Here is a 288358-nt window from a genome sequence, read left to right as displayed (position 1 = left end):
GTTTCTCTGTCTCTAAGGTATAGGTCATTGTATATGCCCTGCATACCTCACAGGTGCAGTGAGATGACAAATGAAGTAATGGATGTGAAAAGGGCTTTGCAAATAATGGAGCAAAGTGCCCAACATAATGAGGATTAGTCTCTTGCTAAGTTCTCTAATCATAAAATAATTACGTAAAGGAAAACGCTCAGTTGAATATGCTGAGGAATCAGGGAGGGACCTTGAGGTGAAGGCTCCATGTCTGGGAGAATCAGCACACCATGAAATTATGAAGTGTATTCATTAACTGGGCCATTCTGCACAGGCCTTCATCTCTGCATTCAGTGTTCTCTTTGAAGTCTATGACCTTCTATGTGTCACTGAACTGTTGAATGACTACTCTGAACTGCAACGAGCCTCCCAGCCCACCCTGCTGATGTAATCAGAGTGCACAGCCAGAGTTCCTGGTTAGCATTCAGTCCACCAATTCAGGTAAAGCATTTGGGGCTGGTAAAACATACAAGGCCTGCATTCAGGCTTTAGCCACTGACTTCAGAAATAAGAATGAGGAACCTGTGGTTTATCTTTCTTCTTCTTAGTCCTGTTGGAAACTGTGAGACTTGTTTATTTTTAATAGGGAATTCAACTCATGCTCTACTTATAACAATGAGAGGGCACAATTTTATTTTATACCAACATTTCAAAAGTTCCAGAATGTCAGAGAACTTAGAGATCACTTGGACAAACCCTCTCATTTTATAGATGGATGAAGTTAATACCTCAAGAAGGATATTGGCTTTTCAATGTTCACTCCATGGGTTAACAGGACAGCAACTTGTAAAACGTATGGAGTGCCAAAAGAATGGACATATTGGCATTAAACAGATGCTGTGGAGACTGAGGCGACAGGATCCCCATTTATACAACATATGTGGGACCTCAGCAACACGGAAGTGCCTGATTCTGTGTCTTGGTGATGGGCATAGAAATGCAAGTTGTGTTAGCTAAAGATAGTTGTAAAATAATGTTTGGAATAAACAGTCTCAGTAGATGAATACATCAAACAGATCAAGATAAAATATTAAACAGCTTGATATCAATGCATATCCTATATAATAAAGAAACTAATATGCTAATTAGACAGAAATGCAGAACGACCATCTAGACGACATTCCGGACAAAGCCAGGCTCTGAGTGCCAGCCAAGGCTGTGAGGTCCCAGCCCCTTTCATGAATTTTGGGCATTGGGCATCTAGTATTTTCATAAACTGCTAAACCTGATGCCTTAGTTTGTAACTTCCAAACTTTGCTAAATCACTTATAACAGGTACTATACATGAATTACACAAAATGACAGTTCCTTTTTGGTGTTAATAATAGCTTCTTTATATCTCTATAGCACTGTGGAAAAATCTTTATACAATAAAGTGTTATTTTTTCATATTATATTCCAAAAAACTGAGATGTAAAATGACTCATCCAGTTCTCACACTTGGTAGCTATGTAATTATGGGTATATTATTTATTTCAATGTCCTCATGTGTAAATAGGGAGATGAGCTCTATCGATCTCATAAGAATCTTGTGCTAAGTGAAATGATGTGTGTGAAGCACTTAGTAAGCATTAATTCCTTTTATCACCACTTGTAAGTTCACACAGAAGAGAAGTTGTGAAGCTAGGACAAGAATCTATAGTTTCTGCCCTGGCTGATATGGCTCAGTTGGTTGAGTGTTGTTCTGGGCACCAAAGAGTTGCAGGTTTAATTCCTGGTCAGGACACATACCCAGTTTACAGCTTCAATCACAACCAATGAATGTTTCTCTCTTCCTCTCTCTCTAAAATCGATAAAGACAATTTTTAAAGAATTTATTGTTTCTGATTCCCATTCCTTTGCTCTTACAATTTTTTCTTTTCATCTTTAATCTTTCTCCCACTCAAATGCTTTCAATTCTCAGTATTTATGGGTATGTTTTCCTTCAAAGAATTCCCTCTTCTCAACGTAAAGTGCCACTTTCTCCCCATTTCCACTTTATTTTAAATTTACTCTCTTCCAGGAGAAATTTGAACCTTCCCAAATACCTAAATAATTAAATTTAAGTATTTTCAGCTCTCATTGTGCGATTATAAATCAATAATCTCAATTTTTGATTTTTCAAAAGAAGTAATACTTTATAGCTTTTGAGTACATTATCAATGCAAGATGCTTCTGGATCCATGATTGTATATGATTTTCAAAAGAACCCTGTGAGCTAGTCGCAGCTCACATTTTATTATTGAGTACCTGAAGCTCAGAAAGGGAAATAACTGCAGAATGTTGATAATCTTAAGTGGCACAGTGACGAATAGAATTTATTAGGTCTAGTAGTAATTAATGTCGTTTTCTAATACTTTTTAAAATTGAATTTGTTTAAACAATACAACAAAATTTAATCAACAATATAGTTGCCGTTGTTTTCTACTACTTGTGCCCAATGCTCAGGAAGCATTTTAATCCCTCTGTTGTAAAATTCTTGTGATTTTGATGTAAAAAATTCGGTCAATGCATTTTTGAGGCATTCTTCATTATTAAATTTTTTTCCAAGAAGAAAGTTTTGCAAAGAAAGAAACAAATGGTAATCGGAAGGGGCAATATCAGGAGAATATGCAGGTTGAGGGAGAACTTCCCATTCCAACTGGAGCAGTTTTTCAGCAGTGATTCTTGCAGTATGCGGTCGTGCGTTATCGTGGTGAAGAATTACGCCCTTCCGATTAATCAGCGCAGGTTCTTTTTTCTTAAAGCTTGGGCTAACCTTTCCAATTGGGCACTATATACTGCACTTGTAATGGTTTGGTTAGATGGTAAAAGTTCATAATGAAGAATTCCTTTAAAATTCCACCAAACACACAACATCACTTTTTTCGCATGCAAGTCAGGTTTTGGCGTGGGCTGCGGAGCCTCATTTTTGTCCAACCATTGAGGCCGCCTTTTCATACAGCACCCATTGTTCATCTCCGGTAACAATTTGCTCTAAAAACGGCAAACGGTTTTGACGAGAGAGGAGCGAACTGCAAATTGTGACTCTTTGATTATGGTTGTTGTCGGTCAACTCATGAGGAACCCATTTTCCAAACTTTTGGACTTTGCCAAGTGCACGCAATTGATTGGAAATTGTTTTTTGTGAACAATTTAAAGTTGTTGCAAGCTCTTGTTGGGTAATTTGAGGATTTTGCACCAAAAGAGCTTGAAGAGCTTCTTGATCAAAATTGGACACACGGCCTCGACCACTCTTGTCATCTAATGAAAAATTTCCCTCGCAAAATTTCTCAAACCAATGCTGGCATTTTCTGGTGCTAACTGCATCTTGACCAAGAGCACTACAGATGGTTTTTGCAGCCTCACTTGCTTTTCTTCCTAATTGGAACTCGTAAAGCATGCAGTGCCGAATATGCTCTTCATCTGCCATCTTCTTAGCTCTAGTTTTGAAAAAAAAAACCAAACCAAACACAAACTTTTTCAAGCAAAACTTGTTAATTGCACTTCACAAGTTCTGTAGATACCACGTGTTTGAAGGTTATGTCAATACAAGTCAACGCCAAGCAAGATTTTAAACGAATGTTTAAAAACGACATTAATTATTACTAGACCCGTAATACTCAAATTCCTATAAAGGCTGGGCAAGAGCAATGCAACAGGGAACAGTGAAGGCTGTGGAAATGTAGAGAGGTTCAGTTGTAGAAACATCAGGCCAATATTTCCTAGCCTTCCTGTTTTTTAATAGAAGTCAGAGTATTTTATGTGAGATCCTAATTTTTAAAAACATTTTGAATTCCAAACAAAATATATTCCTTGGTCCACCTGTTTACAACTTTTGATTTAGACTAATAAATTTTTTGCCACATATGTCTCTTTCTACTGCCTAGATTGAATTTATTTCAGAAGAAAGTATGCTTATCAAAATTTTATTCTTCTCTCTAGCTAGAATAAATCAAGTTGACTTTTTCTAAACTCAAAAACTAGATTCTAATGTCTAACAACTGACTCAACCTTAACATAGTTAAAATAAAACTATGGAGTACTTTCTTCCAAAGCTATGTATTCCAATGTCCTCTTTATCTTAGTAAATGATACCATCACCTACCCAGATGCTCAGACCAATATTCTAGAAGTAATCCATGATTCCTCTCCTACCCTCAGTTGCCATATCCAATACATCAGGTGGTTTTATTTTCACTTCAGAGGTTTCTCCACTTCCTAAATTGCTTTTAGGTCTAGTTTGGGGGATTTTTGCCACCTCATTTTTTACTAAAAAAAAATTTAAGCAAATGAAAAACAGAAAGAGATCATAAGTAATGAGTTCTTTTAGGTCCATAATCTAGATTAGATCATTGTTAATAGTTTGCTGTATGTGCATTATTGATTTCTTTTTGTTTTGACTGAAGTAGTGTAAATTACCCATAGATAGCATGGCATTTCCCCCTATTATACATTTCTTAAAAAAAAAAAAAAGTATACTTCTCTGTATAACCACAATATCATAACCACACAACAAATTACAAGTAATTTCTTATTTTTTTACAGAGGAAGGGAGAGGGATAGAGAGTCAGAAACATCGATGAGAGAGAAACATCAATCAGCTGCCTCCTGCACACCCCCCACTGTGGATGTGCCCTCAACCAAGGTACAAGCCCTTGACTGGAATTGAATCTGGGACCTTACAGTCTGCAGGCCAAATGCTCTATCCACTGAGCCAAACTGGTTTCGGCTTCTCAGTCTTTTTAAATTAAAAACATTCTCCCTTTTAATGTCATATTATTTTATTATTTTGTTTTTTATAATATTGACTTATTGAAGTGACAGCAGTTATTCTATAAACTATCCATCCTCTTGGTTAATCTAAATTGTTCCATATTGGTGTTTGTTTAGTCTTTCTATCCTATTTCTTCAGATTTTTTTATGAATTGGAAGTAAGATATTCCAATTATTAGATTAATATCAAAGTGCTTTAATTTTAATATAGAAATTTAAAGCCATTTTTCTATTTTAATTAACTCAACAAATTCCTAAAAATGGCCTTAAAGGAATATTAGAGAGAATAAAGAAAAGGCCAGCAGGTGTGTGGGAAAAAGACTATCCCACTTATAACAGTGCATTCTGGGATCTGGTATTTATCCATGGTCCTCAGAACTTGAATGCTTTTTTAAATACATATATATATATATATATATATATATATATATATATATATATATATATGTGTGTGTGTGTGTGTGTGTGTGTGTGTGTGTGTGTGTGCATATATATTTCAGAGAGGAAGGGTGAGGTGAGGAGAGACAGAAACATCAACGATGAGGGAGAATCATGAATCTGCTGTCGCCTGCATGCCCCACACTAGGGATTGAGCTTGCAACCTGGGCTTGTGCCCTTGACTGGAATCAAACCTGGGATCCTTCAGTCTGCAGGCCGACCTTCTGTCTACTGAGAAAAACCAGCTAGGGCAAAACTTGAATGTTTTTAAAGAAGCATAAAAAGAGCATGAAATACAAACATGAATATTACCTTAATAATTTGTAATGAGATATGTAAGCATTAAACCTACTGGAATGTTACCATTGGGAAAGACTAGTGTATTTTCCTCCCATAGACAGTGGTTTCCAAGCCTAGCTGCATATTAGAATCCTCTGGGACTCTTTAAAAAAATACCACCCCCGTAGATTCTGATTTAATTGGTCTTGGGTGGGGACTTGGCATTGGTATCTTTTAAAAGCTCCCAGGTGCTTCAAAATGCTACCAGGGCTAAGAAACACTGCTGTAGGTAGATCTAAACAAGAAGCCAACTTGTCATCAGAAAGTTGTTTTGGAAACACAGAGTCAGAACTTGGGATCTTAATAATATGAATAAAGTCTAAGGAGCAATACCAGTCATTGATGTTCAAACATCTGTGAACATAAGAGTCAGTGGGATATGCTTAATTAAAAAAATGGTAGCAATAACAACAAAAACACTGGATCCCTGCTTTCCACGTCACTCTCATCTTCACATCTCCTTTAAGATTGATTCAAAAACTCTAAGGTAGGTTCTAGATGCTATTTTAACTAACAGCAAAGGTGATTCTGACATAGAAAAATCCATGGTCGCGCTAAGGAATACTAGTCTATATCCTATGAGATACACTGGCTTTGAGGAGTAGATAAGACCAGTATTCTTAAACAGCAAGCTGCGTCAGAGCTACAAGGCTTGTTAAAACACAGATGGCTAAGCCTCACCCCCAGAATTTCTGATTCAGTAAGTTTGGGGTGGAGCCCAATTTTTATTTCTAACAAGTGTAAAGCAGTGATTCTTAGCCAGGGAAATTTTGCCTTCCAAGGGACATTTGGCAGTATTCAGAAAGACTTTAAGACTTTACTAATTTTTTGGGGGGGCCAGTTTGAGATACACAGAAAAATTGAATTGAAGGCAGAGAATTCCCATATACCTCCCTCCTCTACAGCAGTGTTTCCCAAAGTGTGGTACTCGTACCCCCAGGGGTACGGGAAGAGTTTGGTGGGGGTACACATTGCACTGAAGTTTGGTGGGGATATGCACTGCACCGTGCTTAGCTGGGCCTAATTCTTCTTTCTCATGAGTACAAGGGGTACTCAGTGTTACGAAAATTATAGAAGAGATACACATATGTCAAAAGTTTGGGAAACACTGCTCTACAGCAATATTTAACCTCCTCCCAATGTTTCATTTACCTTTTATATATCAGGATACTTTAAGGATCATCCCTCTATTTCTTTTTCATTTGTATCCCTTACAGAATTTTTAAATATTAAAAGTTTTTTTTGTTTGTTTTTAAGTATCCAAATTTGCAAGCCAGCTTCTTTGTAAGTCTCAGTCATGGAAAAAGTATTAGTTTTTTGTTGTTGTTTTGTGTGTGTGTGTGTGTTTTCAAAACTGTTCAGATGCTTTCATCTGTATAGCAGTATGGAAATAAAAATATAATTAGAGACAATAATAGAATTTATAATAGAATTTAAATGTATAAGTTATTATTTTCATTTTCATGATTTTTTTCTTACATCACAATACTAAATTTTTAAATGTAAAAACAATCTTGTTATAATCTAGCGCACATATCTATGTTGTGTGAGAACAGGATATTAGGTTTTATGAAACAAGAAAGGGAGAGGCACCTTTTTGGAGTGAAGAGCTCTTCTCATTGAAGCTGGAGAACAAGTCCTACAGGTTTGGATACAGCCCCTGGGGTGTACAGACAACCTCAGAGGACACAGGGTTTGAGGGCTATAATCATAGCTTGCCTACTCCAAACTGTATAAACAAGGCCTGAGATTTCTTTCTTAACCTTTAGAGAATTGTTCCCACTGAAATGGTGATTTATTATTACATCCATGTGTTTCAGAATAAGCAAGGAATAATTATTATAAGAACTTAGAAAATCACACAAATCAGAAAAACATAATCTAGTAAAATAGATTGGCACGTGCCCAGTAGGAAAGACTGATGGTTTCACAAATAACTCTCAAGCAGGCAGAAAACCTAAGCACTCTAGTAGAGACATAGGCTCTGATCTGTGGTTATATTTGATTTGACTAATCAGAGAATTCAGAAAAGAAAAGCTTTGAATGTTGTCTGGGATATGAAAAGGCAGAGTTGATAAAGAACATTTCAGGCTGAGCTGGGCTGGTGTTGTTCAGTGGTTGAGGGTGGGCCTATGAACCAGAAGGTTCAATTCCCAGTCAGAGTGCATGCCCAGGTTGCAGGCTGGAACCCCAGTAGGAGCCATGCAGGAGGTAGCTGATCAATGATTCTCTTTCATTACTGGTGTTTCTTTTTCTCTCTCCCTCTCCCTTCCTCTCTCAAATCAACATTATATATATATTAAAGAACATTTCAGGCTGAAAGAATACTGTAAGCAAGATCTTTGGGCACCTGTAGAACAATAGTGCAATAGTTATCTACATCTTGTAGGGCTGCTGGGGGGTCCCTTGATTGACAGAAACACTTAGTGGGAAATACAATGGAATTTCTCATTGCTGGGAACCAAACAGAAACAGTTATATGGACATTAGTTCTCATTTTAAGATTGACTCTTGAATCTAGCTATATCCTGAGGATTTCCATGTGTATCTTCACTTAAAGCTCTCTAGAACATATTGGCATCTTTTGTGCTGCATCCCAAGGGTAGACAGGAAGAGGGTGATATGTTGTAGGTATAGGTTTCTTCACCCTGGAAAGCCACTTGAGCTCATTCTTAAGGAACATGAAAGCTTCATATCTGGATAGGGTTCCAGTTGGCACACTTGGTATACAAGGAAGCTTCAAAGCACAATCTCCATAACTTTATTTTTTTTTCTTAAAGTTTGCACTTTTGGTTTGTTTGTTTTTTAATCATTTTTTTGTCATGTATGGATATTATGTTAAGCAGAGTGTGATTTTAATTCTGCAGTTCTTAGCTGTAAAATAAGTCACTGCTAATGAAACTTTTTCAAATCACTACCTGTTGATTTCTGTGACAAGAATGGAAATCTATTAAGAAAGAGAAAGTTGGAGGACATCCAGAAACATATTTCAAGCACTTCTCAAAAGTGATTGAATCAGGTCTTTACCTTACAACATAAGCAGAATCTGTGCTCCAAGTAGCCACCTTGAGTCACCCAAAAGAAGCCCAATCAGCCACCTGGCTCTGAGCAATTCCAGGTGTGTCATTCTATAATAGTAATATTCTGATGATGTGATCAACCAAGAATAAACTTCCGGAAAGATCTCAGAAAGTCTGACGTCATGAAGACCTTACTTATCGAAGCAAAAAAGGAAGAATATGAAATGGAATTTCCTCTGTCATCTCTTTGGCACAGACTGAAAAGGTTGAACATGCCACCAGAGGAAGCAGTTCTTCCTCTACTTCTGTGATGTTTCTTGCATTGTGAGTCAAAGTTATGAGAGTGGAATACCTTAGATAAATTAGTGGATCTTTTTTTATATATTTTATTGATTTTTTACAGAGAGGAAAGGAAAAGGATAGTCAGAAAGATCGATGAGAGAGAGACATAGATCAGCTGACTCCTGCACACCTCCCATTGGAGATGTGCCCGCAACCAAGGTACATGCCCCAAACCAGAATTGAACACAAGAACCTTCAGTCCACAGGCTGATGCTCTATCCACTGAGCCAAACCAATCAGGGCAAATTAGTGGATCTTTAAGTCAGAATTGCTGGGGGGTTAGCTCTGGTTCCAAAATAGGTCTTCATATACAAAATCTGAGTGAGAGAAATTGCGGCGGGGGATCTCCCTTTTCCGAGTCCCGCGCGGAAAAAGAGATGAACGAACCAGTTCTAAGTGGAGGTGGCCAGGGATTGAGAAATAATAGAAATAAAGAGAGAAGACAGAGATAGATTTTAAGCTGGGAGCTGGGAGGGCTGCCGACCTCCTCTGCTGGAGAGACAGAGGACGACCTCCTGAGCCATGCAACACACCTATTTATTCTCCACTCCACAAGGGGGTTTCACAGGAAAACAAGGAGCCTGGGAGGGCCCAGGTCCCACCCACTCCTTCCTCCTGGACAAACACAAGCCAGAAACTAAGAACATCTCTGCACAACCGGGGTGGAAGTGCAACTGACATAACTCCACCAATATCCCCGGCCCAGCCAACAACAATCTAAAGAATGTCCATGTGTCTTCCCAGGTGGCCCTCTATAAGAAATGGAACACAAGAGGGGTGTTGTGGGAGAAACACAGACTTTAGAATTATAGAGTCAACATTTAAATCTCTCAGAGTTCGCCATGTCCCTGAACTTCTCTGAGTTTCACTGGAAAACGAGGTAAGGGGCAGGCAAGAATAGCCTCAAGAGCTGGATGACATATGTACCTGAAACTGACTCATAGGCTAATGAGATAAGCATAAAAATCACCCTGGGATCTTGTTAAAGTGCAGGCTCAGTAGGTCTCGGGTGAAGCTGGGGACTTTGCATTTCTAACAAGCTCTCATGTGATGTTCCATGAGGCCAATCCATATAGCACATTTTGAACAGAATGGTAATAGAGAAGAAAGTGTCAGCCAGTCATTGACTATTATGAATCTACTAAAGGCCCAGTGCACAAAATCCATGCACTGGTCGTTGGGGGGGTCCCTCAGCCCAGCCTGTCCCCTCTCACATACTGGGAGCCCTCAGGGGATGTCCTACAGTCTGGCCTCCTTATGCAGAAGGTGACTGGGCTGATCAGGGAAGGTGCCACCCCCATCACCCCACTGCTGCTGCCACTGCTGGCTGTCACAGCTGCCAAGGTGTTTTCATCAACATGGACTCCAGTTCCTTCACCACGAAAAAAAATGATAACATTCTTTAGGCACTTTCAAGATGTGTCTTTCATAGCATAAGATATTTCTTTTTTTCTTTTTTATCCTCACCTGAGGATATTTTTCTATTGAATTTTAGAGAGTGTGGAAGAGAGAGGGAAAGACAAAAAGAAACATCAATGTGAGAGGGACACTTTGATTGGTTGTCTCCTGCATGAGCCTTGACCTGGACCCTGGCAAGAGAGGAACCTGCAACCTAGGTGCATACCCTTGATCAGAATTGAACCCAGACCCTGTGATCTGCAGGTCGAGGCATTATCCACTGAGCCAAACCAGCTAGGGCACAATATGACATTTCTTAGCCCCTCCAGCAGCAGACCTTCATTTTTTCCTCCAGGAGTGAGTTGGCAACACCCTAGATCACTTTCTTGGATTCTCATTACCCAAGTTACCAAGAACACTGTCAGTGGCATACAGGGAGCTTAGCCAATGAACAGTCAGAAAAGGTGTTTCTCTAGAGCTCACAAGCAGAGGTGGGACTGCTGGCAAGCTGTGGCTGTCACACACACCCTGTCTCCAGGCCTGCTCAAGCCTCCACCTCAGTTTGGGCAGGGCCTCCTGGCTCCACTCCAGGACTCACCTGTGCGTGAAACCTCTTCCTGTTTGGTTGTGACCAGTTACAGAGTCCCAGCCTAATTTGCATACTTCCTCTTTAAATATACATATAGAGAGAGAGATTTTAACAAGTTTTCAGGAAAGTATATTTTTTAGTCTTTACATTTTAATTGTTCCCTTCTTTCACTAACTCCTACCCCAACCCTCCTCATCAACCTACACATCTCATAATTATACAACTGTTCATTTAACAATCAGAATCCTGCTCAAAAATGACAATCCACACTTTCATTGATGTGTAGGATCAGAGGAAAATAATTTTTTTCTCTAGGTTTTTACTTACAGTTATTTCACAGTTATCTTTGTGTACATCAGATATACAGGAATTAGGATGAGGCAAAAACATTTTTTTTAAGTGCTTGATAAATTACAATAGGAGACTCAGCCAAATTGGCTCAATAGTTGAGTATTTGACAAATGAATCAGGATGTCATGGTTAGATTTCTGGTTAGACCCACAGGTCTGAGGTTTTAGGCTCAATTCCCAGTGGAGGGGATGCAGGAGGCAGCTGATCAATGATTCTCTCTCCTCATTAATGTTTCTTTCTCTCTTTCTATCTCTCTCTTTATCTATCTATCTTTCTATCTATCTATCTATCACTCACTCTTCTTCCTCTCACTGAAATCAATAAAGACATATTTTTAAAGAGAGTTAGAGGATAAGTTATGAACGTATCTCTTGAAATAAGCACATATTTATGTAATGTGTACATTTGTATAATATTTTACCACTTTCAGGACATTTTCGTATATGTGGTCTCATTTATTCTTCATGAAAAGAAAGGATGAACAGATATCATTAAAGCCCATTTCATAGATGATGACACTGGACACAGACAGGTGAAGTGAGTGACTCAAGGTCATATTCCTACAGTTTCTACAACACAAAGATATAGTCTAGCTCTTCTGATTCCTAATTCAAGCTCTTTCCTTTGGCTCCCTGTTCACACTGCTTATAACACTGACTCAGAAAAAGTTATAGTTTTGTTTGTCAAACCCTGCTATGGCTCCAGGTGTCAGAATGTGAAAGGTATTCAAAATCACAGAGTTGGTTACTATGGGCACACCATCAGCAAGGAGCCCATGAATGTGAATACCTCTCATACTAATCATATGAAAACCTACTCCAACCCTGAATTTTCAGATGACTCATTTGCCTATTTCATTTCCAGCCAAGAATGCAATGCCCTATTTCTTTTGGAATGTTTATAGATGAGAGTTGGATCTGTGGGTGGAGGACAACTTGATTATTACAGTCATCCCAAATGGGTGCCTCGTTTTCTACTCTCTAAAAATATTTTTCTTACCTTCTCTATGATATGTCACGGGCCACTGCAACTCATAGTGATTTTAATCTCTTTCCTGTTCATATTAACTATCTTGTGAATAACACATGTAAAGCACTTGGCATCTTATACTGATATTTTGCCCTAGTGATGTTTCACTCTGGAATATGTGCATGTGCAAGTTTGTGTGTGTGTGTGTTTCTCCCCAAATGAAATTGGGAATTCTTTGATGGCAAAGGCAGACTTGTTTAACTTATATTGAATAATGGAAACATAAAAATGGAGGTACAGAGTGAAGACTATATTGAAATTGGATTCAGATAATCTGGATCAACTGCTCACTAGCTATGTGACCCTAAAGACACAGAAACTCTGAGCTTTTCTTGCCTCATCTAGAAAGTGAGAATGTGATACCTATCTCATACTATTGCCACAAAAAGTAAACGAAGTAATATGTGTGCAAGTACTTTGCAAACTCACAAGAGCTGTACAAATGTAAACAATGTATTTGCGTTTTAGGAAAATGTACATTAAATGGAAGGAATTTGCTGATAAACTTGAGTCATAACAATGTATTTGCTTCCTCCCCAAGCACTTTGCATTTCTTTGTCCTGCTTTGCAGAGGAATATAACCATATGGAAACAATATTATTAATTTGAAAGAAGATCTATAATTCAAGGAAAGTCGATGTAATCCATATGCCAAACAGTTCAACACTGGTTTCATGAAGCTGAGACACTAGGAAATTCCCTTTTAAATTCTCAGTATTTTTGTGGAAATATTAAGTGAAGTGGCATAACTACCAAAGACTCTAAGGAAATTAAAATGATTCACTCTCTAGAATGAGGATGCTAACTTAAGCACAATATACATATCTACCAGCTTCTCTGAAAGTGATTCTAAAAGCCCAAACCCAACCTTCCTTTTCTACTTATCTACTTTCTGTTGGCACTACATCAAAGTACTTCCTGTTTCTGACCTGGAAACCATTCCACAGCACTTCCTCTCCTCTCTGTTACCCCTGTCACACAAATATTTAATACTTATTAGGTGTCAGGAGCTATATTGGTGATCATCATTATCTGTGATCTTAAAATACATCTTGCAAGAAGGTCTTCATTTTTCCTGCATTATAGAAACCAAGGCCCAAGAATCTTAAGTGCATTGCTTACAGTCCTTCTGTGGATCAGGGAGGCCCAGAAGTCAAACTGGGTCCCTGTGGTGCTTTGCCCCTACTCTTACCAGTCAGTAGCACTGCCCAAAAACTCCTCCCCTTTATTCTTTCAAAAACATTTTACTTTAATTATGTGACTATTTTTTAAATTTTTTTAGTCATTTGAATTTACCCATAGGCATCATTCAAACGACAATAAAAAAATTAACATCCTCCAGACAATTTCTTTCCTCTTTTTCCAATTTAGTCTTAATTGTCAATTAATATCTTGCTTAGGTAATCTTTATTTTGTCTACCAAAATAATACCTACACTATTTTAACTTACTATTATTCTTTAAAATAATTTTCAAAATGTTAGCCTTATTCTAACCATTCCCATGAATTCACAATTCATTATTTTTCTAATACTCCTGAAACTCAATACATAACTTAAAAAAAAATTATTGTTCCTATACCCAAAATTTTAAATATCATCAATTGTAATAAAATCACACTTTGGCAACTCACATTTTCCAAAGGCTATTTAGAGTCCATAAGGAAATTTGTCCTCACAACAGAGCACTCTTTACTGCCTGTATTCTCTACCTTTTAGGTTTTTCCCCAACAACGGGTCTACACATTTACTGTATCCTAGAAATTTACCACTATCCAGCTTCACCTATCTGAGCTTTCTTCTATGTTTTATTTGTGGAAAAAATCCCTTTCACCACCAAACATATTAAAGATGGGGAAAAAAATGCACATGAAGTAGTGACATAAAAAGTGTAGAGCTTTAGTTATCCCCAGTCCACAGTCTCCTTGGTGAAGAATGTGCATTCTCGTCTGGCCTGCATATTGTTCTTCTGACTATACAACACTCTTCACTGCTCAGTATGGTCTGTCAGACCCTTAGATGTAACTCTAGCTTTGGGTTCCTGAGCCTCATGATACTGAGAAGGACCTGTTTTTTTTCTCTGCTTTCTAGGTTGTATGGGGGACAAACACAATTGGGAATCAGACTAAACTGGGTTGCCATCTTAAATCTGGCTGTGCGCCATGAATAAGTGACTTAAGAATTCTATGCCCCAATCTACTACAACTAAAATGAGGAAACAATACAAAAGTGGTGTGTTTGGGTTTTTTTTTTTTTTTTTTTTTAATGGGATAATATAGGTAACACAGCATTATATAACAGAATCATAGCATATTCAGTATAGTGTAACATTCTTATAAAATGTTATTTCCACTTCCAGTGTTTGAGATATAGTTTCTGTCTGAGCCTTATTGCTGGTTTTATTCTCCAAGAATACTTCAAGAATACTTGGCTTCTTTAGGTACAATTAAACTATATTTGTATCTCTGCCCAGTGAGAAGCACTGGCTGCATGAAGGCTTACCTCTTCCAAACCTCATGTCAGCTCCTCTGGCAAAAGCTTCATTAAAAAAAAAGAACCGCAAAAAAACAAAAACAAAAAAAACTGTCTCCTGGGGGACTTCCCAGGTTGTTCCTGCTTCTGATGTGGGTGGCAAGCTGGTTTAAAAGCAGAACTGATTTGTCTTAACCCTGAATATCTAAGCCCTTTCTAGCTTGAAACTCCGGCATTCTTTTCTGATATCTATTCAAATACACACCACCACTCACAAGAGGTAAAATAACTCATGTATTCAGTAGCAATAACACCCCTTCAAATATTTGGCAAAATGTTGATATTTATTATAGGTACATAATAGGCACATAGAGGTTCTATTGTGATGCAGGTTTAAACATTTTCCTAGTAAAATGTAAAATATTTTTCTTCTCTAAGCTCCCAATTGCCACTTGAATCACTCTAAAAGTATAATTGTTTTTCCTTTCTCCTAATTACTATCTCCAAAATATATTGCTTTGTCCCAACTCATATTCTGTATTATAACCAAATTGCTTAGTTTCCTATGTCTATGATGCAGTTGAGCCTTCCCTTTTGCATGGCATGCTGCCCACTTTCCTATCCAATAACTCAAACCACTTTTCTCTTGGACCTGCCAATGGCTGTTTCTGTGGGCAGAGTCTATCTCTGCACAATCACAGTTGTATAAGGATGTGTGCCATGTTTCTGCAATAGCCTTTGTGTTCCTTCTTTTCCCAAAGACGTTGGTTCCACCACCACTTCAGTTTTAAGTTCCTCAAGAACAAAGAGTATGCTTGCCACTTCCTTAATAATTTGCCACAAAGTCAAATGCAATGTCTTTTGCAATGTCATCCCTGAAGATATGAAAATTCTGATTTATTTTTTCTGATTTGGAGATCAGGAGAATTCTATGACTTCTCTAGGAAAACAAAGTGACAAATTTAATATAATTAAGGCTTAAATGAGAAAGGACATTTTCTGACTTTACCCTTCCTTTTACTTTAAATGGGGGCATTTGTTTTTAATTCCCTCTTATTTTGTTAGTCACTCTTTGTTCCTTCCTTTTTCTCCCCACTGATTTTCAGCTGTTAGCAGAATAAATAAATAAATAAATAAATAAATAAATAAATAAAAGATAGTACCTTGAAGGTGCTTAAGAAATATTTGGTAAGCAAAGAATTGAATTACTATCACAACCATTTCAGCCTAAATTTATTATTATTTTTTTCTTTGAGAAAAGGTGAGAATCTTGTGAAATGGCATTGACAGGAAAAGCTATATTCAGTGCATTGATTACAAAGACGAAAAAGCACTTTCTTTATGGGGCAGAAAGCAGTAGACATATTTTTAGAAAAGGTAAAAATATAACTGCTCTTTCTCAAGACTCCTGCTACATCCCTGGTCAAATGGGAAAGCAAAATTTCTGATGAATCCTGAAATCCCTAAGACTTTGGTCCTAGAATCCCAAGCAAAAGGGATTGGAGCCTACAACACCACCCTTCAAGTATAAAGTTCTTACTCTGATAGTTTGGTGCTAAAAACGTATATATTTCAATAATTTTTCTTTTAATTATGAAGGAAGAAAAAAGGAGAGAAAGAAAAAGCAAGAATCATATGGAGAAAGAAACAAAGAAAGAAAAAAATAAAGAAGAAAGAAATATACGAAGAATGGTAAAGAGGCTTCTCTGCTGAAGAGAGTAAAGAGAGGAAGAAAGAAAGAGAAGAATCTGCTTGAGAATGATTTAAGGTTGAATTAAACAATTAATTAATTAATTTTTGGAATTGCATTCATGTGGCTCCACCTACAGGCAGAAAGATTGTCTTTCATATCTTTATTGAGGCCTTTCCAGTGGCAGTTGGTTAAGACTTAGAGCAGAGCTGAAAGGGTTACATTCTTCCAGGAAAATCTGTTCTTATCCATCTTGAATAATGAGAGGAACTACTTAGCTTATAAATATTAGAGATCTGTAGATCACTGCTGATTTTATGTGTAAGAGCTGCATTAAAGGGCCTTGTATTATTGAGACAATAATAAAAATTTAACAAGGCCACACACTGTAGAGTGCATATTAAAATACAATTTCTGCTATGATTTCTTCAGAGTCTATTTGCAGTTGTGCTGAAAATAACCAATAACCATGAATATTTACAACAAAATTATGCTTTTTATTGAATAATGATGATTTCTGAAGGCATTTTTTATTACTTAATCCTCAGAATAAGGCAGAATTAAAATATTGCAATCTTTTCAAATGGCAAAACCATGACACAAATAGAAACTATTCTACTAATATGAGTGAAAATTAGTGGCTTAGATTTAGGTACTTCATTGAAGAATCTGATGTTCTAGAATTAATCTCTTTGGAGTTGCATGAGACTGCTAGAAAGGTTTTTCTCCCTTTTCTGCTTTTGGAAATTATGATGATACTTCAAGGATTCAATAAATTAACTTCTTTTATCATATTTTCCTGATTTTCAGCAGAGCATGATAAAATCTCAAATACTAAGTGTTTTGGATGCTGAATTAATAACTGCTGATAAGCAAATAAACTCATGAAGGAATAGTTTCATCAAAGTTTAAATGCAAAACAATTTAATACTCTTAAAAGAAAATGTAGGTCAAAGAAACATAAAGCAATACCATACAAAGTAAAATTCAGTGCTAAAGAGAAAATGTGAAGGTGTAATCAAAGTTAGGTTTATTCAAAGATTAGGTCAGATTTGAGCCTGGATGTGAAAGCTCTGAGTCAGTAAGCACATTCTTCGGCTTAAGCATTGCACAACATAACCCCATTATTTCGTTGTAAACCTAAAACTGCTCTAAAAAATAATTATAAAAAATAAAAAAATAAACTACTCTGTACCCCTGAGTGAGTCAGTAGTCTGGTGGCAGTCTGTTTAGTCTTGAATCAACATAATGAGTCAAAATATTTCCTTTTGATATCTATTAAATATCTTCATGTTAAAGGGTCCGCAAAATACTAAGCCAAATAAGCCAGTCAAATAAAGATAAGTATCACATGATCTCACTCATATGTGAAATCTAATGAATAAAATAAACTGATGAACAAAATAGATCCAGAGACATAGAAGCATGGAACAGACTGAAATCTCAGATGGAAGACAGAGGAAGGGGAATGAGTGGGAAGTGATCAATCAGACAATAGGGTGATGAATACCCTGGGTGGGGACCAGGGTGGCCTAAAAGAGGTCAATGGAAGGAAAGGGGGGGGGGGCATATATAATACTTTCAAAATCAAGATTTTTTAAAAATAGTTCCCAAAGATAAATCTTTGATTCCCCTGCCCTAAACATATTTTCCTCCTTTATTCTTATCACAGTAAATTACATCACCATAGACTCAATTACTCAGTACTAAAATCTACAGATCCTCTTTCCCTCTGGTTCTAATTGTTTTTCTTCTTCTTGTTTTATTTATTTATTTATTTATTTATTTATTTATTTATTTATTTATTACAATAATAAATCATCAAGTCCTACTAGTTCTTATCTCCAAATCCATCTGCTTCTGTTTAAACTATCAGAATCTCAGTCCAGCGTACCACTGTCTTATGGCTGGACAAATGTTATGATCTCCTAACTGGTCTCTCAGCTTTCAATTTGTTCGTCTTCAACTTTTTTATCTTAAAAAATTATTATATCACAATAATATGAAGATATTACTACTTCATCTTTTTTAATTCAGCATTACTGATGTTAGTCTATTTCTCTTTCTTTTGTAATTTATTTTCTTCTCTTCATAAAGTTTGTCCTTAGAAGTTAATTTCTTTTCATCTTATTGTTAGGTTTCATTTTGTTGTTTCCAGTTATGAGAGTTTGTTCTTGTGTTTATTTTTTAATCTTGCTTGGCAATTAGAGGGCCCTTTCAATCTGAGGAGTCATGTTTTTCTTCACTTTTGGAAAATTCTTGCCATATTTCTTCAAATATTTTCTTCTCTTCATTTTCTCTAATCTTCCCTTCTAAAACATTTTTTAAAAATCTGAATATTAGGATACCAAACCTATTCTTGTCTTTTTAAAAAAATATATATTTTATTGATTTTTTACAGAGAGGAAGAGAGGTTAGAAATATCCATGAGAGAGAATCATTGATCAGCTACCTCTTGCACACCCCCTATTGAGGATGTGCCAGCAACCAATGTACATGCCCTTGACAGGAATAGAACCTGGGACCTTTCAGTCTGCAGGCTGATGCTCTAATCCACTGAGCCAAACCAGTTTCGGCCCTATTCTTGACTTTACATTATTTTATTTTAATAGTTTCAATGTTTGAGACACGTTCAGGGAATTTCCCAGCTCAGTTTTTGCACAGTATGTTTTATTTATTTAAAGTACTATTTTTTTCGTTAAAATACTTTTTTCCCCCTCTAATTTCTAGCATTCTTAATTTGTTCTTCTTCATATGCACGTGTTCTTTAGCATAATGTTTGATTCTTGCTTTTGGGAACAAGTTTTTAGAAGTTACTTGCTTTGGCTCTTTGAAATACATACTACTTAGAAAAAAAATTATCTCTATCTTACTTGGTTATACGTTCCTTTGAGTTTATGGTCTCTCTGTAAAAATACTGAAGTTAATTTAGCATTTTGTGATCCTTGGGTGTTCACAGAAGAATTCTTTTCACATCCTGTGGTGCGAATTTCTTTCTGTGAAGTGGCTTCACACTTGCATAGATACTATCCTTGATAGCTTAGCTTTACACTAGTCTGATGGGCAGAGAAGCCTTCAAATTTGCTTCTGAGCATGCAGCCCTAGTTCCAACTTCATGCCAGGAAAGCAACAGACTCTGAGATGGTGTTCAGTTTGCTTTACTCTTTTGGAAATGTCTCTCCAATTCTGGTTCCTAAAGAGTTCTCATCCTTGTTTTTTAATGTGGCCCAAAGTTTGCTCATTTAATATATCTTGTGTCAAGGGAAGATGTTTTATCAAATTTCCCATCTGTCATCCTGAACTTGAAGAGACTCATTTATATTCCTTAGTTTTCTGAAAGGTTTTATTAGAAATGAGAATTATATTTAATACACACCCTTTCTGTATTGATGTGATATATTGTAACAGTGATCTTCAAAGAAAAGTATGGAGCACCTCTAGCTGTTTGTCTGCTTTATGTTGAAAAATATTTTCATAGTTTCTATGGGTGTTTCTTATTTTTTGTTGTTTTGTTTTCTGCTTCCTCATAATTTTTTTAGAAGTTTAATTTAAGTTTAGTATCAGAATTTATATGAGTGGATTTCCAGATATCTATTTTTATCTCCAACTGATTACTAGAAGAATATTTCTCTATGACCTTAATATTCTACTCAAATCTTAAAGTGTAGAATATTTAGATAAATTTCTAGAAGTTGACATTTATCAAGTGTTTCTTTTCCCTAAATTTTCTACCTTTTTCTGTTAAGATTTTTGTTGTTGTTTTGTTTTTGTGTAGAGAAATATGCTCCTAAAAAATATTATGCTTTAACTGAGTAATGCTTTCTTTTTCAAAAAGAAAAACTATGGTATCATTTTTAAATGGACCACTAGTGCTGTAAAAAGGATATAAGGGTCCACTTTCTATTTAGTTCTGTCTCTGAAGACATTACATTTCTGCGGGTATAGACTGAAATGAATATGGAAAACACAGTACTTATAAGGGACCTAGAATAATAATTTCTTTACAACCCAGAAATGGCTCTACTGCTTCCATTCAGCAAAAGTTCCATATCTCTGAGGAAGGCATATAGAAGGGTATTGAAATCTCTTACCACTTGCCAGCTTCACTTTGTTATTTTGCTTCATTGATATCGGTTTAACTGCTGCTGCTAAAAATATCCAGTACCCAAAAAGCACAACAGAATAAAATAAAAATGTCTCTGCTTTTATAAATTTCCATTTTTATTTCACTTTAATAAATATAGACACATAAACACAGGTCCATGTCATAAAAATAACCCTTATTCTCTTTCCTTTGATAAATGTGTCTGTTGAGTTGCCTTCCTCTGATTTTTTTTTTATTTAAGTACTAATAAAGTGCTGCTTTAAATGATCTTTAAAAAACCTTCTAAAATCTGATTAAATACATTATATCTAAATTATATCTGTGAAATGCCCAGTTTCAAATTTTAAAAAAAAATACCTTTAATTCTCAAGTATTGTATATGCTAGTAGAAGAGCCATTGATTAAGTATGTAAGTTATGTTTGGGTCTTCATGCTGCTAGGTCAGCATGTAGCCTACTGGTCACAGTGTCTATGGCTGCTCATTTAGAAAGTTGTTGTCTGTCTGTGGGATTCTACTTCTCTATGTGTAAGCTAAATCTATATTCTACCCATGACTCTTCACCACAAAATGAGGAAGAAAAATGAGATAATGTCTGTAAATATATTAAATGTCTGGAATTTACTTTCCAATAAATATAGAGGAGATCATTAGACATGCAATATATTACAAACATTTTGTTTTTAAACCAATGAGACAAAGGGGAGAGCAAGGGGACAGACCATTCACTTACATTTATTTATTCATTAATATCATTGAAAGCCTACTATATCCTAGCCATTGTGTAAGATATGTGAATTGCAAAGATGAAAATGGGATAGTTCCATAAGGAACACAGTAAGGAAAACAGATATAGGCACAAAGAGCTGTGATAAAACACATACAGTGATAAAGGCTGAAAGTGACTATCAAGGGTTTGAATAGGAAAATATCAACATAAGAAGGGAAGAGGGAAGTAAGAATTTGTTGTAACCTAACTTTTATTTTTGTTAAGTTAGTTGTAATATCTTACAGTATTTACAAACTGTTCAAAAACAAAAGTTTTAGAGATTATACCAGCACTATAAAATGAGTCTGCTAGTATTTTTAAATCAACTTTATTTTAATTATTTTTTCTTAACTGGCATGGAATTTTTACAAATTTATTTTACAATGCAAAGGTAGCAGAGTAAAATGTGAATCTCTTTTCCTCATGTCCCCTAGATACCACATCTCCAGCCCTCCTTAAAGGCACCCACCATTAGGCTCTGTATGCATTCTTACAGTTCCTTTTATGAGTTGACATGAATATGCAAGTAAATTAAATACCCATTTAAAAAATGAATGGGAAAATTGTTATGCTATTTGCTGATGTTAATTAAAATTATTTCTAAGAAATGTCTGCATTTCATACCATATACCTTTAAAAAAAAAATTACAGCTGAAACTGGTTTGGCTCAGTGGACAGAGTATTGGCCTGCGGACTGAAAGGTCCCAGGTTCAATTCCAGTCAAGGGCATGTACCTTGGTTGCAGGCAGATCCCCAGTAGGGGGTGTGCAAGAGGCAACTGATCAATGATTCTCTCTCATTGATGTTTCTAGCTCTCTATCCCTTTCCCTTCCTCTCTGTAAAAAATCAATAAAATATATATATATATTTTTTTAGTTACAATTGCATACAATTCTAAAATGAAATTTATCTTTAGACTTGGGTATAAGTGTCTGAGTACAAAGATTTTCCAGAAATATGTGTGAATGAAGAAAAAAATTATAGAGATGAAGAGACCTTAGGACTGAGTCCTGGGGAACTGCAACATGAGGAGGCGGAGGAGTTGAGAAGGAACAAGAAAGGAGGTCTAGTCTGAGTGGCCAATGAGGAAGAAAGCCAGGAGCCTGTGGTGTTTTGGAAAACAAGAAAGTTATTTTACCTTACTGTGTTTTCCATTTTTCTCTATTATTTTTTAAAATAAAACAATGGACACATTGTATGAGCATATGTGACTGTTTCTTGAAGATTGACTCCAGAAGTATAATTGCTAGGTCAAAACTATGTGAATTTAAAAATTATATGGATTCTGCCCAACTGCCTTTCAAAACTGCTTTATTAATCACCTTTTGAGAGTGTTTGAGAGAGCCTATTTCCCTATATTATTACACATTCTTGATACTACTAAACTTTAAAAATAAATGAAAATATCTCATTTTAATTTGCATTTTTATAAACAGTGTTAAATTTGAGGGTCTTTTTTATCAGTGTGTACTGGTCATTTGTATTTCTTCAGTGAACTTGGTCCAAATCATTTGCCCATTTTCTTTTTACTTATTTCCTCATCAATGTGTAGATATGGAAGCATTTTTATATTCTGAATGTCATTTCCAGTCTGTCACTTGCTGTTTAACATTTTTCCTCAGCCCGTGTGGCTCAGTTGTTGAATATCAACCTATGAACCAGGAAGTCACAGTTAGATTCTAGTCAGGTCACATGCCCAGGTTTCTGGCTTGGTCCCCAGTATGGGGCATGCAGGAGGCAGCCAATCAAAGGTTCTCTCTTATCATTGATGTTTCTATCTCTCCCTCTCCCTTCCTCTCTGAAATCAATTAAAATATATTTTTAAAAAAATTCTTTATAGTATCTTTTGTCCAAAAGAATTGAAAATCTTTATGTAATCAGGAATGTAGAACCTTTTCTTTATGGCTCTGGATCTGTGTTTTGCTTAGATTTTCCCCACCATATGGTTATAAAAATTATGCTGCATTTCCTTTTTAACGCTTTTATAGTTTTGCTGTTTTGCATTTAGGTCTCTAAGCCATAAAGAATTTATACTGGTATATAATAAAGTAGAAAATAATTTCTGCTTTTTGCAATATCATATACTGAATACTTGCTCTTTTCCCCACTGATTTGAAATGCTACTCTAATCACCAACTGAATTTCAATATTTTCCATGATTCTGTTTCTGGATTCTTTGTGCTATTCAATTGGCTTATTTATTTCTGCATAATATTTAGTGACTGTTATTTAAATATCTTTAGCATGTTCTTTCTTTACCTTTTCCTTTTTAAATTTTTTTTGGGGGGTGGTAATTATTTCACATTTTCTCTTTGATTTAAATATTAGAACCAATTTATAATGTCCCAGTATACAAACAAACAAAAATCTTTGTTTTCTTTTTTTAAAATTATTACTGTTGAAAGTATTACATATGTCCTTCTTCCCCTCCCCCCATTAATCCTTTGCAGCCCACTCCTGTCCTCCCACAGGCCCTCCTGCACTCAAATGTCTGTGTCCACAAGTTATGCATATATGTATTCAAGTTCTTTGGTTGATCTCTTCCTACCCACCCTCTCCTACCCTCCCTCTGAGGTTCAACAGTAGCCTGTTCATGCTTAAAACTTTTTGTGATTTTGCCTATTATGTTATTGAATTTATAGTTAAATTTAGGAAGACTACGCATATCCTATCTAATAAAAGAGTAATATGCAAATTGACCATCACTCCAACACAGAAGATGACCACCCCCATATGGTCAAAGATGGTTGCCCCCATGTGGACACAAGATGGCTACCACAAGATGGCCAGCAGCAGAGGGCAGTTGGGTGGGATCTGGCCTGCAGGGGAGGGCAGTTGGGGGCAAACAGGCATGCAGGGGAGAGCAATTAGGGGTGACTGGGCCAACAGTGGAGTGTTAGGTGTCAATCAAGCTGGAAGGGGAGTGGTTAATGGGGTGATCAGGATGGCAGGCAGAAGTAGTTAGGGGCAATCAGGCAAGCAGGCAGGCAAGCAGTTGGGAGCCAGCAGTCCTGGATTGTGAGAGGAGTCCCAGATTGGAGAGGGTACAGGCTGAGCTGAGGGACACCCCCCCCCCCAATGCACAAATTTCATGCACTGGGCCTCTACTTTATAATAATGAACATTTCTTCAATAAACATGGCATGCCTTCATTATTCTGTGTGTCTCGGTAGGGTTCTATCATTTTCTTCATGATTGTCTTTTTCATGCCATGATGTTTATTCCTAGCTAATTTATGTTTTTTTCTAGCATTTTACAATATAAGAAAAATATTGTGTAAGGATGCCCAATATCAACTTTAAGAGGAGGGCCTGCCTCAGATTTTGATATCTGTGACTATATTGACTGTCCTCCAGTATTCACATAGCATATACCTTAACAAAATGTCTGAATAAATTTTGGTTGTGTTTTTCCAGCATGATAAAACTGACCACTAGGTGACAGTATAAGCCATCTTTCCTGGACTGTCTAACCATTTAAACATTTTGTACAACAAATTCAAGTAAGAAAGGCAAGATTTAGGTGAGTGGGTGGTAATTTGTAAGTTATGTAAATAATTATTATGGTGTACATCTGAAACTAATGTAATATTGAATGGCAACTATAATTGAAAAATATTTTTAAAACCTTTGGTCATAGCCCCACGGAGAAGAATAAATTATTTTTATAGTCCACAAAAAACCAGCATACACTGGCAATAACATTGATCTTTAAAAAGTCAATATAAAATAAATCAATGACTCCTGACTCAAAAACAATTATCATAAATTATATTAATTTATCAGAAAAACATGTTTCTGTACTCTTTCTCTATTTCTTCCTCCTTACTCCACTGCAGAACTATGGTATTCTGTAGAGTTTATTTTTTATCTTGTGCCTTGCTCTGCTCATTGTGTTTTACTCTCTCTGAATAACTTATCTAATGCAAGGTTTCAACCATCATCTCATCTCTGTGCCCAGTACCCCCAAACTGCATACATAAATTTAAACTCACTTTCATTCTTAAGTCTTACGTTTTTGTTAGTAATAGTGGACTGACATTTTCCATAAACTACCTAAGTCCTTGTCTTCCTCTAGGGCACATAGGTTGCTAGCATGTACCTCTCCCAGTGATCCCTTAACCAATATTTTTCATGCAACAAAACTATATGCCATTAGTCAGTTGTGAAATCAATTTAACTCATTGAACCCAGCAATATAAAAACTAAAATATAATAGTATAAAATATCAGAGTGTAATGCCCATAGTGAGGACAAATATTTCTTCTATAGGATATTAATATCAGCTAAATAAGTGCATCTATATGAATATGTGTCTTGGTTTTGAGGGGAAAAAATACTGTGGATCATAATCAAGAAAAAATTATATATATATATAAATAATTTTATATATTTAAATAAAATATATATATTTTAGTAGAATCTCTCTGACTCCACTTTGCCAAGTATCATGGAGGATCCCAAGGCTCCACTTTCTGAAATGCACCAGGTCACTTCATAAATAGTCCCTCAGTCTTAGAACAAATATTAAACTCCTACTCTATGCTTCTAGGTTCAAGAAAGCTACCTAGAAGTTTTCTCGAAGTCTTATATGTCCTAGCCTCTCCACAAGTGTGTACATGGAGACAGACAGTGCAGGTACATGTATAATAAACTTAACCTACCATCACAGGAATTTACAGCTCTTCTCAAAAATTAGCCAAGGACATCAGCCAATTAATCTTCAACTGCCAAGACTATTCATGCCATCTCTAGACTTTCTTGTTCCCCTGACTTAGCTACCCTGATCCAAATAAGAATGAAGGCCAGTAGGCAATGAATCAGCTGAAATAGCCTTTCTGACTTCTGTATTTTTCCCCATAAAAATTCCTTGGGATTCCAGCAACTTGAAACTCACTGTCCTGGTATACTGGAGTTTCCTTGTATGGTGGCTGAAAACCTTGCAATGAACTCATCCTCTGCTTTGTTTTATTCAGTATGCAGATTGGTTTTTGATGAATGTTCAGGTGTGTCAAGTTCTCTCATCTCCCCCACCATAATTAGCTTCAGAGTTCCTTTATTCTCTCCTCTGGATCTGCTATAGGCTATGTATATCCTTGGCTGGCTTCTTTGCAAGAGCAGGTCCAAACCTTATTCATTTTTCAATCCCATTGGACATCCACTTACTGTCATTTAAAAGTGAACCCATTTGAATCCCTGCTCATTTTCTTTGCTTCAAATCAGTTCATATATTGATTTTTATGGTATTAACAATTTTATCAATCTCTTAATTACTTACTCTTGCTATCTTAAAATGAATTAGCTGTTAAAAGCATTAGCTTTGAACTTGAAATAATTCGCCTTTTAATATCAGCTATCCCACTGTTTTTCTGTGTGTCTTTATATGTTATTTAGCATTTCTTTCTCTCTCTCTCTCTCTCTCTCTCTCTCTCTCTCTCTCTCTCTCTCTCTCTCTTCTTTCTTTTCTTTTCTTTTTTTTTTTTTTTAGAGAGTAAGAGAGAGGGAGGAAGGGAGAGAGATTTGTTGTTCCACTTAATGATGCATTCATTGTATGTGCCCGGAGGGGAAATCAAACATGCAACCTTGGCATATGGGGAGGAGACTCTAACCAACTGAGCCACAGCGCCAGAGCTGTTATGGAGCATTGCTAATTCTCAGACTTCCTCATCTGTGAAATGGAAATTATGAAAATGCCTACATATGGGGTAATTGAGAATATCAATGCTGCAACACTTTCAAAGCAGTTCACTGGCAAACAGTTAACACAATAAATGTGAATTCTTGTTTTTAATAGTAGCAGTAGTTGTTCTAGTAGCAATATACTTGAAAGAAATCAACAGAACCTGAATAATACTTCATTCACTTTGGTATAATCTGGATTCTTCTGATGGTTGTTTTTTATCCTCCACAGTTCCTAGCTAATGTCTAGTACAATGAGTTTACTCAATGTGTGTCTATTATCTTAATTTTCTCTAATTATTCATTTTAGTTATCTAATTTTTCAACATTATGTTCCTTAGATACTTATATTTGCCATTTATACTAGAGAATTTATTTTTTGCTAAAAATGATGTTTCTATGCCACAGTTTTGTAGTAAAATTGTGACTATTAGTGTCATTCATTTAAAAGAGAGAGAGATGTATGCTTTATGTTTGTAGAGTTGAGATTAACAAAATTCATTATTCCTCATTATAAAGTTGATTTTTTCAATGTAAAATGGGAAGAGTCAGAGCAAAAACTTTGGGAAAGTACTCTAAAATGACGGAGGTTTATTTTCTCAAATATGGCAGGAGTTTGAACATTTTAAATTATATTTTTCCTTGATATTCTCAAGATATTCTAACAAGACTATAACTTCAGTATAGTAGCAAAAGAAATATGATCTTTGGAGACACTTGCTCCCTGCTTTATTATCTGGCATGATGTTCAACAATATTGAATGAATTAATTAATTAACAAATAAATAGAATCTAATCCTGACTTTGCTAATTAATATCCTGACCTCAGTCAGGTTATTTACCTTTAATCTTACTTTTAGTCTTCTCCAAAATAGGGAAAGTCACCTTACGGCTTTGTCATCATGTAAAATAGAACTGCATGAGGTGTAGGACAGGTAGTAAACATGCTACTAGCTTCCTCCTCCACTTTTATTGATGGAATAATAAAACCTATCTATCCAAAGGCCCAGGTTAGTCTTATTCACAGAGGTTTTAATGTTTGGGTAAAGCTATAATTAATAGGATACAATGTAAAAAATGACTGGGATTTAAGTATTGAGTACTCCTGTGAGTTCTACTAGTAATGGAGAATATAGGCCATTTCATAGATGAGGAAACTGAGGTACAGAAAGTATATTTCCTAAGTTCTCCAGCAAGTGAATGGCTGAGGAGAAGCTGCATTCAAGTTATCTCAATTCCAAGCACAACTCAAGATAGTTTTCTTTCTCTCTCCCTCTCCTCTTCTTCCCTGTTTCCTTTCTCTCTCTCTCTCTCTCTCTCTCTCTCTCTCTCTCTCTCTCTCTCTCTCTCTCTCTCTCAATTTCTCTCTCTCAACCCCCCTCCCTCTTCTCTATCAGGCAGCTTTCCAGAGTTACAGTCAGATGATCTTTGGCCAAGAGGGCCCTACCAGAGAAGACAGTAAGGTAGCAGGCAAAGTTAAGATACAGTTAAGATACAGACTTCATCTGTTAATGTTTTATTCTCATGGTAAACATCAGCTAGAGACTGAGGAAGAACTCTCTGGGATGGCCAGAGTGGTGCGTCCACCCAGGCCTTTGCCACTCTGGAACACTGATGAGCAGCTAGGGGGAAATGTAATTTTCAGCAGTTAAACAAAAGGTAAATCTGAACTGGGGATGAGAAATTGGGCCTTTCTTCTGAGCAACCAGATTATGGAATCTATCTGGCCCCAGTTCATATATCACTGTCACCCTATGTTTAATAAATACCTAATTCTTGCATTTGTTAAGTATTTAGAAATTTCATCAGCTGTTTTTAAAAAATTTATATTTACTTGTATTAATGTTCATTTTAATTGTGTTCCTAAGAAATGTTTACAAAAAATAGAGTTTACAAAACAATTAGTAACTATTACTGTTCATTTAAAATTTTAATTTCTTGTAATTGCATTGGTCTTTTAATTGAAGTAAGTTTTGTGTATTTAACCAGTTACCTTCTTCAGAATGTTTTCAGAAATATATTGGCATTTGGTAAAAAGGTGCTGGTTAAGAAATATATAGAAATTTGACATTATTTTTAAATTTTAAGCCTTTTATTTGAAAATAATAAATAAGTTACCATACCTTGACTTGATTTTTCATAAGTACATACATAAAATCAACATCATATGTTTTAGGACTTTTACTGTCGTTAAGAATTGACATTTGTCAGACCCAAAGAAGTGGAATTAATTAATTTTTAAATGTCAGCCATTCCTTTTTTCAATCAATTGTTTCTTGAACATTTCTATTTCCAGGCCCATGATAGTACATTTCTTATGGTATTACAATAAGGTTTATGGTATTACAAGTAGGCATCATCAGGCCCATAATCCAGATGAATAAACTGATACTTAAAGAAGCCCAAGCCACATAGCTACTAAGAGGCAAAGCTGAATTCAAATCCAGGATATTGGATCTTCTTTCATTACCCCGTGAAGTCTCAATAAACTAATAACATTTAGCATTTATTTAACAGTGCTCAAGTACTAGACATCATTACAGATGCTTTCTGTTTTTCTCACATACAAGTTAGTAATATGCTAATCTAAAACAGAATCTCAGAAAACTCATATTTAGTTGGTGCAGAGAGATGTTGAAATTTGAAACTCAGTCTGTTTGATTCTAAATCCCTTACTTTCCAGGAGTCCTCAATCAGGAATGTAGGGATAGAATGTAGGGATAGAATTAAAAACTATATTATTTCCTACTAAACTTTAACACTTCTTTCAACTATGAATGGTGACAAAGAAAAAAAAAATCACAGTAGTGTTGGAGCTCTAAGGCAGCCAAAGGCATCCAGCATATAAAAAAGATTAAGTCCTAAAAGTCCATAAAGCCTCTCAAAGGTCATTAAATTCATACTATGGTATGTGCTCAGCACTGTGTTTCATAAATAAACAGTGGGGGAAAAATAGCCCTAGTGAGCTCAGAAATGAGTGAAGGAAATAGATAGATGTGTATATTGAATCTATATATAATATTTAAAGGCCATAATAGAGGAAGTGAGACAAAAGATAAAATCACCATCTATATCCCATATAGATCCTCAGGAATAGAGGCAACCGGGAGACATCTGTTCAAGAATAGGGGCTCATCTTGCAAGAACAGTTCAGGAAATAAACACATTTGTAACCCAGCCAGAGCGGCTCAGTGGTTGAGAGTCAATCCATAAACCAGGATGTCATGAGTTCCATTCCCGGTTAGAGCACATGCCTGTCCTTCAGGCTCCATCCCCAGTGTGGGGGAGGCGGGGGTGCAGGAGGAAGCCAATCAATGTTCTCTGATATTTCTACCTTTCTATCCCTCTCCCTTTATATCTCTCTAAAAAATCAATAATATATATATCTATATCTATATATCTATATATCTATATATCTATATATATCTATATATATCTATCTATATCTATATCTATATCTATATCTATATCTATATCTATATCTATATCTATATCTATATCTATATCTATCTATCTATCTATCTATATATATATATATATATATATATATATATATATATATATATATTACTAGGGATCTGTTGCAGGAATATTCCTGCAAGACTTCAGGCGGGCTTCCCTCCCACCATGGCCACCTCAAACGCACCCCCTACCTCTCCTGCTGGAGCTAGCAGGGCAGGGAATGGCGGGTTGGGCTAGGCAGGCAGAGCAAGCCCCGCCTGCCCCACTCGCCCCACTGTAGCCACCTCTGCCACCATCTCCGCAGGTGTGCAGGCCAGCGCTGCCACCACTGAACCTCACCCCCCATGCCCAACCTGCCTCGCTGGCCGCCGCCACTGCCTCCACCACTACTGCGCGTCCTGACCTGCCACACCTGCTGCCACAAACTCTGGAGCCACGCACCCTGCTGCTGAGCACCTCGCACCTCGCCCTACTCTGCCCTGCACTTGCTACCATTGCTTTCCCTCCAGCAGCCGCAGCTGCCTTGCTTTCCACTTTCCCTCCCTCTTCCTTCTATGGTATCTTCAGTCTTCACTCCTCCCTCTGTCTGCGTATGCAAATTAACACCATCTTTGTTGGTTTAATTTGCATTGTCACTCTGATTGGCTGGTGGGCGTGGCTAGTGGGTGTAGCAGTGATGGTTAATTTGCATATTTCTCTATTATTATGTAAGATTCTCCTATATATTTATATATGTCTGTGTTTTTTAAAAGAACAATTTATAAAAAGAACGACTTGTGCAAAAGCTCCAAAAATAAAATCTAAAAGATGCACTTGGAGTACACAATGCAGTTCAGAACAGTGTGCTGCAAGGTTTATGTGAGTAAGTGTCAGAGGCCGAGGCTACAAAGTCAGGCAGAGGCCCAACAGTGTTCCCTCTGCCACAACTAATGCTCAGTTTGTGGTAGAGGGGACAAGCCTTGAGAAGTGTCTATTTCCCATGAGAATACGCAGCATGTTTAACACGTAAGAGATTCGGGCTGATCTCTACACACCTGCAATATTTCCTGACTTAAAGCCTTAATTTGACTGCTTCCTGGATCCCACCTTGCTGGGTGGTTGATTTCTTAGAGGTGCAGTAGAGCCAGCTGGGATAGACAAGATGCCCCTTCCAGCAATCAGTAGCTTCTCAGTGTGGGTCCTGGGCTGTGGTATTTTAACCAGATGTTACAACAGCCCAGCTTGTTTTCCTTCTGAGTGCAGTTCTCACTTTATCTTGTTCACTCAGAACCGCAGGTGAAAACAGAGGCTGGGAAGGAGGGCTTGCCTGGTTCTCAGAGATATGAAATCAAAACATGATTTCTGTTGTAGAGATGAGTGCAGACCCTCCCACAACTGCTCAGAGAGGAGTTCACGGCTTTGTTTGGAAAGAAAACAAATGGCATTTTCTAAAACATTTGTGCAGCACTGTGGGACTAAAGTTGGGATAGAATGGGCTTGTGTACCAATAGGGGCCAGAAATAAAATTTATTACAATAAATGTCATTGGGCCCTTTTTGTGTGTCAAATGCTATACTAAACATTTTACAAACATTAGCTCATTTTTCCCTCACAGTCATCCCATGAAGTAGGAATTACTTTTCCTATTTTACCGATTAGAAAGCTGTGTTTATTGTGGTTAAGTGGTTTCTCAGAATACACCCTCCAGTCACCTGTGTAAGAGCCAAGGTTTATACCCAGGTCTGGCCAATGTCAGAGTCCATGCTCTATAAAGAAGCAAATTTAAGGTAGTGGAAAGAGCACCTTTCAATAAGGAGTCAATCTGCATCTAAGTTCCCATTGTGCAACTTGATTTGCTGCAAAATCTAGGTTGTCTTTTACTATGTCTTGGTTTCCTTACATGAAAAAAATGGGATTAATAATAATTTTATTTATTACAAATATTTCTTGTGGAGATCTAATGAACTCCGATATATAAAAAAAAAAGTTTTTGAAGTTGCCAAATCCTATTAAAAGACTTTACATATTATTATTTCTTTCAAAGCCTTGGTTTGATTACCTATAAATTTGGTATAATTCTGCTCTTGCATAACTCACATGGATGTTGGGAGAAACAACCACGATGATTTATAAGGAAGCAGTTTATAAACTTGAAAGTAATATAGCAATGAGGTAATGAGCAACCAATCACCTTATAATTCTAATAGACTGTAAGGGATTATAGTAATTACTGTCAGTTCCTCTGAGACTAATAACCTGCCTCACTGCTTAATATTCTTTCATTTTTATTAGTTTCTTCTATTGCTGTGGCATATATTTTCCAAGTAACTTGGCATAAAGCTTTCTCCTATCCATTTCTCACCCCCCCTCCCACCCCTTCTGCCACTATAAAACAAGATGACGCCATTATAGAACGAGCAGCATGTTCTTTGAATGACCTGCCCGACTCAGAGCCTAATGTATGACATAGTCTAAGATCTGCACATGCATTAATACTATAAAAGAGGTTTTGTGAGAGAGACAAATACAAACACCATGAGGTCACTTCTTCCAAAGTATAACAGGAAGCAGACTCTTGGAAGAAAATAGTATAAATGCCTTTTTGGAAAATCTTGTCTCTGAGCACAGAACACATTATAAGTTTTTCCAGAACCCTCCAACATACAGCACATCAAACAGTGTGCCTTTTCTTTCATTTCTCTCTCTCTCTCTCTCTCTCTCTCCCTCCAGTTCTATTTTCAGAGAAAGGATGAAAAGTTGGGAGGGAACTTCAATTACTAATGATTCCCAAAGTCCATTACTGCTCTTAAGGCCCTGGTCTTGTTTCAGAGAAGGCTATATAATGCATTCAGAATCAAGCTGGGTGAATAGTTCAAATTTTCAACCATCTTCATCTGCCAAGGAGGGCAGTATGACATAGAGTTAAGTAAACAATGAAGTAGAAATCAGGAGATCTGGAATCTTTAGATAATTCTGCAAATAATTGTTGTGCAACAAAATAATTGCTTTTAATGATGTCTACTAACTCCTAACACTACTTGGCAAGGCTCAGTAAACAGTGTTGAATGACAAATATATAAATATATTATATATTAAAAATATACAAATAATATAACAAAAATATATTTATTATATTATATTATATTATATTATATTATATTATATTATATTATATTATAGGCCCAATGCATGAAATTCATGCACATGGTGGGGGGGGGGCGGTGCCGGGTGTCCCTCAGCCCAGCCTGCACCCTCTCCAATCTGGAACCCCTCAACAGATGTCCAACTGCCTATTTAGGCCTGATACCAATAGGCTCCCAACTACTCGCCTGCCTGACTTCCTGATTGCCCCTAACCGCTTCTTGCTACCAGCCTGATCACCTTCTAACCACTTACCTGCCAGACTGATTGATGCCTAACTGCTCCCCTGCCAGCCTGTTTGCCCCTAACTGCCCTCCCCTGCAGGCTTGATAGTCCTCAAATGCCCTTCCTTGTAGGCCTGGTCCCTCCCAACTGCGCTCCTCTGCTGGCCATCTTGTGGTGGCCATCTTCTGTCCAATTGAGAGCAGTCATCTCTGACCACATGGGGGCAGCCATCTTGTGTGTTGGAGTGATGGTCAATTTGCATATTACTCTTTTATTAGATAGGATTATATTATATTATATTATATTATATTATATTATATTATATTATATATACTAGAGGCCCAGTGCATAAAATTCATGCACAGGGGGGTAGGAGGGCCCCTCAGCCCAGCCTGCACCCTCTGAGACCCCCTGGGGGATGTTTGACTGCTGGTTGTGGGATTGCACCTAAACCGGCAGTCAGACAGACTCTTGCAATATGGGACCACTGACTCCTAACAGTTTGCCTGCCTGCCTGCCTGATCACCCCTATCCACTCTGTCTGCCTGCCTGATTGCCTCTAACTGCCTCTACCTTGGCCCCCACCACAGCAGCTTCGTCCAAAAGGTCTTCCAGAAGGATGTCTGGAAGGATGTCCAGAAGGTTGTCTGGCTGTTTGGTCTAATTAGCATATTACACTTCTATTATTATAAATTATATATATATACACTCTAGAGGCCCTATGCACAAAATTTGTGCATGAGTAGGGTCCCTAGGCCTGTCCAGCAATCAGGGCCAATCTGTGGGGCAACCAGCATGTCAATCAGGGCCCCTACTGGCACCCACCTTGGCCAGCCTGGCACCACCCCCTGCAATCTGCAGGGTGAATAGGGGTTGTGGGGCGGCTGCCACAGGTCATCTCCCTCTGTAGGGTGACCAGTGGGACAATCAGGGGGGCCCTACTAGCACCCACCTTGGCTGGCCTGGGGCCTGTAGGCTAGGAGCAACTCCTGTGTTGAGCATATACCCTCTGGTGGTCAGTGCACATCATAGCTACCAGTTATTCCACCATTCAGTCGATTTGCATATTAGGCTTTTATTATATAGGACTAGAGGCTGAGTGTACAAAATTCATCCATGGGTGGGGTCCTTAGTCCTTGCCAGTGATCGGGGCCAATCAGGTTCTATGCCTCTCTGCCTCCTGCTTCCCTCTCTGCCCATGCCACCACCACATGGTTTCTGACCTCTCCTTCTCCTCCTTCCCTCACCACCCCATGAGTCACCACCATGTGGTTTCCCTGCCTTCCTGCCTTCTTGCTTTCCCACTCCTTTCTTTCTTTGCTGCCCGCATGCCACCAACCACCCCCAGTTCCCCATTCCAACCCGGGTCTGGGGCCTGGCCCCGATCAGGCAATCGGGACCTGCAAGCCAGAGGGAAAGACTGGGAGGTTGGCAGGGAGACCCTGATCAAGTAATTGAGGCCTGCTGGACAGGAGGAGGGGCTAAGTGCCACCATGGTGGGTGGGTGGTGGGCCAATTGGGGCCTGCCTGCCTGGAGAGAATGGGGGAGAGACCCGGGAGGTTGGCCGCCAGCCCTGAGGAGGGAGCAGGCCCTCAGATCCCTGGGGAAAGGGCCATGTTTGCTGCCACCCACCCCTGGTTTCCCATCCCAGACAGGGGCCTGGCCCCAGCCAGTTAATTGGGTTCTGCCAGCTGGGGGAAAGGTCCAAGAGGTTGACTGGCAGGTGTCATTGGCAATCAGGGCCTGTGGCTGGGGGCAGCTCCTGCATTGAGCATCTACCTCATGGTGGTCAGTGTGCATCATAGTGACCAGTCGTTCTGGTCATTCTGTCATAATGGTCACTTAGGCTTATATATATACTATTCAGTTATCAGCAATCAAAATTTCAGTGGATGCACTCTGATAATTATACTTATGGTCCTCTGATGGTGCTGGTGGAAATGTGTGACTTGCTTTTGGAAAGTGAGGATAACTCTAGAGAACATGTGAGAGCTATGAGTTGAACTCAGGTCTGTTGCCTCCACTGAACTACTCTATCTCCAATGACAAATAAATTGCCCTCTCTGAGCCTCACTTTTCCTTCTATAAATGAAGTATTTAGACTAGATAATGCATAAGATCACCTTCAGTTTTGTGAGTCCATTCCTATCATGCAGCACAGGACATGACAAGGCCCTAGACTTAGAAAGGATTTTCAGTTATATGCTCAAAGCTTAGTCCCCCATTCCCAGAAGAATGATGTCAAACACACAAGATGTATAGTCTCTTCTTACGGACAGTGGTGCCATGATTTCTTTTGGTATTTTATTAAAAAATCTGGCTTGCTTTGTTGACTATTGACTCCATATCCAGAAACACTGAGTGTCTAGTTGACGTATTTTACTCTTATCCCTTTCATTTTCTTTAAAGTCTCAAAGACTACAATTGCTGGTTTCCAGCCTTTTTTTTTTTTTTTTTTTTTTTTTTTTTTTTTTTTTTTAGAACAATGGTTTTTATTTATGACTGCACATTATATCATCTGTGCAGCTTTTGAAACATAAGGCTATCCAGACTCCATTTTGCAAAATTTTGATTTATTAGGTGTGGAGTCCATGCCCAGTTTTTCAAAGCTATCCATTATGTAACCAGGATTTGGAACTACTGTACTACCCTAAAACAATGTCTCTTAAATCTTAATGTGCAAATGAATTACCTGGGGATCTTGTTCAAATAAAGACTCTGATTCTGTAGGTCAGAGGCAAGATCTGAAACTCTGTATTTCTAATAAACTCCCTGGTAATTTGATGCTCTGACCCTCGGCCATTAGAAGTGTGATCCATGGACCCGCATTTCTGCATCTCTTGAGAGGTTGTTAGAATGTAGAATCTCAGCTCTAATCCTGACCTGCTGTGTTAGTCAGGGTTCTCCAGAGAAACAGAACCACTAAAAGCTATGTATATATAAGGAGATTTATTATAAAGAACTGGCTCATGTAATTATGAAGGCTCACAAATCCCAAGGTATGCAGTGGGGAAGCTGGAGACTGGAAGAGCCAGGGGTACAGTGTCAGTCTGAGTCTGAGGGCCTGAGAACCAGGAGAGCTGGTTTTAATGCTCTCGTCTGAGTGTTAGCAGGCTTGAGACTCTGGGAGAGACACTGTTTCAGTTCAAGTCCAAAGGCAGGACAAAGCCAATGTCCCAGCTCAAAGCAATTAGGCAGGAGGAGCTCCCTTTCACTCTCAGGAGGGGTATCTTTTTGTTTCAGTCAGGCCTTTGTCCCATTCACACTAGGGAAGTCCATCTGCTTTACTCAGTCTACCAATTCAGATACTAATCTCATGCCCAACCAATCTCACAGTCATACCCAGAATGATATTTGACCAACTGCCTGGGCACCTAGTGACCTAGTCAAGTGGACACATAAAATTAACTCTTATATCTGCTGAATCAGAATATGTATTTTAACATCTTACAGATATATGCACACTTCATCCACAAGTTGTACTGTGAGAAGCACTGCAGTATAATAATTATTCTCAAACTTTTTGGTTTGTTGACCCCTTTACACTCTTAAAACATTTCTGAGAGCCTAGCCAGTTTGGCTCAGTGGATAAAGTGTAGCCCTTGGACTGACAGGTCCCAGGTTTGATTCTGATCAAGGACATATATCTCAATTGTAGGCTTGATCCCTGACCCTGGTTCACCCAGGAGGCAACAATTGAGTTTCACATGGATGTTTCTCTCTCCTCTTTCCTTCTGAAAATCAATGGAAAAGTATCCTTGAGTGAAGATTAGCAAAAAAATAAAATAAAATAAAATAAAATAAAATAAAATAAAATAAAATAAAATAAAATAAAATAAAATAAAATATTGAGGATCCCAAAGTACTTTTGTTTATATGGATTATGCCAATTTCTATTTCCTATGTTATAAATGAAAACTGAGGACCTTCAAAATTATTTATTACTTAGTTTTAAATAACAATAACAAACCTATGAGATGTCAGAACAAATATTTTAATTGAGAATAACTAAAATTTTAATAACAAGAAATTGTAAGGGGTTACATTGTTATACACTTTTAAAAATCTTAATGTTTGGTTTAATAGAAAGTAGCTGGATACTCATACTTGTTTCTGAACTTAATATGTTGTAATATTGGACATCATGTAATTTCTGGAAAACTACTCTTACTCTCATAAGATAATGCACACACAAAAGCAAAACACCCTTAATAGTATCTTTAAGTAATTTTAACCTTGAATATTCCCTGCAAATGTCCCAGGGACTACCAAGGGTCCCAGGACCACACTTTGAGGCTGCTGTTCTGGAGAAAATCTAGATGATCTATATAACTCCTTCCAAATCCATCAACTGCATATCTCACCAGCAAGCCTTATACTAATTGAGTCAAGACAGTCTCTTCAATAAATGGTGTTGGAAAAATTGTACATATACATGCAAAAAAAATAATAAAACTAGACCACTAACTAATACCATACACAAAAATAAACTCAAAATGGATAAAAGACTTAAACATAAGATGGGAAACCATAAAAGTATTAGAGGATTCCACAGGCGGCAAAATATCAGACATATGCTGAAGCAATAGCTTCAGTTATACAGCTCCTAGGGCAATGGAAACTAAAGAGAAAAATAAACAAATGGGACTACATCAAAATAAAAAGCTTTTTCACAGCAAAAGAAATGATCAACAAAACAACAAAAAGGCCCACTGCATTAGATAACGTATTTGCCAATGTTATCATTAAACCAATAAGCGTTTAATCTCCAACATTTACAGGGAACTCATACAACTTAACAAAAGTAAGATAAACAATCCAATCAAAAAATGGGCAACAGACCTAAATAGATACTTTTAGAAAGAGGACATAAGAAAGGCCAAGAGACATATGAAAACATGCTCAAAGTCACTAATCATCCAAGAGATGCAAATCAAAATGACAATACCATACCATCTCACACCTTTCAGAATGGCTATCATCAACAAATCAACAAATAACCAGTACTGGTGAAGATGCAGAGAAAAAGGAACCCTCGTGCACTGCTGGTGGGAATGCAGACTGGTGTAGCCACTGTGGAGAACAGTATGGAGTTTCCTCAAAAAACTAAAAGTGAAACTTCCATTTGACCCAGTGACCCCACTTCTGGGAATATATCCCAAGAAACTAGAAGCACCAATCAAAAAGGATCTGTGCACCCCTATGTTCACAGCAGCACAATTCACCATAGCTAAGATTTGGAAACAGCCTAAGTGCCCATCAGCACATGAGTAGATTGAAAAACCATGGTATATCTACACAATGAAATACTATGCTGCAATTAAAAAAGAAGAAGAAAAGAAAGAAATTATTACCATTACCATTACCAACAGCATGGATGCAACTGGAGATCATTATGCTAAGCAAAATAAGCCAGTCAGAGAAAGATAAGTATTGCATGATCTTACTCATTTGTGGAATATAATGAACAACATAAACTGATGAATAAAAACAGGTCCAGAGACAGAAAAGCATCAATCAGAAAGTCAAAACTCAGAGAGAAGGTAGGTGAGGGTAGGGGTAAGGAGGAGAGATCAATCAAAGGGCTTGTATACATGCATATATGCTTAACCAATGGACATGGACACCAGGGAAGTTAGGGCATGAGTGGGGAGGTGGAGGAGGGTAATGGGGGGATAAGGACACAAATGTAACACCTTAATCAATAAAAAAGAAGAAGAAAAAACTTGGGGAAATTACAGCATCTTCTGCAGGAAGTCAGCCCTTTTTCTCACTAGTAAACTATACCATACTAACAGCAGTCTTAAAGACCAATGATCAGAAATCCAGTTTTGAAAGTTTACTTACCCCTCACTATACATACAAATTTCCTCAACCTCAACACTATTGATATCTTGAGTTAATTCATTCTTTGTTCTAGTTGTCCTATGCATTGTAGAATGTTTTAAAACATTCTTGGCCTTTATTTGTTAGAGGCTAACTCCGTTTCCCCAGTGTGACACAGGTGTCTGCAGACATCACCAAATGTTCCCTGCAAAGCAAAATTATACCTAAATGATAAGCATTAATAAAGACTTGGGAAATCAATGAAAGTGGTGAAGATAGGAGACAAGGTTTCTGGTTCTGACTTGGCAATTTGAATGGATGATAGAGCCTTGAACTGTAAATAAAGGGGAAATGTAGTCTTAAGAGGAAAGACAATGAATCAAGTTTGTGGTGTTGATTTTTAAATATCCAAGGGCTATCTCTGCATGGTTAGGACATGGGTAGAGTTATCAGAGGAACTGCCATTGAAAGACTTAAAGCAGAGACTCACTGGAATCACACTATCACTCTGAGAGAATGTCATGGAATTTGGATGTCAGAAATAAATTCTTTTTGTTTGTTTGTTATGTTCCAGGCACTTCAGAAGATCTCTTATAAATAGTTGTCATTCTAACATGACTCTTTTACTGATGAGACACTAGATGAGGGAAGTTGAGTAATTGTTCCAAGTCAAAAACAAAACTCTTAAGTGGCTAAGTTTGGTCTGATTATAGAGTCTAAAGGTTTTTTATTCTTTTTTCCCCCCTCTCTTCTTTCCTCCCTCCTTTCTTTTTCAATATCCTATCTAATAAAGAGGGAATATGCTAATTGACCTTCATTCCATCACAAAGATGGCAGCACCCACAGCCAATAAGGAGGAAATTGCTAATTGACTGGCCCACCCTCAAAGATAGCAGTGCCCACAGTCACAACATGGCAGTGCCCAGTCCCCTCAGGCCTGTCAGCATGCCTGCCTCTAAAGTCCCCCAGTCTCCTCAGCTGCCCAGTTGCCCAGGGCTGGCCCAAGGCACAGGCAAGCCTCAAATAGCAGCTACCCAGCTTCCTAGGGCCACTGAGGCTCAGGTAACCTAGGCCAGCTGAGGCTTGCACTGCTGGCAGTGGCAGCAGCAAAGGTGTGATGGGGGCATCACCTTCCCCTAATTACCATGTCAACTCCTGCCCCTAAGGGCTCCTGAACTATGAGAGGGAGCAAGCCAGGCTTAGGGACCTGAAATTTCATTTACTGGGCCTCTAGTAAACTATAAATGGCTACGCCTATACCTTGAAGTAAGGAATAGATACAGTCTTTTCCCTTATGGAGCTTTTAATCTAACATCAAAGCTAGAAATTCAAATAAGGACTAATAAAACAGTTTTCATTATCAAAACAATCACAGGGCCCCAGGGAGAGAAGACTATTTATCCCAGTCTTATGTCAAAAGGGGAGATCAGGAAAGGCTACCAACAGAAAGTGGCATTTAAACATAATGATTTAGCCAAAACCGGTTTGGCTCAGCGGTAGAGCATCGGTCTGCGGACTGAAAGGTCCCAGGTTCGATTCCAGTCAAGGGCATGTACGTTGGTTGTGGGCACATCCCCAATAGGGGGTGTGCAAGAGGCAGCTGGTCGATGTTTCTCTCTCATCGATGTTTCTAGCTCTCTATCTCTCTCCCTTCCTCTCTGTAAAAAAATCAATAAAATATATTTTAAAAATAAATAAACATGATGATTTAGAAGTAGAAAAAGAGTAAGGGAAAGCATGTTCTAAGCTGAGGAAATACAGTGGTGCCTCACACAACGAACTTAATTCGTTCCAGGAGCAAGTTTGTTATGCGAAAAGTTCGTTATGTGAAATGCGTTTTCCCATAACAATACATGTTAAAAAAAATAATTCGTTCTGTAGCATAAAATATGCTAAGATGACATAAAAAAAGATAAATTTTTTGTTATTATTTTTATTTAGATACATCTAAAAACACACATTTTTTTAATTTTAAGACAGACTAAGTAGAGTCTACCGAATCTTGCACATCTTCATCCATTTTCTGCTTTTTGGCCGATGGTTTCATGAAAAACCTGTCCAAAGTCGTTTGTTTTTCTCTTTTCTCCAACATCTGCCGGAAATAACGGACAAGAGTATCGGAGTAAAGATCGTTGATCCTGTTTGCTTCAGCTGAATTCAGATAGTGGGCATTGGTAAACTCCTGAACTGCTTTCCATTTGACCAGGATGTTCTTGATGTCAGCAGTTGGGATTGGTTGATTGTTTGATTGTTGCTCCTCGTTATCAGATGACGCTTCCCTTTGAGCATTGTCCTGTTGCTGGACCAGAAGTGCTTGGAGCTCTTCAGTTGTCAGCTCTTCTTCGTGTTCCTCAATAAGCTCCTCTACATCCTCTTCCTCTACCTCTAATTCCAACCTTTGGGCCACTGTGATGATGTCCTTCACCACTTCTGTGTCATCAACTACTGCTTCTTCCTGGGTCCACGAAGGCACAAGCATCTTCCAAGCAGAAATGAGGGTCCTTTGTGACACTTCTTCCCAGGCCTTCTGTATAAGTCGTATTGCCATAAGGACATCAAATTTCTCCTTCCAAAACTTTCGGACAGTCATATTGTCTCCACCAAACTCGCATTCTTCAAACACCTTATTAAAGAGGGCTCTAGTGTAGAGTTTTTTAAAGTTCGCAATAACTTGCTGATCCATTGGCTGAAGAATGGATGTGGTGTTTGGTGGCAAATACTGCACCTTGATAAAAGGATAATTTTCCTGCAATATTTCCTCTAGGTCTTTTGGGTGAGAAGGGGCATTGTCAAGTATCAGAAGGTTTTGAGCGGCAGTTCTTTTTCCAGCAAGAATTTCTTCACGGCAGGAGCAAAGGTTTCCAGAATCCATTCGTTGAAGATAACTTGGGTCACCCAGGCTTTTTGATTGGACTTCCAATGGACGGGCAGTTTGAACTTAATGACGTTATTTTTCTTGAAAATTCTTGGATTTTCAGAGTGATAAACCAATAGAGGTTTGATCTTGAGGTCTCCGCTGGCATTAGACGAAAACATAAGGGTAAGTCTGTCCTTCATGGCTTTGTGTCCTGGCAATTTCTTCTCCTCTTTTGTAATGAAGGTTCTGCTCGGCATTCTTTTCCAGAAAAGACCCGTTTCATCGGCATTGAACACTTGTTGTGGGCAGTATCCTTCATCCTTAATACTACATTTTTGAAAGTTAATAGAGAACTTTTCTGCTTCTTTCTTGTCAACACTGCCAGCCTCACCATGCATAGTAACGCTGTGTATTCCACACCTTTTCTTAAATCTAAAAAACCACCCCCTGCTGGCTTTGAATTCTTCTTCATTATCTTGATTGCTGCTACTTCCAGGGACGTTTTTCTTTAGATCATCATAAATTCTCTTGGCTTTGTGACAGATAATATCTTGGGTTGTTACGTCACCTTTCACCTGCCTGTCCTTAATCCAAATCGCTAATAGCCTCTCCATTTCCTCGTGGATTGAAGACCTATGTTTTTCATGAAATAGTTTTGATACTCCTTTGGCTACTTTGGCTGATTTGATTGCATCCTTATTTGTCAAAATGGTGAAAATGGTGGTCTTGCTGAGGCCAAACTCTTTGACGAGGTCACACTGTTTTACCCCACATTCACTCCTTCTAATTATTTCCTGTTTCATTTCAACAGAAATCACCTTCCTGCTTTTTTTAGAAGCCATGATATAAAAAAAATATTGAGTTTAACTTAAAAGGACGACTGCCGTGATACGTGCGTGATTTAATTCATAATGAAGAACGATTGCCGCGATACGTGCTTAAGTTAAGCGCAGTGACTAACGACTGCCTGCAGTGCCTGCGCGGAAGGATGCAATACATCGGCAGCGATCGTGGAAGCTCGGGCGAAGCAGTCGTGGAAGCTCGGGCAAAGCGGTCGTGGAAGCTCGGGGGACTTCGTTGTGTGAAACGAAGTTCGTTGTATGAATCATGAAATGAAGTTCGTTGTGTGCAGCGTTCGCTGTGCGAGGCGTTCTTTATGCGAGGCACCACTTTTATGTGTGAAGGATACCTCTCTCAATTTCTTGCTGATCTGAAGTCTAAATTCCTTTATTTTCTTTAATATTTAAAACCAAGATTATTTATATCAGTTTGTTAATTTTATCACACCGTATAACTATGTGGTTGTATTTATTGAGAGTACCTTTCTCTGCATTTAAACTAAATGGTCTCAGAAAAGACACTATGACATGGCAGAGCTTTGAAGCCTGGATTGAAATACAAGCTCTGTCACTTTCCAGGAAAGAGACATTCAATAAAGCATTTCTATCCCAATTTTTATTTTTTTCATTTGTAAAATGGCAATTATAAATATTATATAAAATCATATATATGGAGCTGCTACACTCTTACCAATAACTGGGCTATTATTATTATATCAGGTCAAAGGATCAGCATGGAATGTGAACACAAATGGTGTGTTCAAGAAAAAGCAAATAATCCATATTAGCTGAAGCCTTGAGATTTTATTGCAAGAAGGGACTGAAAAACAAGTTTAAGCCATATGGTGGTGGGTCTTACATACCAGAGAGAGGAGCTTACTGAATTTAATAGGCAATTTATCCCATGTAGATTGTCACTTTCTATTGCTTGATACCAGAGCACAAGCCAGTATTCTCTGGGGATCTTTATAGCATCTGGCAATGTCTATGAAGCTTTATAAATAACAACATATATGCTATCATTTTCACAACTGATTCAGAAGCAGTTTAAATATTTCTTTAATTCCCAAGTATGCCTGGTTTGAAGTTTGGCTCCAGAAAGCTGTTTACAGTTAGAATAACATTTCTGGGATACAGAAAGAGAAATATAAATATTAGCCCAAATTTAGAAATATCTTAGGATTTTCCAGATATGGTATGCAGTTGTCTAGCCAAGAAGCTTGTATGTGCTTGTGGGAGAAGAGGGTCACAAAAACTAGAGAGATTCCCCGAGGACCATGAATGTGACCTTGGTGAATTTGTACTGATGGAGCTCAAGACCCTGATTTGAACACTGGAAATGACCTTGAGAAAGCAACTGTAAATCAAGTGTCTGGGGATAGGACTGCTAGAGGCCACTGAGTGCTCTGGTCTCAGACACATACAGAGGATCCCATCTAGAAGACCACTTGAAAAGTGTATAGTCCTGGAGGGAAACATTGATAAATATTCTGGAAAACTTGGAATCTTCTTGAAGGCCAAGAAGATGATTCTTCTTCTTCTTCTTCTCCTTCTCCTCCTTCTTCCTCTTCTTCATCAATCTTAGAGAGGAAGGAAGAGAAAGAGAGAGAAAGAGAGAAAGAGAGATACATTGCATGCTTGCTTTCCTCTTGAAAGCACCCCAGGGGATTGAACCCACAATTTAGGCATGTGCCCTGACCAGGAATCAAACCTGATACATTCCAGTGCACAGGGTGACACTCCAACCACTTGAACCACAGTGGCAGGGCCTGAGAGTTATTCTTGAAGAGAATAGACAAGCATCTAGTATTAAATAAAGAAAATGGGTTCTGGAGGCAGAAGACATGCTTCTGAGGCCCAATAAGCAACTATTAGATCAAACCTTCTACAAATCACTTCACTAACCTGAATCTCATTTATATCATCTATCAAATGGAATAAACTTAGAACCTTATTCATAAAATTATTGTACTGAAAAACAAATTTATACCTTCAAAAGAAATATAGCCTGGCCCATATTGTTTAGTGGTTGAACATCGACCTATGAACCAGGAAGTCATGGTTTGATTCCCAATCAGAGCACATGCCAGTAGAGGGTGGGAAGGAGGCAGCCAATCAATGATTCTTTTTCATCATTAGTGTTTCTATCTCTTCCTCTTCCTTCCTCTCTTAAATCAATAAAAATATGTTTTAAAAATGATTTCCATTTATTTAAGGTATTATACAAAATATAATACATTTACTAGAAATCATAGATCAGAAAACTCAATAAAAACTGGAAAAGTTTAATTTTTTGATTTTTTGATAGTATGTATACACAGGGATGTATACATAGGTTTTTATTCTTATTATTTATTAATTATTGTATGATTTATTTGTATTATTTGTCTATGTCATTGTTATTATTTCATATCCTTACTTACAATTATCCTTTAGTTAATGATGGCTGGTAATTTAACCCACCTTTTGCATATGTATTTGTGGTATTTGAAGCACATTGATCTTTTAGTCTCTAAGTTATCCAATTTTTATTTTAAATACTTATACTTTTTTCCATAAAATTATGATTTTGAAGTAAGATAAATCTCAAATAAAAGCATAATTAATCATTGTTTTAAAAGGAGGAACATGAATTGATAGCATCACATTACAGACTGAACCAAAAAAAAAAAAAAAAAAAAAAAAGAGAGAGAGAGAGAGATGTCCAGCATATAGGTAGTTCTTGCACAATACATTGTTTAGAATTTAAGATTCTCTTCCTAACCAGAGGAGGAAGAGCCTAGAGTTTAGAAGTATTTAAAATTAACTCTAAGGACCTTTACAGTCCAAGGACCTTCATTCATTGCGGCAACACTTTCACTAGAGTATAAATAGTATCTCACTATTGAAAATAGATAAATGGATTATTTTTGTCTTAAGAATTTTGCTCATTGTCATGAGTAAAAGAATTTATTCAGTAGTTATATACATATTTATGTATAAGATATTTATAAATCTTTCTTTGTCCTCTTAAAAGTGATGTGCAAATATCTGTTTTCATGCAGCCTGAGCATTATATTTTTCAACATTCACCTCAAATCTTTAGAAAACCCTATAAGAAAAAAATAACTTATTTTATTAGTAAGTATTTGAAAAATTTGATAAACACTTATAAAAATTAACTGACAAGGCACAACAAGGGAAAGAATTAAACTATCTGAAGAATGAATTAATGTCTGGGGCAAATAAGGTAAAGCTAAAAATAGATGGGAAGTTCAAACTGGATTTAAAAAGCAGAGCACTTTTTAAACCAAGATACAGATCATATACAATAATAATAGAAGAAGCAGAATTAAGGAAATGCATAAGCAGAATTAGAGAAAAACAAAACAAAACACAAAACTGGCCATACTCATTTTATAGGCCCAATGAAAGGTATAATAGTGCCATGCCACTTTCTGCCTTGCACTTAAACCTCAATTTCATTTCCATTTTGTGGCTTCCCTTCTGCCTTTTGGACTTGGCATAGGCACCTGGATTCCTTGGCTATAAACTTTCTTATTCACTGAAGACTTGATTCACACTCGCTTTTCCGATTAATTGTTCTTGGATCCCTTGGGTAATACCTTTTGGGTTGAGCCTTGCCCTTATTTCACATTGCAAGGTTGATGTGTAACACTCACATGGGTGTGGTGAGGGTGTATTTGGTTAGTTTGGATAAAAGAGGTAGTGATGGGTAAAGTTATGTGAATCCTTGAGCCTTGCATCATTTTCTCAGTAGTACTTTTATATATAGACAGCAATGACTCTTAGTAATTATAATTATCTGTCATAACTCCCAAGCATGATTCTTTGTCTTCATTATGTGCTATTCTAAATGCAAAGGCCTAAACCACCCATCTACTCAATTTGCTTCTTCAAGATAGAGCTTGAACATCCCCTCTTTTACTGTACCCAGGCTGCTTGCTAGTTGCTCTGTTCTCTGCCCCTCTGTGACTGAAGCAAGAACCAGCAAATGCCATGTTTTTACTTTAGGTAATGATGGATGTTTTCAATTAAGTATGCATCCCTAGGGTTATCCTATGAATTCCCCTTGTTTTGCCAAATTTGGGGAACTGCTCTACATACAGCAAGTCCTAAGTAAACCCTTCCTAAATAACTGTTTAGTATAGCCAATGAGGAACGTGAATCAAGGAATTTCACCTTCATCCCCTAGAATAGGTGAAGTAATTGAGGTGCAGGAGATAAAGAGGCCTGCCCAGGGCTCACCCAGAAGGCAACATCAAAGCTGGGACTTAAGTGCAAATCCCTTTAAATTAATCATAGGATTCTTTCCCTTCAGAATATTGTCTTCAAATCTGAATAGGATGATGGAACAGTTAAAGAATAAAGAACAAGTAGCCAAAATCTTAGACCAGTGTATGAAATGTGCTATGTTTGTATGCTCAAAGCAAATGTTTCTAAGGTTAACATTTTACTTGTTTTTAATTACATAAGAGAAAACATTATATTCTCCCTGAGTTTCTCCTGAGGGATGAGGTAGTGAACACTCAATATATAAAACTTATGGCATCAAAGAAGTTTCAGATTGGAGAAAAGTCTCACACTTTTTTATATTTTGTAAGTCTGTTGTTATACATTTATGGTCATATTCAATTTGTACATTGTCTTATGCATATTTTAAGTGAAAATTCCTTAGGGTAGGTATGCAAAATAGGTTAATATAATATTTCTCCCGTTTCACACGTCAAAAATTCAAAATACAGAGGTTATAGAGCTACTCAGGAACAGTCTTGGGGTGCAACGTTTCTTGGGCTCACTGAACCAGATAAGGTGACACAGCGGTTATATGGCTAAGAATCCTCTTCCATCCAGAGTGCCCACAGACTGTTCTGGGAATGGAGTTTATTTATTCAGAAATATCTGCAGAACATTCACAGCAGATCTGGTAATCTCCCAGTATGGCTTTAAAGAGCAACAGACTTCCTGCTTGCAGAAAACATCCTCTTACCTACTGCTATCTCTCCCCAACACACCACCCCCAACCCCTGAGTCTCCCCCATCCCAATGCAACTCTTAAATTCTCTATCTCAGTGAACCCATACCCACTTGTTGTCTCAAGATCCAACTTAGGTAGTCTTAGACTTGATTTTCCATCCCACATCCAATATTACATCAGGCCTCTTGTTTCTTAGCCCTTCACTTCTTCAAGCTGTCCTTTCTTCTTCCTCATTGTGACAATATTTCCAGTGTGTCTCCTACCTCCAGTCTTACCCCATTCTAATCAGTTATACATAGTTAAGTGAGACTGTTCTTCTAAAATAGACATTAGACTGTGGCTGTCTGGATGCTTCAAACCACTTGACTTGTTTTTGGCTGACATTTCTCTTCTCACATGCACTGCTTACCCTAGTCTCTTTCACCCTTTTCTCTAAGATAAAGTTCAATCACCTTCATATGACTTAGGAGGCCTTTGTGATTTATCCCTGACCTCATCACCTCATCTTTCTCTTCCTGTACTCTATGTGGTGCCAGACTGAACAACTTATGGTTCCATGAAGGCACTTTGCTGTTGTATCCTCCCTGTTTTCTAGCCCCTCTAAATATAATTTCCTCTACTTAGAACACCCTTTTACACCAATACCAACTTCATTCCTTCTCCTTGCACTCTTAGTCTGGGTACTTCTACTTGTGTTCCCAGCCCCAGCCAACATACCAATTCCTTTAGGAAGCTTCCCTGAGCCCTCTAAGCAGGGTTGTGTCTCATGTTCTGTGGTGTTTGACAGTGGTATTAACTCATAGCTAATACAAATGGCATTGCTTTAAAATTGCACATTTATTGTATTTCCTCTCATATTGTCAGCAACTTGAATGCAAAGATTGTGCCTTTTAATTATTTGTGTGACTCTAAAATAGTTAGCATAATGATTACAAATAGTAGGCCTTCAATAAATATTAGTTGAATGAATAAATGACCTACTTAGTAAATAAAGAATGATATCATGAATGTCTCTGTAAATTAAAGTTGTATTACTTTGGAGAATTAATACCTCCCTAGCCTTTACTTAATATACATTAATAATATAGCATAGGGGAGTTTGCTTACATTATGTAACCTTTGCAATGTGTTTATTCTGGCTGTGTTTTTATTGGGAGAAGGGCTCAAGACAACAATGAAACTGTGATAAGCATAGCAGATTTTAAAAATTCTTGACATTTGTCTCAGTTTCACCAATACTCAGGCTTTATTCTAGCTTTGTCTTTAGATTTTATCAGTCAGTGAAATCCAAGCCAAAGTGTTTGGGCACTGGTTAAATCACCACATTTTTATTAACTGAAATATGAGTCAGATTCTATACATTAGTTTCTGATAATGGTTTAGGGATGTGCTTCTCAACTTTGGCATGCATAAGAATTTGGAGAAGCTGTAGATTCCTTTGTCCTCACCCTCAAAAATATTTGGGACATGTCTCTGGAAATAAGTTCACCCCTTTATGATCAATTAATATTGACAAAGGAGGCAAGAACATACAATGGGATAAAGATATTCTCTTCAATAAATAGTGTGTGGGAATAAACTGAAAATGGATTAAAGACTTAAAATGTTATTCTTGAAACCATAAAAATCTTAGAAGAAAACAGGCAATACAATTTTGGATATTTCTTGCAGCAATATTTTTTTCTGATATATCCCCTTGGGCAAAGAAACAACAGAAAAGATAAGCAAATGGGACTACATCAAACTAAAATGGTTTTGCACAGCAAAGAAAACCATCAACAAAATGAAAAGACAAGTCACTGAATGGGAGAAGACACTAGCTGATGATACATCTAATAAGGGGTTAATATCCAAAATTTATAAAGAACTTATAAAATTCAACACCAAACACACACACACACACACACACACACACACACACACCAAACAAACAATCCAATTAAAAATGGACAACGGACCTGAAGAGACATTTTCCAAAGAGGATATACATACAGATGACCAATAGACATTTGAAAAGATGTTCAACATACTTATCATCAGAGAAATACAAATTAAAACCACACTGAGATATCACCTCACATCTATATGAATGGTCATCAAAAAAATCAACAAACAGGCAAGGATGTGTAGAAAAGAGAGCTCTTGTGCCCTGTTGGCGAGAATGCAGATTGGTGCAGCCACTGTGAAAAACAGCACGGAGTTTCTTCAAAAAAATTAAAAATGGGACTGCCTTTGGACCCAGCAATTCCACTTCTGGGAATATATCTGAAGAAACCTGAAATGCTAGTACTAATTAGAATGGATATATGCATCCCTATGTTTATAGCAGGCTATTTACAATAGCCAAGATTTGGAAGCAGCTCAAGTGCCCATTAGTAAATGAGCAGGTAGAAAAGCTTTGCTACATTTATACAATGAAATACTACTGGACAGTATAAACGGAAGGAAATCTTACCTTTTACAACAGCATGGATGGACCTGGAGAGTATTATTCTAAATTAAATAGCCAGTCAGAGAAAGACAAATACCACATGATTTAACTTATATGTGTAATCTAATAAGCAAAATAAATTAATGAACAAAATAGAAACAGACTCTTAGATGCAGGGAACTAACTGACATCTGTCAGAGGGAGGTTGATTGGGAGGTTGATTGGGTGAAAAAGATGAATGATTAAGCAAAAAACAACAAACGAACAAAAACTCATGAACAGAGACAATAGTATGGTGATTACCAGAGGCTAAGGGAATGTGAGCAAGTAGGAGAGGATAAAGGGCATAGTAACATAAGGAAACTTGACTTTGGGAGATGAATACACAATGATGTGTTAATTGTACACTTGAAACATGTATAATTTTATTAAACAATGTTATCCCAATAAATTAAATTAAAAAAAAATTAAAAACGTACTTTTTTAACATCTCCCAGGTAAAGCAGATGCTAGCAGTTTGCAAACCATCACAGACCACTGATTAGGTAACAATCAACAGATACGCAAAATAAAGTGATGAACAGAGTGGACCCAGAGACATGGAACTATGGAACTAAGTGCAGAATCTCAGAGGGAAGGTGGGAAAGTTGGATAAGTGAGATGCATTCAAACCAAAGACTTTGAATGCATCTATGCATAACCCCATGAACACAGACAATAGAGTGCTGAAGGCCTGGGGCGGGCGGGGAAGGGTGGGGAGAGGGGGATGGGCTAGATGGGTCAATGTGGGGAAAAGGGGGTATATGTAATACTTTCAACAATAAAGATTTACTTTAAAAAAATCAATAGTTACTTATTGAGAGTTTTTGATAGATCACCCCTTCCCCGAAGTGGTGGGCAGAGTAAAGGTAATCATGACATGGCCTGCAGCCCAGAAATACCAGGAGGACCAATTCTGTACCTTATATGGACTATACATTGAATCACCTATCAGTGCCAGCCAAGTACCCTAAGCCCCCATTCTTTCCTCATTCCTCCCTTCAAAAGGACCCTCACCTCTGCTTGGGCTGCTGATCTCCCTTGGCAAGACAGCCCGGCAGGTCTTTCCTCTAATAAAGCCTGTGTCACCTGGTTTTCGGCCCCCGAATGATATTTCAGTTTTTAGTGTGAAAAATACAACAGGCAGAGAAAGATCTTGCCCAAGGCGACCCAATCAATTCTGCAGATACTATGGAATGCCCAATGTGCCTCCAAGTGCTGGCTTACACAAGGGGATTCACTGACATAAATAAGAAACTCTGCTCTCTGGGAGCTCCCATTGTAGTGACAGAAACTGATCCTGATAACTGAGATTGTGAGGCAGGCAGTGGTTGTTAAGATAAGCAGTTCGACTCTACTGGAGCATAAATTAATGAATGTGATGGGCAAAGATAGAAAAGGGAATTTCAGACCAGGTCACCAAGAGCTTTGAATCTCCTTTTAAGGACTTTGTAGATGGTTTTGTTTGCCATGAGGAAAACAAGATTTTTTAAAAGGAAAAGATATTAATAATTTCTTGGATCACTGATGGCAATTTGCATGACTAATGGACTGAGGCAAAGACAAGAAGGCTGTTGCTGAGCTGACTGCTATTATTCCAGCAATAAGCAATAAAGAGGGCAGTAACAGTAAAGTTACATTATTAATACAAATATACAGTGGCCTTCAAGCACAGCAGTGGAATTCCTGGGACTTTCTAACTCCTCAGGAGTAGCTAAGGCCCTCTGAAGGCTTATAAACCAACTCCTTGGCTCTTTTTCATGTTGAAATAAAAGGAGGAATCAAGTCTATTTTGTTTATTAATCTATTTCCAACACATAATAAAGTTTCTGGCACATAGTAGGTGCTAAATAAATATATATTGATTGATTGATTACCAAGCTGGAAAAGGCCCTGGGTATCATCTAAATTTATTCCTTTCTCATTTGTTGATAAACAGTGAAACTGAGGCCAAAAAAAGAAGAAGAAAAAAAAGTGGAATTGACTAAAGTCATAGATCTGGTTACTAGTAAAACTAGGACTAGAACCCACATGTCTTGAATTATACTCCAGTTGTGTGTTTTTTTAACATCGCACCAACCACCAATCAGGCTTCTATTAAATGATACTGTGCTAGGGATAATGAGCTACTTCTGCATGACCTCATTGTTTTCTGTTTGTCTGCCACATACTGTGGTCTGGCAGACAGTAACTCATTCAAGTCATCTTCCAGCCAATAGCATTATTGGCTAAGACAATAAAATGTGTTTTCTCCAATCTGTATTCCACTTCCAGTGTTTTGTTTTTCTGGTATTTCACTACAAATAGATGGCAACTTCATTTTATATGTCATTCAAATAGAAAAAATAAAGTGATTTAACAAGCAGTAAGTGCTGAGAGATATTAAATCCTCAAACCACATCTTCAGTTACAAAATGTAGCACATGGAAAATGCACCAGCGTGCCTTGGCTAAAGTTTATAAAATGTCTCCGTTGTGAATGTTCCTGGCCTTGTCCCCAATAAAGTCCCTCAATAAATGCATCATCTTGGCTGCAGTATGTGAGTTCTGGGGAGAATAAAGAGAAAGGCAGCAGTAGTACTAGAACTTCCAGAGGGAAACTGGCCAGGTTTTTACCATCTGCATTTCCCCATCTGAACAATGCCCTGGTGTGATATATGCTCTACAGTAATATAGAGCCTCTTGTGTCTGAGTTATATAATTCCAAAGGCCCCACTTGACTTCCAGGGTATGTGGCCTCAAATGCACTTTAATCGCCTGAGTTAATTTCCCTATGTTAAAGGAAATAGTAATAGCTTACTGATGCACTAAGAGAATTTAAGGACAAAATGTATATAAAACTACTTGGAAAGTCTGACACAGGAATGGGTTTAAAATTTTACTGAGAAAAATCCATGTTCTTTAGATCATTTCTATATGGTATTGTAATCATATTTTAGGGTATAAAAGTGGATAAACTTTGTTAGTAACATGTCAAAGGCTTTCTAGCATCACCAGCTCGTATGTTTTAATTTCCTTTAAATATAGGAATGGCCTTTATTTATTGAGAGTTTAACATATGGTAGGGACTTCAGTGTATGGATGTTAACACTTACAACAATGATAAAATGTGCTCACTATCTATGTTTCACAGTTGAGGGAAGCAGAGCTCCAAGAGGTAAATCACCTAACACAAAGGTAAAAATTTAGAAGTGCTAGTGCAGAATTAAAGTTCAATGTTTCTTATTATAAAATCCACTAGAGGCCTGGAACACGAAACTCGTACATGGGGGTGGTGAGGACCCTCAACCCAGCCTTCACCATCTCCAACCTGGGACCCCTCGAGATTTGTTCGACTGCCCGTTTAGGCCCAATCATGATGGGATTGTGCCTAAACGGGCAGTCAGACATCCCTCTAACAATCTAGGACTGCTGGCTCCCAAATGCTTACCTGCCTGCTTGTCTGATTGCCCCTAACTACTTCCTCCTGCCAGTCTGATCACGCCCTAACCATTCCCCTGCCAATCTGATCAACAACTAACTGCTCCCCTGTTGGCATGATTGCCCCTAACTGCCCTCCCCTATCAACCTGGCCACCCCCAATGCCCTCCCCTGTAGACCTGGTCCCCCTGCAAATGTCCTCCCCTGTCAGCCTGGTCACCCCAATTGCCCTCTTCTGCTGGCCCAGTCAACCCTAACTGCCTTACACTGCAGGCCTGGTCACCCAACTGTCCTCCCCTGCAGGCCTGGTGCCCCCCAACTTCCCTCCACAGCTGTGCAATTTCCCTTGACTCTCTGGACTCAGAGGTCTCTCAGTGTTCTCCAGCCAGATCCCTGATTTTACCATTCTCCAGACATCCTCTGCCCTTCCAGACTGTGAATTGTCTCACTAGCTGTGTCTACTTCACCAATTCAATGTGGATGTCATTCAATTTAGTTGCTCATTCTATCTGCTCTGGGACAAGGCTCGGGACATGTCCGTCTATTCTGCCGCCATTTTGTCTCTCTCCCCAGACTTTATTCTTCTATTAGTGTTGGGAGCACAGGAGACTTGGTTGGAAAGTTTGTAAGGAGGATATTCTGAGAAAAGGAAGTGTGTGGAAGGCTGCCTGCACTGTTATCAGAATTCCAACTTAAGGGAGACTTAGGGGAGTCTCAAAGGCAGTTCCCCTAATTATTCCTTGACCTTTCTAAACAAGCCTGTGCATGTGCAGACCCCTGGGTGTTTACTGGAATCCTTATGCTTAATCCCTGTATGCTCTTGCCTAGAGGACAATGTAAACACATGTGTCCTCCCAAGATTACTCATTCTACTGATTGTATCTAAAGATAACAATTCCAATAAAAGCCTAAGAAGACAGTCAATCAAGGCTGCCTAACCTTTTTTGCTGGGCTGTCCCTAAGCTCTCTCCCCCACTGTGAAACTGTGTTTCACATTTTTTTGGTCATTTTTTCCCAGAGTTTTTGTTTTTTCAGATGTGTGTGGTATAGAGAGGAAAAGTAAATTCAAACACTGCAAACCCACTGGCCAGAAGCAGAATTTAATCTTTACTCTAGTATGATTGATCAAAATTTGTTTTCTTTTTTTTTCTTTAAAATTTTTAAATGTTTTTATTGATTTTTCTAGAGGAGGATACAGGGATAGGGAGAGAGATAAAAGCATCAATGAGGAGAAAAAAAATCATTGATCTGCTGCCTCCTGCACACCTCCTACTGAAAATAGAGCCTGCAAACTAGGCATATGCCTTGACCAAGAATTGGTTCATGGGTCAACACTCAACCAACCGAGCTGGGCAAAGTTTGTTTTCATTATTTAGTTTTAAAAACTTTCACCTTGGTATTAAATATGTCATACACAAAAACCACTCAAATGCCTTTGAAATTTTTATATGTTTCATTGAGTTACATAATTATCTGATCAAATAATTACTGTACTACATATACAGACTTATTGATGGGAACTGTGGGAGTTTTGTCACTAGAACACTTTTTTTTTTCAGGCTATTTCACTGCCTCAAAGGAAATTTCACATGCTGTTTCATCTGGATGATCCAGACGTGTCAGGGCAAAGGGGAGCAGCTATGCTAAGACATGATCCTGTTGTGAATTATATGACTTGACTATTCACTCACAGGTTTACTCTGTTGTGGTATTGCTAAAGATTTATTTCACCAAACACAGATATTATGATGCCTTCTACTTTGCACAGTTCCTAACCAAACTTTTAAAGAAGTACAATGTTTATAATTGCATATACTGTGATATTACATATCTTTTTATCAGAAAAGATTTCCCTTTGATCAGATGCTCAAAATTATATCTGTTTATAGCTTTTACACCTGAAGCTTGAGATAATGTCCTACTCACTGTGTTCTGGATCAATCATTGCATTTAAAACCTTGTTTTGCCTTCCACTTCCCTGTATTTCATGTGCTGCATGTCACAGGACCCATTTCTAGCACAAATGCCCTCTGACTCTGCATCTTCATGCCACATTGCTAGGTGACAGTGGAAGTATTTCTGAAAATTATTTCTAGTGGAGGTTAGCACTATTGTAGTTTTTTAAAAAGCTTTTAATTCACAAATAATTTTAAAGTTTAAAAAATAGAAAAGCTTAAAAAATATAAAGGACAAAAGAATAACTGTATATACATTTCTGAGAATACCGTTATTAATATTTTACCCTATTTACTCTATTTTTCATGCTTTTTATTTTTCCCAATTGTTTCCTTATTTATTTATTACCCATATTTTAAAATTAATACTGTATTAAGTTATTTTGGTCATTATATTGTCCTATTGGTAGTCATTAGGAGTCCCTTTAAGCTGACTCCTGTGTTCCTATGCATGCCCCTATACTTTTTAGGAACTTTATTTTCTGGACTAATAAGTTCTTCAGCAAGCTCATCTTGACCTCCTATAACACTGGCACTGGCACCATTCATAACTTCAGGGGCCCCAGTTCCTCTTCATGGAAATGACATTAGAAAACAAGATCTGTGTGCTAGCTATGCTCATTGCTACTGATGTGTAGCATTAAAATACTGTTAAGCAATTGCAGGTCACATAAATATATTCCACTGAATCAACACTATATGTATCCCCAACTTAACTCCCATATGGTCATTCCAAGACCACAGTTCATGAATAAAAGTGCAACAGAAGGGATGTTGGAGTATAAAGTTTATGAACTATGAAGTTTATTATTATTATTATTATTCATCTTTAGAGAGAAGAAGAGAGAGAAAAACACCAATGTGAGAGTGAAATATAAATTGGCTATCTCCTGCATGCACCTTACAAAGAATTGAGCCCACAACCAGGGTATGTTTCCTGACTGAGAATCAAACCATCAACCTTTCTGTTCATGAGATAACACCCAATCAACTGAGCCATACCCGGCAGGGAAAAGTTTGTAAACTTTATGATAATACTAGTGACCTGGTGCATGAAATTCATGCAGGGGATGTATGTCCTCAGCCCAGCCTGCACCCTTTCCAATCTGAGACCCCTTGAGGGATGTCTGACCCCCCTTTTAGTGGAATTGGGCTTAAACAGGTGGCCAGACATCCCTCTCACAATCTAGGACTGCTGGCTCCCAACTGCCCTTCCCTTCTGGCTTAATAAACCACAACTGCCCTCCCCTGAAGACCTGGTCCCCCTTTACTGCCCTCTGGTGCAGACCTGGTCCCACACAATTGCTCTCCCATGCAGGCCTGGCCCCCCACAACTTCCTTCCCTATAGGCCTGCTCCACCAACTGCCCTGCCCTATAGACTGGTCTCCCCCCGCACTCCCCCAACTGCCTTACCCTGCAGGCCTGGTCTCCTGTAACTGCCCTCCCTTGCAGGCCTGATACCCCCCAACTGCCTTCCCCTGCAGGCCTGCCCCCACCAACTGCCCTCCCCTGCAGGCCTGGTACCACCCCAACTGCCCTCCCCTACAGGCCATCTTGTGATGCCCATCTTGTGTCCTGGTCTCTTCCAACTGTCCTCTGCTGGCCTGGTCACTCCCAACTGCCCTCCTCTGCTGGCCTAGTCACCCCTAACTTCCCACAACTTCCCTCCCCTCCAGGCCATCTTGTGGTGGCCATCTTGTGTCCACATGGGGGCAGCCATCTTTGACCACATGGGGACGACCATCTTGTGTCTTGGTGTGATGGTCAATTTGCATATTATTCTTTTATTAGATAGGATAAGACTATAGTGTTATAATGCAAATGCTCCTCCAAGGCTTCAGGAAAGGCCTATGGAAAGTTTACCTTCATTAGCTCCACAGTAAATCTTCCTTGATCTGTTAAAGTTTATTTTATCCCTAATTATATGGAGGGAATGGGTCAGTAACAAGAAGCCCTTGCGGAATCAACAAAAGCATATTATTTAACTTTCATAAATGTTTTTTATCCCACATTTGTGGTCGTTTTTTTTTTTTTTAAAGATCTTTATCATCAGCTTTTGTTTTCCATCATCTGGACCCTTCCCAATGGGTCACATTTGACTCTAGCTTCTTATTTCCCATGGTATGGTCAAAAGAATTAAGAGAAGAGAGACGATTTTAAATTATTATATATCCACCCTGCTAAGGAAAAATATGTTTTTATGATGTTTCTGGTGACAAGAAAACAGGCTTTGGGACCTAACAGGCTTTTGAACAATTGTTAAATAATACAGCTAATTGAAAGTAAGTTCAAGGCCTAGGAGTTCTGGTTAAAATGTCCATCTCTTTGCCCCTTGCAGCCTTCAAGGTGATTGGTTTTATTGTTTTTATGTAACTAAGAGAGAATCCATTATTCTTTATCAGGAAGCAAAGTGGCCTTTGGAGTAAAGTGGTCTTTAGTTTAATTAGAGACGATTTAGGCTTATCCTTAGTTTCTGGGAATTCTGTACACATTTTAAAAAATCAACATTTTCTACTATTACTAAAAGTTTCTAATATTCTCTAAGGAAAATATTATAATCTATGTATATTGTATATGAAATAAGTCTATTTACTAACTTGGACACTGTAATCAACTATAATTTTTTTCTATGGGAAATTACAAAATAAGGTAGAAATATTTTATTTAGAAATTAACATTTGGATCATTAAAGTATCAACTCATTCACAAGTTAGAAACTAACTGAATATTCATATCATGTATAATAGCTTCTTAGTTGTTCTCATCTAATAACCAATTGTATGTAGACCAAGATAAAACTTACGAATTAGAAAGTTTACCGGGATAACCTAAGAGTTTAAACATTTTCAATATGCAGACTTATCTGTAGAGTTAGCTTAAAAAAAAAAAAATCATCTGTTGAGCACATTGTGATACATAACAGTTCTTAAAGTGAATTAGGTAGTTGATTCCCCAGGGAGGATTTAGGTAAGAAAGCAAAAATAAGTTCTCAGTTTGACTATCATTCTGAATCCAGACAAAAGAAAAAGAAAAAAGAAATTCACAAATCATATGGACTTGCTATGATTTGAACTCCTGGGTAAAGTCACATACTAAAGTGATTTTATTCAACTTAATTATTTAACAAAACTAATGCTCTTACTTTTAAAAACAAAAGGGCTACATTAAAGCTTTGCATAACCTTTTTAAACTTTCAAAACAGGTTTTTGAAGAGTCAAAGGACCCAACTTCTAAATGCTTTGAAATATGTATAAAAGTGAAACATGTTTATGATCAGTTTGAAGGCTATTGGAGAGATGCAAAGGTGCTAAATTGTACAGGTGTCTTCTAGAATCTCCTTGTATCCTCATTAAGAGTTATGAATGAAGGCAGAACTCTCTGTTATCATAAGCACTACCTTATGCATCAAAGGGCAGGGGATCAGAGCCTATCTCTGGTACCAACTGTCTCTGTGAATGAGTAAGTAATTTCTCCAAGAATCTCAGGAAGGAACTGCATTAGTGTCACTGGATGTATATATCCCTTAGACTAGTGCTAATTCTTAAGATGTTTATTACTGGTGTGAGATGAGTGCAGAGTTTGAGAGCAAATGTTTAAAAACATTTCACAACATTTTGAGTAATTTTATTTCTTGTGAAGATCTGATATATATTTTGTATATCTCTATATATTTTTTAGTAATTTAGTTTAGTTTTATTTTTCTAAAAGTGTTAATATTTAACACCTGGGTATTTAGGAAGAAACAAACAAACAACAACAACGCACACAAAAAAACCCCAAAACCTGTTCTTTTTGACAGAAACACGGGATCAAATGATCATCAAAGAGACTTTTTTTGTGGTTCTGTTTTACCACTTTATATTTCCAAGAGGACTCATTAGAAAAGCAGCAATTGTCCAACTCTCACCTCCCTCTGGACTAAGCAATTTATAAGAGCACAGGAAAACACAGCTTTTGCCAAAATTCTTGCCATGTACGAAGCAATTTTGATTACGAAAGGCTGCCTGGGCTAGTCATGTAGTAGCTAATTTGGACTTGTCTGGACAAAATCAGAAAAATATTTATGAGGCTGGCTTTGGTTGAAGCAATGAATAGAACACGTGCTATGTTTCCAGTTGTTTCAGAGAAACTTTCTTTAATTCTAGGTTAGGAAGCAATGCCAAATTTTCACAGAAATCCACTCATTAATGTTTAATGCAGAAAGTTAAAAGGTATTCCTGACTAAATATTAAGAGATCAAGATGCTTACATGCTTTAGCATTCAGGAAATTAAAATAAACATAAAGATATTTATGCACTTATGCTACCTGCTCTAAAACTCATATAAAACAATCTTAAAACCAGAACTAGTATATAGACTTCTAGCTGGCATAGTTATCATTTAACAGAAAAATCACTTGGCTAGAATTTAGAAAACACTTCTTTTAAATACATATTTTATTGATTTCAGTGAGGAAGGGAGAGGGAGACAGAGGCAGAAACATCAATGATGAGAGCAAATCATTGATTGGCTGCCTTCTACATATCCCCCACAGGGGATCTAGCCCAGTAGGATCAAGCCTGTAACCTGGGCATGTGCCCTGACTGGGAAAGGAACTGCGATCTTTTGGTTCATAGATCCACCAACATTCAACCACTGAGCCATACTGGCTGGGCTAAAAGCAAATATGGGCTCCATTTCTATCAGTGATAGTTGATCACTTACTTCTCCAGGACATAGGGGAAACATATTGAAATGCAGAAATCAAACTGAAATGTGTGGTTTTCCTCTGGGCAGAAAGTAGAGACGATTTCTTTATCGGATCCTTGTCCAGGTGGATTTGAAGAATGAATCCATGGACAAAAGATGGTATAGGAAAAGGTGGAAATTTATTGGGAAATAAGTAGACTCCCCTGTGGGGAAGGGGTTTCAAAGGGGTATCCCACTAAGTCCCTCTTTCCTAAGGTTGATATAGGTTGCAGTTCTTTGTGTCCTGATAGCCCCTCTGATTGGTCACTATAGCAGCTTCAGAGCTCAAAGCCCACGTGGGGTTCCCCTCTATTTGTCCCCCTCCTGTGGTAGAACTCTCTATTCCCTGTGAAAATCTGTTTCCTTCTTTCTCCCTTTTGTTTTTCTTCTCCCTGTGGCTTTCCTCTGTCTTCTGTAAATTGGGTGTCTTTCTTTCCTATTTATCCTGTGGCATATCTTTTCTTTCATGTGAACATATGCCTTTTGGCAGGTCCCAGGCTCCCCCCCCCCACCCCCAGCTTTGCAGTTCTCCCAATGGACCCTCTTTATTTATAAAACTCAATAAACCTGCACTGGCAGGTTTGGCTCAGTGGATAGAGCATTGGCCTGCAGACTGAAGGGTCCCGAGTTTGATTCTGGTCAAGGGCATGTACCCTGGGTGCAGGCACATCCCCAGTGGGGTGTGTGCAGGAGGTGGCTGATCAATGTTTCTAACTCTCTATGCCTCTCCTTTCTTCTTTGTAAAAACTCAATAAAATATATTAAAAAATAAAAAAAAATAAAACTCCCTAAACCTATTTTACCCCTAAAAACTCCTGTCAATATGTTAAATGAGGGAATTAAACAGTTAAATAAAAAATGCCCCTATTTCTAATGATATGTGTTCCAAAGTAATCTTATTTTCTGCTTCCAAAAGTAAAAATTTTATCCTCATTTTTATTAGGCATAAACAGCCATTAAAAACCAGCAATTGTTTAAAACAATAGCAAAAAACAAAAACAAAAAAAAAAACAACAGTTTAATCATTCTGCTTTAAATCATTTCTAAACTTTGAAATCCAAGATATAAAATCTAACTGTCCTTCTCAAATTGTTTATTATCCTTTTTTATTGGAATGACTGAGATCTTCTAATCCATTTGCAAGTTGGTCAATGCTTATGGACTGTCTGCAGCAGAATTCCTTGATAAGCTGAAACCAGTTTGGCTCAGCAGTAGAGCGTCGGTCTGTGGACTGAAAGGTCCCGGGTTCAATTCTGGTCAAGGGCATGTATGTTGGTTGCAGGCACATCCTCGATGGGGATGTGCAAGAGGCAGCTGGTTAATGTTTCTCTCTCATCAACATTTCTAGCTCTCTATCTTTCTCCCTTCCTCTCTGTAAAAAATCAATAAAATATATTTTAAAAAAAAGAATTCCTTGATGAAATTTTTAGAAATTATAGATTCCTTCTGATTACAATTTCATTCTCTTGTTTATAAGACTCCTATTTAGTAGGTTAGTAGGTTTAAGAACTGGATCTGTATTTTTTTTAAAAAAAACTAGCCAAATTGTGTTAGATCATCTTAACTAATAAACAGAGAATATGCTAACTGACCCTCACACCATCACAAAGATGGTAGCACTCACAGCCAATAAGGAGGGAATATTTTAATTGACTTCATGCCCTCAAATATGGCAGTACCTACAGCCAATAAGGAGATAATATGCTAATTGACTGCCATGCCCTCAAAGATGCAGCACCCACAGCCATAAGATGGTGATGTCCAGTCCTTTAGCCCCACTGGGGCAGCAGGCATGTAGTAGGGTCAGGCCCACCCCCAGGTTGGCCTGACCGCTCTGCATGCCTGCCTCTGGAGTCCCCCAGACCCCTCAGCTCTCCAGCCTCCCAGGGCTTGCCCGAATTGCAGACAAGCCTCAGATGGTGACTGCCCAGCCACCCAGGGCCATCCGAGGCTCAGGTAACCAGTGCTGACTGAAGCTTGAACTGCCGGCAGTGGCAGCAGCATCACCTTTCCCTGATCATTGGGTCGCCTCCTGCCCCTGAGGGCTCCCAGACTATGAGATGGGCCAGGCTGGGCTGAGGGACCCCCCCACTCCAGTGCATGAATTTTCATGCACCGGGCCTCTAGTCTTTACTAATAAAAGGGTAATATGCAAATTGGTCAGGACTCCCTCACACAATGACCAAACAGTAGGCTGTGTGGGGAGACCAGGCTGGCAGAGGGAGCAATGAGGAATGACCAAATGACTGAACAACAGGCTGCATGGGGTGACCAGGATGGCACAGGATGGGCAGTGAAGGGTGATTAGGCTGGCAGCAGGGGTTAGTTAGGGGTGATCAGGCCAGCAGGGGAGGCACTTGGGGGCAACCAGGCCAGAAGGAGAGGCAGTTAGGAGCTTTCAGACTGGCAGGCAGAGACAGTTAGCGGTGATCAGGCCAGCAGGGGAGGCAGTTAGGGGTGACTGGGCTGGCTGTGGGGGCAGTTACAGGCAATCAGACTGGCAGGCAGAGGTGGTTAGGGGTGATTAGGCTGGAATGTGGGACAGTTAGGAGCAATCGTGCAGGTAGGCAGGTGAGCGGTTAGGAATTAGCAGTCCTGGATTGTGAGGGATGTCCAACCTGCAGTCAGACATCCACTGAGAGGTCCTAGATTGAAGAGGGAAAAGTTAAGAGGAAATGGAATTCAGTGCACAAGTAAAAATTCTGATTTTAAAGAAAAGCATGGACAGAGCTCATCATTTTAACAGAAAATATGGCACAAATATGAATTATAATGCATCTCAGCTATAGTCTATTGGAGGAAAGATGGCCAAGCTCTATTTTAATGTTTTGTTTTGTGTGTTTTTTTCCAGATGAATATGTAAAGCAAAGTCATATGCATCACTAAGGAAATGGGAAAAGGTGTAAAATAGGTGTCTAACTATGGGAGAAATGTATATTGACTCCTGGGATGTATTTGGCTTGCTTAGTTGCACTGAGGTCACATCTGAGGTTTAGATTGTAAATCTAAAGTGAGTTTACGGCATCTTATCTGTTATTCTCCAGCCATGTTAGATTGTGTAATCAGGAAGATGACTTTTACCCAGAAAGATCAATGGAAAGAGAGAGATATGAAGAAGTTCCAGAAGAATGCTTTGGTTTCTGAGGAATAACAAAAGTTAACAGTGGTTCCAGTTGAGGAGAGGATCAGTAAGTGACGAAGTAAAATTACCATCTCACCTCCCACCTCTATCTTATTCTCAACTTATAGTAACCTATTCATAAAAAAGTATTACTAATCTGAAAAATGAACCTAAAAATGTGACTAAGAAAAATGCAATTTTGAAATATGAGCTTGCTACTGGAAAGCATTTGCAGTTTTTTCTTGGTTAGTTAGAACTGAATAGTACTTATAGTAGTGTGAACTAATGTACTAATATCATCTTTGCTCCCAAATCTCTTACATGAACATTCTCCTCCAAGTGATCATCATAATAATTTTTACAAGAGGGCATTTTGTCTTTGACTTTAATTATATATAAATTGAAAATTGTGGAAGGTAAATAATTTTCCCAAAGTTTCACAGCTAGCAATAAAAGAACTTTATTAAAGCTTTTTCTACAATATGCACACCCCCAGCCATTCGTCCAAATCCAGAGCTGAAAGCTCTTGGCAAGAGTAAGAATAATGTTTTTGAAAGGGCCTTTAGATTGTTCCAAATTCCTTCAGAAAGAAGCACAGACTTCACTCACAAAACTCTGAGCTTTGAAGATGGGTAAGAATTTCAACCTCGTCATAAGAGAGAGAAGGACTCTGATTGGATCAGATGTTAGAAACAGAAATAAGAACCAAAAAAAGTCCAAGATATCAGCCAAGCACATAATTTGTCCCTGAAGAAATCTCCAGGAAGACTGAAAATGCTAGCATCCATCCACACACTGATGGGAGAATTACCTAGTGCGAAGCTCACAGACCCATTGAGATCAGTTGAATTATCCCCATATTTATATGTTTGGGCTTTAAACTACTGTCTGTGCCACATTTGGATGATCAGTCCCCTCAAAGTCTAGACCGCACACAGGAAAGTTTCTGAGTCCCCTTAAAAACATGTCACTTCCTTCTCTCGAATTAATGGAAGGGATTTGAAAAAGACTGAGTCAACAAGATGAACCAAGCTCTTGAGTGATACAGGGCTAGGCAAAAATTGTTTTGCAGTGGTATTGTGACAATCTTTTGCATTAATAAAGCTACTGTAATAATCATAAACTGCCTGTCCCTCCACTCCCATATAAACAACTGTGACTCTACTTTTACCCATCCTTGCCTAGTTACCATATTCCATGCTCCCAGCATTTAGTTGAGGGAAATAACGTTTCAGATGAGGATCCTGGAACCCAGTGAGGTAAATCATAAATGAGTCATGGGATGAAAGGATGTAACTAAAGCCTCTGACACCCAGAATAGTGTTCTTGCTACAGTGTGAGGAGAGTAGGGTGGGAGCCAAAGAAAAAATTTTGTCTTCAGCCAGAATATCATTCAAACAAGTAGTAATATCACTCAAACAAGTGCTTTCAGGGTCCTTGGTGGTTTATTGAAACTCCTCAGTTTTCCTGAAGAGGAGCCAATCTGTGTTACCACTCCAACCAAGATGACCCACCCTTTGGCAGGTTCACCAGAATTTTAATGGTGCAGTTACAAAGGGCCCCTGTTTACAGTAGAACCATTCAATAAAGCTGGTTTTGCTTCACAAATAAATAAAACCCTTTTGCCTAGAGTGTTGATTATATATTTATATATTCTTCATAATAAGAAATATTCAACAGAAAATTTTCTCAGCTGGGTAAAGAGCAACTTTGTGCTCCACATTTCTGGTTATTTTGAGCCTCAATATTGGCTTCTCTCTAGAATTGCCATGAGCAGGTTAATCCTTCTAGTTTTGACCTTCAGTTTACCTCTGAAATTTGGAGACTTTATTGTTAGCAGCTGATTGTGGAAGTGACTTTATCTAAGTAACTAGAGGCCCAGTGCAGGGGGAGGGTACTTGGGAGGTTGGTTGGCCAGCTGCTCAAACTCCTGGTGGAGGATACAATTTACATATTAGGCTTTTATTATAGAGGATGCTCTTCATCTAGTAATGTATGATGAATGTCTATTACATTCTTGCAATTCTTCCTTCAGCTATACATCAATTCAATCCATCATCCATTTCCCCAGTGGCATTATTTTACTGAAATGTACCCTTGCTAAGCTTCTTAAAATAGCATTCAAGGCTCTTTACTAAGTAATCACAATTTATATTTTCTGCCATTTATCTCTACAACTCATATGATCTAATCACATAATACTTCTAATGACACAATACTAAGTGTTGTTATTAAAAATATCTTTATGTTTTATATCTTTTCCTTCATGCTGTTTCATCTTCCAAACACCATCTCTTCTTCTGCCTGCTAAGAGCTACTTTTATAAGTGGCTAATCTAAAATGTCCTATTCACATTGTGGTGAGTTTTGTTTTTGTTTTTTTATTCCCTTTCCTTAACTAAAATTAAGTGTTTTCATAAAAGTTTATATTTACTTGTATAATTATGTGTTTGTGATTATTTTCTTTAGAATTGTGTGTGTGTGCACGCACATGCGCATGTGTGTTATAGGTGTTGTGAGTTCCTTGGAAGCATAGACTAAATCTTGTCTTTGGCTTTCTCAATGCCCTATATTGTATTTGATAAATTTAATTAACAAATTTACCAAATACAATTTACCAAATATTGTGACAAGCACCTGGTAATTGAGCTTGAGCTTGAGCTTTCTTTATATATATAAAATATATTTTATTGATTTTTTTACAGAGAGGAAAAGAGAGGGATAGAGAGCAAGAAACATCGATGAGAGAGAATAATTGATCAGCTGCCTCTCGCACACCCCCTACCGGGGATGTACTGGCAACCAAGGTACATGCCCTTGACCGGAATCGCACCTGGGACTTTTCAGTCCACAGGCCGATGCTCTATCTACTGAGCCAAACCGGTTCCGGCTTATATATTTGTTTTTTATTGGGTTTGATTTAATATCAATAAAGACAAAAAATATATATATAGACAACACCCATGGGACTACCTAATAATAATATATCATATATTCTTCAGATTTAAGAACAAATAAAGTATTACACATCAAGTTGTATTATAATAACATTCTAAACCTCAATTCTCTCTCCCAATGCAGATGTTTTCATGAATTTAGTGCATATGCAATCTATATTTTCATATATTTTCTAAATTACTCTTCAATATTTATTTATATTTATTTATTTATTGTTCTTAACAGACTTTTAAGTGACCAGATCAAATGAAATGTAGGAACAGAAAGCAATTTCAAAGCCCTTCATTGTCCCCTGCATTCTAGCTATAAGACAGATGGATTTATGTCATAAATAACAGCTTAATTTTGGCCCTAGTAAGCCCTTAGACTTCCTTCTCTCAAAACAGATGTTTCTGGAAGAGAAATTATCAAGTGCATACATTGCTAAAACTTGTAGTCTTTTCAGGTTTTAGCTATGTATGCACTTGATAATTTACCTAGTAATGTGCATTTTCAGTTCCTCTCTCATAGCTTGATAGATCATTTCTTTCCAGTGCTGAATAATATTCCACTTTCTGGATGTGCCATAATTTATTTATCCATTCACCTCTTAAAGACTTCTTGGTTGTTTCCAAATTTTGGCAGTTATGAGTGAAGCTGATAAAAAATATCTATGTGCAAGTTTTTGTGTGATAATACTTTTTTTAGTTCATTTGGGTAAAAATACCAAGGAGTGTGATTGCTTGATTGTATGGAAAGAATATATTTAATTTTTTAAGAAATGGTCAACCTGTCTTGCAAAGTGACTGTACCATTTTGCATTTCCACCAGCAATGATGGTTTTTGTTGCTCCTCATCCTTGTCAGCGTATGGTGTTTTCAGCTTTTTATTTTGGCTTTTTTAACAAATGTAGAGTGGTATTTCATTGTTGTTTTTATCTTTTTACTTTTTAACTATATACACATATAATATTATCATACTAAGTGTATTTTTAATAGACTTTTTTTTTGTCTTGACCAAACACTTTTATTTATTTCTTTTTAATTCTTTATTGTTTAAAGTATTACATATGTCTCCTTTTCCCCCATTTATCTCTCCCTGGACACTGACCTCTCCCCACCCACTCCCACCCCCTAGCACATGCCCTCACCCTTCTAGTGTCTGTGTCCATTAGTAATGCTTGTATGCATGCATACAATTCCTTTGGTTGGTCTCTTATGATCCCCACTCTTCCCCACCCCCTGCCTTCCCTCTGAGGTTTGCTTGGTCTGTTCAATGCTTCTCTGTCTCTGAATCTACTTTTGTTCATCAGTTTTTGTTGTTTATTATATTCCACAAATGAGTGAGATCATGTGATATTTATCTTTCTCTGACTGACTTATTTCGCTTAGCATACTGCTTTCCAGGTCCATCCATACTGTTGCAAATGGTAATATTTCCTTCTTTTTTTATTTTATAGCGGTGTAGTATGCCATTGTTCAGATGTACCACTGTTTTTTGTTTGTTTTTCAGTTAGCAATAATCACGCTTCGATAAACCTCATTGGCTGTGATACTGCTGCTGTGCAAAGCAACCACTGTGTTTTAAGCCATTCATCTGCTGATGGACATTTAGGCTGTTTTCAAACCTTAGCTATTGTTATTTATTTTAATTCATATAGTATCCTCTCACATAAATATATCATAATCAATTTATTAATTTTTCAACTATCAGAACTATTTCTAAGTTTTGCTTTATAATTAACATTTTATGAGCATTCTTATAAATGTTTTCTTAGATACATGTGTATGAATTTTTCTAGGAGTTTTACTTAGAAGTAGAATTATTCAGACATTTTCTGAGTTCAGATTTCTTTTTAAGAAGATTTCATAAATTAGCAGTATATTACATAGTTGTGTCTCCAAAATGTTGCCACACATTTTTTGCATTTGCCTCATTGTTGTTAGTCAATATTATGGCTGTTTATTTTCCCTTCTAATTTTCCTGGCCCATAAATAAGTGGTAACTGCATGAAATGGATGCCATCTGATTCTTTCCTGAGAACAATGACTCTCTGCAGCACTCTTTATTCATATGGCCTCAACAAGTTTTGTTTTGGGATTTTGTCTTGGTAGCATTGGGAAAAAACATTAAAGGATCTCTTCCCATTTTCTTCTCCTAACCTTCTACTCCCTGCTGACTGTGGGTGGTTATTACACATAGTTCTTACAGTTCTACCTTTGTCAAGTAGTGAGAGATCAAAGCACCACCAGCAGCTCTCCCTGGCTCCTTTTTCTTCTCTGCTAACATGTTATCAGATTCTTTCTGATGCTCTCCAGAGTGCCTTAACATCAGTTCCTACTCAACTTCCCTTTCCCACCAAGAGTACCTTGGGATACTGGTCTAAATTTTGCCAAAGCCCCTCGTACCCTAACAAGCCTCTAGTCATTCTCCCACTTCTTTATTTCCCTGCTGTTTCCCACACTGCCTTTTCCTGACCATAGTCTGGCATTCCCACACTGATTAGCTGATTCATCATCTTTTCAGTGTCTATTTTTTGGAGCCTCTGGCTATGGCCCAGGAATAAAATATTCCCGTTGCTGCTTCCACCCACTTCTGGTCATCAACAGCAACCATGGCACCTGGTCTATCCAGCAGCCTACACAGGCTCCTCACACACTCAAGTCATGGCAGTTTAAACCCCTATGACTTGCCTGGGGGGTTGGCCTTTTAACAACTGGATTAAAAAAAATGTGGGTGGAGTACTCATCACCTCAGACCAGGCACTCCCTAGGGATGATAAATAGATTTTGCAGACAAGTTTCCAGCTTCCTGCCACACCCATCATCCCTAGTAAGAGCAAACATATTTTACATGCCCCAGCATCCACCTCCCTTCGTCCCCAACCACCACAGAGGTATACCTGATCAAACTCCATTTCCTTCACAGGACACTTTCTCCTTTCTGTCCCTCTACTCCTTCCCTTAATCATTAAACTCTTAAGATATCAGATTCTGGTCAGTATCAAACTATCTTAAGAACAAAGCCTCAGATGTGTTGACCTGAGAAACAGAGATTCTGTCAAGCAAAGATAACATTGATTTCAGTTGTGCTTCAGCCCCAGGCCCATGAAAGCAGAATGACCCTATGGACCACACCCTCATGAAACCAGGCAGAACAAAGCCTGGACTGACATCAGGACCTGATACCCTGGCCTAACCAATCAATAGAGCCCATGACCTCAACTCCTCTAACCACCATGATTAATGATTTTCCCTCTATATAACCCACTTACTGGAAGCCATTGGAAAATCAGATTTTCAAACACAAGCTTACCTGAGACTCAGGCTTGGAAATGTTAATGTAAAAAAAAATAATAATAATTAATTTAAAAAAAGTTCAAACCGGTAAAGAATTTTTGTGATTATTTGAGCTAAAATGTCAACAATTGCCAGGAAGCAAAATCTCAACCTATTGGGATAATGCTTTGGAGAAGGGCAGTTTTTCACTTTGTTTTATACATTATAATCAAAGGAAGAGATATAAGTAGGTTACATGAAATCCATCAGTAATAGATTAGGGTGGCAGGAGAAAGCAAAGGGGGGAATAGAGGTGGGGGATGTTGGGGGACCTCTGAGATTGGATAAAAAGTAAAATAATAGACACATATTTATTTTACTTAGGTGAGTACAGGATAGTTAACAGTCAACAATTAACAATAACAATGAAGGAATTTGTGGTCTCTGTCCCAGAGCCCAGGTATTTGGCTGTGGCCTGAGGGATCCAGAAAAGGAGAAGTTACAAATTACCCTGACATTTCACAGGTATATTATCTTAGATGAAACACACACACACACACACACACACACACACACACACACAAAAGAATAGACTCAGTAAAGATCAATGTTGATCTTTGTCAATGAAGATACTGGCCTAGGACATGACTACCCACTCTAAAGTGATTTTTAATTAAAGATTTTTTATTTCAGGTCATCCTTTGTGGTTACTTGAGATCTCTTGAGTTTGTAAGGCTGCCAGGCAGGCCTTCCCTGACTTAGGTTAGCCTGTGGCCCTTTTTTCATCCACAACAGCATTTCTTCAACTAATAAAGTGTTAGATTCTTGGATGCTAACTCTTGCTTGTGTTTAATAGGGCTTTGGTATGCACAGGCAAGCATACCCATTTAGTCTGGTAACAATCTCCTTTATTTTGTTAAGCAATAAACTATACTTTCCTTTATTAAGAGGTTACTTTGGTGGTCAATAGTTTATCTTGGTGGTATTTTCAGAGAGCTGATATTGGATAGAAGCACTAATTGGGTCCTATCTAATTGTCTCTGCCCTAAGAAACCTAGAGACTGCTACAGCTGAAGGTAGCAGCCAGACTTAAAACATCATGACACATAGCCAGGGATCACAATCATACTCATGTGCAAAATGAATATGCAGAGGATGCTGGATGACAAAAAGGGGATGGCTCAAAAATATGCCTAGAAAAGGGACAGTGGGAAAACGTGTGGTCTCCTATAGTCTCCTCAATACCAGGCATTCTAGCTCTCCTGTGTGTGATGCCTTAGTATCGATATAATTCCTTATTTCCTCTCTTGGAAATCTGCTCAAGTACCTGTGGTGTGACAGGGCAGGGAAACTCTGCTTGTGTTTTGGGGTTTTACATATTTACTTATTTTTGCTGCTTTATCATGAAGTTTTAGTTGTCACCTCTTGATCTATTGAGAAGGAAATATATCCATCGCCCCTCCCAACTAATAGCAGAGAGCAACCACTGTGTTTCTAATGATTTGACCCCAAATGTTCTGTGGAAGAAAAGAAGCCACATGCTAACCTGACTAACTCGGGGAGGCCTGCATGGCAGCCTTGCAAACTCAGATATCTAAAATAACCACAAAGGATGGTCTGAAATTAAAATCTTTTAATTAAAAAGCAATTTATAGTGAGTAGTCATGTCCTAGGCCAGTATCTTCCTTGACAAAGATCAACTTCTATCTTTACTGAGCCTATTGTCTTTTTGCATCTAAGATAACATACCCATGGAATGTCAGAGTAACTTGTAACTTCCCTTTTTTTCTGGACCCTCATTTTTTTAAAAATATTTTTTATTGATTTTTTACAGAGAGGAAGGGAGAGGGATAGAGGTTAGAAACATCGATGAGAGAGAATCATCGATCAGCTGCCTGCTGTACACCCCGCAATGGGGATGCGCCCACAACCAATGTACATGCCCTTGCCCGGAATCAAACCTGGGAGCTTTCAGTCCTCAGACAGAGGCTCTATCCACTGAACCAAACCAGTTTCAGCTGGCCCTCATTGTTATTTTCTTGTTAATTGTTGACTGTTAATTCTCCTATACTCATCTAAATAAAAGAAATATGTCTATAATTTTACTTTTTATCCAATTTCAGAGGTTTCCCAGATTTGCTTTCTCCTACCTCCTTAATCTGTCACCAGTGGATTTCATATAATCCACTTAGGCCGCCCTTTGGATCCTGTTTGGAGTTCCCTGACCTCCTGAGACTGGCCACCAAAGGCTGAAGCTGCCCAGGCCCTGACAAGGTCCCACAGACTTACATCACCAGAACAGAGCCACAGATAGTGATTGTGGTGGCAGGACCTACTAGACAGCTCTTTATACTTATCAAGGGACAAAACTGGGAAAATAGAACCTCACCCCCAGGGTAATCTATCCTCCTCTTTCATATCATTAGACAGGCAACTTAGACCCCTGATCTTTTCCTCCCTAAAGATAACATCTAGGCCTCATTTATATTTCAACACCAGGCCCAAAAAAGCAGCAAAGCCAGACAAGTGATGCTGTAGCACCTCAGGACCAGCTTTTACCTCCCAAGTCACTCTATAGGACAGTTTTTGAGCCTTCACCAACCAGTCTCTTGGGGAGATCATGCTGCTGAATCCCTTGTTCCAACCATTGAGGGGAATCTATACAGTGTTCCAGCTGACTACAATCAAAGTCCAATCCTCTGTGATCTTGAAGCTTCCTCTTAGCAGGAAGTAACTATGGAAGGCATGACCTTTGTCCCTATTCCATAAAACAAAAAGGCTAGAATGTAAGGTCTGGTTAAATAATTGAGTCAATATCTCCTCCCCTGGGAATTAGCCTTTAGGTCACTTTACAATGGACATTCCACTTGCTTAAACCATTATCTCTGCCCTCCAAACTTTCCCAGAATCCAGATCTACCCAGAGAATTATCCGCCCAGAAAAAGCCCACCTAGAGCCCTTCAAAAACTCTGACTCCCCTTCTTTAGGTGCTGGTGCCATTTGGGGGTTCAGCCCATCTGGTATCCAGATGACCTGATAAATATATAATCCCTTACCACTTTGGCCTCATGTGTTCCTCCTTTGGCAACCCTAACAAAATTCTTCACAGGTTTGAATGTTTTTACATTAACATCTTCCATGGAAATCTAAGCATACCACAAATGCAATGGAAAGTAAAAGCAAAAGCAATTTATAATGTCATGTGCAATTGAACAATGCAGATGTTTTTAACTGTAGATCTTTAAGGAATTGTGTATATTTTTGTTCTTGTTGTTCTTAGGAATGTTTTCTCCAGATCCTACCTGAACTTTTATGAACCTGTGTTGGCTGGAAGTAAGGCATATTTGAAATGAGAGTGTGTTTTTCAAAGTTTCAAAGTAGCAGTATCTTTTTTTTTTTTTTCTTTAAATGCATTATATGCAAATAAAATCCAAAAGCTCTGGTTGAAGTGGGAGGAGGGACTTCTCAGCATCTCAGTTCACAGTCTAATACTGACTTTAAAGAAATCATCAAGGAACAGTTCAAAAGTCAATCTTGATAAGCTTTGTCTACAAACATGTAATTTTCATGCTGCAAGTTTAGTTACCAAATCACTGTATGTTTGCGTGTTAACAAGTCACTATCCAACATAGGTGTAGAGATCTCCAGGTGAGTCAGGAATCTATGCAAGTTGATGTTAAAAGTTTCTCTCATTCTGGAACATCCTGTGAGTTTAACTATTCATAAGCTTGTCTCTATTGAGGCAATATATGCACATATAACCTCTTTAAATTTTCCTTTAAATGATAGGTAATTGTGTAATTGTAGGGGAAGGGAAGGTAGTAGAAAGTTCGGATAAGAATGCTAATAGGAAGTTGTGTGACTTGGTTCACCACCATCAGAAAGCTGGTTATGGGAACTTCATTCACTGACTTAGTTTCTGGGCTCACTGTGAGATTGGAGAGAAGATAATTTCTTAGGTCCTGATCAATTTCATTATCAGGAAAATTTGAGACGTTTTGATCTATGCTCATGGTAAAAAGAGCAAACATTATGAATAAATACATAATACAACCTCTGTTCTTAAAATGTCAGATGAGAGACTCTTTAAAGATGAATATCTCTGAAGAAAAAAAATTAAATGAAAAAAAAAAAAACACACCTCATTTTAATGTCATTAAAGTTTGTCAGAAAGCCTTAGTTAATTATGACATAATCTTCTTAGGAAAAAGTTGTAAGTTTTGCCAGTTAAAACGAGGCGAGTGAATGTGATACAAGTATAAGCTCCCGTTCTCTTCTGTTCTTTTCTGTTATCCTGCAAAAACACAGAAACAGAGCCCTAGAGAATTTCAAATTTTGTGTGATACAATCTGAGGTCTGGCAGTCTTTCAGATGGAGAATGTGGAAGTTAGCCTTGTTTCCTTGTGGGTATATCAAGAATGAAGTGTGTGTGTGTGTGGGAGGGAAATAAAGGAAAGGGATACTCAGCAATCATTTTTTCATATATCTCAAAGTTTGAAAATCACTTTTTTTTTCTGTTTAAATTTATCTTTTAAAGTGTTGCAACACCTCCAGAAAGTTAAGTATATTGTTTTATTAAAAGTTTTTTCATCCTAGAAAGTTTTCAGTAATAAGAAAGTTCCAGTGGAGTTGCTGAAAAAGAGGAGGGATTGAGTAGTTTAGAGTATCTAGTCTCTGTGTATGAGTGAGCAGATGGTCTTCGTTTGCTAAAAGCAATCTTAGGAGTGCAGTGAGATTTTGAATTTCTCCCATTTTTCATTGTAACCCAAAGCCTTTGTGTAGGGAATGCCTAAGAGACCCTGAGAGGTTGAGAGACAGCATCTATCATTTTATATGGGAAGGGTTTTGAAAATGATAAAGTACTACAAATATTTAAGTGACATTATTTTTAAAAAAAATAAAGATTATTATTACATATGGAATGGCTATTTTTGAACCAAAAGGAAAGCCTCTGATTCCTTAGAAGATTGGCTGCAGTCATTGCAATAATTTTAATGAGAGTGATTCTTTATGTTTTGAAAGTGCACTTGACTCTAAGAAACATCTCAATGTCCCCGAAGTTCATTCTGGAAAATAAGGTAAGAAAAACTCTTTTTCTTTGGTAAACATTCAGTTTTGATTATAAAATAATATGCACAATTTCTCTGCAAGTCCATCCCAAAGCATTGGTATTATAAATGGGATCAACATATGGCTTCCCATGATGTTGGCTTTGAAAGACATTGATTTTACAATTTATTCTGTGTTTATTTTAACAAATCAACCTCTGATTACATGTTGTGTGGTAGAATCTGAAGTCTGGCAGTCTTTCAGAGGCAGAATGTCAAGTTAGTGACCCATGTTTTCTTGTGGGTACATTGGGACTAAAGTGTGGGGGGTGGGGGGAATGAAGGTTTTATTGCTACAACTTGCACAAGATTTTATTTATACAACTTACAACCTACTTTCTCTTGAAAGTAAGAGGAAGGAGTTGTCTATAGAGTTTTTAAATATACATTTGTGTACTTTTACAGTACCTTAAAAGTAATAATTTAAGTTCAAAAGTGATTTGGAGATTAAGCTAATTTTAAATATAAATTGTCCTATCCCCCACATGTAAATTGGCTCAGATCAATTTATTACTTAGATCCTGAATGTTTTCAAAGACCAAGGTTGTAAGAGGATCAGATTTAATAGAGTAAAGAAATTAAAATATTGGTTTGGCTAATTATTCCTTGTGTGTGTGTGTGTGTGTGTGTGTGTGTGTGTGTGTGTGTGTTTCAGGTGAACCACTTCATCACTGCATTTGTGTCTTACTTTCTCCATTAATCAAATGGGTTGGAAAAGTTGGTCAGCTCTCCTTCTCCTCACTATTTTTTGTAAATCCTGGATTTTCTTCATGATTCTTTCCTGTGGGTAAATGCAGAAAGGGAAGACATATGCTGGGCAGACTAACGTGGGAAGTTCCCTTGGGAGCTGGGGCATGTGGATCAACTCTGCTGTGCCTGGAATTGTTATTATGCTACAAAATGCTCGAAAACAACAAGGCCAGTCTTCTGCTCTACTGGCCGAGGCTGGCGGACATTTCTAGGCAAAACCAACAAGCTCTGAGTAAGCTGAGACCTTTAATGACCCCTGGGGGAGCTTGAAAATGTGTTTGGGAACCAAAATTTAACTTTATCCCAGAGATAGATGTAGGGAGAGGGGGAGTAATGCTTTGGAGGGCCAATAGGAATGTGATAACAGTATTTTTAAAATGAAAGAATCAGAGAATACTTATTGCTGGAAGGGCTCTCAGAAGTCTAGTTCCAGAACTTTCTTGATTGCTGGAGGTAAAAGAGGACCAAAGAGAAGTTTCTTGCCCTGGGGTATCACAATGACCCCACGGCAGAACCAGAACCAGATCTAGGACATCCTAATTTAATGCCCAACCTTATTCTATACCTTAATTTGGTTCACTTATTTGATATCATTTTCTATAACCTAAGTACAACATTGAGATCTTCTAAATCTCTTTCTTCCCAAGAGGTTAACAGGATGATGATCATTAGGTATCTTTTTGAGTTGAGTTTTCATTTATTGGGGCAGTTTGCACATTGTCAGGTATTGCTAATAAAAAGAAATTTAGAGCCCAGGTAGTGTGGCTTAGTGATTGAGCATGGACCTATGAGCCAGGAGGTCACAGTTTGTTCTATTCCCAGTCAGAGCATATGCCAGGGCTGAGGGCTTGATCCCTAGTAGGGAGCATGCAGGAGGCAGTCAATCAATTATTCTCTCTCATCATTGATGTTTCTATTTCTTTATCCCTTCCTCTCTGAAGTAAATAAAAATATATTTTAAAAATTTTTTAGAAAAAAGCAATTTAGATGTAAACACAACAGGAGCAGCCTGGTGTGGGGGGCAGATGTTGAAAGAAACCACAGGCAGGCCCCTGCCAGGCTGGCAAGGAACAGGTGGTCAGGTAATCAGGAGGCTGGAATCTATTTTCAGGAGCCAAATAAATGGCAAAGTCAGAATCTGCAGTATTCAGGTATGAGTGACAAGTTCTCCAGCAAAGCCACATTGGTGAATTTTATGGGCTCTGCCAATGTTTTCATTTGAATGAATTTCTTAAAACAGAAGAAGAAGCCCAACAGCCCCAGCAGAGGCACATTTAGATCCTGCCCAGAGAAGTGGGGATGCCAGTGTGCAGACTACCACAGGTCAGACCATTCCTGATGAGAATACTATAGGAGATAGTCCCAAAAGAGGGAAATGGTGTTAAGTGCGGGCAAAGCAGACTAGAATAATGAGAGCGACAGGCAACCAGCACTAGAATTTAGGGGTTTGTGGCAACTGAAACTTTATTGCTTTAATACCTGCATCTTTGTTTTCCCCTGATATCCCACCAGAAGATGAGCCTGAAAACGACTAGAAGAAGGCTACTAGAACAAATCCTCTGTCAACAGATGCTAAAAAGAATTTCTGTCTGGAGACCCTAAGAGAAGTATGCACTCTTCAGTAAGTGGGCTCTGGACTCAGATTCAAGTCCTGAATCCCAAACTTATTTGTGTTGTGAACATTAAAATATTTTCTACCAAAATTTATTTATTTGTAAAGTCTGTATAATAATATAGCCTTAATTTCTCCCCATCCTCCAACCCAAAGGATTGAATAAAATCACAAAATGTTCCCAGCTCAAAAATCTCAGTTAATATTATCTAAATCTGAACAAAGATGGAAGTTTACTGCTATAAAGGAATTCAACACAAATTCTCTTCCATTCAAATAATAGCTTTATATTTCTTCATGTGCTTTTTGTATTTGGCCTTCTATCTAGGTCCCCACCACAATGTGGAAGCTGCAGCAGCCTATGTTTTCCTGGAAATTGGTACATGATACAATTCAGGAAGCTAAGGCCAGAGAGGTGAGACACCTATACATCTGCTGCAGTGAAGAAAGGCACCAGAGCAGTCAGAAGCAGAGCAGACCTTCCAGAAGGAAGTTCCTGACAACTGGTCTGAAACACTTTGGTGGGTCAGATTTAGCGTCACAGAATCAGCAAGCAGCAGGCTGAAATTCAGTCAGGTGTCCAAAAGCAAAGCAGTCAGCATCAAGGGTGGCTCTAAGATGAGAAAAGGGTGTCACAGCAGAGAGATGAAGCTCATCCCAAGCATTCTGTCAGCAAGAACTAGGTGCTGGTCCAGGGAGGTTTCTGGCTTAGTGATGCCTTACAGATGGAAACAGGGGTTGGGTTTAGAAATGGTCTTTGAGCAAGCAAGGAATGTCAGGGGCACCACGCCAGAGGGTGTGGGGTGATTATTCTGATTAAATGAACAGAAGGTTGGAGGGGACTCCTATTTTCCTTATCTGTGTACATGAGGAAAATTCTAGAGTAATGTTTCAGAAGTTTCCTAGCTTGCCTGAGAGTGGACAAGTTTGATTTGAGGATGTGGGTGGCTGAAGTAATAAATAGGCAATTTATTTCATATTAAAACCCATACCCTCCAAACCTGCTTTTCAGCAATAATGGTGATATTTGGGTATGTATTACTTCCATTTCTGGGTCTACTCAAGTGGTTCCAAAATTGAAGTTGAAAAAAAAAAAAGATAAATGATTAGTTATAAACCTTAATATCCACAAACAAGAGAAGACAAAGGTTCAGTTTCTAAGACAAGGATTTAGTTTCTAAACTAGAGTTTAAAGGCAGAGAAGCCTAGTAGGAGAGAATGCAGAATTAGTTCAGAACGTGGACTCAGAACATGAATTCAGCACAAATTCTGCTATGAAGCATTCAGGGATGGAGATGGGAAGGGGGTCTCAAAGATAGGCAGGGCACAAGGGTAATCTCAGAATGATGGATTACATACACAGACAGAATAATCTTCTCTCCCAGAATATCTAATAGGTAAGGTTTTTCTTTGCATCCATCTGAAGCAATCTGGCATCTCTTATATGGGTATGATTGAAGACCTGTTTATGTTCTCTAGTGGTCATGACTGTTTCTACTCACATTACGTCACCTATCAAGTTGAGTTCATAGTCATAGTCAGCCTCTGTCTAATACATGTGGTCTGTCTCCCTCTCTCTCTCTCTCTCTCTCTCACACACACACATCTTGTTTATACTAGTATTTATTCTGAAGAACAATGTTGTAAGTCTGTGAATCTAGCTGAATGAGGAACACACAGCAAAGTTGGTGACTAAAGAAAACATGTGGTCCAGGTTTAACCAAAGCAGAGTTTTGATGGGAGTTATGAAGACATTTTAGGCTTGGAAAGAGGCAGCATAGTAGAGTGGGAAAAGTACTAAATAGGCTTTGGTCCTGGCCTTGTAATTTTCAAACTGGATTTTGGCAAGTCATTTCTCTTTTATAAGACTCAACTTTCTCAATGGAATAATTATAACACTAATGCCTTATTCAAAGAGACCCTTAAAAGTTAAATTACTGCATGTCTATGAAAAGAACTGGCCTGCTACCCAGCACATAAGATCTGACAAGTTCTCTGGATTTCTATCTGAATTGTGTTTTTGGCTTTAATTATTTCGGGAATAATTAGTGTTCTTTATTTCACATGTTTCCTATTCAACTAAAATGTGAGTCTCCCAAGGAATACTCTTAGAATGCCTTCATGACAGGAGTGTGGGCATAGAGTGTTTGTGGTATTTTGTTTGATTTGGAATTTTAAAGCCCAATCAGGAATTAAGGTATGTATAGAGACATGGCTATTAAGGAAACTGGAAAGGAACAGACAGTCCTGGAATGTGGCAGCTCCTGTTTGATTTAAAATGTAAGTTAAATATTAATTTTTCTAAAAAAAACACTCTTCTTCTAGGGAGGCTTTTTTTCTCTCTCTCTCTCTCTCCCTCTCTCTTATGTTGACAGACTGTTAGTGGCTTGCCTTTCACACTAACTTATTTGGAGGAGGAAAAAAAGTTTTCAGATGATCCTATTTGTATAAGGGGAAAAAACAAGTCTTCAAAACAGCTCCCTTGTCGCCAGCATCAACAACAGCTGAACAGGGTTGGGTTGTTGTGTATTGAGTTATTCCTTTCATTTCAAAGGAATCAAAGATGTTTGGGGCAAGCAAGAGCCCTGGTTACACATGATCAAAATAACATAATATTAGATTTGCTTATTGAAAGAGGCTACTATCAATGGAGTCTCCTGCTGGAGTTTCAGTACATTTTTTATTGTTCCATAAGGATTTTGCAGGAAAGAGAAGAGTCATCTTTGAAAAGCAAAGCTGATTTGGGGGAACTAATAAGTATTTGAAGAGCTCTTTTCTGAATTCCTTCCTGCTGGAGGTTTCCTAAAGCAAGCCAGTGCCATGATGCTGTTGACTTGTAAACAGAAGTCAAAAGGAAATTCAAGCTTCTGTCAAGTTTCATTCCAAATATAATAAAAAAGGAAGTGGTTGAATCCCTTTTAAAGTTTTTGAATGGATTTTCTTGTGCATTGGCTGTTCTCTGATCTTATAAAAAATAGAGAAATCACAAGTTTCCAGTTCATACCTATCTTAGCAGAAATTTCAACATCTTATGGTTCCAATGTCTCCTTTTCTCAAATCATCATTTCTGTCTTTCTTACTTTTCATACTTTCTTTCTCTTAAAAAAAAAATTAAAAGGCTATATCATTCAATGCCCCATGGCATTCAATTCACGTTTTATATTTTGGTATATAAAATTAAGTGCACTGATCCTGTTACTAACTATGTGACCAGTGGGCCTAAATGTCCTCATTTTTAAATAAAACAATTGCATAGGACTTGCAGTGCTCAAACTATATTCTATCCCAGGGTCCTTCAACTTGTACATTGTTGATATTTTAGGCTGGATAATTTCTTGTCGTGGGATGATTAGTACATTAGATGCCAATAGTACAACTGTACTCCCCTGCCCCAGTGCCAACCAATGATGCCTTCAGGGAAGAAAAATCACTAAAACACTAATTCTCAAGCACCTGTGGCTATCAGAACTCCTGGTGAACTTGGTGAAGACATAAAGACCCAGATTTGTTTCTAATTCAAAAGCCAGGGCCTCTATGTATTTAGTTGTTCTTTTCAGACACAACAAAGTTTGGCAACCATTGATCATAAGGAATTGAATTGACCAAGTTCAATGTATGATTCTTGCACCAAGAGCATCAGCATCACCAAGGAACTTGTTAGAAATTAACATGTTGAGGCTCCACCCCAAACTTAGTGAGTCAGAAACTCTGAGAGGGAATTCAGTTGACTAGGAAATGGCCCCAGTAAAGAATAAGTGCCACCTTGGCACACCCAGCAAGACATGCAGGAGTTCAAGAGAGTCAGGGAGAACTGTCTTTCTCAACACAGAGTTGATTCCACTGGGCAGAGCATCGCTTGAAATCAACTTTTTGGCCCTGTATGACTCTTATCACCATATTGCTATGAACTTCGGTCCTAATCTAGGCTTAAAAGGCAAATCAGATTCTCCTTGGGATAGGCGGATGGAGAGATGGTATATCTCATATTCATGAATCCTCTACAGCGCCTGGAGCCCTGAGTTATTATCTGAACTAAAACATTGACTTAGATCAGTGGTTCTCAATCTTTGCTTCATATTAGAATCACCTAGGGAACTATTTAAAAATCTCAATGCTCAGGCCATACCCCAAATTAATCAAATCTCAATATCTCAGAGTGAGAGCCAGATATCACTATTTTTGCCTTCTTGGGTCATTCCAATGTTCAAGCAAATTTGAGGTGTCAGTTGAACACTTTCTATAAAGTCAGATAGGATTTGTACAGAGGGAGATAAAGTACTAAGACATGTAGAACATATGTTGAAAGCACATGGCCTGTTTGGGGGTCAGTGGAAAGTTTGGTATGGCTACAGCCTATAAGTTTTTAACTCTCTGCCATTGTCAACTCTTCTTTAAGTTTTTCTAGATCCTTCCACCAAAAATCTTTGCAGGCTCTGATTTCCTGTAGCACTTTGAATCTAATCTAAGATGGACCACATTCTATCGGGCCTAGTAATAATTAATGTCGTTTTTAAACATTCGTTTAAAATCTTGCTTGGCGTTGACTTGTATTGACATAACCTTCAAACACGTGGTATCTACAGAACGTGTGAAGTGCAATTAACAAGTTTTGCTAGAAAAAGTTTGTGTTTGGTTTGTTTTTTGTTGCAAAACTAGGGCTAAGAAGATGGTGGATGAAGAGCATATTCGGCACTGCATGCTTTACGAGTTCCAATTAGGAAGAAAAGCAAGTGAGGCTGCAAAAAACATCTGTAGTGCTCTTGGTCAAGATGCAGTTAGCGCCAGAAAATGCCAGCGTTGGTTTGAGAAATTTCGCGAGGGAAATTTTTCGTTAGATGACAAGAGTGGTCGAGGCCGTGTGTCCAATTTTGATCAAGAAGCTCTTCAAGCTCTTTTGGTGCAAAATCCTCAAATTACCCAACAAGAGCTTGTGACAACTTTAAATTGTTCACAAAAAACAATTTCCAATCAATTGCGTGCACTTGGCAAAGTCCAAAAATTTGGAAAATGGGTTCCTCATGAGTTGACCGACAACAACCATAATCAAAGAGTCACAATTTGCAGTTCGCTCCTCTCTCGTCAAAACCGTTTGCGGTTTTTAGAGCAAATTGTTACTGGAGATGAACAATGGGTGCTGTATGTTAATTTGAAAAGGCGGCCTCAATGGTTGGACAAAAATGAGGTTCCGCAGCCCATGCCAAAACCTGACTTGCATGAGAAAAAAGTGATGTTGTGTGTTTGGTGGAATTTTAAAGGAATTCTTCATTATGAACTTTTACCATCTAACCAAACTATTACAAGTGCAGTGTATAGTGCCCAATTGGAAAGGTTAGCCCAAGCTTTAAGAGAAAAAGAACCCGCGCTGATTAATAGGAAGGGCGTAATTCTTCACCACGATAACGCACGACCGCATACTGCAAGAATCACTGCTGAAAAACTGCTCCAGTTGGAATGGGAAGTTCTCCCTCAACCTGCATATTCTCCTGATATTGCCCCTTCCGATTACCATTTGTTTCGTTCTTTGCAAAACTTTCTTCTTGGAAAAAAATTTAATAATGAAGAATGCCTCAAAAATGCATTGACCGAATTTTTTGCATCAAAATCACAAGAATTTTACAACAGAGGGATTAAAATGCTTCCTGAGCATTGGGCACAAGTAGTAGAAAACAACGGCAACTATACTGTTGATTAAATTTTGTTGTATTGTTTAAATAAATTCGATTTAAAAAAGTATTAGAAAACGACATTAATTATTACTAGACCTAATACCTTATATCATAGCCCTGTACTTCATGTTTGTCTCCTTTACAATATTGTAAGATCCAGGGATAAGGGGCCTAGCTTACTTGTCTCTTCCCTCCACTAGAACCCCTACTTTGAGAGTAGGCATCCAAATATATGAATTTAATTGACAGATATTAAATAATATGTAAATGTCGCAGAATGTAAAGGTAATCTATGGTTAAGTATCCCCCCACGGGAAGAATCCCTAGTCTAGTACACTTCAAAATGCCCCACAAGCAGACTGATAACTCTGGACTCCAAAATCTTTATCTGAAAAGAGAGACAATCCCTAGAGAAAATGTCTAGGCAGATAAGTCAAGTGCAAATTCTGGAAAATTGAATATCCAAAGTACACATTCAGCTCAAAACTGTAGTTTTTCCATCAGTGGGATGAGCCAAATGAGTGATGTTTGATGGGGGGGAAATAACAAGAACATGATTTGGGGGAATCCCTTGGAGTAACAGAGCCAATGCTGTTCATCGTCAGAGTAGTTAAACTCAACAAAATTAATGAAAGATTGAGCATGAAACTCTGGCAACCTCCCGGGCATAGTGGTATTTCCTCACAAAAGCCTTCATTGGGAAACTCATACCAACTGCATGATATATGAGGTTCTTTACCATTGCCCTTCCCTCTTACTCACCATCCCCGTAGCCAAGAAGAATGGTGAAATTGCTATGGCACTAGGAGACCACAGGAATGCCTTCAGGAGGCAGGCTGGAGTCAAGGTCCAGCGGATAAGCTCTCAGGAATCCCTGTGAGAGTGTGGAGCCAAGGCACAGGAAAGAGGGGAACAACTTGCCTCCAAAGGGATTTATGATAGAGGAGAAGCAGAGGAACAGAAAAGCCTTCAGCTAGTCCTTTGGAATCTGGCAGCCACTTCTGTCAGCTTTCCCATTCCTAGATTGATACTCATTGCTTAAGTCCCGCGGGTACTGGATTTATTAAATTGCCTCTTTGTTCAACGCTTAGAAGAGTTTATATCTGAAAGCTATGTGATGTGTTGGGACATTTGTCTGCTGTAGGGATGAGGGACCTGAGGCTCAGTTACACAAGGTCACACTGTGGGTAAACAGAGGCAGAATTGAAGGCAGCTGCTCCTTCCTCCGAGTTCTCTGTGTCCTGTAATAATACCTTCTGCATAGAAAGGGGGACTCTTGATTGCCCTTCCTTTGTGCCCCCCTCCCCCCACCCCTTCCAATACCCAGACCCACCCCTCACACACTGGATGAGGACAGGGAGAAATCCTCCCTAAGGGAAGGAACTCCAAACTTTGAATCCCAAGACCCAGGAGTGAGGCTTTCCTTTGCCCCTTCACAGGCCTATACACTGGGACTGATGGCTCTGGTTAAGCCCCCACACCTGGGCCAAATGGCCCTCCAGTGCTTCCCTCAGAGCCTGAGCTGGAGCACCCGTGCCTCCTCTGAAGGTGAAGGCCTCTGTACACCGTGAAGCCGGGTACAGACTCCAGAATATGATGAGAACCTTCACCTCCCTGAGCCGGATCTTCTTCCTCTCCAAAAAAAAAAAAAAAAAAAAAGAAGGGATCCTATCCATTCTGCAATCTACAATACAAGGGGAACCACGTAGAGAGCGTCACCCACCCAGGTTGCCCTCAAGAGGCACTGGCTCTGCTCTAGGGCTGGCCCTTGGGTGTGCAGCCCCTGGCATCCCTGTGGCTGCAGCCCTCCCGGAGCCGGCAGGGCGCGCGCTGTGCTCCGGCGGGTAGGCCCGTGTGGACAAACGGGCAGCAGGAGGAGCGTGTGAGCTGTGGGCGTCCCTTTAAGAGCTGCCGGCCGGCCGGCCTCCGCCTCTCAGTCCTCCGAGAGCCGGCGGTCCCCGGTCACCTGGGGCTCACGGGGCAGTCAAATCGCGGCGGGGCCAGTGCTCTCGCCCTCGGAGGACGGAGAAGGGACACCGACGCCAGGTGCGGGAGCAGTCTGGAGCGTGGCCGTCCCGCGTCTCTCCGAGGCGGAGGATGCGGGAGCGCATCTGGGCGCTGCTGCCGCTGCTGCTGCTGCTACCGCCGCCGCTGCGGGGCGGCCCCCCGGACAGCCCGCGCCCGGAGCTGGAGCCCGAGCCAGGGCCTCTGCAGCCCTACGATCTGCTCTATGCCAGCGGCGTGGCCGCCTACTACAGCGGGGACTACGAGCTGGCCGTGCGCGACTTGGAAGGGGCGCTGCGCAGCCACCGGCGCCTGCGGCAGGTCCGCGCGCGCTGCGCCCGCCACTGCGCGGCGCGCCGCCCGCTCGCGCCCCCAGGCGCCGGGCCGGGGGCAGAGCTGCCCTTCTTCCGCGCCGTGCTGGAGCGGGCGCGCTGCTACCGCAGCTGCCAGACCCAGCGCCTCGGCGGCCCCGTGTCCCGACACCAGGTCAGCGAGGATGTGCGCAGCGACTTCCAGCGCCGAGTGCCCTACAACTACCTGCAACGAGCCTACATCAAGGTACCCAGTCCGCCGCCCCCCTAAGCTCCTTGTGGCTCCCGGTGCTCTCCTGAGTCCTTGCCACTGTGGTTTTTCTGGCCAGATTTGGTCTCTTTTAATGTTTCTTTCCCCCCCCTCTTCTTCTTCCCCTTCTTCTTCCCCTTCTTCTTCTTCTTCCTCCTTCTTCTTCTTCTTCTTCTTCCTTCTTCTTCTTCGTTCTTCTTCTTCTTCTTCTTTCTTCTTCTTCTTCTTTCTTTCTCTTCTTCTTCTCTTCTTCTTCTTCTTCTTCTTCTTCTCTTTCTCCTTCTTTTCTTCTTCTTCTTCTTCTTCTTCTTCTTCTTCTTCTTCTTCTTCTTCTATTTATTGGTGTGACATTGGTTAATAAGATTGTATAGGTTCAGATGTACAATTCTATGATATATATATATATATATATATATATATATATATATGTGTGTGTGTGTGTGTGTGTGTGTGTGTGTGTGTGTGTGTTGTGTGTGTGTTCACTATCCAACGTCAGATGACCTCTTTTGGCCACCATTTATCCCCTTTGTACCCTCTTCCACTACCCCCACCTCCTTTTCCTTCTGGTAATCACTATACTGTTGTCAGTGTCTATGAGGTTTTTGTTTTGTTTTTGCTTAATCCCATCAGCTTTTTCACCTAGCTCCCCAACCCCCATTTTCTTCTGACAGCTGTCAATAACAGCTGTCAAGATACAGCTCACAATTTCTGTATCTGTGAGCCTGTTTCTGTTTTGCTAGTTAGTATAGTTTGTCCATTACATTCCACATATAAGTGAAATCATATGGAACTTATCTTTCTCTGACTGGCTTATTTCACTTACCATAATGCTCTTCGTGTCTATCCATGTTGCAAAAGATAAGATTTCCTTCTTTTTTATGACTGAGTATTATTCCATTGAGTAAATGTACCAGAGCCTTATATAGAGCACCCTAAAGATTGCACCAAAAAACTACTAGAACTGATAAATGAATTCAGTAGAGTGGCAGGATACAAAATAAATACCCAGAAATCAGTTGCATTTTTTTTTAATATACCAATAATCAACTATCAGGAAAAAAAATGCAATTGCATAAAAAATACCTTGGAATAAATTTAAACAAGAATGTATGCACTCAGAAAATTATAAGATACTAGAGAAAGAAATTGAAGAAGATACAAATAAATGGAAACATATACCATGCTCTTGGATAGGAAGAATTAAAATAATTAAAATGTCCATATTGCCCAACACAATCAATAGATTCAACACAATTCTTATCAAGATACCAAATGGAATATTTCACAAAACTAGAACAAATATCCCAAAATTTTATATGGAACCACAAAGGACCCCAAAAAGCCACAGCAATCTTGAGAAAGAAGAACAAAGTTGGAGGAATCGCACTACCTGATATCAAACTAAACTACAAGGCCATAGTAATCGTTTAATGTTTCTGTCATGTGTTTGTGGATTCAGGTATCTGGCGGTGTGAGCTCTGTAATCAACACTAGATGAAGCTGGGCCAGTCTATTGCGCTATCACTCCTCTCTCTCTCTCTCTCTCTCTCTCTCTCTCTCTCTCTCTATCTATCTCTCAGGACTGTGCTGATAAGGCAATGTTTAAAGTCCCCACTAAGCACTGATCCTTGAGATGTTGTCAAGAGTTGGGTCTAGCATAAGGTTTCTCTCACTTCATTTCTTGGTGTAGTTCAACATCCATTTCTCTGATGTTTCCATTTCTTCATCCCTCCTACACGCTAGTCTATAACTTTTCTCTGAAGTTTAAAAGAAAGCATTCTCAAAACAGCAGAGATAAAGTAGGTTTTTATCTCTACTGTGAAATAAATTTCTCTCTTCTCCCCTGCATCTACAAAAGTTTAAGATCAAAGGTTAAAGAGAAGGAATGCTTGCAGAGGTGAAATCTGTGTGAGGCAATCTCACTAAGGCTTCCAGTTTCTGGAGGTTTAAGTGTTAGACTGGGTTATGCATCATCAGCTGCCTCGTGCTCTCATTCTGGTTTTATGTTTGTGTATTTAACTTGCCTGAACTTAGTGTCAGGAGGTATGCGATATATATATTAGCATTTTCCCCATATCCACAATGTTGAAGATCTGTGTGGATGCTTCAGCAGAGAGTACTTAGCTTGTGGTCCTCAACCTAACCCCAACTCTTACTCATTCATGTTGCTCTTAACTTTCTGCCTTTTCATGTCAATATATCAATGTCTCTTCTACAGCTGTTGAAGTGGCAGTTCATGCCTGCCAGTGTACCAGGCTACATTTCTGGGGTGGTGAAATACACATTATGTGCAGATATCCAGATGCATTTAGCAGCTCCCCCCGTCAAGGTCTCTCCCCTCAGGCTTTCAGGAGATTTGCAGATGTGGAGTTCAGGAAATCACAGCATGGGCAAACTCCTAACTCGCAGCGTTGTGGCTAAGATGCTGGACTTCACTATATGATATTGGGCAAGAAGTAAGGAGAGAGCCTTGAGTCCTTTCCAGGATTTGTCTTCTGTTTACTTGTGCCTCCTGATAGATTTGCAAAGGCATGAAAATCTGATTTCTTTTGAATAAGTGGACAGTTTTGGTGGTCTTACAAAAATCAGTCCATGGTCAGTGAAGAGGGGACCTTGAGTGCCTGACAGCTGAAGATATATAAGCTAGTTCCCAGGGCAGAGCGTGGGTGGTCCCCTTTAATATACTCTTCCCAGGAGTCACAGATGTGAGCTTGGCAGTCCTGCTGAGAGCCCTGTCACACATCTTGGGCAGATTTTCTTTACTCAGGTCTTACAAAAATAAATAACCATGAGGTAACAAAATGTGTGTTTCTTCAGTCCTATAATTAAGCTTGCTTCACTGTAAATGTTAGCATTTATGTCATTCTCCTACTCTTGTCCCATGGCTGGAGGTCAAAGAAGGTGACACCAATAGGATTAACATGCGTCACATGGTTGCAATGAATTGATTATAGGACTCAGTCATTCGTGGGCACCTCTACGTGTGAACTAGTAGGCGTGGTCTGATGAACCTATGGAGTTTAAAAGTTCTTTTAAAAATATGTGAAGCAATGTAAAAAAAAAAATACTAGCAATGTTTCAAAGAGCAGAACAAATCTTGTATCTTCTCCATATTCACCCCTTCTCCTATAGGCAAATCGTCTTGGATCCAAATAATTGATCATGTCTTTGGAAATTCATTTTTGATGGTTGGAATTTGCAGGAATATTTTTTTGTGAATGTCGAATAAGATGCATCCTGGTTCTGTCCCTTCCCTCTACAGTTTTAAGTCTTTGCTTGGCTTCCAAGGAATTTGAAATTACACACACACACACACACACACACACACACACACAGTCTTTTGAGAATAAAACAAAAAATCTCAAATAATAACGGAATATCCTGACAGGCATGGATCCTAAAGTTCATCCCCTGATGATACAATGAGGAGTTCCCTGCATGTGCTTGGATATGGTCATGTTGTTGTTGAATTATTTTTAAATCAATGATTCAGTTTGCACTTGAAAAAAAGATAAACTTGGGCCAGATTGATTTCAGTGAGGACTCTGCAGTCAGGATTTGAGAATGGCAAATCTATAATGGAGTCAGAACTAGTGGGTTTCCTAGAGATAAGGAAGTACAGTTATTCTCACTAGGGCTTTACAAACTGTGGAAGCTCTTGGGAGATGCTGCTCTTCCCACCCCCAAATCCCAGGAAGTGAGACATTGATGGAAGCAGATCCTTTATGCTGGGATGTTGGAAGGGAAGAATTGAATTTTGTGAAATCTGAGTCCTGTCCAGACCAATTTCAAATTTCCCTGACAAGGAAAGGGAGATTCAGGGAGTGAAAGGGGCTTGCCCAGTGTCAGCTGATTTGATTTGATGAAATGAACACAGGACCAGAATTCAGGAGCCTGAACTCTGACAATAACCGATGCCCATGCTTGTGCTGTGCCCACTGCCCCATGGGGCTGCCTCAGGTCCTAGGGAATGCTTTAGTCTCCAGGGCTATCCTTCTGCCAGATTTGGACAGCTCCAGGGATGAGCTGATCCTTGTCTTGCAGGATAACAGACACACAGTGCATTTATCTTAAGGCCTGCTCTGTAGAATCTTCCTTAAGACCTGGCATGTTTATCTGAACAGCTATGAGACAATAGTTCCACCTGGTTCTTAGCCAGGGAAAGACTATTCAAACTTTTGATTTTTTATTATTTCTGATTGTAAGATATAACTCATGATTCATAGCCTAAACCCTAAAATAAAGCTTTTATCACAGTATTCTATGGGAAACCTTCATTGGTTTCCCCTTGCTACGGTATATAGCCCGCCTAGTTGAATACAGCACCTATAGTCTGGCTCTCCCTTAACTCTACCAGCCCTGTCTCTCCACCCTGCTTCCCCACTCTGCCACCCTCCAGCCAGAGGGAACAATAGATGCCTGGTCTTATGTGTCTCACAGTTTTGCACATCTGGGCTTTGTTTATTCTTCTTTGGGAGGCATGTAGACTCTGGAATGGGATAGTCCTGATATTGAACTTCAGCTCCTCAATCTCTGGCTTTGTGATGGTGAGCAAATTTTACAAAATTTCTGATCTTCTCTGGCCCCATCTGCAAAATAGGGAAATGATAAGATGTACCTGACTGTTTAGGTAGGGTTGCAGAGGAGATTTATGTAAAGCTCTGAGGACAAGGTCTCTTTTTCTCTGAACACTGGAGCCATGTGTCTGCTTAGTATTAATTCTAATAGATGTTTCCTTCTCTGCGTGTTGAAATGGTAACTCGACTACCACAAATGTACATATTTGGGTGAGGTCCTCTTTCACTCCCTGTGCAGCTCCCAACAATCCATTATTCCTCCCTTCTCTAAACGCCCAGCCACAGAGAAGAATTTGTTCCTTGCATATCATGTTTCACTTTCCGGCTTTGTTTTGGGAAATTTCTATTTTTGCCTATCATTTACATGAGCTCCTTGAGATTAAGAACTCTCATAGTCATTGCTATATCTCCTAAAATAGTTTTCAGACCTGAGTGATTATTAGATAGATGATTATTTTTAATCATCTGGGTATTAAAAATGTGATTTATAATGAGAGCTTTGGGGCCAGTAGGTCATAGTTGGGTCCTCAGCATCTGTATCCTCCCAAATACCTAAACCAGGGGCAAAAGCAGTTAATGCTCAGTTTGTATTTGCTGAGTAAATAATAGCTTGATTCCTTGTGCATGAAATATTGTTGAGAAAGATTACAGTGTGGCAGCCAAGGTTGCCCCACACTAGTTACTTGGTTTCCTGGCTGGTTGGTTGGGGGAGAAAGTTACAAAAGGACTATAGATTGTGTGACTTGACACTCTTCTTTTTGCAGGTTCTGGCTAGTATTGCAAATCTCCTTTCCCTCCCTCTCCATCCCATCTCCCCTCTTTCCTCATCTGCCCCCTGCCACCTCACACACACTGATTTAATTATTATTACTTAAAACTGTGCTTCAGAAAATCCTTGACACATTGTTCTTGCTTTATGTACATTTGTTGAGTTTAAACAAATGCAGAGAGAGCCTTTTATTTATTTATTTTTCTCACCTGTGTGCTTTATAATCTGGAAACTTGAATGATATCTCTTTTTCTCCTGCTATTTCAGCCATTTAAGAAAAAACAAACAAACAAACCTAGTGCTGTTTATTTTGTTTTGTTTTATTTTATTTTATTTATTTTATTTTTTTACTTAGAACAAGCCTGCTCCTGCATGTGTTGTTTCTGAGTTGGTGCTTTGTGCTATTTGACCTTTGTATTTTCCTCAGAATTAAAGAGGCACAGAAAGAAAATCTAATTAACTTAGGCAATGTTATCTCCCTCCTAGAGTCATCTTGCCAAACCCCCCTTTTATTGACCATCATCTGTCATAGGAGTGGTTACTAGAAAAGAAAAAAGTAAGGTCAAGGGATTTTCTCACTTCTATTCTGCTTTATGAACTTATTTCTCTTTCTAGATGAATACCTTAACAACAACAACAAAAATGGAAACCCCAGGCCACACGTGCATGAGATACATATTGTTAGTTTAGTATAAAAACCTTTCTCAAACTCCGTATTTAAATTTCTTTTTACTTACATCTTTTTACTTACATGTAGACTTTGTGATTTTTATTCCCCCAATTATTTCAAATTGGAGGTTAATTTTATGTCTTAAAAATAGCTGTTTTAAAATCTTCCTACTGGGTGATTTGTGTGTGTGTGTGTGTGTGTGTGTGTGTGGCCAGCTCTTAGGTCCTGTGTGCTAAGCAGTTGGAATTCCAGTTGTCCCCTCATGGGGGTTGTCCATTGGAAGGCCCAGTCAGCTCTTCATTGTAATTACAAATAGTGACACAGAGGTTTAAAATTCAGTTAAATGAGGATAGCAACTGCTTATAAGTTTTCTCCTATCTCAGCCTGGTGAATCAGGGATTCCTTTACAGGTTTTAATAACAGAAAGTAATAAACTGCTGGTCTCTCTTCACAGATCCCATCTTTGAGAATCAAGTGCATTCTGCCACTAATATAATCTGTTCACTGATAAACTCCGAAAGGATAGATAGCCTGTGGAATTCTTTGGGGAATGTTCGATAAAATGTCAGTTTTATGGGTGGGACTTGAGAAATTCTGAAAGGTGGGTGGGTTCACTTAAAATAAAAACTCCTCAGATGTGGTATAATAATGGTTCTTTTGTATTGCTAAGGCATTCAGTGAACTGTGGATTTCTTAGAATCACAAATCTTGGGGCTGGAAGGGACTCCAAGAGACCATCTTGTTCAACTCTCCCTCTCTTCAGGTAAAATAATTGTTTTTGGGCAGCGAAAGAGGGGTGAGAGAGAGGGATACGTACCATATTTGCTCAAAAAATGTGATCTAGCAAGGGTATGAAGTACTTATTTTTGCAACTATTAAAAGTGCTACAACTTGAAAGACTCTCAGAGATCATGAAGAACTCTGTCCCTGTCACTTAATAACTAATAACACTGGCTTCAGAGGTTCCATGACAAATCAATGTGGGTCAGCAAGGAGAGCTGGGTCCAGAATGCAGATATTCTAACGAAAGTTTCAGTGCTCTTTCCACACTCTATGTCATGGACATGGCTGCCTCTATGTAAATGGCGATGGCAGACTCTGCAAAGGGTAGCGTGGTGAACCAGTGGTGCAGCTGGGACTGCAGTGAACCTTTTGCTTTGGAGACAGTGCAGACAGGAGACAGATCTTCTTGCACTGCCCCGCCCACCCTACATTTTCATTCACATGATGCATCCACCACTCAGCCAAGAGTCCCATTTGTCTGGTGGAAAATTTTGCATTTCTTACTGGGAAAAATAATTTCTCCTGTCCTTTTTTCCATTCAGCTTCTATCCTATAATTCATTTTCTTTCCTTTCATTTATCCCTCTTTTCCCGTTCTCTGACTTCCTAGCTATGTATTTTTTATGAGACCGGGCCCTCTTTTGCCAAATAGCCCAGACACATCTTTTTTTAAAAAAGTGTTTCCAATTCAGACTTCTGAGTGGCATGAGTTAGTGCTTGTGTATGATTTTCAGTTTTTAGAACTGTTGAGGGAAACAGACTATTGTTGGAAAAAGCCGATTTCATTCGAGTACACTCCTTTCTGCTTTACTTAGTTTTCTATGCTTATTTCTGACTTTCTCCCCTTCCTCCCCCATTCCTTGCCCTATTGGTGACCCATGGTGAGAAAGAGACTTGAGGGGAACAATTAGAGGGAAGAGACTTGCAGGTAGTGGTAGAGGTAATGTCAGGTTTCTGAATATAATACAATGAAGGGCATAGAGCTTCTTTGATCCACAGACATAGGCATCTACTTCTTTGAAACTTTTTGTGTCCCCTTTCCTCATATGCCTTGTGTAAAACATAGGCATATGTTGAAGAAGTTGTTTCCCTTCCCTCTCAGCTCCCCATATTTCTGCAGCTGCTCTCTGCCACACTCATGGGACATTAGTGTTCCAACCATCCCATTTTACAGATGAGATAATAAACTCCCAAAGCGAATCAAATTGTCCATATTTATCCAGCCATTTAATACAAGAACCAAGATTAGAATTCAAGAACCCTGAGTTCCACCTCTGTGACAGTACTGATGACCACTATTGAAAGACCCACACTGAACACATAAACTCAACAACATTAAAACACATAGCCTGTCCCTGATATTATTTGCTAACTGGAATAGATCTAGAAAATAAAAGCTACCATCTCCTTATGTGATGTTATTCCTTGCTGTGCTCTTCTGCTCACTTCTGGGGGGAAAAAACAAAACAAAAACAAAACAAAAACCTGAGAAGTGGAAACCTGGTCAGTGCTGTTTTCTAATAAACCTAATGAAAACTAATGAGGCAAAGAATCTTCTTTAGAAGGGAAATGAAAGAAGAGCCAGAGAGAGGAAGATCCAAGATGGCAGGTTTTCCAGAAGTTCAGGGCTATTGGATTGATCCTGCTGGAATTCATTATCTGCAGATAATGGATTCAACTTTTGTGGAAGTAATAGGACCCTGCTGAAGGTTGCCATGTAATTACACTTGCATTCTGGATGGGAGTGTAAGAAGGCAAAAGATGTAATCAAATAAATAAATCCAAAACAAAACAGAGAAGCTGTTAACAAACCCTGAATCCTAAGAAAGTTAATTGAGCCAATTTTGATTTATTCTTGTGTGAATGTTAGGTTTTTAGCTTGCACTCTGCCAATATCAATAAGCTTGCATGAAGAAATCAACACATAATTAGGACTACAGAAACAGTGAAATTACCTTAAAACTAAATTTGGCTGTTTTTGAAAATGATCTCAAATTATAGTATCAAAAAGTAATCCAGAACACCATACTAATAATTTCCCCACTGAAGCAAGAGCTATTTCTTAATAACATTTTTCAAATTGAATTCAGAGCCAACAATCAGCATTTGATTCTTGCACCACCACCAGGGACAGAGACCTTCACAGTCAGTCATTATTTCTATAGGATGACTAAGGGCTCAGTTATACAGTGGAGTCTACAGATCTCAGGTCAGTAGGCATTTAAGCTGGAGCTTCTCAAGCTTGGCTTAGTGACATTTGGGATGAATAATTCTTTGTTCTGGTGGGCTGTTCTGAGAATTTTAGGATGGTTTGCAGCATTTCTGGCCATTATCAACTAGACAGCAGTATCAGCACACTTCACCCTACTACAAGCTGTGACAACAACAAAAGTCTTCATATACATTGCAAATGTCTTTGGGGGTAAAAATCAATCTACACAGAGAGCCACTGATTGAAACATTTAGCCATACTGAAGCTAACTGGACATTAAGGATAGATAAGTACAATATCAATTTTTTCACTATATGCTGGATGGCAAGGTGCCCACTGGTGAATCATGGAATTTATGAGAAAGTTTGGCTACAACTTGAAATTTTTCATGAGGGGAAATCCATTGGAAATAGAATCTCTTTCTCCAAGATGCAAATCACTGGACTCATATCCCACAGCTGGTGCTCCCATGTGGCTGCAGGCATCCTGCTTTGTGGGAAAGACCAGAGGCTCTGGCTTCCCTCTACTTATTGTCTGAACAGGACAGGCAGACTGCTTCAGCAACACAAGCTAGCATCTTCAGTCGTGAAATCCTAACTCCAGAATTAATGTATTTCTCATTCAACTTGGGAAGTATCCAGAGCCAACATTTAAAAGTAATCTACAGCAACTCTTAATTTTCTTGGGGTTAGCTCTGTATTGCCTATATCCAGAGAAAGCAGCTTGACTGAAACCCCAAATGCCAACCTGTAGAAGTCTGGACAGTTGAGGAAATAAGAGGGGCCAGAGGATGAATGACATAGAGATGGAGAATGACATAGAGATGGAGAGAGAGAGAGAGAGAGAGAGAGAGAGAGAGAGAGAGAGAGAGAGAGAGAGAGAGAGAGTGTTAGAGGATTTCTCAGTCTGTTGAGGCTTCTAAGACAGAGAAGGAGAATGACATAGAGATGGAGAGAGAGAGAGAGAGAGAGAGAGAGAGAGAGAGAGAGAGAGAGAGAGAGAGAGAGAGGCAGAGGATTTCTCATTCTGTTGAGGCTTTTAAGACAGAATACTCATAGATTGGGTAGCTTTTAAACACCATACATTTATTTCTCATATTTTTCATGGCAGAAAGGCCAACTGCTCAGAGACTTGTTTCCTATATAGCCATCTTTTCCCTGTTAACCACACATTGACGGGAGGGGCCACAAGCTTTATGGGGCCTCTTTTATAAGGTCACTAATTGAATTCATGAGGGCCCTGGCTCCATGACCTAATGATCTCCTGAAGGCCTTGCCTCCTAATACCATCAGCTTGGAGGCTAGGTTTCAACATATGAATTTTTGCAGGGATGCAAACATGCAGACTGTAACATATTATGTGGTGGCAGTTCAGGGATGTTTTGTTTCAAAGCAATGGGATTAGGTATGGAAAGGACATAAGATTTAAGGTATATGAGAAATTCCATTTAGAAAACAACAAACTGCTAATTTTTTAAAACTATATTTTATCAATTTTTTTAAAGAGAGGAAGAGAGGGATAGAAAGTTAGAAACATCGACTAGAGAGAATCATCGATCAGCTGCCTCTTGCACCCCCCCTACTGGGGATGTGCCTGCAACCAAGGTACATGCCCTTGACTGGAATCGAACCTGGGACCTTTCAGTCCGCAGGCTGATACTCTATCCATTGAGCCAAACCAGTTTCAGCAAAACTGCTAATTTTTAACTTTTAGATATGAAAAAAAGACTAAGTAAAAAAACAAACAAACAAACAAAACAAAAAAAAAAACAGAAAAAAACCCAAAACGTTGGAAGTAGACATAATGAAAAATTTGGAGAATTAATTTAATCTGGAGTTTAGGATGTTTTCAGGATAGATCTTTCTAGTTGATTATATTTTTAAAAATAATATGTACTATTTTGAGGCTTGAAAAATTGATATATGGTAATATATGAAACTTTATCTTCAAGAACTTTTACTTTAAGTATAGTTATAAAATATATCACTTCAAAACAAAGTTAAGTCCGAGTGAATTGTTGTTTTAGTGACTTTTTAAACTTGCTAAGGCAAATGCCATCATATGCCATTTCAGGTTTTATTGAAACCCTAGGTGTGGTTTGATGTGCCCTTTTACTGTGTGCCAAGTTCCCTACCCTCTTTCTGACTCAATATCTGTCTCCGGGAAAAGATAGATAATAATAAAATAATAATAATAAAACCACATAACTCACAGGATTGATGTACAGATAAAAGGGGAAAATATTTTTCAAAGTCATCTATGCGGGAATGAGCAAACAGATAAGATGAGAAACGAGGAAGAGGAGGCGTTAAAATCCTTATAGAAGACTAAGTCATGTATACAACATTCATCATTTCATGTAGCTACAATGTGTTCAACAATTTTCTGACTTTATTAGAATAGCTTATTGGGTTTTAACATCAAAACCCAGTTCTATATTCATAAAAGTACTGCCTTTTATTAGTGTTATAAAGAGCTCACCAACATGGACCTGAGGTTTTTTTATCTGGAAAATAGGGATGACAGACCTATTTCACAGGGTTCTGGTAAGAATTAAAAAAAAAAAAAAAGATTGTGGGCTCATGTAGGTCAGCATGGACACAGAAGAACTTGTTTCTTGCCTCATGATTTCTAGGCAGAGGGCAAACTTGTGAGGGCAGATGAAAGGCAGAAGAATAGGCCCATACTTCATGATAAACTTAGAAGATATTAACACATACAGTAGGTACAGAAAACTTCAGGATACACAAAACAAGAAATTGACATAGTCAGTTTGAGTCATGGACTTCACCTTCAGTTCTCTATACCTTGGAGTACATGCTGATCAGCCTCCTTTCGCCTTCAGGCTAAAGCAGAAATCCTCCACTTAATGAGAAGTGGGGACTGCTTTTTGTTGTGGTGAAAAAAGTCCTTTTGTTCTCTTCTCCACTACATTCTTCAACACTCTGAATTCTCAATTTCCGTGAGATTATGGCCTCTTCTTAGTCTTTTTCAAAAAATGGGACTCTGTTCAAACACATTCCAAACCTTCTCTGTTTCATATTAATAGATAAAATCTCTCCCCACAGATCAACACGTCTTGGGAATTTTAAATCCCTGTAAGCCTTTCCCCCTCTCCGATCTTGAGTACCCATCAGAGATGGCCTTGGTTTGAAAATCAACAAACATTTCATCATTACAAACACCAAAAATGAGCCTGCTTCTTGTATAATAAGCAAATGGGAGAAAAGCTAAAAAATAAAATAAAATAAAAAAGTAGAGTGTTATGAGTTTAGGGATCAAGCAATTTAGACTCTGTCCCTAGTCTGTCATTAACTTTTCTCTTCAGGCATGGAGGTCTCCATTTGGACAAGAGAAGTGTTAGGCCAGATGGCTTATAAGAGTTCTTTTTATCTTTGCCAGCCAGAGATTCTAAAATACTTTAGTGGTCTGATCCAGAGAGCCAACAATCTACCTGGAAAAGAAGAAAGGGTAAGATAATGAAATGCAAAATAGAATGAAGATAAAAGGAGTTTAAAAGGAGATTTAAAACAAAAATAAGTGCTTCCAGTGTATTTGATGACAGTCAATCCATTTAAAACTTTCAAGAACATCACACTGGTATCTAATTTGGTGGTTCTTTAAGAGGTACAAGATAAACTAGGGCAAGTTCAGGAAGGACAAACAGATAGATACAAGACTCATTCACTATGATGAGAAACAGTTGAAATAGGGATGAATAGACTAAACAAACAAAAAAGAGGTTTAGAAAATGCATCATCAGAGACATTCTCTCTTTTTTTTTTCCTCCCCATTTTGGGATTCCATCAGAAATAGGTATTTATTTTTAGTTCATTTTTTTTTAAATTGTTATTGTTGAGAGTATTACAAGTATCTCCCCCCTTTTAACCTCCTTCCCCTCCCAAATCTGGTTCCCACCCTGCCCCAGGCCTTCAGCATCCTCTTGTCTGTGTTCATGGGCAATGCATATATGCACATAAATTCTTCAGTTAATCTCTCCCTCCATCCCCCCACCCCCAGCCCTTCCCTCTGAGATTCCTCAGTCTGTTGCACGTTTCCATGCCTCTGGTTCTATTTTATTCATCACTATATTGTGTTCATTAGATTCCACATATAAGTGAGGTCATATATTTGTCTTTCTCTGACTAGCTTATTTTGCTTAGTATAATCATCTCCAGGTCCTTCCATGCGGTCTCAAAGGGTAATAGTTCCTTCTCTTTTCTAGCTGCATAGTATTCCAGTGAGTAAATGTACTACAGTTTTTTATATTCATTCATCTACTGATGGGAACTTGGGCTGTTTCCAGATCTTAGCTATTGTAAATTGTGCTGCTATGAACATAAGGGGGATAATATATATATATATATATATATATATATATATATATATATATATATATTTTTTTTTTTTTTTAATTATTTATTTTTTTCTGATGGGTGTTTCAGAATTCTTAAGATATATTCCTAGAGGTGGGATCACTGGGTCAAATGGGAGTTCTGTTTTTAAGTTTTCGAGGGAAGTTCACACTGTTTTCCATAGTGGCTACACCAGTCTGCAGTGAGACAGTTATTCTTTTTTTTTTTTTTTTTTTTTTGGTTTATTTTGCAAATCCTCACCTAAGGATATTTTTTTTCATTGATATTTAAAGAGAGTGGAAGAGAGGGGGACAGATAGACAGGAAGGAAAAAAACAATGATCTGAGAGAGTTACGTAGATTAGCCACCTCCTGCACATGCCCCTGACTGGGGCTGGGGATTGAGCCTGCAACTGAGGTACATGATGTTGACCAGAATTGAATCCACAACCCTTTAATCTGTGGCCTGATGCTCTAACCACTGAACAAAACCACCTACGGTGAGACAGTTATTCTTGATCTTAACCGCACCACACCAATTGAAGAGCTAGGACCAAGTAACAGAAGTTACAGAGAATAAGATCTGGGTTCAAACCCAAAGACTTTCCTAATGCTGACATCTAGTCAGATATAATAAGGAACCCCAGAAGAAAGTTTTTGAGCATAAGTCAGACAAATGCTTAACAGGAAGGTTATAAGATTTTCCAATTCAGGTCTTATAAAATAAAAATTTGTTTTATATTCACAGATGGTAGATCATTAAGGACTGTTTCACTGGGAAAAAAAAACAACATACATTTCTCTCTCTGTCCTGCTTCTTAATTCTGGTTAATGTCATCTTAGACCAGGGTTCCCAGCACAATCTCTATAAGCAACTCACATAATGCAAAAAAGGAAAGGGGAAAAACAAAAACAATGTCTTAAAACACACACAGGAACATACAGGAACAGAATATTTAGCAGTAACAATATCCACACGTATAATTTGCATCAGTGTTCTGATTTCTGGCTCAAGTGTCTCTGAGATAACATCTAAAAAGAATTTACTTGTGGTTACAGAGTACCAATGAGAGTTTTAAATTAAACGTATAGTAATTTATCAGAACATCCATGCTTAGGAATTGAAAGTGGATGTACTTCTTTTAGCAAATACATGACAATATACTCAGAAAACCCAATTTCATTTACAGAGTCTTTAAAGGGCAATTCTAATTTGCTTCAATTAATTGTGTGCTGCTATCCAGAGGCCAGTCTGAAAACCTGTCTACCATATTCCGCACTGTAGTTCAGTTCTGACACCTTTTGCTGATGTTCATTTGCACTTTGGGTTGCTAGGGAGTCTTCGCAGGACTTTATGTTTAAGGATATTTAACATTAAATATTGCTAAAGAATATTTAGAGAACCATTTTATTTGGCCTCTCCTCTATGAAATTCCTCCTTTGTTTCTATTTGATAGAGAGAGGAGTTGTTGCTACCCCTAGGAAGGAGAAAAGGGGAAATCCAGGCTCTCTGTCCTATGGGCTGACCAAGGTTGGGTTGGAGCGAGCACATGTTTTTATTCCCTGGTGTTTGGCTGGGGTAGGGCACGTGTTATGCTCAACTTTCCTGGTCCTTTAACTAGAGAAACCTGCTTTTGTTCACTCCCATCGGCATTTCCAGGTTGCAGGCTTCTCCAGAGTCCAAGCTTGAACATAGTAGTAAGTTTATATTTTATATATATATATATATATATATATATATATATATATATATATGGTATGCTGTCACACACACACACACACACACACACACACACACACACACATATATATATATATATATATATATATATATATATATATATATGGAGTGCTGTCATATATATATATATATATATATATGACAGACAGAAAGAAGGAAACTTACTACTATGTTCAAGTGTCGGGTCCCTGGCCAGGCTGCCTTCTTGCCCCCTTTCAGTCTTCCTGTGATTGCCTTTGGTAGTTTGTCCAGTGTTTTTAGGTGTATCTAAGGGGAAGTAGGGGAGAAATGAGTTTACCATCTTTTTCACATTCAGGAGTCTTCATGCGGATTCCTCAAATAATCTTTGAATTATAATGATGATGATGGTGCATACAAGTTGAGTGGACTTTATCTCAAAACTCTGGGTTAACTTTGTTACCAATGCTTAATTAATGCCCAAAGTTACAGGAAAACCTTTCTGACCTCTAATAAAAATCTCTAGCCAACTTTCACCACCATTAATGCAAACGTAAGTAGATCACCTGGACTGTGCCATGGTGCATGTCAGGCTGTTAAGAGTATTCTTTCCTGCTCCTGCTTCAGAGGTTCAAATGTCCCAGCACTTCTGCTGAGCTGCCACCAGTAACCCTTTCACTTGTGTATAGGTCCACAGAACACTGCGATTTAACTCCACGCATAAATGAGTAGTTGTACATCCTGTTCCATTTTCCCAATAGGATACTTAATACAGTTTTACCTACTATGTTATATAAGGAAAACCAATTAAGGTAGGATTTAGAATAAGAAAAATAAATGCTCCTAAGTAATGATTCCCTTCTCCTTTTCTCATTGTCTCAGAACAAATATGACATTCCCTAATCAATACCTCCTATGTTCCAGGTCATTATGTGTGAGTTTTTGACCTAAACTTCATTCTTGGCTGACTTCACTGTTTAACTCTGCTTTTGGTACTAACTCAATAGGTTCATTGAATTGAATTGTCATTGCTCCTAGAGCATGAGTTTGTCTCTATGACACTCCTCATAATTAGGTATTTAAAAATGCTGTTCTGTGTACTTGATCATATGTTTTTTTAGGGGGGCTGGAATGACAGCTTTGTTTATTTCTTCCTTATTGTCTACCCTACCCTGTCACTGACCATTCATAATATAAGGCCCTTTGAATTCTTCAGACACTTAGATGTTTGGGTTCAAATCAGTTGCCCTATAAAACTCTACTCATGGGTGATTCTAAAAACAGTGTTGGACCCTACAAGTCTATAGCAGTAACTTGGCTTTGTTTTTTTTATTATTTAAAAAAATTTGATCTTTATTGTTGAAAGTATTACAACAATACTTCCCCCATTGATCCCTCCACAACCACTTTTTAAAGAGAGCTCTTTCATGGTGGGTACCAAATGTGTAAGTCAACTAGTGGTCCAGTGCATGGATTTGTGCACATTGAAAGAAAATTAATTAGTAGAAATATTTTAATATCATTATTCACCCTTTCTCTATAAAAGAAGTGTCAGAGATGAAAGAAAATTAGTAAAATATATTTGAAAATAATATATAAATTAATTAATAAAGAAACAACATAATATAAAAAAAACAAAGACATGATATAAAAACAAAAAAACATGACATAAAAACATTGATAAAAACAATGACTGATAAATTGATTAAACTTATTCTAATATCTCCCCATATACCACATTAAGAGTAAAAACACCTTCAGAGTGCTTGACTAATTTCCCTTGTGATGAAGTATTTACAACTTTAACATCACACACTCTTCTAACTCAAGAGAAAGCAATATATATATCTGAACATGTCTGAAAATGGTTTCAAGGAGAACTATTCCTACTCTGTCTAGAGTTCGTCCTTGTAATTTATTAATAGTCATTGCAAATAGGTACTGTGTTGGCATCACAGGAAACTGTCTTCAAGTTCATTTAAATGGGAGGCTAGTGTCAGAGACAAATATTGCACATGCACGAGTCAATATTTATTTTTAAATTGACAGTGCATTGATCAGATGGTCAGATAGTTGGTCACCACCATACATACTAGTGGCCCAGTCCATGAAATTCATGCACGGAGGGAGAGGTTCCCTCAGCCCAGCCTGAACCCTCTCCAATCAGGGGCTGCTGGCTCCTAACCATTCACCTTCCTGCATGCCTGATTGCCCCTAACTGCCCTCCCCAGCTGGCCTAATCTTTCCCCCAACTGCTCTCCCCTGCCAGCCTGGTTGCCCCCAACTGCCCTTCCTTGCTGGCCTGCTCTCACCCAGTCTCTGCCTCTCTTTGTTTTTCTCAGCAATTTTCCAGGCCTACCTGTCTCCCTGTCTCCCTCTTCCTCTTTCCTGGCAGGGAGAAGGCGGGACCAGTGAGGGCCGCTCTACCATCTGCCCACCCTTCCTTCTATCCAGGCCTTTTCAGGCCCAGTCTCTTTTGTTTCGCCCAGTCTCTTTTGTTTCCTCATTCTGAGAGAGGATCTGAGACAAGCTGAGAGGGAGGGAAAGAAAGGGAGAAAGGCTGTGAGCTAGTGGGCACTGTGTGTGTCTGTTCATGTGTGCGGTTGTGAGTGAGTGTGAGTGCCAACCCTGCCTCCCCCATTCCTGTCTCCACTGCCACAAGTCCCCACCCACCAGAGCCTGCTGTGCATCAGCCCTGGGAGTTAGGTCCAGCCTCTGGTCATGTGGATGTGACGGACCCAGAGTTTTTATATGTTAGGATAAAAGTATACTAACATGAAGTTGGGTGGGATATACTATTGAAAATAGTATTTAGTAAGAAATTAGGAAACTGTGGCCATAATTCTTTCTTATTTTTCATCATCACCTGAGGATATGTTGTCTGTTGATTTTTAGAGAGAGGGAAGGATGGAGGGAGGAAGAGAGAGAGCTACATCAATTGACTGCATCCCTTTCACATCCTGACTGGGAATGAACCTGTAGCCTGTGTATGTGTCCTGACTGGGAATCAAACCCACAGCTTTGGTGTGTGGGCCAATGCTCCAACCAACTGAGCCACACTGGCCAGGGGGGCAACTATGGCTCAGATTCTAACTATGTCACTTACTCTGGCTTTATGATGATGGATGACCCTTTCTTGGTCTCAGTATCTTTATTTATAACATGAGGTAATAGGAATATATAGCCTTGAAAGTCTCTACTGGCTTTAATATATTTTTATGTTTGACATAATATTTCTTTTAATAAACAAAGTTATTACATTTTACTAAACTATGAAACTCTCAGCAATTGAATTGTTTGCTCCTCAATTTAGTCTTATTTAAATTCTTACCTACAAAATGTTTGAAATAGAGACATTAGAATTATAGGCTTGGGCAATACAAAATATTTAATATATTGGAGAAGAAAGCCAAATGGGCAAGCCCTTTGCAATCATAGAAATAGATTTTTGTAGCAGTGTCAGTGGCTTGAAGAAATATATTGATCTCATCACTTCAAAAAATTGTATTTCTCTTCTCTAACTTCAGTGTTAAAAAAATTTACTACACAGTTTTGCAGACTCCTTTCTAAAACGATGTAAGCTAATGGCTTAGATTCAATTTTATTCAAAATCTTCACTATTCCCTGTGATGCTAAATCAAAGTTAAGATGTAAGTTATTAATGCCGGCTGTTCTCTATGAATAAAAAGTACTTCATGTATTGGCAAAGTTGTGACTTCTTATTTGAAATGCACTTTTTTCCCCCCTGCAAAACCAAAACCAAAACAAAAAAACAGTGGTCTGTTACCAATTTTGATTTCAACACATCTTGTTTTGACACATCTATGTTCTGATTCACACAATATTGTGAATTAAGCCAGAGCACCAAAATCTGCATGGGCTTTTGGTGGAAAATAAACAAGAAATGATTCTCTCCTTTGCATATGCTCCAATTGTCCTGATACAGTTCTTTCATGGTATATCCAGCTATAAATCAAAATGACATTATATCTAACTATGTGACAGTAATTGTTCAGCCCCATTGTAATATATTATGTGACTCCTGCAGAGTCATTTGAAAATAGAACTTTGCCATAAGTTCATTGTTTCTTTCCAATCATAATATATAATATTCGTTTTGAGACTATTTTTGTAAGCTTCTAGCCAATAGTATTTAATGTAATTGTTTTTGCTATGAGGAGTGTAACTTTGAAAAATGCCCTTTTTTAAAACCAATTATTTTTAGTTGTAGTGTTTGTTACTATTTTTGTCTCTACTAATGGGCTTCACTAAGAACCATGCATCTTTTATTTTTTTTGTAAATGGAGTTGTAACAAAATATAGCAATGATAATAAAATCATAAACTTAATAATGGCAAACAACATGCAACTGATATAAAGTAGGCAAGATTAAATGCACTTTGATAGCTGAATGGTGGTGGACAGGAAACATCCAGTGAAGTCCAGCAAAGAGCTTCTCTGACTTTAAGGGTGTCATGATTATTAAGAGCACAACTGGGATTTCTGTGAAAATCATGATTAAATCTACATTTCAAATTAGTGTAATACACCTAAATCAAATCACTTTTAAGTCTAAAACTATTGTCATTTCATATAATGAGCCAAGAATGATTGACATATTTTCAGAAACACTGATCTGGAAAGTAATGAGATGTGATTTTATTCCCCTCAGCAAATTAAAGTCTCTGTGAAGCAGGGTTAAACTATCAGGTGTTATGTTATGAGGAGTTCATATATATCAGGGGCCTAGAAAAGCTCCAGGCTCATAGCATAAGCACTCAGTGAAGAGTAATTGCTGCTGATATTACATTATTATCATTACTATTTTTCTAATAGACTTTCATTAATCCATCAAACATCTTTGTTATATGAACTAAGAAGAATTGTGGCAATTGTTCTTTTCAGAATTCACCTCTTAATTTTAAATTTTGTGGCATGAGATTTACTCTACGCTAGTCAGTCCTATCTAATAAACGAGTAATATGCAGATTTACCATCACTCCAACACACAAGATGGCTACCCCTATGTGGTCAAAGATCCTGTCCCCATGTGGAGACAAGATGGCCACTACAAGATGGCCAGCAAGGGAGGGCAGTTGGGAGGGACCAGGCCTGCAGGGGAGGGCAGTTGGAGGTGATCAACCCAGTTAGGGGTGACCAGGCTAGCAGAGGAGGGAAGTTGGGGCAAACAGGCTGGCTGGGAAGCAGTTAGACATTAATCAGGCTGGCAATGGAGTGGTTAGGGGCAATCAGGAAGGCAGGCAGATGAGCAGTTGGGAACCAGCAGTCCTGGATTATAAGAGGGCAGTTGGACATCCCTCAAGGGGGTCCCAGATTGGAGACGGTGCAGGCTGAGCTGAGGGACACCCCCCACCCATGCACAAATTTTGTGCACTGGGCCTCTAGTGTTATATAAAACATAAATGGAACACAGTCTATTACAAAACAATAGACTTTTTTCAAAGATCTTTAAAAAAAATCTTTAACTTGTTTGAAATTCAGCTTATTTTCTGAATTTGGAAAATGGAATACTACTGATATTTACTCTATTTGTAGAATGAGTGTACTATAAGATTGATGAAAGCATTTTTTAAATGTTCAAGTTCTATACAAAGGTAATGTAAAAGCAAAGTAATTTTTATTTATACAAGAATATGTGTAGTTTATGAAGTTTTACCTAATGAGATTACTTTTATTACTATATTAATAACATTTTTCTTTTTTATACCACATTAAATTGCTCATTTTTATCTGAACAGTGGCAATTGCATATCATCATGAAGTTCATTAATATAACCTGAAAGTATTTTCCAAATGTTTTCAAGCTTACAGAAATCAAATATGTGTTGTGCAGACACAAGAGAGCATATGTCCAGGTTCCTTTTTGTCCTTGGAAATTTTAAATCTCTGGCTTCCTTTAATAAACTCCAGACCCATGCATGCCTGGGGGTAGGGAGTGGGAAGTGGAAGTTGTAGCTTAAAACAACACTTGGGACAGGAATTGTTTGATAAGGCTGATGGTTAGAATATTTGCAACTTCTTGTTTTGAATTCCTATGATAGCATCAGCTTCCAAAGATTATCTGGCAATTTGTGGGGAATCTAGCAGGAATAAAAATTGGACAATCAAGAAAGATTTTCTTGAGATGGCACATGAGGAAGTAAGAAATGAAAGAATGTGAATGTGGAAGGTCTGAGTGGCCCCATAATATAGTAAGTTTTATATATATATATATATTATTTCAGAGAAAAAGGGTGAGGGAGAGAGATATATAAGTATCAATGTTCAGAGAGAATCATTGATTGACTGCCTCTTGTACACCTTCTACTGGGATTTGAGCCTGCAACCCAGGCATGTGCCCTGAACTGTGACCTCCTGGTTCATAGGTCAAAGCTCAACCACTAAGCTATGTCGGTAGGGTAGTCTTGTTAGTTGTTGAGTCATAACAGACATGATCATAGGGCTGAAGTTATGTCAGTGCTGTTCCTTCTTAGGGGTGTTTTTCCCCCTCCCTTTTTAAAATCAATAGCTTTTTGCTTCATGAGTCAGATTCTATTGACTTCTTTATTGAACTGTACATGAGAAGCCAGCACCATTACTTCTGATATTTAAATTTATGGAAAGAATTGTGTTATTAAAATCAGATCAACATCTTCCTTTAAGTCTGCAGCTGTGGACAAAAGGGGCCACATGCTAACCTGACAAGCTCAGGGGAGGCCTGCATGGCAGTCTTGCAAACTCAGAGGCCCAAAATAACCACAAAAGATGGTCTGGAAATGAAATATTTAACTACAAACAGGTTATGGTGATTAGTTATGTCTTAGGCCAGTATTTTCCCCTGACAAAGATCAATTTAGATCTTTACTGAGCCCATTTGTCTTTTTTTCTCTAAGGTAACACATCTGTGAAATGTATGGGTAACTTGCAACTTCCCTTTTTGCCCTGAACCCCTCAGAGCACAACAAATGGCACCAGGACATTCCCTCATTGTTACTGTTAACAGATTAATTGTCAACAGTTAATTATGTAAAAATATCCTGTATTCATCTATATAGAAGAAGCAGATGTCCATCATTTCACTTTTTACCCTATCTTAAAGGTTTATTCCCTCTGCTTTCTCCCACTTCTCTAGTCTGTCACCAATGGATTTCATGTATCCCACCTACATCCCTTTCCTTTGATTGCAATGTATAAATTTAAATGTAACCTGCCATTCTCCAGAGCATTATCTCAATTCACTAAGGTTCTGCTTCCTGGTATATGTTGACAGTTTGGCTCAAATAAACTCACAAAAATTCTTTATAGGTTTCAGTGGTTTTTTATGTTAACATAGCACATCAATGATTGAGTCAGGACATACATAATATGTCTCAGCACACAGCTTCCTGTACTGGTTCTCTTTGCGTTTGAGAATTACAATGGGCATGCAGATAATCACCTCTCATATTTGTGTCATGCTTTAAATGTGTGAAATATGTTCACACACATATCCTCACTTCCTCATGAGAGCTGAGGTTTTATAGTTTGTCCATTCAGACACTTAGAGAATGGCAGAGCAGTTGAGTTTTCTGGCTCCAAGGTCAGTGTTCTTGCCTACATGTCACAGTTGCTGTCTGTTTAGATTTGAGGAGTTCTTTGTAGCCACAAAGCTATAAATTCTAAGTTTCCACTTCAAGGCCCTCATCGTGTCATGGTTCTATGTCTTTTTTTTTTTTTTTTTTTTTTTTTTTATGCTTTCAGAAAAGGAGGGAGAGGGAGAGAGAGAGAGAGAAACGTCAATGATGAGAGTCATTAATCGACTGCCTCCTGCACCCTTCCCACCAGGGACCCAGCCTGCAACCCAAGCATGTGCCTTGACCAGAATAGAACCCTTTCAGTCCACAGGCCGACACTCTATCTACTGAGCCAAACCAGCTAGGGCTCGTTTTATGTCCTTATCTTTTCTGATATGTGGTATTTTCAAGCTACAGATTATAATTCAGTCATTTATTTTTCCCTTTCTTTAAGAGATGGGAGCTTTTGGCCCCATTGGGTGTCTGTTCTCATTGGATTCTGATAGCATGAGAAAGGCTGAGTGGGAGGATAGCATTTTCAGTCAGCAGTAGCAAGTAGCACAGGTCAATGTGGGGTCACCCAAAAGCTTGTCCCATTTGAAGTGGACTTCCCTCGCCTCCCTTTTCTTTCTTGAGCCCTCTGGATAACATAATACTCCTGATTGTCCCTGTCACATAAAGGAAATGAAAGTTGTATTGACCTAGATTATTTGTTCAGTTCTCAATGCATGTTAGTGTTCCATTTCTAAACATTCTATTTGTGGTTGGTATAAACATTGAAGGACATTTCTGGATTTTATTCTTTTTTTTTTCCTTCCACTTTTTTTTCCTTTTTCTTTTATTCTTATTATTTTTTTTTATTTCCCATTCTCCCCTTGCCCTCCCACCCCCCACTAATGCCTTCACACACACACACATACACACACACACACACACACACACACACACACACACACACCCTCGCTGTCTGTGTCCTTTGATTAGGCTTATATACACGCATACAAGTCCTTTGGTTGATCTCTTCTCCTTGTCCTTCCCCTCCCCTACCTTCCCTCTTTGCTAAAGGACTGCGTGATTTTCAGAATCTAAGATAGTGCACTGAAAGAAGTAGTTCACAATTACCCATGATTTTTGTTGGCATTGATTTGTTTTGGCCTTCTATGAAATATTTACATGTCTTTCCCTTGAGCTATCTTAAATCAGAATTGTTTTTTAATTTTCTCCTAAGTTGACATATCTTCACGGGTTTGGCTCTCTCTCTTGTTGTGGTTACCGTATTTTTCGGACCATAAGACGCACCGGACCATAAGACGCACCAGTTTTTAGAGAAGGGAAATGAAGAAAAAAAGATTCTGAAACAAATAGTGTCCTAAAATATTTTATGTGCATTAAAACCCAACATCACAGTCATAAACACATGTAATCAACCCTGTAAAGTAAACAGCAGCATTTAGAACCATTTTAGAGCCGGGCAAGCACAAAGAGACCACACAGAGCCGGGCAAGTAAAAAAACTTTTTTTAAAAAGTATATGTGTAGGCTATATTTGGACCATAAGACGCAGGGACTTTTTCCCCCCACTTTTGGGGGGAAAAAAGTGTGTCTTATGGTCCGAAAAATACGGTAATTATGTGGCCCAAGGGAGATCTCAACCAAATCTGTGCTCATAAAACTTTTGGATGGTATAATATATGTTGTTCTTTCACACTGGAAAATTGTAAGCAAAATGTTAAACGGTGTATCATTTGAGGGGAAAATATTTATGCTTTATGGACTTTGAGTTTGCACAGTTCAATATCAAGTCCTTAGGTATAGCTTTGTAACTTTGGGCAAGGTATTTCATGTCTATAAGAATCAGTTTTGTCATCTGGAAAATAAATATAATAAGTCTCAGTTTTCCTGTTTGATAAATGAGCAACCTCTAGAAGTATGATGAGGATTAAATGAGCTAATTCAGATAAAGTGCTTAGGTATGTCTGGCAAGTCATAAGCAGGAAGCACACATTAACTTTCCTATTAAAGCTAATGGATCACACTTTGGGAAATCCTGGTTCTATTTTTTTAGTAAGTTTTCACAATTGTCTTGGTTGTGGCAGCATTTTCTTCATATGAGCAAGTGGTTATGGAAGATCAGTCAGGAAATCTGGATAATTGTCCTGCTCATTACCTCTCTAGCTGCATGGCTTTAGACAAATCATTTTACATCTTTAAATCTTATGTTTTTATGATGAAGAAAAGTGGTATATTTATACTTGGGCTCCTTACTTTACAGGATTATCTGAAGGATATTTCTTTATATTGGTTGTGTAAGTACTTTGCAAATTTCAAAGGACTGCATACATGTGGCTTCTAGCTTTAAAACATTTACTATTTGGGGTTGGACAGAATATCAAAGGAACTCAGCACCCTACTGTTGTTGGTAGATTGTACTGAGGCACAACTAAACTGTTATATCAGGGCTATTGACCTTGAGTCAGCCTTTCCAAGGCCACCATTGTCCCAGTGCTTATGGAACTGTGCCTGGATACTGTGGAAATTATAGGGGAAATGTGAATCAGTGCGCTGGTTTACTTGGCTGCTAAATTTGGTTCACTGTTCCATAAATTAGGATCTGTCTAGAATGGTTCTTGTTGCCACCAGCAACCAGGGTCACAGATCTGAAGGGCATCAGATAGGTAAGATAAATGGAAAATAACTTCCCAAAGTAATTCCTTTTGCAAGAATGCCAAGGCTAGTTTCAGAGCTGAAGATAGCTAAATGGGAGGCTCCAGCCTTGAGATTTCCTGCTTGTAACTGATAACAGATACGGATAATGATGTGGACTTGAGGCTATGGCCCATGATTTTGCTTTCCAGGGTAAAGGACTAGCAGCAGTATTAGATTGCTCATTAGCATTTTCTGCAATGAAATGTATGTAGTGCCTCAGTTACAGACAGTAGAATAAGAGTAACTTTCCAGCTGAAACTGGTTTGGCTCAGTGGATAGAGTGTGGGTCTGCATACTGAAAGGTCCCAGGTTTGATTCCGGTCAAGGGCATGTACATTGGTTGCAGGCACATATCTGGTAGGGGGTGTGCAGGAGGCAGCTAGTCAATGTTTCTCTCTCATCGATATTTCTAGCTCTCTATTCCTCTTCCTTCCTCTCTGTAATAAATCAATAAGATATATTAAAAAAAAAGATTAACTTTCCTGATCTGTTTATTTCAAATTCTGACACACACACACACACACACACACACACACACGATATTTATATATATATATATATATAATTTCAGGTTGTTGCCATTGTTCTGTACCAAATGCTTCTGAAATTCTCAAAATCTAAATTACTTGTTTTTGCTACACCATTTTTCTTATTAATATAATTCTTTTTTTCTTAATAATGTAAAAGGAAACTTAAATAACTTCACTGGAATCTTTCAGTGAGCAATGTTACCTTATAGCATTTAATCTCCCATTTTCATTGAAGATTCATGTGAGGAGTTTTGCAAAATTTTAAGAAAAAGTCCACCAGCTTTTCAAGTATTGCCAACGTATCTACTATTAATCCTGATGATAATGATATTAAACCAGAACAAAAGAAAGCAGACAAATGTTCTTTTTTCTTCAGTCACTTATTTTAATTCCCACACCCTATTACCTTCTCAGCAGAGCCATTTACTGATCTTCTTGCTCTTCTATACACCTTCCTGGATGACTTCAGCTTCTGGTTTGTGGTTTTATCACAGTCCCTGATTTTGTTCAGCTACCAACCTCAGTGAATTTTATAAGCATGACATTGAGAGTATAGAAAACATTGCTTTGATAGTTTTTCTTTAATCTTCTCAAATTTCTTGACCTGATATTTCCCTTACTAGCTACCTTGTGGTTCAAAACTTCCCATGATGTCCTTCCCACACATCTTTATTTACCTTTCTATCCAAACCAACCCCATGGCCTGTCTCTAGCCATCTACTTATATTGGCATTTGCATTGCACTAAAGGTTGCAATCACTCTATCCTTAACTTTCCATTTTGTTAAGCTTTGCAGTGCTCAAGTCCTGTTCTATGAACACTGCAAAGGCTACATAACCATGCCTTTGAGGTCTTCTATTTTATTTTCACTGTGTGCTCATAGTATCTTAGTGTGTAATGTTAGTATCCTTTTTTAGTTTTCTGCTGTTGAGGCTAAATATTTTTTCCCCTCAAAGTTGATGTTGAGAATGATTTATAGTCCTCAAATCTGTAATCCTTCATTCTCTGCATGACTTACCTCCTATACTGATAAGGCAAATTTTAATAAGGAAATATTTTAGGGTGGCATGCTGGGAAAAAAGAGAAGTACATGTATGAGACACTAATTTAGTGAAATTAGCAGGCATTTGTGTCTTTTAATGGAGGGGAATACAAAGGTAAAAGAGGGGGATCAGAACTGACCCACAGACTTAGAGTCTGAGGGACTGATGGATTGTGATTCTATGAATAAAAACAAGAAATACAAGAAAGGAAGTAGAGATGAAGGATGTGATTTTTCCTGCCTACTTCTGGTCCTTTTGCCCTTTGTAAAAGTAATCATTTGTACTTAATTACCTTAATAAAAGAGAAAATGTTATTGCTTGAAATGAATGAGCACATACCAGGAAAACTAAAAATATAACAACAACAACAACAACAACAATAATAATAATAAAAGGGCACATACTATAAAAATTAAAGGGTTTAGGTCCTGGCTTCCAGAAATAATAATTCTCTTAATAAGTTTGAATAATGCTCTTAATAGAGTTAGATAACTAGAACAGCATCCTGCCTTTGGAAATATGCCATTAATCCTTTGCCCTTCCTCTTATTTTTAAAATAGCCACAGAAACGGGATGCAGCAGGACTTAATGGGAAAAATTTCTAGATTTTATGTCTTGCCTTAAGCACCAACTATTTTGCTAAACCCACTGTCTCCTCCAAGGGTTTTGCAAGTCAAAGACTGACAGACATGGTTAGAAAGTGTCATAAAACATGGTTGTTATTTTAGTAGCAGCTTGCCCTGAATATCCCTCGCATACAATCTCAGCTGAAACATTTCCTCTTTGATAGAAATACAGTGTGCCTAAGACCTACTGGAAAGATATTTTTAGTTCAACACCTGATTGCACATCCTAAATGACACCTTAGTATAAACTGGATTCCAGGTGGTTCCTAAGACAAAGCTCAGGTTCCATGCTCTCTTCCCTTTTCCATGGGGTTTTCTTTAGTATCTCAGCTTCTTTGTATCCCACCTTCCCCACGTCACGGAAATGCCAGGACATAAGAAACAAATGATTTTCCAACATCCTTTTGCTCGCATTGCACTCTTTGCAAGCATCCTGCAGCGTCATTCTTTCCACAGTGATCCAAGGAGCCGATTTGTCAAAGGTCTGGCTCCTATCATGCTTCCTTTTGAACTTTTGTAGGTTAGTATTTTAAACACACACACACACACACACACACACACACACACACACACACACACACAAAACCATTCTGGCATAGGATAGGTTGATAGGAGAGTGCTAAACACCTTTTTATAAGCATTGAGATACATCTTTCCCTAACCTAAATGGTCACTTGCTCTGCACTTGTAACAGTGTTTTCTTTATTTTCTTCATCAGGCAGAGAAGTAGCATGGGAGGGACTGTTATATTATTTCATTAACTATGAATTTGGGAGAAACATGACTTTGAGACTATGTGTTCCTTGTAGTTCATGTTAAGGTTACAGATGTGCTCACTTTGTGTTTCCATCCAGCAAGTGTGCCTCTGAGAACCACATCTGTCAATCTGAATGCTTTACGCCAGACAAGAGGGCAGTCAGCATATGTGAGCTTAATGCTATCTCTTGGCAAGCATTTCCTAGAAGGCGGATATGTTTTCTCAAATCAGAATCAATAATAATAAAGCCAAATAAACCTAATTTTGAGATTACCTACTGCCTTTTAATTTATTTGTGGCTGATATTTCTCTTTATTTGCTCAATAAAAAACTAGCTTTAATATATAAATCATTTATAGAATAAGAATCATATAGTAAACATAACAGAATCCCTATCTTAAAGGTTAATAGCTTTGGGAGAGGACAGGGAGACACGTATTTCAGTATTAAAAATAGTATGTGAGAAAGATTATGAGAATTCTGACCAGCTAGCAGATCATTGTGGGTGAGCCAAGGAAAACCTCTCTGGGAAGTTGACATTGAAGCTATGCCTTTCAAGTGAGTGAGTAGTCTCCAGACAGAAGACACAGGGTCTGGCCCTCCATGGAAGAGAGGGAGGTAACCTGTATAAAGACTCAGAGGTGTTTAAGAGCTTGATGAGGAATTCTTCTGAGTATATAGTTCATTTTCTAAGGCAATATATGGTACAGTGTTTTTTTGAGTCTATAATATGCTCAATGAGAACTGCAAAAATTATTTCTATGAAATGTTAGTCTATTTACATGATTAATATTTTGTTCATAGTAAGCATTTTTTTTAATCTTCACCTGAGGATATCTTTTCCATTGATTTTTAAAGAGAGTGAAAGGGAGGGAGGGGAAGAGAGAGAAAAAAACACATACACTGATATGAGAGAGACACATCAATTGGTTGCCTCCTGTATGCTTCCTGACCTGGGGCAACATGAACCTGCAACCCAGGTACATGCCTTGATCAGGAATCAAACCAAAGATCCTTCAGTGACTGGGCCAGGGCTCACTAAGTATTTTACTTAGCATGTTCTTTTAGTAACTCTCTTATCTAATAAAGAGATAATATGCAAATTGACCATCACTACAACACCAAGATGGCTGTCCCCATGTGGTCAAATATGGCCACTACAAGATGGCTGGCAGGGGAGGGCAGTTGGAAGCAACTGGGCCTGCAGGGGAGGGATGCAGATGGGGGGACCAGGCCTGCAGGGGAGGGCACTTGAGGAGGACCAGGCCTGCAGGGGAGGGCAGTTGGGAGGAACCAGGCCTGCAGGGGAAGGAAGTTGGGGGCAATCGGGCCATCAGGGGAGCAGTTAGGCATCAATCAGGCTGGCAGGGGAGTGGTTAGGGGGGATCATGCTGTCAAGCAAAAGTGGTTAGGGGCAATCAGGCAGGCAGGCAAGCGAGTGGTTGGAGCCAGCATTCCCAGATTGTGAGAGGGATGGCCCCTAAGTGGTCCCAGATTGGAGAGGGTCAAGCTGGGCTGAGGGACCCCCTCTTTCCAGTGCACAAATTTCATGCACTAGGGCCTCTAGTTATCTGATAAACTCCCACAGAAAAAATGAATGGAAAGGAAACAAATAGTATCTTCTAAAGAAATTCCCAACTCTTTGAGGTCATAGTGATATTTATTAAGGTAAGACACATGTTTGGTCTGATGCAAACAGAAATAAAAAGGTGCTGTTGGAGCACAAAGGAGGGAGCCATTCTGAAAACTTACCCACAAGTCTTAGATTCATCTACCTACAGAGAGGACTCATTGACTTCATATTCTTTCCACTTCATGGCGCAGACACCAGACCACAAGCCTTTTCCTTCACCCACCACTGAGACTTTGCCAGACCCAGAAAGCTTCCCCACATAGGCCCCATTCATCATTTCTTCACTCTGTGACTGAAATGTGATGAGGTAGTGGGCAACACTAGAGCTAAATATGGGATCAAAAACCCCAATTGCACTAGGCTGGTAGCTTTGTGGTAGCTGTGTCTCTTTTAACAGACCTCATAAATTGGGACACCCATCTCGTCCTGCCCAGATTCTTATGACTCCATGGGGTTGGGAAACACCAGTCTGACAGCCAGCACTTGTCTCCCAGCTTCTGACGTGCTTCCCCTCACATGTCTCAGAGATCTTCATGGCTTATTCCTATAAATACTACAGCCCTGCACTGACAAGAGACAGGAAGAGGGGAGGGTAAGCACTTTCTAGAATCGGGACAGACCATCTACCCAGCCTGTCTGTGATTTGGAAAGCAGGAACAGAAGGTCCCATGGAGGAAGATTGGTCTGGGAGTTTCATTCTGTTTTGCTCTTATTTCAAAAGACTACTTTGGTAATTGTCATGACTTCAACATCTGATTCACACAGTTGGAACATTCTTTGGTAATTTTGTCTGAATGAAGGTGGCAGAAATCCTAGGAGACAAAGAGTTAGAATAGAGCATGTGGTTTGCGGAGCCCCAGGGACCTTGGGGAAGACTTCTAGCAAATCCAGATCTCGTTCTTGTACCTCCCACTCCCACCACTCATACCCTCTGAGTATTTGGGATGGTGTAAGTGTAGCAGGTTGAAGGATTATACAGGTAAGGATCAAGCCCTACATGTTCCAGGTTCATTTCTGAATGAACCTACTCCAGAGACTGTTTTCCTGGTAGTGTATATGCAAAAATGCTACCTATGAGTTTTCATATTAATAAAAATGAATTTCATTAATGAAGTTTTTTTTTTTTTATCCCCTCAGTTTCTTATTTTTAAAAAAGTGAGAAAATATCAAGCACAGGGATCTTTCTTTTCAGTCTTCTGATTGCCTTCATGTGTTGTAATAACTTTCACCCCAATACTCCAGTTCTCAAGTAGACACAGTTTTTATTCTTTCATCTCCAATTCTGACTCATTTTGTTTATAATCAGTCCAGTCACAAGGGAGACCCACATGTTTTTCTTACACATCAGTCATGTAGTAAGAAGCACGCACTTAGTTCACACGTATCACTTTTCAGGTCAGCAAAGAAAAATGGAAATTTTGAGAACTTAATGAATAATTGGCTTTTTCTCCCTTTTCCCCAAGACATCTCAGAAGTTTCTCATGTGGTCCTGTACAGACATTTCACTCAGTATTGCCAAGAGATTTCACGAAACAGCAGGATTATCCAGATGTAATATTAGATGTATTAATTTTCTGAAAAAATTAAAGGGAATATTCATTTTAAAGACCTCCTCTAAAATGGCTTTAACTTTTATGCTTATCATCAGGTGAGACTTTAGATCTATTGAAATAAAGATTATTTCCATGTGTTCCATATGAAATTTCATGTTTGATCTCTGTTCCATTTACTTTGAACTAAGTCAAATTGAAAATCTAGTACATACATTTTTGAAAAGAAAAGTTTTCACAGTGAAATCCATGTGTTGAGAAGTCAGAAGACAATTGCTTTTAAGAGCTTTTTAAAAATTTGGACAGGTGCTTTCATTTCTAATATTTGTTAATATGCGATATATAATAAGGTATCTTATAGGTTAGGTATCTTTGAAACTGTGGGGTGGTCGCCTCTGCCTTTAATTTACAGCAATTCAGATGTTTTTTTTGTCTTTGTTTTCTTTCTTTTCCTCCCTTGCACTATTTTCCCCAACTCATTTCCAACTAAGAATCTTCAACATCAAAACTAACAAAACCAATAAAACCCGGCATCATTATAAAATTTTATAGAACTGAATTTGGAATTACAAATCAATTCCTACCCAAATGAAGAGTAATGTAGATTGGTGGCATTGCCCTTTTCCTGAATTTTTTTATATTAAAACCAATGATGCAAGTGTGTAAAAAGCAGGATAGAATTTTTAAGAGTATTTCTATCGCGGAAAATTAGATTGCTGAAAAAAATATGTATAGGGAGGAATTTACTCTATCTGCTGGCATTTGACTGTGACTTGATAAGAGGAGGTGAACCTAACTGGGTCTGGACAGATGAGTAAGAATTTGCAGGATGGAGTAAGTGCACAGACTATCATTTGGGATGGCAGTTTACTTACTACTAATTTCTAACTGCTACTCATGTTAAAACTTATGCTCCTTAACATATCTAACCTGCCCCACAAGCTGCCATGCTACTGGATAGTGAAGTCAGAGGTTGGATATGAAGAGCTAATAAGGTGCTAAAATAGGATATTGTGTTTGAGGAGTAATAGGAGGCAGTTGGGTCCAAGGCTCATTAGAAAAGTTAAGAGTCAAACAGATTTAGTTTGGAGTTGGGTAGACTACTTGAAGATGACCTCAAAATTAGTTACTTGGGTGATGCCATTGATAAAAATATACAGTTCTAGAGTATATTTAGTGTTGAATTTAGTGAGGCCAGTTTTAGTAATTGTCTTTGTCTGTTCAGGGTGCTATAATAGGATACCATAGACTGCCTTATAAACAAAAACAAATTTATTTTCTCATAGTTCTGGAAACTAGAAGTACAAGGTCAAGGCACTGACAGAAGCTGAGCCTGGTGAGAGCCCATGTCCTGGATCTTGGACATGGGCTCTCACCTGTGTCTTTTGCTGTGTCCTCGAGTAGTGGAAGGCAAAGAGAGCTCTCTGGGATCTCTTTTATAAGAGAATTACTTCCTTTAATCTGGGATTCTCTACCCATATGACCTAATCACTTTCTAAAGGTTACCCCTCCAAATACATTGGAGGTTAGGTTTCAACATAGGAATTTTGAGGGGTCACATTCAGTCTTCAGCAGAAATGAAGAATGAATTGTATCCAAATCTTTCTAGTATACTGTACTCAATAGAACATTCCCAACTTTCTTAGTTTGTCCATTAAAAAGTATTACCCTGGAAATTTATAAACCAGACTACACATAGTATTAATCTTGAAAAATTACTGGTAATATATAAAACTGTGGATTTTAGATTTGAGACCTAAATCAAGGAGTAACTTATCAACACAATAAAGGTACATCAGATTTTTATGATCTATGTTAATGAATGGACAGGAACATTCAAAAACATATTCAATATACCAATAATTCAAAAGTCAATTTTGGTCGTAAACAGTATTTTCTCCCTCTAGGTTTTCTAATCTGTTTCAAACAAATGTTAAAAGTAACTGCTATTCAACAGTTAAAAATGTGCTATCACAGAGGGAAATGTAGCCAGTTCCCTGAAGAGTAATAATTCTAGAGAGCCATTTGTTTACAAGGAGTGTGCTTAATCTATTAGACTGCTGGAGCTGCAAATGGTAGGTTAACTTGTGTCTGAACTAGTCAAGAAATTGAGAAATCAGTAATTTTTCTGCTGACAACACTTTGTTCTCCATTTAAAAGCTTGTATGTTTAACCGTAATATAACCAAAGATTTGTAGCACCTCAGGGGTTAGCTATCCTTAAGTATGCCTTTATCAACAAACATTGGTATGTCATCATTTTGGCCTTCGTGATTAATATCATGTTTACACTGAAAACTCTCAATGAAAAGAGCAGATATCACAAATGATTGTATCATTTGATAACAGCTGTGATTCCTGAGTAATTCCTGTGCAGCAGTAAGAGTTCTAGGTTCTAGCTTTCTCTCCTCCCCAGGACATTCTGTGACCCCAGAAAAGTCACGGTTCTTCCCTGGACCTCAGTTGTTATAGCTGTGAAAAGAGAGAGTTTCACCATAAGCATTTAAAATAAAGGGGAGGAGGGCATATGTAATCCCTTGAACAATAAAGATTAAAAAAGAGAGAGAGAGAGAGAATAATTTAATGTCTATCTTCCAAAGGTCCTTAAACAAATCCTGCATATACTGTCTAATATTTGAGATTAACATAATCCTCATTTCTCCAAAAACTGCATAATGCTTTGTTTTCGTTTTTGTTTTCCTCTCTCAATAAAAGTCTTGAAAGAGATTAAATCCATTCAAGACTGAGGAAACTGCAGCTCAGAAAGTTCAAAAGATTAGTACTGAGGCCTGTCCCCACAGCTTGTATATTTTGCTTTATTTTATATTGTACTAGAGTCCCAGCACATGAACTTTGTGCACAGAACAGTCCCTAGGCCTGGCCTGCTATTAGGGCCATCTTCCCTGCAGCTGCCCCACCCCCTCCCAACACCCACCCCTGGTTCCTCACTCATCATCAGACCATTGGGGCCTGTGGGATGGGGGCAGCTCCTGCATTGAGCATCTGCCCCCTGGTGGTCAGTGCACCTCTTAGTGACGGGTTGTTCCACAGTTCGGTTGATTTGCATATTACCCTTTTATTATATAGGATCATTAATGGAAAAAGAAATAGAGTAAAGGCATTTTATAAATTTAGCATATTATATGTATATTAATTATAAAACATTTATTGAGCTTTTAAAACCTCAAGACCATTGATCAGTATAATATTTACTCAGTTGACATTTGGCTTTTATAGAGTTTTTCCTTTGGGTTTCCCTCCCTTTCCAATATGTCTTTATTTTTTTAAAAATAATTTAAAAATATATTTTATTGATATTTTACAGAAAAGAAGGGAGAAATATAGAGAGTTAGAAACATCGATGAGAGAGAAACATCGATTTAGCTGCCTCCTGCACACTCCCTACTGGGGATATGCCTACAACCAAGGTACATGCCCTTGACCAGAATCGAACCTGAGATCCTTGAGTGTGCACGCCAACTCTCTATTCTCTGAGCCAAACAGTTTAGGGTGGTTCAATATGTCTTTAGAAAGGTAAGTCTTCTGGCTAAGAGTTGGAAAAAATGAAGACAAATTTTCTGAATAAATTAGACAAGGCTATTTATGTTTTAGATGATGTTAAATGCTCTTTCAGTGCTGTTTTGAACAATGGCAAAAGGTTTAAAAAAATCCTTAGGTTAATTGTCATTCATTTTCCCCATAGCAGAGACCTCTTATTTTTGTCATCTTCTTATTCTGATGAAGTTAGTTTGAAGATGAAGTTTGTTAGCTGTAAACACATCGAAGAGTTTTTGGTGCAAGATAAAGAAAGCAAGTTGTGAGGAATTACTCATGAATGGTAGCTGTAGCCACACTATCCACAATATATACAGTGTACCCAGTCCACTTGTTGGAGTCCTTACCTCATAGGTTGATTCAAACAAATCCTGATTCTGCCCTTTACTCTCTGTTTGACCTGGGTTAAATCTCTGATGGAAGTCACTGCTCTTCAAATTGCCCTCTCAGGGACCACTCAAGTTGTTTAGACAAACACCTTTTGGATTTGTGACAATCCCCCCCTCCTTTCTCCCCCCAAAATAGTAAGGGCAGAGCACATGGCATAGGCTCTTAACCTATTGCTTCTTACTCTAATGAAAACATTCAAATTCTCATTTTAAAAACCCGGCCAAGTTTGTGGTTATTTGTTCACTTTTTAAACAAGCAAGTTAGTTACTTTGTCTGAACATATTACGGGCACAGTGGGAGCCACAAAGCAAGATTCTCTTATTCAGAGCCCAACATTGCTCTTGGGTGCAATTGGCAACGGGGTAGAGAGGTTTGATGTTAATCCGAAGTGTTTCTGGAAGGCGAAACAGTACATGACTTGAAAATGGAGTGGACCTCTATGGGTCCCTGGGGAATTTTTATACTCAGTTAATTTTAGAGAGGACTTTTATTTAGAGCTGCTTCTATGCCTGGATGGGTCGGGCCACACCGCAATTACACATTTTTAGAAGGGAGGATTCTTTGATGATAGATGTAATTTCTACCCCCTCATTTTCCCTTTAAAAGATTACCATTTAAAAATCCTTTGAAAATGGTTTGATCCTTTTTGCACATGCAGATTTTTTTTTTCTTTTTTTCTTTTTTTTTTCAGTCTCCAGGAGATTTACGCAGGCTGTAGTTGTTAGTGGAAAAGAACACCCCAGGGGTTCGAGTCCTTTCCTCACCCCAAATAGAAAGGGCTGGGTTTTGCTCCTTTGATGTGGGTGAGGCACACCTCCTTCCCAACACTTCTGATGACTTTAGTGTTTCCTGCTGTTTGTTTGCTCTTCCCTGTGAGCATCCCATTCCCTGTCTGTACCTTAAAATACATAAGATGTTTTTCATTTCTCAGGCCAAATGTGAACTTGTATCAATTAGCTTGAAGAAGGAAGACTATGAATTCTTTTTATAATTGGGTTTTCAAAATTTTAGACATTTTTAGAAAAAGTCAATTTTATAATAAGGGAAAGACCTGGACACCTTGGTTAGTGTCTTGGGTTTTGATGACTTTAGGAGAATACATGTAAGTTCATGATTCTCTGCATTATGCCCTAACCTTAACCCATACACACACAAACAATTTAATTTCAATTTTTGTGTTTTTTTTTTTTTTTAAAGTGCATGGATAATCTCTTCCTGAGAGGGATTCTCCCTTTCCACTTACTATTTATATTAGTAGTGGTAATCAATCATTCTTGAGCATTTATTCTATGCAAAACATCCTGCTAAGGCCATAAACTCATTCCTCATAAGAATTCTGAGGATATTTTCCCATTGATTTTTTTTATTATATATTTTATTGATTTTTTACAGACAGGAAGGGAGAGGGATAGAAAGTTAGAAACATCGATGAGCTGCCTCCTGCACACTCCCACTGGGGATGTGCCCGCAACCAAGGTACATGCCCTTGACGGGAATCGAACCTGGGACCCTTCAGTCTGCAGGCCGACGCTCTATCCACTGAACCAAACCGGTCAGAGCTCCATTGATTTTTAGAGAAAGTGGAAGGGAGGGAACAGACACACAGAGAAAAACATTGATGTGAAAGACACATTGATTGGTTGCCTCCTACAAGAAGTTCTGGGTTGGGGATCAAGCCTGCATCCTAGGTAAGTGCCCTTTGATTGGAATCAAATCAGAGATCCTTCAGTCTGTGGCCAACACTCTATCAACTGAGCCAAACCAGCAAGGGCACCAAACTAGTACGACTAGTCTCTTTTTATAGATGAGGAAACCAAGACTACCTTTTGCATATTCATATGATCAGGAGAAGGTAATTTCAGGACTTGAATTTAGGTTTGTCCCACAACAACGACAATGTTTGAGACACGAATTTGTATAGCCTCTTCAAGATGAATGCTTTGAGTGTCATGTCTCAAATCCTTTAGCAATTCAGAACATATTGTATCCCATGATACAATATGATATCCCATGATATCCAATTTTATCCATATTGTATCCCATGATACAATATGATATCCCATGATATCCCATGATATCCAATTTTATTAGAACAAATAGCCAGGTATTGTAATGTTGTCTTTCCTATCATCCTATACCTATCATTGACTCTGAATCACTTTGATTTTTCTGCAGTTCATATTATAATTTGTTTAAATTCTAATGTAGAGTTGGTTTTAAGTAAAAGTATCATTTTAAGGTTTTGAGGAACATAATCCAATGCAATGTGGCAATACCCAGGGCAGGCCTAGAGACAGTGCTAGTGGGTGTACCTGAATGCCTCTCCTCTAGACTAGAATGGTGGGATTCAAAAGTCCCTGGTTCTCCCATGACTGAAGAGAAAAGTTAAACTGGATGGCAGTTCATTTTAGGAATGAGAGTCATTTCCCTGAAAAAATGAAGGCCCTTTATTCTTTTTCTTTCCATTTATTTTTAATGTCAGGTTTTTAAACATATAACATACAGCTAAATGTAGGAAGCCATTTATTGTGAGGTCAGTGGTCATATGAAGCTCTGTTTTTACATATTGTTATAATTCAAAGTAAGCAAAATGTATAATTCAAAGTAAGCAAAATAGATTATGGTAAGTATTGTACATCCAAATAAAAGTTTAATATTAGACTAATAAAATATTAGAGTTTTATTTGGATGTACAATACTTACCATAATCTATTTATTTCTAGTCTTTTATGTGTCAGTGATTTGCATCCATGAACTTAAAATAATAATAAAAGACATCACACACATATAAAGGCTTTATAGTTTACAGTTTGATTTATATTAACTAGACTATTTGATAATTTCTGTAGCTCCATGAAAAAGACAGGAATGTGTATGCTTTTTCTGTTATGGAGGAAACTCAAGAAACTGAGGCACAGACATTCCCTTGTTTGCTTGGATTGACTTGTAAGCATTTTTGTGTAATTGAGTGTAATGTCACTGTAATTTAGACCCTGAACTTCTTTTGAAGTAAATTACTATCTGTGTAGGAATGAAATATCAGCACATTGCTTTTTATTTAATTAAGAGGTTCTAGAAGGTGTATGTAAATCCAACAGAGGGGAAGGCCATTATTTTTATTTCATGCTCCCTTACTTCTCAACACAGACACATTCTGGATAAGTTTTTTTGTTTGTTTGTTTTTGTTTTTGTTTTTTAAATGCTCCCTTCAAGTTTTGCAGACACCATTTATAGTGAGGGTAGAAAAATTTATCAAATTGCACTGATTATTTTCCAGTTTGTCAACAAGATTATCTGAGGACAATGAGGTAAAGACTAAGACTCTTACCATGACACCCAGGCCCTTCACACAAATGTAGCCTTGTTTACATTGCAGCCTCATTGCTTGCTGCTTATGCCCATATCTCATTCTGCAGCTCTAACCAAAATAGGATTGGCATCACTTGAACTTTCCATGCTGTTATGGACCTGTGGCTTTATCCACTCTTCTTTTTGCCCATCAGGCTTCACCACCACCCTCTCTTTTTAAAAAAAATACTTTTATTGATTTTTTTTACAGAGAGGAAGGGAAAAGGATAGAGAATTAGAAACATCGATGAGAGAGAAACATCAATCACCTGGCTCCTGCACCCCCCCACTGTGGATGTGCCCGCAACTAAGGTACATACCCTTGACCAGAATCGAACCCGGGACCTTTCCGTCTGCAGGAGCCAAACCGGTTTTGACAACACCACCCTCTTCACTGACAGATTGCATATCCACTTTCCAAACTCATAATTGCCAGTGAATTCTCTTACAATTAGTTTTTCTTGCCTTAACTATAAAAGTAATGTATATTCTGCCTTTCTTTACTGCATTATAATAACAGTGAAATTATTTATTTAATACTTTTATAGTTTAAGCACTCCTAATTACTTTTCATATATGATTTAAATGAGTGGCCTGCCATAAATCTCTGAAATTGTTATTAGTATCCTCCTTCCCCACTATAGATGAGAAAACTGGGCACTAGGTTATATTGGTAATAAATGATAGCAAGTATTTTCAATCCAGATTTGTCTGCTTTAAAGCCAAGTCTTTATAACATTAAAACATACTACCTAAAATCAGTGATTAAGAAAGAGGAGGTTCAATGTATTATTCATTTTTGTAGACCAGTTCCTAGCCCTATGTATGGTGTTGGTGGAGGCTCAGTTGAGAAGGTGGAAAGCATGATGCAAACTGTACAGTCTTTCTGTGTTTTATATATATAGTAGGCTTTCCATCTCAGGAAGATCAGTTATTAAGGAAATAAGGTGTTATGTGCTGTGGATATGTATCCAAAGGGATGCTGCCAAATTTTATTCTTTTAAAAATAAAATTTAAATTTATTTGTTGTTCATTTGTTGTGCTTATATGCATTAACTCAATTCTAACAATACTTCTTTGTTGTAAGCACTATTTTGTCCTTACTTTACAAATGTGGATTATTGAGACACAGAGAGGTTAAGCCATTGTTCATGGTCATATAGCTAGTGTGTGACTAAGCTACTATTGGATCATGGTGGGCATTTGGGCACCAGGGCCCACACCTCCAACCACTGTGCATGCAAATCATCATTTCACTCTCCTGTACCTCCTAGTGAAGTGTCCAAAAAAAGCTGTCTGACTATCCTAGCATCCTGTAACTAAGAATATGAATACGTGCACAGTGTTTTTTTGTTGTTGTTTGTTTTTGTTTTTGTTTTTTTGTTTTGTTTTGTTTTTGATGCTTCCCTGGAAGTGCAAAGTCTTACTTTGCTAAAAATAAATGATGATTTTTATAAAGAATACAGAAACAAACAAACAAAAAAACAAAAACAAATGCAAAGTTTGGGTGTGCAGTCAGAGCTGAGGGAACTGAGTCTCTTTTTTCTTTTTCTGTAAAATTGAGAGCGAGGATAATAACACTTGATATTACCATAGACCTTTTCAGTTTGTGAATATATATGCCAGTTAGTGTCTTGTATATGCTGTCCATCTCATGGGGCTGCTATTGCTTGTTGGTATCTCGGCTAGATTATGGGGCTCCTTCCGCCTAATTCTTATCTTTCGCCTTTAGCAGGTGCTAATGAATGAGATTGAATTGCATAGTAGTAGAAGATGAAACAACAATGGCTCCCATTAATTGAGATCCTATTAAGTGCCAAATGATTGGCATATGTTGTTTAATAGTAGTAATTGTATTAGTTTTAAACAAATTCATTATAAATGCAATTAAAGTTGCTCAAAAGGCACTAGCTGGTTTGGCTCAGTGGATAGAGTGTCGGCCTGTGGACTGAAGGGTTCTGGGTTTGATTCTGATAAAGGGCACGTACCTCGGTTGCAGCCTCCTTCCTGACCCAGGCCCTAGTCAGGGCTCATGCAGGAGGCAACCAATGGATGTGTTCATTTCACGTTGATATTTTTCAGTCTTTCCCTTTCTCTTCCACTTTCTCTAAAAATCAATGTAAAAATATTATCGGTTGAGGATAAAAACAAAACAAGCAAACAAAAACAACCTGCTCAAGTAGGCAGTTTTATAGTCTGGACCTACTATTTGGTAACCTTGCAATGAAGATACAAGGATAGTAAAAACAAAACAGACATATAAACCAAACACGCAAACAAAACTCTATGATTTCTGGATTCTTGTAACCAAGAGACTTTGAGAACTGACCAAGTTCTTTTTCCACTTAGGTATTTCTTCACCTTGCCTAATTCCAAATTCAGTTTACTTTATTATCTCTTGTGGAAAAGTTGGAGAAGGTTTAGAGTTAGCTACCCATCGGAACTTCCATTATACCTTGAGCTATCTTGGAAGCAATTGGAAGTAGTTTTGAACTATAATAAATTGTTGGATTTAAGGTCATTTTTCTTTTCCTGATTTTATATTCCTCATCACTTGTAATCAGTATTGTCTTTACGCTTTTGGGAGGCTCTGGTGAAACTTGACACTTGGATAATGGAAAGAGGGTAAATTCCAGTCATAGCATGATTGGGGCTTTGACTTGAAGTGCACAATAACCAGTTTTCACAGGTTTGCTTGGTTGTGTCTCTTCCTAATATAGGTGTCTACAGGACACTGCCTCTGACTTCCTCTCCTTATTGTTAAAGTTAATACAGTCAGTGCATTATATCTCTTCACCTTTTTTTTGTTTTGTTTTGTTTCAAAACCCTTTAACTTTTATTTATTTTAAAATTTATTTATTTATTTTAAAACATTTTTTTTAATCCTCACTGGAGGACATTTTTCGATTGATTTCTTTAGAGAGAGTGATACACAGAAAAAAAGACAGAGATAAATATCAAGAGAGAAACATTGTTTGGTTGCCTCCTGCATGAGTCCTAACCAGGTCCTGGGCTGGGAAAGATCCTGAAACCTAGGTACATGCCCTTGACTAGAATTGAACCTGGGACCTTTTAGCCCACAGGCCAATGCTCTATCCACTGAGCAAACCCGGCTAGGGTTATTTCTTTCTTTTTAAAAAAATATATTTTATTGATTTTTTACAGAGAGGAAGGAATAGGGATAGACAGCTAAAAACATCGATGAGAGAGAAACATCGACCAGCTACCTCTTGCACACCCCCTACTGGGAATGTGACCACAACCAATGTACATGCCCTTGACTGGAATCAAACTTGGGACCTTTCAGTCTGCAGACTGACGCTTTATCTACTGAGCCAAACCGGTTTTGGCTAGGGTTGTTTCTTTTATTTTGAAAATATTTTTATTTATTTCAGAGAGAAAGGAAGAGGGAGAGAGATAGAAACATCAATGATGAGAGAGAATCATTGATAAACTGCCTCCTGCAAACCCCACCTAGGTGACTGAGCCCTTAATCAGGGCATGTGGCCTGACCAGGAATCAAACTGTGACCCCTTGGTTCATATTAATAGGTTGATGCTCAACTACTGAGCCATGCCGGTCAGCCCATTTCTTTTGTGCCTTACAAGAACACTGTGAGTTGAATATTTACCACCCCCCTTTCACATGATGAGGTCATCAGAGGTGACCAGCAATGGGAGAGTGTCTACTTACTGATCCACACACTAGGTGAGCAACAGTCAGTGCTTTTTGTGCTAGACAACAGGGTTTGTCTGGACAGAAGATAAGAGAAAGACGACCCTGAAAAAGAGCCAATTGCTACAGATGACTAGGCAGAGAAAATGCTCACTGTTGCTAGGAGACCAGTTCTGCTGTCAGGCTGAGGAATGAGAACATGCCCAATGGAGGGTAGTGGGCTGGAATTCGTGTCTGACAAAAACTGTTGAATCATGCATGCCAGTGTACTGAGTCAGAATCAACCAGAGCTAAAAACAGTCAAGAAAGTATCCCTACTCCTTTTTTATCCTCTTTTTATTATTTAATTTTTTCATATACAGATTCTTAATTAACGATCCAACAGTAGTCATGGAATGCATAGACATTTTTAGTGCCACTCTGAGGTACATAGTGATGTATTTTAAGCCACTGTCCAGAATGAGAAATCTTTTCTCCAAAAAATAAGTAAGTAAGCCCAAGGAGAGTTTTAACTTACTTGTCCTCAAAGTTCATCTGAGGTAGTCTAAATTGTTGATCAAATGAATTGTTACTGAGTTAATGTCAAAACTCTTTGCACTGTTTATAACAAAGGCGTAGCCTCACCTCCACAAAATAGGCCTCCTTACTGACTGACATCTGTGCTTGCACCCAATAGCCAGTGCAGCTTTGCATAGGTCATTAGGTCATGCTTCCTCTATGAATTGCCTTCCCCCACCCCCGAAGCCAGAATGTGGATTATCATATTATACCTTATAGAATATTTGGCTTTATATGATTCCAGGACCATAGACAGGTATCACCAACCTGGATCAACTTACATTCATTCTGCTTGGGTCCCAAGGTAGAATGGGAAAGGGAGAATGTGCTGATTAGTAAGAAGGTACTCTTCCTTTTGCTGGGGCTTTGTGTGATTAAGATACCAATTGACTTTATTGAAGAATTTCCCAACATTTCATTTTCTAGAGCCAGAAAGCTACTTTGGGGAGTGTTTTGGCTTTTCAGAGCTTAAGGTCAAACATGTTCTCTTTCTTGTCAAGATTCCAGGAAGCAGGGAGCACTTGGCTCTTGAGATCCAGTGTGCTTTTGCCAAAGCACATAAATATCTCACAAATTAAGGACATTTGTACTTAATTGCTTTAGTTTTAACATATATATCAATATATACCCCTTTTATTATTTTAAAACTTTAAATGTCTGGAAGCCACTACTGTTGACAGGGAAAGTTGATTGAGCCAAGAGTAAACAAACCTGAAGTTGTCCAACCAATATTAATCAAATAGATGAAATAAAATATTCTCAGTTCATATCTAATGATGAGTTGCTCTTGTGGAGTAACAGTTTATGTTACCATGAGCAGTACAAGACAAAGCTATGTTTAATTTCCCTGGAGGATTTTCTCTGAAAGGTAGTTGATACATCTTCAGAAGAAATACTTAAGTTTTGGGAAGTTTATGTCATTCTAAAGTCCAGATCCAGTCATGCTGTCCCTCTAATATAAAATCTGTAATGATTTCTGGATAGTATAAAGATTTTGACTGCCTTAGCCTGGAATTCAAGGCTTTCAGGGTCCGATGCTCTGACCCATCCTATCTTTCAGCAAGGTCTTCCCCTCATCCTTTTCAGGTATGCCCTTCATTTCCTTGTATCCAAATCTCCCCCCTTTCAATGCCTTTTCCAGTGAAGTATCTTTCAGGAAGCTTTCCCTGAGCCCTGCAGCTTGGAAGAATTCCTTCACATCTTTCCATTGTTAGTTTTATCTTTATAATGCATGAAAGGAGTCTAAGAGAATGCTAAAAAAGTGCGATACAGAGACATGAAAATTGTTGAAAATCAAAAGAAATATTTGGTTTAGGAGATAGCAAGCTATGTTCATTGTGCACACACCCTTTCTTGTTATCTTCCTCCTTGTGGCTGTAATGAGGTAGGATTGATTCTATAACTTTCATGCAAATACAGCTTTTGTAAATATGGGAATTACACGCTGTTTTAAAAAGTTAAGAGATATCTTTTTCATTACAGAATAGTTTTTCAGGTGAGACTATAAATTTAGAATCACAATGTTTTGGATTTAAATTCAGACTCATTGGAATTAATGAGAGTTTAAGATTAAGTGGTCTAGTCCTGGCTGGGTGGCTCAATTGCTTGGAGCATTGTCTGGTACACAAAAAAGTTGCAGTTCGATCCCTGGTCAGGGCACATATCTAGGCTGTGTGTTTAATCCCCAGTATGGTTCAGATGGGAGAAAACTGAAAATGTTTCTCTTTCACATCCAGAGTTTTCTCTCTTTCTTTCTCAAATAAATAAATAAATAAATAAATAAATAAATATCCTTTGGTGAGGATTTAAAAAAAGATTAAGTAGTCCTATTGGGTATTGGAAATACCAGGGGGAATACTTTATAAAGTATATGATTGTCTAACCACTATGCTATACATCTGAAACTAATGCAAAATAATATCCAATGTAAATCATAATTGAAAAAAATAAAAAAATGTTATAAATAATAAGTTATCCAATTTTACATTACTAATGAATAAATTGCAACAGTATAAGATTGGATGATTTAGTTATGAAGACTGAAGTTTAAAATCCAAGTGTCCTAACTTATAGGTTGTCTTGTCTTTTATTCGTACAATATTTCTTAATTTAATAATAAATCATTCACTGTATGAGCTGCTTCAGTAGTTACCTGCAAAAAGTGAACTGTATTTAAAAGTATTGTCTATAAGTCTTGTTTATAATTTTAAAAATTCAGGCAAAGTCATACAGCTGCAGACATGATTCACCAGTCTTACTTGTAGTTCATTTGTGGTATGGCCTTATGTCAAAAATAGCCAAACTTTGGCTACATTTGAACTGTCTGCTTCCATTATTATCAGCATCTCTCCTTTTAGCTCACATATATTGGACATCCATACACCACTTTACCACCAGCTCCGAAAAAGAAACTCAGGTTGCCGTCATCTGAGCCTTAGAAATCCTGGCCCTACTTTTTGCATTTGCCCTACTTTTGTAGACCGCACTGCAGTTTCTGGACACACTGCTGTCATCGTCCTTCAATCATGCCCACCAGGGCTGCTGTGGCAACCACTGTTTCCAGGCCAAATGACAGAATGCATTCTAGGCCTTAGTGATTGATGATCTTACTATGGATGCTCATGCGTGCCTGTAGCTAATTAGCTCTGACTTGCCCAGAAGTTGAAAAGAAGCAGATTGTGGTTCATTGTGAGAAATAAGGTTTTATCAGGGCTGTCCAGCAGGAAGGACATTCCAGCCACTGTGGAATTTCTTATCGGTAGCACTGAAGAAGTGAGATGAGCCGTTGGAGTTAATAGCCTCTTGGGTTTCCTTCTAGCTCTGCTTCCAGTCTGTAAAAAGCAAGTCAGGGGTCAGTGGCCAAAGTTATTTTTAATTTTGCTTGAAGTATAATATACACAAAGAATAGTGCAAGTTTATGTTACAGTTTGCACTCATTTGACAAAAACTGTTTACTATCAATTGCAATCATTTCACAGCTCCCAATTAGATCAATCTGTTCATTAGCCAAATTCTGATAGTGTTTTCAGTGTTACTGTTTGCATTGTCTCTGTATATGTCAAGTAATTTTGTTTTGCTATTTTCAGAGTGACATAAATGCAGTTTGAAAATAATACAGAAATACAATAACTCTGATATGTAATGTTGCAATAATGATTTAAGGGTAATATTTACTTCTTATGGACTAATATATATTCAACATAGATAATTTACAAAATGCAGAGTACAAGGGAGACAAATAAGTAACCAATACTCAACATCATCACCCAAATATATGCAATATTTGAATCATATTATGCATATTGTAGCTTTTATTAATTGAGCAATATAAAACAACACCTCTTTATTTATGGCTATAGTTTAAGGCATCCAGTTTGCTTTACAGATATTACATTTCTTACAAATTCAAGGTAAGACCCTAGCTGGTTTGGTTCAATGTTTGGAGACTACAGGGTCATAGGTTCAATTCTTGGTCAAGAGCACATACCTCAATTGCAGGCCCCATCCCCAGCCTAGGTCAGGGCACATGTGGGAGGCAACCAATATGTGTCTCTTTCACATCAATGTTTCTTTCTCTCTGTCTGTGCCCCTCCCTTCCACTCTCTCTAAAAATAAATGGAAAAAATATCCTTGGGTGAGGATTAACAAAACAAAAAATTAAAGGTAAGACTCTTCACTAGCAAAATGATTACAACTTGCTAAAGGTTCAGAAGATGGTTAATATTTTTAGCAATAAAGTATTTTTAAATTAAGGCATGTACATTGTGTTTTCAGACATAATACTATTACACACTTAATAGCTCACATTATAGTGTAACATAACTTTAATAATCACTTGGAAACCAAAAAATTCCTTTGACTCACTTTAATGTGATCATTACTTTCATTATTGTGGTCTGGAATGAAACTTGCAGTATCTCTAAGGTATGCCTGTATATGAATATATATAATCTATTTAACAAATACCTGCTCTAGTTATTTGACCTTTGTGCAGTCTTGCAGTTTCAAAAATATTGTTTGGGATAATTATTATATTTAAATATTCGTTGCTTATCATTTCTGTAAAGTATATTCCTAGCAGAAAGTTGTTGGATCAAAATTTATGTGCACTTTAGGATATTTGGTATTTATTGCCAAATTGTCCTTTAGAAAGTCAGTACCACTTACTCCAATAAATTAGCAGTGGCTGTGAATCTATTTCCTAGAAGCCCTGCCAGATTCTAGATTATACTTAAATCAAGGAAGTTATGACAGCCCAGTTGGCATGGTTCAGTAGTTGAGCATTGACCTATGAACCTGGAGGTCACAGTTCGATTCCTGGTCAGAACACATGCCCAGGTTGTGAGGCGTGCAGGAGGCAGTCGGTCAATGATTATCTCTCATCATTGATGTTTCTATCTCTCTCTCTCCCCCCCTTCCTCTCTGAAATCAAATATTTTAAAAAGAAGGAAGCTATGACAATTTGTTGGATAAAAACACATATCTTGTCTTAATATGCATTTTTGGTTATCAATATGAAAACCTTTAAAAATGTCATTAATTGTTCATGTATTTTGTCCATTTTACTGAGGTGTTATTTTTATTGCTATATATGATTCTTTTTATATATGCCTATAAAGACCCATGAATAATATAAGAAGACAGTGACTATGACTATGAACTTTCCTAGAATGGAAAGTAGTGCATGAGCCCAATAATGTTTTTAAAATTCTCACTGAAATTATTTGGAATAAATACAATTATTTTTTAAATTTTTATATTAAAATTTATAGTAGGTATAAAACAATATTTGCTCAATGATTAATATCATGAGGGGTTAGTTAGGAATTATAGAAGTAGACTGAATATCTGTGTTCCTGACATGGCAAACATATTTAACTGATTTTCCAGGAAAGGACATATTGAATATTTTAAGTTTAATTTAATGTTTATTTTAGGTGATGTATTCTTTTATGGACTGGCAGAAAAAGTCCCCAAACTATTTATTGTGGTTTGCAATAGGAGAGTACAAAGATAATTTATGCCTTTTGAAGGAGCTTTATTTCAGCATTTACCTAATAAACTTTTGGATACTATCTGAATGTCTAAAACAAACCATGATAGCTAAAGCCAGTCTCATAAGACTTTGGTTTAGTTAATCAATTTTAGTACAAACATCATCCTGGAATATGTTGGTATTTATTGGGGAAATTAGGAACTTCAGATGTGATGGATCTCTTGGAAGCTAGGGAAAATGTGCTAGAGTCCAGAATTAGAGCCAAGATTGTCTTACTTTCTGAAATTTCTCTAATAAATTATTTTCCTTGATTTAATTTATTGTGCCTTTAAATCATTAAAAAAGACCTCGTGCAGTCTATATGACATAGGATTATGTTGCTCTGCTCTGGTCAGCTTAGAGAAGAACATTTTGGACTCAATTAGCAACAGTTAATGAAGTGAGGGCATCACGTAAGCGTGAAACATGAGGCTGCAGCAGGAGGTGGGAATTTGAGGCAAGTTTGAGGTAATGGAAATTCCTGCTTCAGGCACACAATGTGTTTTTACTAAAGATAAGTTTTTGAGAAGACTGGCTGTTCACATGGCTTGTGAGAAACGAGTGTTTCATGTTGGAAGTAGAAATAGTTATATGGACAGTCCAGTTTTATTGTCCTATAAGCTTTCTTTGCTGTAACTGTGGGCATTCCCTCCTTGGATGGGGTAATCCTAATTACAGCTCTTGATTTTGTAGAAGAAAAAAGAGGCAGACTGAATAAGAGAAGTCCCCGCATAGACTTTCAGAGGACACATTCGATTTTTGTAACTTCAGAAGCACATTCCTAGAACTGTCCTTCTGAATACAAGTCAAGAAAGTCGGACCCAATACTTGCTAGAACCCTTCTGTATCTTCTTTAAAATGTATTTTTTTATTGATTTTAGAGAAGATGGGAGAGGGAGAGATAGAAACATCAATGATGAGAGAGAATCATTGGTTGGCTGCCTCCTGCACACCCCACGCTGGGGATGTAGCCTGCAACTCAGGCAAATGCCCTGACTGGGAATCCAACCCTGTCCTCCTGGTTCTTAGGTTGACACTCAACAACCGAGCCACACCAGCTGGACCCCTTCGATATATTTTAATAGACCATGCATAACTTTTATGAAAATGAGATTGATGTTATCAAATGAGAAAAATCTCATCTGATCAATTCCACCAAAACATTAGCTTCTGTAAGTAGATAGATACTGCTGCTTTTCCTCTTATCTCAATGATAATAATAATGATGATAATATGAAATTAAAAAAGCTATGTGAAATTAATAGGAGGTCAAGATTTTTGACTCATACCCTGGATGTAGCTTATCTCTCCTAGTCTTCCAAAACATTTCATGCTTGCAATCATCTTTTTTATTTCTCCTAAATCATCATTTCTCAGTAGCACATCAACCTATCTTAAAGCGTCCATATTAAAAAAAAAATAAACCACCTTTGATCTCACTCCATTATCACAACTTTAAAAACTTGTCTGTATTTGCTGTCTCTACCCATTTTCTCCCACATTTTTCCCACAATTCATGCAAATTGGATTTCCACTGAATGGCTGCTGATAAATGTCCCAAGTGGTCTATCATACTTCTTGCTAGGGCCAATGGTTAGTTATCTGCCTTCAGCTTTCTTGAGCTCCCAGCAATATTCCCCTCTCACGACATTATATCTTGCAGTCTTTCCTTCTCTAGTTTTCCTTTCCCTCACTCTTGCTATATTTCCTTCTATTTAACTGGCTTTTTTCAATCTCCTTTATTGGCTGTACTTCTACTAGACCCTGGAATGTTGGAATATGGGTATTTCAGTGGCTGAAGAGAGAGGGAAAGACTGTAAGGAGGGCGAAAAAGGAGGAAAGGTGAACACATAAATTTTACTAAATGTACTGTGTGGTTGGTGTTTAGTTGAAGAGGAAATTCACTTATAGATGGAGCTCGAGATGCCTCATAAAACATAATATCTACCTTGAAACTATAAAAGTTTTCCAGGGATTGAGATTTCACAATTTTTCTAGCCCTGAAATTGGTGCAAAGTCAAAGGATGCCAGCTCAGTAAGGTTGGTGAGCTAATTAAGCCCCATGTTGAAGGCAACAATGACCTTTTATTGGAAACCAAAGTCAGCAACGTCCCAGAAGTGTGTCATCATAGACTTTCTTGTTCTTCTTGGTATACTTTCTCCAAAAGGTACTCTAGGTTCTAGGGCCAAACCACATGGAAGCTGACATTCATTCCTTAATTCCCCAAATATTTATTGAGCTGCTACTATGTGGAAGGCAGTGATGGGCGAGGTTGTCTTAGATAAATATACTAGAAAATGGATTTTTTGTTGGAACTATTTAAAGTGCCACCTATGAAAATACTGACCTCATTAATATGAAACATTTTTTCCATGGTTTCTCAGGACACCACTGGGCATGGGATGGTCTACATAGCAATAGTTTTTAAGAGTCAGAATAGAGGTTTAAATCTGGTCTTTAAAAAAAAAAATTGCAATTTTTAAAAAAAGTCTTAGAAGATATACTTTATTTTTAACTTTTGGATGCAAAAGCATCAATATGTAGGAGAACTTAAAATTATTGCCAAAGAAGAAAATATGTATGATGTAGATCAACATATATCAGTCTTTCCATTGGGCAAAACAGAAATTGCAACTGATTTTTATAAAACTGCCCTGTCTATGTCTGCATCTTTATTCAGGAATACTGCATTGGTGATTCATAAAATTTATCTTAGATAGCTTTTGTAAATAATTTTAAAAAATCCCCCCAAAAGACACCAACAACTTTTTTTTATCATAAGAAAGATGTTTAGAAAGTAAACATGTTAGCATCCTATGTAAAATCATATTGAATACTAGAGAATAACACAGAATTACAGCTTATCCAAAAGAAAACCTCTAGAGAAATGAACAGTAAAAAGAACACTAAGGATTTGTCTCTTTGCTTCTATACAAGAAACATTGATTTCAAGGTCCTACAGTGTAGATTCTAAAAGAGGATTTCACAGTAATTTACATTCCTTCTCCTCCTCCCCCCACCACCTTTATTCCTTTTTATTCAATAAGTAATTATTAAATGCCAGATGACAGGAATTGCTCTGGGTAAAAAGATAAATTCAACTCAAATCAGGTCTACAAAAAGCTAAGAATCTGGTAGTGGATACATCTACTATAATATAAAATAACAGTTAAATTGGAAAGGTAAGCTACTAGTAGAGAAAATTACTGTTTAGCCAATGACCTTTGAACTGGACCTTGAATGGTGGGAGGGAGGGCAGTTGGAAGACATTTAGATGGTAGGAACATTGTAAGCAAAACAAACACAGGGGAAGGTTCTGAATAGACAAGGCTAGAGATGTAAGTTGGAGTCTGATCCAGCATGAGCTTAAATGGAACAATAGACATTTGTGCTGTATAAGCCTTAAATGATTTTGAACAGAGGAATTTCACTATCAGATTTGTTTCATAAAGTTGTATAGATTATAGATTGTAGAGCACACTAATGGAAGACCACATAGGAAGCTGTGCAGTAGCCCAGAAAGGCTTTCTTAGATCTTGGTGACAAAGGCAGATATGATGACCAAATATTTCTGGGACATTTTATATAAAACTAGAAGCCCATACATGAAACCATGCACGAGCCACCACCAAGAGCCTCCAGCCCCACTGCCCCACCCTCCCCACTGCTGGGAGCCACAAGTCACCTGACTTTTCGCAGCAGTACCTCCAGTCAACACTGAGGACATTGGGCAAGCTGGAGGAGGAACACATGGTGATCATTCTTGTGAGAGACACTGCCTAGCCTGGACCACTTTTCCAGCTCTACATTTTGTGCCACAAAAGCAGTTAATTTAAAATCTGATCCACTGCCTCAGTCCTACCCTTTTGGTTTGAATTTTCTGCACTGGGAACCATGAGCCTCCCCACCCTGCTGCCAGGAGCTGCTGCTCACAGATGGTGGGGTGGCAAGGGAAGGGGAGGGACCGAGAGGTGCTCAATGCACCTCATGGTGACTGGTCATTTGGTTGTTGTGGTCTTTAGAGACACTGACTTTTATATACATACAGACTAGGGGCTCAGTGCATGAATTCATGCACCTTGAAAGGAACTGTGGGCCACGAGGCTGCAGTGGGCACAGGGGTGGGTCTCGGTCCATCCTCCGAACCCCCACCAAACCCTTCCCACCATGGCCCCTGGTCCCTTTCTGGTGGAGTCCTGCTCCCACTGCCACCACTCCCATGCACTGATAACACCATCCACGCTTGCACCCGCTGACAACACAGAGTGATTGGGGCTGGTGCCAGCAGCAGGTGTGAGCGGGGCCAACACAGTCAGCTGGTGTGAGCAGTGGCTGCTGCCCTAATTACCCCTCAGGAGCAGGGGAAGGTGGAGAAGCCATGAGGAATGATCAGGGCTGGCAGCTGCCACTCATACATGCTGACAGTGCTGAGCATAGGGGCTGGCACTGGGCTCAGACAGCAGGTGCTACAGGGCTGGCGCTGGCAACAAGTGCAAGTGCCAGGCTGGACTGTTGCACAGGAACAAAGAATTTTCAGTAACCACCAGAGGCTCACCCAGATTACAGTGACTGATACCCAGCCTTGGTCTGGTGTCCCCACTCACTTTCTCTGCCATCCGGTTGCAACCATTGCCCACCATGTTCTGTGCTCTGCTACTTGCTGCTGATGTCTGCCATGTTCTGCACTCGCCCCCTGGTGGTCAGTGCATGTCATAGTGACTGATGGTTCAGTAGTTCAGTTCTGCTGTTTGGTCTATTTGCGTATTAAGGTTTTATATATATAGATTAAGGAAATGGCAAAATAAATAAAACTTAATGTTTCTTTTAAAAATATATTTTATTTATTTTTTACAGAATAGAAGGGAGAGGGACAGAGAGTCAGAAACATTGATGAGAGAGTAACATCAATCAGCCGCCTCTTGCACATATCCCACTGGATATGTGCCAACAACCAAGGTACATGCCCTTGATCAGAATTGAACCTGGAACCTTTCGGTCCGCAGTCTTACATTCCAATCACTGAGCCAAACCAGTCAGGGCTCTTTTTGAGTCCTATGTTGACCAAGGTTTTGGCTGGTGAGAGCAAGCCTTCAGTTAGAATTCCATAGGAGCAAATAAAAATAAAATAAAAAAACATATTTGTTCCTTATTAAGTAATAATAACTCTGGCTGTTATAAAAGAGAAATTTCTAAATCTCAGTGGCTTGAAACAAAAAAAAATTATATAAAGTCTAAGTGATGGTGGGGAGTACTGCTCCTCTAGCATCTTCAAATAAATGGTTTCCAAAGTCATCCTTGGTATTGATAGTGTAATTGGTAGACAAGGGGAGAGAGAGAGAGAGAGAGAGAGAGAGAGAGAGAGAGAGAGAGAGAGAGAGAGAGAGAGAGAAAGAGAGAGGACGAGAACACACAGGATTATAGGAAAAGTTGTTATGGGCCAGGCTAGGAAATGGCATGTATCACTTGCACTCATATTGCATTATTTAACTCAGTCTTGCAGTCTGAGTTAATGCAAAGGGGCTGGAAAGTATGCTCTAGCTTTGTTCCCAGTGTGAAAGCAGATTCAGTGGACAATCAGACAGTCTCTGAAATATTGACATTGCCTGCACTAATTCTGGGAGATATTTGATTTCTTAGTGGGTCCATGGGCATTCTGCATTCTGGCACAAGGGGTTTTAAGGCATGGACTCCTCCAGTCCCAGAAACCAAGAGCCCAGATGAAGATGGAATTTGCTGAACAGCTCTGTCTTCTGTTTGTGCCTAATGAGCATTCATTACATTGGAATTTGCTCTGTATCTGCCCAGGATAGATCAGGAAGGCTTATCTTAGGTCCTCTGACAGGTCATCCTGTTACTTTTCCCAGCCAGGAAAACACTCAAGATACCATGTTAATTTAGGGGGGATTCACAAAACTATACAGAGTGAGTCAAATTTTACTTATTTAAAATGTGGGCATCATGTCCTAGCTGGTGTGGCTACATTGGTTGGTCATTGTCCCATGCACCAAGAGGTTGCTAGTTCAATTCCAGGTCAAGGTACATGCCTGGGTTGTGGGCTTGATCCCCACCAGGGGACATGCAGGAGGCAGCAAATTGACATTTCTTTCTCACACCAATGTTGTTGTTTTGTTTTGTTTCCTCTTCTTTTCTCACTTTCTTCCTAAAAATCAATAAAAATATTTAAAAAATAAAATGTGTTTCTTTTGAAGTTAATGAAGAACCCTTAAATTTTTTCTTTGGGGAAGAATATATGGTAACTGGCACCAGTTTGCTTAATGAGTAGACAGAACGCAAGACTAAGAGATATTGGTAGCCTTAAACATGGAATTGGCAGGGGAATGGAGAACAAGAAATAATTGGCAGGATATTACAGAATTAAACTCTGTAAGGCTTAGCATTGTTTAGATTGTGCAGCAGTACAGAAAGAGGAGTTACACAAACTAGATGACCTAGTTATGTTGTAACGAGGCAATCAAAGGGTCCGGGCTGTCTGTCACTACTTGAGCCAGTTCAGCAGAGATAAGGCTGAATCATATTTGGACATTTATTCCAATACTGCCAACAGTATGGGAGAGCCACAGGTCATCCACAAAAATCTGCTCTACCCCCACCATAAGCCAGCTGCTTATATTGGGTAGAAAGACAGAGATTACAGTTAATGGGGGCTAGAGATTTGCAAGGGCTGGGGGTTTTCAAAGGGCTTTGTTGGCTCCAGTTTTTACAACAGGTTGTTAATCTTTCCTTGATAATAGGGAGCTCCCGGATGGGGAGGATGGGCCACTTTTCCAGGTGAACTCCCACATCCGCATGCAACTTCCAGCCAGATTAGAATGTTTTGTCTTTAATCAGAACAAAACAATCATGATTAACAGAACATGATTAATATTTATTACAATTATAGCTGGTCCCCACTATTCTATTTCTGTCCCAAACACTGTCTTTGAATTTTGTGGCTATACGTATACTCATTCCCATCATCCTGCTGCTGGTCTTTATAATTCCTGATTTTTTCCTTGCACTGTTGTCCTCACTTTAACCTTAACACTGGAATTTTATCAAAGTAAGAACATAGACCCAATTGCACTAAATAAAATCCAACCATAGGCTCTTGGCATCAACCTTTCAGTGGAATGTATGTTCTTATGAGACATCAATTCTCCCTTAATTGAGATGAGTACACAGTAAATTTCCAGACATCATGCTGTGTGACTGCTGTTCTGAGGCCCAGGGGAAAGAAGCTGGAGCAGGGAATCTCAAGCAGTTGTGGGGAAAGTAAGGAGAAAATAGAGCAGGAAAGATGTTTTAGTTTTGTTTTGGATTCCAGCTCAGTCTCACTTCACAAATGCCCCTTGGTCAGAAACAGCATCATTGGCAGTACTGAGAGCCCGAGCATATTGGCCATTACTGCACTCCTCCTCCCTACCTTTCTAGCATGTTAATAGATGAGTCTTGCCATACAATCCAATCCCATTTCTGTGACATTTTCATAATTGGATTTACCCATTTATGAGACAGTGGAACAAAATAGCACCAAAGTATAGTTTGATGTGGATTCTCTGCTTTGTTCCTTGGGATAGACTCCATCTCAAGAAGTAGAGATCATAGTTTACATTAGGCCATTGTGACTTTGTGACTAAGATAAGTATATCATTCACATTCAGTTGAGAGAGAGAGAGAGAGAGAGAGAGAGAGAGAGAGAGAGAGAGAGAGAGAGAGAGAGAGAAGGGATGACTAGACCAAATGCATGGACAACTATTAAAAAAAAATAAAAATGCCAATAGGAATTAGAGCAAGTGAGAGGGAACTACTACCATGAGTCACCGACTGTTAAAATATCCAGAACTTATTCTAAGTCTGATTTGGCATTCACAGTCTCTCTAATTCCCACAAAATTAATAACTTGGAAGCTTTGACTGCTGACTGAGTTACAAGTTAGATAATGAACTTGCTTATAAATCATACACCTGATTTAAAAAATAGATGCCCTAGATTAGGATTTAGCCTTGTGTATCATTAATAGTGGTCTATACTATGTTTTTCTAATGGCTACTTCTTTCCATTAACTTTAGGGCATTTTAGGGACCTCCAAAGCAGTGAATTTCAGTAAAGTTGTTTCTTACAAAAGCCGCTTTCAGGCAAACAATCCTAGCTATTTGGTACGAAACCCAGATATTCATCAGGCATTAGATTAGCCTGTAAGCAAAATGTTCAAAATTCTTAAGTTTAAGTGACATAATAAAGCCAGAGTTTATGAGAATGTTCTTGATTTTGACTAAAGCCTTATAATATCTCAGCAGACCATAAGTTCTTTGAAATTTTTTCATTTATTAGCCTGTCATACCTGATTAAAATTTTCTTATCTTTTCTCTTAAAAATGAAATCATACCTGTTAGGATTTGCCAGTGCAATTTATATAGAATCATGATCACACTTTTTTTACTTCACACAACCTCAGATTATCAACAGAGATCCTCACTTCCACAGTATGAAAAAAGGAGCCAGTTAGGCTGGTGAACAAGAGTCTGCTATGGAAAATCATGGTTAGGGTTCTTGCAAGGATCCTAAAGAAAGTTTGAGAACATATTTGTCCTAGGTCCTTAATTGGCATTCAGGTTTTCTTTCCCAGAATAAAGAGCTACTACCAGAACAAGGAGGCCAGAATTATTGGAAACAAGTGGCAAGAGCTTCTGAAGGGTGTGGGTGGCAGATACAGCGGAGGTGAGTGGCCCTGGAGGTGGAGTAGAGCAACGAAGTGAGAATGTAATGATACATAGGAAAATGTGCCCTTTTCCAATTCTGGCAGTTCATGCTTCCTCATTCCCTTGGTCTCTGCTTCTTTTAAGATGACACTATGGCTGGAGAGGCAGGGGAGGGAAAGGGCCTTCATGACTGACACCAGTGACCTTTCCAATTTTCCATTCTCCAGTGTGGGTTAACAATGATGTGCTTTTGATGTTGCCTGATGAAACAGCACTGGGAGTACCCCAGTCCAGCCCAGCTGTGCTGGGAGTCCCTTACTCACGGAAACTGTCTTTCCGTGATACATTTTCCATTCTTGCACTATGTATGCCAGCTTTATGAAAGTATGGAGTACACAGACCTGGTGCTGAAAGGACACACAGTCAGTAGGGAAGACAGGCATGAGAAAGATGCTACTGCTGTGTGGCACAGGTTGGGGGGTATATAATAGAGGCATGCCTGCAGGGCTGCAGACGCACAGGGTACTCACCTGCTGCCAAGAAACAGGCACTGCCTGTCTGGCCCGGCTTCCTCTCTGGCCCAGCCTTTGTTCAAGGGAAGGTTTGGGTACCAGGAGGCAATCCAGAAAGATGTGTCGATGAAAGAATGTCCAGCCTAAGAGTCTTATAAGAATTTATTTGAGCCAAACTGACGATTGTTTTCTGGAAGCAAAATCTCAACAGATTGAGAAACTTCTCCAAAGGACGGCAGTTTTGCAGCTTATTTTATATATGAGAATCAAAAGGAGATTTAAGGAGGGTTGCATGAAATCCATTTGTGGTCAATGAAGTGGGAGGGAGAAAGCGAAATGGGGAAATCTTTGGTATTGAATAAAAAGTAAAACAGTGAGACACATGCTTCTTTTTCATTGGTGGGTACAGGATAGTTTGTAATTAACACTTACAGCACGTAGAGACCAAACGTATTTGGGGAACAAGATAACAGTAATGGGTTCTGGAGTTTTATGCTCTGGTGGGAAGTTGTACCTGAGGGGTCTGGAAAAGGACCTTTATTTTTTTACTTCTCTGACATCTTAAAGGGATGTTATCTTAGATGCAAATAAATAAATAAACAGGCTCAATTAAGGTAAAGATTGACCTTTGTCAAAGAAGTGAAGGCCTAGGATGTGATTATTGGCCATGACCCATGACTTGCTTTTTATGTTCAGACCATCCTATGTGGTTACTTTTGGCCTCTGAGTTTATAAAGCCTGCCATGCAGACCTCCCCTGAGCTTGTCAGGTTTAGTAAGTGGCCCCTTTTTGCTCACAGGTGGTAATGAAAGCAGAACTTCCCTAAGAATGGCCTCCTTCTCCAATCCATTAAGCTAAAAGGACAGCAGGAGAAGAAGGAAACCATACAGTGTGCCACTACAGAGACCCTCCACAAAAGCCAGTTTGTTTCCCCTGAAATGAAATCTGACCTTTGGTGAATTCGGTTGTGTGGTACATTCTTTCTTTTCTCAACATCCTTTTACTATCAGGGACAGAACACTGTGACCCTTTGCACAGGGTTAAAATAACAGCTGTTGCTCAAGTGCAGGTTGAACTTTGCTGACCTTTTTACATTTCCCCTATGATTTGCTGTCTGCATCAGCACAGCATGGGGCCTTTCTCTTTTCCCCACCACTCCTCCCACCCTCCCCAGCTTCTCCCATAACGTTGAATAAGTCAAAGCAATTGAATTTCCCTTGCTCTTTTAAGTTGATATAAACATGTCACTGTTTCCATTCCAGGTCCACTCCCCTTCTTCCTCTCACTTCCACTCTGTTACTAAGTTGCTCCTCACATTCCTGAGATCATTACTTCCCATTCAATGTCAGAACACTTGACTCAAAATTCCAAGAGAGTGTCTCTTACAGTTCCTGTGTAGCTCAACAATCTTTGCCTCTGTTTAAGACAAATTTTTACCTCCTGGGAAGTCACCAGTACCCCATTAACTTCGCTATGAAGTTAAAAAAAAATGAACCTATAAGAATTTGACAAATGCTCCTTCCTCTACACAGGAGAGTATAACTTATCACCACCTTAATGGAAAAGGAATAGGCCTTCAACAAGGTGATTAGCAGACCTGGATTGAAGTCCTCTATATACAAGGCACCTTGCTGACACCTTAAGGCTATGTGTAGAAGAGCACGCACGCTACTCAAGTATATTGTACTAAATGTGGAACTGCTGAGATGTTTTGGGAATTTCCATGTTCTCCCTTGTATTCTTTTTATGTTTTATGGGTGTGGTGGGGAATTAATGAGGGCTATTCATCCTACTTTTGATCTGCCCCAGCTGCTTCTCAATCTCTGCTACCCTTCTTTCTAACCTTCAGAGCTGAAAGTAGTTTTCTAGCACTGGATATTTTCCTATTCCTTCATTTTTCTCTTCACTCCCACATTTCTGTGGAAAGATGCTCTTCGTAGGCAAAGTGTGTCTTTTAATACTGAAAAGGAGATGAATTTAAATTTATCCTAAAACAGAGACCTCACACCACACCATCCCTTTTTGCCCCATCCTTTAGCAGCTTTTGAATTTTCTCTCCTACAGGAGGATCCTGTGAGGTCAAGTGTGGCAGCCTCTTTCTTCCTTCTCAGCATCCACATCATTAACCTCTAGAAACCCCCAGAGGACAAAATGCCTGCTTCACGTAGAAAAGAGATGCAGATTCTGCTCCCAGGGAACCATAGAAGTGTATAGCCCTAGAGGGAGAGAGGTCTCAAGAGAGAACTGTGAGAGGGACCCAAGAGTTCATCCAGGGCCTGAGTAGGGATCAGAACTGGCGATTTCAGCTATATCTCCCAGGACTTATCTTTCTCCAACTCTTACTCCTACCCCTTAAAAGTAGTGCTCCTCAAACTTTCCTGTGCATATAAATCCCTGTGTGGTTTAGTTAAAATGTGGCTTCTATTCAGTAAGTCTGGAGTGGAGCCAGAGATGAGCATTTCTGACAAGTTCCCAGCTGATGACTCTGCTTCCAGTCTGAGGATCACACTCTGAATAGCAAGACTCTTAACTACCCATCACTATGTAAAAGGATAAGAAGATATTTAAAGGTTTAGAGTCAAACCTTCCAAACTTTTCAAAATTGATTTATAGGTAGTGCAAGTTCCACCTCTTTCTGCTCCAGTTCCCCTCCTCCCACTCCTCCTTGGCTGAAGGTTGGCAGCAGCTTCATCAGTCCTCTCTGCTATAAATGAACCCAAGTTATCCTGGGATGAGGTCACATTTTCCAAAAGACATGTTTCTAGTCTGTGGTGAAGGGGGAGGGTCTGTCTGAGAGTGAAGCCTGGAAGTGTATGTAGCCTGTGTAAGACAGAGCGGAGACTAGGAAGAGCATGGATTTGAGAACATTCCCTAGGCAGAGGATGTGGGGAGGTCTCAGCAGCTGCCTCTGCTTTTCTAATCCAGTCTAATGGTTTTATGGAAGTAGATTCTGGCCTGGCTTGTTTAAGGCATTTCAGTGACCTGGACCTCAGAAAAAAAAAATCTGTTATTTCTGTTCATACATAGAAGCTTCATTAGAGTTGATGACTCTTAAGAGGGATACATTAACTCAGACTATCATCCACACCTTGAAATTATGTTCCTTATAAATATGGATTTTCAAGTGTGATGCTGTGCTTTATTAAAAAAAAAAAGGTGTCCCAAAAATGTATACACACTTTAAGAGATGATAGCTCAATTTTGAAAATGAAATGTATTTTAATAAACACAATCTTTATAATTATTCAAAGTGTGTGTATACATTTTTTGGGGGGACACCCTATATTTTACTTTTGTCCATGGTTCCTGGCTTACAGCTGCGAAAAACCCTCAGAATTTCCTATGATAGAGTGATAAATGTGTCTTTAAATGTTAATAAGATGACTCTCGGAAAGCCCTTGAGTAACCTAAAGATGGGGGCTGGTTGCCCTGGGAACCACCTTGTGGTTAAAAGGTTAGAACTTTCAGTCCCAGCCCCCATTCTCAACCTCTGAGGAGGAAAAAGTGGATGCATATTGAACTCACTTGTCAGTGTTCAGTTATTTAATCAATCATGCTTATGTAATACAAGCCTCCACCAAACACAAAAAATTTTTTGAAAGCTTTTGGGTGGGTCAACACATGGAGATGCGGAGAGAGGCACACCTGAAGAAGGCATGGAAGCTCTGGGCCCTTCCAGATACCCCACCCTATGCCTCTCTTCTATTGGGCTGCTCAGTACTCTAGTGAGTAAACAGGTTTCCCCAGTTTATTTTGAGCTGCTCTAGTAAGTCAAAACCAAGGAGGATATCCTGTCTTGAGAACCTTTAACTTATAGTCGGTCAGTCAGAAGAAGTACAAGTAACAACCTGGGCTTCTGGCTAGCATGGGTAAGACTGAGCCCTTAACTTGTGGGATCTGATGCCATATTCAGGTAGATAGTGCCAGAACTGGTTTAAATGGTAGGACCCAAGTTGATGTCCAACAAATTGCTTGTTGGTGTGAGGAAACTACCACCAGCTCCTACACACACATCAGAATTTGTCTCAGAATCAGTCACAGAGAGTCTCGATATCAACTATTCTGAATAAAAAGTGAGTATATAAAGGTTTCCCAAAGTTCATTTGAAAAAAAACTCTAGTTAAAATTACATATTTTTTTCTAGCAATTTATTAAGTGCCTGCTATTGTTACCAATGCAATTAGGAAAGGAGCAAAGACATTATAAGCATGGTCATCAGGGCAGTTTCACCAGGAAGCTGCAATTTCACACTCCCCAGAGAATCACAGGTCTATTCCCTGCCAATCAGTGGGGGGAAGGGATCCAACAAAAAGGAAGTTTGATGCATATACAGTAAAGTTGAGTTGATACAGGGAAAATACTTGCCTATTAGTTTAAAATGGGAAAAAGGTAATTGCTTAGAAGGGTTGGAGCCACTGCACATGTGCAAAATATTAGAAGGTTAAAATCTGCAGACAAAGGGATTCTCTCTCTCTGTTTCTCTGGATTTGCTCCTGTTTCCTTGTACTCATCCATGCCCCTTTCATAGCTCTGTGGCCCTAGACATAGTGGACTGCTGCTGGGAACACAAGCTAAGCTAGTCTGATGTTGGACTGGACTGTGCAGATATGGAGTAGAAACTGAACAATGGCTTTAATCCTAGCCCTGCTAAAGACAAAATGGGACCTTTTTATTGGTGGCACAGAAGGGGTTTAACTCCACAGAAATAAAAGTTTTCATGATATCTCATCCTCCTATGGAGGCCTCTGAGAATTCTTATTCTCAAGCCCACTTCCACAAGCAACCAGTGGGGACACAGAAGATACTCCACCAATAACTCTATATGGAGTCCCTGAGTTGAGAACTTGGAAATACACTTGTGAACCAAATGGAGATGGTAGCCGCTCACATGGGAATGCCTATAATCTAGCTGGGGGAAACAGCCACTTAACAATGTGTTTTAGTACACTGGTGGTGGGTGACAGGAGGGGCTGCCACAGACTAGTTGGCTTTAATAACAGACGCTTGTTTTCTCACAGTTCTGGACACTAGAAGTCCCAGGTCAAGTTTCCTTCTGATTGATTTCTGTTGAGAACATCTGCCTTCTAACTGTCCTCATATGGTCTTTTCCTAGTGCATACACACACACACACACACACACACACACACACACAGAGAGAGAGAGAGAGAGAGAGAGAGAGAGAGAGAGAGAGAGAGGGAGAGAGAGAGAGAGAGAACTCTGATGTCTTCTAAGGACACTAATCATATGGATCAGGGACCCACCCTTAGCATGTCATTTAACCTTTCTCAGAGATCCTGTCTCCAAATATGCTTGGGCTTTAACATATGAATTTTTTGGGAAGAGCACAAACATTCAATCTACAAAACAAACACACAAATGATACCTAATTTCAAAGTATGGTACATGCTAAAATGAAAAGAGATTCAGGCTCTTTTTAGAGTTCTATTTCATGAAATTGCTTTATAAAAATTAGTTTTGTCATCCACCAAAAATACAAATCAGTAAAGCCAGGAGGATAAAATTGATAATGATATTGTATTCTATATTCCCTTTGTGAAAACCAGAGTCTATTTTATTCATACTTGCTTCAAGGCCCAAATAGTAATCTTTGACTTTCTTCAAGAGAATATGATCATTTTGTGAAATGTAACTATGACCGTTGCTTGACTCTTGAAATGTAATTAGTAGATGCCTCTCATATCTAAGTATTGGGCCTTTTGGTATTTAGTGAAACCCAAGAAAGGGAAACATAGCACTTTGCATCTGGCAGAAGTTCCTATCCCAGAATTGCTTACATTTTGTTTAGCATTTAAAGGTCTTTATTACATGAATGGAAAACCTTTTTGTTATTGGGATTGGTATTCAAGTAAAAGGGGTGTAATAAAAAACACATTGATGTGAATTCAAACTTTCAAACTTAGTTTTACAAAAATCAAATATAACGTCACTCTTTGGCAGAAGAAAAATCAACTTGAAAAACATTTTTATTTTTATCCAAACCAAAACAAAGTTGGATAAATAAGGAGACTACTGATCATGAGGCAATATATTATTGCTCCTGGTTATTATTCATAACTCTAAAATGCATTATTAAAGCTTGTTTATGAGCACAGAGGTTTGTGTTCCAGGGTTACCATGTGATGTCCTTGTTACACATGTGAAGAACATGCAGAAGTCCTCTGATTGACTGAGGCCCCTCCTTCACAGAACAAGAAAGATGTATATCCTTCTCTGACTGCTGTGGAAGGCAAAGGCCTTAGAGAGGCCTAAAGAATAACACATATGACTTTCCCACTGTAGTTCTTTTTAAAAATATATATATTTTTATTGATCTCAGAGAGGAAGGAAGAGGGAGAGAACGATAGATACAGCAATGATGAGAGAGAATCACTGATTGACTGCCTCCTGCACATTCTCTATTGGGGATTGATCCCATAATCCAGGCATGTGCCCTGACTGGGAATTGAACCTTCATCTCCTGGTTCATAGTTCATTGTTCAACCACTAAACCACACCAAGTGGGCCCCACTGTACTTCTTGTGATACCCTTCTTGGAGAACTGTGTTTAGTTTTGGGCTAACCATTTAAAAAAATATATTGAAACTGTAGAGCTACTCTAGATGAAGAATGAGATGGAAGGGGCATGTAACTGTATAATGTGAAAAAGGGAGAATATTGTCCTTTAGTCCCCACTCATAATTCTGGGCAGGAAAGATGATTATGGGAATACTTGAGACTGTCTTCATATGCCTGATTAACTTGGATTAATAAGTGAATGTTAGGATCATAGATTTGCACAATGCCAGGAAGAGCTTTAAAGCTATTAGGAGTGTTCTTAGAGAAATGGGGGCTGAAAAAAGTGAAAAAGCAAGATAAAAAAGTATATGCTGTATAAATTCTTTTTATATAAAATTCTTTTTAAAAAATGCACAGTAACTATAGAAAGAAAACTAATCCATGGTTCCTTCAGCATGAACAATGGCAAAGAGATGGATTGCAAGGGGGGACAAGGAAACTTCCAAGGGTGATGAGGGTATTCATGATCTTGATCATGGTATTGTTTTGTGGGCAAATACATATGTCAAAACAACTCAAATTGTATTCTTTAATTTGTGAAGTTTATTGGTCTTCACTTAGATCTTAGTAAAGGCCATCTATATAAATGTATATGCACACATGTATACACATATATACATGCAGATATGTATATATGTATGCTTTACATACACTTACACACACACAGCCAATTGTTCTTAGTCAAGTTAATGACTTCTCTGCCTCAATTTATATTTGTGTAAAATGGTGACATAATATTCCCTCAGAACAACATGCTGAGCACAGAGCAAGATCTACAAAATATTTGCTACAATTTTTACCCTGTGCTAATCATTTTATACCTTATTGGTTTGTTTACTTTGCCTCTCTGTTTTTTGGTTTGTTTTTTTTTTTCCCCTTTATTTTTGAGTGTCTGTTACCAGGAACAATATTGCATTCCCTCCAGAACTTTTCCTTTCTTTGTTGTTGCAAGACGTGACTGTTGTGACAGCATGAACAGAACACAAGGGTGAAGAAGCCTTTCAAATGGCATTCCCAGGCCTGATAGGGGAAAACCTAGTGTCAGAAAATTTCCATCTTCCTCCACAGCTGAAATGCCTCCCCCAGCATTTCTCACTTGAATGCCCTTTCTTAGCAGCAAGAATTCCTTGTGGGCAGAAACCTGGCAGATTAAATCTTGGGAAGGGAAAGTTATTTGAAAGTAATATTTGTCCTTAAAATGACAAACAAGTATTAGAGATTTTCATTATTATCTCTGTTTCAATTAAATTCTTGGGGATTTTCCAGAATAGCGACAATAAGACACTTGAATTTGTCAAATGGAAGATTTCTTTTGCTCCTCTTACTTTTTATTTTAAAGAAAGCAGACTAAGCTATAACTTTTCAAAGTCAGTTCTTCTTTTAGTAAAATCTTATTGCAGCTACTAAATACTTAGGATTTGATTAAAAACAAACAAACAAACAAAAAAAAACAACAACTGATGAGACCAGTGGTACAGAAGTTTGAGCAAATTAACCTTTTTCAAATTAAATCATTATTTGAACAAAGACTGAAATGACATTGTTTATTTTAATGCCATAAAACTCAATGTCACCTCTTTTTCCATTTCCATTTTTTAAAAATAAAGAATAAAAACAAAAGGCTTACTGTGTACTGGTGGCCTATTAACATGACTATGGTGATTTTTTCTCTAGCTGCTTCCTCTTCTGTCATTTGAAGTGATCTCATTGCCAGCCACTTCCTTCAGATTCCAACCTGTGTCTACATCACTTGCAATTAACATCATCCTATTCCCACAACACTCATGTCACACTATGTGATGGTCCTATTACTGATGCCACAGATGGTGAATTAATAACTGCATTATCTACATCAATGAGACTAGCCACTTAGACTTGCAAATCAGGAAATCACTATAGTTCAGTATCAGAAGGCATTTGTTGGTATCTTTCACTATATTATGAATTCATGACCAGCTAGAGAAATTTCCAGTTATTATTATGTGCATTTGTAACTGCTTGAAAGGATTTATGTGGTATCACATTATGAGTCAGTTTTAAACTGGAAGGAGGTCTCTAGTACCTATAAACTTCATGCTCGATCAGCCCATTCTCTTAAAGTGATAAAATTTGCATTAAACTGAGATGACTTTATAAGGTAACTGAGAAAAGAGAACCAGTTTATTATACAGAACACGCTTTGTGATGGAAGGCAAATGGAATCTAATGGACGTGTGTGCTCCTAACATCACCAAAAAAACTCCTGTATATACACACACACTTTGCCACAAAATTTGTGAGAAACACTCAAAAGTTTTAGTAAATTAATGGGGATCAATGATAAGAAACATTTGCCAGACAGAAACTAGTGAGATCTAGGACTACATTTATACAAGGGCATCTGAATTTCTGTGTTCACTTTGGGGTGCCTTTGTTAAAGAAGATATTCAGATACAGAGGATTAGACCTTATAATTTGACACATTTATTTAAGAACTGGAGTTTTCCTGCAAAATAGAAGACTGTGGGGATATAATTGTTGCCTTCAAATATCGGAAGAGTTATCATGGAAAAAAAGGGACTACATTATTCTTGTTTTTGTTTTTCTAAAATACAAAACCAGGAGCAGCAGTGGAAGTTAGAAGGAAGTTGGTTATGGCTAATGTTAGGAAAATTACGTTTGACTTAGATTTTGTATAGGGCAGAGGGACTTTTTTGGAAAGTGGCTATTTTCCTCACACAGGGAAAATTCAGCCAGAGACTAGACAAACACATTGGGTTGATTTAGAGTAGCATTTCTCACAGCATGCGTTGCAGATCGCTACCCTCACAAAATATCCCACAAGTGTCTGAGTGAGCCAGCTTTGAGTAGTACACTGCTCACATGAATATTCACAATGTGCACCTGCACATTAGTGGCTCTGACAGTCCCACAATAAGGAAAACACGTTTAACTTGGTGTGACCCAGCATTTCTCAGATTCATTTAAATCCTAAAAATTTTCCACATATTGGTGGAGCAAGTGTGCTTAGAAATGCAATTCAGCCAGATCTGTGTGGCTCAATGGTTGAGTGTTGACCTTTGAACCAGGTTGCAGGCTTGATCCCCAGTGGGCGGCATAGAGGAGTCATATGATCAAAGATTTCCTCTCATCATTGATGTTTCTATCTTTCCCTCTCCCTTCCTCTTTGAAATCAGTTAAAAAAAAAATGCAATTCAGGGAGGAAGACCTGATGATTCCAGTTCCATGAGACTATTCTCTCTGCATTTATTAACATACATGTTAATTTGTGTGTAACTGAGTTTTAATGATTAAACAAACCTTTCGGCATCCCAGCTGCCTCAAGAAAACGACAATTCTTAGCTTTCCCTCAGAGAGGTCCTGAAAGCCAAATGCAGTCATCACACATCATCAACTGCTCATCAACCCAGCAGTAAGAGTATAACCCCACAACTATTTTTTTATTCTCCCCTTTCCTCCCCTGCCATTTAGGCCAAACGCCAATTTCTTGAAAGCGGAGAGGGAGGGCAGGAAGATATGAGAGAATACAAGTCTGAACCACATCTTAAGCATCTGGTTTTATTTATGTGCAAGCACCGTGCACAGAGCCTAATTAATGTGGCTGAAAATAACCGTGTGTATATTGAAACGTTAGGTAAGTCTTATTATGCATATTTCTCTTTGCTGAACACACTGACCTGTGCTTCTTATCACATTGTCAGGATTTAGTCATGAGCAGGAGTTATGAATGTGCATAGCAGGTTCTTTTTCTCTTCTCTTTTCTTTGTTTTCTTTTTCTGTAGTTTTTTCTCTAGAAAACTACTACTTTGGCAAGGTTTGAGGACTGAGTCATGGACGTGCCCTCACTCACATCTTCTAAAACTGGAAGCCAGAATCTGAAGCAAATTGCAATAAGTGACAGGCAGCTGTTTAGCTCTTAAAATGCTATCCGCACACATATGCACACACCTGCAAAGCTATTTTTCTTGTTCCTTTGAAAGGCTGGATGGGCTGAGATGACATGTAGATAGGAAACAGCAAGAAAAATCCCTTTCCTGTCTCTTACAGGACTTTTTTAAAACTTGTGAATGACGTAATACTGATGAGAAGAAACACTGCTTCCAGAATATGTTGCAGCTGACCTTCAGCTGTTGCTCCTATAGTGCAATCTGACACAAAATGTCTTCCAATCTGATAAGCTACTCCAAGAAAATGTTTGTGGGAATGCTTTAGGTATATTACATATGTTAGTACAGTTAACCAAAGAGATGGAAAATAATAGCTTTGAAATAGACTAAAGACATGACATTAAGCTTAAATCAATCTCTTCCTGCCCCACTTACTTATTTTTTTAAAAATATATATTTTTATTGATTTTAGAGATGAAAGGAGAAAGAGAAACATGAGAGAGAATCATTGATTGGTTGCCTCCTGCATATTCCCCACTGGGGATCAAGCCAGCTTTTGAAAATAGAGTTTTGTTTCACAACCCTGGAGGCTCAGAATTGGTAGGTTTTATATTGTTCTCCATCATCTGAATCCAAAACATTAAAATAATTAATAATACTTCACAAAAGGTGAGTCTTCTGTGCCTGTAGGTTTAGGAATTACTGCTCTAGGTTACTTTTTTCCACCCTACAAAGAAATAGAATCTTATAGGCACTGGATCTATAAGAAAAATACGTATGGGTTTAAGAAAACAAATACAGAGAAATCTAGCTTTAAATAAGAATATGAATTCAACCATCTAGAACAAGCATATCAAACTTGTGACCCTTTGAGTTTGATATTTTTTATCTAGAATTAAAACAGGATGTCTTAAGTGTCATAGAAGTTTGAAAACGCTTGATGGGGATGACTATGATTAAAGGAACCTGGAACATATGATCATTGAGTTTTTCCTTAGAATATGAATAGATTTCTGTGCCATGGCAAAGGGGATAGGTATAGAAGAAACCTAAGGAGTATGCAGTCCAGAAATTCATGTTAGGGAGCCAATAAATAGGCGAATGGAGCTCCTTGTCAGAGAAGAATCAGAGAAGACTTTTTTTAACCATGATCTCAGTCAGGTTTGGGTTCTTGAAGTTCTCAGGCAGAAATTCCATTATGAAGGAAATGAGCATTTGGAAATCAGAGTATACTGATAAATAAGGAGCATGAATGAGATGTTGCCATAATAGAAACATATGGGAGAAAGATATGTATTCATGTTTAAAGAGTCAGATAATATGAAGAATAATAGATGTACAAGGGAGGCAAAAGTCAGAACTGCATTTGGTGTGTGATTTGTCCTAGGAAGCGCTGGGAGGGAACTGAGAGCCCAGGGGTTGAAGCTCGGCTGAAATATTTTGTATCATTCCACCACGCTGACTGCTCTGTACTGTGCAACCATTTGGCATCTGGTTCAGCCAAAACTAATGTGTTAGAATTATGAAGTGTGGTGAGAAAGCAGTGAGTATCTGGGGAATAAGTTCCACTTCTAACTAGTTCTGAATAAGCATTAGCTGATGGCTTTCAAAATATTTCAGAAGTGGCATTGGGCACTTAGTAACTCACTTGTTTGTGCTTTTGTTTTGTTTTTATTTAAACACACTTGTTTGACCCTGCATGTATTTTAACAGATGTGTAATATGCTAAGTAGAAATAAAATAGAAACAATTGTCATTTTTACTTTTACACTTATTTGCAAAGTGTTTATTACTATCTGGGAAGTCCAGAAAAGCAATATATTCTGTTGCTTGTTTTGATTTGATTTTCTCCCAGAATTCATACAGATAACATTCCAAACTCTTATTTTAATAACAAAGATCTGCTTTTAAGGCAGATTGTTAGAAAAATCTATTTGTTTGTTTTAAAAAGATGTGTTTTCAAATAATGGAACCATTTTATGGGCAGATTATAATTTCAAAGTTTGAATCTTATGACTAGTAGATGCTTTATGAAAAGAGTTGCACTCTATTTTCTCTATCGCCTATATTGTCCTCCTGTCAAAGTGACATGAACTTATCTAGATTATTAGGGTGTCTTAGGGCCCTTTTGGTATTGAATTAGTGATTATTTTCTCTGTAAGCATTTTTGAATTGGAAATGTGTTGCCTAGAACTTCACCACCTCCTACTCTGATGGTCATAAAAAATGTGTACAGGGAAAGCAATGGATACCAAGTGTAATAGAATTCGGAAGAGATAATGATAAAATTTATGATTGCTATTCTTCATTAGTGAATGTTCTAGTTTCAGAGAAGTTTCCTCAAATGCCATTTGCTTTTATGAAGAAACTCTTGCAAGAATATAATTTTCTGCTGAAACTGGTTTGGCTCAGTGGGTAGAGCATTGGTCTGCAGACTGCAGGGTCCCGGGTTCGTTCCGGTCAAGGGTATGTACATTGGTTTTGGGCACATCCCCAGTAGGGGGTGTGCAGGAGGCAGCTGGTCGATGTTTCTCTCTCATCGACGTTTCTAGCTCTCTATCTCTTTTCCTTCCTCTCTGTGAAAAATCAATAAAATATATATATTTTAAAAAATATATAATTTTCTGTTTGTCTCAGTGCACCAAGACACCCTATACTGTGAGGATTATTTGAATTATGAAATTATTTTATTGACTGGATTTGTTTTTTTTCTGGAAAATTTTACCAGCATAGATAAAGACAGATAAATATGTTGGGGAAAAAAAGTTTTCATTTATTTACACATGCTTACTGTTTATGTGATTGACCTTGACCCATAGTCAGTAGCTTTGTTAATGTTTATAAATTGTAAAAGGAATATCTTATCTAAGCTGAAGTTGGTTTAGTAGTTGTAAACCTAAAATGGTAAATAAAAGGAATATTGCAAATGGAGATTCAAATTGCTACTTGTTACTTACACAAATTTTTGGATCATTTTTGGACATGATACACATTTGTCATCTGTCTTCCCTTTAAATGCCCTGGCTCAGTGGTTACATGGAACTCTGAATTGGTTTTGTGTCATCAGTGGCATATCCTAGTCCTACACAGAGAACCAAACATAGTCATCAGAGTGCCAATGAAAAATAAAGTCAATGCTGAAACCAGTTTGGCTCAGTGAATAGAGTGTTGGCCTGCGGACTGAAAGGTTCCAGGTTTGATTCGGTCAAGGGCATGTACCTTGGTTGCGGGCACATCCCCCGTGGGGGGTGTGCAAGAGGCAGCTGATAGATGATTCTCTCTCATCAATGTTTCTAACTTTCTATCCCTCTCTCTTCCTCTCTGTAAAAAAATCAATAAAATATATTTTTAAATAAAAAAATAAAAATAAAGTCAAGGAATTCATTTAGCTCTAAGAAATGGGAAAGCTTATCTTGGAGGAAAGATAACGTGAGAATTTGAGGGCTGTCTTCAAGTTCTGGAGTGAGATGTGATTTCTTAGAAATGGCTGAAAAAGTGCAAACGGTACAAATGGGAGGATTTTACAAGGTTAGAGCTCAACACAGTCAAATCTTATCCAATGAGTTCCTCCCTCTGAAGGAGTTCACAGAGAGCTTGGATTGTTCAGTGGCAGATGCAAACCTAAGTGAGAAAAATGACCTGAGTATAAGTACCCAGATTTGTTTAAAGGTTTAACACATTTCTTAGCACTGCCATTTACTGAATGTTTACTAAATGCAAAATATTGTCCTAGCAACTAGGAGCAAAACGTGGGCATGCACTATCTCCTAGTTAAATTTCAGATAAGCAAGTAAGGATCATAGAGGCTTAGTATTCTGCCAATAATAGATAAAACTGGGACTCACAGGGAGGCCTTGTTGGCTTCAAAGCATATTTTGTTGGTTTCAATTTTTGTTTTTTCCTCTTCTGTCAGAATGAACTTGCTGACTTAGTAGTCCAGTTAATTGGATTTCCTTATCTACGACTTCCTCTTCCAGCAGTTTCTGGAGAACTAAGAGAGACAGCATGAGTTCAATGGAAAGAATGGGTCAGAAAGCTGAGTTTTGACTCTGATTCTGCTACTGACCCTCAAGAACCTTGAATACACCCCTCACCTCTCTCACCCTTACCCCAGAGTGTCTCCCTGAGAAGGTCAAAGTGGATGGCTTTCAGCCCAGATAGTATCATTCTGCAACCCCAGGCATCTCCACTTAATGCTGGGAATGAGTTAGGACTTGTGGGAAACATTGGCTCTCAAAGTTGATTACCATTATTCTAATTAGTGCTCCAATCCTGATATATAAACTTTTGCTTGATATCAAAAGTAGCATAAGAGCTTGATAGAGGTATAATATTTTTTGATAATGATCCATTTCTGTATAATGAAATTGTACCAAGCTCAAGTCTGCCTGCATTCTGCCATTCTCCCTTTCACCAGCATAAAGTACCAGTTCAAGGAAAATAAGAAAATGCTCAGAGTTGTGAATCAGCCTCAGCATATCAGGACTCTTTCCACTCATTGCTCTGTGGCCTCATCATCTCTATTCATCAGGGTGACCCAGGGATGTAATAGACACTGGTTCCTTCATTTTGACCTGTTGCTTTGGTTCCTAGAGGATGAAATCTACATACATTTTAAACATATCATGTACTTTTCTATGAACATATATAATAAGCCTCATATGAGATCTTACTATAATTAACTACTAAAAAAATGTAATAAATGCAGTGCTTATTTAAAACACATACACACACACACACACAACATCTCTGGCTCTGTTCTATTATTGGAGAGTATTTTTGGAAAACTATATATAATGACCATCTTTAATGGTTACATTTCAAATGAATATACCTATCTGCCTTTATTTTCAGCATTACATTCAGTTGGCCTTCTTTACTACTCTGGCTTCTTACCAAAGTATTCTTTTATTTGAGTGAAAAATAAACATTAGGGTTCACTAGATTTCTTTGGAATGTGGAGCTCTGGGGACAAGTTTTCACTGCTTGTTCTAAGAATAGTCAGCATTCTGGAATCCCACTTATCCTTAACAAAGAACAGCAACTATGCCATTATAAAAGAGGAACCTTTCCTTTGATTTCAGGCCAAGAAGTTTAATATAAGGACTGGAAATGACATAAAATAGAAAATACATTATTTTTATCCATAATGTTGTTCTGAAGAAGATGCTACATTAAATTTTTTTTTGTTAATTCCCAGCCAAGGATATTTTCCATAGATTTTTAGGGAGAGTGAAAAAAAGAGTGAAAGACAGAGAGAAACATCAACGTGAGAGAAACACAACAATTGGTTGTCTTCTGCATGAACCCCGACCAGGGCCTGGATCAGGGAGGAGCCTGCAACCAAGGTACGTGCCCTTGACCAGAATTGAACTTGGGACCCTTTGTTCTGCAGGCCAATGCTCTATCCACTGAGCCAAACTGGCTAGGGCAAAGCTACATTAATTTTTAAAAATCTTTTCTCACAAATGTAATATACTTTACATTAGTAAGATAGCTTAAAACTTACAGTCTACTTTGATATATCCCACAATACTTTTATAACTGTATCCATTTCTATATCTGTATCTCTCTATTACTATATGAAATTTGGCCAGTGTGTATTTATATCTATATCTACCTATCTCTATATGAAATTTGTAGGGTGTTGTGACTAAAGACACATAGAGTAAACAAGTAAAACATTCTGGAATTATGTCATCTAATTCCTAACACTGATTCTTTCTGCTATTTACACTGCAGTTTCATGGACATTTGCAACAAATTTTATGGGCTAGATCAGTTAAAAAAAAAATCAAATATGCGTGTCACCCTAACCCCCAACACAGTTCAGAATCTGAGATTCCTATTGATGTCTGTTAGGATCCTACTGCAGAAAGGTGATCAGCAAAATAAATCACTTTTTTCCTCCTTATCCCATCACTTCTCTACCATTGCATTCAGACATTGGGAGCCAATTTAGAAAATTTAAAGCAACTAATTGTCAGATGACAGTGAGCCAATGACGGACTTTAATAATTAAGATATTTTCCTTTGGGGACTACCTGTGATACAAAACTGAAAAACTAGTGAGAAAAATGAAGTAATTGCTTTCTTGTATGTTTAGAAATTTCAAAGAAGTTGAACTTCTCATGACCGTGAATTTTAAAATTCTGTTTACAGTATTTCCTATTAACAATTAAATATTGTCAGTGTGGCCAATAAAGGCAGATTGTCTCTCTCCCTGTACTTGGGGACATATAAAACCATAAAAAAGCAATTGGGAGAAATTATTTAATTTAAGTCTTAAAATGTTAGTAGAGGGCAAACAATGAATGACCAGACCAGATGTTCAACTTATTGACCTAGGTCTATGGGGCTTTTCAGGCTGCAGAATAGCTATTATTCTCTTTAAGCGTTTACAAGTCAGGCATGGAAACTTTTAAGCAAGCTCTGACAAAAGTGCTGGATTTCATTCATAATTGCATGAAGTAGAAGCTAGCTGTGAGCCTCCCTAGACTCTCTTATTGAACTGAGAATTTTAAACATTTTGCTGATTGGGCAGTAAAGTTGTTTTCTCTTCACTCCCACCCTCTTTGTGAAAACACACTCTTAATAAACTTAAAGGAAATAGGATATGAAAAAAAAATAAATGAAGAACTTGTGTTGAACACAGATTTTAGTGCTAACCTAAAGGTCATACAACCCACCATATGGCACTTAATTTATGACTATTACATACTAGCTTTGTAGTAGATGCTCAATAAATAGTTGTTGAATGGGTCATGTTGGTTAGCTCAGTTTTTGTGAGTAATAGGAATGTGTACAATCTTATCTGCAAGGCCAATATTTCCCACAGATATTCAGTTTGTCCTAAGTGAGGGCCACTTTGTATGAGGTGAACAAACTGAAATAATGTCAATGACTTAATTCAGAACCATCACCACTTCTAAAAAAGTTCTACTTTGCCACATGATCATGAAGATGAAAACATTGTTTTTTGTTTTTTTTTTTTTGTCTATGGCTATGAATTTCTTTTTAGCCCATTTACAGTGTCCTTAGATGATCATATAAATTAGATTCTATGTACAAGATTTTGATTTATAAGAAATATGTATTTGGTCATTCAATAATCAAATATATATTTCTCAAATATTTGGTCTTCATCAAGGGTTCCTGGCTCACAGCTCCCCAAACCCTTGGAATTTCCCGAGTGATAAGAGCAATGGAAGCACCTTTTATTATAATATTAGAGGCCTAGTGCATGAAATTCATGCACAGGTAGGGTCGCTAGTGGCTGCTGGCTGCTGGCTGGAGCCTCCCTTCCCTGGCTGCTGGCTGCCGTCTAGGGCCTTCCTTTCTTCTGCACTGCCTATTGGTGGCAGTGCATGTCAGAGCAAGCGATCAAACTCCTAGTTGATTGAACCACAGAAGGAACACTTTCCATATTAGAATTTTATATATATACTAGAGACCTGGTACATGAAGTTCGTTCATGAAGGTGTGTGTTCCTTAGCTCAGCCTGCACCCTCTCCAATCTGGGACCACTCAAGGGATGTCCAACTGCATAAATCAGGCCTCCCAACTGTCCTTCCCTGCTGGCCATCTTGTCATGACCATCCTGTGTCCACATACGGGCTGGATCTTTGACCACATGGGGTCAGCCATTTTGTGTGTTGGAGTGATGGTCAATCTGCATATTACTCTTTTATTAGGGTAGAGGCTGGGTGCACAGGTAGGGGCCAGCTGGTTTTTCCTGAAGGGTGTCCCGGATCAGGGTGGGGGTTCCCTTGGGTGTGGGATGGCCTGGGCGAGGGGCCTGGCAACGCCCCCTGGTGACCCAAGCGGAGGCTCTGAGATTTGGGATTTATTTATCTTCTGTAATTGAAAATTTGTAGCCTTGAGTGGAGCCAAGCCTCCTTTTCTCTCTGTGACTACAGTCATTTTTGTTGGGATTTATTTATCTTCTATAATTGAAACTTTGTAACCTTGAGTGTAGGCCTGGGCTGGCCAGGGTGGCAGGGAAGCTTGGCTTCCTCCATTGCCGGGAAAACCCAAGCCTCCTGCTTGTTGCAGCTCTGTGGCTGTGGCCATATTGGTTGGGTTAATTTGCATACCCATTCCCGATTGGTTAGTGGGCATGTCTTGTGGATGTGGCAGAGGTCTGATCAACTTGCATAATACTCTTTTATTAGATAGGATAGATAGATTTGGTCTTAGTTCCTGAAATTGCTTTAGAGCCATAGAGCTGAAATGAGTGTCCTGTCTTGTTTTTCATAACAAGCCCCTTTCCACCAAAATTAGGTTTATATTAATGAAGATGATTTCTGGAAAGAGCCTAAAGATGAGGGCTGGTTGCCAGGGGAACCAAAAATGAATAGAGTGTTGAAACTTTTAGGCACACCCCCTATTTTGGTGAGCTCAGAGAGAGCACGGGATGATTCATGCCCCTTCTCCATACCTGACCCTATACATCTCTTTCATCTGCCGGATCCTGAATTATATCCTTTTAAAATAAGTTGGTGATCTAGTAAATAAAATATTTTTGTTGTTGTTGTTTTGAGTTCTGCGAACCGCTCTTGTACATTAATCAAATTTGATGAGAGGGTTGTTGGAACCCCTGATCTATAGCCAGTAGGTCAGAAACACAGGTAACAATTTTGACTTTTGATTAGTGTCTAGAAATGGGAAGTGGGGGAGGGGAGATCAGGAAGGGAGTTTAGTGGATCTGAGGCCTTAACTTGTGGGATCTGACTGGATCTCCAAGGAAGTAGTGTCAGAATTGAGTTGAATCTTAGGACACCCAGCTGATGTCGGGTACTACTTGTTGGCCCCCATCTTCCCCACCAAACACTCATTGGAGAATTATTGCCATGTCTTATGAAAAGATAGTCCACATTGTGTCTGGCTCCAATGGAAGAGGCTGATTTTTTTTTTTCCTTTTAGAATTAAACAACAAAGTTTTCCCCCCCCAAGGTTCTTAAACAAGTGACTTGCAGCTCAAGAAACACTATTAGATAATACCCAGAGTGTTCTTTAAAAAAGAGTTGAAAGTTTTTATAGTAAAAAGCACATTTTTCATAAGAATCAGTCCTGCATTCTTAGCTTCTGATTTTGTCTAAGATAGTGATCTTCCAAATGTCCCATGGTCTAGACACATGAACATTCTTTCCTAAGTGTTTCAGAAGGTTATCTAAAGAATTTATAGATCTCTAGGCATTGACACAGAACTGAAAAGTTCAAAAGATTAAGTTTCCAGGCTAGTTAAAGTAAAATAAAATCCTTATGAGTTAGTCTCTACTCTGATTTTTTCTCAGCTTCACTATAGTGTCCATTTTCCCCTCTGCACTCTTTTTTCAAATGTCAGCTTCATGAGGGCAGCTGTCCATGCTGTATCTCAAATGCCTAGAACAGTGCCTGGCACAGGGTAAGTGTACAGGGAACATTATAGAGCATAGACTTCTCTGCTCTGCTTTGGGGACTTATATTTCTGGTACATTAACACATCTTTGCAGAAGGTATCAGTGGCTTTTGGTCCCAACACATGACGATGAACAGCACTTGCTATTTACTTGGTCATCTGGTCATATTTTCAACAGGTTATTTTTTGGGATCTATTATTTTTATTTATAGTTCTTTGCATCATCTCATAGCCAGAAATTAGCATGTTCTGACAACAACCACTTTTTGAATGGCTTGACTTCCAAGCTCTATGAACCTTTAAGATAGTAGAGAACATGGAATTAGGAACCTGTTTAAACCAACTCTTCATGACTTGGTTCAGTGACTTCATATATTAATAGATGCCTTGAAATTCACCAAAATAAAAATACTTATACTGCAGAAACCAATAAATGCTACAAATCAAGATGTATTTATGTCTAGAGAATCTGTTGTTAAACATTGCACCGACACATAGCTAGCTTACCTATAGTCAAAGAGCAAAAAGAATCCTCTTTAGAAGTCAGAAAACTGGTGTCATCACTAATGCACTGTAAATCTAAGACAAATCAGTTCACTTCTATGGGTCTCAGCAGAATAGAATGATGTTCCAAAGTTATTCTGTAAGTGGCAGATTCAGTAACTATTAGTTGGCATCCTCTTTTATGAGCATGAAGTAACCTGTTTTTTGCACACAGGTTTGTAGACTACATGAGCAACACAATCATTTATCGACCCAATAAAAAGTGTTTCAGTGTTCTGGCAGTACTTTGAAAACACTCCCATCCCAGAACTTTCAAATCTTTCCTGGAATCTATGCTGCTAAATATGTAGTTGTTTTATAGTTAGCAGTCTCCTGCATGCTCTCTGATCAAGTACAAGATGGGCAAAAGTAAATTTACAGTTGTAATACAAATCAATAACATAGTAATAAATAATAACATAAGAATATGCTGTTTCATGTACTCACAACTATAAACCTACTTTTGCCTACCCCTCTGCATGCTGAATCATCACTTAGAAAAGGATTAAAATGACAAATATCCCGTTAAGAAACATCTACTGTAGCTGTAGTCAATGTTCTCTTTTCTTCTTCCTCTCCTCCTCCTCCTCCTCCTCCTCCTCCTCCTCCTCCTCCTCCTCCTCCTCCTCCCCCTCCTTCTCTTCCTCCTTCTCCTCCTTCTCCTCCTCCTCCTCCTTCTTTTTCTTCTTCTCCTTGTAGTGCATTGGGTTTTTGTTCTGTTCTTTATTCCTAGAGTAAATAGTGCTTGTTTTAGCCATCTCATGTAAAGGAAATATAGGGGCTGGACAACTTAATGCATTCACTTTGTTTATTCCTTCCAACCAACCTATAGAATGTTTTAGCCTCTCTGAGGAAACAATGAATAAGGCCTGTTTTCACCCTTGACAAGTTCACTATCAGTAGAAAATAAACTCAAGTAATTTCTTACATTGATTTCTTTCTCCTGTGAGCTCCATGCCACTCTGGAAGTGTTTAGGGAGATTTGCCATAGTCTCTCTTACTTTAGAGACATTTTTATGCTCCTTGGTAGATTTGGAAGCCCTATAAGTCAAAGACTAAGTATTCCTCATCTTTGTATCCCTGGTTACCAATATAGTTCTTTAAAAAAATTATCTTTAGAGTTGAAATTATTATAGATGTTCCCTTCCCCACCTATTAATCCCCTCCACCCTTCACTGCATATCCCAAGCCTACCACACTATTATTTGTGTCCATGGATTATGCATATATGTCTTTAAGTTTTTTTATTAATCTCTTCCTGCCCCCCCTCCCACCTTCCCTCTGAGATTCATCAGTCTGTTCCATGCTTCCATCCATGTCTCTGGATTTATTTTGTCAGTTTATTTTGTTCATTAGATTCCATATATAAGTGAGATAATGTGATACACAAGAATAAATTCAGAATGGATAAAAGATTTAAATGTAAGCTGTGAAACCATAAAAATCCCAGAAGGAACCATTGACAGCAAAATCTAAGACATCTCTCATAGCAATCTGTTTGCAGATACATCTCCCAGAGCAAGGACAACAAAGGAAAAAAGAAACAAATGGCAATACATTAAAATAGAAAGCTTCTGCACAGGGAAAAAAAAATCAACAAAATGAAAAGAGATACTAATATAGTTCTTAAGTCATGTTTTTTTTGTTTTTTTTTAATGAATGCATGATCTGATGGTTTTGCCACTAGCAATCTATGAGACATTTAGCTAGTAATCTAGTACTTCTGGGTCCTTTCTCTTCATTTGTAAGTGAGGAAGTAGGGATGTTACATCTTATAAAGTCATGACCTCAGAATTAGATTCATTAAATTTTGCAAACTGTGAAGCAGACCTGTTAAAACTGAATATGTGCTGTCATTGAACCATGAGTTGCCATTTAACCACAGCTGGTGATGATGTGTGAAGGAATCGGAGAGGCCTTACTATTGCAGGAGAACTCAATTATATGTCCCATAAAATTTTTCTTTCTTACAATGCACAACTGTTTAAAAAATTAAGAAGTGGGTTCTAATGAAGCATACTAAGTCTAGTTTATTCTTCAAAACTGTTAACCTTGTCTCGTTCATAAAATGTGAATTACCATGGCATATGGTTCTATTCAGAGTACGATAAATGCTGTATGTACTTTGGGAAGGAAACTATAAGGTATATTTCTGGCTTGTCATGAGGAAGAAATAAATGGCCTGTTCAGTCATTTCTATTTTTGGTTTCTGCGATTAACGCATCCTAGAGGAACAATTTCCTTTAAGCTACAATGCCAGTTTCTATCCTTATTGCATCCTCGAAGTTTTAAATGGAATGTGAACTGGAAAAAAAATTAGATTTTATTTTGGATGATTTTTTTTTTACTACTCCTGCTTATGTCTTTCACAATTTTCTTTTTTCATTCTGGAATGAACTCTTCCTTTTGTTTATACATGGGGTTTTATCTAGAAGGAGACCCAATATGATTGAGATAATGCAGGGCTGTGCCCAGTGCTCTAGTGCTAGCAGGTTCTGTGCCTCTTACTATTATCACTCTCTTACAGCCTGCAGGAGACTCAAGACCAATCACGATTCCCTGTTCATTCCAGATCTTGATCTGTTGGGTACTTAGGTGCAGAAGATGAGTGTCTTATGAAACCATATGAGTATGTTTTGTACTTTTTTCATGATATGGTTAGCCAGGCACAGCCACAAGGGGAGACACTGAAAAACAAAATTTATTATAATCATAGGTGAGAGAGAGAGAGAGAGAGAAAGAGAGAGAGAGAGAGAGAGAGAGAATATGAATGAGAGAGAGTCACAGAGAGAGAGAGAGAGAATGAGAGAGAGTCACAGCACACAGTGGGGGACCTGTCTAGAGTGTGCCGAATGTTCAAGGCCATCCTGAGCATGGTAATCCTAATTAGGATGTTCAAGGCCAGGTTGCCATATGCAGGTGCAAGGACACAGCAGTTTCATTGTATAAACATGCCCTTCTATAATCCAAAAGATTGATGTCACTATTTGGCAAGAAGCCTCTTTTGTCTAAGTTAGTATAAAGTATGTTACTGATCAGCCAGAGTGGCTGGCTCCTCTAGGCTCCTATGTTGGAGGCTGCATTGTAGGAAAGATGTAGTATTATTAATCAGCCAGTGCTGGCTGTTTTTACTAGGAGGGCTCCTGTATTAGCAAGGACTGCTTTTCTAGACTTCTTTGTTTTATAGCTACTTGGAAACAATGGCTACTTGGACTACAATAAAGACTCTTTTATATACCCATGACTTCTCATGTCTTCCCATCTTCTAATGCCTGACATCCAAGGAGGTCCAGTCCCTGGCAGAGGGACTCAGACCCAATACACAGGCAATTGAGAACCATGTGAGGGGAGTACCAAGGGATCCTGCATTGGGGAGTCAAGAAAGTGTGAGGACCCATGGGCAAGTAAATGTATTGGGGGCCAGGGTGGAGTACATAAGCAAAAAGCATGAGAGGATTTCATTGGTGTGCTTGACTATCTAAATCATTGGTTCTCAACCTTTTTAATTCCGTGACCCTTTAATAGAGTTCCTTATGTTGTGGTGACCCCCAACTATAAAATTATTTTTGTTTCTACTTCATAACTGTAATTTTGCTACTGTTATAAATCGTAATGTAAATATCTGTGCTTTCCGATGGTCTTAGGCTCTACAGCAATGGCTCTCAACCTGTGGGTCGGAACCCACAGGTTGAGAACTCCTAGCAGGGTCGCCTAAGACCATCAGAAAACACAGATATTTACATCACAATTCATGACAGTAGCAAAATTGCAGTTATTAAGTAGCGATGAAAATAATTTTATGGTTAGGGTCACCACAACATGGAGAATTGTATTAAAAGGTCTTGGCATTAGAAAAGTTGAGAATCACTGATCTAGATTATAATCAGAGAAGGACAAGAAGGCAAACTGTGTCAAGGAACAGCCTTATCACACCACTGAACCTGGCTACCTGGCGGGGGTTTCGTAACCTCTTTGTGGGGATGTTGAAACAGCAAAAATATGAAGTTTTAAAATTCATAATACAAGTAGGTGTCAACAAAGATTTATTTTAATTTGCTTCTAGATTTAAATATATCTCAGTACCAATCCTAATTCAATCTTCTTGTTATTTTTTGAGAGAATAGTTCCTATCATCAGTGTGAGCTAGCAATTCTCAGATGTGTTCTTACATTTTAGAGGTCTTTGAGATCAGTGAAGAAATATAACTTTAGCAGAGCCTGGAAAATGACTTTGTTTTGAAAATAAATGTTTATTATAATATAGATCCTATTACTTGAACCCACATTTTGAGGTTTACCTTGCTGTGGAAATAATCCATTGTTTTAATTATGAAAAATCATGGTTTCATTGAACAAATATTGTCTGAAATATATGACATGGAAGGAGATGCATAAAAATTTAGAAACAGTATCTATAATTAAATTGTTTATAATTTGATTTTATCAAGAAGCCATTTCATAGAACCATCAACACTTGCATTTCCAATGATAAATGTACATTAGTAATTTTAAATAACCATTAAAAGCCTGATGATTTAGAATTACATGAAGAAAGCAGTACCATACAAATAGGATACATAAGCCTAGGAGAACAAGGTATTGAGACCCAGGGAAAAGGATTGAATAATGTAAAAATGCCTTTTTGCTAAAATCTGCGATCACCATCTGAGACATGCAAATCAAAGGGACAATGAGGTACCATCTCACAACTGTCTGAATGGCTATCATCAACAAACAACAAGTGCTGAAGAGGATGCAGAGGAAAAGGAACCCTTGTGCACTGCTGGTAGGAATGCAGACTAGTACAGCCACTGTGGAGAACAATATGGAGTTTCCTCAAAAACTAAAAATGGAACTCCCATTTAACCCAGTGATATCCCAAGAAACTAGAAACACCAATCAGAAAGGACATATGCACCCCTATATTCATAGCAGCACAATTTACCATAGCTAAGATTTAGAAGCAGCCTAAGTGTCCATTAGCAGATGAGAGGATTAAAAAACTGTGGTACATGCCGGGACCGGTTTGGCTCAGTGGAGAGAGCGTCGGCCTGCGGACTGAAAGGTCCCGGGTTTGATTCCGGTCAAGGGCATGTACCTTGGTTGTAGGCACATCCCCAGTGGGGGCGGGGGGGTGCAAGTGGCAGTTGGTCGATGTTTCTCTCTCATCGACATTTCTAACTCTCTGTCCCTCTCAATTCCTTTCTGTGTAAAATCAATAAAATATATTAAAAAAAATAAAAAACAAAAAACTGTGGTACATCTACTCAATGGAATACTATACTACTATAAAAAGAAAGGAACTCATACCATTTACAACAGTATGGATGCACCTGAGAGCATTATGCTAAGCGAAATAAGTCATTTGGAGAAAGATAAATATCACATGATCTCACTCATTTGTAGAATATACTGAACAACATAAACCGATGAACAAAAACAGATCCAGACATCGCTCAGACCATTAAACCTCAGATGGAAGTTAGGGAAGGGTGGGGGTAAAGGGGAGAGATAAACCAAAGGACTTTTATGCATGCATATAAGCATAACCAATGGACACAGACACCAGGGTGGTAAAGGCATGAGAAGGAGGTAGGGGGGAAAGGGGGAAAAGGACACATATGTAATACTTTATTTAATCAATGAAGAAAATAAAAAATAAAATAAAATCTAAGATCACTGTATCATCATTTCTGCATACTCTAACCAGAGAACTGATTCTCCCTTGAAGTACATATTTTTGTTGAGGCTTGGGGGTCTGTGAAGTCTATAAAATTGCATGTAAAATTGTGTATATAGGAGTATCTTTCTGGGAAGAAATCTAAAATAATAATCCAGTAATATTAAGTATTAGTAATGCGAAATTTGACTTCTAATTTGCTTCTGCTTTTAGGGCAGACACTCTGCTTGGTGCTATATCTTGGGTGGGAAACTATTCAACTATAATATCTTTCATTTTACAATGATCCATACTCGCTTTCCTCTTGAGAGTCAAATGACATGAGCTATGTGACTGGCCAACATAAACAATAAGAGATATGCACACGTAGGGATTATTACCATTGTCTTAAATTGTTTGGGCTTCTGTAACTGCCAATCCAAGATATTTTCCTTTGCTGGTTGAAAATTTTATCCCATTACCAAGTAACTATGTCCTTTCTATCCTGCCAATGCTGTCAGTTTAGTTTTTCAGAGATTGATTATTCAGTTCGTAGACTTTCCATGTCTTTGGAGGCTTTTATCCTTCTATTTATTTTAAAAAATCCTTATTGTTAAGGTATTACATATGTCACCTCCCCATTGACCCTTTCTAACCCACCTCCATCCCCCACCCCAGACCTTCACCATCCTATTGGTGACATAATACCATCCCATGGATTATGCTTTTATGAATACAAGGTCATTGGTTGATCTCTTCCCACCCTCTGAGGACTTTATTTTTAAACGAGTCAGTGTCAGTATGTAATACACTATGTCCAGTGCCTGGTCAATATCACAGTGGAGGCAGGGCAGGGTGTCCAACAAGCTGTGATAGATCCCATGCTGTTCCTGGCCTGGGTCAGATTCTACCCAGGAATAGAAAAAAGTCACTCAAAGGGAACTGGGAAAAAATAATTTTCTCTTCTTTCAATACAGGTCAAAGATAGATTGAGTGAATAAGATTGAGGAAGAAATCAAAAGAGAAATGAATGTGACTTGACAATAGATTCTGAGTTGAATTCTGCCTTGTTTCCATGCAATCATTGACATATTCTTTCTGAGATGTGATGCTACTGTTTTAAAATGGAGACAGAAAAGAACAATCTCATAAGATTCTATTAGGCATGAAATAATCATGGGATGCAGCTTGTCAACTATAAAGTGATAGCCACTTTAAATGTCATTAGTGATTAATACAAAAAGCAGAAACTATCACTTAATATTAGAGACAACAGAGGTAGGAAGGAACTGGTGGTAGATACTAGGACTTTCAGAAGTAAGTTTTATTCTGGGTGTGGAAAATGGGAAGCCAAATGATTCAAAACTAGAACAGTACTGATAGTAATTGCAATTCAATAAATGGTTAGTAGGAAATATTCATTCAACTGATAGATACTTCCCTTGAACTCTTCACTACAGTTTACAGTGTATGCTTTAAACTAAACTGCTTATTAACTGGGCACATTTCTGATGTACCTCTTGTTTCCTGCTCCCACTCCAAACCTCTCAGCTAATTAGCAGCATATGTTTAGGAAAATCGAGTGAAACATTCTAACATGCAATCTGGGTTTGTTTCAAGTCCCCAAATCCCCTAAAGTTCAACAGATGGTGCTTGGCCATTTGCCTTTTTTTAAAATGGGAATAATTTTGTGTTATCAATAGTGCAATACTCCCACCCTGCTGTCTTTTAGTGTAAATTAAAACAATGGTACTAAGAAAGCCAAAATGTAATGCTCCACCTTGGTGATTAGGTGCCCTCTGTAATCTAATGACAATTCATCTAATTGTGGGCAATGTTCCTAGAAGGGAATAAGCCTCAAATTTTGATCTTGCAAAGCCAAAGCTCCAAATGTACCATGTAAATACTAATGTTATGCTTCTCTTTTCTCATGGTTTCTGAGTCAGTGTCTAACATTTACTTTTATATGGTTGATCCCTCCTTCCCTTCCTTCTTTCTTGCCTCCTCCATTCTCTTCCTCTCTCCTCCTCCTCCTTGTTGTTACTAAAACCTTAACATTGCATTTTTGTTCTAAATTTCTTGAGGCCAAATCACAGAAATTATGGAACTGAAGTCTTTAATTGTTTCTTTAGGAGAAAGAATTTAGAGTCTCACCAGAATTCCAAGGCAATCCATGTGTTAAATTAAGTGCATGAGCAGATGAACCAGCATTTTGATACCACACTTCAGGATTATGGTGACTTGAAAGAATTATTTTATCTTTGAGAATGAGTAATGTGTACCAGGGAGTTCTATCATAAACATTTCTGGAGTTGAAGAGATAAATAATTTATAAATATCTGCTTACGAATAAAATGAGGGAAAGAAATACATCCTCCATCATTAGACACATGTTTCTGGGAGTAGTTGGGAGCCAGCAGTCCTAGATTGTGAAAGAGATGTCTGACTGCCTGTCCACCAAGGGGTCCCAGATTGGAGAGGGTGCAGGTTGGGCTGAGGAACACCGCCCCCTCCTGTGCATGAATTTAATGCATTGGGCCTCTAGTATTAAAATATTGACATAAATTACATTTACTTAAAATATTTTTCCATCATGAGTACACCATTTGAAGTATGTGGTGGTTTATTTTGTTTTATTTTTCTTAGTTTATGTGTGTTTACATTCCTTGCGAGGTCCTCTATTATTAACAAAAAAGAACTTCTCTTATCTAATAATCAGAAATATCCACATATATTTTATTCCAGTTGCTTTATAGTTTGATCATCTTAGGGCAATTTAATTGATTTATAATTTACTTTTATCACTTTTAAGCATAAGAAATTATCCTTATGCAGGTAGAATCAGAAATATTCACATCTATTTTATTGTACTTTTTAAAATGTATATAATTTAAAGAAACATTTCAGTGCATGTAACTTTTTAATCTATCTGAAGCTTATTATTTTTATGATATCAGGCTAAGATCAAAGTGATGTTTTCTAAATAATTAATCAATATTCTCTAACATTTATTGATTTCATATATAGTAGTATTGTCTCTTTTTGTATCCTAATATCTGTTTATGATCTATTTGGTCTGTTCAATTGATTTTATGTCCAATTTTCTCTCACTAATCGACTATGTTAATTACTGTTGTTTTATTCTAACAAATTTTAACCCATTACTTTTGATTTTTCAAAATGTTATCTCTTTTGCTTTCTCATTTTTCCATGTGAACATCAGAATCATTTGATATAGTTCTAAGAGATTCTCATTATTTTTCTAACATTTAAAGTTTGTAGTTTCCTTCATGTAGCTATAACAACACATAAACTTATAAAAGTCATTGTTTTAAACTTATGCCTATTTAATTTGTAGATGTATCTTTTAAAATTATATATTTAAATTATTTACTAAAGAAATACAGGAAAACTAAACATCCTTATATAATTATCTTTTTATAAAGCTAATTGAGTTCTAAATAAGTATAATAATTCAGCTTGTTTTCTTGGGTTCTTAAAAAATGATAAATTTATCTCTTTCTTTTCTAATATCTTTTGTCATAATTTGAGATTGATTGACTTTCTAACACAGGGTTAAATGACCCTGTGTATAAGGATTTCTCTAATATTTTGTCACTAAGTATGATTTTAAGTCAGAAATTGTGTTGAATGTAGGGCACAGATCAGACACTTTAATGAAAAGAAAAAAAATATGGAAAGTCACCAAATTTCTTTTGCTTATGGGCATTTCTAGAGAAAAGTCAGTTGTGAGAGACCGACGATAGCTTGACATATAAATAAGTAGTTCTCATCAAATGAAATTGTCAAGTCGAGGCTGTTTAAGACTTAATATGGTTAACAGTATGAAGTTTTTAATATTTTCTGGATGCATTTGACCTCCTAAATCTTCTTTGTAATTATCCACAAGAGATTAAATGAGGGTCTACCTCTGATATAAGGAATTTCATAGTGAGGGAAATCAATGGTTTTAGGTGCTGGGAGTACCAGCTTCTATGCAGATACTGAAAATTCCATTATCAGATAATGTCCTTGAGCTGCCAACAATCTGTCAAATTAACAATAGTTACTCAGTAAACATTAACCACCCCAACCCAGCTTTTAAAATGTAATTTAATATTTACTCAAGAAATGCAGACAAGAGCTTAAAGAAATCAAAAAGGCCTGTGAATGATTTTGTGTTGGTTGTAATTCAGGCTTTCTACCTTTATCTTGGCTTCTGGGAATTTATCCTTTCTCTTTTTCTCACTCTCCTCTCTTTAGTCTTGTTTAACCTAGGTCCAGACCTATCATCATTTTCTTCTCTTATATTTAGCAGAGATGTGTTTTCACTTTTAAAGAATAGACCTTGTAAACAAACTAAGAAACCAAACAGAAATTAAAATAACAATAAAGTCAAATAGAACACAGGGTCTTCATTTTAATAATTTAGAATGAAAAGTTTCAATTAATTCCAGTAGCATTCACTGAATATCAATCTTTATGAAGGGCTACTATAAAGGTTAAACCCAGAAACATCTCCCTTCAAATATGTCTACTGGAAAGAGGAATAGAGGAGTTCTAGACTCCAGAGCTTGGCTGGAACAGCTCTCAAAAATGAGTTGTCCTGTTCTCCCAAATCCTGACTTGGCTTTTTAAGACTTTCACCCTGATTTTGCACTCTACCAGAATAAGAGTCAAAGGGAATACCAATCATGTTTTTATTTATGGGAATATTAGGAAATAGAGGGTTGTATTTATTTGTTTGTTTATTTATTTATTTATTTATTTATTTATTTATTTAGGAATAGAAAAAGTCACTCAAAGGAAAGGCCAAAGTATAGACTATAGAGGCCTCAGGGAACAATAGAGTCTGAGAACTCTATTCTGTAAAGGGGGAGAGAGGGCAGGTGCTCAGATCCAGCACAGAGGATCTCCTGTGTGCAAAACTCAGGTACCTGCATGGAGGTGAGAGGGGAGAATAGTGAAGTAAAATCTTGAGCAGGGAATGATGATTGCATTTATTTGTCCATCAGTTAAATATTTACAGTATTTTATAAATTAACTAGTAACCTCCTTCCCTATATAATCTTATGTTTTCTCAGAATGAATTATTTTATTCTAAGTCTTCTCATGTACCCTACCACTGTCTCTCATCTCAGTTAAGGATGGATTTACTGTATTTTACATAGTGAGAAATTAGTTGGCTGTAATTCCCTAGTTTGATTGCCCTTATGGGTAGAAAACAGAGGTAAGTTTATAGCACCTCTACTTCATAGTAACTTATGTGGTTGGGAGTTTCTTCAGAGCTAAGTGATGAGGACTTAGCTAGGCATCATAGCTTATAATCATATACCTCAGAACAAATTGCCTGGTTTGAATTATGTTCTCTATTATTTCTAACCCCATTGGCTTGGGCAAGTCCCTTCTTCAGGTACTTCTTAGTGCCTCAGTTTCCCCATATGTAAATGAGTATGATAATAACACCTACTTAAGATTGGTATATGGATTTCATGTTTGTAGCTCATCTAATATCAGTTTTTGGCTTGTGAAAAATAATGATATTGGAAATAAAATTTAGATATTCTCTCCTAGCCTAAAGTTTTAAATCTTTTGGCTTTATACCCCGCAAATTTCGATTGAAAAATCAGACCCAGATATTAGAACCAATATCATTTGTTTGATATGTTCAGTTTACAAAGCTCTTCTCATTTCAGTTTAATTGTTACAATACTATGAGGAAGGCATGTAAGAATCAAGAATATCATTTTTAAGTAAATAGTCTAAGAGAAAAGAAGTCAATGGATGGATGGATGGATGGATGGATAGATGGATGAATTGGCAAATGGATGACCTGGTGGATAAGCATCTGGTAGTATGAATATTATGGATTTGTTCAATATAAGCTTTAAGTCTGGACTTAATTTTCAAAAAACTGGATGAGGAAAAGTTTACATAATCTAGGAATAAAGTATTTTCAGAGAAGAAAAAGTTACTCTTTAGAAAAAGGAAATTATAAAAGTAAAAAATCTGTTTGGTTTGGATTGATGCATTCTAACAGTGTTGAAAATCTAATTGCTATAAAACCAAAAAATGAAAAAAGGAAGACTTTAAAAACAAAGTGAAACAAGCCAATTGAATTTTACTTTTCCAGGCTTAAGAAATGCCAAAAAAAAAAAAAAAAAAAAAAAAAAACCCCACAGAGGAAAAGCATCATGATTTTCATGAGCTACAATGATGCATAAGAAAGGGAATCACTTTTGTATTTCTTTATTTCATTTATTTCTCCACCAGATTAAAACATTTACATAAATGGTGTGAAATCTCTGAAACCACCCAAATGTTTTTTGTTGTATATTAACTTTTCAATCTAAATTTCTGATTATTTGGAAACATCCCATGCTGGATGTTTCCAGATGTTTATTATTTTGGCATTCTTTACATCTGGAAGACCCTAGCCTGGTGTAAGGCAAAGATGATTAGCTCGGGTCCTGGGGTCTGAAGTTTCCCAAGTGAATTTGGGAAAATCATTTACCCATTTTGGATCTGTCTCTTTTTTTTCATAAAATTGAGAGGTTGCAACTAAAGTGTGCCTAAAACTCACTGCAGCTCCATAACCTTCCAGTCCTTACTCTAGCATAATTTAAGTGGGGGTTTTGTAGACATTGCTTCCTTTTGTTTCACATTTTTTATAGAGTCCCCTCCACTTTGTAAAATTACTCCTTATAAAGCTTTAGAAAAATTAGGCTCCAGGCACTTCAGCAGAATTAAAATAATCAACATGTGTCTGCGGCAGCCACCCAGCCAGATCACGCACTGGAGAAATTTCCCCACCCCTGGATGGGCTTCACACTAAATATCCACTCTTAACTGTGACCCTATTTAATTTTGCTATGTGTCTGGAACTGATCAGACATAGGAGGCTTTCATGAACTGGGAAAGTTCTGACTTTTAAGATGAGACCTGGAGGTCAGCCCTGTTCAGCCATAAAATAAAAAAAAGATGCTTATGAGGGAAAGTCCTTGAAGGACTCATCGTGGCTTCTTTGAAGTTACTGCTGATGCTATATTTGGGGATCCAGTAAACTGCTTAGATAGAAAGGAAGGAAAATTTGTTGCATTAAGATGGAAAAGAAGAAGCAAACCTGGCTATCAGGAAAGCATCTTTTAATTGATTTTACTTTTTCCTAAATCTCTTGGATTTTTACCATATTAAGGTAACAAATTTGTGTGCTGAAAATTATCCCTGATTTCATGATATCTGATGCCCATTTCTTGAATCACCACCTTTGTTTTTACCAGACACCTGGTGTTGAATGCCTTAGCCTTTCTGGAGGTGGCAGCCACCACAGCTAATGGAAGAAACTTTGAAGGTAATATGATAGCTTCATAGTTTATTATAGAAGTAAACCAACTGTGAACTTTCTAATCACAGCTGTTGGGCTTGTACCACTTTTTTCTGACACTGATCATGGCTACTGACTGAATTATGTCCACTGGGTGAGGCTTGCTAAGATTCATTCTCATCAATATCATTAATATCCACTGAAAGTCTACCCTTCCTAAAGTCTCAAGATGGCAAGAAATATGACAAGTTCTTGTCACAATGAAAAGAAGACATACTTAAACAGAAATAATCGCACCAACATTAATTGTGGGTTTGTGGGTGTATGTATTTTTTTAATTTAATAAATCTTTTTATTGTTTAGATTATTACAATTGTTTCTCCCTTTTCCCCCCATAGCTCCCCTCCACCCAGTTCCCACCCCACCCTCTGCCCTTACCTTCCCCCCACTGTCTTTATCATAGGTGTACAATTTTTATCCAGTCTCTTCCCATACCCTTTATATCCCTTTCCCTTTGAGAATTATCAATCCACTCCCAGTCTATGTCCTTGATTCTATTATATTCACCAGTTTATTCTGTTCATCAGGTTTTTAATTCACTTGACTTTTAGATTCACTTGCTGATAGATATACATTTGTTGTTCATAATTTTTTATCTTTACTTTTTTCTTCCTTCTCTTCTTAAAAAAAATACCTTTCAGCATTTCATATAATACTGGTTTGGTGGTGATGTACTCCTTTAGCTTTTTATTGTATGTGAAGCTCTTTATCTGACCTTCAGTTCTGAATGATCACTTTTCTGGGTAGATTAATCTTGGATGTAGGTTCTTGCTATTCATCACTTTGAATATTTCTTGCCACTTCTGTCTGGCCTGGATAGTTTCTGTTGAGAAATCAGCTGACAATCCTATGGGTGTTCCCTTGTAGGTAATTAACTGTTTTTCTCTTGCTGCTTTTAATATTCTCTCTTTGTCTTTTGCTCTTGGCATTTTAACTATGATGTGTCTTGATGTGGTCCTCTTTGGATTCCTTTTGTTTGGGGTTCTGTGTGCTTCCTGGACTTGTAAGTCTATTTCTTTTACCAGGTGGGGGAAGTTTTCTGTCATTATTTCTTCAAATAGGTTTTCAGTATCTTGCTCTCTTCTTCTGGAACCCCTATAATTTTGATGTTGGTACTCTTGAAGTTGTCCCAGAGGCTTACACTATCTTCACATTTATTTTCCTTTTTGCTTTCCTGGTTGAGAGTTTCTTGCTTATTTGTATTCAATTTTTTTACTTGATTCATGCATTCTTCTAGTTTGTTATTGGATCTCTATATATTATTTTTTATTTTGGTCAGTGTATGCTTAATTTCTAGTTGGTCCTTTTTCACATCCTTGAGGGTCTCATTGAATTTATAAGCCTTTTCTAAAAAATTCTTGACAAACCTTATAACCGTGGTTTTGAACTCTATATCCAGTTGTTTGTTTTCCTCCCTTTCTTTAGTTTGTGATCTGTATTTTTGTTGCTTCCCTGAGTTGGTAGGGTGGCTTTGTGTGCTAAAGTGTCCTATATGGTTCATTGGGTAGCCTCCCAGTTACCTGAAGTGGACACTCTTGTTGCACCCCTTTCTGGACTGTGTGTACAGCCTTGTTGTAGTTAAGTCTTGATTGTTGTTGGTATCACTGGGAAGAACTGACCTCCAGACCAGTTGGCTATGAGGACCTGCTGTGTATAATAAAAGAACTGCTGCACTGGAGACAAGCTTATGGGGCAGGACGTGCTTTAGTGGGGCTTTGGTACTCACTGAGTCTGCCTGTTGAATGTGTCACTTATGGATGTAAGTAGTTGAAATCTGGTGTCATCTCACACTGACCACTAGGTACACTAGCTTCTGGATCTTCAAAGGGGTGCAGGTCAGCTACTGTCTGAGGCAACCCAACAGGAGTTATAGCAATAACTACAGTTTTCTACTCTTTGCTTGGGGTTTGGAGGTTTTGGAGCTGTCTGACCAGAGTTGCAGTTTGTTTTGTTAAGCTGCCATACGGCAGGCAATTTATATGTAAAGGCAGCTGTGTGTAGCTTGGTGGGTTTGTAAATTGTGTGGGGTGGGGTCTCAGAGAGTCACTAGGCTAGGGCAAGGCAAACAGTGATGGCTGTCAGTCAGCTGTCTCTGCGTCCCATGCCCCAGCACAGTAAACAATGATTGTTGCACTCACCTCTGCAAGTAAGCTGCCCTCACTTTCTGACCCAATGGCAAACAGTCCAGCTTCTCCCCATAGAAGTTTGGGTCCCCAGCTTCTCCCCAGAAACTGGAGTTCATAGTCATCAGGAGCTTGTCTCTTTTTGGGCTGAAAGAAGCAGCATGCCCAGACATCCACTGCCAGCCCAATTCACATGCCTCTACCTCAGCTTTACAGCGCTTGTGCATGTCTCAATGCTCTTTTCTCTTCTAGAATTTTCCACTCAGCTAACTTTCCCGTGATTCTGGGTGATAGATGTTTTGTCTTTTAGTTGTAGTTTTGAAATTGTTGTGCAAGGCAGCAGTTTAGGTGTTTACCTATGCCACCATCTTGGTTTTCTCGGTGTATGTATTTGTGTATGTGTGTGTGTGTTTTAAGCAATGTCACATAGATTTTTCAATTTGCTTCCAGCAGCAACCACTTGAAGCAAACCAAAAGGGATTGCCATTACTAACAGTATTTTATTCATGAGGTTATTAAAATTAGGAGGGCAGTGCAGTGACTTGACTGAGGTTCCACAAATGAAAGACAGACTCAGGGTCATCTGTCTGTTTACTATTACAAAGTACAGTAGATGGAAATGGAAATAACCATGAGCATTCTGACAGGTGTAGATTTAGGACTGGATGTAGGCATAGAAGGATATTTTCATGTAAGAATAAATAAATAAGTCATGGAGTCAATAACATTTCTCAGTTCTGGAAACTGAGCTTACCATGTTCAGTACCATATTCTGAATACATAGCTCTAACATCGTGCTTCTGAATTAGAACAAAATACCTTACCTTTGGATATAAGGTAGGCATTTATTTTAGGAGAATATGGGCTTAAATGTAACATCAGTATCATTAATAAAAATATTGTCTGAAAGCAGTCTGTGTTCACAGACAGTAGGAAGCCAGTCCCCTTTGGGTTTTTCTATTAATTTATTGAAATTAATAGCAATTTTCTTAGCTTTCTCAAGGAGGCCTTGGTCAAACTGTGTTTTAAGTCTTCCATGTGTGTATATAAATGTAGTTTAATCCAGTATATAATCCAGTAGTTTTTTTTACATCAGTCACAGTGGCACTAAGGTTTCTATGTGTATTTCTATAATAATTGGTATATTACCATGTAAGGAGTTTGCAGACATCTGATATTAGAGGGAAATATAGAAATAGTTATTCTGTCTTAAAATAGTGAACAATTTGAAGAAAGGAGTACAGCATTCTCAAGTGGTACATGCAGAAATACAATATATCTATAACCACATTTTAGTTCATTCCCTCCTTATGACCATCCTATATAATAAGGAGTAATGTGCAAATTGACCATCACACCCTCACACAAGAAGGCTGCCCCCATGTGGTCACAAGATTGCTGCAATAATATGGCTGGCAGGGTAGAGCAGTTGTGGTCAATCAGGCCAGCAGGAGAGGGCAGTTGTAGGTGACCAGGCTGCCAGGAGATGGCAGTTAGGGGCAACCATGTTGGCAGGGGAGGGTAGTTGGGGGTGATTGGGCTGGCAAGTGGGGGCAGTTTGGGGCAATTGGGCCAGCAGGGCAGCAGTTAGGCATCGATCAGGCTGCCAGTGGGGTGGTTAGGGGTGATCAGGCTAGCAGGCAGGTGAGCTCTTGGGAGCCAGCAGTCCCGGATTGTGAGAGGATGTAGGATTGGGCCTAAACCAGCAGTTGGATATCCTCTGAGGCAGGCGTCCTCAAACTTTTTAAAGTGGGGGTCAGATCACGGTCCCTCAGAGAGCTGGAGGGCCAGACTATATGAACTACTAATTCCTACTGTAACACCTCGGCTGCGCTCACTGCCCAAAAAACCTGGCGGGCCGGATCAGACTCCTCTGTGGGCCGCATGTGGCCCGCGGGCCGTAGTTTGAAGACGCCTGCGAGGGGTCCCAGATTAGAGAGAGTGCAGGCTGGGCTGAGGGACACCTCCCCCCACCAGTGCACAAATTTTGTCTACAGGTCCTCTAGTATAAAAATAAACTAGCAGCATGAAATAGTGGAGTTAGAAAAATCTGAAATATTTAACTTAGTTTAGCTGTGGTTTTCTCACCAGTAAAATAGAACTATTAGCTCCCAACTTAGATAGTTATTAAGAAGATTAAATTAATGGTAATTAATTTAAAGTGCTTTGCACAATAGTACAATATATGTTTATTATTATTATTATTATTATTATTATTAATTTGCAGAAAAGTGTATCTGTACAAGGGAGATTAATTGGTGAGGAGATATGAATAATGAGCTTACCAAATAGACCATAATGACTGAGAAAATAACTTAAAGTAGGCATCATCTTCTTAGAAATTATTCTTACTGAGTAGTACATCACTTCTTCATAAAGGTTAATGTACTTCATTAGTGGCAGCATGTAAAAGCTTTCATTATAAGAGGATAGGTTCCTAAAGAATTATAGAATTGGCTACTCACATGACAATTTGTGAGAAAGATAAGTTAAGCACATTTACTTTCACCGTCTTGTTCAAATCTGTAATACTTAAGGTTAATATGTATCCAGGATGTATGTGTCTATGGCATTAGCAAACATTCTCTGTCATTAAAGCATTTTTCTACTGTCTGGGGACCAAGTGTTACCATGCCAAAGTCCAAAGGAATTTGGCTTTAATTACAAAGACAAGATCATTGAAAGTAAAGAGACATTTTTCAGGAAATAGATTATAGAGAGATATAACGTTAATCTGTTTGCTTGCAGTTCCACACACAAACCTTACCTCCTGATTCAAGATTAACAAGGGCCATAGCATCAGCAGCACTCAGCATCTCTTACCACATGCATAATGCATTGTGGCTTAGAGGCGTGGTTCAATGGCAAACACATAACTGTGTACTGCTGGCAGTGAATGTGGTAAGGAGAAATCCAGAAGAGAATTTCTTTTTAAATCCATTTCCCATTATCCAAGCTGTCTTTGGACTTGTTTTGGTTATTGTCAGGAGTCAGATATATTTACCATGCTGTTGCTGGCTCCATGCAGTTAACAAATCTTTTGTACCCCATGTGTGTGCTATTTAGCCTCTGGAAATAATATCTCTTTTTGAAATTTTTTTGGGATGATTCCCAAACTTCTGTAACTAGAGAACCAACAGTAAAATAGTTTTTTTGGTTGTGTGCTTTTTTATTATTATTATTTTTTTTTCTGTCCCTGAGAGAGCAGCTGAGGTGGCTTAAATTTAAACTACTAAGTAGAATTTCACTGCTCCAGTCATGGCTTCCTGATTTATGGAGGAAAAATAAATGATATTGCCATATGATACACTACTTCCTTGAACAAAATTCTTTAGGGTATGTGACTGACAGAACAGCTGGAAAGAGACTAAAGAACAAATGTAAGGGAACACAGAGAAGATGGGGTAGGTTTAATGGTAGAGAGTTCAGATCTGATATTGATAGCCCATGATAAAAATATTTTTAAAGGACCAACATTTTCTACTGAAAGGACTCATTAGTTTAGTGTACCTACATTTGAAGGGCTACTTTAGACCTGTGATGAGTGGATTGGAGATTAGCTGGTAAAAATTTAACACAGGTTCTAGTCATCATAAAACAGAATTTTAGAATGGCCAAAGCTGTATAAAACTATAATGGGCTGTTTTGGAAGATGGTGAATTTCCTGTCACTGGGGGTTACTTCAAGAAGAAGTAACAAGTCGAAACCGGTTTGGCTCAGTGGATAGAGTGTCAGTCTGCAGCCTGAAAAGTCCCAGGTTCCATTCCAGTCAAGGGCATGTACCTTGTTTGCGGGCACATCCCCAGTGGGGGGTGTGCAAGAGGCAGCTGATCAATGTTTCTCTCTCATTGATGTTTCTAACTCTCTATCCCTCTCTCTTCCTTTCTGTAAAAAAAAAAATCAATAAAAAAATAAAAATAATAAGAAGTAACATGACCATTGGTAGAATTTTTCAGAGGATTCAAGTACCAAAAGAGAAAGGTGGAGCTTTGGCCAACCTTGTATTCTCCAGGTCATTTTTATCTCTGAGTTTCAATGGATAAAGTAGTAGGAATATCGTAAACTTATGTTCAAATTTAAAAATTTGTCATGCTTCCCACAAATCACATCCAGATTAAAAAAATAAAGTGAAACTAATACAAGATAATATTAAATGTAAACTATAAGTGAAAAATAAAATAAGAATTAAGCATTATTATTATTCCCACTAGAGGTCCCATGGATGAAATTCATGCATGGGGGTGTGCGTCCCTCAGCCCAACTTCACCCTCTCCAATCTGACATCCCTCTCACAATCAAGGACTGCTGACTTCCCACTGCTTGCCTGGGTGCCTTCCTGATTGCCTCTAACCGATTCTGCTTGCCAGCCTGATCACCCCTAACCATTCCCCTGCCAGCCTGATTGATGCCTAACTGCTCCCCTGACATCCTATTTGCCCCTAACTGCCCTCCCCTGCAGGCCTGGTCACCTCCAACTGCCCTTGCAAGCAAGCCTGGTCTCTCTCAACTGCCTTCCCCTGCTGTCCATCTTGTGGTAACCATATGGGAGCAGCCATCTTATGTGTTGGAGTGATGGTCAATTTGCATATTACTCTTTTTTTATTAGATAGGATTATATACATGAAACAATTAAGAAAAATTAGGACTTATCACATATTCTTAGCAACAAAAGAATAGGAAATTCTCTTAATGATTTATATTGTAGATTTCTTCTCCCTTAAGTACAAGGAAACCATAGGTACATTGTTGATGGTTGAGGCAGAGAATTGAGAAACATCATTTCTTATCCTAAGGGAAAACATCAAGAAACAAGATGCAGGCATGACACTTGTTTGCACACAAACTACTTCAACCTCTATTTATCTCCAGCCCTTTCCTCTGGGAAAAGTTTTAGGCCAGGCAAGAATGTAACACTTAATATCTTGTTCAAAGCAGTTTTCCAAAGGTACTGGCTGAACCCTTGTTCATCTCAGGAATTCCAAAATGATTAAAGTGTTAAGGGTGCTCATCTGCCTTCTGTAGCATGAGCGCTGGGCAAGTGCAATGATGTTGAGCTAAACCATATACTAATGATAGCAGGTTGGGAAAGATCAAAAATGCTGAACCCATTCTCAAGTAGATTTTCTTCTTGAGGAGTAGTCCAAGGTTGGCCAAAAGAAGATGAACAAGTTGCATATCAGGTTCCTAGATCAGGGCTATTTCTTCTGTAGAATAGTCTCTTATTGGCAAGAAAGGAAGGTCCTGGGATGGGATTGATTTATCTTCAGAGAGTGAAGCCAGGTAGGGAGAGCCAAAGGGTCTCTGAGCAAGGCTAGTTATTTATGAAGCACCCTTTCAAACTTTTCACACAGTAGGTTTTTATATGGATTAAACTGATTATACTATTTAAGACTTTCATTCCTGGAAGGTATGTGATATAAATAGGTAAACATTGCAAGCATGAAGTTGTCTTAAAGATCCTCTGGACTAATCCTTTCACTTTACAAGTGAAGTAGAAGAGTCAGAGATATTGATTAGCTTGCATAAGTTACCAAGTTGCCAACAGAGCCAGAATTAGAATCTATGTCTTCTGCATCCTGGTCTCACATTTCCTCTTTATCCAAGTGGAAAAGACATCAAGCCCAGCAATGGCAGATAAGACAGTGAACTCCTCATTTTGACTCAGGCCACAGATGTGGACATAGGGTTGGTGTCCACATTGATTTGAGTAGAATACAGTCACAATGTAAATTACTTATCCAGCTTAATTTCCCACTCTTGCCAATCAGCCTCAGACAATTGGAACACCTTTCTTAGTACATAACCTATACTTTTTAGGGACATTTTTTTTGTCAGTTACACTTATTTTACTCAGAATACCTTTCTTTATCCATATTCAGTTATTCAACCTGTTCATGTATAATGGTTGATCCAAATGTCACTCCTTTATGGAGTCTTACTTCTCTCTTCCAATAATATGCTTTCTCACATAGCCATACCTGTTGGTCATCTGTCTACTTTTCTCTCAGAAAGAATAAAAATTATTTGGAGAAAATAATTTCAATGACAAGAAATTCTCTGACTTCATGAAGACCTGATGTAGGTATTCATTCACTCATTCATTCATTCATTCATTCAATTATTTATTCATTTAATCTTTTAGTTTAACAAAATTTTGCTGAGCACCTACTTCTCATATCCAAGTCACATCTTTTCCTCAAAGACCAGCATAAATCTCTCCCTAATTCCTCACCTGTAAGTAATAAATGTTTCCCATAAATCAGTTATTTATTGTCTGTATTTTTCAACCAAACATTTTTTTCCCTCTAGTAGATAATAAATTCCAAGAGGCATGTGCAATGATGCTGAAACTAAACCAGACCCTAATGATAGCATCTTGAGAAAGATCAGAAATGTTGGATCCATTTTCATCTTGAGGAGTAGTTCAAGGTTGGTCCAAAAGGGATGAGCAAGACACAAAAAGGGAGTGCATATCAGACTCTTAGATTAGTGCTATTTTTCTCGGGGAAAAATAACTAAGTAAAGATAACACACAATTTTTTTTTCTTATTTAATTTTTAAACAGCATTGAATCAGATATTTACTGATAGCCCATCACACTAAAATTGCGGTCTCCATGCATTATGCAAAAATGATGAGGTGATGATTTAATTGACTTTTTTTTTCCTTTTTCTCCCTCATAGGGGATTTTCAAGTCATCAGTATTTGGCAGCCAGGACTATTCCATTTACCCTCCGGTTCTGGAAAAGATATTTGAAAATCCTGCAGCATTCAAAGTTAGGGTTGTTAAAATCATCATTTCCCCAAAGGATGTCAGAAATCCTAAGGGGAAATATTTACAAGGAAAATCTGTTTTCTCTTTGGAATTTACAGATTTTATTTGTCTATTTTTCTCTCCTTACATGCCTCTCCTTTGCGTCATCCTACATGGCAAGGAGATCCAGTTGTCTTTCCATGGATGAATCCACCATCCAGTCACTGGTGAAGAAGTTTCTGCCTGTTTAAGTGAAATGTTTTTCAATTCATCAAAGTTGGCTAAAACTATCATTAGTTTATTTTAATTTTTTAAAATGCTAAAAAATGACTTAATAGTTTCAGTTCAACCAAACTCCTTTTGAGAAGTAGCTATCAAGAGAGTGCTATAATTGTTAACCAGTTACCATAATTTTTAAACTTGATTAGATGATAAATGGCATCTATTTTGAGTTAGGTGCTCTTTCTGTGTGTTCCCACATCACTTCCTTTTGCACTTAACACTCCCTTTTGCACTTAACTCACTATTTGATTATTATCTGTTTACATGCTGTAGGCCTCACAGTGCTATAATCTCTTATTATATGAATATTCATATGTTTTGAAAGACACTCTCCTGCCCTGAGTGCCTATCATGTATAATCAGTGATTAACCCACAGAATTATCAAGGATTTTTAATAAGTGTTTGATGAGTGGACAACTACATGGACAATCTTTCATCAAGTTCTTATTGAGACCCAAATTATACCAAAGAGGGTAATACAACAGCCAATCAGAGAGACATAGAAACACAGCTTTTTATGAATTGAGTATAATTTAAAATTTAAAATAATAAGATAGTTCTGTTTTGTTTTACTACAAACAAGTTATTATTATTTTAGCTTGCAGAATCTCAATCTTCTTCTGTATACTGGTAAAGGATATCTTTAGAACTCTGCCCCCAGAGGATCTGTGGGAAATTCAGGCATGTCTGTGGATGGTTGTGATACTATGAAGGAGGCACTATATGGGATTTTAACCAGGCATGTGGGATTTGGTGGTTCATGGCAGACATAGCAGAGAAAATAATATCTAAGCAAACTACTATTTCATTACCTGTAAAAAAATTTTTTTTCAGGAAATCATGATTAACCTTGATTCCCAGAGGAGTATTTTACCTCTGGGAATCAAGGTTAGATAGCACACATTTTTTTTTAAATTAAAAAAAGGATTGAATTATTCAATAGAATTTACTTATAGCCTCCCAAACTATATTTCTCACTGTACTTCCATGTGTTTCTTCATAACACACGTATTCCATGTATTTGCTTATGAAAAGGAAGAGAAAAGATAAAAATAATGATTATGAAGTCCCTTGATTCCTCTTGACCACAGTACTATTATTATTATTTGGCATATAAAATGTTTCTTATGAATTTATATTACATAACTGGATTCATACTATACATATACAGTCTGCTTTGATCTCAAGAGCATATCATGAGCTTCTCTGCATGCTTAGTCTCAGTGGGCACAAAATATTCTGCCATATGATTGTACTGTAAATTAGTCCATCCCTGTTGTTAGAAACTTCACTTTTCATTTGATCAGACCAGGGTCCATGTGAGTTTCAGAAATTCTTCTTCCACAAAATTAAGATGACATTTCCCAGGCAGACTTCTCTGTCTGATTATATGGTACTATGAGTTTTCATATTTGAAGAACTTTATCTCTAATTAAAATAATACTAGGAAAGTATCGTCCCATTGGAAGTCTTCTGCATTAGGAAACTTTTTAAAAAATATATATTTTATTGATTTTTCACAGAGAGGAAGAGAGAGGGACAGATAGTTAGAAACATTGTGAGAGAAAAACATCTATCAGCTGCATCCTGCACACCCTCAACTGGGGATGTGCCCACAACCCATGTACATGCCCTTGACCGGAATCAAACCTGGAACCTTTCAGTCCGCAAGCTAACGCTCTAGCCACTGAGCCAAACTGGTTTCGGCAGGAAAACTTTTTACTTACAAGAAAAATGAAAAGAGATGCTTAGCAGAATATTCTTGATCAAACCCCATTTTAGAATAAATCAAAATAGGAGGTTTATGTACTATAAATAAAATCAGCCTTACCACTCCAGAATGCCTATAGGGGAAGAATCATTTGCCTAGATTTTTTAAGCCTTATCCTAAGATATTACAAAAGAAACCAGTTATTTAAATTTTCATTAGGAACTCTATTTTTTCCTGTCCTTGTTTTCCATCCCGTTTTAATGTTAAATGGGTCTACCAAGGTAATTTCATGATACTTTTTGTACAAAAAAACAACAACACTGAATTAAAAGTTATAAGGTTTTCATTTGGTTGTTAGCATTGTCATTGGTTAGCTTATTACTTGAGAATATAGCTGAGAGATTAAGGGTCTGAGATCTGGTGTAAGACATCATTGGGTTCAAAGTCTGATTCAATTACTCATGGTTTTTAGTTTTCTTAATTGTAAATGAAGTTATTGATTCCTACTTCACTATTATTTTTTAAAATGTGGTATGTTAATTTTCTAAGGCTTCCATAACATATTACTGCAGACAAGTGGCTAAAACAACAGGCATTTATTTTCTCACAGTTCTTGAGGCCTGAGGAATAAGATCACAGTGTCTATAATATTCTGAGGTCAACCTCTTGGCTTGCAGATGGTCACCTTCTCACTATGTCCTCATCTGGTCTTTTCCTCTGTGTGCCAAGAGTCCCTGGTCTTTCTATGTCTTAACCTTTTCTTCTAAAGACATCAGTCAGATGGGATTAGGGCCTACCCTCAAGGCCTCATTTTAACTTAATTACCTCTAAAAGTTCCTATCTCCAAATACAGTCACATTCTTAAGCACTGGAAGTTAGGGCCTCAGCATATACATTTTAGGGGATACAATTTATCCCATAATATTTGGTAATATATCTTTTAGTTCTCTGACATATTATGTCCTCAATAATAGTAGGAACTATTATTATTTAGTCTCTCTGAGCTTCATTTTACTCAATAATTAGATATTAGATATTAGTATATAACCAGTTTGCATATGATGATTATTTTGAGATAATTTATGTTAAATTTCTTTGAAAAATAAGAAGTAGTAGTTTATTGTTAATTTAAGATGTGTACACACATATTTACTGCCTTCCCTTTGAGAATATGCACATTGTATCCAGGCATTTGCTCTTAGCTTCTTTTCCATTAGAACTGGGATTTGCAAGAGGAGGATTTAGGCTCCCATTTATCTCCCTTTTATTCTTATAGGTCTCAGAATCCTCACTTCCTGAATAGGAAAGCAAAGGTTAATAATTACCAATTTATAAAGCCTTTCCCATAAAGACTCTGCTCATATGGGGCATGAGGCAATAATTAATGAAAGTGTAACAGAATCTCTCCAAATAGAGGCAGGTGAGAATTCCTCTAGTGCCTCATGGGAGTGTTTTCAAATGAAAAGCATGAACACTGCTTATATTATTTTGTAATAAGACCACATGTTCTTCTGGGTAGAAAGAGTAGAGGTGGCAACTTCCAGATGGAAGGCTATGTTCATTTTAATGACTTGGCTGGGATTTCTCTCTGGTTGAAATTGGACTTGCTATGGAGTCTTTAAAATATAAAAGGTTTTAGATTGACAGAAGGTGAAGCTTCCAGAAATGGGAAATGTGGCATTTTAGCCCTTTATTGGCATGCACAATACTGTACTTTTGGAGTGTAAGTATGTGGCCTGGTTCCATAGTGCTCAGGTTTTAAGGCCATGTGGAGACCTGATAGGTGGTTTAGGGTATACTGGCACCTGGAACTCAGTGGGACTCATCTAATCTGCCTATGTCATCTATAGTTCATTATACATTGCTAGTATAACCTATTAATTTAGACTTACACCTTTCCAATGAGATGAGGATGTTTCTGGAAGAGAGCTTCAAAAGGTTAAAGTCACTCCATTATTCTGAAATTTTCAAGGGCACTCAAATTTGCTTAGCTTCAGATCCACAATACTCTGGCACCAGTCTACTTCTTAAGTATTTTCAGCTACTCTACACCCCACTCTCAATATTTTTACTCCCAACAAACTAAATTCTCATATGCAGTGTCCCCAGGGTCATGATGAAATGTTCTCCCTGGCACCTTTGCCTGTTGAAATCCCATCCATCCTTCATTGTTCATTACAAATGCCATATTCATAATAAGATCTCCAGGAAAACTCTCGAGATCCAAATCCACCTAGCTAGAAGTGCTTTCTGCTACTTTAAATCCTTATAGTAATCTGTTTTTTTTCTTTACTTATGGTCCTTTACTTAATTCTGAATTATAGGTATTTGCTTGATTTCTCATCCCACCCCCTAGAGTATTTCAGTTTTCTTCCCACCATCCCCACCCATTCAATACTTAGCACAAGACCTTCATTAAATGTTGAATTAAAAGACAAAGTAGAGTAACTTAAGCCTCAGGAATCTTAGAAATACAAAGCTAAAAGTGCCATATGCAGATGAGATGGGAATATTGGATTCTGTGGAAGATCATACTGGCAATCTTTTCTTAGTACAGACCAAGCAACCATGAAACTATTATACTAACCTCTGCTACAATATAACATTTCAAGGAGAAGGAAGCCAATGTAAACCACAGTATGTGCAAGGTCAAAATCAGAAACCCTAAGTTTTATAACCACTAAATATAATTTTATAGTCTATTTGATATGATTTTTCTAGGCTGTGGTTCAGTTCAAATAAGGCTCTTCAATCAAACACAATCCTAATTCTCTTCTGTACTCATTAGCAGCCACTTTGCAAGTTTAATTTGACTTATTCTGGGTGGCATGGAGAAAAGTATTCCTTTATGACTTTTGGAGAGATATATTTGGGTGTAAATTTTTGATATGCACTTGTTCAAAAGGGTCTATTCTTCATTTTCCTGCTGAATACAGAAGATTGGCTACTTAGTCTTAGACATATTACATTTTACCAGAAAAATAATTAATTTTGGAATTAGAAGACCAGAGGTAAACTCAGCATTTCTATTAGGACCCATGTGGCCTAATAGAACAATTTCTTACTTGTACACCTAAGTATAGTTAGAGGAGGAGTCTTTCACCAAGTGATGTCTAAGAACCATATCAGTCTTTTCACGTTTGGATCACTGAGATGATGACTTAACAAGTAAAATAATTCTTTTATCAAAATTAATGAAGTTTACCCAAAGTGCAGGTTGCCACATATATACCAATAATGTAGAGTCTCAGAAAGCTAATTGTCTTTGAATTACTGTGAAGAAGGAAGGATGATTCTTTGGTAAGAATAAATAAATAAGTAAATAAGTAAGTAAGTAAGTAAGTAAATAAATAGAAAAATGTAGAACACACTAACCCATTCATGGAAATTAGCTATCAGAGTAATATCCTATTTAATAAAAGAGTAATATGCAAATTGACTATCACTCCAAGACACAAGATGGCTTCCCCCATGTGGTCAAAGATGGCTGCCCGCATATGGACACAAGATGGCTGCCACAAGATGACCTGCAGGGGAGGGCAGTTGTGGGCAGTTAAGGGTGAGACTGAGCCAGCAGGAGAGGGCAGTTGGGAAAGACCAGGCCAGTAGGGGTGGACAGTTGGGAGGGGTGACCCGGCAGGCAGGGAGAGCAGTTGTTGGGAACCAGGCCTGCAAGGGAGGGAAGTTGTGGAGGATACCTGGCCTGCATGGGAAGGCAGTTGGGTAGGGGGCCAGGCCTCTAGGGGAGGGCAGTTAAGGATGACCCGGCCATTAAGAGAGGGCAGTTAGGGGCAACCAGACTGGCAGGGGATAGCAGTTAGGGGCAATTTGGCTGGCCAGGGAGCAGTTGGACAATGATCAGGCTGGCAGGGCAGTGGTTAGGGGTTATCAGGCTGGCAGGCAGAAGCAGTTAGAAGCAATTAGGCAGAGGCAAGTGAGCGGTTTGGAGCCAGCAGTCCTGGATTGTGAGAGGGATGTCCAACTGCCCATTTAGGCTCAATCCCAGTGAGACCAGGCCTAAATGGGCAGTTGGACATCCCTCAAGGAGTCTCAGATTGGACAGGTTACAGGCTGGGCTGAGGGACAACCCCCCTCTGTACCTGAATTTTGTGTACCGGGCCTCTAGTATTAAATATTCTAAAATGTTACTGTAAATATGCTTAATGTTTAATATATTTTATCTTACACTTCTATAAAACTTTTATTTTATATGTTTTATAACCATCCGGATAAACTTTTTAGCAAGATAAGAGCTAATTACAAACCCAAAGACATTTTTTCCTGTCCTTCAAGGTTGCTCTAATTTGTTATTAACATACAAATGATCATGCCCTCATTCTGGGAAGTCTTGTCTCACTTTTTTTGAGCCAAAGATAAAAAATGTACATCAAGTGAAAACCTTGCCCAGTCAATTCTCAAATCAATATTCTTTACTACTAAGAATTTGTCTTCCTTTGTATGCCTTTTCATTATATCAAATATACTAGTAAACTGGTTCAAAATGAAGTGATTATTTTCTCTAATCCACAAACAAATTTTGGAGTTGCCTTAAAAAAGTACTGATATACATTAGTTTTTCTATCACATCCCTAATTGCCTGGTTTTGGAATTTTAAGGATATCTTTAACTTTTACATGTCCTTTGGCTAATACTATGGGCTGAATTGTTCCTCTCCCACCTCTAGTTTACATACTGAATTCTTAACTCAGAATGAAGGTATATTTGCCATGGGCCTTTAGGTGATAATTAGGTTTAGAGGAGTTCATGTGGGTGGGGCCTCGTGATAGGACTAATGCCTTATAAAAAGAGACACAAGAGAGCTTGCTTCCAGTTTATCCTACAATAACCAGGTAAACCTTTCCATGAGAGAGGATTATCAAGTCAATAATACATCTTCATTCTCATACCATTTTGCCTGCTGAGAAATGAAAAGTATTTCAGACTCCTGGTTCCTGGTTTTGCATTTAAGAAGCGTGGCATTGCCATTCCATCCTAACAACAAATAAAAGGCTGAACAGACTGAAAAACCAATAACTTTTCTAGTGTGTACTAAAAGAAGTGAGGACACAGTATATAAAGGGGAAAAAAACCTTCTGTAGACAACAATGTCAAGAGAATTAGATAACAAGCAACAGACAAGGAAAGAGTATTTGCAAAAGACACATTTGAGATAAGGAATTGTTATCCAAAACATACAAAGAGTTTTTACATCTCAAAAATAAGGTAACTACCCAACTAAAAAAATGTATCAAAGACCTTAACAAATACCTAACCAAAAAAGATATACAGTTGATAAATAAGCATATTAAAAATTCTCCATATCACATATTATCAAGGAATGCAAATTAAAGCAATGAGATACCACTACACACTATTAGGATGGCCAAAAATCTAGAATACTGAAAGTATCAAATGCAGACAAGGACATGGAACAACAAGAATTCTCATTCATTACTATTGGGAATACAAAATAATGAAGCTTCTCCAGAAAATAGTGTGGTAGTTCCTCACAAATTAAACTGCTCTTACCTTATTATCTAGCAATCTCATTCCTTGATATTTACCCACAAGAGTTGAAAACATATGTTCACAGAATAATCTACACAAGAATGTTTATAAAAGCTTTATTTGCAATTGCCAAACTTGGAAGCAACAAAGGTGTCCTTCAGTAGTTGAATGGATAAACTGTGGTATATCCAGACAATGGAATATCTCTTAATGTTAAAAATTAATGAAATATCAAACCATGAAAAGATATGGAAGAAACTTAAATGCATATACAAAGTGAAAGCAGACAACTTGAAAAGGCACAATATTGTTTAATTTCAAATATATGATATTCTGAGAAAGGCAAATCTATGGAGTGAGTAAAAAGATCAGGGGTTGGGATATGAAGGAATGGAATGATTGGAGAATAGGATTTTTAGGTCATGAAAAGCTCTATATGACACAGGAATGATATATACCCATCATAAATTTCTACACACTCAAGAATGTACAATAGCAAGAGTGAAATCTATGGACTTTGGGTGATTATAATGTGCAGTGTAATTCCATAATTGTAACAAATGTATAACTCTGGCTGGGGATATTGATAATGGGAGAATCTTATGCCTGTGGATAGGAGGCATATTGAGAATCTGTTCTTTCCTTTCAATTTTGTTGGGAACCTAAAGTTGCTAAAACAAACAAACAAACAAAAACAAAAAACAAACAAAAACAAAACAAAACAGGAGTCTTAAAAGGTTTTTCAGAGCTACATCAAATATTTTAGTTTTTATTTTTTGACTACTTTTTGGAGTGAGACAGTGGAGATTTTCATGATCACACTCTCATACATGCACACGTAGATACATCTGTTTCTCTTTTCCCAAGAACAAAAATCAAAACACCTCAGTTTAGTGTTCAAAGATCTCCATGATCCAGCCCTTTTCAACCTTGTTTTCCATTACTCTGCAATCTAGACCTTCCAAGTGAGCCAGGTTAGTCAAATCACTATGCTGTGAAAACATCTGAGTCATTCCTATTTTCCCTTCTCTCCTCTATTCTGCATCAGAGACATCCACATGTTTTCTATTATTAAAGACCCAGCCTCAGTTCCACTTTCTCTGATTCTTCCCTGTGTCAACCAATGTTTGTTGGTGCCAATTCAATGCCAACAGGAATCCTTAATCTGGCGTGTGGTGAAGAAGAAAAGTTTATTTGGTGCAGAAACAGGTCAATTGTGACAAGGCACATCTGTGAAAACAACACAGCTGTGGAACAGCTCTATTGTGATATAGCCCGGCTGTGAGGCTGCCCTGAGGCCAGGCCCCTCTCCAACTAGACAGTTCAGTTCTGCTCTGCTCTTTACTTGTACGCTCTGCACTCGTCTGCTCCACTGAGACATAGTAGGTATTTCAGCTCAACCAGGAAAACAGTTTTTGGTCTTCAGTGGAAAGGGAAAGGGAACTCCCAGAGCCAGAGGGAGCTGGCTCATATAGACAAGTCCACATCCTGGTCTCTGATTGGTCTGTCCTCATGCAAATGAGGACTCCAAATCCTTGCAGTTTGATTGGTCTAAAATGCACCCTTCTGATTGATCAGAATGGAGCTGTTCTGATTGGTCAGTGAAGTTGTTCGTGGGCATATTGCAGTTCTGTTGGTTGAAACTGGATTCCAAGAACTCCTTTAAAAGAGCTGACTCAGTCTAGCTGGCATGGCTCAGTGGCTGAGCATCAACGTATGAAACAGGAGGTCATCGTTCGATTTCCAGTCAGGGTACATGCCAGGATTATGGGCTTGACAGTGTGGGGCCGTGCAGGAGGCAGCCAATCAATGATTTTCTCTCATCTTTGAGGTTTCTGTATCTCTCTGCCTCTTCCTTTCTCTCTGAAATAAATAAAAAATAAATAAAAGAGCTAGCTCAGATGGCAGGAACAATGCAGACAGGATATTCAGTACAGAGGCCGGTGTTCAGTGCAAACTTCTCTATGAAGTGTGGTTGGAGAGAGTATGAGAGTGAAAGGCACTTGCTTAGAAATGGCTCCTAGGCTCCTTCCTTCCTTCCTTCCTTCCTTCCTTCCTTCCTTCCTTCCTTCCTTTCTTCTTTTTTTTTTTTTTCCCTTTTGTTGCTGTTTAAACTTGAGCCTAGTTAGCCACCAATATCCCTTCTTAGTAGATATCTTTTTTCCTACACAGGTTACTGTGATTTTAAATTTATCTCAATTTCTATAGCACTGCATTGCCTGTTAACCACTCATGCTTCCCTCTAATTCTCCAGATCCTTAGTTCATGATATTAGTTATTTGTGTATATGTCCTTGCCCTACTGGACTGTATTTAATAAACGTTCAAGAACCATATTGAAAATAGTTTTTATCTTCAGATGGAAAACCATTCTTTTATGGACCAGATATGCACAAACTCATCTCTACTTAGAAATAGTAAATTAAAGTCCCAAATATATGTTTGTGAATGTTTTAATAAAAGATGTAGATTGTAACCATTATCTTGCCACTAATTTTCTGAGCAAATCCTTCTTCCACCTGTAAATGAAGCAGTGATACTAAATGATTTAAATAGAATTTCTAGCCCTGGTCACCTATGGTTAATGAAAGTTAGCATTCATAAGACCAATGCAAGCACTGCAAAAGTATCATAAGTATTAATGCTACCTGATACGTTCAGTAAGTGGATTTTGTCCTAGCTTTAACTTTTCACAAATTCACCTAGCCTGGAACTTCTTTCTAGTACAGTCTGTTGGCTAAGATACAGAGAGAATGTTTGGATTTATGTTTAACCTGTGTATAGGCAGGGATAATTAATTTATAGTACAGCCTGAAGGCTATTGCTGTGGATGAATACTTATCAAGTGCAGATGTGATGGAGAGGAACTTATGAAACTTTGACAGAACTTTGCCTTCAAAACTACCTCTTTACTAAGACGATGTGACCTGTCAGGTTAAGAGCACCAATTAGCGTGATGGGTTATACCTAAAGGGACCTTAGTCCTCCTTGAAGTTCTCTGCATGAAGGGTCTTTAGAGTGAAACTCCCCTTGGCTTCCAGCCATGGTGCATTCCTTTACATGAGCTCCAGTGAATGTTTGGAAATACTTTATGAAGTAATCTCCCCACCCTTATAAGAGCAAGAGAGAGTTTGTATTTCACAGGGTAATGTGGCATATTTATACCAAAAAGATATAAGTGGAAAAGCTTTAGATTTGCTTATTTGGTTTTCTTATATTTCTCACAGAGAAGTGATTTGGTGGAATGTTAAATTTGTTTCACAAACACAAAAATGGGAGACCAGAATAGAAGGGAGATGTTAGAAATAGTAACAACATTTTTCTATATGCTCACTAGACCCTGAAATCCCCCTCTCACATCATCAGTTTGGCCAGCCTATCTCCAGTGTGAGCCTCACACTGTTACCATTTTTAACAAGGCAACACCCAGTTTATTTCTTCTTTCCCCTGGTCCACATGCCTCCACCTGCAAACTATGCAGGAAAAATGGGTGTTCATGAGATTAACAGGAAAGAAACCCACGCTCTGATTCTTGGTGGTCTGTCTGCCCACTCCTTCTTGTCTATGACAAGCATTTTAGGCTATCACTTTATTTCACAAAATAAAGCTACAGACAAACAAAAAAGTTGTGAAATTTTAATATTCTCAAGAGCAGAAAAACCAGTGGTAGGTCTGTATTAAGCTATTTCTCTACCAGTTTTTAAAGACTACCTTAGAAGCAGAAAACCCAAATCCATAGTTAATTGCCATTTTGCAATCAAATACATTTGACAAATAAAGCCAAGTGTTTGCAAGTTTTTAGTGTGTGTGTGTGTGTGTGTGTGTGTGTGTGTGTGTGTGTTGCGGGGAGGGTGGGAATGTGATCTGGCTGCTGATGGCTGCAGAGACATAATTCCAGTAGTGAGCAATTAGGGAGCTGGCTGTTGGCTCTAGAGAAGTGATGTCCAGATAGATGTTTTTAAATGGGTCACTAGGGAAAGACAACATTCATCTCCATTTATCATAATGAAAACCAGGCAGAAGCAGCAAAGCATGAGTGAACAGTCAGAACAACAGAATTTGGTTTTGAACCATGAAGTTCATTAGGGGTAACTCAGTCTATCCCAGCACTAGCTTCTACACGGTGCTATTGCTTATGTGCATATGCCCTTGCACATAATGATCACCTGGGCCCAATGTGATGTAGAAGTTTAATTTTTTAGCTTTTTGAAAAATTTTACAATAGGAATTGAGTAGACAATAAATGATTTTTTTTTGTTATCAGTATTGTAAAGTTCTTTGCACAATATAGAAGGGTAAATTTTTTTTAACCTCATGTATGGGATCATGGTCACCAATACGAGGGTCCCAAAAGAGGGGAGTACAGTTCTGAGCTCACAAAGAGGGACACTGAAATTCTATTTATTTATTTTCCCAACTCAGACAAGAATAAGATTTTTTACACTATAAAGTGATGACTACTGCAGTAGCCATGGGACATTGGCAAAACTAGAGTATGAATCAAGTGGCATCTACCTTCCAAGGAAATTTTAAAGAGGATTAAAGCTGTGGTTGCAAAAACAGTAGCAGGAAGCAAATGTCAGACAGGTCTTGGCGCAAACCTACTTTTCAGTAACCATTAGTCATCCTCAAGGGAGACTTCTGCATAATACCTCGGAGGTTAAGATGCCAGCCCAGCTCTTCCATATTACTCTTTCCCAATGTTTAGAACCAAAAGCAATAGAAATATATCAACAAAACATACACACTAATTTAATTTGCTCCCTGGCAGATATAACTTGCCCACATTCCATCCCAAAGATAGTATTCTCTCTTCCTTATCCAGCAGGCATTCAAGTCTTGGCTATTCTCTTGTTAGGAAATTAGACAATACACAGATGGCTTGAGGGATTTTGTCCAATTAAGCACGCAGTTATTTTTTGGCAGATACATTGAGGGTGTTTTTTCTTTAAATAACTTCAGGGACTTTTTGTTTTAAATAGTCTCTAACCTGAGATCACATGTTAATCACAAGTTAGACTTTAATGACTAAACGTTCTGCCTCTTCACTTTAGTTTTTCCTTACCCCGAAAGATGGTTTTCATTGATAAGAAACCTAACATAGCTGATAGAACCTGTTGTTCCACTGTGCTTATAAGGGTAACCTCATTTGACAGTGGCTATTCACCACCAGTGTTTAACATTATGTTGTAAACATCAGATTAAAACCTCACTAGTGTATTTAGAAAGAGCAGGAAGATATTAATCAGGTTGAGGACTATAAGGAGTTGAAGGAAAGATTATGAGCAGTTTGGCAAAAGGAAAGTGTCTTTAAAAAGACATTCTTCCTTTCCAACTTATTCTACCGAGAAAATGTTACTCTTTAGAAATGTCATTTCTTACCAAATAGGGCTTTGAAAGCTGTAAATATTTACTTATAACCATGACTACATTTCAGACTAACATTCAATAAATGCAAAGATAAGTTTACTTTCTGCATTAGCATGAAAATCTAACTTGTGGTTAACATGTGATCTTTAAAGCTAGAAATTTCTAAATTTTCAACATTGAAATATAGGAAATAATTTAATTAGTAGAAGTTTCCCTTACTATAAGGGTTTATATTTTTAATAAGTTGTACCTTTTTTGTGTCCCAAAGGACTTTGAGTTACCCTTCTAAACCAATCATTTGTATAATTAGATTTTTGAAATGAAAACAAAAACAATGGCAAATTACAAAAGGGGAAATGTACCAGCTTCTAAAAAATACAACTTGGTTTTGAGCTTTCTATTAGTCAAAAAGGACAAGGCAAAAAAGACAACACAACATATTATGTAGTCCTCAATGTTTGGTAAATTAATTTTACAAATTGTCAAAAGAAACAGTTATTTTGCCTAACTGAATTATTAAAATAACCCAATATATAGGTGTTTTTGCAAGTTACATGAACAGTACAAAGAATAATACCATCACCAGAAATTGTGAAATAAGAATATATATAACATTGTTTTCTATTTGGCTAATTGTTTCTTTTTCAATTACAAGTGTCATTCAATATGATTAACCAGCCCCAAAGTTTACATTTGAAACACTCTGACTTATAGAGTTTGTTTAATCTAGTAGCTCAAATTACTTCAAATTTTTGTTTCAAAATTTGTTTGGAGATAATAACATATGCTAAAATATCTACAAAAATGTCTGGTGTGAAAAAAAAAAAAATGTCTGGTGTTATCTTACTAAGAAAAAAATCTTACTGATCCTTAAAAGGAAGACTAAAGTTTTAGGCCATAATTTTTTTAGTGTTTAGCATAATGTACATCCTGTAATCTGGTGACTTTCTTTCTCTTCAGCCAGTGTGTTTCCACTGCTAAGTAGAACTTAAAGATTCTGCTGTGGCTTAGAAACAGAACATCTTGTCAGTTGGTAAGAAATCTCATATGGGGTTAAAAATTCTCTAAAATTGCTATATTGTGAAATTTAAGTAAAGAGCCAAGGCAAAAATTATGGCACTTTATCAAAATGTAATGCATGATACTGGGCGAATTCCAAAAGTTAGGGTGATGAAAGTACTAATAGAGAAAGAATTCCCTTCTTTACTGAAAATGTTGATGTTTGAGTAGAAGAATGGAAATTACTTCAGGTTTGACCTTTTACCCTAGTTGTATGAAAAAGGCTCCAGATTCCAGAAGAAAGTGATCCTAAATATTTTATTTCACAAGTACACAGTGTTCTTTACATGTTTCTTATGTGCTTCAGAATGTCTTTTTCCTTCCTTGCATGTGTCTTAGAAGCTATTTTAAATTCCCTATTCAAAATATGTGAGCTTTGTATTTCTTCTAATTCAGAAAAGAGGGAACTTGTAATAGTTCCCTAAAATATGCTTGGAAATTTTAGAAGTTTTTTCTTTTGTGCTATGTGTTTGTCTTCCGAATTGAGAAACATTGCTATAGCAAGAATGGATAAAATGGAAAGAAAGAGAAAGGAATGGAAATTAGGAGAGGAAAAAGGATGGGGAATGACCTATTCTGTGATATTTTTATTCTGCAAAGTAAACATGTTATCTCTGACCTGGTCTTCTCCGGCCTGCTACCAAAGACCTACTCTCCACATAACAGACTGAATTATTTTAAAATGCATGTCAGATAATGTTCCAAAATTTTTAATAGTTTTCTCCTACACTTAAAATGACATTCAAATTCTTTACTGTAGCCTACAAGTGATCTGTCCTCCAACTCCTCAAATCTCTGTCCCTAGTCTCTGCTCTGCTTTTAAAAAATGTCAAGACTTTTCCACTTCAGGTCCATTTATTTCACTTGACATTCTTTTGCCTGGAACACTTTTCCTCCCATTTGATCATGACTGACTTCTTAAAAATTTAGGTCTCACCTCAAAAATTCCTTTGCAGAGAGACCTTCCTTGACTAATTTTCCTAAATAAGTCCTGTTTTCATTCCAACCCCAGCAGGCTCTTACAGTATTATTTGTTCATTGGTTTCTTCATGGCATTTAGCACAATCTGAAATAATTTTCATTAATGATTTGTTTACCTGAGACTTGTCTCCTGGAAAGAACTGTTTCTTTATCCATTTGGGTCATATAGATGTTCTATTCTCATTTACTACACAATGTCTAGCACAGAATCTGTGCAAAATAAATATTAGCTGAATAAATGAATGCATTAAATAAGTAATTTGGGTATGAGTGGAGAATTGGGCCCATGTGTGTTTTCTTGAATAGGAGGGTGGTAAATTAGAAAATTTCTAGAAGTTCTTCTAGAACATTTTGGGGGGGAAAGATTGCATAATGACAGAAAGGAAGAAGTTATGCTAGAAAGAAAGGTAGGGTGAGGGCCAAATCCTAGAGGTTCTTGAATGTCATGGTATATCGTTTCTGGAATCTCTTTGAGGTCATTGGATAGGTGCTGAAGGTTTTGAAGTAGTCAGTGTGTATGAAATGCTCCTTTATGATTAGTCCTGGAAAATTAGGTGCATTTCAGAAGAGTCTCATTCCCTCAGCAGTAGACAGAGGGACTTCTAAATGCAAATAGGGTATTGATTTAATCAGAGTTCATTTCTTTTCCATGCAGCATGACAGCCATGTACAGTTGTGCTCCTGGGCTGGCAGGAGAACATGTTTGCTTAGTTCTTCACAGCCCAGGGGGAAATGAGCCAGTGCTTCTTGAAGGCATATCTGACCCCCATCTCTCATATCTCATCGGAACAGTGGGCTTCTTTAAAAGTGATACCAACTTGCTGTCAAATCATTTCCCTTTTCTCAGTTGTTCTTTACCAGTATTTGAAATTTATTTTTCTAATGCATAGAATTATCCTCATTTTAGAGCTACCCTCTCCTGTGGTTTATTTTATTTTAGTCTTAAAGGAAACCCAGTTTGGAGCCTTTAATGTAGTTGGTTTTCCGTTTGTTTAAAAAGAATAGGGGTAGGTCCTTTCTTAGCTGAAACCTTGTACTTACAAGGCCTTGTAAAAATCCCCAGCCAATAATATGGCATTATATGGAGTATACATCCAATTTACAACCTAAAAAACTTCACGTGGACTTTCCCTACCACTTTAGATATTTGTATCTAATTTCTAAAATAAAGTACAAAAATATTAAACTTCCAGTTAAAATAATAGCCTGTTTTATAGACTTTGGCAGCTAATTCTAGTTTCCTGAACTGGTTCACAATGATTTAAAAGCCTTGGCCAGTTTACGAGTAAGTTTTATGGTTTAAGTCATGGAATCTTTTATACTTAGGGATGATGGTATTATGTTCAATACTAGGTTATAATGGGCAAAGCACCAAATAAGCAAAAAACCAATGTGCTCAAATTTAAGAAAAGGATCCAGTGTATCAACATTGTCTGACAGTTTTCAAGAGCTACTGGATCACAGTCATCAGTATTAAACGTTATTGGGAGCTCTCAGTGAAAATAATGACTTCTGAGATGTTATTAAACTTATATCATTTTAGTGCATGGTAGCTTAGGAAGCACACTCCCATGTAGTATACTAATATACCTTTTTATTTGTATGTGAAAGATTTACTTGCTAGAAGTTTCTTTTCTCTTTTCTTAGACATTTCATAGGCATCATCTGTATGTGAAGTAGGTAGGAAACAAAAAGATAAATAAGTCTTATGGTCCCTTTCCTCAGAACTCTAGTCAGAGAAACAAACATACTCAGTAGACACTATGTATAGCAGCATATAAGTGACAGTAGAGAAAAAGGGATGGCATTGAAATGCTTGGCTACAGCTACAGAGTGGGGAAAGGATCTATTAGAGAAGGCAGAATTGAAGTTAGGCTTTATAGTGTACTAGAGATCTGGTGCACAAAATTTGTGCATAGAGAGGGGGTTTCTCTCAGCCCAGCTTGCACCCACTCCAATAGGACACTCCTCTCACAATCTGGGACTGCTGGCTCCAAACCACTCACCTGCTTGCCTGCCTGATTGCCCCTAACTGCCCTCCCCTGCCAACCTAATCTCACCCCCAACTGCCTGCCTGATTAGCCCTAACTGCCTCTCCAGCTGGCCTCATCATCCTTAACTACCTCTGCCTGACTGATCTTGCCCCCAATTGTCCCCCCCCCCTGCTGTTCTGATCTAGCCCCCAACTGCCCTTCCCTGCCAGCCTGATTACCCTCAACTGCCTTCCCCTGCCAGTCTGATCTCGCCCCCAACTCCCCTCCTCTACCTACCTGATCTTGCCCCTAACTGCCCTCCCATGCTTGCAAATTTGTTTCTGATTGGTCAGTTTCTATGCCAGTCAGTATCAAAAGTTCTGCCTCCTAGGCAGCCATTGGCTCATTACATTCACCCAGATTTGGTTCTGATTGGTCAGTTTATATGATAGTCAGCATCTCGGAGCCTATCAATGGGGCCTGATCAAAAAGGCTGGCCTGATCAGCAGCCCTGGTGAGGCCTGAAGATAAATGGAGGAGCAGCTACTGGCCAGACTGGGAGAGAGAGAGGCAAATGCTGATCAAAAGCTGCCACAGAAGCAACAGATCATCCCTGCTTCTTTCTTTAGATCTCTCTCTGGCCCTGATTCTCAGCCCCCTCAGCAGTCAGTGCTGAGGCACCAAGCCATAGTGGAAGTAGTCAGTGCTGGGTTGCAATAGCAACCCAGTGTTGACTGCAGGACTGACTTCTGGTTGATCGAGCCTCCAATGTTATGACTCAGGGCTTTTATATATTAGGATGTTAGATTTCAACCAGAAAAGACCAAGGGACAAAGGATCTTCAAGTCAATGGAACAGCCTGAGCAAAACATGAAAGTAGGAAAATGTAAAATAAATATTGATTTATGTTCTATCAGTTATAATGGTGCTATAGAACCTGAATATGTCAGTGCTGGCCTGTTTTGTTCATAACTTATAGTTTGACTCTTAACTGGAGGCAGTTTGCACAACCACAAGAACCTTAACAAATCTTATAAATTATGTATCCATTAGAGGCCTGGTGCATGAAATTCATGCACAGGGGTGTGTGTCCTTCAGCCCAGCCTCTACCCTCTCCAATCTAGGACTTCTTGAGGGATGTCCAACTGCCCATTTAGGCCCAATTCTACCAGGGCAGTTGGACATTCCTCTCACAACCCAGGACTGCTGCCTACCAACTGCTTACCTGCCAGCCTTCCTGATTGCCCCTAACCACTTCTGCCTACCAGCCTGATAACCCCCTAACCACTGCCCTGATAGCTTGATTGATGTCTAACTGTTCCCCTGCCATCCCCTGCAGGCCTGGTTCCCCCCAACTGCTCTTCCCTACAGCTTAGCCCCCCACCCCCCAACTGCCCTCCCTTGAAGGCCTGGTTGCCCCAACTTCCCTCCTCTGCCACCTTGGTCATCCCTAACTGCTCTCCCCTGCAGGCTTGATTGCCCTCAACTGCCCTCCCTTGCAGGCCTGGTCTCTCTGAACTGTCCTCCCCTGATAGCCTGATCTCCACCAACTGCCTTCCCTTGAAGACCTGTTCCCTCCAAACAGCCCTCCCCTGCTGACCAACTTTGACCACATAGGGGAAGCCATCTTGTGTGTCAATTTGCATATTACTCTTTTATTAGATATGATAGAGGCCTGGTGTACAGGTAGGGACCAGCTGGTTTGCCTTGAAGTGTGTCTCAGATCAGGGCGGAAGTTCTCTTGGGGTGTGGGGTGACCTGTGTGAGGGGCCTGTGGTGGTTTGCAGGCCAGCCATGCTCCCCAGTGACCCAAGTGGAGGCCCTGGTATCTGGGGTGTATTTATCTTCTGTAATTGAAACATTGTAGCCTTGAGTGGAGCCAAGCCTCCTGCTCACTCCATGGCTGCAGCCACTTTTGTTGGGATTTATTTATCTTCTATAATTGAAACTTTGTAGTGGAGACAAGGCAGGCCAGGGCAGCAGGAGCTTGGCTTCCTCCATTGCCAGGGGCAACTCAAGCCTCCTGCTCTCTCCACCTCCATGGCTGCTGCCATTTTTGTTGGGATTTATTTATCTTCTGTAATTAAAATTTTGTAACCTTGAGTGTAGGCCTGGGCCAGCCAGGGCAGCAGGGAAGCTTGGCTTCCTCCATTGCTGGGGAAACCTAAGCTTCATGCATGCTGCAGCTCTGGTTGGGTTAACTTGCATACTTGCTCCCGATTGGCTGATGGGTGTGGCTTGTGTGTGCAGCAGAGGTATGGTCAATTTGCATATTGCCTTTTTATTAGATAGGGTGAGCATTATATACTACTAGAGACCAGATGCACAAAATTCATGCAAGGGGCTTGGCCCTCACAGCAGGCCCTTGAGGCCCCACCCCCTGCCAACTGGTTGTTCTGGAAGGTCATCCCAAAAGTTTATTCCTGAAGGTTGTTCCACCATCTGGTCTAATTAGTATATTAGCACTTTATTATATAGGATTTCCATCATTAAGAGAGCATATTTACAACCTTGCAACTGATCCATGTATAAGTTGTATTCTGTTGTTTATTTTATTTGAGTTTTAGTGATTTCTGAAGCACATTCATATATATTGCACAATTAATTTCTTCTAAAATCCTATGTAGTAGATAATGGTACGGGTGTTTTATGCGCATTTTTCTTAAAGGAGAACTGAGGCACAAATGCATAGATGATATTTTCCAGGTTCTTATGATCACCCAATTTACAACCTATTCCTTTCCCTCTATATCTATATACTTGCTGCTATGTATATGTCCACAAAATTCATATTTATTTGTGTTAGTGTGTGATAAATTGAGGAATTTTAATTAATAAAGAAACCAAGTCCAAAATTAGTGATTTTGACATTCAAAATAATTCTGGGAGCATACAACTGAGAACAAAATCAAAGTGGTAGGAAAAGTTTCAGATGAGATTTAATGGAAGGAAGGCCAGTAGGGTAGGAATATGAAAATTAAAGGGGAATGGGGAACATTTTACTATTATTAGACAACTTTAAGGATGTCAGATCTTGAAATATGGAAGTTTATCTTTTCTGAGGTAAGTTTTAAGATTCTTTATATATCACGAGATGCAATTACTGGGGACTTTATGTTACTCATAGTTGAGTGGCCAAAATGTTAAAGGTATACTCAATTGAATCTTTTATGCTGTTTCATGATTTTACATTTGCTTGTTCAGGAACAATGAGTTTTTAATTCTTTTCACTTTAAAGTAGATCAAACATTATTTGGATTTACCATGGAAAAGGCTACTAATACTCAATTTTCTGATATAGGGCAAATGGATCTATCTACAGACATTTTTCATGACTAAAGCATAAAGAAACATCTTAAATTGAGTCAATTTAATTTCATTTTGTTAAAAATGTATCACTGTATGTTACATGGAGAGCAGTATAGGTTAGGAGAAGATTTATTGTGTCTATGTAGTGGTTATTAAAAGTTCTTCCTTTTATATTATTGATAATCAAACTTGTAAATTTGAAATTAAATACCTCAGTCAAAGGAGTGTGATAGAACATTGTATGTACTGTATTTAGCATCTCTTATTGGAATAATTTACTTCTTACAACTTAGTATTCTTCATATTCTAAAGCCTGGTAAAAAACTTGGTATAGGGATGATATACCCAATCCCTTGCTTTGGAAAATCATAAATGTGTTTATACTCCCTTTGTTAGGACTAATGCAAAAGGGACAAAAACAAATGAAGAGAGAAAAAAAGAAAAATATGTTGAAAATCTGAATTGGAAGTGGCACAGCACTAGCAGCTTTTTATTTTGATTAATTATAAAAGAAACCAAAGCATATAGATTCAATTTCCTGGAAAACACAGATGGCTTAGAAAAGAGGGGAAGAGAAGGAACTTGGAACAAAGTACATGTATCCATTCTTACTAAAGTCAAATCATCCACATATTTTAGTAGTACCATATATTAACCTTCTACCCTTTGGGATGGAGGTTTAGTATCCTGAATGTGAGCTGAAACCCAACCCTGCCAATTTCAAGCCTAGTACTGAGCTTGGTTTAGAAATATTTGACCCCACCTTTATTATTATTTTTTTTCCCCTTCTCCACAGCTTAACCAGTTGGAAAAGGCAGTGGAAGCAGGGCACACATTTTTCATGGCCAATCCTGAGCACATGGAAATGCAGCAGAACATTGAGAATTACAGAACAATGGCCGGCGTCAAAGAATCACAGTTGGTAGATCGAGAAGCCAGACCGCACCTGGTGAGCTCTGGGGACCCCAACCAACTATGTGGAGCTAAGAGCTCCTAAGTGTCATTTGCCTCAAAGCAGATTCCTGTAAATGGATATCTCAAAATGGTTCCTGGTTTCCAAAACAGGGGCATTTTTATACTGTTAGAGTTATTATATAAAATGTTATAATTATTGTGGTTAAAAATTTGAGAAATTAAAATTAATGTAGAAAATCAGTTTGACATGGTAAAAAGTAGAATATGACATAAATATCTGTAACCTTTTCTGAGCTTCAGATCCTCCGCCTGAATTATTTTATACCTAGGACTTGAGCCAACGTGGGCTGCTCAGGTCACACTATCGTTTCCTAGCTCCAAATCCCTGTGGTTTTTCCACTGTGCCTGTACTTTCAAATTCTGGGGTTTTGATTTCAAGCTATATCATTATTTGTTTACTTAAAATCACAATATGTTGAAAGAGCTTCTTTTACAATTAGAGACATCTCTATTCTGAACACGTGGACTGATTTAAAGAAAATGATAAGAGAGAAAGATTTTAAATGGAAGCCCCCCAATCCCCTCCTTATTTTTTTCAACTGTGCCAGGTCAGGAAATGGTTGTCATGTCCACCCCCATCAATCTTCATGCACTTTGTTACACGGCCCTACCTACATTCAAAAGGATTCAAAAGTAGCATCATTTTTGTGGGTCGGGGAAAGGACTAGGTCCCATGCAACCAGAAAAAGCCTAGGATTTAGCATTGTAGCCAGCACAAAATCACATTACTCTTTAAGTAAGATGAAAAGAAATATGTCAACACACACTATAACTATAGCACATTTGTGATAACATAAAATTAAAGGTAACCTTTTTGGCAATATATGACCTGGCATACTAAGCTCTCTAGCTAATAACTTCAAGATCTCATAATTTTCTCATAATTGTTCAGTTTTTCTATCTACCTTTCAGCCCTGTACGTCACAGTTCCATCAGTTAATATGAAACGGGACATGCAAGGGTCTGAGCTTCCTGCTGCTACCAGTCAAGTAAACAGAGACGAGGTTGAATCTTTGTAGTGTGCTTATTAATCAGAAAGTCAGCAATCTGAGGGAGGGGCAGCAGGTGTAACACGCTGAAAAGATGGCTCGAACAATTCATTTCAAACAAGCTGCCTGAGGCCACAACCCGGGCATGTGCCCTTGACTGAAATCCAACCCAGGACCCTTCAGTCTGCAGGCCAATGCTCTATCCACTGAGTGAACCGGCTGGAGTTTTTCTTATAACATGTCCTTTAGTTCCCCTAGGATTTGTAAGAAAAAATCTTTTCTTTATATGAATAGCTATCAAACAACTGTGATTCTGTTTCTATTTAGTGTCCCTTCCTTCCCCATTACTTTTAAGTCTTGTATCTATGAGATTAGTATTTATGGAAAGCATCTTACTGCTGAAGGAGAGGGGAGGATGGAGTCCTGCCTGTCCCAATGTGTAACAGTCCATCTGCAGATAGCTTTCACTATATTTTCCAGAGAGAGTTGGAGCGTGGGATGGGGCCCATGTTTCTATTTATCACACATCCCACCCCGACATGGATGCTTTTCTTTTCACTCTCATACAATCTGCCCATATATTTTCTGCATATATCCTGGGGAGGGAGGAGGATGGGTGAGACATTACATTTGTTTTTTTTACAGCAGTCATATAGCATATGGTAAAGGGATAATAGAGATATATAATACATTTATACATATTAGTATCAAAGTACATAAAGTTGATTGTCAGTCCTAAGAACATTTTTAAATATGTTAAGATTGGACCATACTGTCAGGTTGACTGGATTTGTTTTCTAAGGTAGCCCAGCAGTATCAGAGAGGGACATTTTATTCACAAACCCAACTGTCTGCAACATTGGACCTGAGAGCCACTTCATTAGCCCATCTTGCAAAGCTTTAGCCTGCACGGAACTAAGGAGAATAAGACAAATGTTTATTTAGTAGGTACCAACAGAGGCAAATTAGCACCAGTGGGTAGTATACAAGCCAGTGCTGTACTCTGTGTAAAAACAGTGACTTGTTCATATGGTCTTTCTGGTCTTCTATACCATACCTTTGACAGGTGATGTCCCCTCCAGCCCAGAATACTACTTGTGAGAGGAGGAATACAAATCTGCCAGACGCAATAGTACTTGGCCACTTATCAATTATGGTAGCAAGCCCAGGGCAAGACCCTCCCTCCATGGGGCTAGGAGATTGCACCAGCAGGTACCAGTTTGAGTTTCCTGAAGCCAGGTAAATACACTAGCTCTAGGACAGTGATCGGCAAACTCATTAGTCAACAGAGTCAAATATCAACAGTACAACAATTGAAATTTCTTTGGAGAGCCGAATTTTTTAAACTTAAACTTCTTCTAACGCCACTTTTTCAAAATAGACTCGCCCAGGCCGTGGTACTTTGTGGAAGAGCCACTCTCAAGGAGCCAAAGAGCCGCATGTGGCTCATGAGCCGCAGTTTGCAGACCACAGCTCTAGGGTATTAACCTGAGGTGCTGGCAACAACAAGTTATTCTCTGCCCCCCACTCCCCCCAGCAAGGTGTTATTTTCAGCCCCTTTCCATACCTGGGACCAAGCCCTTTTGGGATTTGGTGTAACCAAAGACCCCTATAATGTCCCCTCCTGGGTTACATATGTGTTCAATTCTTCCAGTAGTGTTAGATCATAGAAACCAAGCACCTGTACCTATTTATATGCTGTTTTGCCTCTCATAAGCCTGTGGTGCTTCTCCTGCCAATCCTACTGTTGGCTTTCTGCTTATAAGAGTTATAGAGGTTTCGGGTGCAGACAGTATAATCTTGAGTGTGGTCAGAAAGAAAATGAAATTGACTGGCATCACACGAGTTGCCTAATTAAGTCCTTTCTTATCTATAATTAGTTGAAACTGGGAAAGTTATACTTTATCTCCCAGTGCAATCCTTTTTTACCCTTTCACAGCACAGAAGTCCAATATCCCACCTACCTCAGTGGTCCTGAGTCTATATGAACCCTGCTGTTCAAGTGCCCCTTGGGTAAATGTTATTTGAAAAAAAGAAAAAAGTTTTTCTGTTTCTTTGCAGGAGAGCTACAGTGCAGGTGTCAAGCATTATGAAGCTGATGACTTTGAGCTAGCTATCAAGTATTTTGAACAAGCTTTGAGAGAATATTTTAATGAAGACACAGAGTGTCGAGTCCTATGTGAAGGGCCTCAGAGATTTGAAGAGTATGATTATTTAAGGTATAAAGCTGGTCTCTATGAAACTATTGCAGGTAAAATTTACTTTTTTTTCTTTTATTAATTTTATGGTTATAAAAATACTACATGCAATCTCTAAAAATATTCCAACAACATAGAAGTGTATATATATTGTAAAAAATGAAAGATTCTCATATATCTAAACACACCTATCTGCTATAGATAACTTTATGCAGTTTAAATTTTGGTGACTGTGCTCCCTCCCAAATCTTTTCAGATGCATATCTAAACATTCATGTAAGATAATTCTATTTTTTATAAAAAATAAGATAATGCTATAAATACTGATTACCAGTATATTTTTTGTTTTATTTTATGCTTAACAATGTACTGTGGACTTCTTCTCATGTAAGTACATGGAGGTCTATCTTATTTTATTTAATGGTTGCACAATGTTTCATTATTTGGTGACAGCACAATTTATTTGGCCAGTTTTTTACTGATGAATATTAAGGAAGTTGCAATTTATTATTCTTATAAACAATGTAGTAGTGAATACTTTTATATAGTCTTATTTAATTATTTAAAAGGGTATTCTATTATATGTGAGAATTTCATGTGTTGTAAAAGTAGTATTTAAAATAGTAGGTAAGCCGAAACCGGTTTGGCTCAGTGGATAGAGCGACAGCCTGTGGACTGAAAGGTCCCGGGTTCAATTCCGGTCAAGGGCATGTACCAGCTGATAGATGATTCTCTCTCATCGATGTTTCTAACTCTATTCCTCTCTCTTCCTCTCTGTAAAAAATCAATAAAATATATTAAAAAAATAAAATAGTAAGTAATATGCATTCTACATTAATTGAGGAGATTAGCTAACCATTTGTGATGGGAAGTGAGTTTTCTGGTGTATAAAAAATATACACAAAAATAAGGTGACTAGACATCCCGCTTTTGGTAGGACAGTCCCGATTTTTGAAAAGAAAATTGGGACTTTTTTAAAACACTGAAGAACGTGGGACAAATTGTTAAAAATCGGGACTGTCCCGCCAAGGACATCTGGTCACCTTACACAAAAATGCATTCTATTTATATTAATAATTTCGGTGTAAAGTAAAACTATTAGAAGAAAATGCAGAGTAATATTGTGTAATATTAGGAGAGGAAAAGCTCTTTGCATGGCATAAACAAGAAATATGAAGAAAAAGGTAGACTTTAATAAGACAAACACAGAAGATATAATAAGTCAAGCTGTTTTACAAAGGATAAGTGGGAAAAATCGAAAAAATAAAACATTACAGGCAAAGAGTTACTATTCTTAATTAAATTCTTAATTATTACAAGTAGTAATTTATTTGTTATTTACTAGTAGTAATAATAATAAACACTCACTTAGCAGTTACAATATACAAAGCATTTTACTTCTTTATATTTCAATTCTCTAAACAACTTCTTGTGTAGATATTATTGTTATTTACTCTGTTTGTTTTTTAAAAGTGAGGGATTTGTACCTCAGAAAGCCTAAGTAATGTAATTAAAGTGAAACTTAGAAACAAGACTAGTTTTTCTCACTCTGGAGCCCCATGTTTTAAAGGTTTACACAATTGAAAAATGAGCAAAGAGTGATTTATTCAATGACAATGTTTAACAAATAATTGTTGAATGTGTAGTATGTTCCAAGTTATAAAAATACTAGAGGCCTGGTGCATGAAATCGTGCACAGGAGGGCATGTCCCTCAGCCCAGCCTGTGCCCTCTCACAATCCCAGACCCCTTAGGTAGGGCCCCTAGGCCTGGCCAGTGATCAGGGCCTATCAGAACTTTCCTTTTCCTGGCTGTTGACAGCTGGCCCCACCCCACAGCTGCCACTGTTTGCCAGCTGCCACTGCTTGCCATCTGTGTGGCACTGCCCCCTGTACCTATTTCTTGCCACCAGTTGCCTCTCTCTCTCCAGGTGACAGGGGTATGATTGCTTGGCTGGCCTGGACCTCCCTCTGTGGGGCAATCGATCTGGGGACCCCTGGATCGATTGCCCTGCAGATCAATTACCCCAGAGAAGGAGTACCCGCCCAACCACTGCAGTGCTGCCAGCTGGGCGGCCTGGGCCTCCCTCTGTGGCAGCTGGCCAGGTAGCCCTGCCTATCTTATAGGGTCATCTGAAAGGTCATCTGGACAGTGTTTCTGTTGTTTGGTCATTCAGTCAATTTGCATATTATACTTGTATTATTATAGATGAAAAATACTGTTCAACTTCATATATACTCATAGAAATTTAAATTCATAAAGTCAGTATTCTCTCCCCAACTTCCAATGTTTTTTTTCCCTCCGTAGAAAGAACCATTCACCTAGTATCTCAACCAAACCTCAAGAAGTATCTTTCAATCCAAAATTTCCCTCAATTCCTATACCCATCTAATTTGTTACCAAACTTTGATAGATGTTCCCTTCTAATAGTACTTAAAATTCCCTGGTTCTCTTCACCTCTTTCACTACCACCCTGCTTCAAATCAACAGTATATTTTCACTAAGCCACTACGATAGCCTTCTTACTGGTCCTTATGTCCTCTTCAGGTTTTACTCTGCAGTCAGACAGAGCAGTCTTCGTAAAAAAGGAAAAGTCTACTCACAGACATGTTGGAAACCCTCTTGGCTTCCATTGCACTTGGAATAAAACCCAAAACCTTTAATAAGGAGGACATACTTGTCTACATTTTCATCCTCTCTTTGTGACACATTCCTACTGTAGTTCTTTTAATTCTTTGCATATGCCAAGCTCATTTCCACTTAGAGGCCTTCCAAATATCCTTTTCCTCTATCACTGCCTAATGTCCGATCTTGCTCAGTGCCCAGTGCCTAAGTGCAGGGACTGGCAAATAATAGGTTCTTAGTAAATATGTGTTACATGAATGGGCTGCATAACCGAAGGAGATGGCATATCCATCAGTTATACTGCAGAGATTAAAAGGGTTAATAATACTCCATATTTGTGAAAATGTAGATCATATATTGTTGAATTCCTTTAGTGGGGCACTTGGGGAAATATCTATTACATTAAACAAGTAAATTGGACTGAAAATAGATTTGTCAAATGACCAATTTGCCACACAATTTAGTTGCCCTAAATCAACTAAGTTCACTTAAAATCAATACCAATATTTAAATTATTGAGGAATTTTTCCCCAGAAAACTTGTGTTTCATGGGGCTTCTGCCAGAACCATTTGCCTGCATTTTTGTGAGCACTGTTCATTTGAATGCCAGTTGCATGTGTTTAACATTTTAAGTGGTGTGTGTTTCTTTACAGAGAAATACTTTTCCTTTATTATAGTTTACTATCTTGTGGCTTTGTGGGGATATGTGTCCTCCCTCCACTTCCACATTTGCCTCTACATGTGCCTGCCTCTACCAATGGCAACTAAACAGCCTTGGAAAACATCCTAGATCTGGTTTAGGAAAATTGAATAACAATTTCCCACAGCTTAACATTTAGCAATTTCCTCAAGGCCACCACAGCATGCTGTTTGCTGAAAAAGAAGAGTGATCTCCTAACTCAGGCTCTTAACACTTAACACGACTTCCAACACCATGACGCTCACATCCAGTAAAGCAAATTGATTTAAGAAAATGTCATAGTTCTTTAAGTTCAAGCCAAATATTATATATTATAGTCATATGGTAAGTCTTGGGTATTTGAAACATATTCAAAATTTTTTTATGAGAAAGAAATTTTAAAAAGTATTACCACACAGAGTCTTAAATCTAAACTTATTAGAAACATATTAATTGCAAAATAATGTTTGGTGAAAGAAGCAAGGAGTACAACTAATAAAAAGTGACATTATAACTCTATGTAAATTCTTCTTTGGTTCAAACCTGTCATAAATGTGGAGTAAAACTGGCTTTTAAAACATAAATGTATTTAGAAAGCCAGAATATTTGAATTTTTAGAATTAGAAGACCATTAAAAATTGGAGAAATATACAAATAGTTTCTGAATACATTTATTTATTACTAGCAATCCTTGTTGAAGCCCTAAAGGATGTTTTTATGTCACCCTTTGCTGCTATTTATATCTTGCTTTGAAAAATACATTTATTCAGATTTTGAGTCCTCAGTGGATGTGTTTTCCACCTTTTCCTTTTGCTTGTCATTTGGAATTAGGAGGAGTATGTATTAAAAGGTAAATAACCAGCTAATTAAGAGAAAACAGTTGAAGGTTGTTTGTTGTTATTTTCTTAAGAAATAAAATAGCTAGCTATTTGTTTCTAATATTCTAATCAAATAAACAGAACTCATTCTTTCCTTCACATTCCCTAACCTGAAGTTAAGAATCAATGGACAGCAAGGATTCTGTTAGCTATGCTATATTAGCTTGAGTTAGCCAGCTTATGTAAAAAATAGCACACTCCCCTTTACCCTCTTTCCCCTCCCCCATTCATCTCAGAGAGAAAGGGAGAAGGAGAGACAAAGACAGAAACATCAATGATGAGAGAGAATCATCGATTGACTGCCTTCTGCATGCCCATGCATATGCCCTGACCAGGAATCGAACCATGACTGGATGGCACACTCTTTTTTTACACATCTTGTCATTAATGTACCTTTCCTTCCTGTTGTGTTTTGGGGTTCTTCTTCAAGGTCATCGAGATACAATCTGAACTCTGCCTAACTGAGAAGCTTTTGAAAGAAGGCTGTTGTGATAAATTAAATGGTACAGTTATCATTCTCAAGAGAACCTGCTCACTCAGCATGAGCATGAAAAACCAATTCTCTTGATGGAAAAGACTACCTCCATCTTCAATGTAAAAATCAAAATTGGGACAAAATATAGCAAGTGTGTTGTTTTTATATCCTCTGGTTCATTAGCCACTGTGTTTCCTCAGCTCATGCTTACATAAGCCAGAGCCCAGAACTAAAGGAACTATGACCCAAACTTCTGATTCTGACTCTGGGCTATTCCAGCCTATTAATATATCTGAAAAGAAGCTCTGAAGTTGTTATAATAGGAAAGTCAACTATTCATCTGGGTGTGAGTGGGGTAAGATGGTCTGTGTCACTTTCAGGAGATGTGTAGAAAACAGGGTACACAGAAGGGAGGAGTGCAGTATAGACACAAGACCAACAGACAGAAGATTTGGAACCTATTATTTTAAAAATATATATTTTTATTGATTTCAGAGAGGAAGGGAGAGAAGGGATAAAAAATCAATGATAAGAGAGAAAAAATGATTGATTGCCTCCTGAACACCCCTTCCTGAAGGCCCTTGATTGGAATTGAACCTGGGACCCTTAAGTTCGCAGGCTGCACTCTACCCACTGAGTCAAACTGGCTAGAGCTGGACTCTACTTTTAATTACTATCATGATCACTGGTTAGGAGGCCTTGGCAAGTCACTTAACTTCCTTGGTGAAAAGGATTTCTGGTTGTGGAGTGAGGATAATAATGATATGGTTCCCAGGTGTGGTGAGGTGAGGAATGCTGTGCTGTCACTGTGGCTCTAACTGAGGTCTGGACATTGAGATGACTGGAGGACCCACTGTGGGCTCTTGTGTTCCAGATCACTACGTGCAGGTGCTGGTTTGTCAGCATGAGTGCGTGAGGGAACTTGCCACCCGACCTGGCCGCCTCTCCCCGATTGAGAACTTTCTTCCCCTGCATTATGACTACCTACAGTTTGCCTATTATCGAGGTAAAGCGTGGGTTATCCATGAAGATGTTTGGGGGCCAAGGGTTTTGCTCCTTGTAACATAATCGCTCTCTCCTCTCACATCACCATAGCTCAGGAAAAGAGGAGCAGGAAGTGAAACTACAAATGGGCAAATCTTACCTAATAATAGACAAACATGTAAAGTGACCATACCTCCGCTACAACACCAGCCAATCAGGAGTGATATGCAAATTAACCCAACAAAGATGACAGTTAATTTGCATACTTAGCTGCTGAGTGATGGAGGCTGGACGCTTTCGTTGTCACCATGGCAATGATGCAGGCATTCTGCCCCACTCCTGTTCTCTCAGGGCCTCTAGTAGCATGGGAAGGAGGGGCCTGAGTGGAAAGAGGCAGATCCAGGGCCTGAGCTGAAAGGGGCTGGGCCAGAGTGGAAAGGCGGTGCAGGCAGCCAGGGAAAGGAAAGCCCATTCTAGCAGGAATCTTCATGCATCTGGCTTCTAGTGCTGTGATAATGTCCTGAAAATGATACTAGACTGTGATAATGTCCTGAAAATGATACTAGATGGTCTTAGGTTCTATAGCAGCAGTTCTCAACTGCTAGCAGCATCACCTAAGACCATTGGAAAACACAGGTATTTATATTATGATTCATAACAGTAGCAAAATTACAGTTATGAAGTAGCAACGAAAATAATTTCATGGTTGGGGGTCAAGACATTAGAAAGGTTGAGAACCACTGCTCTAAAAAGTTTATATGGAAACAATACAGACAACACCACACCCACACCCACATACACACTCTAACTTATTTCTGCATCTTACACAATGAAGATGGCATATTATTTACACTGTTCTCTACATTGATTTCTTTACCTAATAATACATATAATACTTTTTTAGAAGGTTTGTCCAATGAAATTACCATTTTCTTATAAATTTTGGTAATTTTATATGATTCAACCTAATTGTATCAGTACATACAGACCTTCCTCATTAATTTTTCTTCCAGTTTGCATATCATATAACTTATTTCATGTGATTCTTTACTGATGGGCATTGTATTGTTTGTAATTTTTTGTTATGATAATAAATGATAAAATGAATAACATTTTACATATCTCACTTTATATTTGCACATAAATACCTGTAAGACAGAATTATACTAATTAAATGGTTTATTTATTTGTAATTTTGATAGATGTTGCCAATTTTTTCTCCATTGAGGACATTTTTTATTGCTCATCAACAGAATATATTATCAGATTGTCAGATATTATCAAATTGTCCCAATGTATTAGGTGAAAAATGATATCTCAATATAGTTTAATTTCCATTATCTAAAAAAGAGAAAGAGACTGAGCATCTTTTCTTATATTTAAGGGCATTGAACATAATTTTGATTGCTGAAATTAGTCTTAGGTACCATGTTGTCAAAATCAGTACAAAAATCAGAATTAACTACTAAAATTCTATTCTGTGTATTGGTATTAAATATTATAAGTTGTCAACATACAATACATCTTCAGATGGAAACTTTTGAATATTTATGTAAAACAACTAACACCAAAGAAGACCAAAGCAGTACCTTTTGAATACCTGAAATCATGTTCCTTCTACCTGTAACTTTCTGATTGCTCTACTCAGCCTCACCTTATCTTCCCTTATTGACATATAATGCTGACTTTTCACATATATATTGAAGTATCCTTCAACCTCCTTTAGACAGACCTCAGCTGACTCTAATGCTTCAACTCCTTGATCTTTCAGTTGGTGAATATGCGAAAGCCCTAGAGTGTGCCAAGGCCTATCTTCTTCTCCATCCGGATGACGAGGATGTCCTGGACAATGTGGCTTACTATGAGAGCCTGCTGGATGACAGCATCGACCCAGCATCCATCGAGGCCCGAGAGGTGAGATCAATGTCCTCAGAAGCCATTCTGCATTCTACTAGGTGCTCCAGGGAGAGTTAGTAAAAAATATAAATATACCTGAACATGTAATAAACATTCTAGAACTTGGTTCTTTTGAACTTTGTTAATGCCAAAAGCATATTTTTTTTTATATGTACTAGCTTGTAAAAACCTGTTGAGATGGAGACATTTTTACAGTTCTGTTTTCTTTTTTCTTATTGCCACTGTCTATTATAATAAAAATGATTCCTACTTAAATGCTTATTATATCTCTTAACTGTTATTTAAATTTTTCTTTCATTTTTTCCCCCTCTAGGATTTGGCTATGTTTGTGAAGCGTCATAAACTGGAATCGGAACTAATAAAATCGGCTGCAGAGGGCCTGGGGTTTTCATACACTGAACCGGTAAGAGCAAAAAATAAAAAGGAAGTGTTTTGTTTTTCTTTTTTCTGTTTTTAAAATTTATTTATTTTTAAAATTTATTTATTAAGTGTTTTATAAAAGAACTGTTCAGTAGACATTTTCTTTATACTTTTATTAGCCAGTCTTGTTTGTTGAAGATTCTTTAAAAAAAATATATATTTAATTGATTTTTTACAGAGAGGAAGAGAGAGGGATAGTGAGTTAGAAACATCAATGAGAGAGAATGACTGATCAGCTGCCTCTTGCAAACCCCCGACCGGGGATTTGCACGCAACCAAGTTACATGCGCTTGACTGGAATCAAACCTGGGAACTTTCGGTCCACAGGCCGATGCTCTATCCACTGAGCCAAACCGGTTTTGGCTGTTGAAGATTCTTAATCCCCTGCCTGAACAAAAAGAGGATGTGCATGAATGTTTATTCAAACTAGAGACCCAGTGCATGGGGTCATTTGGCCCGGCTTGCAGGGATCAAGTCGAAACTGGCTCTCCAACATCTCCCAAAGGGTCGATCCCCGAGTGAAAGAGGGCACAAGCCAGGCTGAGGGACCCCACTGGGGCATGATCAGGGCTGGAGAGGGACTGCCCGAGGCTCTAGGGCATGTCCAGCTGTCTCATCTTGTCTGGAATCGGCCAGACTCCAGCAGCAAGCTAACCAACCGGTCAGAGCATCTTCCCCCTGGTAGTGAATGTGCATCATAGCTACTGGCTGAACAATTGAATGGTTGGACACTTAAGCTTTTATATATATAATCTAGAGGCCCAGAGCACAAAATTCATGCACTGGTAGGGTCCCTAGCAGCTGCTGGCTGCCAGCCAGGACCTTCCTTCCCCTGACTGGCCCTGCCCCCTGGTCAAACTCCCAGATGAACTCCCAGTCAAGGGGAAATTTGCATATTATACTTTTATTATATAGGATAAGTGATAGATAAACTTTATAAGATTTTTATAGATTCCCATACGCATGAGATCCCAAGTCAAAAGCAAATGTATTTGGATAGAAGTGAAGTATTTTGTACATGATGCATTTGCCTCAGGTTTGTTTTATTTCCTGAATTATTAATGCAACATTTTATATTTTCTCTTAAACATTTTAAACATTTTAAAAACTTCAAAAAGAACAAAATCACTCATGATTATATTGTAGTACCCAAACATGCTGGCTTTTCTTCACTTGTTTGATTGTTCTTCATATGAAGATATATCTTTGGCAGAACTAGTACTGTGGCATATAGATATGCTTCTATTTTGATTTTGATTTCAGGAACCATAAGTGATTTCCATATTTTTACAGTTTATTAGTTGCACATATATAGTTTATGTCTAATAAATAACTCTTCTCATGATGCTGAACATTTGATTTGTTTTCTCTTATACTTAATGCATTAAGCATTTTTTCTCTGTGTTGAACTACATTGTTTGAATCAATTCCCAAGAATGGGATTACTCTGCCATTCAGGGATGTGAGAAGTTTTAAAGTTCTTAAAATTGCTTTTCTAAGAATGGTTTCTGACACCTGTATTGCTCCTAGCAATACATAAAAATTCTAGTTTACTACAAACATCTCAGCAATGAGAAATAACATTTTAAAATAACTTGTATTAATCATATATTATATACAAAATGGCACATCATTGTTACATTCATTTGTATTCCTTTGATGGTCACTATAAACAAACTTTTCATATGCTATTAATTACTTTTCTTCTACATTGAATTGTCTGGATGTACTTTTTGTTCTTTTATCTGTTAGCTATTATATATGTTCTTTATATAATTTGCATGTCATATGTTTATAAAAAGCACTATTTGCAAAATATCCTATTTGTAACATATTCTTTTCATTTGTATCCTAGTTATATCATGTTTTATTGGCACATTTAAAAATTAGTTTAATTTTAATTTATCAATTCTTTTTAAAAAATATATTTTATTGATTTTTTTTTTTACAGAGAAAAAAGGAGAGAGAGAGAGTGTTAGAAACATCAATGAGAGAGAAACATTGACCAGCTGCCTCCTGCACATCTGTTACTGGGGATGTGCCTGCAACCAAGGTACATGCCCCTTATCTAGAATTGAATCTGGGACCTTGCAGTCTACAGGCCGATGCTCTATCCACTGAGCTAAACTGGTTAGGGATAATTTATCAATTCTAATGCAATATTTCTAATAGTTTTATCTAATCCTACAAAGGATTTTTTTTTTCTTTCAAAACTGCATTATTTTGAGACCCCAGGGAAGGCACTTGGTCACTTTATTGTCTTGTAGAGATGATTGAGCTGGACTTTTTGTTTGTTTTATTCATAAAACATAAGAGAATTAAACTAAATGATTTTTTTAATGTCTTCTGGACACCAAACTCTAAATCACTTCTTGGACAAATTAATGGATGTCCAGGATAATTTCATGACATTTTTTAAAAAGTGTGTGTATTGTTTTGTCTTTGTCAAAATTGTATTAACCTTAGCCTTTCTTTCTATTACTTTTAAATAAAAAATATAAAATATCATATATAACATGAATGTTTCATAACATTGTAGTCCTTTTGAGTATTTCAAAGGTATTCTATTTCTGTAATTGATGTTTTAGTGACAAACTACTGAGCTATATTTAATTTAAAACAGAACTATTGGATTCGATATGGAGGACGACAGGATGAGAATCGGTGAGTTCTCCATTCAGAACACCAACTGTTTACGTAATTTTAAAATATTTTTCAAAGGTATACAATTTCTTTTCCTTTAAAAAAATTCATTTATGGTTGCCAAATGGGATAAGGATTGGGGGAATGGGTGAAAGGGGGGAGGGATTAAGATGTATAAATTGCTGGTTATGAAAATAGTCATAAGGATGTAAAGTACAGCACAGGAATATAGTCAATAATATTGTAATAACTATGTATGGTATCAAGTGGGTATTAGACTTATCTGGGAGGATAACATGTCTAATCACTATGTTGTACACCTAAAACTAATATAATATTGTTTGTTAACTGTTTATATTTAATTAAAAGAAATATATAGAGTCAGACCTATTATAAGAAACTGAGTTCTATGAATAGGCAAAAATATATAATTAAAAGAATTCCAAACTGGGAACTGGGCCCAGCTGTTCCTGTCACTTCTGTGTAACCTGGAGTAATTTATTTTTCCCTCTGGGCCTCATGATTTTACTCAAATGAAGGAATTGAAATAGGTGATCTCTGAGGGTTAAACATTCTGTAATTCTATAGCAGAGCAAACTGGATTTTTCACAATTTATTAGTATAATAAAGCTTGAAAGCTTTAGTGTAAGCTAAAATACTAGGTGCTAACTAACTCAATTGGAAGATAACTCATTTTTTGAAATGATAGGAGTCAAAAGTCCATTTATGTGTCACAAACAGTTCAAGGAATTATAGAATGTTGATATTACATGTCAGAGGTCACATGGACTAGCCTATTCATTTTCAAATTCTAAAGCTGAGGACCTGACAAGGCAAAGGAATCCTAGAGTCTCACAGTAACAGGAACAGCATATCCAGATCTTCTTAGTCAAAATCTTGTGTTCTTTCCCTAGACTTCAAAGACTCAACCTTGGGGTAGCCTAGAATTATTGCAAGAGATCCAAGAATGCATATGCACATTTGGTTGTGTTCATCATGCTATTATTTGTGTGTTTGCAAAGTTTGACACAAATTCGTGGCTTCCTTCTTGGAATAGTTGAGAACCACTACATTAGAACATGGTTTATTTTATTTTAACCATTGTTCAGTGATGAACACTCTATGTTCAAGACATATAATGTGACACTCTGAGCATTATATAGATGCACATGATAATTTTTTCCAGATTGGTTGTGATTCATAGTCTTAAATTAAGGGGGTTAAGTAATGGATACAATTAATTGTAGTAATGATTGCTAAGATGATTTAGAGAAGTGAAATAGAACACACTCATGAAGGAATAGAAAAGAACTTCATGAATTTCCAGTAGCTAGGTTTTTAGGAGTGTTGTCCTGATACATTAGGGTCTCTCTCTCTCTCTCTCTCTCTCTCTCTCTCTCTCTCTCTCTCTCTCTCTCTCTCTTTGAACAATATATTTTTTAAAAAGTACTTCATGAAGGTACTGACATTTTATTTGATCTTGAAAGATAGGTAGACTTCTGTACAATGAGCATATAAAATATGGAGTCATAGAGTACCTGGGTAAAGTATTTTTGCTTTCGAACATCTTTATTCAATGAGAAATTGCCATTTCCACTTTTAAATAATCAGGGTTCCTTCAGGAGTGAATGTGGAAGGAGCAGAAGTTCATGGATTGTCAGTAGGGAAAAAAACATCACCCAAGATAGACCGAGACCTAAAAGAGGGTAAGTATCTATGCACTTTAACTCTTAGAAGGAAGGTAAGGGTAGAATGGGAATTGACCAGTTGTTATTCAGATCAATGCAAAACCTGCTTTCTTTGGAGAAAAAAAAAAGACTAAGCTACTACAATTCATGAAATTCTGAAAGCAAGGCTAAAAAATAAGAATATATCAGATTTATATATCATTACTTTTAGTTTCCAGCAAAAGGACTTTCTGTTTCCTACAAGAATCCTGTGAGACAGGTAGGAACTGTGTTATCATTGCCATTCTCAGTTTGGTACCTGAGGCTTAGAAAGGTCACATGGCTCACTTTTGTCATACAGTGAGTGAGTAGTGCTGGATAGTATAGAATAGACTATGTAACAGAACTTAAAGAGACAGCTTGCATGGGATGTTAGATTAGTTAATCTAAAATGTTTGAGTCACATATATCTGATCAAGGCTATGAGAGAGAAGTAGAATTTAGGTTGAATTGACAGATGTCAAGAAAGCCATTCTAGTGGGTAAAACAAATGGAACAAAGACACAGAAATGGCGAAAGCAAAGCATCATATGCTTACTTAAAATAAACAAATTTTTAAGCAAATTAATGTAGAAAGCATTTTATTGTATTTATTTAAAAATTGTTACATCTGATACTATTTTGTATTAGTTTCAGGTGTACAGCATAGTGGTTAGATAATCAAACACCCTATAATACACACAATTCCTTTTGGTGAAGGCAGCTTCTCATTTGAGAAAAGTATCCCTTCTTCATTGACAAGAAAAACCAGCCTCACAGACATTTAGTGATTTGTTCAAAGTCTCAGCTCAGAATAGGTTAAGCAGGCATTTAAGCTCAGGCTTTTGAATCAAACCCCCTTTTTCTCTTCTTCACTTGAAGATGGAACATAGAAGTTTCTAGATATTCAAAATAATCCAAATTAAGTAATTGCAGAAACTCTCATGGAGAGGAAGTTCAGTACTACTTTTCCAGAAAGAAGCTTGTCAGCACATTCTTCTAGCTGATTTGAAAACTACTGGGTCTCTACAGCTCATATTTCCCAGCCCTTTCCTTCCTTAGTTTCCGAGTCAGTTTGAGGTAGTAAACAGGATAATATGATCATCTAATCTGACCCAGACCTTAATTTGTAGCCACAAAGCCCAAGCTGTTTCATAAGTGTTTCATGGTCAGCCAGAGTTCATTCTGCTTTTAAGCCAAGAAGTCACCCAGGAAGTACGTGACAATAAGCCAGAACTTTGCTGTAAAGGTTTGGGAAACTCCAGAAGAGTTGCCAAATTTTAAGCATTATTATTATTATTTTTTTTTAGCTACCAAGGAATTTGATGTCCAGCAACTAATGAGGAAGATTAATGGGAAAAGTTGAATAGAGAATTACACAGGATGGAGAAAGATCATGATTGGCTGGGTTACCAAATTCTATCATTTCTGCTTAGTTGAATTAGGCCAATGGATCTTAAGATGTTCTCTGGGAATCCACTGGAAAACTTTCTGTGCAGTCACTAGAGACATAAATAGTATCTAAATTAAGAACAGTGGTAGTCAGAGGCAAAGTTCCCAACCAGAAAACACTTTCCTATCATAGCCTGGTTGAAAGCAGGTGTCAGGGAGACAAGAAAGGAAGCATGCTTCACAGAGTAGAATGTGTTTCAGCTTTTCACATTTTCCACAAAGACATTGTCATCTACTCTGGTTATCTAACAGTAGTTAGTCATATTCATATTGGACAGCTCCCAAGTATAAGATGGGAGTGGCCGGTTGATTCTAGTCCATGGAACATACATGTCAACTTCCAAAAAACATCTGTCACTTATCTAGTCTTCTTTTAGCCATCCATTTTCCAAAGGTCCTGCTCGATAATAATCCCAGAGCCAGTGGGTTCTAGTAGAACTAACTTTGGACTTGAAATCAGGAGACCAGGTTTCCTGGATTGCCTCAGTTTTGCATGCTCTGAAATGATGGATAACTAGAGACTCAATCTCTCAAGGCACTATGTTCCCCATTGGTACAAAAGGGTAGTCACTGTTGGAGAGGATGAATATGAAGTCTTTTGTAAACCTTAAAAAGTTGTGCTCATATAAGGGCTTATTAGTCAGCATATCTCTGTCATGCCTTTATGACATTGAGATATTTACGGCAAAATGATTCTTCTTTCTATGAGCCACAGACATTGAGCATGAAGGGTGTTTTCCTGAATGATCTGTCCTTATTGCAAATGGAGAGTTGTAGCCAGGCACATACTTTATGAATGAGAAAAGAATTAAGTTGTTGAAATCCCCTTGGGCTGTGGTTAAGAGTTGGCTGAAGCTATCAAATCAGGCCCAGGAACCACAACTTACTGGACTACGTTTTTTAAAAATTTTATTTTATTTTAATATTTCCCTCTGTCTGGTGTGCTACTAGTCATTGTAGGCTGGTTGGCTTGCATTTTTGAATGGCAGGATTTTTTTTTTTTCTTTTTTCCCTTTTGGTTAGTGAGTGGGTAGTTGGTTGTCTTTTGGTTAAATGTATGTGTGAGAAACCCCTGAATAAAACTTCATTGTGGTGACAGTGTCAGCTGCATATAAGGCAGTTTTCTAGTACCATATTTTCCGGCGTATAAGACAACTTTTGAAACGGAAAAAAAAGTCAATCAGTGAAACAGAAAATCGGGGGCAAAAGACCAAAATTGCACAAAAATTACCTGCAGATCTTGGTGGCAAAGTAAGTCTTTTCTTTGAAGTGAGGGGTAGTCTGATACAGCGAATATAGGCCTAAACCTATGTTTTAACTATAAAATTAGGGGGTCATCTTATACGCCAGAAAATACGGTACATATTCTGTCTGAACCTGTGGATTTAGGCCTTTAAGACTCCATTTGCATTCTGCTCCTTCACTTGATCTATGTTGTTACTTATGACATGGGTAGGGGAATTGTCAATATCTCAGTAGTTATCTTTTATCTTATTTATTAATCCTTACACATTTTTATTAATTTTTAGAGAGAGAGGAAGAAAGAGAGAAACATCTATGTGAGAAACATCTCTCAGTTGCCTCCTGTATGAGTCCTGACCAGGAATTGAGCTACAACTTTTTGGTGTATGGGACAATGCACCGAGCAACTGAGCCACTCAGCCAAGGCTCAGTAGCTCTCTTTTAAATATTCTCCATTATGCTTATTAAGATGACTCAGTCAGAATTAATACAATATATTAGGCATATATTACTAATTAAAAAACAATCATTATAGTAATAGTAAATACTTATATGGAGCTTAAGAATAGTAGGCATTTTTCTATTTGTTTTATTTAGTATTAGTAACTTTTAAAGTTATATTTTTAAAATAAATCAAATTATATTTAAAGTAATACACTCTCAATATAGAAAACAAGATAAACATGGCAAAGTATAAACCAGTGAAATTCACTAAACTCTTTGTCTTCCATTTCTAATTAAGTTTTATGTTAGAAAATGCTTTCAGTGAACCTATGCGTATCTTGTCTTTCTTGTTGAAAGAAAATGTTTTTATATTTCTAAATGAGATTGGAATATGCAGTTGACTTTTCCAAATATTTGAGAGATAGCCTCAATTTGGTTATGGATCTTATTCAACTACCAATATATAGATTAGAGTAACCTTCCATAAGCAAACTGTGTTTTATTTTAAGAAGTTCCATGATGGGAGAGAAAGTCTACTGTTGTTAATTTTTATTGCTATGAAAAAATTTAGCTCAAATATAGCAGCTTCCAATAGCATATATTTACTATTTCTCAATTTCTTGGGGCCAGGAGTCTGGGAATAGCTTAGCTAGGGATCTGTTGCTTAAAGACCTTTACAAGCTGGCATCTCTTCTAAGGGTGACTGAGGAACTATCGTCTTCCAAGTTCAGATGACAGAATTTGGAACTTAAAAGCTTATTTGACTGTGGTTCTCAGTTCCTAGTTGTTATGTTTGTTTGTTTAAATATATTTTTATTGATTTCAGAGAGGAAGAGAGAGGGAAATAGAAACATCAATGATAAGAAAGAATCATTGATTGGCTATCTCCTGCATACCCCCTACAGAGGATTGAGCATACAACTGGGGCATGTACCCTTGACCAGAATCAAATCTGGGACCTTCAGTCCACAGGCCAATGCTCTATCCACTGAACCAAACCAGCTAGGGCCCTAGTTGATTTTTGGCTAGAAGATCCCATCAATTTTTTGCCGTACGAGCCTGTCCAATACAGTCACTTGCTGCATCAAATTGCAAACTGAGAAGGTAATAGACTGAGTCAGCTAGCAAGATAGAAGTTGTAATCTTATGCAATGCAATCTACAGAAATGACATCCCATCACTTTTTCCATATTCTATTGGTTATAAGCAAGATCCAAGCCCTGCCCACACTTGAGGGAAGAAAATTACACAGGCCTATGAACACCAGGAGGCAGTGATCATTAGAGTTCATCTTGGAGTCTCTCTGCCATAAGAAAGAGGAAAGGAAGGAAGGAAGGAAGGGAGGGAGGGAGGGAGAGAGGGAAGGAAGGAGGGAGGGAGGATAACGTGCTCAATTAAGGGTGAGAATTACTACATATTATATTGATACTTAGGATATTCATAATGCATGTTCTAAAAACTCCTATTAAATTTGGTTTAACTCAGTAATTCCCAAACACATTTGATCAAGAAACTATTTTTCATGCTCGCTTTGGCAGCACATATACTAAAATTGGAAAAATACAGAGAAGATTAGTGTGAACCCTTCACAAGGATGACACTCAAATTCATGAAGCATTCCATATTAAAAACAAACCGAAAAAAAAAGAAACTACTTTTTCATCAAAAGCTTTATATAGAAAAAAGTTTGAGAAACATTGAACTGTAGGGAAAAAATATATTTTTTTCTATTCACTCAAAATATTTGTACTGAAACTGGGAGATTATAAAGTTTCTTACTAAAAGCCAAGAAACTCTATAATAATCAATTTTGTTGACAATTTAAAAATATTAAGAGGGGCAACTAGTGGGACATCTGAATAACCACCTTATAGCCAAGTACTCCCATGAGATTTAACACCTCCATGGTATGGGTGCAGATACCATCACATTGGCAGCAGTTAATAATATTCAATGGTTGAAAACTAACAAGAAATAAAGTAGTACAAATTTTAAATAATGTATGAGGACCAGTTGAAGACCAAAATTCATCATGGTACACTAAGATTTGTTGTAATTTCAATAGAGAAAAGTTGTGGTAGAATAAGTGAGTCATTACACACCAAAAGTATAGAGGAACGTTGCCTCGAAAAACCTTGACCAGATCAGTTAGTAGAATATTCATGAGGAATGTAGCTTTTTTGTTTCTGTAAACTTTTTGTTTCATTTCATTAATATTGCTTATTTTAATTTATTTGGTTTATGGTCTTGCTTTTACTTAATCTTGTAAATTGGTTTTCTGTATTATGAAACCATAAAAATAAATACTGTCTTCATAATTTTATAATTGCAAATATGGAAGTAAAATTATACAATAGTATAAATAATTTTTGTCAGCACCATAGTTCCTTAGGGAACTTTTGCTTTAGCAGATAACCATATATTACTCAAGACTGATAAATACTATCTCATTACTTTAAAGTAAGGTCTTGATTTGTTTTGGGTTTAGTTGGGTTCCTAAGTGTCAATCCAGGATCTTCTGTGAATGGCAGACAATTCCTTTAATTGTAGGCTATAGTGATTCGTTTATCCTAACTACAATAGATTAATAAACACTTAGTGCTGCTCTCTAATTTGACTAATCTATTTTAAAGCGATATAGTGGACACCAATTGTCTTTTCTCCCTTCAACTGACATGTTTGAGACCTGCATGTTCAAGATCATTGCTTGGCCACCATGGGAGGAAGGGAGGAGTTGTGTCCTCCCCACCACTCCCTCTGGGCCGAGTTATTGTCATTGACAGGTAAATGTCAGGTCCCTTAGGAGTACTGAAAAGAGTAGAAAAAACAGTGTTTTTCTTTTCTGTTCACTTTTCTGGTTCAAATCCAGATGGTTATACTCGGTTATATTTGAAGATTTCCTCACCGTCAGAGGTTTTTGTCCTTTAATCCTACTTTCTGTGAGAAAAAGACCCAGATTTTATCATTTCACCACCTAAACATGGCCCAAATCCATCATTCTCCGAAGAGCATGTGTGGCACTAATTTGATAAAGTTATGGACCCTATCTAGGGAGAGAGAGGAGCCTGCAGGAAGCCATCCAGGGCAAGGACAATGATATAATGATATACCCATAGAGCAGAGTAGAATGAATATTCTAAAATCAACACTATTATATATAGAGTCAGGGAGTGGTGGATAGAAGACTTAGAAGGAGTCAGGTGACTTGGGTATGACTGTACTGACAGTGCATTTACTACCTGGATTTTCTGGTGAAGGCATTGCTCTACATACCCATGAAACTGATGTTTATGTCATGCATGGGGATGAAGCATGTCATGGAGTAATTGCATATGATGTTATAGCAATGGTAGGAACCAATGGCTGTGGAGCAGGGCGAGACCAGTTGTGGAGAGAATCCTGGAAAGTCTTGCTAGAGGAGAATCCTGTGAAATGCCCACTCTGCTTCGCTGGATTGTCACTAGATAAAAATAAAAAGATATTTTATCAAATAAAAGATACTATGCAAATATAATATATCAGCATGACATTTTGGAAAAGCCACACAGCTGCCCTTTTCTTGAATCCACACTGTTTTTCAAATTCTGAATTTGTCATTTGTCAAAGCAGTCCTAAATATTCATGAAGATACTGGCTCTCCTCAGCTGCACATTGCTAGCTGGTGGGTGTTCTGTGCTTCCCCTCATGGACAGAGGTAACAGAGAAGACAATGTGCTCTGTCCCTTCAGGTGGCCCTCTGATCTATGAGAACATCACCTTCGTCTACAACTCAGAGCAGCTGAACGGGACTCAGCGGGTTCTTCTGGATAATGTCCTGTCAGAAGATCAATGCCGGGAGCTGCACAGTGTGGCCAGTGTGAGGACCTCGGGAGGGTGGGGCCTGACTATGTTGGACTACTGCGAGTCTGCAAGTGCTTTGGTTCTGGTCTCACCCGGAGCCAGAGAACCAGGCCTGCAATGTCACTTTCTCTGGGAGAAGGTCATTGATTGTAGAGGCACTTTCATAGCCTTTGCATTGAGATGACTTTAGTTTTGTCCAGATTTGAATATAGCTAGTGGATCTGGAGTAGTTAGCAGCTAAATTCCTAGGACAATCATCATCCAGCATGGACCCTATCTACCATATAAAGTTACTGAGAAATCCCTTTATTTTAATCAATAACCAATATATTAATCATTTAGAGTCTACATGCTTCCACAAAAAGTGGTGGTGTTTTATAATAAAAATAGAGTGTAAAAGTTTAATAAATACTAGTATATCCCTTTTGCTTAGAAGAATGAATGATACTAGGATCCCGGAAACAAAATGGGGATGGCTTTGGTTCTTAGCTTCCTGGAAATCAAGGCAGAAAGGAAGACCTGATGCATTCGGAGTTATCATTGAGAAACATCTTGTATTGTATTTCAGGGAATCATGATTGTTGGTGATGGATACAGAGGAAAAACTTCACCTCATACACCCAATGAAAAGTTTGAAGGCGCAACTGTCCTGAAAGCACTCAAAGTAAAGTCTTAACTTTTTGGGGAGTGGGTTTTTAAGTGTTAATTCAGGAACTTCTGTGAATGGCAGGCACAGGAAAAAAAAGAGCTTAGAATATAGTTTTATTAGGACAGTTGAAGGGAGCAAGTATGAAATGGTATCTGCATCGCTTTAAATCCTTCTTCATTTATCTATTTATCATCTATTTATCAAACTTAATATTTTCTACATTTATATCTGACCAATAACATACAGCTCCCATCCCCCCTTGCCACCCTTTTCTCAAGGAACTCGTGGTCCAATGGTGAAAATACACATAAACAAATAATCATTCCATATTTCAAGAACTGTTGTAAGAGAGGAATGAGGAGAGTGTTATGAGAGAAAAGAGAGTGATTAGCTCTTAATGTTCTCTCTGTGATTAGGAAAGGTCATTTCAATGGTTCATTTTCCTAACCCAAATCCACCAGCATGTAGAGTATCCTCACTAACCAATGCAGAGATGACCATTGTACCTTGGCTGACTGAAACCTAGCATCTGTTTTTCTCAAGCTCTCCAACCAACTCCATGATATCTAATATTCTCCTTTTTCCTCAGTTTGGTTATGAAGGCCGAGTCCCACTGAAGAGTGCCCGTCTGTTTTATGACATCAGCGAGAAGGCTCGAAAGATTGTAGAATCCTATTTCATGCTGAACTCAACCCTGTATTTTTCCTACACACACATGGTCTGCCGAACAGCCCTGTCTGGTGAGATTTCAGAATCTTCACTTGTTCCTTCTACCCACAGAGAGATGAGAAAGAAAACAATGCTCAACAAATTCCATTACATGTTAGACAAATGGTTTAGAAGAGTTCTAAATTTCCAAAACAAAATAAACTTGATCGCTCTTATTTTCCCTTTCCTCTTTTTCTCCTTTTTTTTTTTATCCCTAACGTACCAGCAGACCATCACCCTACCTTTTCCCCCATTTAAATAAATTTCTCCTACTTTCTTTTGCACAGAAAAATTATTTTCTGTTCTAGATTTTACTTTTCAGGGAACTAGGAACCTGGAAACTAGTCTCCTATTACATCCATAAGCATTGAGTGGTAGTGTAGAAGATGAAGGGATTGTTGAAATAAATATTCTTAAAAAGTTAGAGACCCCCTCACAATGAGCCAACATTATTTCTTCTTTAGACCTTCCCTTCCACCACTACAGAGTAGGAGGGAATGGATAACATCACAGGGCAAGACTTTTACACTTGGGACAGTTCAATTGAATCAAATATTTTTTTTTAATATTTTAATTTCACCCCCCTCCTATCACTGCTCCCCATGAAGTACAACCTATGAAATGCATGGAATGTCTATTTATATCAGATAACTTCTATAGCTGTAACAGCAAGTGTGACTTGCTCACAGTTTTACATCAAGTTCATATCAAAGCGGGGCCAAAGTAGAGTCTCTTGACTGCTCGCCCAGTGTTCCTTCATCTGTTCTGTTCGGCTTTCTATAATTTCACATTTACAAGGACACCAGCAATGGGAGAAGGCAGTCTGATGATCCGTTTTGCTGTAGGAGATTAACACTCTCCTTATTTCATTCTTTCTTGTTCCCTCTCCTGGCAGGTCAACAGGATAAAAGAAATGACCTCAGTCATCCCATCCATGCTGATAATTGCCTGTTGGATCCAGAGGCCAATGAATGTTGGAAGGAGCCTCCTGCTTACACATTCCGGGATTATAGGTATAGCCAGTACCTGCTGCAAAGCCAAGCTTTTGTCCAACAGTTACCAAAAACCCATGGAAACTAGAAAGCGGATAATTTTTGCTTGTCATCACATTCATTGCCACAAAGCAGAGAGTCTCAAATAACTTTTTGAAGCAGCTGTCACAATTGAGAAGTACTTAATCTCATATTTTAGTCTTAAAAATGCATGCATATTTTTCATATCATATTCCAAAAAGTGTCCATTTTTTATAATATAAATACATATAATATATACATACATACATACATATATATATATATATATATATGATCCCTTAGCATTCACTGAAACATATCCTTTATGCAGATTGATTTTATCACAAAACTTATCTTTATTTGCATTTTATCAATAAGAAACTGGACACTCAAGTGGGAAAAATGTTTTCTCTTATTGAAAGATATTTTTTGTGGGTAAGGAGAAGAGTCAGGATTTGTAGTCACCATATAGGTAACAGTGTGTGAATTATTATTACTCCGTGCTCTATACAAAAACTTTTATTGAGCGCCCTCTATCTGCAAGGCTAAGCTAAACCTCTTGGAGTTCTCCAGCTAGTTAAGGAAAAAATACATTCTGTAGAGTTACTAGTATGACAGGGAAGAAGAGTTGTAAGTAGTGTGGGCAGGTTCAAATGGCTATATTAAATCCAGTTAGGTTTTCTTTGAAGGAAGTGAAACGTGAGATGAGCTTTAAACTATAATTAAAAATTAATGTAAGTGGAATAAATACTTCAAGGGTATGATCCAAACTACATCCGATCTTACTCTTTAAAGGTTAGAAGGATCAATTATTTCAATGTCTAGTTCAAAGGAAACTTACAGCAAATTCATCATAAATCTTCAGTATTCTGTGGTAATGATGTTGTAAGCATTTAACAGTACAAATGATTTCCCTTTCTTTGTATAGTGCTTTGCTCTACATGAATGATGACTTTGAAGGAGGAGAATTCATATTCACTGAAATGGATGCCAAGACTGTGACTGTAAGTAAACCTATTCTTTATTTTTTGTTGTTGTTTAAATATTACAGATATCTCCCATTTTTCTGCCTCCCCCCCCCCCCCCCCGCAAACCCTCTCCCTTCCCCAGACCTTCCCCATGCTATTATCTGTATCCATGGTAAGTATACCTATTCTCTAGCATATTTATTTACTATTCTTAATCTCAATTTTGCCATTTTCCAAGGACTCAGACAGTTAAATTTTAAGTATTTCTGAGATCAAGAATTCAAGAGGTGCAAAGAATCTCAGTAAATTTATGCATCGTAAAATGTTAGAAATGTAACCTTCAAAATAGAAATCTTCCTGTCCATTTTAAAGATGGGTAAATTAAAGAATAGAAATATTAAGGATTTCCTGATCCTCATATAAATTAAGTTAGTCTTGGAAACAGAACCTTGGTCTTCTTATTATAGAAGGTGGAAACATAAATACACTAATTCCTAAGTCACCCAAGCCTAGGACAAGTCAAGTGATTCCACAGAGTGACTTTCAAATAACCTGGTGTTGTACATACTTGGATTGATTATTGGCCATCAGATCCAAGATACAAGAGCTATAATATGTGCACATTTATCTCTGTATGTATGTATATTGGTGTGAATGTGTGAGTGCATATTTATAATTGTGATTGCAAATAAACCCATATCTGAACATTGATATTCACATATGCACACGTATGTATATCTGGCCACATGACATGTTTTGGATGAGATTCCAAACATACCTTCATAGGTAAAAATCAAAAGTTAAATTTAACCACCATCTTCCTAAGCCAACTGATGCCTTTGAAAAAGCAACTTGCAGAGTACACACAGACCACATGGGCAGCATGCTCTGGTCTTTCAGCAAAGAGGATAGTTATGGTAGAAAAGCAGGTTTTCCAATTGACAAGATAATCTGTACTAATAAAAGGGTAATATGCTGATTAGACTGGGTGACTGGCCATCTTCCGGACATCTGACTTCCTTCCGAACAAAGCCATGGTAGTGGAGGCTGAGGCAGGAGCAGTTAGGGGCAATCAGGCCAGCAGGGGAGGGCAGTGGGGGCGATCAGGCTAGCAGGGGAGCAGTTAGGTGGTGATCAGGCCTGCAGAGGTGGTTAGGGGCAATCAGTCAGGCAGACAGGTGAGTGGTTAGGAGACAGCAGTCCCAGATTGTAAGAGGGGTTCCAGATTGGAGATGGTGCAGGTTGGGCTGAGGGACACCACCCCTCCATGCACGAATTTCATGCACTGGGCCTCTAGTCTATATATACAATAAAAGCCTAATATGCAAGTTGTCCCCACGGGAGTTCAACCAGGAGGCCAATCACTTGCTATGACATGTGACGACCAGCATGGGGTGGCTTGGAATGAAGAGAGGCCCTAGCCAGCAGCCAGCAGCCAGCAGCCAGGGAAGGGAAATCCTGGCCAGTAGCCAGAAGGCCCTGATCAGCCCTGATCACCTGCCAGGCTTAGGTACCCTACCCATACACAGATTTCATGCACTGGGCCTCTAGTTCAATTATAAATAGATTATGAGATATCTCTTTTCTGCATACAAAATATAAATAGTTGAGACATACATGTGATAAACTTTAAGGATTTTGTATTACATATGCTATTTCCGTAACATTTTCTTAGTTTTATGGTTTTTCTCCTCAAAATTTACATATTTTTATTAATAGTGAAACAATCATCCATTGGCCAATGTGACTCATTAGGTTGAATGTCATCTCTAGCACCACTGAAAAGTTGCTAGTTGATTCCTAGTCAGGACACATGTCCAGGTTGAGGGTTTGATCCCTGGTCAGGGTGTGTGCGAGAGGCAACCAATTGATGTTTCTCTCTCACATCAATGTTTCTCTCTCTCTCTCTCTCTTTATCCTTTCCTCTCTCCCTAATATCAATAACAATGTATTTTAAAAAATAATGAAACAGTCATTTATGATTAATGACATACTGCTATACTATAAGCAGATGGTATTCAAAACCTGTATGTTACTGTAAAAGAAGAAATATAAAGATTCTGGTTAAAATTGTCCAGGTACATTGTTATAATTAAGAAATAATATTTAATAAAATTTAATATAATACTGTATATTTAAAAGGCTATGGTTCCTACACTTTCTGATAAAGTCTAAATACTAACATGGGAGTAGTGTGATGCTTCATTATCTGGGAAATTAAATAAAGACGGAAGGTCTGGGTTTAAAGGAGTTTAAAGTCTCTATACAAAATTCTCATATTTTGAAGAGCTTCTGTGAAGAAGGATTTGATTGTTAAGCTCTGCTAACACTAAAATTAAGGTTCAAAAATGCATCTTGCCCAGGTGGAAAGAAAATCAGACCAATTGTTGAAAGATTTATTTGCTTCTACTCCACCTCGTGGCCAGATTTGGAAATGCTCAGTGTTTGAAAGTGATGACTGGAATAGCCTTTAAATCAGTAATTCATTCATTATTGAATGCAAATTAACTGGATTTCCTCCCCAGTATTCCAGGATTTTATTTTATTTTTTATTTGTGTGTATGTATATATATATATATATATATATATATATATATATATATATATTTAATTTTTATTGCATTTATTGTGATGACATTGCTTAATAAAAGTATGTAGATTTCAGGTATACCATACATAATCTGTATATTGTATTGTGTGTTCACCACCCAAAGTTAAATCTTTTTTTAAAAACATATATTTTATTGATTTTTTACAGAGAGAAAGGGAGAGAGATAGGAGCTAGAAACACCGATGAGATAGAGTCATCGATCAGCTGCCTCCTGCACATCCCCACCGGGGATGTGCCTGCAACCAATGTACATGCCCTTAACCGGAATCGAACCCGGGACCTTTCAGTCCGCAGACTGATGCTCCACCACTAAGCCAAACCGGTTTTGGCAACCAAAGTTAGATCTTTTTCCATCACCATTTACCCTCTTCTACCTCCCCTCTCCCCTTCTTCTTCTGGTAATCACCATACTGTTGTGTGAGCCTATGGGTGGTGCTATTATTTTCTTAACCCCTTTACCTTTTATAACCAATCCCCAACCTTCTTCCCTCTGACAGCTCTCAGTCTGTTCTTTGTATCTATGAGTCTGTTTTTGTTTGTTAATTTATTTTGTTCACTAGGTTCTACATATAAGTGGATTAATTGTTATTCTGCTTTTTAATTATGTGAAAGAAACTATTTTAATGGTTCAATGGAGAGGGGGAAAGGAACATTTGTAATAATATGAACAATAAAGATTTATTTAAAAAAATAAAAATAAAATTATTGACTTTAACTATTCTTTCCCCTCAAAAGTAAGAGAAAAACATGGTTTAAACATTTTTATTCAAAATCTCCAAGTTAGGAGTTTTACTTTCCAAAATTATTTCTACTTCAGATGAATTTATGTGGTAGAGTTCTAATTTTGTAGGTAATCAAAACTCCTAAGTAACTGATCCCAATAGCAAAGAAAAATGGGGTAGTTTTCCTTTTCAGCTTCCCCTTCTTTGCCTCTGGAGGGACAGATGAAGTAGGGAAATAACCCAGTTTGGGACTACCCAGGGTATAACATCTTTATTTTTGAAAAAGTTGGAAATAATATAATTAACTGAATGGTGGCTAAAGGTTTACATTTACTCCAGTCAAAAGCTTCTCTGACATGTCATCAGCTGTTAAGTGAAAAGCAAAAGACATTTGCTTTTATTATACGTGGAAGATACGTGGATTATTTCAACAGCAACATTTATCTGTGAAACATAGGTATTTAGGGATTTGGGTTTCTCTGCGCAAGTTTCCAAAAGATAAAATTTCAAAAAATTAAAATCACTTTGGAGCTGTGTTCCATGATATGTTTACAATTACTTATCTATACTTCAGAATGTATTATCCTACAGAAGCAGTCATCAGTTGGGCTTGCCCATTCCTCCATGTACCTGCTATGTAACAGGTGAGGCTGTCTATATAGTAACATTAGTCCCAGAGACTTTGTGAATCCACATACCTGTAGTCAATTCCAATTGCTTCAGGCAGTTGACAGCTTCTTTTCCTAAACTTTCCCAAAGTTCTTCATGTGTAAAAATGCTTTCCAACCTCCCTCTCTGCCAGAGTGAAAGCATACCATTGTCCTCATGTCCTTTCTTGTAAGAAGTATTGTTAAGAAGCTGATGCTGAGATTCAGAAATCACACAGAAGTGACAGCAATCTTGTGTGTTGAGTGAGTCCTGACCAGTGCCAGGGAATGAGCAGCCAGAAAACCTGAAACTAGGTCTTAACACCATCCTTTGCTATATACATTGGGTATTATTTACTATGCTGTTTTTATTTGGAAATGCACAATATATTTCTTCTTCAGAAAAATGAAATCAGATAGATACTGATCGTACCTACTAAACTCTCTAGACTGACATCAGAAAAGTTATCATGGTCAAGCTGTTTAACATAAGCAACTTTCCCTAGCAAAGACAAATCACCCCCCATTATTGTGAAATAATAATAACCAGGCCCTACCTGACTTGCCTCAATAGATAGAGCATTAGCCTATGGATCAAAGGGTCCTAGATTTGAATGTAGTCAAGAGCCAGTTCCTGGGTTGTGGGCTTGATCCCCAGAGAGGAGTGTGCAAGAGGCAGCTGATCAATGATTCTCTCTCATCATTGATGTTTCTATCTTTCTCTTCCTCTCCCTTCCCCTCTGAAATCAATAAAGATATATTAAAAATTAAAAAAAGAAGAACTGGAAACTGACTCCTTTTCTCTGCTCTTCCCTTGAAAACACACACACACACACACACACACACACACACACAGGGCCTCAGACATTTTTTTAAATTGTTGACAGTGTTATGGATGTCCCCCTTTGTCCTTCTCTATGCATCCCTGCCCTGCCCTGAAGCCTTCACCTGAATAATTTTATTTTCTGAATTAGCATTATTTTGACCTACCTTTGTTTTACAGATGAGGCAACTGAAATAATCTGTGTCTTCTTCAACCTCATGTTCTTTGCACCATTATTCTTTGACCCAACACTGTGGGACTCAAATACTCCCACAGAAGGATAAAGAACGGGGTTGTAGAGATGTTGTGACACAGGAATTGACAGTTTGATTTTCACTTTTTTTCTCAGGCTTCTATCAAACCAAAGTGTGGAAGAATGATCAGCTTCTCATCTGGAGGGGAGAACCCACATGGGGTGAAAGCAGTTACCAAGGGCCAGAGATGTGCTGTGGCTCTGTGGTTTACCTTGGACCCAATTTATAGAGAATTGGTGAGTGTCCCATCCAGAAAGCCAGTTACTTGCCTCGTAGACCTGCTTCATTAACTGATTTATATGAAAAGTCCTTTAAGTTGATTCACAACCATTCAAGAACCTTAGAGAACACGGGAAACAAACAAACAAAAAAAGCTTTTATAGCTGTTACAGAATTCTTTCTCTCATGTTTCTAATATAGACCGTCTTTTATGCAAGAGAAAATTCTCCTGATCATCTAATGTGTATGGTGTGAGTGTGTAGGAAAAGAGAGAGATGATGATGAAGGCAATTTTTAAAAATTTTATCTTTACTGTTGATAGTATTACAGATGTCCCTCTTCCTCTTCTAACCCTCCCCACCCCAGGTTTTCACCACACTATTGTCTGTGTCCATGGGTTATGCATATATGCATATAAGTTCTTTGGTTAATATCTTCCTACTATCCACCCACCCCTGCCTCCCCTCTGAGATTCATCAGATTGTTTTATATTTCTATGTCTCTGGATCTATTTTGTTCATCACTTTACTTTGTTTATTGCATTCTACATGTGAGTGAGATCATGTGATACTTTTCTTCCTCTGACTAGCTTTCTTCACTTAGCATAATGCTCTCCAGGTCTCTCCATGCTATTTCAAAGGGTAAGAGACCCTTTTTCACAACTGCATATATTCCATGGTATAATGAACCACAGCTTTTTATCCACTCATCTGCTGATGGGCACTTGGGCTGTTTCCAGATCTTAGCTATTGTGAATTGTGCTGCTGTGAACTTGGTGGTGGTGGTGGTGGGGTCCATCTATTCTTTCTGATTTATATTTCTTGTTTCTTAGTATATATTCCTAGAAGTGGGATCACTGAGTCAAATGGCAGTTGAGGAAAGTCCATACTGTTTTCCATAGTTCCTATCTGCATTCCCACCAGCAGTGCACTCGGGTTCCCTTTTCTCTAATCCCCACCAGCACTTGTCATTTGTTGATTTGTTGATGGTAGCCATTCTGACAGGTGTGATGTAACACGTCACTGCCAATGAAGGCAATTCTTAATCACATGCGTTCTAATAAGTGAACGTCTGCAGAAGTTGATATATCAATGATATGTGGCTGTCCTTAATTAGTTTTGAGCTTTTACTTAAAACAACAACAACTGAGAGCCAACAGGTTTCAGAATCTGCTGGCTCTTCGTCATATTTCCCAGAGGACCATAACTACTGCTTCACCCAGGCAGTTTGAAAATAAAGTTAGAGAAACAAAAGCTATTTTAGGAGGACAATGGAATTCCAGTGCATCTAAAAGGGGGAGTAGCTGATGCCCCCCTGTATAGAGCTACCATGGTTCTTACAGTTGGTGGAACAATTTATGCCATATATCAGCTGGCTTTGGCTTCATCTCCCAAGAAGCAGGGTTGACGTCAGTTATCCTCCCAGCAATCAGCTGGTTCAGTTTCATTCAGCTTCTATGGACCAGTATGCTGATAATAACAGTTCTTCTTTGGGATCAATATTTATTGACTTGTACTTTATTGCCACCAATAAAGCAGTCTTTATTGAGAAAATAAACAAAAATAAATAAAACAACAACAACTCTAGCATCAGGGGAGAGGAACCACTTTCTATGGTTACTGGGAAGAATTATTTGTTTCCTCAACAAATCATTAGAGGAGCACTGACTAACTTATGAAACATGGAGAAGAGGTAAGGGAACCTGGAAATTCAATGTTATATATTATAATTAAATTAAATCCTAAATATAAAAATATTGTTCTTATTATATGGGAAGCAGCTGAGGACATTTAGCCTGAATTAGAGACCATGATCTTATCCTTTGGATGCCCCTGGGCAGAGGTGATAGGCTCTATCTGTGAAGTAGCAGAGGAATAAATAAAGACCAATGGGTAGAATTCCCTAGGGGGAAAAATGGATTAAAAATATTAGAAATAATTTATAAATCATAACCACTGTTTGGTGAAATTGTTTGCTTTGGAAGTACTGCGTTCCTCATCACAGGATGGCTCTCACTAAAGCCTTACCAGCTGCTTGGCATGGAATGCTGAAATTGAAATGGAAATTTCAACTGGACAGTTTCAAAGACTTCTCTGGCCTCAACTGTTGATGAATTTTATTCTTTAAAATGGCATTCCATCTGCCCTAGCTGGTTTGGCTTAGTGAATAGAGGTTCAGCCTGTGGACTTAAAGGTCACAGGTTCAATTCCAGTGAAGGACACATGCTTGGGTTGGTGGTTCTACCCCCAGTAGGGGGCATGCAGGAGATAGCCAATCAATGGTTCTTTCTCATCATTGACATTTCTATCTCTCTCCCTTCCTCTCTGAAATAAATAAAATTATATTTAAAAAGTAATTTAAAAATAAATAAAATGACATTCCATCCAATTTTCTTCTTTAGATCCCTAAATTGAATCCAATTTAATCAGAAACTATTTAAAATTAACCAAATTTCTCATATACTTTTTTGCCATCAAATCTAACTCACCCATATTCTAAGCATTCATTCATATAATTAACAAATATTTACAGAAGAACTACTATTGTATCTGGGAAACTCTGCTAGGTAGGCTGGGGTGGGGGAGGTACAAAGGGGAACAAAGCATAGTACCTGACCAGGAGGAGCTTAGGGAGGTCAAGAAGGAAATAGAAAGTGAGAAGACATCAGTATGAGTTGTAGGGGAATCAAGGAAGGCATATATAGACTTAGCTGTCGTGGCTCAGTTGGCAGGGTGTTGTCTCATGCACTTAGATGTTGCTGATTTGATTTCCAGTCAGTACACATGCCTGGATAGGCTATAGGCTCAATGCCCCTCATTGGTGGACAGGAGAAAATACAGGAGGCCACCTATTGATATTCTTTTCATATCAATGTTTCTCTCTCTCTCAAATTCAATGAGAATAATTTTTAAAGAAAAAGACAAGCATAGAAAAGTGCAGAAAGAGAGAGAGAAAAAAAAGGCCCTGCTGAGGGAAAGGAGCACAGAGAGTTCTGAAAACTTCAAGGGACATTGAGCAATCTCCTTCATCTGTGATTAATTCCTTTCCTGTGCTTCTCCACCTCCACATACCAGCATGCCGCCACAGCACTCTGTACTAGGGAACCCAGATAAGCCAGCCGACAGTGAAGATAGCTTTTTGAAAAATTGCCTTACTGTTTCCTCTCTTTAGTGTTCAATCCAAAAAACAGTTCCTCTGTTTTATTACTCAGATCTCAACTCTCTCTTTCAAGATTTTTTTTTAATCAAAATAAAAGTTTTAACACAAAATAGTTCTCTTTGGTCCTTCCTAACCAGTAACATCAGTGCTCCTCTGAAGGGCAAATAATGGGAAATGTTTCCAATCTCTGGACAGTAGCGACATCTAGTGACCATAGAAAAAAATGACCAGAGCCTCAAGCAATGTTCTACATTGGAATCACCTGGGGAACTTTACAAACTCCTGACATCAGGCTGAGCACCTCAGAAATTCTGATTTGATTGGCATGGGGTGCGACCTGGGTATCGGAAGTTTCAAAGCTGCTCAGGTAATTCTAATGTGCAGCAAATTTTGAAAATTTCTGAATTAGGCGCCTTGTCTCAGATTAAATCCCTGAGCAGACGAAGGCTGCCTGTGAATAAATCACTGGAGCTGGCAACTTCTATGCTTGTTATAGGTTATTTAAAAGGTACTTAATTCTTACGGAGTATCTTACATCATAAACTCTTAAAGATGCCCAATATTAGAGGCTTCAGTTCCTGTGTGTAGTGTCCCCGCTGTGGAACTTCTTTCCTTTCAGGAGAGAGAGGATGCAACAGGCCCCTTCCCTGGCACTTTGGGGAGAAAGTTTCCTGTGTACATCATTGCTAAGCAGGTTATTCTTCCCATATTCAGAAAGTGGTATCCAGGCATTTTACTTAGGCATCATGACAGCAATTTAGATTTCTGTTATTTAGTGTATTTGGGCCTTTTAGTTACCTTTATATCGATGTCATTTTTAATTACAAGTTCTTGAATGAATGGGGCTTTGTTTTCAAGTTGCAAAATAGTTATTGTCATGACATTCAGTATAAGGCATTGTGCTAGAAGCTAACTACAGGGGATACAAAATAGGTAAGACAGACAAAACTCCTATTGAGTATTTTCAAGGAACTTCAAGTCAAAGTGGACAGCTAATACAGGTGCCTGAGTAAAACACAAGAAGCAGTTCAATAATAGTTATTAAGGGATATAAACAGGAAACCAGGAATGGCTTTATTGAGGAGATGACATTTGACATGAATCTCAGAGGATGAGGACAGTTTCTTTAAAGAGAGATATTTTTATAGAGCAAGACTTTCATTTACTTTTACATTAATGTGCCAGATAGAATGGAGGCCTCTCAAAGTGACAATAGCTTTTCTGGTCACTGGAAATACATACAGCGGTGACTACAAATGACAGGATTCCCTGATTTCATGGAGCTTCCCTTCTAGTGGAAAAAATGACAACAGATATGTAAAAGAATAAATAATTGAGAGGTTTTCAGATAGTGAGAAATGTATGGAAAAGATAACAAGGTCACTGATATGAGAGGGATAAAGAAGGGGTGGCACCCTGAAGGTCCTTGGGACTGATGACAGGTGAGTTGCCACCTGAGTGACAGGAAGTCAACTCTGATAATGGCCTTGGGAAGAGAATTCTAGGCAGAGAACAGGTTACAAAGGTCCAGGGACCAAAGGGAGCTTAGAGTGGTCAAGAAACAAGAAGCCCAGTAACTGGAATGTGCTGTGCAAGATGGAGAGTGATGTGAAAAGAGGCCACAGAGGAGACAGGGGTCAGACTCAACAAACTGGTTAAGGAGTATGGATTGTATTCTAACTGAGGGTGGGGAAGGGAAGCAATGTGCCCTACCTACCCTGCCTCCCCTAGTCCTGGGGAGTTACAGAATAGCTTTATTTTTTAAAAAATTTCTTTATTGATTTGAGAGAGAGAGAGAAGAGAAAGAGAGAGAGAGAGAGAGAGAGAGAGAGAGAGAGAGAGAGATCAATTTGCTGTTCTATTTATCCAGCCAGCATGTTATAGACGAAAGTAGTTAGAGAGAAGGTGAAAAAATGTGGAAGGTTTGAGATGCCATTTGAAGATAGACCAACTGGGCTGCTATTTGACTGATGTGGAGGGTAAAAAAAAAAGCACAGGATATGATGGAAGCATCCAGGGGGGGCATTTAGCTAACTCTAGAACTGGGGAATTCTTTTGAGAGTGATGGGTTCAGAGAGCTTGAGGTGAGTTAGCAGGTTGGTAAAGTGAGAGAGGACAGGTGAGCTAAATAAGAAGAATGATGTAAATCACACAACTCCTTATAAACACAGCAGGGAGATTGGGCCTGGAACTTCATGAACTGGGAGGCCATGCCAGGGCTGTGAGCAGTGAACAGGAAGATGATGTGGTCATGAGTCAAGTGCATGGGTTCTGTTAGAAGCATGTGGGTGTGGGGTGTGAAGCAGATCAATTTGAAAGCTACTGTAGCAACTGACTTGAGAGATGATGAAAGCTTAAATCCTTGATTTTCAAGCGAGAGGTGGTTTGCCTCCTAAGGCACATTTGACAATGTCCAGGAACAATTTTGGTTGTCATAACTTGGGGAGAGCTGCTACTGGCCAGGGATGTTGCTAAATACATAGGACAGCCCTCATTGTTCCAAAATGTCAGTAATGCTGAGATTGAGAAACCTGGCCTAAGTTAAGGCAACAGCAATGTGCACTGAAAAGAAAGGTGAGGGCACAGGAGGTAGATGAGATCTAAGGATACATGGTCAGGCTTTTAGGGCATATGGGTGAGCAGGGGCTGGCTCACTGAGAAAGGGGATTTGTGAAGAGGAACAGAGTAGGTCTGTGCAGAAGAAAATGGTGAATTCTGCTTGAAATACTGAATTGTAGAGCTGACCGAGAGATGCTTATAGGACCACAACATAGAAAAGGGAGTCAGCAGTTGAATATAGAAGAATTCTTGGCAAGAGAGAAATATTGGAAAGTGATTGACTATGACACAGGGAAGTCAGGAGAAGGCACCATTGCAGGGATGAGGTGAGGCTCAATCCTTAACTGGATTTAGCTTCCATCCCATGAACAGATGGATGCCTGGAAGTGTTGGGAAAGCATCTGCCACCAGGACTGACTATGATGCTTCTAACAAAAATGTGCAAATTGTCTTTTTTGCAGGAGCGGATAAAAGCCGATGAAGTGATCGCAATCCTGGATCAAGAACAACGAGGGAAACACGAACTGAACATCAACCCAAAAGATGAGCTATAAAAATGAGAAAGAGTGTTCTATCAGATATTTATTTAAATTGTTAATAATCTTATGAGAACCTTTTTATTTTTGTACAGAGCCATGGTATAAATTAACAGGTTAATACCAGTCATCAGATCTTCCTTCTGTTCCTAAGGGTGTTTGCTGTGCCTCACTCAATCTGTCTGTCTTATTGTTTTCATCAGTTCATCTCTCAATGCCCAGTCATCCCTCACCCCCAACCCCTCCACACATGTGCACTTCAATGGCTGCAGATCCAAGAGCTAAAGCAGAAAGAATAAGTCAATTCGGGATAAACTATGTGTGATATAGTTCTAAAGCTAGCATGTGTTGCCCTCTCAAAAGGCCTTTCTGGCTCTGAGCCTCTCAGCCACCTCCTCTCATGGTAATGATGGCCATGAGTTTGAGTCTGAGGTGCCCAGTGGTGGTGGGGTCTGCGCTGCCTCACCTGTCACTGGCCGACGGCCCCCAGGCACTGAGAAAGAACCACTCTGACAAGTACTATGTGAGATGGAGGGGCCCAGCCTTTCCAAGGCCTTGGTGATATTTCCACCAGAAGATAAACTTACACTGGAAGCTTCCATCCATCCTCCACAGCGCTCCAGAAAGGACACCCTGGGAGTCATGTTCTTCTGAAGGTTGTTGAGGGGTTTGAAACAGAGTGGACCTTCACCCCAGTGACTTTTACAAAAAAATCTTGAATCTCATCTGAATCTGGACACGTCGCCTGAGAGTGGATTCCATGGGTGAGAAGGAGCATGTTGATCTTGAGAAAAATGGATTTCTAATTGATTCCAGTCTTCATCTGCATAGCTTCGTGGCCCTTCCTCTTTGCATCTGTCCAGCATGTGGGCTTGTTCTTGGGACTGGTTGGTTTAATAAAGGGAACCTTATTTTAATATCTGGCATTTGTTTTTCTTCTCCCGAATATTTGCTTTATCTTGAGGTAATGGTTTTGTGGTCCTACAGGAGCTTTGGAGATGACCCAGGTGCAATGTTGGGCAATGACTAGTTTTGCTGGCAGATGCTCTGTGGGAGCACTGCTTTTGAAGAAACAGAAGTGGGTAACAAACAGAGATATTCATCCAGACAATGTCTGGTCCTTGGTGCCCATTCTGAGACATTATTTGGGATGGAGCTCTGTTGTTCTAGCTAAGGGGAACCTGCACCCCTAGACAGTGGGAGTTACTTGCCTCTTTGATGGACAGTGGTAGTGGTCATAGCCTTTCAGAAAAGCAGCAAATACAATTTTTTTTTTCCCTAAAACTCACATTTACTTTCCGCCATTTATGATCTGGGTGAGTGATAAGAACATTCATCCTTGAGTCTGAACAAATGAGTCATTGCGATTTACATGCTGTTTTCTACCCAACCTTCTAGTGGCATTTCCATCATGGGAGATGGAAAGAGCATTAGATAATAATCGCAGAGCGATCACATATGCCCTACTGTGTGACCTGGAGCTACTCTCCTTCCCTTTCTGGGCTCCAGTTCTCTTTTCTGTAAGTGTCCTAACTGGCTGTATTTGTTTCCAGAAGCCTGACTCTCAATAAATAAATAAAGAAACAAACAAACAACAAAAGAACTGATTTTTGGAAATATTCACAAATGCAACCACATTTACTTCTACTAACACTTCAAGACTTGTGTGACTAGCTTCATTTTATATATATATGATATGATTTTAAAACTTTAAACCCAATTTAAGACTATAAAAGTTTCTGAGCTCTGAGAAGATAGATTGCTATTTGTTTGCTATCTCTGAGGAGCGTTTGCTGGCACTCAGATCGGCTGATAGGAAGATCCTGGCAAGGATCTGACTTCTGTTTTCTGGCAACAAGGCATCAACAAAGAAAACAGCCCTTGGCTCCTTGCAGTCCCACTTCCTGGGTGCTCTGGGTGCTCTGAGTGCTCCGAGCAAGCAAGGAGCTTCAGGGGGGATTCTGACAATCAGCCCCACAGAAAGTAGGTGAAGGCCTCCATAAATCTACTTTGTGGTAGATCCGTATCTCCCACCCTTTGCTGACAACGGAGGAGTTTTTCCTGTTTTGTAGGTTACCAATATTGTTTTACACCTGGGACATCAACTATACTGGAAAGTATTTGTATTTTTAATCTGTTCCACATAAAACCATACATGATTTCATTCCAATAGTTAGGGAGTGTCATCAGACAACTTTAAAAAATTGAACTAAAAAATGACAGTCCGTGTGCTAGAAGAGCCCATTCGAATTTTTGCAGCTTTTAGAACTAAAAAAATGAAGGCGTGAAGGAAGTCATAGAAGTCACAGTTCAATCCCATCCCTGGAAGGAAACTGAGGCTCAGAGATCAGGAAACTCTGGTTACAGAATTGGAGCAATGGGAGAATGGCTGGCCCAGGAAGCTTGTGGGCACAGGAATCCTGGCAAAGGGCATCGTCCACAAGAAGAAGGGCTGCCTTTTTGTAATTGGCAAAAGTGATGCTTGCTCTCCAATCTGTGGACCCGAAGACTCGTGCCTGTCTAGAAGGGGTGCCTTTTTCTAGTTTCATTGAATAGCATTCTATGTGCTTGAGGCAGGTCAGGCTATAAAACCCAATTAATCTCTTCATGTCTAGGACTCTTCATCTCTACCTCTTGGAGAAGTGCCATATGTGTAAAAAGCCTGAGGTTTTACAAAGCTTTATTTTCACCCACGTAATTTCATTGCTTGTAACACACAGCTTGTTCATGTGTCCATTTTGCAGATAAGGAGGTGGGCAACAGTGAGATGCAAGCCTGTGATTGGTGAGCTCGAGATGTCCATGTCTGAGGCAGAAACACATTTTTTTTTTTTAAACAAGAAGGGAGGAAAGGACCAGGGTTGTTTGCTCTCTCTGCCATGCTTCCAAACATATCTAATACTAAATAATACATGAAGGGGGGGGGGGGGGGGGGAGACTGGTTGGTTTTATAAATCTAAACTTTTTCCTCTTTTATTTTCCTGCTGAATTATGTATGAAAGCACATTTGCTCTTCTCCTCTAAGATATAGTGCATATGGGGTATATAATTCAATCAGATTAGCCCATTTTTGAGTAAATTCTGTGAGCCACGCACTGCTTTCCTGAAACTCACAAAAGGGAAGAAAGTTCTCAGGAGCCATTTTCCTCTTCCTCTAGCAGGAAGAAACCTGAACTTAACTTTCCCCTTGAGGAAACACTGATTGATATTCTTGGATGTATAATGTGCTGTCTTCGGAGCCCTGAATGTAAATTGTTTGACAAGAAATTTTTAGTTTCATGCAACCTGTGGACATGACACTTTTTGGCACTTATTCAGTGAAGGGGAAGTCATGGAATGAGTCAGTACCATTTAATAATGCATAGCCATGAATTTTAATTGCAGTCTAAATGCTGAATATTTCACAGAAGAGCCACAGGCAAACAACCCCTCACTGACGTCAAGAAAGGAGGTAATGGGGGCCACCTCACCAGTTCCTTATGCCGAAGGATTGCCATTCTGAGGTGACTGACAATGGTACAGCTGAGAAGTGGGAAAACAATTTGAACTGTTGCCACATCCAGAATTCAGGAGAAACAGGAGCCATTTGGCAGAAAACCCTACGCGTCAGTTAGATTGGGCCCACGTTTATGATTCCCTTTCCAGCTCCTGCCAAGAAGCCTGTGATGTGAAGTGACCTCCCACAGACTCCCACAGCCCGCCCACACAACCTATAGTCTCAGGTAATTGGATGTTTCCAACAGGAGACATCAGGGCTTTCATTTTGTTTTGGACCTGGTTGATTTCCTCAAACACGGAGAGACAAGTAACATCAACCACTTCTGGGCTCACTCCTGGGCTGAACTTCGAACTCACCCTGTCAGAGCCTCCCCCAGCCCTCCTCCCCCTGGGAAATCACAGTGTTCTCTGTGCCCACTGCTGACCTCTGAGGCCAGACGATGTCACGTCTGGAACAATCAGATCATCGATTCTGGCTCTGCTCTACAATGGATGATGACCTCAGCCGTATGAGAAATTGGCTCAATGAGTCACTTCTTCCTTCAGAGACCTTGTTAAGGGCCCACAGAAAAATAAGCAAACAAAACGTTTCTGCCCCCTCTTTTCCTTATACACATTATTAGGGAGGAAATCTGAATGCCCCAATCAGTTGATAAACAGCCACCTTTTCTGGCCACTTGATGTGATACAAGGGGAGAGGGAAGAAAAGGTGATCAAGACAAGCCTCTCCCTCCCTGTGCCTTGTATCGATAGGTCACCACAGAGAAGGTGGAGGGTGCCATAGAGTTGGACAAATTTCCGGTCCTTGTCCCGAGTCTTCTTTTGCTCTGGTAGGGCAGGTCATTTGAGTCTCCACTGCAGAAGTGAATTGGATAGCATCATTCCACTTGGGAGCCCTTGCCCTTGCCCTTGGCCCCATCAGATTTAATGGCATTGGTCCTGGAAATTCCACCTAGACCCGACTTACACCCTCCTCACTCTTCCCAAGTTGATGTTTTTACCTCTGAATCACTATCTGATGATGGGTGGGGATAGAAATGTGAACCAAGCAAGAAACATTACCTGCTGTGTCTCATCTTTTTCCACTTGTAAATCATAGATCCCATTGTTTCAAAGGGTTGTAATCATGGTTGGCATTTATAAAGCTCTTTTAGGGTCTTGAGCCACATACCAGTCATACGTAAGTTGGGCAATTATCTTGAGACACATCAGTACAATCTTCATTTTGTATAAAGAGAAAAGGAACCATCACAGGGAAGGAGGTAAATCCATGAATTAATTCTTCAGGCAGTTTTGAATGGCTACTCAGTAGTGGTTTTAGGGAGGTAGTCAAAAAATGAGTAAGACTTTAACCCTTTATGGAAGTCAAAGTAAAGTGGAAAAACATAGATGTAAACGGATGAAAACTATAAAATGAGGTATGTGCTGTGAAAGGAAAGTTGTGGCAGAGGCAAGTACACAGAAGGCCATGTTAGTTCAGAGAGGGGAGTAGTTGGGGACAGGGAAGGCTTTGCAGAGAAGGTGACAGGTAAGCTAGGTGTCAAGTGCCTGTTCCACTGCCCAAAAGCAGAAATGAGCCAGATGGCCTCTCCTTTCACCACAGTGTCCCCAACTGAAAAATTGTTGAATTTGAACTGAATGATTTTTTGGGTTTGAAATGTTAAGCTTTCAGGAAAGTTGGGAGAGTTCCTATTAAATTGGTCTTCCGGAAGTGTGTGGATTGGGATCTTTTCTACAGATTGCCCTGGGAAAAACCCTCTAATGAATCCTGTGAAAATCCAAGTAAATACCAGTTTAAAATATAGTTTTGTTTTGTTCCCTTGTCAGGGGGTATATGTAAGTGGGTGGGGTGTAGTCCCCTGGGACAGTGCTTCTTATGGAAAGCAACTGAGCTGAAGGGAACCCCACCACTCAGACTGAAGTCAAGGAGCTCTCCCAGTGGCATTTTCTTCAGCCTGTGAGTCTGACAAGCTTCACGTGCCTTGGACCCAGTCTGCTCACTCAAATCCTTATACATTCATCTCAGAAATGGAAATAGTTAAGATATTTCTGCCACCTGATGATGTTCAGATGTGTTGTCTGAAAAGCCTAAAGCATTTGGTAAAATCATTAAAGCTTTTAGTAAAACCAGAAAACTATGTAATTACGTTAGTGAGGACATCGCTTCCAGTGTCAAATGAAACAGGTGTCAGCAGCTTTGGGAATGTTTAGATGCAAACCATCTCCAACAGGCATTGATGGAGTCCATTTGCCTCATTTAAAACCAGAGAGCTAAATGAGACACCATGCAATAAGTGTCCAACACACGTACTGTGTGTATTCTCTGTACCTGCTTTTGGTTTGCTAAACTTTGCAAATGCTTTGAAGGTCTTAAGCAATCACACGGCTTACATGTAGAATAAATTATAGAGTTCCTGAGGCTTAGAAGCCAACTTCAAGGCTCCTGTCGCCAGAGTAATATTCTGGGCTTGTATGATATTCCAGTGTATAGCGGTGTTTACTGAACAGACCCCAGTATTTCTATTGCGCTCGAAGTTCAGAGTTTCAGGACATGTTTTTTTTTGTTTTTTTGTTTCCCCCCCCCCAATAATATGAATTAGAATTATGCGAACTTGAAGTTAATACTAATAATTAAATAAAAAAAGTTTAGTCATTTTCTCCTCTCCATATCTAAGGTAAAATTGTGTTTTTAGCAGAATTTTATTCTGAGTAGTCTTCATTTTCAATTCATTACATCGTTAGTTCCTTAGCCCCCAGTGAAGAGCAGGCATGAAGGCACTGACTAGAGACAGTTAAAGATCCCTGGAAGAATGTTCCCTTTTCCTTCATTAGCCACCACTGTGGTCACTAAGCATTTCTCAGCACTCTGGTAGACTGGACAATTAGTCACACATAGAGAAAAAGAAAAACAGGCTAGATGAACAATTAAGTCAAAGTCATAGTAGATGTGTTCCTTAAGTAAATAAATAAATAAATAAATAAATAAATAAATCTAAAGATAGTTTGCAGTTCTGAGCATCTTTTTATAAAGAGCTACAGGCAGGAGGAATTATTATAAACTTATATGACCCCAAGCCTCAACACTCCTTCACACCCCTGTTGAGATTCAGAAGGAGGCTACCGTCTTCAGGTCTTCAGCAAGATGGTTGTTGCACCTGCAGGATGTGCCAGGTCTGATTGCAGTTCTGCTCAGGTGGCTCAGACTTCCTCGAGGTAGCACTTGGAGGGAGCTTTTTCTGAATTTACAGGTTGTGGGGCAGAGCACAGGGCACAACCTTTCCTTCCAGACTTTTGGCTTCTGAGTAATGTTTTTGTCTCTAAAGGTAATAGAAGTACATCAGATGTTGCTCCTTGTTCCATGAACTTTGCTTTGAAGCACCGGTGAGCCACTTCAAAGGCTCAGCAGCACTCAGAGAGGCTTTTCCTGGGGACGCTGCCCTATTAAGGTGGGCCCATCAACCTGGGGCACACAGCCCACCAGGGCACCACCATCTAATGCCTAGCTGTCATCACATGGGACAAGCTGGTCTGCTGAAAACTTCACCCACTCTGCTCTCAGAATCAGCATCATGGTTTGGACTCTGTAGGGGGGCAGGGGTTGCATCATTTACATGCAGAATGATGTACAAATTAAATAGGAAACTATTCAAATAGCCTACAAAGCTTAGCACAGAGCACTTTTGGTCATTGTTATCTGAAGCCAACATTGAACTGTTCAGAGCTGATTAGACTGTGAAGACCAACCCTGGATTAGATCCTCAAGAACAAATCATCTTCACAACAAGGCTTTGTATTTAGAGTTCAGTAAATGACAGCCACTACCAGTAACAGACTGCAAGGTGAAAGGGGCCTTAGAATTTGGTCTGATGCCTCTCATTTAGAGTTGAGGAACCTGAGGATCAGAAAGGAAATGCATTTCCTGGACTTTACTACAAGTTACTGGTAGAATCTGGATTTAAACCCAGGCAGCCTGACTGCTAGTCCAGAGTCCCATCATGAGAGGATCAGTGTAGAATAGGGAAGAGGGCAGAATTGTGCCACCCACTCTTAGGGCCCCTTACTACCTCTTAGTAACTCAGTAATGGACACGTTTCTTGCTCTCATTTTCAATGTCTACATCAGTAAAGGGCTAGTAATACTATCTGATGAATTATCATGAGATTTAACAGAGATAATGAAAATGCCAAGACACAACAGGCAATCATTAAAAGTCCATTGTTATTTTTACTACATATCAGAGCACCTAACAAGAAGGAAAATGAATAAGGCTGAGGTTTCTCTAGCAATCCTTTCCCAGCTCGCATGACATTTTTAAAAAATGCATTCCCCCATGAAGCATCTTGGGATCTTCAAAGTTAACTTTCATAGAATTGGATTTAAAAAGCATATCTGGCCACAAGTAGCATCTTTTTCTGGGGTAGGGGCACAGCAGAAGAGAAACTTACTATACAAAATCAAAAGGATTGACAAACAGGTTGTCAGTTACCAGTGTAAAGAGATGTCTGGCTTTCTGCACCCACCATCTCTGGCCCTCTGACTCCCTGGCCTAGCCTGTGCTGGGATCTTTCAGCAGCTATTCCCTGTCCTCTCTATCCCAGCACACTGAAAGACACAATTGAAAAGAAAAGAAAAGAAAAGAAAAATCTTTTTATTGACTTCGGAGAGGAAGGGAGAGGAAAAGAGAGAGAAACATCAGTGATGAGAAGCCATCATTGGTCAGTTGCCTCCTGCACACCCCACACTGGGGATCAAGCCTGCCACCCAGGTTGTGCCCTGACAGGGAATTGAACCATGACCTGTTTAACTGTTTGAGCCACTCTGGCTAGGGGAAAGACATAATTCTTACCTATTTATTTTACTAAGCATTCTCTCACTTGCTTTTCTACTGTGTAGAAAACAGAATCATTACTAAGCAGCAGAGGGCACTATCAGCATATTTTGCTTTAAGGGGTAAAAAAGAGGTGCCTCCGTTGCAGGTGGAAGTGGGGTCCTTGTGGTGTTGTGAAAAGAGCATTTTTAGGGACCAACAAAGGAGGATGAGATCAGGAGGTAAGATTTATTTGGGTGAAAACAGAAGGCAGCTCCTGGATTTCCAGTGTCCCCATCTCTGTCTGTCCCATGGAAAAACAGGGCCAGAAACAGGGCCAATCTCCAGAAATCCTGTCCCATAGTAAAGCTTAGTCCAGTTCAGCCTTTTCACCATCCCTGGCTGGATTAGTTTGTGTTCCAGCCTGCAATCCCACATGGAGTCTGCCTTTAGAGTCCCTGTGGCTGTTAGCCACAGAGCTGCTAGGGTCACAGGGCTATGGAGAGGGAACTTGCGAGCACAGGGAGCAAACACGAGGTTCCCTGGCAGGAAAAAGAGAAATAATTCTTTCTTTCCTGGGATTATATTATCTCAGGTTTGGAAGGACCAGGCACTTTTTCAAAGTAACCAATCAACTTCCCTAGCTCTCTTGGGTTTCTGAGCCAATTGATCCCTTTCCCAGGTTAGACTGACAGGCCTCTGTGATCAAGCACCTCCTCCTGCACTATTTTGACTTCCTTTGCACATGTGCCTATGTTCCCCAGCTCTTCCCTCAAACCCGTACTGGAGGGTGAAGGGAGGGCTGTTAATCCTGGGAAGGACAGATTTCTGGTGAAGCAAATGGGCCCAGTTCCTGATTTAGCTCCCCAGCCCATGAGGCTCAACAATATCTGATTGCTTCTGCTTACTTTTTAAATTAATATATGGCTAACAACCTACACTAACCCTCCCTTCGTTTGTTCATTCGTTCATTCATTCTTCATTCATCAGGTTCTGATTTAACATCTCTTGTTGTTCAGCATTGAGAAAGGGATACTAAATAAAGCTAACGGGTGGCATTGGTAGTCCAGGTGGGAAGACTTTGTGATATGTATGGTGCCTGTGTAAATGCAAAGGGAGTATGCCCTGGGAGTTTTTTTAAAAAGAGCAGAGTTCAGGGAAGACTTAAATATTAAAAAGCAAGGGAATGATTTTTGAGGAAGTTGTTCTACTCTAGATGATGAGTGGGGTATGAAATGGCAAAGATGAGAGGAGTAAAGCAAAGATAGAGTCATACATTGCCATGAACAACATGAAAATGGTAACAGCCACTACTCTGATGATTATTATCTCCACCACTTATAGTCATAATCCTGGCACACGTAGCAGACAGTTTCCTAACCATGGTCTCATTTGGCCCTTCCTGCAATCCTGAGGCTTCAGTTTAGGGGCATGTTAACCTAATTTGGCTAATGAGAATATCGAGTTTCTTAGAGGGAAAGTGACTTGCTTAAGGGCACAGAAGTGGTATCTGGTGTGCTGGGATTGAAACCTAGTTTCCTCCCAGCAAATGCAGCAGGAAACTCTTTGTGGCACAGAGTCTCATAGCAAACAGGGCCTGGGATGCAGAGTAACAGGATAAGCTTCAGCTGTTGGGCTGGCTTCTGGTTACTGAGGGCTTGACTGAGAGTTAAACTGTGGTATTGGGGCTTGATCCTGTAAACCTCAGGAAGGCTTCTGAAGTTTCAGGCAGCTAGGGATGCATGATTATTCACTGTAGTTGAAATATGGGAATTGGGAGCAAAAGAACAGGATTCAGGAAGACCAATGAAGGAAACAGCAGGATTAGAGGATGAGGTGGGAGATTTTATCATTGCCATTAATGGCTGGCTCATAGAAATAATGCAAAGCAGCCCTGCTGGCATGGCTCAGTGGTTGAGCTATGACCTACGAACCAGGAGGTCATGGCTTAATCCCTGGTCAGGGCATATACTTGGGTTTTGGGCTTGATCCCTCGTGTTGGGGGGACGTGCAGGAGGCAGGTGGTCAATGATTCTCTCTCATCATTGATATTTCTTTTCCTCCCTCCCTCTCCTTTCCTCTCTGAAATCAATAAAAATATATATTTTAAAAAGAAATAACAAAAACAAACTGACTTTAAATTGCTTGTTTTTAAATTTCCTTCAGACAGCACACCCCCTTATTGCCTGCCATAGGTCTAGTCCCACTCCTCCCACCCTTTGCCCTCACACACAGACCCTCACACACAAACCCTTAGCCAGACCCTTAGCAAGTGGGATTAGACCTATTGGCACAGGTGAGGACAGCCTGACCAGGCTCACAGTGATAGGACATAAGAGTTAAGAACTAAGGAGAGATATTTTTAAGAAAAAAGAAATAAGGATTTTGTGGCTGATAGAATCAGCAAGGAAATAATATAAAACTCACCTGTCTGATATTTTGAGGTTAGTAAAACAATAACATCATTAATACAAACAGGGAAATTAAAAAATAAACTAGTCTTCTAGGGAACATGACTTTGTTGGACATGAAGACTTCCCAGTAGCAACTGAACACTCAGCTGGAATGTTTTGATGCAAATTCCACCCCCCCCCCCACTCTGTTTATTGATTTCTTACTTTTCAGTTTTCATCTGAAACTTTCAAATGATGGGCTTTGTTTATGGCTCTATTACAATAAGGAAACTGAGGGAGGGAGCATATAAAATGGACAGATTATTAGTATTACAATTCCTTCTTAAAACCTTCCCATTGACAAGGAATCCCATGGCTTGTTTATTTTTATGGTCCACAGAACTGTCAACATTGGGGCCCTATCTACCTCCTCTTTTGTACTCCCATCCCCAGCATCACCCTTCCTGCCTTTCAGATGTTTGCAACCTGTTCTTTTTGCTCTAGAACTCCCTCATACCTCCCGCCACCTCTCCAACTTTACCAGGAAACTCTCACAGTACAGTGGCCAACTGTCTTGGTTTTCCAGGGACTGAAGAGTTCAAACCAGGATCATCTCCAGCAGATATGGAGAGATGGTCACCCTACATCTGTTGGCTGTTTTTTTCTTGCAAACTTCTGCCTCTAGGAAGTCTTCCAGACCAGATACAGAGATACAGTGATACTGATACAGCTCCAGGCTAAGTTCTGTGTCCTTGCTGAGCAGTCAGCTCCACCCTTCATTCCCCTTCCATGACCCTTCTCACTCTCCTCATTACTGAGTTTTTACGCCCATCTTCCCTGCGATCCACAGTCGCTGTCTTAGTGCCACCTCCAGATCATGTGACTCTTCTGCTCAAAATCCTCTCCTGGTTTTCCATCTCACTGTCAAAGTCATCACAGTAGCCCACAAATTTGAGCCAGTTACCTCTCAGTTCTTAGCTTCTATAAGTTCCTGCCAGCTCCAGTGGCACTGGCCTCCTTATTGTTCCTACAACACACCCACCATGCTTCTGCCTCAGGGCCTTTCCATTGACTGTTGTTTATGCCTGAACTATTCTTTTCTCAGGTGTCCACATGGCTCATCTATCAAGTCCATCAAGTCAAGATCCAAGCGTACCTTCTTAAGGAGGTCTTCTAAGAACTTGTCTTATACCTGAGCTCTTCGACCTGACATTCCCATTCCCCATTTCTGCTTTATTTTCATAATACTTCTTATTTACATTTCATCTAATTTACTTAGTCTGTTGTCTGTCCCCTTCCACTCAGAATATAGTTTCTAGAGTAGGAATTTTATTCATTGCTTTATTTCTATAGTTTAGAATAGTACATGGTATGAAGTAGAAATTAAAAAAAAAAAAGTTATTACCCAGCTGGTACAGTGGTTGATCATTGACCTATGTATTTAGAGGTCACTGTTGAATTCTGATCTGGGACATGCCAGTAGGGGGTTTGCAGGAGGCAGCTGATCAATGATTCTCTCAGCATTGATGTTGTTGTTTTTTAAAATAGATTTTATTGATGTTTTACAGAGAGAAAGGGAAAAGGATAGAGAGCTAGAAACATCGATGAGAGAGAAACATCAATCAGCTGCTTCCTGCACACTCCCCACCAGGTATGCACCCACAACCAAGGTACATGTCCTTGACCAGAATCGAACCTGGGACCCTTCAGTCCGTAGCGATGCTCTATCCACTGAGCCAAACCGGTTTCAGCAGCATTGATGTTTCTAACTCTCTCTATCCCTTCCTCTCTGAAATCGATGAAAGAAAAAAAAATATATGTAAATAAATATTTATTGAATGCATGACTAAGTGATTAAATAAATGAGTGAACAAACTACAGTAGAAAGGACAGTTGACTGAGTCACAAGTTTTAGCTCAACCACTCAGGATTTGGGTGATTTTGATAAAAACAACTTTCCCCCTCCAGTTCTTATTTTCTCCAACTGTAAAATGAAACATTGGGCTTATTACCTTTTAGGATTCACAAGCAATGGTGTTTTCAAAGTTCACCAGTCAATGACAGATAAGAACCAGAATCTAAATTTGTCACTAAACAGGGCTCAGAAGCAAGAAAACATTAACAAAGGAAAGAGAAACATTGCTTAAGTTCCAATTGAGGGGAAAAAAATATGCTTAAGAAACATAAAATTGCCATTTATGAGGAAATGCAAAGAAGGCAGATGACTGGCCCAGCTGACTCGACAATTCATTTTAGGGCTGGGATTGAACACAACCCAAGGATCCGTTGCCCCAACAGCCTGGAAAATGACACCAAGGGCGGGCCAACCTCCATCTGATTACCGAGCCATGACTGATACAATTTGTGATTAGCACACTGCTTGGAATCTTTCCTCACACCCGCTTAATGGCCTCCAGAGTAGGTGGATTCTCTAATTAGTCATATGAAAACAGAGGCTTCATGAAGCAGAGATTCTAGGAAGTTTTAGGCTGTTCCATTCAGAAAAGTATCATCCCTTCAGAAAAAGAAAGTAATTCAATATGCACACCTCTTTTTGCTGTCTCCAAGAAGACACCATCTTGGAGAGGGTATGTGGAGAGATAGTGGAGAAGCTGAATTAGTCAATTTAAAGAAGACATTAGAAGCATTATAGCGGCCACACCCTGAGTGCCAGGAACCAGACTGGTTATTCAACTTCTGTATAGCTACTGTGTAGATACAGATTTGAGCCCAATAAGGTCAGTGAGTTACTTGCAGTAACCAAATCCCTGGTGTTGCAGTGATTATCAGGCTGATCTTTCCCTGATATTGTGGTTGAATGAGATTTGCTATTGTCACCTTGTTTGGTAACACAGCAATAGTAAGTGTTGCAAGTGCAATTGTTGCTGTTGAAATACCTTTTGGCAGTTCCAGATGTGTGTGTGTGTGTGTGTGTGTGTGTGTGTGTGTGTGTGTGTTTCATCCCGCTCAGTCTTTTCTGAAAAGCTCTGGGAATTTATGTTCCACCTCAAGGAAGTAACCAAGGGTTGGATTTAGAGTCAGACAGTAGATACCACACCCCTAGTTCATGGCAGGCATTGCATTGAAAGCTTTGTTGTGCTCTAACACCTTGGGAGCTGGTTTCCTTGGTTTCTTTTTTTACAGATACGGACACTGAGGCTCAAAGAGGTTAAGGAATCTCATCAGGGATCTAGTGAGAGCAAACTTCCAAGTCAGGATTTTAAGATTTGTTCTCCAAACACAGAAATATTCTTGAATAAACGCTTAGGAATAGTAGCACAGTATAAAACTGGAAATATCAGAGATGCAGGAATCAAGACTTGGAAGCCCTGTCCACTCAGCCCTCTTCATCTACCTTTGTGGGTTCCCAGGAACTCTGTGAAATATTTCTAAAAGCCTTCTGGGTGAACTCAAAGTTCCTCCCGTCTCTAAAATGTTACGGATCTATGATTCTGAAAAGTTCCTAGTCATATTAGATATGGACTATCAACTCCTCCCTTTGGATGTGTACTGGAACTAGTCCAGCCTCAGATATAGGAATCTGAATATTATCATAGTGTACAGAGTCATAGATTGTTAAAGATGAAAGAGACCTGAGAAGTCAGCAAGTTCCAAAACTCCATGTACTTAACACAGTGATAACAATTTAAATTTTGTTGACTAATAGAAGCCCATAAAGAAAGAAATAATTTGCTTAATTTGAAAAGTAAGTTCATAAATTGTCTTCCTTCTACCAGAGAGGTGATATTTACAATACAGAACAACTGGTTTATTCTAACCAATCAGAACAAATAAAGCACTTGGTGGCGGATGTCCAGGGGCCACCTTCATGGCAAGGTTTACCATATCAGTTGCTGAACTGTGAGAATGTCCCAAAGTTTCTAGAAAAGGTATTGAGGTGGCTTAGGGCAGCAAGAGTTGGGATGGTCTAGGAGCTGAGCTGGGGAAATGGCTATGTATAAGTAGTCTGGGATTATTTAATGATCATCCTGGTGCAAAATAGTAGATGATCAGTCCTAATAACCTTTAAGTGTTTATTCAGCAGAACTGGGGCTTTGCTCCACTGCTGATTCTGCTTCCTTTTTCAGCAGGGGATAAAAGTGGCAAGAAGAAGCAAAATTCCTGCCAGCCAAATGTCACATAAACACAGGGGCATATATCTGGGTGTCATTGCCAGGAAGACAGTGCTAACTCTGGTAATGGGTTTGACATCATCTAGCAGCCTCAGAGGATTTGAACCCCTTTCATGACTCCTATCACTTCCTGTCCAGTAGTGAAAACCTGAGGTTGGACGCTGGGTGATTGTGCAAAAGCAAATGCAAGCAAACTTAAAGTCTCTACCAAGGGAGAAACTTTCTTCTAGGTTCTAGGTTCTGATCCAGGTCCTGAAGAAGAAGAAAAGAACCAAGGCCATAGATGAGTGGGTATAAAGAGGGAGCCAAGGGTGGTCATAGGATTATATGTGCATGAGATTAGAAAACTCCCTAATGGTCACTTGGTCAAGCCTCCAGTTGAAGGCTAGCATCTTCAAAATGAGTCACCTCCAACCCCAACTGAAAACGAAAAGTTCTCTGTTCTGGACTGAGCCTTGGTCTCCCTCACTTTCAGATCTTTCCATATAGTTTCTCAGTTTGTGGTACCCTTCTACTTTTCCTACTGTTCCTGAGGCTCATGTCCTACTTGCCTTCCAAGTCTGATTTCAGAAACAATTTAGTTAAAGGGCTGCATTAGCTGTCCCTTAGAACATTTATATGGCCACCACAACTGTACACAGGTTAACAGGTTTTCATATGCTTTCCTCCCTGGACTATGAGCTACACTAGTAGAAAAACTGGCTCTGTTATGCTTATCCAGCAGGCCTCATAGGGGGCCTACCACAGGATCTAACACAACAGTTCAAAAATGCAGATGCATGAAGGAGTAAATGAATTGCTACATCTTGACTACTAATAAAGTTTTTAGGTTCATAATCTCAAATTATCATTGCACCATGCTTATGAAGACAGTAAAACATTTTATGCTTTTAAGGAGTAATATTTTATTTTCCATTCTTTGGGTGAGAAAAACAAATGTTAAAAAAAGGAAAAACAAAGCAACAGCAACAGAACCATGACATATACTTAGGCCATAGATGGACCATTCATTGTGCCAGGTACTTTCAAACCTTTTATCATCTTTACTGCAGGCCTGGTGCATAAAATTCAATAATGGAGTGGGGTCCCTCAGCCCAGCATGCACCTTCTTGCAATTTGGGACCCCTTGGTGGATGTCCAACTGCCGGTTTAGGCCCAATGCCACAGGAATCCCTAAATTGGGCCTAAATTGGCAGTTGGATATCCCTTTTGCAATCTGGGACCAATGGCTCCTAACTACTTGCCTACCTGCCTGCCTGATCACCCCTAACCACTCACCTGCCTGCCTGATTGCCCCTAACTGCCTCTGCCTTGTGCCTGCTGCCACAGCTTCAATGGGAAGGAAGTCCAGAATGATGTTCAGAAGGTCCTTAGGCTGTCTGGTCTAATTAGCATATTATGCTTTTATTATTACCGATTCTTATAACTAACCATTAAACGTTATTTTAATTCCATTTTTAAATTTATTTTTTTAATGCACACACCCTTTTTAATATAGTTATATTAGTTTTGACAAGTGCACAGAGTCCTGTTGTCACTTTACGATCATGACACAGAACTGTTCCATCACCCACAGGCTGACCTTGGCCATCATTCATTTTCAACCTGAATTTCTGGCAATCACTGGTTTGTTCTTCATCCCTATGGTTTGTATAATCACATTTTTAACAAAAACAAAACAAAACAAAAAAACACAACAAACAAACAAACAAAATACCAGAACAACAACAAAAAAACAGAGCTCAGAAAGTTTAAGCAACTTGCTCAAGCTCAGCAGCCAATGCGTGGTTTGATTTTGCCTTTGAACCCAGACTTCTGCTTCCCAGTAAAGTTGGAAAGCAGGCACATGAAGCCAAAGCAAACAGTTGCTTCATTCTCCTACCTACCTACCTCCTTCTGCTGAGGGCCCTGTCCTTAGTCAGTGTTCTGTGAGAGGCAGGAAAACATGGCCTCATTACTGAAGGCAAAATCTGATAAAGCTGCACCTCTGATCATTCACTAGGTGCTGAGGGAAGGCTGTGTTCCTTCCCAACGGAACCATCTGAAAACCACTATGATCTGCTGGCTGCTGGGCAAACTATGGTGTAAGAGATTGGCCTTTTTCCAGTTCTTTCACTTATCTCCAAGACAAGAGGGTTCTGAGAGAAGGTCACTGCTAAACTTTTAGCCTCCCAATGCACCAGCTTCCCCACCAAGTCCCCGGAGCCCTTTTCCAGACACGGGTAAGACAGCAGGGAAGCCTTGTTTGCACAAGGTGGGTGCTGCTGCTAATTGGGTTGATGTCATTGATTGTTGTGGTTGTTCGCCTGGGAAGCCAGCCATGGTCTCAGCATGAGTGGCCTCGCTGGGCCAGCCTGTGAAGGTGAACACAGATCTTAATGGGGCTCTGAGAGCAGACACGTTTAGAGGCAGGTTCAAAAGTGGAGAGCTAGGCTGCCGCTGGGAGAGGGCCATTTCCCTGGGAGACGCTGGCTTCCAAGGCCAGGAGGGATACAGAAATCATTTTATTTTCATCCTCCTTTTAATCAGGATACTGGTGCCACACTTGTTTAAAGATAATTATTTCGAAATAAAAAAGAAGTAGTTGTTTGGAGCTGAAGGAAGATAAGTGAGCTGTGATTTGCCTTGACAGATGCAGGAAATATCTATCAGTGTCCTGCCTACATCCCTTCCAGGCCCCACTGCACCTTCTCCCATCAGTCTGAGACCCCACCCATCAGTCTTTTTTCCTTGAGAGAATACCTTAGGAATTTACACTTCATGAAGGCTGATCCTACCCTTCCGTGGCAGTCTTTGCTACAAAATGCCATCCAGCTCTACCACCCAGTGAAGTTGGATCTGTTTGTGAGGGCTTTTTGGATCAGTAGTGCTGACATTTTTTGGGGCAGGAGTCTCCGGAGAATCCAGCCTTTGCATCCTGCATTCTCTGCTCAGGAGCTGTAGCAGTGATCATGGGCCAAATCCAAAGCTCTCACCCCAAAATGGGGATAGCAAGTAGTGATGAAAAGTTCACAAGCTGTGAAAAACCCCACTTTCTGGTACAGTTACTAACTAGCTGGGTGATCTTGAAAGAGTTGTTTACCTTATATATAAACATTATCTTCTCATCTGTGCAATGAAATAAATAATACCTATCTTAGGGGTTGTCAAGAGAATAATGCATGCCAAGTGGCATACAGAACACACTCAAGAGCAGTAATTATGATCATCCCCATCACTGTTATCACCATTACTCAACACAGTTTAGTTTAAACGATGTTTGGGTATTTTTGTAAAATTATATGCCTAAAGAGTTCTCTGCCTTTTGCTGCCAATCCACAATAGGACACATGGAATGCTCCAGCTAATACCCTGTCTTTATTCCTGAATGGAACTTCTGCCCTGAAAGCGTCATGTCTTCCACCTTAAACTTGGTTATACAACCCAGAGCCCTGAGCCCAGGGCTAAGCCAAAACTCCAGCTCTGACCTTTTCTTCCACACCCTACCTTGGTCCCTCTGGTCCCCAGAATCAAAGTTTCTTCCTACACAGAAAGCTCTTTTTTTTTTTCTAAAATAAAACTATAGTGAAAAAAATCTCAAGAGTTCACAGACCAGCAATGCAAAAATGAAAAACCTGAACCTTATTTTCTTACCCAATAGCTTCCACAGTCTAATGGTATAGGTACTGAAGATGAGTGCCATTCCTCTGACCAAGACTGGGAATTCTCCCATCCCCCTCAATCTTTGCCTATTTCATTGGAATTCCTTTGCGATAGTGTCTGGGCATCAGAGAGAAGGTGTGAGACTCACAGAATATGTATGCTAAAATAATAAAATATGTGGTCATTTGAATGCAGAAAATTACCTTCACATTATAAAGCTAGTTGATGGCATGATTCACTCTTTGGCTATTTCCTAAATCAAAATGGCAGCCAACCTCTCATTTCACTGTCTTTTGAGCTACCTTATTCCTTTCCCTTCTTATACCTCAAAATTTCGGGGCAACTGAAAAAACTATGGATCGGGTAAATAATTAACTCATAAGACAGTCTCTTAATTTATACAAATCCTAGCAGTGTGCTTGAAGTTAAAGGTCAACTTAGTTGGTATCTTTACCAATTAAATGTACATGAACTTTTAATCTCACTAATACTTGGAATTGAAAGATCAACCTTTTTTTTTTCAGAGCTTTGAGCTAGCATTGATATTGGCTCTGAATTCTCTCACCTGCTTTGGGTTAAGAGGGGAATAATGGATCAAAATTAATTATAAGATGTAGCCAAGGTCACATAGGAAATGATCAGATGCCTGAATCTTCCTGTTCCTAAATTATTTTTTCAGATGCCTTATGGTTTCAGCACCTTATAATCCTTTGCTCATTAAGATAATATTAATAATTATTCCCTTATTAAGGTACTAGAGACCCAGTGCATGAAATCTATGCACAACGGGGTACGGGGCGGGGGAGGAGGGCCTCCCTCGGCCCTGCCTACACCCTCTGAAAGTCCAGGAGCCCTTGGGGTATGTCCTACTAACAGCTTAAGCCTGCAGTTAGACATCTTTAGTGTTGTGGTGGAGGTGGGAGAGTCTCCTGCCACCGCCACTGTGCTCACCAGCCTTGAACCCCAGCTTCTGGCTGAGTGACACACCCCATGGGAGGATACTGCCCATCAGGGGAAAGCTCCTGTGTTGAGCATCTGGCCCCTCAGTGGTCAGTGTGTGTCATAGTGACTGGTCATTCTGCCGTTTTGGTCAATTTGCAAATTGCCCTTTTATTATATAGGATTAGAGGCCCAATGCATGAAATTTGTTCACTATGGGGGAGGGTATCCTGCAGCCTGGCCTGCACTCTCTCCAATCTGGGACATCCCTCTCACAATCTGGGATTGCTTGCTTCTAGCCTTTCACCTGCCTGCCTGCCTGATTGCTCCTAACTGCTTCTGACTGCCAGCCCACCTGATCCCCCCTAACCACTCCCCTGCCAGCCCGATTGCCCCTAACTGCCCTCCCCTGATATTCTGATTACATGAGGGCAGCCATCTTGGGTGGATATGGGGGTGGCCATCTTGTGACAACATGGGGGGCAGCTATCTTGTGATGAGAAGAGGACGAGATGCCACCTAGGCTTTTATTAGTATAGATGAGAAACTTCGTTAAAAAAATATGGAGAATTATCTAAAACCAGTAGTAGTTATTTTTAAATGGTGGGATAAACATGTGTTTTTCTTTTCTTTCCATATTTTCCTAATGTTTAACACTGTATAATTTGTTAATTTTATCCTAAGTAGATATTTTAAATTACATATTATAGAAGGTTGATTACAATGGAATACAAATCTTTTAAGTAGTCAAAAAGACATAACTTGTGATTATTATTACCATTTAGTTATTATGTAGTCTCTGGACCATTCTATGTCATACTTTACCTGACACCTAGCTCTCCAAAAGGGCCCTAGTTTCAAAGGGTACTCAGTGAAGCATCATGTCCTCTTCTAGTCATTTAAAGGCAAAGTCACTGAAGACTGCATTTCTGAACCAACTCAGCATGTATCCAGTGGCTCAGGCATAGAATTACATCACTCTATTTCATGGTCTTGAAATCCAGGCCTGGCAGAATGAAGAGAGGTGGGTAAAGAAACCTGGGGTGGAGAATAGGGCACTGAGTCATGCCATTCTCACAAGATGTTAACTATAAGACTTCAGACCACTTCATAGCCTTAGGCAAAGTCTCATAGCTACTGTTTCTCCATCTGTGGCCCCCAGTTCTGAGCAACCATTCCCTCTGGCACCTTATAAGGGAAAGATAATGAGCAAGAAAACTCACCTTGCAAGAATGCTGCAGGGAGATCTATCTCAGGGAGTGAAACCACAGCACCCAGAGGCACTGTGACTCAGTGGTGAGGCTGACTTCCAACACCCATGTTTGATCACACTCCAGCCAACAAAAGGGATGACCTACATGACAAAGGCCAGGGAAATTCACATGGGGAAAGCCACAAGAATAACACATGGCAGTGGCAGGTCCTCAAAGTGCTCCAGAAAGTACTAGTTATGTCTATAGTGTCAGGAAGAGAAGGGAAGAAGCTAACCAACTCATCTACTCCTTTGTTTACTTTATTAATGTATGTTGTCTTCCCTTAATGAATCAAGAGTTGTGCTACTTGCTATGGGGAACATAAAGATATTAATATAGTTCGAGCCCTCAGGTCTAGTTAGAGAAAAAGATAAACAATAAATTATTAAATGCCTTATAATTTCTACAAATGAAAATATATACAAAACACCATGAAAACACAAAGTCAGGAGTAGCTTCAGGTGGAGAGAAGAAGTAAAAGCTTCACATGGAAATCACCTCTGAATTGGGTTTTGGAAAATGACTAGGAGTTTGGCACACATTACAAAGTATGCCAGTTAGAGGACAAATGTGTATAAGTAAATAGGGACAACTAAGTTAATAGATGATTCAGCTTTTTTAAAATTTAATTTTACTTTTTAAACATTCCATAGGTCACCCCAGCCATGTCATTCTCTAAAATTATCACAAAAGTTTCACTACTACTTAGTAAAACCTACAGGAATAGCCATAGCCAGTTTGGCTCAGAGAATAGAGAGTGTCGAACTGCAGATTAAAGAGTCCTGCATTCGATTCTGGTCAAGGGCATATGCCTAGGTTGTGAGCTCAACCCTCAGTAGGGAGCATGCAGGAGGTATTCAATCAATGATTCTCTCTCATCATTGATGTTTCTATCTCTCTCTCTCCCTTTCCCTTCCTCTCCGAAATTAATAAAAATACATTAAAAAAAATCTATAGGAAGATTGATTTTCCCAAAGTAGTCCAGTAAATCAATAGAGAAAGGAGAGGGTAAATGTAGGAGTTGATCAATTTAAGGCGTCCTAAAAAGAAATCCTATATAATAAAAGAATAATATGCAAATTGACCATCACTCTAACATACAAGATGGCCATCCCCATGTGGTCAAAGATGGCTGCCCCCATGTGGACACAGATGGCCTCCACAAGATGGCCAAGAGGGGGGGGGGCAGCTGTGGGCATCCAGGCCATAGGGGAGGGAAGTTGGAGGGGACCAGGCCTTCAGGAGAGGGAAGTTGGGGGCAACCAGGCCTGCAGGGGAATTAGGGTGACCAGGATAGTTAAAGGTGTCCAGGCAGGCAGTGGGAGGGCAATTCGGGCTAGCAGGTGAACAGTTAGGTATTGATCATGTTGGCAGGAAGAAGAGATTAGGGGCAAGCAGGCAGACAGGCAGGTGAGTGGTTGGTAGCCAACAGTCCTGGATTGTGAGAGAGATGTCTGACTGTCCATTTATGCCCGATCCCACCAAGACTGAACCTAAACAGGCAGTTGAACATCCCTCCAGGGGTTCCAGATTGGAGAGGGTGCAGGCTGAGCTGAGGGACACAAACCCCCTGTGCATGAATTTCATGCATCGAGCCTCCAGTAAATAAATAAAAGTCCACATCCTTTCACTCAAGGCTCCAGAATGCTTTATCTTAGAGGCAGCAAGGAGCCCCGCCTTAGCTGGCTCTGGGTGATTCTTCCACTCCATCTGTCATCTTAATTACTTGATATAGTTTTACAGCAGAGTGGTTGGGAACCACCCAACAGCCATCTGTGTGTATATGTGTTTTTTTAATGTTGTTATTCCTTGTGTTTTATCTTTTGTTTTGTTTTTGTTTTTCTTATTTCCCAACTTACCCTGGCTGTGGGTGTGTAAGGAGCTATAAATTTTCCTGTTTGGCATCTTTAGGAGACAGTTATGTACCTTGTCTGTACTGCCTCCTGTCTATTGATGTTTACCATTTCTCTTTCTCCTCTTCTGAGAATAACCATCATGAGCATAGCTGTTATTTTCTGATGATTTTTCTCGCTTCCCTCTTATTTATTTATTTATTTATTTATTTACTTACTTATTTTTTACTAGTGGCCCGATGCATGAAATTTGTGCAAAGGGCTCAGCCCTGGCAGCTGCGGCTTTATCCCAGAAGGTCATTGGGCTGTCTGGTCTAATTAGTATATTACACTTTTATTATTATAGATTCATGTATTTACTTTTAGGTTAAAGAAATAAGGAAATAAAGCACATGGCTAACAGCTGAAATTAAAAGAGTTAGAAACCTGGAAGACCAGAATGCATTTTCTTTTCTTGTAGGCAGGTATCAGCAGATAGATGGAATCCAATGAGCATAGACTCATTGCTACTTATTACTCAGCAGATCCTGGGGACATTAAAGTCATATTCTTCTCAAGCCATGAGATAGAGATTTCAACCCCTATTTTTACAAGTGAGAAAATAGGACTCCAGGGAACTTAAATAATTAACAATCATGATGATAATAAATTACAGATCTTCTGATATTAATCAAGGTGCTTCTATGCTTGTGTCAATATAAGAAAAAATATAGAATTTTTATAAACTTACTAGAGGCCCGATGCACAAAATTCATGCAAGGTGCTCAGTCCTCTCAGCCATTGCAGTTTGCTTTGGCCCTCATGGCCCAGCTTCGTCCAGAAGGACATCCAAGAAGGACATCCAGAAAGTCATTCAGCTGTCAAGTCTAATTAGCATATTACACTTTTATCCTATATAATAAAGAGGGAATATGCAAATTGACCATAACATTGTCACAAAGATGGTGGTGCCCATAGCCACAAGATAATGGTGCCCAGTCCCCTCTGCCCTGCCAGAGTCCCATAGTCCTTTCAGCCCAGCCAGGGGGGTAGCAGGTGCATGGTCCTTCAGCCCCCCAGCAGCCCAGGGCCAGCCCGAGGCACAGGCAAGCCTTGGTTGTGACTGCCCAGCCATCCAGGGCAGACCCAAGGCACAGGCAAGCTTCGGATGGTTGCTGCCCAGTTTCCCAGGGCCACCAGAGGCTCAGGTAACCAGGGCTGGCTGAGGCTTGTGCTGCTGGCAGTGGCAGCAGCAGAGGTGTGATGAGGCATCACCTTACGCTGATAACTGAGTTGCTTCCTGTCCCTGAGGGCTCCCAGACTGTGAGAGAGGACAGGCCAGGTTGAGGCCCCCCCCTCCAGTGCATGAATTTTCATTCACTGGACTTCTAGTTATTATAGATCTAAGTAAAAACTGATGACAATGGCCAGGAAACAAGATCTCAAATGCTTTGGAGAATGACAGTTTTGCAGTTTTGTTTTTTCTTTTTTCTTTTTTCTAACTATATTTTATTGATTTTTTACAGAGAGGAAGGGAGAGAGATAGAGAGCTAGAAACGTCAATGAGAGAAACATCGACCAGCTGCCTCTTGCACACCCCCTACCGGGGATGTGCCTGCAACCAATGTACATGCCCTTGACTGAAATCGAACCTGGTACCTTTCAGTCCACAGACCGACGCTCTACCACTGAGCCAAACCAGTTTCGACTGCAGTATCTTTTATGCATTTAAAATTAAGGAGGGAACATAAGGAAAATTATATGCTGGTGAGAAAAAGCAAGGCAGGAATTGGATTACAGGGTAGTTAAGATTATGTGTTCTCTTAGGAGTGGTTATACTTATTGTATTTCAGAGGTATGCTAACTCAGATGCATAAAAATAATGGACAGAATTTGCTTAAGCTAAAGATAAAACCATTTAGTAGAAATGTTTTATGTCTGGGGCATGCATACTCACCATGACTTGTCCGCTTAGGAATTTATGATCAGATAACCCATAAGGTTTCTCTGTAGAACCCTCTTTTCACCCACAACTCCCACTTTTGGACATAAATCAATGAAAAGGATGCATTAATGATGAACCTTTTGGTCAGATAGTATGGTCTCACAGTGCTAAGAAGGCTCATTTCTAGGAAGTCTCAGTTTCGACTCCATCTTGTTGAAATGGTGGGCCACTGGGGATGGAGCCATAACATAATCATGGATATGAGTTGAGACCTCTATTTTCCCAAATAGAAAAGGGAAGGTAAATGGAAGGCAATCATATTTCATGGCCTTTATTGAAATATCCTCTAGATCATTTCTATTCTGTGAACTATCATGATTCATTTTATCATCATTTTATAAAATAGTTTGCATATAATATAACATTCATATTCATTATTAAAAGAATACTAAAAATTATCTTATATATTCTCAGTAATTAAAAGTAGTATGATTGTAGTAGGAATAATCTGCTGGTTACAGAGGGTTACCAGAGCAGAGAGCCCTGGGTGCCTAGCAAAGGGAAAAACTATAAGCCCTTACACAACCACTCACTTAAGCATTAACTCCTGAGAGATGACATCTAGGTGTCATCTTTGTTTCAACTCTAGGGTCAGAGAGACAGTAAAATCAGAAGGTGATGTCATGGCTGACATCAGGACCAGGTTGTATTGACTAATGACCCCAGGAGCCAATCAGTGGGGACCAGGAGGTACACACCTGGAAAACTAAGGAATATTTTACTGAGATCCTTCCCTGAGACCCCATATAAAAGCTCTCAGGACTGAGGACCCAGTGCTTGCTCTTTCTCTCTTTTCTGGAACATACCCAAACCTCTCCCCATTTTGTCCCTCAAGAAGCATATCTTTCTCCCAAACCTCAAGGGTTCTTCTATTAGGATCCTTATAACTTTCTACATAAACTTTTTCTTACAGTTTGAGTTCCTTGGCTCTGAATTATTTCAAGTCAAACTTATGTGACTAGGTTGCTGAACTGAGATCCAGCCTAACTTACTGCTAGCACCTGGTGCCATTTTTTAGCTGCTAAAAGGACTATATATATAAAGAAGAAGTATAACTATTACTATGACTAATATCATTAGCGGACAGGTAGAGGCAAACAAACAATTAGTTTCTGAGTTCAACATCAATTTGTAGGTACAGAGGCCTCATTGATGTCTTGGGATAGCTGGCTGCCTCTCATGCAGTGGCTTCTCATCCTAGAGAAGACTTTGATGTCTGTGTTAGTTAGAGGCAAGTGTCAGGGACAGGGAGATGTTCATTCATAGTGAGGTGCCAGATAAGGTCACTTCCAACAAGGTTAGAAATTGTCTAATTGTCATTTATTTTATGTCATTTCCAATAAATAAAATCTCCAGGTTGCAGTCAATAATCTTTAAAGTCTTTGTCTCTTGGGAGCTCAATGTGAAAGAAAGTATTACCGATTTGGCATTTCCTTAAGGTGACCTTATCAAACCTTGGCAAAAGCATAAGATACCTTTTTTTCAATACCGTCAGCTCATAAATGTCTTTATCTAACCTAAATCCAGCTTCAATACTATGACACCCCAAGAAATGTAAAAATGGAAAAATATGGGTTTTGCCATGGAGCCTGCAAGAACCTAGTGGCTGTTTTGTGTTTCCCATAGCCCTGGCTATTTGTTTCATTTGCTATCATTGTTTGCCCATGTTATATACCCTAATAGATTTTTATCCCTTATTTTACAATGCTTCCCAAGCAAATTAACATAAAAGAGAAATTTTTTGAGGCGTTGCAGGGGCCTTTATTGGACACCACAAGTTACACCTAGTTATACTAAAATTTTAACCCTTAAAACTTCAATTGTCAATGAAATTCAAGAAGTAAGCTATTAGCATTCTTTAACTTGAAATATTTATGAAGACATTTCATAACCTCTATAAACATAGGCTCTTTTATTGACGCTCTTCATAAGCCAAAAATAAGTAAATCTATGTTCAATAATTAGAGATATAAAAGGACAGTTGGATCTAAATTTTGTTTTGGAGGATTTACAATTTATATCTGACCTTGACAAGTCAAGTTCCAAATAATCTTCCTCCTTTTAAAACAAGGACAGCCATTTTCAATTACCTCAGTGAATTGGCTTGACACCAGAATGACATCATAGATTAATCCATTTATCTAAGTTCTTTTTTTGAAGCTTCAAGAGGCCTATTAAATGTTCTTTCCATTTATTCTGCATAATCTTATTGCTGGCTTTTTCTATTTAGAAATATCAAAGGATCCTCATCTTTACCACCTTAGTATTAATGAGAGGCTGACTGTCCTGAGGCTTGTCAAGCTCAGAGGCACAACTTCCCATGTTATTTTAGCTTTTCCTTTGAGGTCCGTAAAGTCTGAACAAACATCTGAGAAAAACCAGCCTTTAGATGCACTTCACCAGAGGACTCAAATGTAGTTGTTATCCCTGTAGGACCATTTCATACCCTAGAGGAGAATTTTCCTCAGGCAACCTTACAAAGCTTCTTAGTCACGTAAGAGCACCTGGATGAGGGACCACAAAATCTTCCCAGATGCTGCAAAAACCACAATACTTTCCAAAAGTCTCCTCTTCTGAGATGAATCAATTTTAGAGTCCCTGGGGCTCCTGCATGCTTGTCCAGGATTGGCTACAATGCCTCCTTGGAAACCTTGCTGCATCTATCTGTGCCAATTCTAGATTCAAGGATCTGCAACAACTATTATCTGTTGGCTATTTGGGTTGGCAAAGCAAATGTCCTTTCTCATTTAGAACTAAAGAAAGCTCAATATTTCATTTAATAGGCAGTTTTTTCAGACTCTCAGTAAGAAACCCAATTAAAAAGCTGAAATTAAAAGCAGCCACCCATTTTTTCTTTTCCTCTCTCTGGACTATCTCAAACCTTATCCACCTTAAACATTTTGTAAGAATAGCTCAAATTAAGCCAGAATTTGCTACTTAAATTAAGGAGGTCTGGGATTCTAAGAAAAAACTTAAGTTCATCCAATGCAAAGTGAAGCACAATGAGCCTTTGTTGGTACCTCCCACTGAGTCTAGATTTGTAGGGTGTTTTGAGTGAGTTTCTTTGGAATTCTGCCAACTCGACCAAAGAGATGTTGATTTATTTGTAAGAAATGTTCAAACCTATAAAGGATTTTTATAAGTTTATCTGAGCTAAAACTGATGACAATTTAAGGGATGTAAGATCTCAAGTGCTCTGGAGAAAGAGTTTTGCAATTTCTTTTGTGCATTTAAAATTAAGGAAGAGGCAATTAAAAATAGTGGCAGAGTTGGTGGATGATGCACAGACATGCTCCCAGGAACAAGCTAGAATTACAACTAAAATATGGAAAGGCTTCCTGAATAATCAGTGGAAAACTCACAGGAGAGATCCCTGATACCTGAGGACCACATAGAGAATGGTAGGAGGGATGGAGGCATGAAAGGATTGGCTGGGAGCCCACAGACAGCAACTAAAGTCCCAGAAAGATATCTCAGCTGTGGGGTGGGGGCACCACTGGGAACTCTGGGATGTAATCCACAAGCTGGACTCCCCAGCAGAGATCATGAAATATGAAGAGGGTACCCACATAATATTTAACTATGAAAAGCACCAGATTGCTGTTTTCCAGGGAGTGACAGTTGAGAGTTTGGGCACCCTCTTAAAGGGCTAATGCACAAAAATTCCCTGTGGAGTCACCCACCTTGTGCACCGGCAGAGGGAGGATGAAGCGGACTGGAGCTGTGAGAAGAGAACATAGGACTTGGGACTTTGGGGATAAAGCTCAGAAGACAGCCACCCCAAGTTTCCTGGGATGATTCATTCCTTCCCGCAGCAGAGGATATCTTTCCCACATTGACATCTGCCTTGCCTGGGGGGAAGATAGTTGACACGCCCTATTGGAAAACACCTTGTCCTGAGGCCATTTAAGAGAATAAATGCCCCACCCTGTTGAATAAACTCTCCCTACACCTGAGGATGATTGCCTGGGGCAATTCAAAGTGGTCTCTGGAGGCTTTGAGTCTTTGCCTGGTCCAATTAGTAAGAAACAGCCTTTAATTGTCCTGCACTAGAGATTGAGAAGTGTAGAGGATCTACCTAAAATGTAGTCACAAAGCCAGAAAGATGACCAAAATGAGGAGACAAAGAAAAAACCCAAAAATAAATGAAAGAACTAGAGAATTCTTCAGAAGATGAGATACTAGTAAATGCAGCAGAGAACTCTGAACTGTTTCAGAAATTTATCTGAAACAGACTTCAGAGTAATGGTGGTAAAATGCTCAACAGTATGAAAAAAGATATAGTAACTATGAAAAAATAATAGTCTGAAATAAAGGATGACATAACACAAATAAGAACATATTGGAGGAAATACACATCAGATTAGGGGAAGCTGAGGATCTAATCAGTGAATTAGAAGACAGAGTTGAAATATCACTCAGTCAGAGAACCAAAAGAAAAGACTATATATATATATATATAGCTTAAGGGAGCTGTGGGACAATGTGAAATGTAATATTATTAGAATAGCAGGTGTGCCAGAAGAGGCAGAAAGGGAGAAAGGAATAGAGAAGGTGTTTGAAGAAATAATGGCAGAAAAATTTCCTAATCTGGTAAAAGAAGAAGTCATACAAGTTCAGGAGGCAAAGAGAACCCAAAACAAGAAGAACCCAAACAGACCCATGCCCAGACACATCATAATTAAAATACTAAAAATTAAAGACAAAGAGAGAATCTTAAAGGCAGCAAGAGAAAACACACACACACACACACACACACACACACACACACACACCTGTTACCTACAAAGAAGTTCCCATAAAGCTGACATCTGATTTCTCAGCAGAAACTCTACAGGCCATAAGAGAATGGAATGCATTACTCAAGGTAATGGAAAGCAAGGATCTGAGACCAAGATTAATATATCCAGCAAAGCTATCATTCAAAACTAGGAGCCTGATGCATGCAGATTTATGCTAGAATGGGCTTTCCTTTCCCTGGCTGCAGGCACTGTCTTTCCACTCTGGCCTATCCCCTTTCCATTCAGCTCTGGAGCTGCCTCTTTCTGCTCTAAGAGTCACCTTTTTCCACTCCAGAACTGCTGAGGGGTTGGGAAGAACGCCTGCCCCAGCCACTCAGAGTCTGTGTATGCAAATTAACCACCATCTTTGTTGGGTTAATTTGCATATCACTCCTGATTGGCTGGTGGTGTATCAGATGTACAGTCAATTTACATGTTTGTCTATTATTAACTAAGATATATGGTCAAATAAAGAGCTTTCCAGACAAAAAAATGGCTACAGGAGTTCATCATCACCAAACTAACATTACAAGAAATGATAAAGGGATTGCTGAGAAGAAGAGAGAGAAAAACCTAGCAATACAGAATTTAAATGGCTATAAATAAGTACCTCTCAATAATAACCTTAAATGTCAATGGATTAAATGCTCCAATCAAAAGGCATAGAGTACCTGAATGGATATAAAAACATGATCTTACTATATGTTGTCTACAAAAAACACATCTCAAAACAAAAGACACATACAGGATGAAAGTGAAGATATGAAAAAAAGTTCCAAGCAAATGGAAAAGAAATAAAAGCTGGAATTGCAATACTCATAGTGACAAAATAAACTTTAAAATGAAGGTCATCTCAAGAGACAACAAAGGTCACTACATAATACTAAAGGGATCTATCCAACAAGAGGCTATAACCCTGGTAAACATTTATGCACCCAATGTAGGTCCACCTAAATGTAAAAAAATCTTCTAGAGGATGTTAATGAGTTATTGACAACAATACAGTTATAGTAGGCGACTTTAATACACCTCTGACTTCACTGGACAGATCTTTCAGACAAAGACTTAACAAGGAAACAGACTCTAAAAGACATACTGGATCAGATGGATTTAATATACATTTATAGAATATTTCACCCCAACACAGCAGAATATACATTATTTTCAAGTGCATATAGATCAGTCACAAAGATGGACCACATGTTATGACACAAAACAAGTCTCTATAAATTCAAGAAGATTGCAATCATATCAAGCATCTTCTCAGATTGCAGTGGAATGAAATTAGAAATAAAGTATAGTAAAAATACCCCCAAAACATTCAAACACATGGCGTCTAAATAGCATGTTATTAAACAATGAATGGATGACCAAGGAGATCAAGAAGTAAATAAATAAAATAAAATAAACCTTCCTGGGAACAAATGAAAATGAACACACAAAAACCCAAACTTTCTGGATCACAGCAAAATCAGTCCTGAGAGAGAAATTCATAGCACTACAGGCATACCTCAAACAACAACAACAACCAAGAAAAATCAATAATAAACCTTCCAACTTAAAGACCTAGAAAGAGAAAAACAAAAACTAGAAAAGTCCAGAATTAGCAGAAGGAAGGAAATAATAAAGATTAGAGCAGAATTAAATAACATAGAAACAAAAAAATTTTTAAATAAAGCCAAAAGCTGGTTCTTTGAAAAGAAAAACAAAATTGATAAGCCATTAGTCAGACTAATCAAGAAATAATTTCAAATAATAAAATCAGACACAAAAATGGAGAAGTAACCACGAACACCACAGAAATACAAAGGATTGTAAGAAAATACTATGAACAACTATATGCCAACAAGCTAAACAATGTGGATGAAATAGATAAATTCCTAGAAAAATACAATCTCCTAACTGAAAGAAAAATTAAAAAAAAAACCTGAATAGGCTAATAACCATTGATGAAATAGAAGCAGTAATAAAAAATAAAAAAAACTCTCTCTCCCCCTTCCCAAACAAGTGCCTAGGTCTGGACGGTTTCACAGGGAAGTTTTTCCAAACATTCAAAGAACTAACACTATACTCCTCAAACTATTTCAGAAAGTCCAAGAGGAAGGAACACATCCAAACTCCTTTTATGAGACCAGCATTATCCTAATTCCAAAACCAGATAATGACACTACAAGGAAAGAGAATTACAGGCCAATATCCTTGTTGAACATAGATGCTAAAATTCTCAACAAAATATTAGTAAATAAAATCCAGCAATGTATTAAAAAGATCATACACCATGAAAAAGTGGGATTTATTCCAGGAATGGAATAAATATTTGACAATCAATAAAGGGGATATGTCACATGAACAAATTGAAAGACAAAAATCACATGATTATATAAATAGACACAGAAAAAGCATTTGATAAAATCCAATACACATTTTTGATAAAAACTATCAGCAAAGTTAGAATAGAGAGAGCATATCTCAACATGATAAAGGCTTATATGACAAACCTATAGCCAACATCATACTCAATGGGCAAAAACCAACACCAGTTCCCCTAAGAACAGAAACAAGACAGGGATGCCCACTTTCTCCAGTCCTATTTGACATAGTACTGGAAGTGCTATCCATAGGAATCATATAAGAAGAAGAAATAAGAGGCATCAAAATTAGAAAAGTAAAAGTAAAATTGTCTTTATTCTCAGATGACATGATATTGTACATAGAAAACACCAAAAACTCCATAAAACAAAACAAAACAAAACAAAACAAAAAAACTACCAGACTTAATAAATGTATTTGGAAATGTAGCAGGATACAAAATTAACATCCAGAAATCTATGGCTTTTTTATGTACCAATGATGAACTCACAGAAGGAGAAACTAAACAAATAATCCCCTTTACTATTGCAACAAAAATTTAAGAGAGCCATGAATAAACTTAACTAAGGAAGTAAAAGACCTATACTCACAAAACTACAGGATTTTCAAAAAAGAAATAGAGGGATGCATAAACAAATGGAAGAATATACTGTGTTCATGGACTGGTAGAGTCAACATCATTAAAATGTCCATACTACCCAAAGCAATCTACAGATTCAATGCAATCCCAATTAAGAGACCCACAGAATATTTTTACAGACCTAGAACAAACTCTCCAAAAATTCATCTGGAATAAAAAGAAGACCCCAAATAGCTGCAGCAATCCTGAGAGAGAATAACAAAGTTGGAGGGATCACAATACCAGATATCAAGCTATTAATATATTACAAAGCCGCTCTTCTCAAAACTGTCTAGCATTGGCACAAGAACAAACATATAGACCAATGGAACCAAACAGATAACCCAGAAATGGACCCAAACCATTACACTCAATTAATATTTGACAAAGGAGACAAGAGAATATAATGGAGTCAAGATAGTATCTTAAATAAATGGTGTTGGGAAAATTGGGCAGATACATGCAAAAGAAAAAGAAAGAAAGAAAGAAAGAAAAGAAAAATAAATTAGATCACCAACTTACACCATACACAAAAATAAAAAAAATAATGTTTTGGCAATATTATTATGCTTAAAATCCTTTTCTTAAAATATTAACGTTTATTGAATATAATATCATTATATTTGAGATAATTTTTCTTGAATAATTGGTGTTTACTGCATGTAACATTATTATACTTAAAATCACTTTTCATGTGATATTAATGTTTATTGTATGTATTATATTTAAGGTTGTTTTCATTAAAAATATTAATGTTTATTGCATATAATATTATTATATTTAAAATCATTTTTCTTGAACTAAAAAAAAACAACAAGGAAGATAGATGACAAGATTACATGCTTTTTTGAGAGTCATTACACTTATTTCAAAGGTGTTTTTATCTTTATGTATAAGAACAAAGGACAAGGCTTGCTGACAGCAAAGATAAACTTTTTAGCAAAGAAGTTATATTCCTGGGGTGTGATTACTCACCTTGACCTGCCCAGTTAGGAATTTATGACCAGATCACCTGTGAGGAGGTTTTTAGTTCACAGTAGTGTACTACATTACACTACCCTCTCTTTGCACAAAAGAGGGCTAGTCTCCAAAACTTACAGTTCCAAATTTAAGGGGACATTTTGTTCCAGATCCTGATATACTGGGACCTTATCAGGTTTTCTGAATCATCATCATCATCATCTTTCTTGCAATAGTTCTATAATTTAGAAATTGTCTTCTCCACTTTAACATAACATTTAAAGCTCCCAACACATTAGTAAATCAGAATTACTAGCTCTATTTCACAGATGAAGAAAATGAGACTCAGAAATAATATGTAAACTACTAACAGTTATATATTGGGTCGGCAGCTAAGTAATTGCGGGTTTCACACATATATGGCTTCAGTTGAATTTTTAGGTTTGCAGACATAGTACAAATGTAAAACACATTTTGTTATTTGATAGTTGGCTATTCAGCTGTTAATCAGTAAAAAAAGTTTTTTGATCTGTTTTGTAGTTTTTGTTTGGTGTTCGTTGAAAAATGGAAAATCAAAAGGAACATTTTTGTCATATTTTGCTTTTTTATTTCCGCAAAGGGAAAAATGCATCCCAAGCTCATAAAAAGTTATGTGCTGTTTATGGTGACGAAGCCTTAAAAGAACGGCAGTGTCAAAATTGGTTTGCCAAATTTCGTTCTGGTGATTTTTCACTCAAAGATGAAAAACGCTCTGGTCGTCCAGTTGAAGTTGATGACGCCCTAATCAAAGCAATAATCAATTCGGACTGTCACAGTACAACACGTGAGATTGCAGAGAAGCTTCATGTATCACATACATGCATTGAAAATCACTTAAAACAACTTGGCTATGTTCAAAAACTCGATACATGGGTTCCTCACGAACTGAAAGAATCACAGTTAACGCAACGCATTAGCAGCTGCGATTTGCTAAAGAAACATAATGAAAATGATCCATTTTTAAAACGACTGATAACTGGCGATGAAAAATGGGTTGTTTACAACAATATCAAGTGGAAAAGATCGTGGAGCAGGCCAGGTGAACCAACTCAAACAACATCAAAAGAAGGTTTTGTTATCAGTTTGGTGGGATTACAAAGGAATTGTCTACTTTGAACTCTTACCACCCAACCAAACGATCAATTCTGATGTCTACATTGAAGAACTAACGAAATTAAACAATGCAGTTAAAGAAAAGTGGCCCGAATTGACAAATCGAAAAGGTGTTGTATTCCATCATGACAATGCAAGGCCACACACATCTTTGGTCACTCGGCAAAAATTAATGGAGCTTGGTTGGGATGTTTTGCCACATCCACCATATAGTCCTGACCTTGCACCATCTGATTACTTTTTGTTTCGATCTTTACAAAACTCCTTGAATGGTAAAAATTTCAATAATGATGATGATGTCAAATCGTACCTGATTCAGTTTTTTGATAATAAAAACCAGAAGTTTTTTGAATGTGGGATTATGATACTGCCTGAAAGATGGCAAAAGGTCATTGATCAAAATGGGCAATACATTACAGAATAAAGTTATTTAGTTCCATAAAAAAATTGTCTTTGATTTTCTTTTAAAAATCCGCAATCACTTAGTTGCCGACCCAATAGTTAGATTGAAGCTACTCTGATTCCTGATATACAATTAAATGTTAAGAAATTATGGGGAAAAAAACAAAAAACAAAAAACGCCCAAACTAGTTTGGCTCAGTGGATAGAGCTTCAACCTGCGTACTGAAAAGTCCCAGCTTCGATTCCACTCAAGGGCATGTGCCATCGTTGCCAGCACATTGCCAGTAGGGGGTGTGCAGGAGGCAGCTGATTAATGTTTCTCTCTCATCAATGTTTCTAGCTCTCTAACCCTCTCCCTTCCTCTCTGTAAAAAAACAAAAAACAAAACAAAACAAAAACAAACAAAAAAAAACCATAAAAAAACAACCCACACCAATAAAATATATAGAAAAAGAAATTATGAACAAGAAATTTGCCATTTTGTGATGTTGCAATGAGAATTAATGGTGGTGGCACTGGTGGGTTGGGGTTGGAGATGACTTCAAGCTGTCAGGTAGTGAAAGGAGTGAATTGCAATGTTGATGCTCTGGTGCAGGTAAGTCTGAGGGAGACTGGAACAATGTTGCGTGTCCAAAGTCTTTGAAACTAACTGAAGGCTCAACATGATAAATAAAGTCTCTGCCAGGTCATTTTGGTTCAACACGCTCCTCAATCACACTATGCTTCATAATTTCAAGATAGGGTTGGGGATTAGGTCCTGATCTCTATCAGACGCAAATCATTGCCTCCTTTAAACCTAAATAAATATTTTATGAGGTAAAGGACCTTATCTAGACTGGAGCCTGAATAATTTAATGGTTTTTTGAACTAATTGTACCCAGAGGCATGTACGTTGAATAAATTGAGATAAGACATCCTTATCCCTATGTTGGTAACACATCTCTCCTTTCCACCATCTTCTATCGCTGTCATTGCTCTAGAAATGACTCAGTCTCACCCGAAGGGAAATGGAACTAAGTAGTTGTAAGGCTGATGACATGTGGTCGGTGACTAAGTGTTCCCAGAAATGAAGGGTTGATCCTTTACCCTGTGGCAAGGTACAGTATGGCAGCTGTTTTCCTGAGATCCCCTGACTAGGCTGCCAATTTTCTTGATCCAAGCCAGTTAGTACTTAATGAAAGCTATGTTGAAAGACAGTAAGAAAATGGCCATTTGACAAGCTCTGCTCATGCCCATCTTAAAACAGTGCTGACTTATGGTGAAAGTGGAGTTGATCCCAGAGCATTGAATGAATTGATTTTACAGCAGGGATTTATAAATGCCTGGTAGTTTCTAATGAGATTAAACCATGCAAGATGGTAAAAATGTAAGGACTGGTCTATTCTGCTGTTCTTGAGCTTTGGCTGCACATTGAAATCACCTGGGGAGTTTTATAAAAGTTATTCATGCTTAGGTATCAAAAAAAATTAAAGATTTCTCATATTCTAATATAAAGCAGAGTTTGAGAATGAATCTAATACCCTTTTAATAAGGAAACTTTAGGCCCAGTGCACAAAATCGTGCATTGGAGGGAAGGGGAGTCCCTCAGCCCAGCCTGGACACCCCTAACTGCCCTCTCCTGCGGGCTTGATCACCTCCAACTGTCTTCTCTTGCAGGCCTTGTTCCTATCAACTACCCTCTTTTGCTGGTTTGATTGCACACAACTGCACTCCCTTGCAGGTCTGGTCCCTCCCAACTGTCCTCCCCTGCTGGCCATCTTGTGGCAACCACCTTATGTCCACATGGGAGCAACCATCTTGTGTGTTGGAGTGACAGTCAATTTGCATATTACCATTTTATTAGATAGAATTGATTTTTAATGTTATCTCACATCTATTATCCCATTTCATTGTAGTACCATTGTTTACATTGGTCCAGGTGGATTTTTTTTTCCATTTTATTGAAGGTATCATGGTCACACAGCTAATCAGTAGCCAATATTCCAATTCTAAGTTCACAACTTCTTCTGTTTAATATGTAATGTTCTCCTTAAAGTGAATGATTAACAACTGTTAGAGGTATATGAAGATACTTGGATTCTGAATCCTTTTCACTGTTTTGTCAAACAGCTTATGTTAAAAAAAATTATATCACTGTAGATAATTGTTTCCAATTAGTATTTGCATTAAATTCATCTGAAGAATCTTGTTAATATGTAGATTCTAAACCCAAACTCAAGTGGATCTGTTAGAGTTAATCAGAGATACTAATCTGCATTTTAGCCCTCTCTAAGGTGGTTCTTGTTTGATTGTTTGTTTGTTTGTTTTTTAATCTTCACCCAAGGAGATATTTTTAAATTGATTTTAGAAAAAGAGGATTGAAAGAGAAAGGGAGAGAGAGAGAAAGAGAGAGAGAGAGAGAGAGAGAGAGAGAGAGAGAGAGAGAGAGAGAGAAAGAGACATCTATATGAGAGAGAAACATCTATCAGTTGCCTCCCATACGCTCCCTGACTAGGGATAGAAACCCACAACCTGGGTATATTATTTGACAGGGAATAGAACCTGGCACCTTTTGGTTTATGGGTCGACACTCAAACCAACTGAGTCTTCCTGGCAGGGCTCTAAGGTGGTTCTTAAGTCCCTGAAGCTATATAAATGTTTTTGCAATGCTGTTTTCAGAGTGTTGCCAATTGTCCAACTGTCAATTTAGTAATTCCTTATTCTGGGATTTAGAATAAGATTTAGCAACCTTCCTCCAGTTCTGCAAAACAAGAACCTAGAACAATCCTCAAAATCTGGTAGTTGAGGTATTAGAGGTATTCCTCCTAGAATTTCAGTATTTCTGAGTGCCAGGCAGACAAACCTAGTAAAAATCACCACAGCAGAAATACCATAGTAAGTCTTTAGATTGGTATAAAGTCTCCGGTTATGTAGTCAAAAAATGTACTATGCTTTTTATTTAAAACCATTATTGATGTTTTTATTTATTGCAGAACAGTTCATGGGAGACCACAAGATGTAGTAAATTCATTAATTGAATATATTATCAGAGAAATTGAACCATGGTTATACTACTAATTGTTCATGTGACTTTAGGTAAGTCACTTCACTTCTCTAATCTCTATATTTCATTTTCAAAAATGGATTAATGCCTGACAGACAAATATAATAAGCTTATTATAATCTTCAAATACAATTATAATCTAAGTAAATAAAATTAATCAATTAAATTATATTAAGATATATAATTATACATATGAATTAAAAACTAATAAATCTTATACAAATATAATCATTTTATGGAAGACACAGTGGAGTCTTTTGGTAGTGTGGGACAATTATATATTTGCTTCTCAAAAGAGTATTGTGTTTTTTGTTTGTTTGTTGTTCATTTTTTTAGACAGATATGTAACTCTTAAGAGAAAATTTCTTTAAAAAAATATATATATATTTTATTGATTTTTTACAGAGAGGAAGGGAGAGGGATAGAAAGCTAGAAACATCGATGAGAGAGAAACATCGACCAGCTGCCTACTGCACACCCCCTACCGGGGATGTACTCGCAACCAAGGTACATGCCCTTGACCGGAATCAAACCTGGAACCTTTCAGTCCACAGGCCAATGCTCTATTCACTGAGCCAAACCGGTTTTGGAGAAAAAAATTTCTTGATAATATTTATCAATATAGTACAATAAAATAAATATTTGGAAAATACTATCTACATTTATTTTCTGGGACCAACATAATATATAGTTTCTTACAGTGAATCCTAATTTGCTTTCTGACACATAATAAAATTTTATGTAGTTACTTGAGAGTCATGTTTTCAAAGAATGTTTATAGACATTTTAATTGTGATAAATGGGGAAAAGCAGCATGTACATTTATATATATATATATATATATATATATATATATATATATATAAATTATGGTGATATTATAACATATATAAAATACAAATTAATTCAACAAAATTTTGAGCACCTTCTATACATAATGGAGAAATTTTCTTATAGTATTTGATCATAAAGACAACTGTTGGAAAAAAGTATTCCATTGTTTAATCATACCACAATTTGTTTGACCAATCTCTCCTTGATGGCAATTTTGATTGCTAGCATTTGTTGTTGTTATTGTAGGGTGAGATCACAACAACAAAATTTTAAAAATATATATTTTATTGATTTTTTACAGAGAGTAGGAGAGAGGTGTAGAGAGTTAGAAACATCAATGAGAGAGAAACATGGATAGCTGCTTCCTGCGCACCCCCTTGGGAGTGGCCACAACCAAGGTACATGCCCTTGACCGGAATCAAACCTGGAACATTTCAGTCTGCAGGCCAACACATTATCCACTGAGCCAAACCAGTTTTGGCCACAACAAAAATCTTAACTCATTGGAAGGCCATTTGAACTTATACCTCACATTAGGTAGTAAGCAATGCTATAAAATGTGTGTGTGTGTGTGTGTGTGTGTGTGTGTGTGTGCACGCGCGCGCGCACGCGCATGTGTGATTTACATGTATATTGATAAGCATGTATAATGCCTAGAATCTAAAGAGTGGGGGTAGAATGATACCAACAGTATATCTAGAGAAAATGACCCACATTTTACAGAGAAAGTCTAACTGATTACCTTCTGGTTACCCCTTATCACATCATTGCTCTACTGACCTACACTAAAAACTTTGATCAAGCTACTTCAAGATGGGGCAGTTTCATGAAAGATTGTCTGTCTTCCTTAAATCTCCTTAAGGAGTTTTTGTTTTGTTTTGTTTTGTTTTTTTGTCTTTTGTCTTTTATGACTATGAGCTGTGAGCCTCCCTAGACTAGGCTTACCAACCATGTGGAGATTCTTTCTTTGTCAGTTTAGAGACAGGTAGCAGAATGTTGAATGAATGACCTTTCTTTTTGTGGAAGGAAGAAACAACTGAGTCACTAAATAGTTTTGGAGGTAAATTGCTAGGTCTAAAAGAAAAGTTAAATAATCTTAATTACCATAGTTGTAAAGTTAAAGTTCAATATATAGTTCTATGAATACAAACAAATCATTCAGTGAACTTTCTTATACATAAATATTTGCCTGTATCTTTGATAAGATTCTCTAGTAGATTCTAGAAAGTGAAATTCTAGGTTGAAGGGTATAGTCATTTTAAAGCTCCTTGAACATGTTGCCCAGATGATTTTCTGAAAGATTAGGCATGTTTGTATTCTTATTGAAGTGAGTAAAGAACTCACTTGACCTTATCTGAAGTTAATTATTGAAAATTCATAAGCAGGAAACAAAAATAGAATTTTTTTTTCAAACCTTTTATTACCAATGCAGTTTTATCAGGTTCTCTTTACCATTAAGTATAAAGTTACATTCTATTTCCAGTGGATGCCCTTTACCAAGTTAAAGAAATTATCTTCAATCCCTCATTTGAGGAGAATTTTTATCATAAACTAGAGGCCTGATGCACAAAATTTGTGGATGGGGGGAGGGGGTTTTTCCCTCAGCCTGGCCTGCACCCTCTTCAATCTGGGACCCCTTGAAGGATGTCCTACTGCTGGTTTACAGGGATCAGGTCTAACTGCTTACCTCCAATGGCCCTGCCCCCCACTAGCCTGATCTCTCACAACTGCCATCCCATCCTAGACTGATCACCCACAACTGCTCTCCTCTCTTGGCCTCTAACCATCTCTACCTCAGCACCCCCACCATGGCTTTGTCCAGAACATATGGAAGGTCTTCTGGAAGTTCTCCCAGTCTAATTAGCATATTATCCTTTTAGTATAGATAGAGGCCTGGTGCATAGGTGGGGGCCAGCTGGTTTGCCCTGAAGGGTGTCCCACATCAGAGTGGGGGTTCCTTTGGGACGTGAGGCAGCCTGGGTGAGGGGGTGAGGGCCATTTTCAGGCTGGTCAAGCCCCCCCAGTGGGTATCCTCACCTCATGGGGGTTTGGCCAGCCAGGGTGAGGGGCTGAGGGCTGTTCGCATGCTGGTCACACCCCCTTCAGGGTGTGGGTCCCCACTGAGGTGCCTGGCTAGCCTAGGTGAGGGGCTGATGGTGATTTTCAAGCTGGCCATCCCCCTTCCCCCCATGTGATTCAGGATCCCAGCCCCTCCTTTTTTTTTTTTTTTTTTTTTTTTCAGCACCTCCTTGAGTGGAGGCCAGGGTTGGCTGGAAGCAGGTACCTGGGGTTTATTTATCTTGTTTAATTGAAACTTTGTATCCTTGAGCTGAGGCCAGGGCAGACTAGGGGATGTGGGAAGCTTGGCTTCCTCCATTGCTGGGGGAAACCCAAGCCCCATGCTCCCTCCAGCTCCATGGCTGCTGCCATCTTTGTTGGGTTAATTTGCATACTCACTCCTGATTGGTTGGTGAGCATGGCTGGTGAATGTAGCAGAGTGACGGTCAATTTGCATGTTTCTCTTTTATTAGTGTAGATGATACCTCATGTTATATTACCATTATTCTTTTGAACTATTCACTGTTTTATTTTATACTGTTGATATTTTATACTATTGGTACAGTATTTCTATTCCTTCAAAGTTACCCTTACCAGCAATTTTTTCCCCCATTTACATTTGTCTAAAATAATTTTCTTGTATTTCTGTTTGCATTTTCCTTCTTCCCAAAAGATAACTTTAGTATATCTTTTAGTGTGCACTTGTTACTAATGAATTTCTCACTATTTATTTGAAAAAAATTATATTTTTTGAAAGCTATTTTCACTTGGCATATAATTTTAGATTGTGACTTTTATTTCTCAATGTCCTTTTCTTGTCTTTTGGATTTCCTCATTTCCTTTGTAGAGCTATCTTATCAATCTTTTACTTCTTTGAAAGGAATACGTTAAGGAATATGTCTGACTTTTTGGGTGCTTTAAAAATTTTCTTACTGCCCTACCCACCTCTTTTTGCTAACTTTTCACTGTTTTGTCTAAGGATGGTTTAGTTTGTATTTAATTTGTCTGAGATGAATAGTCTTTTTAATTTGTGAATTAATTTCTTTTGTCAGTTTTGGAAAATATTTTTATTTTTTGTATGTTTCAACTGTCCCCCCATCATTTGATCTTATTCTTGGCCTATTTAGTAATTTTTGATTGAATACTTGTATAGAAAAACTATTACATCTTTGTATTTTTTAAGGGAGACTATTGTTTTATTATTTTTCTTGGGGAGGTGTCACAGAGAGATTATAGATAGATCATCTCAATTTTAGAAGACACTATGATAATCTGAGGCTCAGTTTCAATTCTTACAAGTAAGTACTGACCATTCCCAGTTTCCCTTTCCTCCTAACCAAGTCATGTGACTTATGTAATCTTTTCTTTCTCATCTTGTATTGGTTTCCTAGAAGTTAATGTTAATTTTTATGCTCAAGTACAATAACTATGTTGACTTTGCTTTGTATATCGGTTTCTTGTTCTTATAACAAAAATTTATTTACTTGTAATTTGTCTTATTGTAACTCTATTTATTATTGTAAAGATTACTGTCTATTCTTTAGAATTTGTTCACTCATCACTTATTATCAACTGCCTATACTCTTTTGGGCACAAATTAGGCTCTAAGTAGGCCTATGGATACAAATTCCACCATTCCTGATTTAAAGAATATTGCAATAAAATATCAGGAGAATAAAACAATAAAATGACTGGAATAATAAACTATGTTATTGCATAAACCATGGGCTGTAGGCTTGCAGACAAAGGAATATAATGGTTTGCCAAGAATGATGAAGGAGAACATGAGGGTGGCATTTGAGTGGACACTTGAAGAATGAGCAGAATTACCAGAAGAGGGCCCTTATTTCAGGCTAAACAAACATGAATAAGGAGAAAAATAGGACATTGAGTAGGACTGTGTGGTAAAGAATGGGATAAACAATGTGGAAGATATTGCTGTAGGAGTGAGTCGGGCATGGGTAAGGCTGATTTTAAAACTCGTTTCTGAGATCCTTAAGCCAGTGATTCTGTTGTAAGAAATAGGACTAATTGTTATTCTTTGGTAATCTTAAAATGTGTGTTGGTTCTGTAATTACCTCCCAAGAGATGTGTTTACTAAGTAAAAATCAAGAAACAATTGATGCCTCCAGGGCTAAGTGTAACCAAGGAAAGAGAAACACACCTGCCTTTTTGGTCACCAATACTAATATTTTACTTTCTTTGAATAATAAGCTGAAGCCTGGGGTTGGAATGGAATGTAGGTCGCTCTAGGGTGGTGATTCAGGCTGACTGTTAAAGTTTCAAAACTGAATGTGGGTGGTTTTGTTGTGTAATCTTTTGCCTTAGTCTTTCTGCCTTTAATGAAGTGCTTTGACTCTCTTTATACATATGCCTCTTAGAAGTGGGACATGCATAGAGTTTCTTAATGGAACCTCATCAAATTTAAAGTCATGATTAAAAAATTATTTGCCTTAGGTTAAAAAAAGTCCTATTTAGTTAGAAAATTAAAAAAAAAAGAAAAGAAAGAAAGAAAAGAACAATAATTAAAGCCTGGCTAAGCAATTGGTATTATTTTATTTGGGGAATTTAAAGACCATAAAATAAAATAATTTGGTCAAATTTACTTTCTTTTTCTTTTTATTTATTTTATTTTTTATATTTTTATTTATTTCAGAGAGGAAAGAAGAGGAAGAGAGAGATAAAAACATCAATGATGAAAGGAATCATTCATTGGCTGCCTCCTGGATGTTGGACCATGCCCACAACCCAGGCCAAAACCCAGGCATTTGCCCTTGACCAGAATTGAAACTGGGAACCTTCGGTCCACAGGCTTACACTCTATCCATTTAGTCAAATTGGCTAGGGCTTTACTTTCTATTTTAAATGAACTTTAGATACAGAATTTAATGTACAGAGCTAGTGTTCACATGCAGTGTTAGAAAGGAAGTTTGGATATAAAGGGCAAAAAATATCTACTAAACAGTAATTAAATCAAAGATTGAATATTTTCTTTACCATTTTAAAGATCAAACCTTTTCCAGAGCAGAATGTCATCACTTCAACTGTTTTTCAACATTTCAGTCAACATTAATTTAAAAAAAAAAAAAAGTTTACGGAGCATCTCCAATGTGCCAGGTTCTCTGCTAGCTTCCAGAGATAGCAATGAGCACAGAAAGTATATGCAAAATTCCTGATTTTTCAGAGATCAGTGTCCAGATAGGAACATCTGACAATTGTTAAATAATCACACATATGAAAGAAATCATTCCAAATATAGCAAAATACTCTGAAAAAAAAAAAAAGAAAAGAAGTGGAATTATATGAGAGCTGATAATAAAGACATTGCAAAAAAATATTTCTACCCTTTGTGGGCCTCAAAAGTGGTTGGCACACAGAGAATTGGTACTATGAGCTGCTTGGTACTATGGACAGAAAAGGAGTATCAGAGACAGGTTGTTGCTGTCAAGATAGGTAGAGCTTTTGCATCATGTCCTGCAAAGCCAAAGGTTCCTAAGAGGTTCCTGAAGTTAAGTTTGCTCTTCTCTTACCTCAACTAGCACCTTCACTGGTCCTTTGCTTTCCTCCAATCCATGCCTATAGTGCTGCCAGAAAGACAATTCTAAAACTCATTTCAGTGCCTGACTCTTCCCCAACAGCTTCTGAAATTTCTCCT

At 38.4% G+C, this 288358-nt stretch overlaps 1 protein-coding gene, 1 non-coding gene and 1 pseudogene across 6 annotated transcripts; all 3 read left to right on the top strand.

The window, feature by feature from the left end:
* The first annotated feature begins 85118 nt into the window (after positions 1–85118).
* Positions 85119–244900, top strand: P3H2 (prolyl 3-hydroxylase 2). 5 transcript variants are annotated; one of them, XM_036448725.1, is made up of 15 exons: positions 85122–85895; positions 206446–206598; positions 209675–209864; positions 215342–215473; positions 217223–217365; positions 217682–217771; positions 220412–220452; positions 222043–222137; positions 229004–229131; positions 229684–229779; positions 230354–230504; positions 231368–231485; positions 232414–232489; positions 237606–237746; positions 243909–244900. In XM_036448725.1, exons 1-15 carry the CDS (start codon positions 85431–85433, stop codon positions 243999–244001), a joined length of 2112 nt encoding a protein of 703 aa, XP_036304618.1. In that variant the 5' UTR covers positions 85122–85430; the 3' UTR covers positions 244002–244900. The 5 variants fall into 5 exon arrangements, with proteins under 5 accessions (XP_045439770.1, XP_036304618.1, XP_045439773.1 ...); XM_045583817.1 differs by lacking the exon at positions 85122–85895 and adding an exon at positions 157814–157832; XM_045583815.1 differs by lacking the exon at positions 85122–85895 and adding an exon at positions 181585–181603.
* Positions 226798–226904, top strand: LOC118725012. Its single transcript, XR_004989779.1, has one exon. It is a non-coding gene; the product is annotated as a U6 spliceosomal RNA (small nuclear RNA).
* LOC118724763 lies at positions 237970–239267 on the top strand (annotated as a pseudogene).
* Positions 244901–288358: the final 43458 nt, after the last annotated feature.

This window comes from Pipistrellus kuhlii, unplaced genomic scaffold (genome assembly GCF_014108245.1).
Source record: "Pipistrellus kuhlii isolate mPipKuh1 unplaced genomic scaffold, mPipKuh1.p scaffold_m20_p_2, whole genome shotgun sequence".
NCBI lineage: Eukaryota > Metazoa > Chordata > Mammalia > Chiroptera > Vespertilionidae > Pipistrellus > Pipistrellus kuhlii.
Note: the sequence above shows the minus strand (reverse complement) of the source record. Positions and strands in the feature narration are given on the sequence as shown.

Bases quoted from the DNA above. Each gene is read 5' to 3' on its own strand.
- P3H2 (XM_036448725.1), top strand. From the start codon at position 85,431: ATGCGGGAGCGCATCTGGGCGCTGCTGCCGCTGCTGCTGCTGCTACCG. The intron at 229,780-230,353 runs GTAAAGTCTTAA...CTTTTTCCTCAG, and splicing joins CTGTCCTGAAAGCACTCAAA to TTTGGTTATGAAGGCCGAGT. The intron at 231,486-232,413 runs GTATAGCCAGTA...TTCTTTGTATAG, and splicing joins TACACATTCCGGGATTATAG to TGCTTTGCTCTACATGAATG.